Below are 243,793 nucleotides of genomic sequence, written 5' to 3'. Positions count from 1 at the left end.
CCAGGCCATCCCCTGCCAGTGTGGTCCCAGCACAAAGGTTCAAAATGATTCCTGCTATGATTTCCTCTCCACAGAGTCTGTGGTCACATGCCACAACTTTGCACCAACTTCAGGAGCTTCCCTGTCTGACTGTGTGTGGAAGTGTGTGGGGATGCTGGATGTCCTCTTGTGGGCTAGATTGCACTGCGCTGGCTGGGTGGTGGGCATGGCCCTCCCATGTTCTATTCTCTACTGTGTATCTCACACTCTCCCATCTTTGCAAATATATTTCCCTTTCACCTTTTTTCCCCCTGCACTGCATGTCCCACACCGTTCCTCTGCAGATTCACAATGCTCTCTTGTGGGGGAGTGATCTACTTATGTGTAGCCATCTGAGTTCTTCACCTCCTTCTCACTGGGAACAGTGAGCCAAGAGGCCACCACTAAACCACCATTTTGTCCTCTCCCCTCACATCATTCTTTTAAAACAACAAAAATAGATTAGATTATTTAATCTTAAAAACATGAGTTTTATGCAAATTCTTGTTTTTAATTTAAAAAATAATATTGGTGCATGAAAATAATTGTAACATTGTAACTCTATGGAAAATAATAGTTTGATTATTTGTTCTCTTCCCAACTCTGAACATGATTCTCTCCTTTAAGCATTTATTAAAAGTTATTGGATGTAGTTTCAGAGATTGTGATTTATATAAAAATAAATAGCATTATTCTGCACCAAAATGACTTTTATAAGGCCACCTTCCTAAACTCAATGGATATTTTCTGTATCATTTCACTTGATTTTTTGCAATCACATTGGCCTTTGTTGAGCTCTATTTATTTGAAATATTCTCATCTTGCATTACCAAGAATTAGTATTTGGTTTTTTTGTTTATTTGTTCTTGAGACAGGGTTGCTTGCTCTGTTGCCCTGGGTAGAGTGCAGTGGTGTCATCATAACTCACTACAACCCCAAACTCCTGGGCTCAAGCAATATTCCTGCCTTAGCCTTGCAAGTAGCTGGGACTACAGTCATGCGCCACCACCAACCACTATGCTCAGCTTTTTGGGGGGGCGAGGGTGGGGGAAAAACAGGGCTTTTTTTCACTATGTTGCTCAGGCTGGTCTAAAACTCCTGGCCCCAAGTGATCCTCCCACCTTTGCCTTCCAAGGTGCTAGGATTATAGGTGTGAGTCACTGTGCCCAGCATACAATTAGATATTTTATCCTTCCCTATAATATTACTCCATTATTTTCCCAACTTCATCTACTCAAGTACTACTCATCCTTCCATTCTCAGATCATTTTCAAATGATCATTCTCAGATCATTTTCAAAACCTTTCCTTAAAAGCACCCATCAGAGTGATCATTTTATGTTTATTAATGAAGTTTCTTGATTAAGGATCCTTCACCACAGCAGCACACAGGAGGATGGAAAATTTTGAGCTCAGTTGTGTCTTCAAAAAGTTGTGGAGTGTCTGGAGTATGGAAAGAGATTAATAAATATTTAAATGAATGAATGAGTAAAAGTCCTTTTAACAAAAATCAGAGGACATAAATAATACTGTTCTGAACTTCATAGCATTCCCTGCACATTTAAAAATTATCTTTAAACTTTATTGCAGCTTATTTGAGATTTATCTTTTCCTAAGAGCTTCATGTTGAGGCTACATAGTGCTGGTTTGTGTTTAATATGTTGCTTGCTAATGAGCATGGGGTCATTCACTTTGGGCTGGGATAGGTGCCAACTTAAAGGGACTCCATCTGGTAACATCTGTGACAATTCAGACTTCAACAAAGAATGTTCATAAATGATTCAAACACAATCTATAAAAATACTTCGGTTCATGATGATACTCAATAAAAAAAAAATCAAATTGTCTATTGATGCCTATTCAGACCAACTGCTTAATCAACTGTTTCCTTTGAAATTTGGTAATTAAAGAAAAGGAATAATGAATTCTTATTTTAAATAGTAACTGTATTTTAGGATACTAATTAGCTTTAGGATACTTTAGGATACTAGCTTTAGGATAATTAGCTTTAGGATACTAATTTAGCTTTTTTAGTAAGGGAAACCTAGAGAATTCTGTAAAAGAATTGGTAGGAATGATCACCTTTTACAAATATTGATTATATATATTCTGGTAACAACTACCAATTAGTTTGGAAACCACAAGATGAACAGTTGATGAGACACTGGACATTGTATGATAACAAAGTCATAACAAAGAAAGTACTTCTTGTTTGCATGGGGAAAAATGGGCTGTACTATGGTCCTGAAGACACAGAAGAAGCAAATTAAATCAATGGTGTTGTTTCCCTTATTTTGGCTATTTTGGAACAAATATAAAAATTTGAATAAGAAATGATAATGTAGCATATTAAGAAATTATTTCAGGTGAGATGATAATATTTTGGCCATGCAGGAAAATACTTCTTTTTAAAAATGCATATCAAAGATAAAAAAGAAAAACAAAGGCATTATCTCATACACTTCAATTGAGAAGTTTGTTACTATCAGATCAGCATATCAAGCAGTAAAAAAAATTGACCCCAAAATACAGGTTTGAGGTACAAAGAGTGAAGAATAGAGATAATGAAAAACTATAAATAAACCTTGACTTATAAAATAATAAGACTAATGTCTAGAGTGATTTAAAAAGAGAAAAATCAGATTTATAATACAATAACAAATTGAGAACAGAAGTTACGAGGGATGAATGGAGTTATGGGGGTCTAAGGCCTTGCTCCTTCAAGCATGCTCCATGGAACAAGAGCTTATCAGAATGCATAATAAGGCCTGCCCTAGACTTGCGGAATCAGAATCTACAGTCTCACGGGGTCCTTGAGTCTTACATATGGACAATAAATTAGAGAATCATTGGTCTCAGGGTTGGAAGAGGGTAGAGATATTGTCAACTATAGATTTCAAAGTAAAGGTTGCTTGTAGAAATTATAAATGTAATAAATGGATTAAAATTTCATGAATAAAATTTATAATTTCAAAACTAGGAAAAGGAGAAAAATAATAAGAGAATAATTTAGAAGGCAAGAAATGTGAGAAAAAATATGGATTAAGCAAAACAAGTAGCAGAAAACACAATAGAAAATATAAGCTCAAACATAAAAGTATAAGCCATCGGCCTTTGACAATTCTCTTCAAAGCTGTGTGCTGTTTCTCATCCTTCCTACTCTGAGGTGGCACATGTGGTTCCCACCCAAATGGTGGATGTTAGAGAGTTTCTCAGATCCTTCAATTCACTCTTTCCCTCTACTCCTGCCTGCTGCTATGAGGAGAATAGAAAACCCGGAGGAAAGGTTGTGGTTGCCTTCTAACTCCTTTCATTGCTCTCTTGAAGTCCGCTATGGACTAATGTCGAACCGCTTCCTTCATTTTACAACTGCTTTGTTTGGTTTAGTTTTATGATATTTATACACATTTTAGATAGTATTTTTAGTTTTTCAAGGTGCTAGAGATTGGGGAAATTTTAAGCTTTCTTTATTTTACCTGAGCATTGCAAGAAGGCTTTTGGATAAATGACCCCCAAATTTAAAAGCTTAAGATAAAAAAAAAATTTACCTCATACCCTCCGGGGGTCAAGGACCAGGGCACAGCTGAGCTGAGTGCAGGCTCTCCCAACAGCGTGCTGTCAAGCTGGCGGCCAGAGCTATGCACACCTAGAGATTTGTCTGGGGCTAAAGAATCCATGCCCAAGCTTGCTCCCCTTGCTGTGGGCCTGAGGACCTCAGTTTCTCGTCACCTCTGTCCCTGCCTAGGGTGCTGACATGGCAGATTGTTTCCCCTGCGGGAAGTGATGAGTGAGAGGCCAAGACAGAAGGACCACCATCTTTTTAACCTGAATTCAGAAGTGACATATAATTTCTGGCATATTCAATTTGTTAGAATTTAGTCACTAAATTTAATGGAATTAAGCAAGACCTCTTGAAGAGAAGAGTATTAAAGAATTTGTGGACATAATTTTAAAAGCACCACAATGAATATGAAGGACTACGATATGGATGGTGACTAGATATTCTATACTTTTTTCCTGAGGATAAAAATGAGAATGCAGTTATTACAGTGTGAGAATTATAAATCCCAAAGTGTCAGATAATATCATTTTTATTTAGCATATTCCTTCAAAAATTTTATTTTCTTATTACAAAAACAATTCATGTTCAATATATTGAAAAGTACAAGGAAATAGAAGATATAAGACAATATCTATATCTTGACCAAAATGCTCCTTTATCTGCCCAATGTTTTCATATACACACCCATGTGTGTGCGTGTGTGTGCATGTGTGTGCGTGTATGTTGGCAAGACTCCCGCCCCCACGCCACACCTCTGCTCTCAGTCTCTCTTCCCAGAGCTTTGCAGCTTCACATGCTTTCACAGCTAAGGGTTCTTAGTTCCTGGAAAAGAAGGTGGCTTTTATTAAGCATAGATCTAAAAGGAATAAGAGTTTTGGTTTTTTTAAATCAATTAATCTCTGATCTCTGATGGCTTGTTTTTCTTTGTTAAAGATTAACAAATTTGAGCTGATTTGTGATTTTGGCTGACTTTTTAATCAAGTGGGTTTAAAATGGCAGCTTTTCTTATTTTTCATTCCAATTTGGGTTTAATTAAGATAGATCTGTCAGAAAAATAAAGCCAGAGAAAACAGCCAAAGATAATGCGTAATCACCATCTATCATAACTACGCTTTGCCAGTGCTAATCTTCTGGAACATGCAGGCCTGGCAGTGGCTGGAGGCCTCTCAGTTATGCTTTACCATTGTTCTGAGACTCTCCAGCATCAATCTTCACAGAAAGATTTTGTTTAAGAGTTTGTTTTCTTTACAATTAAAATGAATCAATTTCAAGTTTGAAAGAAAATTATTTTATAGAAACATTCACATGATCTGTGAATGCCTGAATAATAGTCATAGTGAAAATACCTAAATCGCCCAACTTCTTTTTCTTTTTTCTTTCCCCTGAGACAGAGCCTCACTCTGTTGCCCAGGCTGGAATGCAATGGCATCATCATAGCTCACTGCAACCTCAAACTCCTAGGCTCAAGCGATTCTCTGACCCCTCAGCCTGCCAAGTAGATGGGACTACAGGCCCACATCATTATGCCTGGCTAATTTTTATAGAGATGGGGTCTCTCACTCCTGGCCACAAGTGATCCTCCTGCCTGTCCTCCCAAAGTGCTGGGATTGTAAGCATGAGCCACTCCACCCTGCCCAACTTCTTAATATTTCTATCAGGGATACATTCGTTTGCATGTGACAAACAGATACATACGTATACTGGCATGACTTTTTTTTTATCGCTGTTTTGTGTTGTTTTCTGATTATGGAAAAGAATGAAAAATATGCTTATTTTATGAAGAGTAATGAATGCTAGGAATTGTATTGCACTGCATGTTGCAAACACTTGAAATATAATAAATGGCTTAAGCTTGATTTCAGAATGTCTCAATTACGTAGCATGAACCACAATGGAGGCTTCATAAAGTCATCAGAACCCGGGTTCCTAATATCTTTCTGCTCTTCCGCTATTCTTAATGTGTGGCTTCCATCCTCAAATTTACCTCATGCACAAGGTAGTTATTGGACTCCCACTAACATTACTATAGTCCAGATAGGAAGACAAAGCAGAAGATTCCCTACCAGTTTCAGAGTTCTTAGAGTTTTCTCTGAAGCTCACTTAATAGCTTCCCCTCACATGTCATTGTGATATGTGAGAACTTCATAAACAAGGGCAGCTAGAAAAGTGTGTTTTTTGGGATGGGCACATTGCTGTTTCTAATGATATAGAGACTCTGAAAAGAATCAAGAAGCAGAGAATAGATACTAAGCAGGCATCTAGGTGATGGGACTGGAAGGATGGGCTGTGGTTTAGGCAGGGGTAGAGCCAATTTTACACTAAGTCATCAGGGGTTTAAAAGAGTGAGCACTAGTAGTCTCCATATGCTACCATGTGTAATATAGTAATATAATTGATGGTCATGTCTTCACATAAAACTCCATCCACTTAAACATTGAGGTTAATTGTAAATTATAAAAACATAATAGCAAACATTTAAAAATTTAACCTAGGTAAAGGTGCATCTAGATAAAGATGCAGCCCTAGGATTCTTTTATTTAATATAATAATATTTTGTAAGTTCTAGATATTTGCAGAGGTCTAAGCTGCTTAAATTAGCCTGGCTATCTGGTTGCTAATGATGGTCATCTCCTTTTCAGTTTACCATTCTTTAGGATCTCAATACAAATTTCTGCAACTGATTTCTGCAAAAGAATAACCAGTAAACGGCGCTTACTGAAGAGGGAAATTACAACACCATCTTACATTTACATAAGATTTTAAACTAAAAATATAGAAAAAACTTATGTATATTATTTGGTAAAAAACCACCCAACACTTTGGTGTGATGAAGTATTCTTATCCTCATTCCACTGACAAGGAAAATGGTTCACTGTAGAATGATTAAATAACCTGCATATCATCATCATGTACATTCATGGTCTAACTAGTTTCTTAGTGAAGATCTTCCAACTCCATGATTCATATAAGAGATAACAAGAAATTCAAATCATCTCTCAGAAGATGAAATTTCAGAAAAAGGTATCTAAGTTCATGGCCATTAAAGAGCAACAGCATAATCATGAACAACTTATCAGTTAGGGGAATATTGAGCCCACTATGCTGACAAGCCTGGGGCCATGGAAATGTCAGTAAGAATGGTTAAACAAGATAAATATTTTTAGAATCTCTTATATCTTAAGTGTCATTAGTCAGTGATTTCTAAAAATACATAAAGTTAATATATGTAGAAACATTCAGTGGATTCTACTAAATTTTAAAAAACTAAAACATTTATTAATTGTTAAATACAGTTGTTCCTCCATATTCAGAGATTCTGCCTTTGTGAGTTCAACTCATTGCTGATTGAAAATATTCAGGAAAAAAATTGCATCTGTAGTGAACATGTACAGATGTTTTTCTTGCCCTTTTCCCCTAAACACGTAGTATAACTATTTACATAGCACTTACAGTGAATTAATAAGTAACATTAATAAGTAACCTGGAGGTGATTCAGACTATAAGGGAGCATGTGCATAGGTTATATGCAAATTTTAGAGACTTGAGAATCCTGACAGGTCCTAGAGCCAATGCCCATGGATAGTGAGAGATGACTATATTTTCTGTCCTTTAACTTATTGATGGATCACATTAAAGACAGAAATGAAAAATTAGTCTGGCCATCCCATTAAAGATTTCATGTTCAGAATATGATCCCACAATGAGAAGCAAATCAACCCAAATGACAAAACTGATTGCCTTCACTAGAAGTTGCCAAGTGGTTAGAGCAAGAAAGTTAATTTATAAACAGACTGTAGATATGTCTCTGGGTGTCCTTGACAATGAGATATTTTAGGGACAGTCTTCTCGGTCTCAGAAGGAACCCTAAAACATTCAAGAAGTCAAGAAACTTCTAGACATCATACTATGCTGCAAAAGAAGTACCTATTACAAAGGCACTTGAAAGAGTCTAGAGTTGAAGACAAATACCCTAGCTCCTTGGTACACCAAGCCAGATCATCCATACACAGGTCTTGTGACACCCCACCAAACCAAATCTTCAGTGGAGTTCAAGGAGATCATTACAGAAAGCCACAATTTAGCCTCGACATCAGAGAAAATATATTGGAAATGATCTAGATATAAAATACTTTGAAATAATCCCTCACATTCTTAGGATGGCAGTCTGATGGTGGCATAAGATGTCACAGGGAACCTTGCTAAGATTGTACATGAGATCTTTCTACCACAGCAAGGACAAATTGGCCACTGATCTAAAGCAACACTGATAGGTAAGTTTTAAAATAAAATAATGGGGTATGTCTTTTGTACATGCCTCACCTGCCAACAGCACAACTCTAGTAAATGTGTAAAGGCTGGGCATGGACAGAAGTTAAAACTACAGGAACTTCATATGCCTCCATATGAACTCCTTACTACTACCCACTGCAGTGAAATATGCATGTGTACTGGTTGTTGTTTGCTTATTTTAAGGTCAAGTCTTTTCCTTACAAAAGAGCTATGTCCTGAGAATGGAAAAATGCTACTCAATTTCATGTTTTCTGCTTTGGAAATCCTCATCTAACATCAAGAATTACTATCACTGACCGACCCTCCTGGTGTCTGTCAGGAAAAAGTAGAAGAAAAGCCACCTCCTGCACCCTCCATAGCCACCAAACCTGTTAGAACTGGACCAATCAAACCTCAGGCGATCAGAACGGAAGAAACAAAATCTTAAAGGCTGTGGTTTATTGCAAGGGATTGGGGGGGAGCAGGGAAAACGAAGTCAGATATTGCCAGCAGCCAAAGGGGTAAAATGGTCTGTGATGTTATCGTGTCCAGAGCTTGGAAATGCACAAGGACATAGGAGCAATTTACACTGACACAAAGCTGCTGCACCAGTAAAAATGAGGCTTTGCAAGCTTGTACCTGCTGTATGACTTGCGCTCAGTTGATGGCCATGCATCTTCAGCCACAACTTACATATAGACATATGCTCTCATTTTTGAGTGCATATAATTCAGGCCTAAAAATCCTTATGGTTAGATGAAACACCAGAAATACAAGGAAAATAACACCGCATAGGAATAGCTCAGCCTGAACAATGTGGTGGTCCCAGTTAATACATCAGTTGTGGTTTCTTTGCTCCCTTATGGTCTTTGGATATGGTTGTGGTGTTGCAGGCTTGGAAGTGAAGAACTGAAGAAACATGGTGCTGGATAGAGGAGCCTTATATTTTATTATGGCAGCTTGCTATTTTTGTAACATGGTGATTGAGTTGAACACAATCAAAGTACAGTAGTAACTGATCTCCCCTTCTTCCTGGATGAGTGCGCAGATGATTAAATATTGATGTCAGCATCCTTGAACCATATCCAAGTGAGCAATGTTTGGCTACTGCTTCTGTTTGAAATGATGCTGTGTTTTGGTTGCGGTCTGCAGCTTTGAAGCGCTACTTGGCGTCTCCTTTTTCCCATGGAGCTCTCACCATTCGAACATGACAGATCTGGTGAAATACTAGTTAGGCTGGGTCTTGCTTGCCTCCACTCAGTCATCTTTGTATGAATCCAATGGTTCCTTCCCTTTCCCCCCCCCCCGGTTTTCTTTTTCTTTTAACGGTTTTCTGCTTATGTTCATGAAGAGCAGTGAATACCTAGAACTGTGCCGTGAATGAAAGGAAATCCTGTTTAAGGAGGTGCATTTCTTTAGAGCTGTGTCATACCATCCTTTGGGCCCTCTGCTGGAAAAGTAGGATCAAGTCTCAAATAATGCCTTTTTAATTGTATCCTCTAGTATTATAGACGTAGGACAGTGCTGTAGCATACCTCTGTGAATGCAAAATATCCTGTACCTGCTTTATGGTATGTAGTAGTGACTGTGGTTTATCAGAGCTGTTTTTAATGATGTTACTCTAGAATGTTTTCTTTCCAGATGATGATTCAGAAGCTAATAAAAAATGGTGCCAGGTTAAAAAAAAAAAAAGAATTACTGTCATTAAGAAACTCTGTAAAGCACTACGCTCACTCATTTACTCCACCATCTGTGCCTGGGAGTGGAAAACAATGGCCCCTAGGACAGACATGGTCTGCCAAACATTGTTAAAAAAAAGGTTTATTGGAGTATTTGTTCATTTTATATTGTATGGCCACTAACAGCAGCAGAGTTGCTTAGTTCCAAGAGAGACCACAGTTCCACAAGTCTGCATTATTTATTATCTGACCCTTTACAAAAAATGTTTGCTGTTCGCAGATCTACATTATACTTGATCTTCAGGAAAATGGGATTCTTATATTAAACTGAGGCAAATTTTGCAAAACACTATAACTTTCCAGGCCCAATGTAATGTTCAGAGCTATAGTTACAAAAAGATCAATTCACTTGACAGTTAATTAAGTTATTAAAGTAAAGGCCAATTTACAAATACAATAACACCACCTATGATCTTTGACTCTACCTTATTGCAAGCAGACATGATCAGATACTACAAGGAACTCATAGAGTACACACAGTCTTATGAACAGACATAGGCAACTTTTTTCAGGGTACCTCTCTAATCAACCCTTGCATGAACTAAAACCTAGTTTTCTGGAAGAGACATCAAGAGAAGAACAGCACTTGAATCCTTTTGGAAAGAACATTGTTAAGTTCCCTAAACAACTATCACTGGGATAAATCTCAAGACATTAATGCCTAGATTCATGAATGCCAATTAGAGAGACAAATATCATCCTTGGCTTAGAATGACACAATGTGTTCTACATGTTGAAAAGATCACTCAGAATGTTGGCTGAAAAAAAATTGAAGAGAGGAAAAAGTAGGAACAGGGAAACTATTTAATGGCTATTGCAACTGTATACATAAGAGACAGTTATATTTTGGATTGGTCACTTTCCATTGTCTTCAAAATGGGATAGATTTGTAACATTTTGGAGTGTAGATTCAGATAGAGTTGGACATTTTTCAAGCAAAATGTAGTAAAAAGGAAAAGTGGAAAATAAAGTAACTAAATCTCAACTCAAAATTTTTTCAAGTCCTTTTACCCATCTCCCATAGTCACAAAGCCTAGATGTTTGAAAAGACACATTCTATCACATTGTTAAGCAACAAATAACTTCTATTGCATATAAACTATTAACATAATACAAAAGAGGAAAATCTAACAACTTCATTTTACAAAAGTTATTTAACATTGATATGAAAGCTGCAAGACTGTCCAAGTTAAGAAATAGGTCAATATTATTTATTAATCTGTGTATAAATTTAACACAAAATATTACCAAATAGATTCGTGACAATCATGAGAAAAATATGTCATGTTCAAGTAGTGTCTTTCTTAAGGTAGATGTACTAGTCATGCACACATATAATGTGATGGTCCGGATTGAGTCTGAAGATCCACAACCAGGAGCAGCAATGTCCTAGGGCAGGAGAAGCTGGCTGTCCCAGCTCCCAGAGCAGGTTTGGATTCACCCTTCCTCCGCCTTTCTGTTCTATTTGGGCTCTCCACAGATCGGATTGATGACTGTCCCCATTGGTGAAGGTGATCTTGTTTACTCTGTCTATTCAAATGCTAATCTCGTCTGGAAACACCCTCACAAATATATCTACAAATAATATTTACCAGCTGCCTAGGTTCCCTTAGCTTAGTTAACTGAAGATATCGAATGTAATTTACTACTTCAAAAGATTAAGGAAATTAATTTTATATGATCTTCTCAAAAGTCATTCATATATTTATTTTTTAAAGATTTATATAGTAATTAGAAGACATCATGAAAGTATCTAAATGCTTTTTAAAATAGTGTTCATCAAATGTGTTAATATATGAATGCATTAATGCTGATAACAGTTGAAAAGAGAGGAGATGGCATAAATATTAGAAAGCAGAAATAGAACTACATTTATATCATTTTCCCCACCGATAGACTGGAATTTGGATCTGGTGCTGGTAAGTCATCTTTTATGATACAGTTAAGGAAAACATCATAAGAAGTGGTAGAAAAATAATATGAAAGTAATAATTTTCTCTGAGTATCTTTTTGGTTCCAAGACATCTACTTGCTATAGACCACTTACCAACATTTGGATTATTATATGAAAGAAATATAAACTTCTAGTTTGTTAGAGTCATTGTATTTTTAGTGGTTTTTAGAAATTATCAGTTTAGTGCTTTTTAGAAATTAGTCCCTAAAAATGGAATGCTGCCACCCTAAAATAGTTTTTATATTTCCATTTTTATGTATGTATCTCCTTTGTGTCTCCTTTAATATATTATACTATCTAGTGGATTGTATATCTTAACATTTTAAATAAATGAGTTCTATTTCTTTTCTATTTTCACATTAATTCATTTTAGTTATAAGTTTTAACTTGTAAAATTATTTCTTATTTTTATTGGGATGGGGTCTCACTTTGTTGCCTGGGCTAAAGTGCAGTGGCATCATCATAATTCACTACAACCTGAAACTCTTAGGCTCCAGTGACCTTCCTGCCTTAGCCTCCCAAGTAGCTGGGACTATAGGTGCATGCTATCACACCTGGCTAATTTTTCTATTTTTTGTAGATATGGGGTCTTATTCTGCTTAGACTGATCTCAAACTCCTGGTCTCAAGCAAAGCTCCCACCTCAGCCTCCTAAAGTGCTAGGATTAGAGGTGGGAGCCACAGTGCCTAGGCTAAATTAGTATTTTTGACTGGCAGATTATAATAATTATATATACTTATGGATTACAATGTGTTTTCTTGATATATACATACAATGTAAACTTGATTGAATCAATGTAACATCACTTTGCTTATCTGTCATTTTTTATGTGAGACATTTGAAATTTAGTTATTTGGAAATATAAAATATGGTAGTATTGCTTATATTCACCCTGCTGTACAATATATGTCAAAATTTATTCCTCTTACCTGAAACTTTGTAACCTTTAAGCAACAACTTCCTATTCTCTCCCTCTCTACCCCAGCCTCTTATAACCAACTATCTACTCTCTACTTCTGTAAGTCCAACATTTTTAGATTCCACATATGCATGAGATCATACAGTATGTCGTTCTGTGCCCAGCTTATTTCACTTAGCATAATGTCCTCCAGGCTCATTCATGTTGTCACAAATGATAGGATTTTTTCTCTTTGAGGCTGAACAGTATTCTATTATCCATTCATCCACTGATGGATATTTATGTTAACTCCATATCATGGCTATTGTGAATAATGGTGCAATGAACATGAGAATGCAGATATATCTTTGACATATAGATTTCAGTTCCTTTGGATACATATCCAGAAGCGAGATTACTGGATCATATGGCAGTTCTGTTTTTAGTTATTTTTGAGGAACCTCCATGCCATTTTTCATAATGGTTGAACTAATTACATTCCAATCAAGGATGAAACAGTTCCCTTTTCTCAGCGTCCTAACTTTTATCTTTCATCTTTTTGATAAAATCCATTATAACAGTTGTGAGGTGATATCTCATTATAGTTTTAATTTGCATTTCCCTAAGGATTAGTGACACTCAATATTTTCTTAAGTACCTATTAGTCATTTGTATGTCTCTTTTGAGAAATAACTGTTTGGGTCGTTTGCCTATTTTTAAATTGGACTATTTTCTTGCTATAGAGTTGAATTCCTTATATATTTTGGATATTAATCTCTTATCCATGTATAATGTACAAATATTTTTCCCTATCCATGGGTTGTATCTTCATTTTATTAATTGTTTACTTTGACGTACAGATGCTCTTTAGTTTTATGTCATCCCATTTGTCTGTTTTTGCAGCTGCTGCTTTTGGGATCCTGTCTAAGAAAATCACTGCCCAGACCAATGTCCTGGAGTTTCCCCTGTGCTTTCTTCTGGTAGTTTTACAGTTTTGAGTCTTACATGTAAGTCTTTAATCCATTTTGAGTTAATTTTTGTATATGATATAAGAGTTCAAATTTATTCTTTTGCATGCAGATTTCAAGTTTTCAAAGAGACTACCCTTTTTCCATTATTTGTTATTGCCACCTTTAGCAAAAATCAATTGACTGTAATTGTGTGGGGTTATTTCTGGTCTTTCTATTCTGTTTCATTGACCATTTACCTCCATGGTTAAGTTTACACTTATGCATTTAATGTATTTGTGCTATGGGATGGAATGTTCTGTATATGTCTATTATACCCATTTGGTTTAAAGTGCTGTTCAAGTACATTTCCTTATTGATTTTCTGCCTAGCTGATCTGTCCAATGTTGACAGGGAGGTACTAGGGCCCCTGTGCTCCCTACTATTACAGTACTGCAGTCTCTCTCTACCTTCAGATAATCTAATAGTTTTATGTGTTAGGTGCTACAATGTTGAGTGCTTCTGTGTTTACAATTGCTATGTTCTCTTGGTGAATTAACCCCTTTATCGTTATATAAGAATCTCTTTTTTATAGTTTTTGATTTAAAGTCTGTTTTGTTTGATATAAACCTAGCTACCACTGATCTCTTTCAGTTTTCATTTGTGTGGAGTGAATTTTTCTATCCCTTCTCTTTCAATATATTTGTTTCCTTATTGGTAAAGGGAACCCTTTATAGGCATCATATGGTTGGATTTTGCATTTTTTATCCATTTGGCCAAACTGTGTCTTTTTATTGGAGAATTTAAGTCATTTACATTTAAAGTAATTATTGATAGCTAAAGAATTGGAACTGCCATTTTGTAATTTGTTTTCTGTTTTGTAGGTCTTGTTTTCTGTTTTTGTAGGTCTGTTTTCTGTTTTGTAGGTCTTGTTTTCTAATTGCTTTTGTTTCTTTCTCTCTTTCTGTCTGTCTTTGTGGTTTGATGGTTTTCTGTGGTGGTATGCTTTGAATATTTTTATATTTGTGCAACTAGTATAGGTTTTTGCTTTGTGGTTATCATGAAGTTCATATAAAATATTATCTTTATAACAGACTACTTTGAGCTGATTACAACTTAACTTTATTGCATACGGAAACTTTATACTTTTATCCTTCCCCCACCATTTATGATTTTGATGTCAAAATTTACATTTTTTTGTAATTTGTATCTCTTAACAACTTATTGTAGCTATAGTTGTTTTTAATATTTTTGTCTTTTAATTTTCATAGTAGGGATAAAATTGCTTTACACACCACCAATACAATATTAGAGAATTCTGATAATTACTATGTATCACTAATACTATTGAGTTTTTTCTTTTATGTGGTTTTTGTTATTATTTAGCAGCCTTTTATTTCAGCTTAAAGAATTCCCTTTAGCAATTGTGTAATGAAACAATAGTGGTGATGAACTCCCACAACTTTTATTTGTATGGAAAGTTTTTATTTCTCCCTCATTTCTGAAAAACAACTTTACCTGGTAAAGTATTCTTGGTTGGCAGGATTTTTTTTTTTCCTTCAGCACTTTGAATATAACATTTCACTCTCGTCTAGACTGCAGGATTTTTGCTGAGAAATTTACTGAGAGCTATATTTGTACTCCCATTAATGTGATATATTTCTTATCTTTTGCTGCTTTCAGTATTTTTCCTTTGTGATTTCTGACAATTTGATTATGACATATATTGGTGAACCTCTCTTTGGGTTGCATTTGATTGGTGACCTCTGTTCTTCCTACACCTGGATGTTGTCTTTTCTCAGATTTTGGAAATTTTCAACCATTAGTTCCTTAAAATATGTGTTCTAGTCCTCATCCTCTATCTTCTCCTTCTGTAATTGCAATTATGTAAAAGTTAATTTGCATCATGTCATGCCCAAATTTTTGTAGGCCTATTTTATTCTTTTTTCTTCCTTTTGATCCTCTGATTTAATAGTTTCAAGTATCATGTCTTCAACCTTGCTGATTTTTTTTTTTTTTACTGCTCAAGTTTGCTGTTGAAACTTTCTATTTAGTTTTTTGGTTTAATTATTATATTATTTTTCTCTAGGATTTATATATTTTTTAATTGTTTCTGTTTTGTTATCTAACTTATTCTGTTCATGGATTGTTTTCTAAATTTGATTTAATTTTCTATGTGTATTTTCTTGAAGTTCTGCAAAATTCTTAAAGAGGATCATTCAGGACTTTTTGTCATTTTACAGATCCCCATTTCTTTTGGGTCCATTATTAGAGTTCTATTAATTTCTTTGTGATTTCATATTTCATTTATTTTTTGTAATTCTTGTGTCTTTAAGTTTATGCATGCATGTTTGAGAATAAGGCCACCTGTTCTAGCCTTTGTAGGTGCTCATTGGGGGTGATAAGCCTTTACTACTTAGTCTAGTCTGGGTTTCTAGATGGGCTGGCTGGTAGCAATGCTGGACAGGCAGACCTTGGTGCCAGGTTCTCTGGTTGGGCTGGGTAACTTTCTGTGCTCTGATTTTAAATGGTACTGCTGGCTCACTCCATAGTCCAGCAAGCCCAGTGGCTGAAATTTGACAGTAGGCAGAGCTGCTGGCTGGGCTCCGTGATCGCTTTATTTGGGCAGGTTTGCAGGTTATCTTCCCTGTCTATTTGATACTGTTTTTTTGGAATCTGTAGTTTAGGCAGGACTGTGCTTCAAGGCTGAATGTGAGGTCTCTGGGCTTGCTGTTCAGGCACACAGAGTGGTAGTGGCCAGAGGCTATGCCCCACAGGTATATGTGGACTTGCACTTGCCTTTCACCATAGGGTAGACCTAAGCAGAGCACCAAGGCTTGGTGGAATCATTGATCAGCAGCTGGGTTCAGGCAGGGACAGATGCTTGCGCCTTAGTAATTGCTGACTTGCAGTCACCTCCTACTCTGGGGAAGACTCAATGGGAGCACAGGAGCTGTGTGTAGAAGCTATCTAGGGACTTGAGCCTCTTAGACCTGTGGATTGTGCTTCCTGTAGCATAAAGCTGTTTGTTAGTCTCTCTGCAGTGGTGTTTTCATTGGCTGAAATGCAGAGCAATTATTAAAATTCATTTAAATAGTTCCTATCTTTAAAATGGATTTGAAACACAAGTCATGTGTTGAGATCTGAGGACAGCCTATATGAAAGACTCTATACGCCACTCTGCCCCAGCCATCAAATCTATACCTGAAATCCCAAAAATGCCTTTGTGTTTGCATTGGCTGGAGTTTACGGGAAACTTCTCTTGAAATGTATAGACTCATATCAGGATGAAACATTAAGTCCTACCACTAAGTAATCTCTCACATACACCTTGATCTAAACTACTTTTATCAAATTCTTTCCTCAGACAATTCACTAACAATTTTTTCTTTTCACTATATCCACTTTCTTCAGGCATCTCTATAAGCATAGCCTAATGAGTAAAATGGGCTTTTATCATTATTCATTTTTATCTTGTGGATGACAAATATGAGAAAAATCAGCCTTTTCATAATTAAAATAACTATGTCCTGCTCTATATTGTAATGTGGAAAACTCAAATAAGAAAAGAATAATCTTAATGTTTTGTTCATTTAAAATCATATCCCCTTTTGTTATTCTGCTCTTCCTTATTTTCCAAATGCATATCTGAATCTCTGTTCAGATATTACTCTAGATTGTTTATTGATAAATCCTTTATTTTCAAAATATGTAGATGAATCACTTTTCAAATATTAAAAAGGGACACTGATTTATAATTCATGAAGGAAATTAGTATTAAGAAAGTTTATTTGATGATGGAAGGAATGTAAATGGCTCAATAACTTCATTTGTTTAATAAATTAGACATTAAACACAGAAAAGAAGTTTTCCTGTTCATCCATACAACATCCATGGGTTTAAGGAGTCTAAAATTGGTTTTCCTTCCTTACCTTTGTACAGACACCAGGCTAATTTCTTTGTGTTATTACTCAACTTTGAAAGGGAAGCCTTTTTTTCTTAGCCAGATTTTTGTTAAAAGATAATGTGAGAAACAGGTCAGGCAGAGGAATGAGATGGGTCAACAGACAGCTCCAGTTTCCACTGATAGTTTCCTATCACTTTTCTACCAGGCCTTTACCTAATATCTGTGTACAGGCTTGGTCCATTTGGGTTGGCAGGAAAACACTGTGCTCCAGGAAAGAAATGCAGTGTTTGATGTGGTGATTTGGCAGGAATTTGTCTTCTTATGATCAAAATCAACAGCTGTAGAGCTCCTTGCCCTGTATTTTTCTCATATTCTTTGACATATTGTCAACCTGCCCATTGCCTCAGTCTTCTTTATCTTCCACTCCCATGTTGCAAATTGGAGTCAGGAAGACTTCCTTCAACTACTATTTGAAGCAAGGGATCATTGGACTGGGCCCTCCGATTATGGAGTATATTTTGAAGGGCTTTGAAGATATTAATTATCTTCATCTGCTTTTGAATTTATACCACCACCAACACCATTTTTCACTAGACTTGTATTCCTTCCTTAAAAAACATGGCTCTTGTTTGTATTTACTTTCCACTTTCCTCAGAAATGATAATAATTAACATATATTGAATGCTTACATAGTTTCAGGCACTGTTCTGAACTTTTAACATATGATGTAATGGCATAATCAACATAATCAATATAAATTCTATAAATGAGGAAAATGAGACAGAAAGAGATTAAGGAGCTTGCCCCAGATCACACAGCTAGTAAAGAATACATTCAGAATTTGAACTTAGGTAGTCTAACTCTTTATCTCTTTTTTTTACCATTGTTAATTTAAAGTCCATTTTTATTTGATATGAGAATCTGCATCTTCTGGCTTTTGGATTCCATTTGTGTGAAATAATTTTTCCCATGCCTTTACCTTGAGTCAGTGTGTGTCCTTGTGGTTTAGATGTGTTTCTTTGAGACAGCAAATGTTTTGGTTATGTTTTTTCATCCATTCAGCCAGTCTGTGTATTTAAAGTGGGGCATTCTGACAATTCATGTTGAGTATTAGTATTGCTATGTGGGATGCTGTTCTATTCAACATGTATGATTTTATCTGACTGTTTTCTTTTCTTCTTGTGGTATTTTTTAATAAGAGCTATTGCTTTTGGGTGTTTTTACACTGGTTGATATGTATTGTGCTATTGCATGTATAATTTACTTTGACCATTTCTTGTAGGTTGGGTCTAGTAGTGACAGATTCCCTTAGTGTTTGCTTGTGTGAGAAATACTTTATTTCTCCTTCATTTATGAAACTTAGTTTAGCAAGGTACAAAATTCTTGGCTGGCAGGTACTCTCTTTAAGGACACAAAGGATAGGACCTCATATCTTTCTGGCTTGCAAGGTTTCTCTTGAAAAGTCTGCTGTTAGGCTGATGGGTTTTCCTTTATACGTTACTAGATGTTTTCACCTCACAGTTCCAAGGAATTTCTCCTTTGTGTTGACTTTGGCCAGTCTGATGACCATATGCCTTTGTTATTCCCTATTTACAATGCATTTTCCTGGTGTTCATTGAGCTTCTTGTATCCAGATGTCCAAATCTCTAGCATGAACAGGAAAGTTTTCCTTGGTTATTACCTCAAATAGGTTTTCCAGGCCTTCTGTTTTCCTTATTTACCATCATGGATGCCTATGATTCTTGTATTTGGTTGTTTTCCATAATCCTATATTTTTGTTGATTTTGTTTTTTCCTCTTGTTACTTTTTTCTTTATTTTTGATGGGTTATGTCAAAAGAGCTGTCTTCAAACTCTGAAATTCTTTCTTCTGCTTGAGCTAGTCTCTTCTTAGAACTTTCCACTGTGTTTTACATTTTTCTAAATTTATTTATCATTACCAGAAGTTTGGTTTTGTTTTTCTTACTATATCTCTTTAGGAAATTTTTCATTAATTTTTTGCAATATATTTCTGGGGTTGTTTTAGTTGATTTTCCATTGGCTTTTGAATTTCACTGAGCTTCTCTACAATTCATATTTGAAATTTTTTTTTTTTGGTTCAAATTCATTAATGATTTTTTACCAATGTCATTTGAGAGCCTCACCTTTCTTTTTAATTAATTTAAAGAAAATATGAGAATACAAACATTTTGGTTGCATTTTATATCTTTGCCTCTCCCTAGCAAGGGTTAGAGGTTTCCCCTTCTCCTCCACTGTGCTTACTACATCCCTCAGATGTGGATCTAACTCCCAACTCCCAAATTCCTGGTGAGTGAACACCACCATCATTTGATCACCATAGTGTTAATCAGTCCGTAACAATTTGATGGCGAGTACATGTGAAGCCCATTTTTCTGATCTTGCATCAACTCATTTTGGATAATGGGCTTAAGCTTAATCCAGGATATTATAAGTGGTGCTAGCTCACTGTCATTTCTTAGAATTGAGTAATATCCCATTGTAAACTTATACCAAATTTTAATAATCCATTCATGAATTGACTTGGATGTTTCTTGGTTGTTTCCACATCCTGGCAATAATGAATTGTGCCACCATAAACATTCGGGTGCAGATGTATTTCTAATAGAATGTCTTATGTGCTTTTGAGTAGATGCCTAATAATGCTATTGGTGGATTGTAAGGTATTTCTATTTTTAGCTCTTTGAGGTATCTCCAAATTCCTTTACACAAAGGTTGCACTACTTTGCAGTCCCACCAGCAGTATAATAGTGTTCTTTTCTCTCTACATCTTCACCAGCATTTGTTGTTTGGGGATTTTTTGACACAGGCCAATACACTGAGGTTAGATGATACGTCATTGTGGTTCTGATTTGCATTTCTCTAATGATTAGAGAGGTTGAGCGTTTTTCTATATGTTTTATGGCTATTATTCTATCTTCTTTGGAGAAGTTTCTGTTCATTTCCTTTGCCATTTCTTGATGGGGTTGTTTGATTTTATCTTGTTAATTCTTTTGAGTTCTAGACAGGTCTTGTTATCAGACCTTTATCAGAAGTGTAGAGAGCAAATTTTTTCTCCCATTCTGTAGTCAAGGGTCATCAAATTTTTAAAACATGGGGCCAGTTCACTGTCCCTCAGACCATTAGAGGGCTTTTGGAGAGTGCGGCACACATTCCACACATGTGCACTTTGGGCCCGGGATGAGTCAGCTGCTAAGCAGGACAGGCAGCAGCAGCAAGAACACCCAGTGGGGCAGATAAATATCCTTAGTGGGCTGCATGTGGCCCGTGGGCCATAGTTTGAGGACACCTGCAGTAGGTTGTCTATTTGCTCTAATGATAGTTCCCTTGGCTGTACGGAAGCTTTTTAATTTAAACAGATCCCATTTGTTTATTTTTGTTGCTGTCAAGATTGCTTTGGATGTATTCTTCAAGAATTCTTAGCCCTGACCAATGTCTGAAAGGGTTTTCCCAATATCTTCTTCTAGAATGTTTAAGGTTTCATGGCTTAGGTTTAAGTCTGTTATCCATCTTGAGTGGATTTTTATGAGAGGTGAGAGGTAGGGATCCTGATTCAATCCTCTGCATGTAGCTATCCAGTTTTCCCAGCACCATTTATTGAAGAGAGATTATTTTCCCCATTGTATATTTTTGTCTGCTTTATCAAAGATTAGGTTACCGTATGCAGATGGTTTCATCTCTGGAAACTCAGTCCTATTCCAAATATTGATGCTTCTGTTCTTGTGGCAATACCAGGCTAATTTAATTATTATTGCTTTATACTACAGGTTGAAGTCAGGAATACTAATGCCTCCCAGTTTGTTCTTTTTGCTTAAGATTGCTTTGGCTATATGCAGTTTTTTTCTGGTTCCATACAAAGTGAAGAGTTATTTTTTCTAGATCTGTAAGGAATGATGATAGTACTTTGATGGGGATCACATTTATTTTGTAGATCACTTTAGGTAATACTGACATTTTAACAATATTGATTCTACCAATCCATGAACAAGGTAGATTTTTTCATCAGTTTATATCTTCTACAATTACTTTTTTTTTTTTTTAGCATTTTGTAATTCTCCTTGTAAAAGTCTTTTGTATCTTTCATTTAAAAATATCCCTAGATATCTAATTTTCTTGGGGTAAAAGTTACTGAATTTTTGATTTGAGTTTTGGCTTGATGGTTATTGTCGTTGCCTCTAATGTGTGTATATTGATTTTGTAACCTGAGACTTTACTGAATTCATTTATCAAATCTAGGAATCTCTTGGACAAATCCATTGGGTTTTCTAGATATAATATCATACCACCTGCAAAGACTGAGAATTTGATCTCATCTGCCCCCACTTGGATACTCACTTGGAGGCCCTCTCTTGCCTATTGCCATAGGTAGGACTTGGAGCACTATGTTGAATAGAATCCTTGTCTAGTTCCAATTCAACGTGGAAATGGTTTTAATTTTCCCCATTCATTATGATATTGGCTATGGGTTTGTCATAAATAGACTTGATAATTTTAAGATATGAGCTGATGATGCCTATTTTGTTAAGAGTTTTTATCATAAAGGTGTTCTGGACTTTGTCAAATGCTTTTCGGCATCTATTAAGAGAATTATATGGTCTTTGTTCTTGTTTTTATTTATGAGGTGAATTGCATTTATAGACTTTTGTATGTTGAACCAGCCTTGCATCCTTGGAATAAAGCCCACCTGGTCATGATGATTTTTTTTTTTTTTATGTGCTGCTGAATTCCATTTGCTAAAATTTTGTTGAGGAGTTTTTCATCTATATTCACCAGGGATATTAGTCTGTAATTTTCTTTTTTGCTGCATCCTTTCCTGGCTTTGGCATCAAGGTGATATTGGCTACATAGCATGAGTTTGGAAGGATACCATCCTTCTCAATGTTGTGGAATAATTTCTGTAGTATAGGTATGAGTTCATCTTTGTAAGTTTCATTAAACTCTGAAGTATAGCCATTTGGTCTGGGACTTTTCCGTTTGGAGAGGTTATTAATTACTGCTCCAATTTCTAAGCTTGAGATTGGTCTATTCTGAAATTCTGTTATGTCCTGGATGAACCTAGAGGGGTTGTATGTTTCTAGGAATTTGTCCATTTCCTCCTCATTATGTAGTTTGGGGGCATATTGTTTTTTATAGTAGTCAAAAATAATGATTCATATTTCTGTGGTGTCTGTTGTGACCTCTCCTTTTTCATTTCTTATTAAGTATATTATAGTCCTTTCCCGTTGAGTTCTTGTCAATATAGTAAGAGGGCAGGCTATCAATTTTGTTTATCTTTTCAAAAAACCACCTTCTGATCTTGTTGATCTTCCATATAATTCTCTTGTTCTCAATTTCATTTATTTCTGCTTTCATCTTAGTTATTTCTTTTCTTCTATGAGGATTGGAATTGATTCGCTCTTCTTTTTCCAATTCTTTGAGTCTATTCATTAGGATGTCAGTAATTAAACTTTCTGTTTTATGGATGTGAGACTTTATTGCTATTAGTTTAGCAATAGTTATTAGTTTAGCAATTAGTTGGATGTATTCTTCAAGAATTCTTAGCCCTGACCAATGTCTGAAAGGGTTTTCCCAATATCTTCTTCTAGAATGTTTAAGGTTTCATGGCTTAGGTTTAAGTCTGTTATCCATCTTGAGTGGATTTTTATGAGAGGTGAGAGGTAGGGATCCTGATTCAATCCTCTGCATGTAGCTATCCAGTTTTCCCAGCACCATTTATTGAAGAGAGATTATTTTCCCCATTGTATATTTTTGTCTGCTTTATCAAAGATTAGGTTACCGTATGCAGATGGTTTTGCTAACATGTGTGTCTGTTATCATTTTGTTTGAAGAAACTCTTGATTTCCTTATGAATATCCTTCTTGACCCAATAATTCTTCAATAATAGATTTTTAGCTCCCATGACTTTGAGTGTTTCTATAGGAATTGAACTCTAATTTTAAACCACTGTGGTCAGAGAAGATACATTGTAAAATTTCTATTCTTTTGAATTTGTTTATATCTGATTTGTGGCCTAGTATGTGATCTTTTTTGGAGAAAGTTCCATGGGCTACTGAGAAGAAAGTAAATTCAGCTTTCTTTGGATGGAATGTTCTGTAGAGATCTATGAGAAGCTTTTGTTCAAGAGCTCTGTTTAAGTTCATTATTTCTTTGCTTAATTTCTGTTTGGAGGATCTGTCCAGTTCATTCAGTGGAGTGTTGAAGTCCCCTACTATTATGGGATTAATGCTCAGCATGCTATTTAGATCAGACAAGCCTTGTTTTATTTAGTTGGGTGCTCCTGCATTGGGTACATAAATATTAAGAATTGTTAAATCTTCTTATTGGATCTTCCCTTTTACCATTATATAGTGGCCATCTTTATCCTTTTTTACTTTTGTTATTTTAAAGCTTATGTTATCTGAAAATAGTATGGGTACTACTGCTTTCTTTTGGCTACCACTTGCCTGGATGATAGTTTTCCATCCCTTGACCTTCAGCAGAAAGGCATCTTTGTGGGTTAGATGCATTTCCTGTAGACATCAGATACTAGGTTTGTGGTTTTTTATCCATTCTGCCAGTCTATGTCCCTTCCAGGGACAGTTTAAGCCATTCACATTTATTGGGAGGATTGAAATTTTAGGAAGATTTCCAGTCATATTTTGGGGTGAAATACTGTTGTTTTGTTTTACTCCTTGAGCTATCATGTAGACCAAGTTCTAATCTTTAACTCTTGAATAATTTTACTTTGAGAAGTGTCTATTGTGCTTTTTAGTTTATAAGTCAGATCTGAGGTCTTCCTGTAGGGCTGGCCTGGTCTTTGAAAATTCCTTCAATGATTGCTTGTCTGAGAAGGACTTTATTTCTCCCTCGTAGATGAAACATAATTATACCAGATAAAGAATTCTGGGTTGGGCATTATTCTGTTTAAGTATATTAAGGATAGGCACCCAATCCCTTGTGGCTTGTAAAGTTTCCATTGAGAAATCTGCTGTTAGTCTGATAGGCTTTCCTTTGTAGGTTATTTGCTGCTTTTGTCTCACTGCTCAGAGAATTGCTTCTTCTGTGTTTACTTTGGTTACTGTAATAACCACATGAGGAGGTGATTGCCTTTTCACATTGAGTCTCACAGGAGTTCTGTGTACTTCTTGTATCTGGATATTAAGATCCCTAGCCAGGCCCGGCATGTTTTCCTCTAGCATTCTGTGAAATAAATTTTCCAGTCGTGAATTTTCTTCTCCCTCTGGTATTCTTATGAGTATGACATTTGTTTTCTTTACATAATCCCACATTTTTGCATGTTTTGGTCTTGCTTATTATTTCTGTATTCTCTTTCTTCCACTAATTTGTTTAGCACATATGTATTATCTTCAAGCTCAGAGATTCTTTCCTTTGCCTGATCTATTGTGTTCTTGAGACTTTCCACAGTATTTTGGATTTCCTTGAATGTCTCCTTCATTGCCAAAATTTCTGTTTGGTTTTTACATAGTATTTCAATTTCTTTGGAGAATTTTTCATTCATTTCCTGAATTGTTCTTGTGGTTTCTCTATGTTGATATTCTACTTTCTCTTCAATTCCATTGAGTTTTCTAACAAACCATATTTGGAATTCTTCCTCTGTCAGTGTAGTCATATCATGTAGGTTGGTGTCAGTTGATGGATAACAAGTATTTTCTTTTGGAGGTGACTTTTCTCTCTGATCTTTCATGTTTCCTCTGTTTTTTCATTTATTCTTTCTCATCAGGCTACTTTGTCAAGGATTGGGGGTGATGAAAATGGTTGGTGGACTGCATTCTGGGATTCCAAGGGATATTTCTTGGCAGAGCTAGGGAAATGTGCTTTGGTCCTGTCTTGTCTTAGAGGAGTTTGAGCCTGTTGGGTTATCTTTGACCTATTGTCTTTACCATTTGTTAATGGTCATTAGTGAGTTTGGATCCCTTGTTTAGACTCCCAGGAGTTGGGTCATTCCACTAACAACTACTAGTATGAGGTGAGAGGCACTGTGATGAGCTATGAGGTTACTCTCTCTTTTTGTAGCTTGTGGTTTGCATGGAGGAGTCAGTTATCAAGGTATCCCAATACCTTGTAATGAGCTCTAAACCCCTAAATGTGATAAACAGTAATCTCAGTCTTTGGGGAGTGTCATGCCACTCCCAGGGGTTACTTGAGCTCTGTTATCTATTTAGATGGGGTAAGATGAGCAACAGGTATTAGCAAGAATAAGAGACTATACTTCAGATGTTGCTTGATCTGTAGGTAGGGGGGAGCTTCTAAGAAGTTATTCATAGTTCTTTTGCCACTCTTGTGGGAGAGCTCCTGGTGGGAAGTGTCTTTTGGTGCAATTGGAAGGTATTCTGGTTGAGATTTTCCTTCCCAGAACACAAGCCCCTAATTTGGTGACTGCCTGGGTACCAAGCACAAGCCCTTGTATTCTGCTTTTACCAGATGATCAAAACCAACACACTGTAGCAGGTCATCAATGCTCATTACTCCAACCCTCCAAGGTTGGGGTTTATCTATTTGGTATGAAGTAAAAGCCTCAGGGTTGTTGAAGGGGCCATGCCCAAGGCTGCTGAGGGACACAGAACAGAGACCAACTTTCCTGGCTATTCTGCTCATGCAGAGGTAGAGTCAAGCCCTTCCCTATGAAATATCAGTGGCCTGGTCACAGACAAGAACTTTATGCAACCCAGGGAAGTTTCAGCTCTGAAAGCAGTCTCCCTCACCACTCTGTGCTTCCAAGACTGAGGACTGATCCTTTGGCTAGAGGCCCCAGCTACCAAGTGACATCAAGGAGATGACTATGGGTCTTAGCCTGGATAGCAGTCTAGAGAAGCTGTTACTAAACACTTTCAGAGGAGAGATCTGGCTCTTTGATGCAAAATGGGCCAGCAGTGGATAATAAGCAAGAGAGGTAGCAGTCCAGCTTCTGGTTTTAGCTTGAAAAATGGCTTCTTTCACAACTCCGCCCAGGGGCAGAGTCTGTAGCTTTGGCAAGAAGCACCTGGCCCGAAACACAGGAAAGTGTGGGTGGTCCAGGGTCACAGCTGGAACACTGGTCTCCTTCCCTATTCCACCTTGCTAGGGTGGGGTCTGTTCTTTTGGCACAAAACACAGGCAGCTGGGTGGAATGGGGGACCACCTAACTCCACTGGGGGGCTCCACCTAGAGAGTGATCACTCTCCCTCTCTGCCCCCTCACAGGCGGATTTTGAGCCACCTAAGTCCATTGGGAGGCTCCACCGAGAGGGGATATCTCTCCCTCTTCCATCCCCTCGCAGGCGGAGCCTGAGCAGCCCGAGTCCACCGGGAGGCTTTCTCCTTTCTCCCTTTTCTGTCCCTTCACAGGTGAGCTTGAGACACCCGAGTCCACCAGACAACTAAGCCAAAAGAGTGATCTCTCTCACTTTTCTTCCCCTTCAAAAGCGAGGTATGAGCCGCTGGCACGTACAGACTCCCCATCCAAAGGGTCTCTGTACAGTGCACTGGAGAGTTCAAAATGCTTTCTGCTCCTCTCCAAACTTCCTGACCACCCATGTTACCTCTTCATGCTGACTTTAGGCACTTCTCTGCCTGTGTGTGGGGCAGTCGGTGAAGGAGGAGACATGCCCCTGTGGGACAAATCACACTGTCCTTGCTGGCTGGCTGATGAACACAGCTAACCTGTGCTCCACTCCCAACTGTATAACTTGCTGTCTCGGAACTTTGCAGCAAATTTACTGAGTCACTTTCCTCCTTTTCCCAGCACTGCTTGACCCTTGTTGTTTCCCTGAAAATCCTCAAGGCAGATCCTGTGGGAGTACTATCCACTTGCATGGTTAGACCACTTTCTTCACCTCCCACTCTGAGAGCAGAGAGCCAGGAGGTCATACTTAACTTTCCATTTTTGACAATCCCCACATTTGAAATTCTTTATGTGTCATTTTAGTATTTTCCTTTTTGGTTGAGATCCATTGTAAGAGAGCTGGTGTTCTGAGGGTATACTTTCACTCTGATTTTTCATATTTCTAGAGTTCTTGCACTAATTTCTTCTCATTTGGAGCAGCCACTGCTCCTTATTTTTGGATTTTTTTTATATGGGGCTCCCCCCAGAATGCTTAAGGGTATGTCTGTAGTATATGTTGAGTAAGGATCTTTGGCTTTGCTTCTAGGTACTTTCTAACTATTTTGTAGCTGTAGCGGGGGTGTACTCTGTGTGTGGGCAGATTCCATCTCTTGTTGACAGGTGAAGGTGGAAGTCTTTGGTATCCTTTCTTTCTCCCCATCCCTGTGGTCTTCTTAACATTGTGAATTATATTGAGACACCTAGTTAAATCTCTGAGGTAGTATGTGGTGCTTGTGAGTAAGAGTCAGCCATGCCCTGCATGATTGAATCAGGAAATGGGATAATGGGCTATACATGTCCTCCATGCCAGTGAGTGATGCTTGCAGGAAAGAGTCAGCTGCTGTGGTGATTTTTGTTACTTGTGACCAGCTCTAGTAGATCAGGGGAAGGACTCATTTGCTCCAGGCGGCTGGTGGGACCCAGAGCTTCCAAGGGACTCATTGTTCTCCACCACAGCAGATGTGTTGGAAGAATGGGGCTGGGTTGAAGGAGGCTACATTAAGGCTCTACAAAGGCAGGCTCTGCCACAGGAGGTATCAAGGGTCAGCTCCCAAGTCCCTGAGTAAAGCCAGGGGAGGGGTCTGAAGTGACCTCACAAAGTCAAATATCTACTCTTGGGGGAGGGACTGTCTGAGATTTACAGAGTGGCTGTTGGGAGTAGGTTTCATTCTTCTCCCTCCTCCCCTATCCTATGAGTCTTCTTCTGACAGCTGGCTAAAAGCAACAGCCCAAACTAGCTGACCTCACCAGCAATGGCAATGTGTGCTGAGAGCTTCCCTGCCCAAGATTGCCCTCCAGACCAAAAGCATGGTTTTCCTATAAGGGGAGGGGTGCTCCATGAGTACCCTGTGGCTCAGATCCATACAGCATTCTTCTTTCAGTTCTTCACATGAGGGATCCCTTGCCTCCCAGGATTGGTTCACAATTCTCCAATTTGTCAGCATCTGTGCCCACAGGCAACACAATTGAGTCCTGTGGGTATGGGATCCAGCCCACAGGCCTGTCCCCTGGTCCCCCAAGTTCAATGCCTAACTATGCCAGGTTTATGTATGCTGGTCTCAAGTTGCTCATGGAGTGCTCAAGTAGGATTAATATCCATCTACTAGGTATGCCCAACTCTCCTAGAGCAACCAGATGAGCCATACTGGGGAGGTCTGGCAGTCAGGGAGCTCAGAGTTGGAGCACCCCTTGGTCCACTACAGGTCTTTAAGAGGAAAGGTATGAGCTCCACTCTCTGTAGGAACCTTGATGTAGTTGATGCACCAATAGAGGCAAAGAAAGTTGCTCCTGAAAGCCCTGGCTCAATTGTCCTTGGGGCACCTGTGCCACTTGGCAGCAGTGGATGGGGAAGGGATGGGGGAGGAAAAGAGTCTGAATGGAGAAGAGCTGGCTCTCTGGTCATCCCTGTCCCTCTCACCAGAAGGCAGCCTGTGGAGAATGTCTAAACTCTGGGATCACACAGTTTCCCTGGGACCCACTGACGCCCATGCCACCACAATCTGAACAGGAGTTGGGAAATATTTGTGTGGGGAGCAGCAACACAAAAACTGAAGGGCTGAAGCTTCTTAGGGAGGACAAAGGCACACAGTGGGTGGAGGAGCAGTGTGGTCCCCACCACCTCTGCTGAGATCTGTGGTGATAGGGAGTAGGCTGGCAACCTGATGCTTTGTTTTCAAGAACCTCCCTGTTTGCTGGTGGCAGCAGCTTTTGGTAGAGGGTAGAAAAGTTCTCTAGCAGGTCAGAAGCCTACTAACTACCAGGGGTGTGAGGGAATGAAAACCCAAACCCCCATCTACTCTTTCCATAAGACTAAGTTTCTCAGGGGTTGATTTCTGAGGAAATTTTGCTCATCCTTGTTCTGCTCTGCAACTTCTTCCTGTGGAAGTTCCAGTAGGTTCTGACACTTCTCCCCCTGAATTACACCAGAACTATGATTTTTTTCATCTAAAACTTTTCCTACTTTCTGAGATGATCTGGCAACTGATACCTCTTGTCAGCCATCTTGCCCTACCCTCCCCAACCACTATATATTCTATAATCTGTTTCACCTGTTAATTTTTCTTTGTTTTAGGAGGAACATCAGGACATAGATGCCTTTATTTCAGAAAGTTTTTACTAAAAATTTTCTTACATTTTAAGGAATGAAAGCACTTTAAAATTTTCAAGTCTTGGTTCTGAAAGAATTGATAAGAGGTATTCAGATTATCATCCCATGATTATATTTTACCTATTCCCACAATCCTAGGTTGTGAGGTTAAAATCCAAGCTAAGAAGTGTTTAATGGTTCCACTTTATAGCTCTGAAATTTTATTTATATCTTTATTTGCAATATTTTCTTTTAAAAAGAGCTAAGTAGTTATATAACAATTCAACTATAATAATGTTAAGTTAGGAGACCAAGAAAATGAGTTAAAAGTAGATAGATGCAACTTAAAAAAGTATCTTTAGTATAAATGTGTAACACCAATAGACAATTAGTAAAATAAATTATTGCCCATTTATGTACTGGAATATAATACATTTTAAAAAAGAGATTTCTGTTTATATTAATTAACCACAATTAATTAATTAATCTCCAAGACTGTGAGATCAAAGAAATAGTTCCCAGGAAATATGAGTAATATGATCTGATCTATATAAAATTCTTTGGATAGAATACAGTCAAAAGACAATATATTGATTGAGAAAGGTTGAGAACTGTGTATATACAATATTGATTATAATTACCCTTGGGGAATATTTCAGAATTTTTCATTTTTTGCATTTTAAATATTTTAATTTATTTGTGAATTATCTATATAAGAAAATATAGATGTGATCAAAATACTACACTGAAAGTATTGCATTTAACTCAAGCTACAGGCCATGAAAAATCAGTATATCAAGTAGGAAAGCCCCATCTACATAGAAAATTGATAAAGATATTTCTTAGGACAATGGGGGAGAGCTAGTTAGAGTAATATGGGAAAAAATGGTAAGATGGACTTTTATTACCCCAGACTGAAAACCTGGTGTGGGTGTGGTTAGGGTTGGAAATAGCCCAATGAATTTAAGAGAATCAAAGCAGTTAGTCTTATTTTTGGCTTCCCTAAAAACAGAAAGGAAGCTTTAAATCTGTTTAAATGAGTATGCATACAACATATGTTATCAGATAGTGGGCTACAAGTGTCTGAGTGAGGGACTTCTCATCAGTTTCTCAAAAGTTCTCATGTCCTCTCAGTTGGGATGAGGAAGGAAAGCATCTGTAGACTGGGCCAATGGTTTGCCTTGGAGCTAAGGAGTGAGCGGTGAGATAATTCAACTTGAGTAGTCTATACAGAAAGTATTGATATGACTCGGGGTGTCTGTAGCAAAAGAAAGACCAAAGATGAGGCCAGGTATATGCAAAGAACTACTGGAAGCCAAGCAAGACAAGTGAACAAGTCTTGAAGTGACCAGTACCACAAAGAATCCGCAGTTGTCATTATGGTGTCCAGTGACAAGGCAGAGAGGAAACTCTCAGGGAAACCAAAAATGATTAAGATGACAGAACTAACCACAATATCCAAATACTTAAGTATTGCCTTAGGGAGAAGATATTATAAAAAATATTGAAAATTTACTCCAAATAGAATAATTTAACCTGGGATTCTATACAGAGGAAGATTCTTCAATTGGCAATATAAACTCTGACTCTTTATTTCCAAGGAAGTTACAGCTAAAGAGCAAAACTAGAAATATCACAGAAATTAAAGCAGCCATATTTTATTCACATACTCTTACTATAAAATAAATTAATGACAGTTGTGTAATCTTAGCAAATTTTCTCCTTCTCATAGACTAAATGATGAATAAGTGAGCAAGCCTGATAAAGTGAGTTCAAATCCTTCCAAAATATCTCAATATTGAAATACCCCAGAAGTAAAATAATTGACATTTTAACAAGCTGCTATAGGCTTTCAAATAGGAAGGAGAATCAGGTTCTGGTACCCTGGTAGGCCTAATTCAGAATAGTCGACTTCAGGAAATGATGACATTCGTCAAGGATAACCAACTAATACTATTGTTATGAAGGGGAGTTGAAGGGTATCATTTACTATGGGAGAACCAGGCCTTGAAACTGAATATTTGGCAATCTCAGAAACTGTAATATGACTGAGTGCCATAGGTCAAGGGTGAGGGTAGGATTTCCAAAAAATAAAGACCTGGGGATCTCAAGGAAACAAAAAAGAAATTCAGGTTAACAAAAGTACAGGTTAAAGTAATGTATTGTATATTTGTTTGGTACCCAGAGATAAGAACAGGTTTCATAGGATGTAAATTTCAACAGAGTGCAGGGTGTTACCAGAAGTCCCATAGACATAAAGACAAAAATATGGTAGATTTCCATAAGATTTAACTACATTAATAGTTTCTCAGATGCAATGATGTTTCTATTACACTTGAACACTGTGTCTCTGAACTAGGATTGTATATCTTTATCTAACATTTAGGCCAATTAAGCAAACATTATTCAGTCAAACATTTCTTTGCTTGTAACTTGATCCACATTATTTTCAACTTCACTTTTTAGCTGAGCACATAGCTGCTGATTAAAGACTATAATTTCCATCTTCATTGCAGATAGAAGTGACCAGTGAAAAGCAAACAGAATGGAAGTCTGTGATGATAATTTAAACCTATTCCTCCAACTGTCCGAAATTCTCATCAGTTTCCCTCTTTTGTGAGCAATTCAGAATAAAATGTTTGAGATACAATGTTTCAAATAGTTCTGCATTACAAGTATTTATTAACGCATATTGAAACCTATTCCACTAATTCTCTGGGAAAAACAGTTAATGATGATGATATTTTTGTGCTATCATCTTTTCATTTTTAGATTCAGTATGTGTAACTTGTTAAGTAGAATGGGCACACCCATTTATTGAGCATGTAAATGTAAGGCTTTATTTTGTCATATATTTAAATAGATATTTGAATTTCATGGCAGACCATACATAAGTGCTATTCTCACTTTACAGAAAAGAACTGAGTTTCAGAAAAATGAAGAAGTTGAACAAAGAGTAAGTGAAGCATTAAAAAGTACATATTTAGAAATACTGAAGGTTTTACTTGAAAAAATGTTTACTTAAAATTTAAAGGGAGGTCCTTGCCTGCGAGAGTGGCCACTGCGTTGGTGCTCTGGGGCTTGGACCCTGGCTTGCCAGAAAATAAACCTCCTCTTGTGTGATTGCATCCTCAATGTCTCTGCTTTTCTGTCCAGTGGGGCTGTGGAAGTCGGTCCCTAACATTTGGGGGCTCGTCTGGGATTTGCCTTCCCCACAGATTACCGGATAGAACTCAGGGCTGAGGGAGGAGTGTGAAAATCCACCCCGGACTAGCTGGGTGTGGTGTTGGGCAAGGGACGTGGAATCCCCTTGCAGAAGCCCGGATCAGGACGCCGGCACAGGACCTAGGCGGACGTGCTGGTGGGTCGCCGGTAGGAGCCAGGCGGAGACGTCCTCTGGCCCCGTTTGGACTCCGGAGCTGACCTTGTAGCCTAGGGCTCGGTCAGGAGGAGACCGGGGAGTAGGTCCGGACTAGGTTAGGTTGTCTGTTTGCCTCACTGTCCACTCGTCTGTTGTCTGCTTTGTTTGTCGCCAGCTTTCTGTGTGTGTGTGTGTGTGTGTGTGTGTGTGTGTGTGTGTCTGTGTCTGTGTCTGTGTGTGTGTGAGTGTGACATCTCTCATTGGCTTGTTGGAGTCTCTGCGTTCTATGGTTTCAGCCCGAGAACCCATCAGGGTTGCATGGGTTTTCGGGCTGGGGCCATGGAATCAGGGGACCCACGAAAAGATCCGCAGGGGTGACTAGAACCTCCAGGTGAGTATTCCCCTGCATGGGCTGGCAGCACACAGTGGATCTCCTGCTGCCCGTGCCGGGAGTGACTATGCAGGAGGGGCACGGCTGTTACCTCCATAGGGAGTGAAAGGCTAGGGATTCAGATCCTTGTCCCCAGTGCCCCAACTGCAGAATTTTATCGGTTTGCACATCTGCCTATTATCGACTAGCCATGGGACAGGCGCTAACAACGCCGTTGTCCATCCTGGTGAGCCATTTTAAGGATGTCAGGGCAAGGGCACACAACCTGTCCTTGGAGGTCAAGAAGGGAAAGTTTGTTACCCTGTGTGAGGCCGAGTGGCCCACGTTTGGAGTGGGGTGGCCCAGGGAGGGCTCGTTTGATGCCTCCTTGATCGAAAAGGTAAAAGGGGTGGTATTTCCCACCACGGCCACCCTGATCAAATCCCCTATATGGTGGTCTGGCAAGACTTGGTTCTAGACCCGCCACCCTGGCTGAAGGCCCCCCTACCTGCCCCGAGGGGAAAGGCGGAAGTTGTGGCAGTTAAAGAGGTCAGAAAGGAGAGGGCACGCAGTCCGCGGTCTGTGGGGACGCCAGTGTTGCCGGACTCCAATCTCCGAGAATCTGAGAGACCTAATTAATCTTTTAGACTCTGTTCTTTTTACTCATCAGCCCACCTGAGATGACTGCCAGCAGTTGCTTAAGGTGCTCTTCACAACGGAGGAAAGAGAAAGGATTCGGGGGAGGCACGGAAGCTGGTTCCAGGGGAGGACGGCAGACCTACTACAAACCCGAGAACCATCGACCAAACTTTTCCCCTTGGACGGCCGCTTTGGGACTACAATGAGGCTGAAGGTAGGGAGCGTCTCCGGGTCTACCGCCAGACTCTGATGGCAGGTGTCCGTATGGCGGGGCAAAAGCCGACCAATTTGGCCAAGGTAGGAGATGTTCGTCGGGGCCGGAGAGCCCGGCAGCATACTTAGAGAGGATCATGGAGGGCTTCCGGCAGTACATCCCATAGATCCCACAATGGAAGAGAGTAAGGCAGCTGTTATGATGGCGTTTGTCAATCAGGTGGCCCCCGACATTAGGCGCAAGGTGCAGAGAATAGATAGATTGGGCGAGAAGACTCTGCAGGACCTGTTAGAAGTGGTGGAGAAGGTCTATAATAATAGAGAGACACCAGAAGAGAGGTTAGAGAGGATCAGGATAGAAGATAGGAAATTCCAAGCTGGGAAAGCACAGAAAGCAAACAGAGAGATGGCTAAAATCCTGCTAGCCGCCACAAGAGGGGGGAAGATAGGGTCAGAGGATAGGGAAAGGCCCTGGCGGGAGAGGCTAGGAAGGATCAATGTGCCAATTGCAAACAGCATGGATATTGGGCCTGAGAGTGCCCCAAAAGAAAGGGGGGCGAAGACTTGGAGGTCCTGAAAAAGTCATGGTTGCAGGACAGTTGACAGACAAATAGGGAAGATGGGGTTCGGTCCCCCTCCCCGAACCTAGGGTAACTTTGCAAGTGGAGGGGAACCCAGTCAGCTTCCTCATAGATACAGGAGCAGAACATTTGGTACTAACGGAAGACACAGGAAAATTGTCCAGTAAGACCAGTTGGGTGCAGGGGGCAACGGGAGCCAAACTGTATCAGTGGACCACATGGCAGAGATTGGATTTGGGTTCAGGAAAAACTCGCCTACCCTGTTCAACAAGGCCCTCCATGATGACCTTGGGTTTGCGGAAAAGGCTCCACCTCTGTATGAAGGGCATAAGGTGGGGCGAGCATGGGAGTGGACTGTGCAAATGGAAGACACTTTTCAGGCCCTGAGGGCAGCCATGCTGGAAGCCCTGGCCCTAGCACTCCCTGATCCTACAAAAGAGTTTCACCTGTTCATAGATGAGAAGAGGGGAATAGTCAAGGGGGTACTCACGCAGGCCCTGGGACCCTGGAAGAGACCGGTGGTGTACTTGTCAAAAAAAAAACTAGATCCGGTGGTGGTGGGGTGGCCAGTGTGTTTGCGAATTATCCCGGCCAGGGCCCTGTTGGTCAAAGACGCTGATAAGCTCACCCTAGGGCAGCGGCTGCAGATCACCACCCCTCACGCCATAGAGGGGGTTCTGAAGCAGCCACCGGGACGGTGGATCACAAATGCGAGGCTGACTCATTACCAAGGGCTTTTGCTGGACGCACCCCGCATAGAGTTCCGGGCCCCTGCCACCTTAAATCCGGCTACGCTTCTGCCAACCCCCGCTGCAGCCGCACCTGAACGTGATTGCCTTGAGATCCTAGCTGAGACCCAGACGACCCGTAGAGACTTGAAGGATCGCCCCCTTCCAGGTAGCGACCTGACCTGGTTCACAGAGGAAGCAGTTTCATCCCGGACGGATGCAGGTACGCAGGGGCGGCCATAGTAGACGACCAAGGTAAACTTGTCTGGGCGGCACGCCTTCCGCAAGGGACATCTGCTCAGAAGGCAGAACTAATAGCACTGACAGAGGCTCTTAGCCAGGCCCGAGGAAAAAGGCTGACGGTGTACACTGACAGCCGCTATGCCTTGGGACTGTGCACATACATGGGGCCCTCTACAGGGAAAGGGGCTTCATCATGGCAGAGGGAAAGGAAATTAAGCACAAGCCTGAAATACTCCACCTACTAGAGGCTGTTTTGCTGCCAAAGGCAGTGGCGGTAGTCCATACCCCGGGACACCAGAGCGGGGATTCCGTGGAAGCACGGGGCAATCGGAGAGCAGATGCTGAAGCTAAGAAGGCTGCAGAAGACACTCCGCAGCCAAACATCCTGCACCTTAGCCCGCCACCCCCGGGCATGGGACAGTTGCCTCCTCTGCCAGACTATTCCAGTGTAGATGAGGTCTGGGCCTCAGAGCAGCTACATGAAGATGGCTGGCTGCGGGACGAAGGGCATCGCCTAATAGTGCCAGAACTCTTAAGACGCCACCTGTTAGAACACCTGCATCAGACCACACATCTAGGGAAGAGAAAGATGCTGCAACTGCTGGACACTGCTCAACTAAGGTTCAAGTCACAAGGACGGGTTCCAGATGACATCGTCAAAAGTTGCCGAGCCTGTCAGGTCATGCAGCCGGGGAGGACCAGAGGGACCCACACAGGTACGAGGGAAAGGGGGAGGCAGCCAGGACTATTTTGGGAAGTGGATTTCACAGAGGTCAAGCCTGGGAAGTATGGGTATCGTTATTTACTAGTCATGGTAGATACGTTTTCCAGATGGGTAGAAGCCTTCCCTATGAAAGGAGAAACAGCTTTGACAGTAGCTAAGAAAATATTAGAAGAAATAGTCCCCAGGTATGGACTGCCGGAAGGGATAGGATCAGATAATGGACCTGCGTTTGTCTGTCAAGTTAGTCAAGGGCTGGCCCAGGCTATGGGGATGGATTGGAAATTACATTGTGCATATAATCCCCAGAGCTCTGGGCAGGTAGAGCGAATGAATAGAACAATAAAAGAGACCCTGACTAAATTGGCCCTGGAGACTGGCAGAGACTGGGTGACCCTCCTTCCCTTCGCCCTGTTCCGAGCCCGGAACACCCCTTATCACTTGGGTTTAACCCCTTTTAAAATCATGTACGGCACACCCCCTCCTGTAGTTCCTAGGATGAGCCCTGAGGCTCTTCCGGGACATCCCAAAGAAGTGTTACAAACAGTGCAGGCTCTGCAACGTGTCCACAGTCAAGTATGGCCGGCCCTCCGTGCTATCTACCGGCCTGAGGAGGAGGGTGCCGGACACCCGTTTCACCCACACCAGTCAGGGGACTGGGTGTGAGTGAAACGGCATAACAGCAGAACCCTCGAGCCAAAGTGGAAGGGCCCCTATCAAATTATTCTTGTTACCCCCACTGCTCTTAAGGTCGATAGAATAGTAGCGACCTGGATACACCACTCCCACGTGAGACCTGCTAATAAAAAAAGACCAGGAGCGGTGCCAGGACCAGTGGAAAGCAACTGCAGACCCTAGGACTCCTCTGAAGACCAGACCTGACCCGTGTGGTGGCGACAGCCCAGGACTGCTGACCCAGACTTGGACTGGGGTTGTGGCATCTAAAGATTGAACTGGGTGACAACATGGACGGGTCACGGGGGGGGGGTTGGTTGTTGTGTTTTGGGGATGTTGTGTTTTTGGTCTAATGTTTTTGGGATGGAGACCTACAGCTATACTTACCACCCCGAACCCCCACCAACCCCATAACCTTACATGGGTCTAAAGATTACTGTATAATGGTGTTAGTGTTCCCAAAAATAATATACCACACTGAGGAGACAATGTATGAGGGCATAGTAGGGTGAAGAGTCACCAACCTAATTTTTAAAAGAAAAAGAGAGCCCTTCACAGCCATAACCCTGGCTACTCTTTTTGGCTTAGGGGCAATAGGAGCAGGAACTAGTATCTCTTCTCTGGTAATGCAGCAAAGAGGGTTTAATACTCTGTGGGCAGCTGTTGATTGCAAGGATAGAAGATTCAATCTCACACCTAGAAAAGTCACTAACCTCCCTATCCGAGGTAGTGCTCCAGAACCGGAGGGGGTTAGATCTAGTATTCCTCCAGCAAGGAGGACTATGTGCTGCCCTCAAAGAAGAATGTTGTTTCTATGCAGACCATACGGGAGTTGTTAGAGAATCTATAGCTAAGGTCAGGGAAGGGCTTGCCCGCCGCAAACGGGAATATGAACAGCAAGCAGGTTGGTTTGAGTCTTGGTTTAACAGTTCCCCCTGGTTAACAACGCTACTATCCACCCTACTAGGCCCACTCATTATGCTAATCTTAGTCCTTACTTTTGTGCCATGTGTAATTAATAGACTAGTAGCTTTATGAAAGAACGGATAAACACTGTCCAGCTACTAGTATTGCAACAATATCAGCAGCTATGGTCAAGTGCTATAGAACTAGAGCACCTAAGAGACCTTGAGGACGAGCAAGAGTGCTCGTCTGCTACCTAGAGAAAGGGGGGAATGTAGGGCAGAGGAAGGGCAGAGGAATTTGTAGGACAGAGGAAGGGCAGAGGAATTCTTCCAATTGCTTGCTTGCTACACCGCTGTAGGGGGAATTATGGGATGAGGTCATTGAAGCACGGGCGACTGGCCCATCAGGCAATAGAGGGCAACCAACCCGCCAATTATTTCAAAAGGCAGTAGTGGGCAACCAATCATTTTAAAGGTCAACGCATGATCCATGCGTAGTCGGCTTGTGCGCAGCTTATGCACCATGGGGATAAAAGGCATGCCGTTGTTCCGGTCGGGGTCCTTGCCTAGGAGAGTGGCCACTGCGTTGATGCTCTGGGGCTTGGACCCTGGCTAGCCAGAAAATAAACCTCCTCTTGTGTGATTGCAAAAAAAAAAAAAAATTTAAAGGGAATATTTTCTTTCATATTTTTCCAAGAGATAGTAAACCACCATTATAACCATCCAACTCAGAAAACTTTATCAAAACTAGTAAAAATTTCCAGTATCAACAATCCACTGAAAATTAATGTGTTTGAAACTACTTTTCAAACTTTCACATAAACTTTAGTACAACATAACAAATACTTGCATCTCAGAAATAATAAAGTACACAACCCTTCTCAGAATATGTACATATACTTATAAACATACTTGATACCTCATTTTATCAACTATCAAAAAGTCTTAAAATAGGCAAAACTTTAGTCTCTGAATTGTACATCATATGTGAGATCAGTTAAATTCATTTTGTCAAGAAACCTGTGAGGTTGAAACTGTTATTCCTATTTTATAGAAGTTCAACATAGAAAGGTTAAATATTTAGCCCAAAGATGCCCAGCTAAACAAAGTTGAGATGTCAATTCTAAACCAATTTTTTTTTAATTTCGGCGTAATATGGGGGTACAAATTTTAAGGTTTTAAAAAGTGCCCCTCCCCCCTCCTCCCACAAGTCTGAGCTTCCAGCGTGACCATCTTCCTAATGGTGCACATCTCACTCATTATGCATGTATATACCCGCCCCCCTCCCCCCTCCCACCATTGCTTGATACCTAATTACTGTAGTTCCTATGTGTCCATTTAGGTGCTGCTCAGTTAATACCAGTTTGCTGGTGAGTATATGTGGTGTTTCTTTTTCCATTCTTGGGATACTTCACTTAGTAGTATGAGTTCCAGCTCTAACCAGGAAAATATAAGATGTGTTATATCACTGTTGTTTCTCAGAGCTGAATAGTATTCCATGGTATACATACACCACGTTTTATTAATCCATTCTTGGATTGATGGGCATTTGGGCTGTTTCCACAGCCTTGCAATTATGAATTGTGCTGTTATAAACATTCAGGTCCAGGTGTCTTTTTTGTAGAGTGTCATTGGGTCTTTTGGGTAGATGCTCAGTAATAGGATTGCTGGATCAAATGGTAGATCCACTTATATCGCTTTAAGGTATCTCCATATTGCTTTCCACAGAGGTTGAACTAGTTTGCAGTCCCACCAGCAGTGTAGGAGTGTTCCTCTCTCTCTGCATACACGCTAACATTTATTGTTTGGAGATTTTTTGATAAAGGCCATTCTCACTGGAGTTAAGTGATATTTCATTGTGGTTTTGATTTGCATTTCCCTGATGATTAGAGATGTTGAGCATTTTTTCATATGTTTGTTGGCCATTCTTCTGTCTTCTTTAGAAAAGTTTCTGTTCAATCCCTTTTCAATAAATGGTGCTGGGAAAACTGGATAGCCACTTGTAGAAGGCTGAAGCAGGACCCACACCTTTCACCTCTCACAAAAATCAAGTCATGCTGGATAACAGACTTAAACCTAAGGTATGAAACTATTAGAACTCTAGAGGAAAATGTTGGAAATACTCTCCTAGACATTGGCTTAGGCAAAGAGTTTATGAAGAAGTCCCCAAAGGCAATCACAGCAGCAACAAAAATAAATAAATGGGACATGATCAAATTGAAAAGCTTCTGCACAGCCAAAGATATAGTCATGAAAGTAAACAGACAACCTACAGAATGGGAGAAAATTTTTGCATCCTATGCATCCGATAAGGGGCTGATAACTAGAATATACTTAGAATTCACGAAAATCAGCAAGAAAAAATCAAATAACCCTATTGAAAAGTGGGCAAAAGACTTGAGCAAACCAATTTTTTAAAGTCAGCATTAAGTTTTCACAATTTCAAAATAAACAATTGTGGTCTTTGATGACAACATGCAAGATTTAATTGTATTGGCTTTCAAATCTCATCTTGGCTTGGTTTTGTATTCTTGGGATAAAAAATTAGCCTTTCTAAGTTTAACATCTATAAAATAGAAGAACGATTCCAACTTCACTAGGTTGTGGGTAATATTAAAAATGATTATGTGAAGTACAGGCACTTGTGCATACCAATAAATGGTAAAAGGGATGCTAATGTATATTATTTAGACCTCACTTTTAAAATAATAATTCATTTTTTCATTTGAAAATATAGACCAATATTCCACAGGGGAAATTTCAAAGGAAAGATTGTATTTTGAAATTGAAAAATTTCCACATTCATGCATAAGGACCAATAGCTACAAGCTCCAGGCAGCAGGTAGTTTGTGTTTTGCTGAATATTATATCTCTATTCATTGTTTATCACAGTAGCTGGCACTTGGTAATTGCCTGACAAAGATTTTTTTTATTGAATTTGACTGATTTATCTCATGAAAAGGAAAAGAGAAAGCCAGAAATCATATTTCTTAATAGAAATTGTCATAGATTTTTTTATATTTAGAAATGTTATCTATTTCTATATACCATTTAGAAATATATATTTCTAAATATATGTATATTTAGAAACATATATAAATCTTATATATTTATAACATTTCTAAATATATAAAATATATAATATAAATATATATTAGAAACCTACTGGTTTCTCCTGTAGGAAATTATCGAGCAATGTTGAAGGCAAATAAAACAATAGCAATCTCACTAGAAACCTCAGTTAAAAGAATTTCAATCTATGACACTCCCTTCCTAAGAATATTAGTGGGCTAACTAAAGAAAGCTGAATGTTTATGCTCAAAGCTCAGCTAACTCAGTGAAATTATCAATGTTAATTTTTCAGTATTCTAAACTATTATCTTTCTTAATGTTCATATACAAAGGCTATTAGCAATATTAGATTTTTTAAAAGAGTAATCTTGAAGTATAGTACATCTTTCCACAAGTATAACAGAAACCTAGTAGCTGTACACGTAGGTGCATTTTGATCACATAAGAATTAAAATTTTATTACTGACATATTTAGAAAAACCCACTAGAAATAAGTTTAAAAAGATAACCAACTTGGAAAAATATTTTGCTACATAGACTATAAGGAAGCAGCTGTTTGTTGTTGCTGCTGTCACTGTTTTAGCACCAAAGGCCCCAACAGGAACAGCGGCGTAGGACGTTATGCACTGGGAGATCTTCGAGAATGAGAAAAACAAGTTCACCCACTTATGAAATGATGGTCAAACATATTCTTAAGAAATTCAAAGCTAAAATACATTGAGATATCTTTTGTTTCCTGTCTGGCAAAAAACAAAGTATTTAATGATACCACCTTGTACAGGGAGTGAGAAAATAAGCTCTTTCATATACCATTGATGAAATGGGGCAACTTTTTGAGGGACAAAATGGGATATATATCAAAATGTCAAATGTACACAAATTCTGACCCAGGAGTTTTATTTCTAGGAATATTTCAAACAAATAGCCTAAGACAAACATTCATACAGGTAATTTATAGCACTTCTGTAAAAGAAGAATCTAGTCCTGGAAACAGAACTAGTTGAATAAATTGTAATATCTCTATGCCATTTTATACTTTATAACCACTAAAATAAATTTTGCAACTATAAAAATGTTATAGTATTTGTCAGGTGAAGATAGAAAGTTTATAAATATTTCACATAGTATGATTCTATTGACAAGTCTGAAAAGATATGGAATAAAATAAAACCCTGGGAAAGTAGCCTGAGATTAAGATAGGAGATTTTTAACATTTACTTAATACCTACTTGTAGTGTTAACTGTTTTCCACAAAGATTGTTGTTATTTACATGTGTTTTTTTTAAAGAATGAAACCATCTGTCACATTAAACTGGAAAATGGGATCCTACTTTTTAAGTATATAGTTTTCTTTTATAATTTTCAAGTGATTTTTTTTCTTTTCAGCAGCAAGTAAATTTAGCAAGAGTTTAATCTCAAACAAGTGTTTTTATGAAAGTAAATTTACTAATCTGAATTCACACAGTAGCCTGAAAATAATGCAGGTATTTATAATAATTCTTATTTACAGAGTTCAATACAAGAATTTCTTCAAGGGGGGAAATTCCTCTTAAGCGGTAAACCAATTTGAAATATATATTCTCTATCACCTGTCAGAAGTCTAAAATTTGTGTGTCGTCTTACTTCAAAGAAAGATCTGAGATATTTTGAAGGTGTAGTGAAAAACTTACAGAACATTTTACCTTTGTCTCAAATTGTTAATTTGTTTAGAACTTTATAGACTTTTCCTTCTATAATAGAAAGAAGATCACAGTTGTTTTAAAAATTGTTGATATTTTGATTCAAAAGTAACTATATATTCTGTGGAAAGGCTATCCTCATAAATGAATTCAACATAACACATGAAATCAGCCATTTCAAAAACTATTTATCATTTTTCTTAGTTACTATGTAGCCTCCCTGTTATAAAATCATTAATATTTGAATTTTGCAAGTGAAAACATATTTTAAACAGGATATTTTAACATAAAAGCAATAAATCTTATAATAGTATTAAGCACCTATTTTAAAATTTCAAACATAAAATGATTAGGAAGCACCACCTTCAAAGTTGGTATAGTTCTTTTGACACAGTCCAATGCATAGCATCACAATACAGTATTATCCTGTAGCGTCAAATATATTCAGGGAATTCCAGAACAGAACAAAAAGAATATTTTTCAATGATGGGTAAAGAATTAAATATGCCTGCTGTTTTTAAGGTTTTTTCCCCAAGGAAACATTATAATTTAAACTTTTTGGATAAGCTGAAAGTGTAATATGCAATGTTACTGCTTCATGTTTGTAACGCAGCCACTCTACCTTGCCCGAGGCAGTCACATGTCCTTTCTGTGCCTTCAGAAGGGTGAGGAATGGAGCCAGATTCCATTTCCCTTCTTTTCACTCCATTTGTTTTATTTGCTCAGAGCTCCTTTTGAAGCTAAGAAGGAATAAGCATTTGGTCCTTTGTTTCTGTATGGATAATTAATCTCCCTTAAATAAATTTCTCTGATCAACTCTCTTCTAATTAGGATTGGATCTTATTTCATGCTTCAGAACTTTTCCATGGGACTTAGAAAGTCTGGCAAATATTATACACTAAGAATAAACACAGTGTTGATGTAATTGCCATTAAAAACAGCCTTCCATTTAACATAACATTTCCTTCAAATTTTAAAAATAGCCTTTCAATGAGAAAATATTGTTTAAATAAATTGCAGGAAACGTCAACATCATTTTATGTTATGGCTGTGCTTTTTCTTCCTCTGTGTGAATAAAGCCCCATCTCTGAAAAAGCACAGCCTCCTTAATTATTCCAGTGGGAATTAAGAACAATAGTGTGACATTTGATTGGTAGGCTTACTGGATGTAACCATATCCAGTAAAATGAGCTACAATTAGATCTGATCCAAAAGATTATACCATAAATGTTTATACATAAAATACAATGACCATACTTTTTAAGAGGAGACAGGTATATGGTTAGGCAACAAGATTTTATGAGATTTAAAAAAAATCATATAAAGTGGTATCTGATGCAAGATATACTGGCCTTGGGTTTAAAGTCATGAGTCCCAAACCTGGATCTATTAGTTATCTCAGCTTGCCAGATGTCATCTCTGTGTTAAAATTAGTTTTTCACTCAACAAATTTATTCAACACACATTTATTAAGCTGGCATAGAGTAAATGGTCAGTAAATGGTAGTTTATTTCTTTTCCACTTATGAGTGTGGGGTCCCCTCTCTTTGTTCTCATACTTCATTGCCACTTTTTAAATAGATTTGATCACAAGAAACTCTAATCACTTGCTTGTGTAAATGCATCAAAAGACTGTGAGCTCCTCCACCACAGGGACTATGGCTTGTCACATTTTAATATCCTAGCCACTAAAACACAGGGGATTTAATGTATTCTTGCTGGTCTGAATGAAATTACATGTATTAATTGTCAAACACTCTTTTTGTCTACACAGCAGATACTCTCTCTTCTATCTTCCCAATAGAACCCTTCTCTTGTTTGGACACCAATTGTCTAGCTCCAGAGTTCAAGCCAATTATCCTAACATTATTGGCAGTAGTTCTTTTAGGGTAGAACTTGGACCTATTTCTCACCAGTAAAATGTTAAATATAAGGTAAAGTCTCCTAGAAAAGGGATTCTGGGAAAGATAAAAGGCTAGAGTGAAACAAAGAGAACACCCAAGAGAAAGAAGAAAAAGAAATTTTACTTCTTTCCTTTTAAATTGAAAAGCTATCATGCAAAGATATTATTCTTTTTAATTGTTTTTATTATTTCAGAATATGGGAGTATAAATGTTTTTGGTTGCATATATCAATTTAGTTATGCTTGAATCAGAGTTGTAAGTGTGCCCATCTCCTGGATAGTGTTCACTGTACCTGTTAGGAAAGTTTTGCCCATTCCTCCTCCATCCTCCTCCCTGCTTGATTTCCACTGAGTTTTACTTCCCTCTGTGCACATGTGTGCTCACAGTGAGTACACATGGTGTTTGTTTTTCCATTATTAAGGTTCTTCTCTTAGGAGAATGGTCTACAGTTCCATACAAATTGCTGCAAAAGGAATTAACTCATCCTTCTTCCTGGCTGTGTGGTATTCTATAGTATACAAATACCACATTTTGTTAATTAACTATGAATTAATGGGCAATTGGGTTGACTTCACATCTCTGCAATTGTAAATTCTGGTGTAACAAATATTTGAGTACAAGTGTCTTTTTGAAAAAAAAATGACTTCTTTTCCTTTGAGTAAATACCCAGTAGTGGGATTGCCATATCAGATGGCAGGTTGACTTTTAGTTCTTTGAAGAATCTCCATACTGTTTCTCATAGAGGTGGTACTAACCTGCAGTCCCATCAACAGTGTATAAGTGGTCCTTTCTGCATCCACACCAGCATCTATTATTTTTAGACTTCTAAATAAAAGCCATTGTAACAAAGGTGAGTTGATATCTTACTGTGATTTTAACTTGGATTTCACTGATAATTAGTGACATTCAGCATTTTCTCATGTTTATTGGCCATTTGTATATCTCCTTTTGAAAAGCTTCTATTCATGCCTTTTGTCCACTTTTTAATGGGGTTTGATTTTTTCTTGATGATTTGCTTGAGTTATTTGTAGATTCTGGTTATTAGCCCTTTATTAGATGTATAGCTTGGAAATATTTTCTACCATCTGTAGGTTGTCTATTTGTTCTGTTGATTACACCCTTAGCTTTCTAGTAGCTTTTTAATTTAATCACATCCCATTTACTCTTATTGTTGTGGTAATTGATATTTGGGTCTTCTTCATAAATTCCTTGCTTAGGCAGATATGTAGAAGAGTTTTTCCAACATTTTCTTCTACAATTATTATGGTTTCATGCCTTACATTTAAGTCCTTTATCCATCTTGAACTAATTTTTGTGTCTGGTGGGAGATATGGATCCTGCTTCATTCTTCTGCATGTGGCTATGCAATTTTCCCAGCACAATTTATTGAATAGTAGGGCTTCTCTTCCCCAGTGTATATTATAGTCTGCTTTGTCAAAGATAAGTAGGCTGTGCCGGGCACAATGTCTCACACCTGTAATCCTAGCACTTTGGGAGGCCAAGGCGGGAGGATTGCTTGAGCTCAGGAGTTCAAGACCAGCCTGAGCAAGAGTGAGACCTGGTCTCTACTATAAATAGAAAGAAATGAGCCAAACAACTAAAAATAGAGAAAATTAGCTGGGCATGGTGGTGTGTGCCTGAGGTCCCAGCTGCTCAAGAGGCTGAGGCAGGAGGATTGCCTGAGCCCAGGAGTTTGGGGTTGCTGTGAGCAAGGCTGATGCCATGGCACTCTAGCCCAGGCAACAGAGTGAGACTGTGTCTCAAAAAAAAAAATCAGTAGGATGTATGTGGATGGTTTTATATCTGGAGTCTCTACTCTGTTCCATTGGTCTCTTGTCTATTTTTTTGCCAATTCAATGCTGTTTTGGTTACTAAAGTCTTGTAGTACAGTTTGAAGTCTGGTAATGTGATACTTCCAGACTTGTTTTCTTTGCTGAAGATTTGTCTATTTGGGTTCTTTTCTTTTCAAAACAAAGCACAGAATTATTTTTTCTAGATCTGCGAAATATGACATTGGTATTTTGATTGGGATTCCATTGAATCTGTAAATCACTTTGGGTAACATGGACATTTTAGCAATGTTGATTCTCCTGATCTGTGAGCATGATATGTTTTTCCATTTCTTTGTGTCATCTGTAATTTCTTTGCTCAATGTCTTATTGTTTTTTTTGTAGAGATCTTTCACCTCCTTGGTTAAATATATATCTAGGGGTTTTTTTAGGTATCATGAATGGTATTGAGTCTTTTATTTGACTCTCAGCTTGACTGTTGTTGGTATATAGAAATGCTACTGATTTGTGTACATTGATTTTGTAACCTGAGACATTGCTGAATTTACTTCTCAATTCCAGGAGTCTCTTGGTGGAGTCTTTGGAATTTTCTAGATATTTTAATAAGACCATATCATCAGCAAAGAGTGATAGTTTAACCTCCTCTTTCTTGACTTGGATAGCCTTTATTTCTTTCACTTCCCTGATTGCTCTGAGTAGGGCTTCCAGCACTATGTTGAATAGAAGTGGTGACAGTGGGCACTCTTGCTTGTTCCAGGTCTTAGAGGGAATGATTTCAACTTTTCCCCATTTGGTATGATTCTGACTATGGGTTTGTCATATATGGCTTTTATAATGTGGAGATACGTTCCTTCTATGTCTCTTTTCTTGAGGGTTGTTATTATGACAGGGTGTTGAATTTTATTGAATGCTTTTTCAGCATCTATTGAGATGACTATATGATATTTGTTTTTGCTTCTGTTTATGTGGTGAATCACATTTATTGATATACATATGTTGAACCATCCTCACATCACTGGGATAAAGCCTAGTTAGACATGGTAGATTACTTTTAGGATGTGCTGTTCAATTTGGTTTGCTAGTATTTTATTGAGGATTTTTGCATCTATATTCATAAGGGATATTGGGCTGTAGTTTTCTTTTTTTGTTGTCTACTTCCCTGGCTTTGATATCAACATAATACTGGCTTCATAGAATGAATTGGAGAGGATTCCCCACTTCTTGATATTATGGAATAATTTCTACAGTATGAGTACCAGCTCTTCATTATAGTTCTGGTAAGATTTGTCTGTGAATTCATCTGGTCTGGGACCTTTTTGTTGGAAGATTTTTTTATTATTGCTTCAGTCTTGTTACTCATTATTATTCTTTTCAGGAGTTTTATGTCTTTCTGATTGGAGTCTTGGGAGTTTGTGTGTTTTCAGGAATCTATTTCCTCTACATGTTTATGTTCACAGAGATTTCCATATTTTTTACATATTACATTTTTATTTCTGTGGTATCAGTTGTAATGTCTCCTTTTTAATTTCTGATTGAGCATATTTGAGTCCTTTCTATTCTATTCCTGGTTAATCTACCAAAAGGTCTATCAGTTTTATCATTTCAAAGAACCAACTTTTTGTTTCATTGTTCCTTTGTATTGTTTTTTTTCCATTTCATTTATTTCTGCTCTGACTTTAATTATTTTTCTTCTGCTGGTTTTGGATTTGGTTTGCTCTTCCATTTCTAGTTCCTTGAGAAGTGTCATTAGATTGTTAATTTGTGCTATTTCTGTCTTTTTGATGTAGGTATTTAAGGCTATGAATTTTTCCCATAGGGCTGCTTTTGCTGAATCCCATAGGTTTTGATAGCATGTATGCCTTTTGTCATTCAATTTGAGAAATCTTTTGATTTCCATCTTAATTTCATTATTGACACCATAATCGTTCAGTAGCAGGTTGTTTAATTTCCATCACTTTGTGTAGAAGTGAGTCTTTGTCTTGGAGTTGATTTCTAGTTTTTTTCTCCTGTGGTCTGAGAGGATATATGCTATGATTTCTATATTTTTTTAAATTTGTTGAGACATGTTTTGTGGCCTAAGATGTGATCCATCTTGCAGAATGTTCCATGTACCGATGAGAAGACTATATATTCAGTAGTTCTGGGGTAAAGTGTTCTGTGAATGTCTGTTAGGCCCATTTGTTCCAGCATCCTGTTTAAGTCTAGTGTTTTATTTATTTTCTGCTTGGATGATCAGTCCAGTTCTATCAGTGGGGTGTTGAAGTCCCTAGCAATTACAACGCTGCTGTATATATCTTTACTTAGATCTAGCAGGCTTTACTTTATGAATCTAGACACTCCTATGTTAGGTTCATAAATATTTAGGATTATTATGTGTTCTTGTTGAATTGCTCTCTTTACCATTATATAATTAACATCATTGTCTTTCTTTAACATTTTTATTTAAAGTCAATATGATATGAGAATGACTACACCTGCTCTCTTTTGGTTTCCATTTATGTGGAATATTTTTCCATCTTTTCACATTAAGCCTTTGTACAGCTTTGTGGTTTAGATGTATCTCCTGGAAACAGAAGATAGGTCTGTATGTGGCTTGAGCAATGTTTTCAAGCCTGTCCTATATGCTGCTTTGATTGCTCTTATGTGGATCTAGTCCAACATATGTACATAGGCTTTTGACCTCCACATTGATGGTGATCTCAGGAGGGCTCTCTTTGGCTCTCTGTCTCTGATTCTCTCTGTCAAACATCTGGTTGCTCCACCCCCTTCACTTGTTGCTACTAGTATCATGGAGATATGGGTTCCCACTGCACCAGAGCTAAGGGTGAGGACAGTAGCCCACTTCTCCCCAAGAAGCACCTCTGCATTGTAAGTCACTGCTGAGAGGGAGTATAGCTCCTGGTTTTCTCAGCTTACACCTCCATGTATGGAATATCTACCCTATGAGTTAGCTGGTGTGGTGCCATCAAGATACCAGTATTCTTAGCCTGCCGTGCCTGAAATATATCTTCTGTCCTAAGAGTAGGGGTCATGTGGGAGAAGTGGGAATCAGCCATAAATAGATCTTCTACAATATTCAGCTAGGAGATGTGAGAAAGGCAAATGGCCCAACTCTCACTGTATCTATGAACTGGGAACTGAGGAGAGAAAGAGCCCTGTCATCTTGTTTACTTTGTCCAGAGTAGAGTTGTCATAAGTCAGATTTGATGAAGGAGAAGAGAGTGGAGTCATGAGTCAAATGCTACAGAATCATTCTGTGCTTACCAAGATTTATTAGTTTTTGTTGAATTAATATTTCCCCATTTACTGTATACTATTTGGATAAGTTCAAGATTTTTAAGTGGTTATGTAGGAGGGGATAGTGTCCACCCTGCTGCTCATTTCACCATTCTTGAAGTCTCAGTTCCAGCATTGTCCATGACTTTTAGTCTCTTGATGCTATATTCTAAGTAACTTGTTCAGATTTGTATTTCAGTTTAATTTTTTGTTGAGCTGAGCCCAATCTGGTATTTAAAATGTAAGAAAGTTTTTATTTTAATTTTTAGTTTTCATATTTTAATATATAGATAATTTAGATTTAAAAATTCTTTTTAAATCTGCTTATGTTTAATAGTTTCTTGATTCTTGCTTTATATTTTATACACATTTGTGTTATAATATGTATCTTAGAATTCTAATTTCCAAATTACTGAGATTCTTAGTCCTTTTATTCTTTTCTGTCTCATTCTTGAGGAAAACATCTTGTTTCCTTATGTGTATTTCTTCATTTTTTATTATTAGGAATTTGTTTAGCTAAATTTACTGTGTCAGAATCCCAATGAACCTTATTTGGGGATGCTTTCCTATGAGGAAGATTTACTTGTTTTTGCCAAGTGGTGCTTTTGGAATAATGCTATTTATTTAATATTTTTTACCTTTTTAAAAAATATGAAGATACTAAATTGTTTAAGCAAAGTAGAAGAAAATAAAAAGGAATATGTAAACCTATTTTCTTATTAAAATTCTATAGGTAAAATCAAAGTGTGTAATTATGACTCAATATTTTTACTCTAAATATATGGACTCCTACTCTATCAAATTATCAAGTATAATTATGCAGTTATTAGGTTGGTGCAAAAGTAATTGCAGTTTTAGCATTCTTAAAATTTGTGTTTGATATTGGAATACATTCTTAAATAAATGTGGTTATGTTATATATAATTTTAATGTGTATTTCTCACATTATGGGTTTTTTGCTAATGACTTGTGACTTGCTGTTTATTTTAGACTGTGGAAATGACGTTAGACAAAAAGCAAATTCGAACAATTTTCTTATTCAAGTTCAAAATAGGTCGTAAATCAGCAGAGATGATTCACAACATCAACAATGCATTGGGCCCTGGAACTGTTAATGAACATACAGTGCAGGGGTGATTCAATGAGCTTTGCACTCTCCCTGTGAGATCCACCATCCTGGAGAGCCTACCTTCTTTCCTGGAGACATGAAATGAAGATTCAGTCCACTTGGGGTATTAGGCAACCTGCAACCTGCAGGGTGTGAGAAAGTATAATAATGAGAGATGAGTATTAACTGCAGGACCTGGGAGCTCCCAGAACCCTGGAGCTCCTGCCTCCCTTCTCAAGTGAAGCATGTTCTGGATCCTGTCTCCACCTGCCTTCCTTCAAAATGAAAAACAGTGCTTGTTTGAGAAATGAAGATACAATTCTCAACCGGAAGGGTTGCTGTGGGGATTAGGGACAATAAAAAAAAAAAAAAAAAGTTTTGCAAAGGAGAAGAGAACCTTGAAGATGAGGAGCTCAGTGGCGGCCATCAGAAGTTAACAACGACCAATTGAGAGTAATCATCGAAGCTGATCCTCTTACAACTGCACAAGAAATTGCTGAAGAATTCAATGTCAACCATTCTATGGTTGTTGAAGCAAATTGGAAAGGTGAAAAACCTCAATAAGTGGGTGCCTCATAAGCTGACCAAAAATAAAAAAAAAAATCACCATTTTCAAGTATAGTCTTCTATTATCATAAAAAACAACAACGAACCATTTCTCCATTGGATAGGGATGTGTAACAAAAAGTGGATTTTATGTGACAACCAGTGATGACCAGCTCAGTGGTTGGACCAAGAAGCTCCAAAGCACTTCCCAAAGCCAAACTTGCACCAAAAAGAAAGGTCATGGTTACTGTTTGGTAATCTGCTGCTGGTCTGATACTACAGCTTTCTGAATTCTGGTGAAATCATGACAATTGAGAAACATGCTTAGCAAATGGATGAGATTCACTGAAAACTGACCAACCAGCGTTGGTCAATAGAAAGAGCCAAATTCTTCACATTCCTTATAAAACTTGGTTTTCAGGTCTAGACCACACTATCTAATTCTGATTATTCTAAATATTATATATCCCAACATAATATGTATTCAATTTCTATTTTGGATCTCTTTTATTATTTTATAATGGTTCTTATATTTCATATACTTATAATTTGTATCTCTATACTTATTTATATAAATTTACAGATTATAAAATCCTGAAAGAAAAAAAAAATAAAAGGCCCAATTCTTCTCCACAACAACCAAACATGTTACAAAACCAATGCTTCAAAAGCTGAACAAATTGGGCTATGAAGGTTTGCCTCATCTGCCATATTTACCTGACCTCTTGCCAACCAACTGCCATTTCTTTAAGCATCTTGAAAACTTTTTGCTGGGAAAATGCTTCCATTACCAGCAGGATGCAGAAAATGCTTTCTAAGAGTTTGTTGAATTTGGAAACATGGGCTTTATGCTACCGGAATAAACAAATTTATTTCTCATTGGCAAAAACGTATTGATTGTAACAGCTCACATTCTGATTAACAAAGATGTGTTTTAGCCTAGCATAATGATTTCAAATTCATGGTCCAAAATCATTTGAAATCATAATGATTTCAAATTCATGGCCCAAAACCACAATTACATTTGCAACAAAAATCTCCAGAAATTGAGTAGCTTATCCCATATGTTAACCTCACTTGTTACTTTCAGACATGGAGAAAACATCTATGTCCCTATATATCTATTTCAGTGTTCTCCCTCTCCACTATGCTGAATAATTGTTATCTTTATGCAAGGGAAAGTTTTTTTAACATTTCATTACTAAAAAGAGCCAATGTATGACCTAGGGAAACTTATTTTAGACATAGATGGGAAGTCTAATGTTATTCCCAGTGGCACAAAATAATTTATTTGACCATGTTTTGTGTCCTTGTTAAAAAAAATTATTTTTTAATATAAAAAATAAAATATAATATACATTATAAATCATATAATATATTATATATGTAATATATATTATATAATGCATATGTAACATATGTAACAATACATATGTAGCATATTTATTATATGATACATAATATTATATATAATATATATTATATTATATTATTATTATATTATATTATATAATATATTACCACATAATATATTATAATATAATATTATATTACTATATTATATTATATTGTATTATATTAATATATAATATATTATAATACATAATATTATATATAATGTAATATATAATAATATATTAATATATAATATATTATATAATATATAATAAAATAAAATATAAGAAATAAAAATTATTTCTTATGTTGTCTAGAATAAATCCAGAAACATTCACTTGACAGTCAAGTCTCCTCATTTTCAAACTATATCCTACTTTCCAATATTCTATCCTTATTCCCTACTCATAAATAACCTGATTTTAAAAAATATTTTCCGTTTTAAAAATTGAAACACTAATAAATATTTATGGGACACATTTAATATTTTGATACATTCATACAATTGTAATGATCAAATAAGTGTGATTGGGATATTCGTCACTTCAAACATTTATCATTTTGTTGAGAACATTCTAAATCTTCTTTACTATTTTCAAGTATACAATAAATTATTGATGACTACAGTCTTCTCTAGAACATTGGGACTTATCCTTCTATTTAATTGCATGTTTGTACCTATTAATGCCTCTTAACACCCCCATCAGCACGTATCCTACCCATCCTCTATTAACTATCATCCCACTCTCTACTTTTATATTAACTTTTATATTTTCCACATATGACTGAGAATATGTGATATTTGTCTTTCTCTACCTGGTTTATTTCACTTAACATAATAATCTCCAGTTCCATCTGTTTTGCTGAAAATGACAAAATTTCATTTTTTATGGCTGAATAATATTCCATTGTGTGTATACCACAGTGTCTTTATCCATTTATCTGTTCATGCATACTTAGGTTGATTTCATATCTTGGCTATTGTGAATAGTGCTGAGATAGAGAGAGAAGTTCAGATATCCCTTAGATAAACTCATTTTCTTCCTTTTGTATATATACCCAGCCTTGGGATTGCTGGATCATATGGCAGTTCTATTTTTAGTTATTTGAGGAACCTCCATAATGTTTCCCCTAAGGGCTATATTTACATTTCCACCAACAGTGTGAGAGTTCACTTTTCTCTGCATCCTTGCCAGCATTTGTTATTTTTTTATTTTTCACATTTTTTATTATATCAGAATATTACAGGGGTATAAATGCTTTGATCATGTAAATTGCCTTTGCACCTCCCAAGTCAAAGCTACAAGCATGCGCATACCCCAGACAGCATCCACCACACCTATTAGGCACCCCTTCTCACTTGCCCTATCCCCAATGAAAGTTTCTTCCATACGTGCATATAGATGTTGATCAAGTAGTACCAGTTTAATGATGAGTAAATGTGGTGTTTGTTCTTCCATTCTTGTGATACTTCACTTAGAAGAATGGGTTCCAGTTCCATCTAGGTTAATACAAGAGATATTAGTTCACCATTTTTTTATGGCTGAGTAGTAGTCTGTGAAATATATATATCTAGGTATACACACCACTATTTTACTAATCCACTCATGTATTGATGGCACTTGGGTTGTTTCCACATCTTGGCAATTGTGAATTGTGCTACTACAAATATTTGAATGCAGATATCATTTTTATAGAATGATTAATAGCCATTCTAACTGGAGTTAGATGATATCTCTTTGTGGTTTTGATTTGTGTTTTCCTGATGATTAGTGATGTTGAGCATTTTATCATATACCTTTTGGACATATGTGTCTTCTTTTGAGAAATATATATTCAGATCATTTGCTTTTTTTTTTTTTTTGCTGTTGAATTGTTTGAGTTCCTTGTGTATCCTGGTTATTAGTCCCTTGTTGGATGAATAGTTTATATTTTCTCCCATTCTGTGGGTTGTCTCTTCACTTTGTTGATTTTTTGTTTTGTTTTTTGTTTGTTTTTGGCTATGTGGAAGCATCTTAGCTTTATGTGATACCATTTGTCTATTTTTGCTTTGGCTGCCTGTGCTTCTGAGATATTACTAAAAAATTCTTTGCCCAGACCAATGCCCTGAAACATTTCTCTAATGTTTTATTTTAGTGATTCCATAGTTCCAGGCCTTAGATTTAAGTCTTTCATCTATTTTGAGTTGATTTGTGTATATGGTGAGAGATCAAGGTCTACGTTCATTCTTCTGCATATGGATATCCAGTTTTCTCAGCACCATTTATTGAAGAGACTGTTCTTTCCCTAATGCATGTTCTTGGCGCCCTTGTCGAAAATGAGTTCACTGTAAATGTGTGGGTTTATTCCTGGGTTCTCTGTTCTGTTTGTCTATGTGACTATTTCTGTTCTAATACCATGTTGTTTTGGTTATTATAGTTTTGTAGTATATTTTGAAGTCAGCTAGTATTATGCCCCCATGTTTGTTCTTTTTTCTCAGGATGGCTTTCACCATTCAGGGCTTTTGTGGTTCCATACACACTTTGGAATTTTTTATGCTGTTTTTGTAAATAATGTCCTTGGTACATTGAATCTAAAGATCACTTTGGGTCATATGGATATTTTAACAAAATTTTTCTAATTCATAAACATGGGATATCTTTCCATTTGTCTGTATGTGCTCTTCAGTTTCTTTCATCAGCATTTTACAGTTTTAATTGTAAGTGATCTTTCACTTCTTTGGTTAAATTTATTCCTAGGTATTTGTTGTAGCTATTATAAATGGATTGTGGTCTTGATTTCTTTTTCAGAATGTTTGTTGTTGGTATATAGAAATGTTACTGAATTTTGTATGTTGATTTTATATCCTGTAACTTTAGGTATTTCTAAATATAAGATCATGTTGTCTGCAAACAAGGGCAATTTGACTTTTCCTTCCCAATTTGGATGTTCTTTATTTTTTTCTCTTGCCTTGTCGCGCCCGCCTCGCCAGCAAGGAAGACGCGGCAACCGGAGTTCTTCTGACAGTGCTTTAATGGGGTTCCCTTTAGACTTACATGATGCGGAAGACCCTGAGCACAAGCTCTCACACACTTATATACTCTAAGGAGGGGGGGAAGTGATGGGGATAGGTTAAGAGCGCGCGAGGGTTATTACTGATAGGCCAAGCTAAGATCCTTCATATGCATACTTGATGAGACAGGAAAAGCCCCTACACCTGCGCGGTTCACCCTGTTTATCAGTCCTGTAGTATCGGCGTGACCAGAAAGCCGGCGCCATCTTGCAATGGCGTTAACACCGCGCCCCACATCTCCCCCTGTTTTACTAATTAATGAGAACTGAGCAACCAAGATCAAAGTCGCACCTGTGTTGACAGTCCCAGTTCCATGCAAAGGCTGGCGCTAGGGTCAGAGCATGGTCCCAAGGCCAGCCCACTCTTTCAGGTGCTGAGTGGCTTGATGAATCCACGTTGCAAGGGCCGTAGCTACGCCGGCTGGCAGGTTATTAAGCGCATATGCGGTCTGCAGGGTTGTGCTCAAAGCTACAGCCGACGCTGCGGCAGCCGTAGCGATAGCTGCAACAATTGCAGCCGTGATTCCAAAGTTCCTGCGAGTCCTGAACAATGTTAAGGAATTAGGAGCGTCTACAGGAACAGGAATATGTCCGGGTAAACGAGCAACAGCAACAGGATGCGAAGTGGCATTCCAACACAAGTGGATGATGTACAATTAAGCAGTGAAGTAGCAGGTGTCTCAGATAAATTCTGACCGAAAAAAGGCCATCTCCTCTGTCCTCTGCGTCTTCCGTCCCTTTTCTCTTTTCTTTCTCTCCCTTTTCTTCTTTCTTTCTCTCCCTTTTCTTCTTTCTTTCTCTCCCTTTTCTTCTTTCTTTCTCTCCCTTTTCTTCTGGCGCTCTGGCTCTGGCTCTCGCTCTGGCTCTGGCTTTTTTCGCTCTGGCTCTGGCTCTGGCTTTCGCTCTGGCTCTGGCTCTGGCTTTCGCTCTGGCTCTGGCTCTGGCTTTCGCTCTGGCTCTGGCTCTGGCTTTTTTCGCTCTGGCTCTGGCTTTTTTCGCTCTGGCTCTGGCTTTTTTCGCTCTGGCTCTGGCTTTTTTCGCTCTGGCTCTGGCTCTGGCTTTCGCTCTGGCTCTGGTTCTGGCTTTTTTCGCTCTGGCTCTGGCTTTTTTCGCTCTGGCTCTGGCTTTTTTCGCTCTGGCTCTGGCTCTGGCTTTCGCTCTGGCTCTGGCTCTGGCTTTTTTCGCTCTGGCTCTGGCTTTTTTCGCTCTGGCTCTGGCTTTTTTCGCTCTGGCTCTGGCTTTTTTCGCTCTGGCTCTGGCTTTTTTCGCTCTGGCTCTGGCTCTGGCTTTCGCTCTGGCTCTGGCTCTGGCTTTTGCTCCGGCTCTGGCTCTGGCTTTTTTCGCTCTGGCTCTGGCTTTGGCTTTCGCTCTGGCTCTGGCTTTTTTCGCTCTTTTTTTTTGAGCTCTATATTCCTTTTTTCCACCTTTTACCGCGGTCCTTCCCTTACTGCTTCTCTCTGAGCTTGCGTATTACCCATTATGGAAGCAGGGGAGTTTTGGCCGTCCCACACGTCAGTTCTGAACTCTACCTCTTCCGAGGTCGTCTTCCGCTGGTGCCTCAAAGTTCCCGGGTTTCGGCACCACTTGTCGCGCCCGCCTCGCCAGCAAGGAAGACGCGGCAACCGGAGTTCTTCTGACAGTGCTTTAATGGGGTTCCCTTTAGACTTACATGATGCGGAAGACCCTGAGCACAAGCTCTCACACACTTATATACTCTAAGGAGGGGGGGAAGTGATGGGGATAGGTTAAGAGCGCGCGAGGGTTATTACTGATAGGCCAAGCTAAGATCCTTCATATGCATACTTGATGAGACAGGAAAAGCCCCTACACCTGCGCGGTTCACCCTGTTTATCAGTCCTGTACTATCGGCATGACCAGAAAGCCGGCGCCATCTTGCAATGGCGTTAACACCGCGCCCCACATTGCCTAAATGATCTGGCTAAGACTTCTAGCACTATGTTGAATAAATAGTGGTAAGTAGGTATCAACCTTGTTTTGTTTCAAATTTTAGAGAAAATACTTTCAATTTTTATCCTTTCAGAATTATGTAAGGTATGGGTTTGTCATTTAGGGCTTTTACTGAGGTATATTTCTTCTAAACTCAGTTTGTTGAGAGGTTTTATCATTAAGGGACGTTGAATTTTATCAGATACTTTTGTTGCATCTGTTGAGATAAGCATATGATTTTTGTACTTTATTCAATTGATGTGGTGTATCACATTTATTGATTTGCATATGTTGAATCATCTTTGCATCACTGGGATAAATCACACTTTATCATGATATATTATTTGTTTGATGTGCTGTAGGATACAGTTTGCTAGTATTTTGTTGAAGACTTTTGCATTTATGTTCATCAGGGAAATTGGACTATAGTGGTTTTTTTTTTCTGTATCCTGGTGTGGTTTTGGTATAAGTGTAATAGTACCATTAAAATGTGGGCAAAGGATATGAACGGACATTTCCCTAAAATAGAGATATAAATGGCCAAAAGATATATGAAAAAATGCTCAACATCAGCAATCATCAGGAAAATGCAAGTTAAAGCCACAATGAGATATTATCTTTCCCAAGTTAGAATGGCTGTTATCAAAAAGACAAAAAAAATAAGATGAATAAGATGCACAGAAAAGGCAGTGCTCATATGTTGTTGGTGGGAATGTAAATTATTACAGCAATTACAGAAAACAGTATAGATATTTCTCCAAAAACTAAAAATAGACCTAACATATGATCCAGTAATCCCACTACTGGGAATATATCTAAAGAAAATGAAGTCAATATGTCAAAGGGGTATCTGCACTGTTCATTGTAGCACTATTCACAGTTGCAAAGATATGGAATCAACCTAAGTGTCCACTATCAGATAAATGCTTAAAGAAAATGTATATATACAAGATGGAACACTACTCAGTCATACAAAGAATGAAATGCTGTGGAGATCCAGAGAAGATGGCGGATGAGAAACACCGCCAGACAGAGTGTCTCTGCAGAAAATACAGATTCTAGCAGAAATTAGGAGAAAGAAGCAAGAAGACGAGCCTACATCAGATGATGTCAGAAGGAGGAGTACCTGAGACCACGGGAGACTCCACAGGAGGAGGTCACGGAGGAGAACTGGAAGCTGGGACCCCCGGAGCAGCCCGGAGACCAGCGGGAAGTGTAGGTGGATTGGCCGTTTCCCCTCCCCTGCATCTGGGACTGCTGGTGGGCTCCCCAGCGAGTGGAGAGACCTGCGAACACCAGCCCAGAGACGGCTGCCACCAGTGAGCAGTAAGCCAGTAGTGGACATGGCACCAGGCTCCCAACTGCCTTGGGGCACCTCCGTGTGCACAGACCTGAGCCACGCGGCAGGCGCCATATTGCCTACTCCTACCCTCCCCCGACCCTAACCGCGGCTGCCCAGAGAGACAGAGAGACAATATAGCCACCAGCTGGAGGCTCCTCCTGGGAAAGGGACCTTCCTTTTGGGAACCCACAGCTGACTAAGGGAAACTCAGACTGTGAGCTCCCTACCCGCCACCCCTCCCAGGTGCTGATGGCACAGTGATCCCAGGAGAATGGGGCAGACCCTGAGGCTAAGAGACATAGACCCAGTGTGGGGTGCCTGTGGGTGAATTGGGACTGGCACTGCTCCCCCTGGTGAGGATATCATTTGAACTCTGGGACCCAGAGGTCAGACCTGCAGACCAGATCCCATGCACTGAGGCCTCGCATTGCCTGGGGCACAGAAGGGATATTAGTGAACAGCCTACTGAGGTGTGTGTGCCTTCAGGGGCAGATCAGTGTTTTAGAGGGCAACCCTTCCCCCCAAAGGGAGGCCCTGCACCCAGCCCAGGTGGCATTCCTGCGCAGGGAATCTCCGCACCGGCAGCACAGAAAAGGGAGTCCTGGTGGCGTGTGGTCTGGCCTGCTGGCAGAGGCCCAGGAGTAGTTGCGGAATTGGGGATAGTGGAAAGAAGTGAGGCTTGCTCCAGACTGCCCATCTAAGACAGCCCTACCCCCACGCTCAGACTCTCTGACTGAGCCGGGCCATTCCAGCCCCTCCTTGTCAGCTTTGCCTGGAAGTGGAAAACAGAACTTTGACCCCTGCTAACAACATTGGTGGTGCCTGAGGGCAGGCTTAACCAACCCAGCTCCCCCCAGACTCTCTCCTAGAGTAGCCCTCACTGAAGGGGAGAAAACAACACACCTGGAAGTCCCAGGGACCCACCCACCACCTGAGGCACTAGAGTTCTCTCTACAGGAACAAGAGTTGATAACAGTACATAAAAACAACAGCATAGCCTGTTCCTCCAAGCAAGCACCACCTACTGACAGGGAGAGCATCCTGCACACCCTTTTCACGACACCTACTGACTCATTATACAGGGAGTGGTCAAATCTCACCCACAGACACCACCTACCAGCAAAGAAACTAAAGAAGGTGTGTGAATACCCAAACATCAAACCTAAAGAAAAGAAACAACAACTGATCGACATGGGAAGAAATCAGCGAAGGAACTCAGGAAATATGAAGAACTAAGTAGAAAACACACCCCCAAAGAGGAGCCTCAGCCCCCAGGAAACGAACACCAACCCAAATCAGGCAAACAAAATGACAGAGGAGGAATTTCGTATGTGGATCATAAGAACACTTAACGACCTGCAAGAAAAACTCAATAACTAACACAAAGAAACCACAAAAAGCCTCCAGGATCTGGGAAAAAAGTTCAGTAAAGAAATAGACACAATGAAAAATGAAGAGAGAAAAATTAAAAAAAAAAGAAATAGACACAATGAAGAAAAGTTAACCGAACTCCTGGATATGAAGAATCAATTCAGGGAACTACAAAATACAGTGGAAATTCTCAAGAACAGGGTAGATCAAACAGAAGAAAGAATCTCAGAGCTGGAAGATAACACCCTCCAATTAAATAAATCAGTCACAGAAATAGAGCAGAGAAACAAGAGAAAAGAGCAAAACTTACAAGAGATGTGGGATTATGTGAAGAAACCTAATGTGACGGTCATAGTGTTACCAGAAGGGGAAGAAGACAACACTCAAGGGTTGGACAAGCTATTTGAAGATATATTAGAGGAAAATTTCCCAGGCCTTGCTCAAAATCTTGAAATACAAGTTCAAGAGGAACACGGGGAGATTCAGTGCAAACAGGAAGACGTCACGACATGCAGTCATCGGACTGACCAAAATATCAACTAAAGAGGCCCTTCTAAGAGCTGTAAGACGAAAGAAGTAAGTAACATACAAAGGAAAGCCAATTCAAATAACACCAGACTTCTCTAACGAGACTTTACAAGCAAGGAGAGACTGGGGCCCCCATTCTCACTCTTTTGAAACAAAACAATGCCCAGCCTAGAATCTTATTCCCTGCAAAACTAAGCTTCATATATGAAGGAGAAATAAAAACATTCTCAGACAAGCAAAGGCTCAGAGAATTCACCAAGACCAGCCCTACAAGAAGTACTCAAACAGCGTTACGCATGGAACATCATAATAATAAACCACGAATATAAAAAAAACTGCAACCCAAAGATTAAAGGCCAGATATTACAATGGCTCAAGACAGAAATCATAGCAACAACATCCAACCCAACAGAATGAACAGTAATCACCCTACCTATCAGTTCTCTCAATAAATGTGAATGGCTTAAACTCTCCACTCAAGAGACATATGCTGGCTAAATGGATAAGAAAATACAGGCCAAGTATATGCTGTCTTCAGGAAACACATCTAACCTGCAAGGATGCATATAGACTAAAAATAAAAGTGTGGAGATCAGTATTTCAAGGAAATGGAAGCCAAAAGAAGGCTGGCATGGCAGTTCTAATTTCAGATGATTTAGTTTTTAAGCAACAAAAGTAGTGAAAGACAAAGAGGGTGATTATATAATGGTGAAGGGCACACTTCAACAAGAAGAGATAACAATTTTAAATATATATGTACCCAACTTAGGTTCACACAGATTTATTAACAAACCTTACTGGAGCTAAGCAAATGGATTAATAGCAACTCCATAATCACCAGAGATTTCAACACCCCATTAACGGCACAAGACAGATCCTCCAAACAGAAAATTAATAAAGACATAATGGACTTAAACAAAACTCTAGAACAATTGGATCTGACTGACTTTTACAAAACATTCTAACCAAAATCCATTGAATATACATTCTTCTCATCAAAATACGGGACATTCTCTAAGATTGACCATATCCTAGGACACAAAGTAAACCTCAAGAAATTTAAAAAAATAGAAATGATACCATGTATCTTCTCAGATCACAGTGGAATAAAAGTAGAAATCAACCCTAACAGAAACTCACATTTCTACACAAAAACATGGAAATTAAACAACCTCCTACTAAATGATTACTTCATAAATGAAGAAATCAAGATGGAAATAAAAAAATTCTATGAAAAAAATGACAATGGAGAGACAAGTTATCAAATCCTCTGGGACATATTTAAAGCAGTTCTGAGAGGAAAGTTTATCTCCATAAATGCCTATAACCAAAAGTCAAAAAGATCACAAATACACAATCTAATAAAATGACTCAAAGAGCTGGAAAAAGAAGAACAGACCACCCCAAAACCCAGCAGAAGAAGTGAAATCAACAAAACCAAACCAGAACTAAACGAAATTGAAAACAGGGAAGGTATTCAGGAGATTAACAAAACAAAAAGTTGGTTCTTTGAAAAAATAAACAAAATTGACACGCCACTGGCTAAGCTAATGAAAAGCAGAATACAGAAATCTCTAAAAAGCTCCATCAGGAACAAAAAAGGAGATATCACAACTGATCTCAAAGAGATACAAGATCTAATTTATGAGTACTACAAAGATATTTATTCACACAAATTGGAAAATTTGGAGTAAATGGACAAATTTCTAGAAACACACAGTCTCCCTAGGCTCAACCAGGAAGAAATAGATTCCCTGAACAGACCAATCTCAACAGCTGAAATAGAAACAGCAATTAAAAATCTCCCTAAAAAGAAAAGTCCCGGTCCAGATGGCTTAACACTCGAATTTTACCACACTTACAAAGAAGAACTAGTACCTATCTTGCAGAAACTATTCCACAACATCGAGAAGAACGGAAACCTTCCTGACACCTTTTATGAAGCACATATTACTCTGATACCAAAAACAGGAAAGGAAGCAACAAAAAAAGAAAACTACAGACCAATATCCCTAATGAATATACATGCAAAAATTTTCAACAAAATCTTAGCTAACCGAATCCAGACGCTTATCAAAAAAATAATCCATCACGACCAAGTGGGCTTCATCCCAGGGATGCAGGGATGGTTCAACATACGTAAATCTATAAATACAATTCACCACATAAACAGAAGCAAAAACAAAGACCACATGATTCTTTCAATAGATGCAGAAAAAGCTTTTGACAAAATTCAACACCCTTTCATGATACGAACACTGAAGAAAATAGGCATAGAAGGGACATACCTAAAAATGATACAAGCCATATATGACAGACCCATAGCCAACATCATACTGAATGGGGAAAAATTGAAATCATTCCCACTTAGAACTCGAACCAGACAAGGCTGTCCACTATCTCCACTTCTATTCAACATAGTGCTGGAAGTCCGGGCTACAGCAATCAGACAGGGAAGTGGAATTAGAGGTATCCAAATAGGAGCAGAAGAGATCAAACTTTCACTGTTTGCTGATGATATGATATTATATTTAGAAAACCCCAAGTATTCAACCAAGAAACTCCTGGAACTGATAAATGAATTTAGTAAAGTCTCAGGATACAAAATCAATACACAGAAATCAGAGGCATTCATATACGCCAACAACAATCTAATTGAGAACCAAATCAAACACTCAATTCCCTTCACAATAGCAACAAATAAATTAAAGTACCTAGGAGTATACTTAACCAAGGAGGTAAAAGACCTCTACAGGGAGAACTATGAAACACTGAGGAAAGAAATAGCAGAGGATGTAAACAGATGAAATCCATTCTATGCTCATGGATCGGCAGACTCAACATCATTAAAATGTCTATGCTACCCAAACTGATCTACAGATTCAATGCAATACCTATTAAAATCCCATCAGCATTCTTCACAGATATATAAAAAATACTTTTACACTTTGTATGGAACCAAAGTAGACCCCGAATATCAAGAGCAATTCTAGGCAGCAAAAACAAAATGGGAGGTATTAATATGCCAGACATCAAACTATACTACAGAGCTGTAGTAATTAAAACAATCTGGGATTGGCACAAAAATAGGAGTATTGACCAGTGGAACAGATGTGAGAATCCTGATATAAAACCATCCTCATATAGTTATCTAATCTTTGACAAAGCAGACAAAAACATACGCTGGGGAAAAAGAATCCCTCTTCAATAAATGGTGTTGGGAAAACTGGATAGCCATTTGTAGAAGGCTAAAGCAGGACCCACACCTTTCACCTCTTACAAAAATCAACTCACGCTGGATAACAGACTTAAACCTAAGGTATGAAACTATTAGAATTATAGAGGAAAATGTTGAAAACACTCTCCTAGACATTGGCCTACGTAAAGAGTTTATGAAGAAGTCCCCAAAGGCAATCAAGGCAGCAACAAAAATAAATAAATGGGACATGATTAAACTAAAAGTCTTTTGCACAGCCAAAGAAACAGTCATGAAAGTAAACAGACAACCTACAGAATGGGAGAAAATTTTTGTTTCCTTCATTTCCGATAAAGGGCTGATAACTCGAATATACTTAGAACTTATGAAAATCAGCAAGAAAAAATCAAATAACCCTATTAAAAAGTGGGCAAAGGACTTGAACAGAAACTTTTCTAAAGAATACAGAAGAATGGCCAACAAACAAATGAAATAATGCTCAACATCTCTTATCATCAGGGAAATGCAAGTCAAAACTACAATGAGATATCACTTAACTCCAGTGAGAATGGCCTTTATCAAAAAGTCTCCAAATAACAAATGGTGGTGTGGATGCGGAGAGAGAGGAACACTCCTACACTGCTGGTGGGACTGCTAACTAGTTCAACCTCTGTGGAAAGCAATATGGAGATACCTTAAAGCGATACAGTGAATCTACCATTTGATCCAGCAATCCCATTGCTGGGCCTCTCCCCAAAAGATCCAATGACACTCTACAAAAAAGACACCTGCACTCGAATGTTTATAGCAGCACAATTCATAATTGCAAGGCTGTGGAAACAGCCCAAGCGCCCATCAATCCAAGAATGGATTAATAAAATGTGGTATATGTATACCATGGAGTACTATTCAGCTCTAAGAAACAACAGTGATATACCACATCTTATATTTTCCTGGTTAGAGCTGGAACCCATACTACTAAGTGAAGTATCCCAAGAATGGAAAAACAAGCACCAGATATATTCTCCAGCAAACTGGTATTAACTGAGCAGCACCTAAGTGGACACATAGGTACTACAGTAATAAGGTATTGGGCAGGGGGGAGGGGGGCGGGTATATGCATACATAATGAGTGAGATGTGCACCCTCTGCGGGATGGTCATGCTGAAAACTCAGACTTGTGGGGGCAGGGGAGAATAGGGCATTTATTGAAACCTTAAAATCTGTACCCCCATAATATGCCGTAATAAAAAAAAAAGAATGAAATGCTGTGATTTTCAGCAACATGGATTGAACTGGAGGTTATTATGTTAAGTGAAATAAGCCAGCCACAGAAAGACAAACCTTACATGTTCTCACTCCTATGTGGAAGCTAAAAATTTGATCTTATGGAGGTAGAGAGTAGAATGGTAGTTACTAGAGGTTAGGAAATGAGTGTGTTCATTGAGACAGGGATAAACAGAGGTTGGTTAAATACAACCATACAGTTAAATAGACGGAATAAATTCCAATGTTCAACAACAGAGTAGGGTGTCTATAGTTGACAATATATTTGTTTTTTTGGATTTTTGTTTTGTTTTGAGACAGAGTCTCACTTTGTTGCCCAGGCTAGAGTGAGTGTCATGGTGTCAGCCTAGCTCACAGCAACCTCAAACTCCTGGGCTCAAGCGATCCTGCTGCCTCAGCCTCCTAAGCAGCTGGGACTATAGGCATACACCACCATGCCTGGCTAATTTTTTTCTATATATATTAGTTGGCCAATTAATTTGTTTCTATTTATAGTAGAGACGTGGTCTCGCTCTTGCTCAGGCTGGTTTCGAACTCCTGACCTCGAGCAATCCGCCTGCCTCGGCCTCCCAGAGTGCTAGGATTACAGGTGTGAGCCACCGCGCCTGGCCGACAATGTAGTGTTTATTCCAACATAACTCGAAGAGAGGACTTGAAATGTTGCCAACATATAGAAATGGTAAATACTCAAGGTGATGGAAACCCTAAACACACTGACTTGATTCATTACACATTCTATGCATATAACAAAATATCACATGTACCCCATAAGAAGGCACAAATATTATATATCAATACAAAATTATAAAAAAGGAGTTAAATTCTTATCTAATAACATATCAACTCTTATCAAATGTGAACCATATTCTTCCAATTCTTCTAACCCAGGTGTGGAAAGATATGCCATTTTTGTTTGATTTACTATGTTTTAAAAGTAATATTACAACTCACCAAGTGGTTGACATTGACCTGAGACTTCTGTAACTAGAAGAAAAACCATTCTACAGATTCAACCCCTACAGGTAGACACAAACATATCGTGGTTTCAGCAGGTGTCTCTGAAACAGGATATTAATCCTCCATTAGGAGCACAGAAGATGCATAAACACTTTCAAAAGGTTAAACTTCGAACACTCAAATATAGGTTTCTGTACGCAAATGCACTTTTAAGATGGACTGCTTATATAGTACCCATTGAAATTATTTCTGTAAAATAAGAGTGATAGAGATTTCTTTGAACAGAAGAATGGATAAAGACTTGAAACAACAGAAACTACATAAACACTTTGGACTTTATAAAAATTGTTCAGTAGAGTCACAATATAGATATTCATAATATGAATTAAATCATAAGCTTCCTTTTGTGTAATTAAATATGCTATAAAATTATATTTTTAAATAACTGTTTACCATAAGTGATATGTTACAAATAAGCATTATGCATTTATACTCAAGGTTGTGTACATACAACAAAAGTATCATTTACAAGGCATCTTTTGACTATGTGATATCTGTTTCCTTATGCACTGATTTTACAACCTAAAACAGTATAACAACTTTACAAAAAGAAAATGTTTTATTTTCTATAATTACAATAGAAAATATTTAGTTAATTCTAGTGGGTGTTGAAGAAATCTGCAGTGTATGTGAAGATACTTCTAGGGTGGTGGTTTTGTGTATGTGTGTACAATGCTACAGTTAAAGATCATACATATATAAGAGAGATAATACCCTGCTTCTCCTTTACCTAATTCTATCCCTATTTCTACCAGAACTGATCATAACACTGAATGAATTATTTTTCATAATTTTAGTGGTTCAGAGAACATGTTGATGTTTTAAATTTTAAATTACATGCATATCTATAATCCCCCACTCCCGCACATCTATATTCTAAATCTTGCAGGTAACTCAGCAGAAAATTGGATGAGGAAAAAAAATTCCAAGGCAGGTGAGTGGAAAATACAGTAAGCATGCTATGGTAAGTAGGAGGGTGCGTGGGGTATGTGGTACACGATGAGAGCCTTTATTTACAGGGTGTTTCCCCTTCAATGTTTCTTATAGAATGTAGTCAATAGCCCCACCACCGTCGGGGGGGACAGTGCCTATGTACTTTTCCATCCTTGGCCCAAACAAATCATAGAGTAGACATTTCATGCTCAAGAAATGTTTCAGAATTATTTTTAAAATCTTCCTGTGTATAGGTTACTGGCAGACCTGAAATTCTATCTGACATTAAGAAAATTAAATGCATCTAAAATTTATCTCCATAATCAGGTTTTTACAAAAGTAATAGAAAACAGCCCTTGCTCATATTCAGACCTTACATTGGCCATGTAAAAATAATAATAAATGATTTGAAACCATTTTCTTTATTCATTAATAGTACAGTATAAGAAATAATAAAAATTTTAATAAGTTTGGTGTACATTATGTTTTTTATCTACTCAATGTGATTTTAATTAAATTAAGAGGGATATTAATCACATAGTAAAGTATGGGAGCTCTTTAGTAGAAAAAGAAAACCCTTCCGTTAGAACTAAAACAGCAGTTGCAGGTGTTTTGAAATAAGTTGACCAGTTAAGTACCTAGAAATCATCTCTTCAGGGGATTTTTGTTAACAGGTGATATATATTCTCTACAAGGTGGGCTAAGGTTGAATCTTAGGAAAAAAAGTAAAAAGATTGTTTTAAAAAAATCATGGTCTGTCTTAAGAGAATTTTATTCTTAAATATGAAGCTGTTTCTCAGAGTTTAGAAATATCTAGTCCTAAGTCTTAATTCTTCTCTATGAGAAGGACTCACAAGCTGGTAATTGCACAGAATATATTTTAGATAAATTAATTTGAATGTATACTTTGTACTGATGTCCTACTGTGTTTTCTAGAATTTCATTATCAAACTACTTTCCTAGGAGCATACTAAGTAGGAAGATGATTTTAATCAACTAAATGTTTTTCTTTGAAAGAACCAATCAGCTCCTGCATAGACTATTCCTACCAAACAAAATCACAAACTAAACTGAAATATTAAAATATTGTTAGTATAAAAATTCTTGAGATTTCATATTTTGGAACTTAAAATTTAAATCATTCCATTGACTTAGTAATGGTTCAGTGTAAGCTACCTAAAATATATCCCTAAGAGCTCTCTTCTATATAGTGCCTAGACACTGCAGGGATCCAGCTGATTTGAATACTGCCTCCAGCTCTTCACTTACTCTCTGTGCACTTAAATCAAAATAGAAACAGGATAGTGACAGTATTAGTCAGTGTTTATTTTTCCCACATGATAAAGATTGGATGACCTGAAGAGGTAGGGAGGTAAATTCCATTTGTTTTATTTATTAAGCACATTTTTAGTTATTATTCCTCATTCCTTCTTGCTCTAAAAGAGGAGAAAGTAGTACAGGTTGCCCCTCAAGCTATTAGGCAAGTGGCCTAGTTTCAGTTATCCCTCTTCTGGGTTGGGCCAATGCTGATTTTTCCCAGATGATCATATTTCCTTTTATTCCCATGCAGGCATTCCTAGAGCTTTAAAAAGAAAGTGTGGAGTTCCTCCAAGATCTGTGGTCAGAACACAAATATTTTGAAATAATCTCCTTCCCAGCCTGCTGCAGCTATCAGCAAAATCACCAGTAGTCCTTTTTAAAAGAGAATCTTTGAAAGATTGTTAAGAAGAATTTAAAAAAACAAAGTCTTATAACACATTGATCTCTTTCATAGGCAATCAATTAGACACAATTCTCATACTTTCTAATTCTTTCCCCCATGGCTTTAGAAGTCTAGGCCTGTTGCTAGTGTCACTCAAAATAATCATTAGTATGATTTAATAATAAAGTCCTTATAATACCCAAATGATGTAGAAATAGAAACATTATTTTAGAAAGGATAAAACTATATAGGAAATAAAGGCCTTATTTCCACTAGTGGGAGAGGCAGAAACATGTAGGTCATTTTAAACTTCTGGTGGATTTGACATTAGTAGGAAGATGGCCAGGACTTGTGAAATTTTTTTTGCCTCAGAAGGAAAAGTGGACAGGAAAAAGAAGCTATGAGATTTTTTTAATTAATGATCTCTGGGTTAAAATGCCACACATACATACTAAATATTATACATACACATCTATAAAATATAATAACTAATTTTATCCCTTATTATTTTATATAATAAAGTGGTAAACATCACAGTTTGGTGTTACATTAGAAAGCATTCAGATGAGAATATGACTGAATTAGAGGTGGAACTGACGCCCCTCAGAGGTGGGTAGAGGACCACTGACATGTCTGTGTCTTGTCTTTGAATGAATGATGACAGTGTCTTTTTTTCTACAAAGGATGGTTGTTCTATGGAAGGTTGAATGTGTAAAGAAAGGTGTGTATCAATGACTAATATTTTAAGGTGCATTTAAGTGTTTTCTTGCACATGTATTCCTAAAGTCAATATTTTCATACTCTATCATAAATTTCCTAAATACTTTTCCAATTATTTCAAAGATAATTTAAAAATATAGTTTCTCTACTACATAAATTCAGTATGTTCATACTTTACTGATGCTAACAATTTTAACTTTTATTACAATAGTTTGCCAGTATCTTCTTTGTAAGCTCATGGAGACTGGGGTCCCTGGAAAAACCCTAACACTGTCCCCCAGCAGTGACACCATAATAGAAGACTTACAAAATGCCTTACACTGAAGCTAGACATATCCCTTTGAGAATGGATATTTGATGGCTTATTTCTGGGCTGTAGGGGAGAGATCTCCCATCACTGAGAAAAGTAAATAATTCTTAGAATGAAAATACCTATTATGTTATGAATAATGCCAGAAAGCTATTGCCATAAGGCTCGAGCCACTCAGCAGAGTTTATCTATAAAATGGAAATGGTATATACAAGAGTATGCTCCCGGCTGGGGTCTGTTGTGTGTGTATGTAGGGGTGGGGGCAGGGGGTTGTTAAGAAGATCAGATCCATGAGCAGCTTCCACTCCTCTTTGGCGGACTATGATACAATCCCTAGAATTCTTAGCTCCCACATCCTAAAATCAGGCTAATATTTTCTTTGTGTTTGATAAAAACTTTAGGCAAGGGTAAGGCTATAGAATGGCATTGCTGAGTGCAGCATTGTTTTAATTTTATGGACTTATGGGCAGAGACCAATAGCTTTGCCGTGGTTAGGCAGTTGGTCCCTAGATAATTGTACAATTAAGAATATACCTGTGTGGGGAATGTAGTTATAGAAATCCTATAGGAATTAAAAGAAAGAATTAAAGTGGGGCCATATAGGTACTCAACAGAAAAACTCAGCTGCTGGCTCAGAAGAGGACTGGGCCGCAAAAGCTGGTAGTCTTGTCTGGATCTTAGAAACAGCTTGAGATAAAACAGTTTATCTCCAGCAAGTTGGCTGGGAAGTGCTCAAGCTATGAAACCTTGTGTGGAATAACTACATGTTTCTTTGTCAAACTGTGAAGCTAATGTGGTGAGAGATGTATAGGATACCATCCGGAAATAAAGATGTGTGAGATTTCTCAGAACAATAGCTGACCATAGCTGGCAGGCAGCACTCGGGGTCCTGCCAGGAGTTACAAATGGCTTCAGATGGGTTCTGACTGGATGGCAAGTATGTGCCTTCGGGCTTCTGTATCCTGTGAAGGAAACAACAGCTGAGAATACCATGGGAATTTTGAAATGGAATGTGTATAAATTTGGTCTCAGGCTGCACTTTTTTTCAATAAAGGTAAGCATAGCTTAATATGGACTTATGTCCCTCTTCATACTCAAAATAATGGTTTGAGAACTAGAATGGGCAATTAGAAGTGAGCTTAATAAAACGTGGGCGGTGGTAAAGGTGTGAAAGGAAGGCTGTTTTGAGCAGATGAATGCACTTGGCCTGGATAACCAGTGGAGAAGGGCGAAGCTTCGTTGAGGTTTCTAGGGCGTAGATGTGGAATGGGGTCCGGGGGAGGGGAGATGATACAACCACAGACCCTGTCACGCTTTCCGAATTCTTTTGTCTTGGCAGATACAGATTTATTGTGCCTAGGACTGCCCATACATGTCACAGCAAGAGAGGCCTTGCTGTGCCTCTGAATCTATGCATGTTCCTAAGGAAATGATGGACTGAACATAGTCTTTACCATATATGTTTAAACTAGGATTAACTGTACGTATGGCCTCACTGTCTAATTATTAAAACTGTCCCATTCTGTCCCAGTCTGTGTCTGGATGAAAAGGAGCTTTGAGAATGCCGTAGCTGTTCTGTGGGCGGCTGTGTGCCGAGTCAGACACCCACATAGGGAGGCCGAGTGTGGACTAAGACAGGCAATGGATCAATGAAAATGGAATTATAGCAGAAGAGAAGTGATCATTTAAATTCGTAATGATGTCTGAAAGACAGAGCATCTCAGATCAGAAGAGTAATTTTCTCAGTTGTTTCTTTCAGATGTAGTGCCAAGTTGAGGCCATTGCTGGAAGACATCCCTGGCTTAGTTTTCTGATGAGAAGGGTATATGAATGAGCTGAACTGTAAAATTTACCCAGGAAGTCTCTTTGGCTGGTTTGGAAAAGATATCAAGGAGCACCCCTTGATGATGACAGTGCTACTAGCTGAAAAATTGCCTGAGTAATAGTGGTTTGTAATTATCACTTGAATTGTGTTTTGATCTTGGTTTTCTTACCATTGCACTGAACTGGACATATTGTTCCTGGTGGTTGGCAACTGGTGTATTATGTTGCTGTAAACCAGGATGTGGACTGTTAAGGTAACTACTTGGAATATGAAAGGTAGCATATCATTATCACCTGCTCTGTATACTTAAAAAATACTTTACTAGGTTTGAATATATATATATATGTATATGTATGTATAAAATATATATATGTATATATATTCAGTGAATTAGATATGTAAAATGGTGGATATTGCCATGATATGGCAGTCACATATCACTGGTGATTTGCCCCAAGAACATGCAGAAAGGCAATTATGGAAGCTGCATGGCACATACAAACTGAGTGACAACTGGAAATAGTATATGATTTACTGACCACCTCTTATGGCACTTAACACTTTTGGAGATACAGAATATACTTGATTCTTTGTTAGGATTTCTATTTTTGTGCTTACATGGTGTCCATTTTTACCATTATAGTCCTTAGCCTATTAATCAGAGTTGTTTTAAATTAATGGTCTGATGTTGCCAACACCTCTACCATATATGAACCTGGATCTGATGCTTTCTGTATCTCTTCAAACTTTAATTTTTGCCTTTTAGTATGTCTTGTAATTTTTTGTTGAAAACTAGACATGTACTGGGTAAAAAGAACTCTAGTAAATTAGACCTTCAGTGATATGGTGGTGAGATGTAGGGGGAAGGGAAGTGTTCACTGATTAGGTCACAGTCTTCTAAAGGACTTGTGTCCATAAATATCACAAGTACTTCTCATTGCCTCCGCCAAGCCCCACCTTAGGTGAGACAGTATCTGGAGGGGCCTGGAGTTGATAATTTCCCTTTTCCCATATGGAAGGCTCCAGAGAACTTAAGTTGGGTATTCCCTTCCCCCAGGACAGTTAGGCTCTGATAAAACCCCAACAGGTTAGGCCTTGCTTAAATAGTTTTCCCTGAGGGCAGGACTAGGTAAGAATAGAATTCTCTGGGACATTCCTAAAGGGTTACTCTTTTTGTCCTTCTGCAAGAAGCATGAGGGGATTTTTCTCTGGTGTTCACTGTGGAACCTAGTAGAGCTTCAGGAGCTAAAACTCACAAAAGTGCCGGGGGTTCCTCGGGTTTGTAATTCACAGAGTCCTCCACATCGCACCTGCAGCAATTCCACAATTGTAGTTCAGGTTTTCCTACTCTGGGACAGGCTTCCACTAAGGTTTCTGTTCATTCATGTCCGCTCCAGTACACTGTGAATCTCTTATTCACCTGTCCAAACAGGAAGTCCTCCACAATATACTTGAATTACACCCACCCATGCCGTAAGCGTTCAGAAGCAAACACTTATGGTGTTTTACTCAACACTGGCCCCAACATACTGACAGGCAATTGGGATTTGAAAGACCAGTGCCCAGAATTACAGGGACCGAATCAAGGAAGATATAAACTTAGGTTTGGAAAAGTTGCACTTGCCAGAGAATGGCCTGTGTTCAAAGCTTTAAAAAGCTACAAATAATTATGGCTAAATGGAGTAAAAGTATGGAGCAAAAGTACAATTAATAGAGAAATATGAAAAATTTGTGAAGGGGTACAATCACAGTTAAACCACTTGGGTCAGCGCTCCCGGCCGCTATGCCCGCCCACCCGGCACGCAGGGCGGGACGCCCCGCCCACCCGGCACGCAAGGCGCGACGCCCCGCCCACCCGGCACGCAAGGCGCGACGCCCCGCCCACCCGGCACGCACGGCGCGACGCACGCACGCGCACGGAGTCTGCGCTGCGCACGGCCCGCGGCGTTTGCTCTGTGTGACGAGGACAGCTGGAAGCACAGAGAGCTCGCTTCACTTCACGGGCAGCTTTCCTTGTAACGTAAATCAGAATAGGTAACACATACATGTATGTTTTCATTATGTTATTTTTAAATGTTTGCAATTTTATTTTGATAAATGAAAAATTAGAAAAGTCAATTCAAAATTATAGTTTTATTTCATTCATATCATAAAGAAATAAGGCAAGTTTTTGAATATTATGATAAATTTTATTCTTTGGTATGATAAATTTTGAAGCATGGGGCTACACATAGGCCAACATTACATTGTTTACAATGGTATCTAGTACTACGCCTTTTATTATTTTTTGAGTATACAAAACATCTTCTTAATGGATTTTTCCTTTTTGTTTTATCACTATTGTAGGGTGCTAGAAAATGTCTTTCTCTAAAACGCATGAGATTTTCTGATGCAGTACAAGGGTTGCATTGCCTCAATTTGGAGTGCTGTTGTAGACGTTTTGTTATTAACGCTAAAGTCGACTCTCGGCTGTGCGAATTCATGTGGCTGTCGACTATAGTCGATGCTCATGCCGAAGTGGTTAATGTATTTTTTTTCCCCAGCTGTTCATTGGATGATAGAAATATCCTGGTAGTTGTTGATGTTTTAGTATGTTGACTTTTATGCAGTATTGTAGAAGTTTCTGGTACTTTTCCTCCATATTTTTCCTATAATTCTTAATATTAAAAGATATTGACAAGAGTTGTGAAGAAACTGGGAGTAAATAATCAATAGGTGATTTTATAGTCTTTCTTCTGGCTTAAAGGACACTCAGGTATTTGACCATTAGCTGAATTGTCCTAGTAACACTAACTCACAGAATTAGGAGTATAGCTATACTTAATACAAGATAAATCAGAATGTGTTTAACGATAATGTATCAAGTTAAGCACCTATATCTGATTCTTGAGATTGTTTTTCAAATAATGAAGAATCAATATTGATAAGGTTCAGCTGCAATTGGAGACTGGACAATCATCATTTTCACCAAAGGATGGCATAACTAGCAAGGTATAAAAGCTAACAAAACCTCAGAATTGATGGCTTTCTTAAGAAGAGATTGTCCATATCTACTTAGATTCATATTTTCTGATTACACATGCCGCAAGTGTGGCAGAGCATCAAATACTGCCTGGGCATCAGGACCTCCCAGCTATGTTGTCACTGCATTGTTGTCTTAGAAGATGCTTTGTGAAAACTACTGTGTTTCATGAGTATAATTGTCAATCCCAAACTAAGACCATGTTTTAAATTTCAAAATACAAAGGGGGTTCAAATACTTTTATTACATGGATAACTTTTATGATGCTTAAGTCAGGACTGTTAGAGTGCCCATCACTCAAATAGTGTTCATTGTACCTGTTAGGTAGGTTTTTACCTCCCTCCCTTTTCTTGATTTCCCATGAGTTTTAATTCTCTCTGTGCCCATGTGCACCCATCAATTATTTCCCAATCATTAGAGAGTACACATGGTGTTTGCTTTTTCATTCCCGACATACTTCACTTAGGATAATGGTCTTTAGTTCCATCAAAATGCTGCAAAGCACATTAATTCATTCATTTTTATGGCTGACTAGTACTCCATAGTGTGTGTATATATGTGTATATACACAACATTTTGTTAATCCACTCACAAATTGACACATACTTCACATTAGTCCCACGTCTTTGTGACTGTGAATTGTGCTGCAATAAACATTCAAGTGTCTTTTTTATAAAATAATTTCTTTTCCTTTGGGTAGATACCCAGTAGTGGGATTTCTGGGTTGAATGGTAAGTCTATATTTATTTCTTTGAGGAACCTCCTTACTGTTTTCCATAGAGTGTGTACTAATTTGTAGTCCCACCAACAGTGTATAAGCGTTTATTTCTCTGTGATTTGGTGCCAACATTTATTGCTTTTTTGAGTTTTTAATAGCCATTGTGACATGACAAGAGTAAGGTTTGCATTTGCATTTGCATTTTATTTTAACCACTTCGGTGTGGCGGTCACCAGCCATGAAACCTTGCCCACAGCCGGCACTCACAGTCGGCACAATAGTCTGTGCTGTGCATTGACGACGACTCCGTTTTGCTTCTGTGTGATGAGGAAAGCTGTAAAGCACTGAAAGCTTGTTTTACTTTACAGGCAGCTTTACTTGTAATGTAAATCAGAATAGGTAACATACACATATATGTTTTCATTATGTTATTTTTAAATGTTCACAATTTTATTTTTATAAATGAAAAATTAGAAAAGTCATATCACGGCTGTCCACTACAGTCGCTGTGTGCCTTCATCTGTGGCTGTCGAGTACAGTTGACGCTCGGCTGTGTGTGTTCATCTGTGGCTGTCGACTACAGTCGATGCTGGACCGAAGTGGTTAAAAAATGGGAAAAAGATTTTTATAGACATTTGTCAAAAGAAGACATACAAATGACCAACAGGTATCTGAAAAACTGCTACATATCATCACTTATCAAGGAAATTCTAATTAAAACCACAGTGATGTGTCACCCCATACCTGCTAGAATGGCCATCACAAAAAGTATGAAAGATAAGTGTTGGCAAGGATGTGGGGAAAAGGAAACACTTGCAAGCTGTTGATAGGAATGTAAATTAGTGTAGCTATTACAGTAAACAGTCTAGAGGTTCTTCAGAAACTTAAAAATAGAACTATTATACATTATGATCCAGTAGTCCCACCGCTGGGACTACTGGATGAAAGGAAATAAAATAAGTATCTCAAAGACACATCGTCACTCCACGTTCACTATAAAATTATTCACAATTTCCAAGATATAGAATTAACTTAAATTATTCACAATTTCCAAGATACAGAATTATTCACAATGTCCAAGATACAGAATTAACTATAGGATGAATGGATGAAGAAATTGTGTTATATGTATAATAGAATACTATTCAGCCATAAAAAGAATGAAATCCTGCCATTTTCAACAACATGGATGGATCTGGAGGATGTTACATTGAGTAAAATTAGCCAAGCTTGGAAAGACAAATACTGCATGATCCATCTCATATATGAAATCTACCAAAGTTGGTCTCATAGAAGTAGACAGTACATAAGCAAAAATCTCCACATAATTTTAAAAGGTTCCCTAAAATTCATCAAGCTTTCACATAAAAGTATAATGATAATAGGTCTCAAAGAAAAGTGTAAAAATAAATCAAGTTCAACCAATTTTTGATGACTCATGTCAAATATAAGAGAACAATGCCAAAGAAAAATTATCAAAAGCAGCAACACATTTTAAAAATCTATTGGGAGGAGAATTGTCTCATTATCGCTTTCTGATTTTGATTCTATTAGACATTCTGCCCAACTTCAGGGTCATACAGAGATTATCCTGTATATTCTTCTAATCATTTCAATGTCTAAATATATCTTCTCTGCTTTTCTGCTTATTCTCCACTTCTAGAACTACTATTACATCAATGTTTGGAGAATTTCAATCTACCATTCTGTTTGTTAACTTGTTCTTTTATAATTTTCATCTTTTTTTTTATAACTTTAAGATCTTTCTGCTGTGTTTCCTGTGAATCCTTCAGTGCTATCTTCAAATTCACAAATTCTCTTTGTGAGTGGTGTCGGGTTTCTTCCATGTGTTGACTTTTAATTCCAAAAGCTACATATATGTATGTATTTTGAGGACTTGTAATGTTTCTTTGTTTTGTTTTCCTCCATTGTATAATTTCATATTTTTTATGATTATTCCTTTCTTTAAAGTCTTTTAGGTTTTGCCCACTTTTCAATAGGGTTGTTTGATTTTTTTCTTGATGATTTTCCTGAGTTCTAAATAGATTCTCGTTATCAGCCCTTTATCAGCATGCAAATATTTTCTCCCATTCTACAGGTAGACTGTTTGCTCTCATGATAGTTTCCTTGGCTGTGCAGAAGCTTTTTCATTTGATCAGTTCCCATTTATTTATTTTTGTTGTTGCTATGATTGCCTTTGGGGTCTTCTTCATAAATTCTTTCCCTAGGCTGATGTCTATAAGATTTTTTCCAATATTTTCTTCTAGAATTCTTATAGTTTCATGCCATGGGTTTAAGTCTGTTATCCACAGTGAGCTGATTTTTGTGAGAGGTGCAGATCCTGTTTCAATCTTTTACATGTGGCTATCCAATTTCACCAGCACCATTTATTGAATAAGAATTCTTTTCTCTAGTGTATGTTTTGTCTGCTTTGTCAAATATTAGCTAGTTATATATATGAGGATGGTTATATATCTGGGTTCTCAGTTCTGTTCCATTGGTCTATATCTCTGTTCTTGTGCCAGTTCCTTGCTGTTTCAGTTATTATAGTCTTATAGTATTGATTGAAGTCTGGTAAATTGATGCCTCCAGATTTGTTCTTGTTGCTTAAGATTGCTTTTGCTATATGGGGTCTTCTCTGGTTCCATACGAAGCATAGAATTATTTTTTCTAGATCTGTGAAAAATTATGTTGGTATTTTAATAGGGATTGCATTGAATCTGCAGGTCACTGTGAGTAGCATAGACGCTTTAACCATGTTGATTCTGCTGACCCATGAGCATAGTATGGTTTTTCACCTGTTTATGTCCTCTGCTGTTTCCTTCCTTAGCATTTCATAGTTCTCTGTAGAGGCCTTTCACTTCCTTAGTTAAATATATTCCTAGGTATTTTATTTTCTTTGTTGCTATTGTGAAGGGTATTGAGTCATTGATTTGGTTCTCAGTTTGACTATTATTGGTGTATAGGAAGCTCTGACTTGGGCCTGGAAAAGGCCATATATGTAACTTAAACATTTCTAACCCTGTAATATGATGAAATTAAAAACATTCAATAAAAGAAAAAAATCCTTTAGGTTTTAAAAAATAATTTAAAGAGATCTTCAGATTTTATGCTACTCTTCATATTTTATTGGGCAGGAGTTCATTCCAAACTGTTTATTTTATGTCTTAGTGTTTGTAGGGCAGAGGAATTCTTCCAATTGTCGGGAATTTACTTGGGTGGGGCAATGAGCTAACCGCAAACTTTTGCTTCTGGTCATTGCTTGCTTGCTGCACCGCTGTATGGGGAATTATGGGATGAGGTCATTGAAGCACAGGTGATTGGCCCATCAGGCAATAGAGGGCAACCAACCCGCCAATTATTTCAAAAGTCAATAGTGGGCAACCAATCATTTTAAAGGTCAACGCATGATCCATGCCTAGTCAGCTTGTGCACCATGGGGATAAAAGGCATGCCGTTGTTCCGGTCGGGGTCCTTGCCTGCGAGAGTAGCCACTGTGTTGGTGCTCTGGGGCTTGGACCCTGGCTAGCCAGAAAATAAACCTCCTCTTGTGTGATTGCATCCTCGATGTCTCTGCTTTTCTGTCTGGTGGGGCTGTGGAAGGTCGGTCCCTAACATGTTATATCTCAATTAAATGGGCTAATTTCACAAAAAATTACAAAATAACACGTATACAATTAGTGAAGCCTGCCTGAGCATTCTGGCCAGCACTTACCTAATTGGTAGAAAAGAAAGACAAGAATGCTGTGTCGTGGTCTGTTTGCAGGATGGAGGATGAACACAGAACACAAAACACAAACACAGAACACAAAACACAAACACAGAACACAAAACACAAATGCAGAACACAAAACACAAACGCAGAACACAAAGAAAAACGCGGACACATACAAACGGTTGGCTCAGTGATAATACACCGGGTCTGTTTTATTTTTATACTCTAAAAGATGAAAGTTAGTTCCTTGTAGTAACCACACAGGCGTGGCAGCGATAGCCATATATTCTGGAATGCGTAGCCTTAGGGAAGCAGATATACCCTGACTCAGAATCTCAAGGTGGTTGCTCTGGGCACGGGGCATAGATAAAGGACTGAGATTAGCAAGGATGGGCAAGGTGAGCCACAGGGGGCATTTCTCATCCCCAGCTTCTCTTAGGGTGACCCTCTAAGATCTTCAGCTGAACCCCAGCAGCTGTGCCTGGCTTAGGTCGCCCCTTCCTTTGAGGGGTCTTACCCATCATTGACTAACCAGCTATCTTATAGGGTGTTTATTGTGTGGCCTCCAGACCCCCAATGCTGTGGGGCGGGGCTGCTCTTGCTACTCGCAGCTCAGGTCCTTTGTTATGCCCCTAGGCAACACCTTTGTTTATCACAGGGAGCCTGTCCGGAACAGATTACTTTCAAACACTCTGGGCAGAACATATACTTTACTCACTAACTTTAATTCTTAAACTAGGAAAATATATGTCAGTCCCCTACAATGCTGAAAAACCCCAGTGCTGCTGGAAGACTGTATCTCAAAAATAAATAATAAGTCAGCCAGCAGTAGAGCCATGTACATTCCGTCCCCTGTGCAATTCGTAGCACTTCTCCTCCGTCACTGGGATAGCTGCATTTATTTATTTTCTCCTTTCCCCCTTTCCACAAAGTAGAAAGAAGGTGTCTTGCACTGCCTTGATTGTGAAATCCTCCCCTCTCTTGGCAGGAACTGCTGGTAGGAGAATAAGAGCTTTGGAGTCCTGGCCAGTAGTCTGGGGAAACAGCTTGGTAGTGTCTATGACAAGGCCAGACGGAACAATTTTGAGAGTATAGTGGAGTCTCCAAAGATAAGCAACTGTGGTACTTGAACAACATTCATGTGAACTCAAATAAGTTTGCTATTTTAGTGTTCTACCTTCATGAACTATACATTTTAAATAGTTGGTGGTTTATCACATTTTATATTATTTTAGGTGGTAGAATTTAAAAGCTTGTATCACCAGGGGATTTCTTTAAATGGAGTTAATATAACTATAAAATTATATCTTCCTGGTTTTAAAACCAATATTTTTTGTTTCTGTCTGTATAGAAGCTAACTTTTGAATTTTTGACCATGCTGCAATATCAGTTACAGCTGGGTTATAGAATTAGTTGAACTTAATTTGCGGTTACCTAGCACTCTGCCTCTACTATGGATTTTAATAAAAAACTATTCCCTGCCTGCTACACAATAACAATCTTATTTTTATGCCAAATCAAACTATCAATATATATGTTTTAAATATTTGTAGAATATGATTTTCATGTTTACTACTCACATTTTACTGCATATCATTGTAATATGTAGTCTAAAAAGATGAAATGAACACCACTGCTGCAAATATTCAACAGTACAAGAGGAAAAAATTAAATCCTACCATATGTGACCACCTAGCTCATTGTTCTGATTGGTTTTCCTTTTATATGCTATTATGACCCATTTAGTGCATGATTTTTCTACATATTAAAAATATGCCTCCTCTTGCCACTTGGAAAGAGGAAAAAATGTTAATGAAATGCCAATCAAAATCCTTTGCTCAGTCTAATTCAGGGAGTGCACTACTTTCTTTACTCACTAGGTGGTGAAATTTCAATGAAATCTTTTGTAATTAGAATTCATGTATATTCAAAATATGACTCCAGCATGGCAGCATTGGAAAGAATTTTCTATCCTCCATGACTCAATCTATCTGAGACATCATGTTGTGAATTTAGAGGATCATTTTTCTAAATTTTTCTGTATTTGATGTGACTGTGTAGCAGTACTATATTCATGGTTCATCTATGATGAAGATTACCAAAGCTGGCTGTAGAAATTTCTTCCCACCTACTTCTACAGTTTTAATTTAGAGTAATACCCTTCTAACCTATATCCACACATTCTGAGCCATTATACTAAGCACAATGACAACTTCATTTCCTTTAATCTTCACAACGACCAAATGAGGTAGTTAGTATTAAATTATTCATTTTTAGAAATCAACAAAATATATAGTTTTGAAAGACCAAATAACTTGCCTAAGGTCATGAATCTAGTGGTAACTGCTTAAATTGTGATGAATTCCTAATCTGTTTTATTCCACCAGAGTTCTGTGCTCAGACATATGCTAGAAATACAATTCTCTGAATTCTCCTACTGACCATCTGAGAAACCCTCAAGACAGTTTTGTGTAGTAGTTTAGAGTACATTTTCCTATAATAGTCACATTAATTATAATGGAATCTTGAACAAACCAGATATAATATCCATTGAGGAGAAAAATGTGGAGATTTGACTAGATATTAGATAATATTAGGGAATTATTAATTTTCTGAGATAGGTAATGATATTATGGAAATGTAATAGACTGCATATTTAGAAAATTCATGCTGAAGCACATAGAAATCTCATGTCATCCGTAATTTCAAATGCTTAGCAGATATACACATGCATAGATATATAGACATAAAGCAAATATGGTAAAAATGTTACCAGGTGGTGAATAAACAGGCATTCACTATACAATGCTTTCAATTTTTTGTGTGTTTAAAAAGTTGCACAATATAAAGTTAGACAAAAGAAGAAAAAGTAAAAGAGGAAGAGGGGATGGGGGGCAGGAGGAAAGGGAAGGAGGAGTGAGGAAAAAGGGAAGACAGGGGGAAAAGAAGGGAGAGAGGGAGAGTGGAAGAAAGGATATTATCCCTAAAGACATAATTTCTCAGCTTGAATTCTTCTCTACCACTATCTTGAAAAATATTATATTACATTTATGGATTTCAGTACCTTCTGTGCAAAATGTTGATAACAGTAATTACTCTTATGAGGAGTCAGCATTTAGTGGCTACAAAACACATTGTAATTATTATTCAGCATTCCCAAAAGATTATTAGAATGTGACTGTCAATAGAGCCTATTGTTTGTTTGTTTGTTTGTATTATGTGGAATCTCTTTCAGAACTAATCTAGATGCACCATTACAAGAGAAAGTTAAAGTAATAAGACTCTAACTATGACTGGCTACAGGAAGGTTTTGTTTTCATGTGAATAAATTATATGAGAATCAGGGTTGGTGCTTCTTGCATTCTGCTTAATGTAAAATTCAAAAATTTCCCTTAAAATTCTTATAACAATTCTTGTATAAAATTTATAATAGATAGGAAATCTCTGACTATGAAGGATAAAAAATTCCTGAATCTGACAGGTAATTGAGGCATAGTTTTGATGATAACGGTGACAATAACTTAAGCCAAGTGTGACATCACTCCAAATGAGAGTATGAATATCAGCTAGTGTTTTCTGAGTATTTGAAAGTATAATTGATAAAGCTTAAAACATCAAATGAACTCAGAAAAGCATTAAGGAAGTTTAAATCATTCTATACAAATAAGTGTTTGATTTCTGTTATAACTTTATCACAATTAAATCCAGATTTTCTCATAGTAAATTTTACCTGTGGTTTCTTTATCAACAGCCTTCAAGTTTTTTTGCATTTGTATATTTAGTGACAGTTCATAAATATGCACAACTAAGAATAATCACTAAAAATGTCGCCTTCAAAATATTCTTACTATTCTCATTTGTATTCACTTTGTTATAAAAAACAATTTATATAACTTCGTAGGAAGGCTTATCAAGATTTCCTCTGTCTTCTAACTGATGAGGCAGTCTTCCCTGTTTCAAAACTTAAGCTGTTGTTTAAAATTAAAATCCCTAAATATTAATAATTGTTGCCACAGTTAAGATGCTTGTAGAAAGTCCTTTTTTTTTGTTACTCTCCCAGCATTCTTTTACTCTCCCCCCCTTCTTCCCTCTCAACAATCCTTACTTTCTCTTTGGAAACTCATAGGTTCTGGGGAGGATGATTCCACGCCGGCTTGTAACCTACTCTAAGCCAGTCAGTAAACTTCATATCACTGGCTATAGGGACTGAATGACCTCAGCCAATCCAAGGGTTTGCTGTTAGTGCTAGGAAAGCTTTTGCTCACCTTCTTGTTAATTTGTCCAACTAAATAGCACCAGAGCTGCTGAAGGTCACCTTGGATCCCCAGAAGTAGTTACAAAGTAAAGCTGAATTATGGAAGTTGGAACATGAAAGTGGAAAGAAACCAGGTCTTAGATAGCAAAGTAGTACCAAATGATTACCCATGTCTGAAGCCAGCCATACCTCTAAATATTTTGTTTACAATAGGCAAAATAAAAAAGTTCTTCATTATTTCTGATAGGGGAATCTGATTTTTGTTATTTATTAATAGAAGGGCATGTCATTAGATACCTTCTGTGGGAGCTAGCATAAGCCCCATGGCTTTGGCCTCTCATGCAATCAGAATGTTATTCAACCTGACCTTACTTGAAAACTCTTAAAACTCAAGTGTTCAGTCAGGAGTAAACCAATTCCTCCAAAGCAAATAGTTTACTTTCAATTTGTAATTCAAAAATTTATGCACATCAAAGGCTATGACTAGAAAATAAATATTATTTTGATGGTACGCCACCATTAGCAAGCTGCGTGGACCCACCATTCCCTTTTTGATTTTAATTTTGCATTTTTCAAACCAATATTAACATAAGAAATGAGCTTTTGCATAAGCCCCTAATCAGAATTATGGAAATAGGTGTTCTGTTTTGGCAAGTGCCTAACCACTATATTAGTTGGCATTATAATTTAGGGTTGAATCAGAGGACATCAAGGGCTTGCCTTTGTAACTTTGTATCTAAGTATGTACATGCATTTAACATATGTACCTAACTAGGTATCTAAATATGTATCTTTAAGTGGAATGGGTCCCTCAATATTGTTTCTGCTCAGCTTTGATGTAATTATTTCCTTTAAATCTTCTCATAGCAAATACAGAGAAACAGTTTTCTGAGAATCGGCTCAGAATTTCATTAGCATTGGATAATACTTAAATAGCATCTAGTTCAAATAATTTTTTAAATTTACTTGAGCATGATTATTTTCTGATACCTTTATATGAGATAAAAGGCTTTTTTTGTTGTTTCCTAAGCAGAAAATAGCCTCATTGAAATATCTGTCTTTTTCTTTCTCAATTTCTCCCTCCACCGTACCCCTCTCCATCCCCATAAGACTTAAGTCAGTCTATAATCTGTCCTGCAGTTCTATGTGCTCTATGATAAATGTGGTAATAACCTTGAATTCTCTCCAGCCCCACTTGGCTTCAGATCACAGGAACCTTTCTTAAACAGAAAAGAAAATGAACTTTCAAAGATTAGAATTACCACTTAACAGATACACAGGAGCCAAAACCCACAGGCCATTGAGATTAAAAAAAATACTGACTTCTGTGGTATCTTCTACCTTCCACTTTAATCAAGAGTCACTTCCCCATCTCTGACTCAGTTATGAAGCTGCAACCTTGTTTATAAAGCATGCTTTGAAGTTTTCTATTTTAGGGTCTCTTTTATTTTAATCTGAGATCAACTTCATAATTGTTCATTAAAACACAATCAGTGAACTCATGTTTGAATTCTAAGTTAAATGGACCCCTTGGGGGTACTGAGCAATAAATCCAACAGAAAAGGAAACATAACAAAGGGAAATATAATCACCATTAACAGCCTAAATTTACAGAGGGACCTAGATATCCTGGGTGGGCCCAGGATCTTTGTGACTAACTGTCAGCTGCTATCCTAAGAAGAGACAGAGACGTAGGAAGAGAAGAAGAACATTGCAGTGACTTTACTTAAAAGTCTCTAATGATAATGAAACCTTTAAAAAAAAACCTACATCAATTATTTGTGGTTTTATTTTTCTCTAATTGTTTATTTGAACTACATAGATGTGCATGAATATGCTCATATGATACAACACTATATATATGCACACACATATACACACATATATACAATCATACACACTATATACACACCTAATATATACTATACAAACATTTATGTATACGATGCCTATATACTATGTATACATATATGTGTATATGTAGTCTATGTATATATATGTACACATATAAAACTCAGTTTGATATCTTAAGCTTCAAGTGTAATGGCTAACCTTCAAAACAAAACAAAGCATGAAATTAGCAGTGACTGGAATTGAGTTAATTATATTTTTATGAGAGTATCATTAACATGTTAGTTTTTATTTTAGTGTCTGCATTCTTTCCGTAAATATTTGTTAGAGGCCAATTCTGTACCAGATTTTATACTGGGTACTGAATATAAATTAAATATACTCTCCTACTATTGACTCATATAATTCTACCAAATACTACCTTTTTAAAACTAGTAAGCTATTATACTTTTACAAGGAACTTTAAAAACTATTTCTTCAAGTTAGGCAAGTATTCCTAATGTTCTGAATTAGGAAACTAAGACTCAAAAATGTAGAGTGACTTGTTGAATGTTAAAAAAAAGAAAACCCAAGTTCCCTTCTTATTTCTTATCTTTTTTATTTCAGAGTATTACAGGGGTACAAATGCTTTGATTACTTAAATTACCTTTGCATCACCCAACTCAGAGCTACCAGCATGCCCGTCCCCAGACAGTGTGCACTGCATCTGTTAGGTGTGAATTTACCCATCCCCTCCTCCCAACACTCTGTGAGTGTTACTTTCCGTGTGTGCACGTTATTGTTGATTAGCACCAATTTAATGGTGAGTACCTGTGGTGTTTGTTTTTCCATTCTTGTGATACTTCACTTAGAAGAATGGGCTCCATTTCCATTATAATACAATAGGTAGTTCACCAGTTGTTTTTTCATGGCTGAATAGTACTCCATGGTACCACATTTTATTAATCCACTCATGTATTGATGGGCACTGGGGTTGTTTCCACATCTTTGCAATTGTGAATTGTGCTGCTATAAACATTTGAGTGCAGGTGTCCCTTTTGTAGAATGTCTTTTTTTCCTTTGGGTAGATACCCAGTGGTGGGATTGCTGGATCAAATGGTAGTTCTATTTTTAGTTCTTTGAGGCATCTCCATACTACATATTTATAGAAGTTTTCCTAGTTTGCAGTCCCACCAGCAGTTTATGAGGATTGTTACCTCTCCACATCCATACAAACATTAATTATTTCGAGATTTTTTGATAAAAGCCATTCTTACTAGAGTTAAATGATATTTCCTTGTGGTTTTGATTTGGATTTCCGTGATGATTAGAAATGAACATTTTTCATATATTTGTTGGCCATTAGTCTGTCTTCTTTTGAAAAGTTTCTGTTTATGTCCTTTGCTCACTTTTTAATAGGATTGTTTGATTTTTTCCTTGCTGATTTTCCTGAGTTCTATATAGATTTTAGTTATCAGCACTTAATTGGATGTATGGCATGCAAATATTTTCTCCAATTCTGTATGGTGTCTGTTCACTCTAATGATTGTTTCCTTGGCTGTGCAGAAGCTATTTAATTTGATCAGGTCTCATTTAGTTACTTTTGATGTTGCCGTGATTGCTTTTACGGTCTTCTTCATAAATTCTTTGCCTAGGCTGATGTCTATAGGAGTTTTTCCAACATAATACTTGGATGGGGGAACTCAGATTTTCTGATTTTCATAATAGCCTTACCTTTGGGTGGGACAGCCATCATAACTGTAAGTAAAGTTAATGTTTGAAATATGTAAATTTTTGTAAAAATAATGAAAAAATAATTGGTTCAAAAGTTTCCCCCTTGCATGAGCTTTCACTATCTTTTCTTTGTACACACACACACAAAGATTTAGTGTATTTTTTCCATTTCTAGAAGCTCCTTTATGGTAGAGCATTCTGGTAAGAAGTCAACCACATGAGGAAGAGAATCAAAGCAGAAATCAGCCAGTTGGGAGAAATGGAGAAAGGTTTTGAGCAGCTGCTGTGCGGGAGGAGAAGTACCTTACAGAAGCCTAGGGTCTGTGTTTCTGAGGCTTGTGGAGTTAGATATTTTTCTCTGAATGTGACACCACTCTAGATTGAACCTCATGGGGCTAAGAATTATAATCAGGTAATAGTATAACAGTAGATGAGAATGCTGTAAAGTGTAGTATTATTAACAAAAGGTCATGATGCATTGGTGCCCAAAAACTCAACTCTGGTTTGACCTCCAGGAGGTCAGCTATTGTTTCTGGAAGCTGGCAGGAACCACCTTACACAAAACCAAGATAGGCAAGGTAGATTTTTACAGGCCAGCACTATTCATATGTTATCTCTGGATTGCTTGCCTGACCTAGTTGTTTAAACTCTACATTAATATTTGTTCCCTATTCTGTAAGTTTCTGACCTGAGACTATTTTTCTGTTTTATGGAGCAGGTGTCAATGCTCATAGGTTGTGCTCAGCACTGTTGCCCCAGATCTAAGCATGTACCATCCTAGACTGTAATGCCTCCTGCCCACACTGACCACCCCAGGATTTCCCTAAATCAACCTAGCACTGGAGGAAAGGAGCCCAGGGGATATTTTTGCACATTACCATAGGATAATTTCTGGAGGATAATATTCGATTACAGAAAAATTAAAAACCACCATCATTTGCTGCTATGCCATGCACTGTGAAGCAACACAGTTTCTCTTGGATAAACTATGTGTTAAATCAAAGCTTGTGAAGAGTATATGATAATTATTGTTGCTACAAAGCAGAGACACAATGTGAAGCACTGAGTTTTGAGAAAATAATCCAACACCGTAAGCTTTTTACCTACCAAATAAGAAACGTAGACATAAATGTAAAATTTTCTCCTTACTTTTGGTTTCCTGCTTAAATCTTTCGATTCTTTTTGTGGAATTCACTGTATCAGAGAATGAATTGCAGTTTCTGACACCCCGATGTTATACAGTGAAATGCTCCCTCACTTCTAGAATTATAGTCTCAACCCAGCACATCGTACGTAATTGCCTCATTTCTCACCTCATATTTTCTCTTCTGTGTTTCAGAGACATTTCAGGTTTAATTTTTCCAAATCTGACCTCTAGAACTTCATTCCCGAAATTTTTCTCTTTTCTATCTTTTGTATCTAAGAAAATGACATTCATATTGTTCCACACACACTCAGAAAATTGTGTTCTGTCTTTACAATTGCCCTCATAAAAATCTATTTAACTTCCAAACTGTATTTCAAAATCATTCCCTTTCCCCAATCTCCATTCTAATTCCCGCCAGCCAGGTACATCCCGGACTGTGCAGGAGCCTCCCTTGACACCTCTCCCTCTGTGGACTCTCACCCCCTTCAATCCATTACCCACTTAGCAGCAAGGGAGGTCTTACAATCTGATCGCCTTCCTGCCTGAAACTCTTTCATAACTCCGTGTCGCATGCTGAATATGACACACATCTTAAATGTGCTCCTTAAAGCCTTGTATAATGTGTCCCTTAACATTCTCTCCATCCTCATTTTGTGCTATGCTCCCAGTAGCTTTCCACAATCCAGCATGCTGATTTTCTTTCGGTTATTTTAAAGCACTCAACACTTTCCCTCTATTGTCCTTAGCCCATGCTCTTCCTTCTGCCTGGTACTCTCTCCTCCTCTACACTCTTCAAGTCTTCACCAGGCTAACTGAAAATACCACTCCCTGACACCTGTACTTCATGACTTTTTAATAGTTTGACTGGTAATTCTTGCTGGAAGATATTCTCTAGCCAACAAAGCCACTTATTTGGTCCATGCAATGGGCAGGTCACAAGTCCTAGGCAATTAATGCCCCCCATTCCAAGAACAGCCCTTAACCAATGACTGATGGTGGCAACTACCTGAGCTCTCTAAACTCTCAGCTGGGATGAGGGTGTTATACTTTATCTCTCAGTGTTCCTAGAGCAACTGAGCCCCAATTGCCCAAGTAACCTGTTTAATGACATACCTTGAAAAGGATTTCTCCTCTCCCCTGTTTTACAGCTCAAGTCTTCTATCAGTACACCCCCAATAGGCTTTATGTGCCTTCATCCCTGCCTTGTTTCAGCTTCCGGAGGATTTAAGCATAGGCAGAGGACATTTCGTAATGAAAACAGAATCATTAATTAAGTCATGTAGTCACAAAACATAGCTAGGAACTATATTTTACTCATTATGCATGTTTTTATCTAAAATGAAAAATACTGACAATTCTAGAATTATTCAGCAGTAATGACTGTAATCTGCAGTTATTAATGTCTCTGTGTTTATGTGAGTAGATGTGTGACTGTCTTAATTGTTGATGTGTGTGAAAATATGAATTAACTGAGACTGTTTTATCTAATTATTAATGGGCATGCATGTCTGTACCAGTATGTTTGTGTGAGTTACCTGTGTGACTAGTTTAACAGTGTGACTACTTACATTTTCCTTTTTTTTCTTCAAGAGTATTATTTTGATTATACTGGAAAAACAAAGTTTGGAAATCAAGCTAAATGCACTTTAATTAATATCATACTGCATTGATAAAACAAAGTAGATATAATATTGAACTATTGAGTATCAGGTAGCCAAGTGACTGTTTTAATTTCTTGTATTTCTAAATTTGTCCCATAAGTAATAGAAAGCAGTTGATATAAGGCAGAAGCTGCATAGGGATGACTTGAGTAGAAGGTGTCAAGGTGCTCTCCAAATGAGTGACTGTGGCTATGCTTTGCACCCTCCATTGGTAGGCCAGGCTGGTCTTCAAAAGCACTCCTTGGTTAGCCTTCAACACAACAAGGAAACTCCATGTTTCTAATGTGCATCTTTGGACGTTTGTTGACTTTGGAGAACTTGGGTGTGGTCATTTATAAATGAGTTAGTGATTTAGACAGAAATAATAGACCATCCTTGAGTATAAAGTTAACAGGGATAATCTATGGCACCTTTCCACAAAAGCAGTATTTTACTACGTATTTCCACTTAAATATCTACCATTACAGATTTACTATTTTGCCCTATAAGTCTAACTGTATAGATTTTAAGTGAAATTGTTTCTTTAAGTTTAAAGTTCTTATTTGGGTTGATTCTCCCTATCTCAAAGGCCTTACTTTTCCCCTCCTTCCACGTAAATTGAGCATTGAGAAGCCTGTGTGTGTCAGGAAAGTCAGGGAAGGAACTCCGGAGCATGTACTGTGCTTTCTCAGTGATGTCCAGTGCTCTGTGCCAGGCCCTTGGTGAGCTCCAGTGCTGCGTGGGACATTAATTCCTGGGCATCATAAGCTGATGTCTACTAATGTGTGGCTTATCCAGCTGGTCTTTCAGACTGTCGTGCCAGTGCTCATCATGAAGTTTGGAGTTCCTAAAACATTTGCCCAGTGATAAACTCCTTATTATGGATCCAAATTCCAATTACTGCATTGGCCTCTTAGCACTGCAACGTCTCCACACTGGACACATGGAAATTCTGGGCACACTATCTGTAGGCTGGGAAGATTAGAGCTCGACCTCACGTCCCTGAGTGCAAACGTTGCCACCTGTGCTTGCTCTGTCACTCTATGCCATACTGGGCGTGGTGGTGGAGTGCAGCATCAGTTGAATGTTGTTAGTGTCTTCCTCAACTCTCTAGACTTTCTCTCATGATATTTGTCATCTGCCCCTCTAGTTTTACCTAGCTTTTTTCTTTTATTATCCTTCTCTAAAGCGAACTTCCCATATGAAATATCCTATGTTTATACTACACTCTGATTTATTGTTAAACTCTATACTTATATTCCTCAAGGGTTTTTTAAATATATATATTTGAGTTTAGAAACTCTCTTTTTTCCTGAACAAAGATTGGTTTTCAAGAATATTTTCTAACTATAATTCAAAGATCATTTGGGAAATCAAGATTTGAGCATGGACTCTATTTCATTGCAACAAAAACACAAATGTTCTTAAAGCGATGGATACCTCTGACTGAATAGGAAAAAGATCACATTCAAGAAAGAAAGAGCACATTACTATATTTAAAAAATATTATCTGTATTATTTTAACAACAAATCACACAAAAATTCACAATACTTCCATACCCCTAGATTTGAAGGTTATTCACTTTGGGATGAAGTAGTGTTTCTGAAAATGTTTCTGTTGTTCCAATTTTCTCCTTTTGCTCATCCATTGACAATAACTAATGAAATTCTTTCAAAAATTATAAATGAGACCATAGGCTTTTCCTTAGGTCATTCAGTACGTTAGTAAAAGAGCTAAAAATTGTCTTTTCCATTGTTTAATTACTAAAAGCAACCCACATGAAAATCTACTAGAAAACAATTATGAGAAAAAATAGCAACTATGATTTTTTAAACATTTTTCAGAAAGTAGCGGTTCACTACAAGGTTGACTGTTAGTTTTGGTAGATAATGTGATTTGGAAAGGTGAAATAGTCATTTCAAAATTGAGAGGCTTGATTTGTTGTTAATAATACACTCAACTGTTTAGAACAAAATGGCAATTGGCTATCCAGCTATCCACTAGAAAAAAAGGCATGATATTAGAGATTTAGGAGCAAAAATGAAGATCTAAAAATAATTTATAGCTTTACTCAACAAATGCATTTTTATGAAATTGTGGAGTGTGATCACATGAAAAAAATTTATAGTTTCTCTAGGGAATATTAATTCATTTCCCTTGCCAAACTAGGTTTTTATTTTTCCTGTTCCTAGTTAACCTTGCTCCTCAAACAGTCAAGAAATAGGCAGACCAAAGAAAGATGATCTCCTAGACTCATCATAATTATGAAAATATACTTTTTGATATTGATTTCCATTTTATACCCATTGAGGGCCTCATAGATTTTGAATTTCACCTCAGAGCAAAGTAACTCAAGAAGAATGGCTCTTTTCATTAGACAATGGAAGTGTATTATGTTTCTCATAATGTCAAAAACAAAAAGCCAGCAGTCATGTATTTGATGAATACCAGATCACAAAGTTCTTTTAATCATGTCATTTAAAGAAAAGTCTTTACTTTCTTGTTACATAAAAACTATAAAATTACTTCATAAAACCCAAATTCATATACTCCAGAATAAAAGCTACTATATTATGTTGCCCCTCAGTAATTTAAGACAAATGTTTCTCATAGTATACATATAAATTTTAATTTACCTTTCTAAATTGAATCTTGTGCCATGAATGTGCACCAAACATAAAATATTTGTTTCAGTAAAACCTGGGATATTTAAAGAAATTTAATTGGATATCATTGATGTTATGAGCCTGAAAAAGCACCTAATATTTCTATTCATTATTATATTCTCCTGATAATTTATTTGAAGGAATATCTATAAAAGATTACACTTACATGTGTTACATGGAAACAAGATAAGGGAGCTAGTATGCTAGGGGTATAGAGGACCTCAGTCTTAAGTAATTTTTCCTGAATAGGGTTTAGGACCATCAAATAAAATCAGCCTACATTTGGCATCTTTAAGATAATTTATAATATAGGCAACCTTAGATTGCCATGGAGGCATTTAGGTAAATTGATTTCCATGGACTAACGCAGAACTTTTAAGGAAAAAACAGAAATTAACATCAATTAACATTGTCCATTTGTTCTAATTGTGTCTTTAAAGTCATCTGTCAGTGAAATAACTTTGTACAGCATCAAAGCAATCTTGTTCAAAGACTGTGAGATGATACATCCTCTTATATCCTTTTTTCCCATCTCACATGAAACTGGAGCATACCAAGGGGTCCTAAATGAGAAGACAAATGGGAGGAAAAAGTATAAATGCCTAAATGTTTAGGAACACGTGTTCTTAAATAACCTCCACTTGGCTATTGAAGTGCCTAAGCAGTAAATGCATAAAACTGATGATGCTCATGGTGGCCATGGCACAAAAGCACAAAAACACAACAGCAGGACCTGGGTGGTCCTAGGGGCAGAGGGACATTATGGCAAGTTATGCAAGGAAAACCTTAGATCACACTGCTTCAGGGAGCTGCAGAGCCACATCATAAAACCAGTCTGAGCCCATAACAAAGTTGGAAGGAAAGTCTATCTTAAAATACTTAACATCTAAAACATCTTTGAATGAGCTCTGTTATTGAATCAAAGCCAAAACCTATAGGCTAGAAGTAAGGTCCAAGCAATAGGACACAAATTGCCTACAGACAGAGGGAGGGGTAGATCAGGTAAACATTCTTGAATAGATGCCACACTGTTTAATGTATGACAGTAAGAGCCAAGATAATATTTCTCTGTAGTTCATTCAATCATTCATACAACACATATTTATTTACTGAGTGCCTACTGTATACCTGATACCATTCTAGGCCCTGAGAATATATTAATGATCAAAAATAACAAAAATCATTGCCTCATGGAGATTACATTTTAGTGGAGAGGGATAAAAAATACATTTTCCAATGGGGGTAAAATAAATGTGAGAGGTGGTTATAACTGCTATGGAAGAAAAAAAGCAAATTAAGGAGGATAAGAAGTTTGAAAGAAACAAGATGCAATTTTATCAAGAATGTTTTCATTGACCTGAAAGAGGTAAGTAAGCTATGCAGATCCATCTTTAGGAAGAATTGTCCAGACAAAGAACATTAGCGGTAAAATTTTGATGCAAAAGTATGTCTAGCTTCTTTGGGGAACCATAAGAAGGCAAACTGATTGGAAGGGAGCAAAATAGGTAGGGGACAAAATGGGTCCAAATGATGTAGAACCTTGCAGGTTCTTCTAAGAATTTTGGATATCGCATGGAATTAGATGAGAGACTACTGGAAGATTTTCAGTATATAAGTAGGTGATGTTTTAGGGGACCACTCTGGTTGCTATACAAAGAATAGATTATAAGGAGGCAAAAATAGAAATAAGAAATCTATATAGATTGATATAGCAGCAATCAAGATGGGAGAAGACAGAGCAGGAGATAGTAAAGGAAATGGTGAGAGGTGATCAGATACCAAAGCAGAGTTTCCCAACCTTGGCATTAATGGTATTTGGGGATAAATTTTTGTTGTGGAACCTTCTCTGTCATTGCAGGATATTTAGCAGCATTCTTTGTTCTTACTAATTAGATATCATTAGCAACCATCTTCCCCCTCAGTTGTGGCAACCAAAAATGTCTCCAAACATTTCCAAGCATACCCTCAGAGGAAAAATCAACCCTGGTTTAGAATGATTATTTTAGATACATTTCACAGGCAAAGCCAAAAATGACTGGAAAGAGATGAATCAAGTATGATGGATTAGTTGGAAGATAGTTAAACTTTTGTCACCGTGAGATAAAACATAGAGCAACACAAATAAAACAATCCAGAGTGTGTTGGTGGGCACTGTGCAATGAGGTCACCAGGGAGCACTGAGGGACCACTATACTATATATATCTGATTTATTAGGTAGCTCACAAGAACTGAAGCCAATTTTCAACTTGTGGAAAGGGAAAAAGAAAATATGGAGATCACACAACATCAACTTTAAGAACATGAAGTTGAAATTGCATGCTTTACTTCCATGCATATCTCATTGGAGAAAGCCTAGCGTATAGCTACATGTCATTGCAAGTGATATAAAATGCATTCTAGAGCTGGGAATACACATGGCCACTAAAACATGAGTAGCATCAGGTGTCAGGCAGGTGGGGGGAGGGATGGCACACACCTAACGGGTGTGGTGCGCACCATCTGGGTGATGGACACGCTTGAAACTCTTACTCCAGCAGGGCAAAGGCAATCTATGTAACCTAAACATTTGTAGCCCCACAATATGCTGAAATAAAAACAAATAAATAAATAGATACATAGCTAGCAAAGAGTCTATAACCAAATGAAAGGATTACGAATGGGGTATAGTTAGCTGTCTCTGCCAATAATGTCTCAAAACCTTCTTATTCTGATCAGCCGGAAGTATCCTGTTATCTTTGTAGGAAAAATTTTGGTGGCGCATGTTTGTTCAAGATGCCACGTGGTGGTGCCAGGGGAGCCCAAAAGCTGAGTTTTGAACATGTTATATTTAAGATGCTTATTTGACACCTAAGTGGAGAGATTCACTAGTTCAGGACAGAGTTCTAGAATAGCAATTTAAATTTGGGAACACAAGCTTGTGCAATGAATATGCTCACCAAGGGAGGATATGTGTGACTAAAGAATTCTAAAAAGTAAGTCTTAGGATCCTCTGATGATTACAATTAAGGAAGAATCAATACATGGGACTGGGAAGTAGCAGCAAGTAAAAAGAAAATAGGTGGAATGTTCCAGAAGCTTAGTGAAAAAGTGCTTTAAGGAAAAGAAAATGATTGATCATGTTAAACCTTAACCATGGTGATATTGGAAAGAGTAATTTAGATGTAACGGTAATTGTGAAAAAGAGTCAAGAGAAAATGTGAGAAGAGAACTGAACACCACTGTCATGGCAATTTATTCAAGGAGTTACTTGGTAAACCAGAGCAGAGAAATGAACAAGATGTGGGGGTTGGGGAAGTAATGTAAAGAGGTTTTGCCAACAAATCCTATAGTGTGCTTGAACATAATGTAAAATATACAGAAAAGAGGAGGAAATTTATAGTAACTTTTGCTATAAAGCTTAACTAACATATGTTCTACTATAAACACCATTTTATTCATTCTTTTTTAATTTAAAAAGTTAGGTACCATGGAAAATTCTGTATTTTCATTCAGAAAATGACATACATGAAGAAATAATACTTGTATATATTGAATTCTATTCAAGAAATATTTGAAATAATAAGGTTGATAGTCAATATGTGCTAGCATGACCATCTATTAATACAACTAGACAATCTCCCCTAATCTGATCATCTTTATATCTAGCTATATGCTGCTTACAATAGACAAAACAAAATCATAAAACCACAGAAATTATGGATGTCCATGATAACAGGCAAGTATTACAAAATGAAGACTGATATACCTATTTTAATATAAAAAATAAGGCCAGAGAGGGTTATACATAATGGAGACAGTTCAAATTGTTTAGAAGGTATTTAAACTTGTATGTACTTAATACCATAGCCATAAATATAAAAAGCAAATTTAAAATACAGGGAAACATTGACAAATGTATCATAATAAGAATTTTAACACAATATTCAGTAATTAATAAAGTATGTGCCCATGAAAAAATCAATAAACTTCATCTAATGGTCACGAATGGAACATTGCACCTAATAAATGGAGAGAGCATAGTGCTTTCAAGAACACATGGAAGATATGCAAATATTGACCATATATTTTACCTATAAGCAAGTCTTAATAAATGTTAAAATCTGACCATAGCACAATTAAGTTAGATACCAATATAAAGACAATTAAAAAAAATTCTACTGTTGAGAAATTAAAAATATAGTTCTAAATAATATGTAGGTAAAAGAAGATCAACCAGTGACCTTTTGTGGTTAACTGTTATCTATGCTATGCTGATTATTAAATATTTTTAAATCATCATCCTAGAAATATTAATATAAGAGACAAATCTCTGGCATAATTAAGAAATGAACAAGAAGAGGAAGACAAAAAATCCAAACCCACATTAGGAATAAAAAATGTACTAAAGATACAATAAATATTTTTAAAATCAATAAAATAGTAAACATAGAAATATTAAAAGTAAATACTTTGAAAACCTGTTGTATCTTAAAAGTATGTAATTTATTACAACTGGCTCAAAAAGATATATAAAAAAGAATATCCCATAACTATTTTGGAAATTAATTGAAAGTTCACACAATTTTGTCACCCCCCCTAAAAGAAAACCTGGGCCCAAATAATTATAGAGGTGAGTTTCTACATCTATTCAAGAAATAAATAATCCACAAATAATATAAGGTCTGCTATAGAAAAATTAGGGAATAAAAAATGAATGAGGCTGCTATATCTCTGATATCCAAACTCAGTGAGGTAATAAGGGAATATAAAATTATCCATCTCATTGAAGATTCCTCTGTAAAATACTAATACACTGAATTCTACAATGTATTAAAAAATCATCATGGCCAAATTGATATTTTTTCCAGGAAAAGCAGGGGTACTTCAACATTAAAAGTAAAAAATCAATGAATGCAACTATTGATCAAGTGACATAGCAACCAGATGTTTTAATAAGCCTTCCAGATTTCAAATTCATAGACATGACAGACATTATATAGAAAGAAAATACTAACTACTGTTAGTATGGTGACATACATTGATACAATTTATGATTTTGTAATATCCTTACATAACTGGGATAAAACTTTGGTCATAGTATATTAGTTATTGAAAATACAGCTATATTTTGTATAGAACTTTTATGACTATGGGCATATATAAAATGAATTATGATTTCATCTCTTATAATTCATTGAGTTTAAGTTTCAAGTATACACTAGTATAACAACAATATTTAGATACCCTGAATCCAGGAATGCTTTTAAAAGTGTTACCTATACATGTAACATCATAGATTTGAAATATATAAAGCCAAAATTGATAGAGAATACTAGACAAAAAAGATTGATATTTTAGGAAAAAATAAATCTGTGAGAAATCAACAAATCAGACCACAATTAATTAAAGATAAAGAAGATATAAATAATGTACTTAAGATTTATCTGATAGGCCTGTACCTAATGAAGAATATACTCATTTAAAATGTGTATTGAACATTAATAAAAATTGACCCAGTAATAGGCTATGAAATAAATATAAAATTCCAGAAAGCTGATACATAGAGGTTACATTTATGTAACAAAATCAAATAACATTAGTAATCCACAGAAATATAGGCTTTCTCACATATATGGAGATCAGGTTCTTGTTAGCTAATCTAGGTTCGCCTCTTCTGGGGCAAACAGATGATTTGGTTTGTTGCACTCATTTTTCTATGGGTTGCTAACCCAGACATGTTAGAGTAAAGAGTGCAAGAGTCAGAGAAGAAATGCAATCCCTCTTGAGGGTAGGCTTGGGACTGAAACACTGTCATTTCTACTTCATTTTATTGGCCACAGTGAGCCAAAGGGCAAACTCAGATTGGGAATTAGCACCTCTTTATTGAGAGAATGTAGAAAGTCACGTGGCAAAGGGTGGACACAGAGAAGGGTGACCTGTCTCCTATGGGCAAATGATGCTGACATTTTTGTAAAGCTGAAAGAAGAAAAACAACTCCAGGATTTGATCCAAATTACTGAATACTATCTTGATAGAGCATCAACACATTTGTATTAATATACCTTCTAGTTGCTCTGCTAATGTTTCTTTTTCTTTCTGATTTTCACTTTTCTCCCAAAGATAAGTGAAGGAACTTTAAGCATACTATATTTTAGTTTTTACAGGAGGAAAACTAAACTGCTTCAGAGTATTTCATGAAGAGTAACAATTTTTCATCTTTGACATATCTATGACTTTATTAATAATGATATTTTCTCTTTTGGGGGAAATTATATCCATCTTAGCTTGGTTTTCTAATCATTTAATTAAAATCTCTAGAGCAAAAGCTTTGTGCATGGTATGGTATGAATAGGAGAAGTACTGAATGTCATCACTAAGCACTGTGAATTGATGAAGAATTTTAATAATAGATGATGAATATAATACTATCATATAATAGTGGTTTCATGATAATGCCACCTATGTATCCTTAATTATTTTTCATTTATGCCATGACTCAATTCAAAAAGGATTTGAAGTCTTGAATGGCCTTGATTTATTAAAGTATTTTTCAATATTGAGTTCATTATTTTATTATTAACTACTGATATGCAACACTAGAAAGAAGAAAAGAATTTTCATTTATTCCTATGCCACTTGTAGAAGAAAAGAATGCACCAAAAGTGAAGCTGTGAAAAAGAGTTCTAACAGTAATATGAAATTATTGTTAATTAAAATTAGGACTCTATACAGGAGACTTGTTAAATTTTGTGTCTCCGGAAATATCAAAATAAATGAATTATACTCTGGTTACATGTAAAGAATGCTTTATTTTCAGAAAATTTTTAAACACCCTGCATAAAAGATTAATAGATATAGCCGAATGCATCAGGCAGATGTGGGTGGTACCTGCTCCAAATGCCAGCTGGATTTGTAATTATATCTTTGGAGAAGCTGAAGTCCTGAAAGACTGCACTGGATATAGTACATTTTATTTTCTGACAGCTAGTGCTACTTATCATATGTTAACTCTCCTTTAATTAGACTATTTCAAACATACTATATTTAACATATTATATATTAAAGAAGATATATCCTTATGTTAAATTAATTTTTATCATATACAGTAATATATTTAAGGTGGCTTCAGGATGGCTGACTAGTGGCATCTGCTACTCACCTCATCTACAAAGGAGAATCAAAATAGTGAGTAGATAATCACACTTAAAATATAACATCCAAGAGAGAAGACTGGAATTCAGCAAAGAAGTGACAGAAGATACCTAAGGCCCAGAACAAAAGGGAAATAAGGCAGCCAGCCCAATCAGCATTGGCTGGTAACCCAGAGAGGGCCCCCAGTGAAGGGGGAGAGTGAAGGAATTGAGAGATTCCCAGTGGTCCATATTCTTACGTGGTCTCCTGCAGTCCTAGGTGTGGGAGTGCCCCTTGACTCATGTGCCATGAGACTAGAATTGGGAGCTGCGTGGAGTCTGTGTAATGGCATTGCTCCAGAGAGGGTCTCACACTGAGTCCCGCACAACTCCCATGACCCAAATAGATATAGCATAGTGCCATATTAAGAGACCTGACTGCACCCTGCCCTGGGGCCCAAAGCTCCTGCATCTCCATATCCCTGGAGGGAGCCCCACTGACATTTTCCTATGTCCACCTGGAGTGCTGCAGTGGTGTGATAACAGTTGGACCCAGCAGTGAGGCAGGACACCCCAGCACTCTAGCCCATAGAGAGTCTTATACCCCTGGACATAGGCAGTGCAGTACACTGAGGAGGCTTCCCTGAGGACAAAGGGAAACAAAGCATGCACTTCCCAGAGACTGAAAGCTTCCTGCGTGGGCCCATAGCCACTGACAGCAACCCTACACCCACCAGTAAAAGGACTGCCATGCATTTGCATGTGCCCTGAAGACAATCTCTCTCTGCCTACCACTGCTGCCATAGTGGACCAAAGTGTACACTCCCCAGAGCCTGAATGCCAGCTGCCTGAGGATGCTGCAGCTGACAGCAAGCATATCCCGACCCCAAGCATCAGGGCAAAGCACACTTGCACATGCCCTGAAGACATTCTTTCTACCCACCACCACTGCTGCTGCTGCCACCTAAGCATGCTGCCTGGAGGCCTGGGGATTGTCCTGCCCACCAGAGCCTGCACTTCTGTGCACCACTGGGTGAGGGGCTAAGGACAGGCTCCCCTGGCTTGGTACTACCCACTTCCCAGTGCCTGAGCATGCTGTTTGAGGGCCTGGGGATTCCTCTGCTCTGTTGGTTTCCCCAGGCCACCAGAGGTCCTAAAAACAGTCCCAAACAGCTGCCACTGGTTCCACAGCACACCATCTGGAGGCCTGAGGATTGTCCAGGCCTATCTACCACTGCTGGCATCTGTATACTTCTTCCAGGAGCCAGAGATAGGCCCACCCAGCCTAACACCACCATCGGCACGCACCAACTGGGAATTGTTCTGCCCAGCTCATTCAGCCACCACCAACATGAGAGCCTGAGGGATGTCCTACAACCACTATTGCCATTGCTTATGCCATGCATGCTTCCCGGTTGCCTGGAGACCCACCCACCGTTGTCACCTCCAGCACCCAAATAAGGCACTTGGAGGCCCATGAATTGGCCCACTTGGATTTGCTAACACTGGTGCCCACATATACCACCTGGTGGCCAAAAACAGGCATTCTTGGAATGCTCAGCCAGCTGCTGGTACCACCCAAGGACTGGCTCACCTGGCATCTCCATTACCAGCAAAGCTGCACCACAGCCTCCAGTAACAATTCAGAAAGGTGCCATTGATTCTGTTTACAGGTAAAAACTCATATGGAGACTATACTACTGCAAGCACCTAGAATCAAAGCTAAAATTCCTTACCTAACCAAACCTATAAATACATCTACAGAAAAAGACTTCCTCTATGAAAGCCAATCCAAAAAATTGGAAGAAGCAACTGTTATACTGAATGGACAGATATTACTGTAAAGACACAAGTAACATGAAAAAGCAAGGATATATGATACCTCCAAGGTAACACAATAATTCTCCAGAAACAGATTAGAATGAAAATAAAATCTATGAAATGCTTAAAAAATAATTCCAAATTCAAAATTCAAAATAATGATATTAAAGCTACTCAGTGAGATACAAGAGAATACAAAGAAACAATACAGAGAAATCAGAAAAATAATTCAGGATATGAATGCGAAATTCACCAAGGACATGCTTGTAGCTCTGACTTGGGTGGGAAAAGGAAATATATATAACCTAAACATTTGTACCCCCAAAATATTCTGAAATAAAAATCAAAATTAAAAATAAAATTTAAAAAGAAATAGATATCACACAGGAAAAGCAGAAATTCAGAATAATTCAATGAATAAAATTTTAAAAAATGCAATTGAGTGCTTCAATAGTAGAATGGTTCAAACAGGAAAACATTTCAGAACTTGAAGACAGGTCTTCTAAAATAACCCAGTCGGATAAAAATAGAAGAATGAAAAAGAATGAAGGAAGACTATGTGACATATGGGACCCATAAAACAATCAAATTTTTGAATTTTGGGTGTGTTTCAGAAAATAAAGGAAGGGCAAGGGCATAGAAAACTTATTTAATTAAATAATACCTAAAATTTTCCATGGCTAACAAGATATTTAAACATCCACATACAGAAAGCTCAGAGAATCCCAAGGTCTTTCCCATGACAAAGTACAGTCACTTTCGAATATCAAATACAAAGAGAGAATTCTAAAAAGAGAAAAGCATCTAGTCACATATAAGAAAACCTTCAACAGACAAACAGTGGAATTTCTCAGCAGAATCCTGAACAGCCAGGAGAAAATGGGATGATATATTCAAAGAGCTGAGGGTAGGGGGGCAGAAACCCTGTCAGACAAGAATATTATATCCAGTGAAGTAATCCATTATAAATGAAAAAATAAAATCTTTTTCCAGAGAAGGAAAAACTGAGAATTCTTTACCACTAGATTGGCTCTACAAAGAATCTTAAGGGAGTCCTACAGCTGGAAATGAAGGAAAAATATTAAAACACATGCAAGTATAAAACTCACTGGTAGAGCAAATACACAAATAAGAAAGAGAAAGGACTCAAATGTTATCATAACAGAAAACCCCTAAACCTAAAGATAAACAAAAAAAGAGGAACAAATGATATTAAAAACAACCAGAACACAAGGAATAAAAAGGTAGAAATAAGTCCTCATATATCAATAATGACCTTGAATGTAAACTTATTAAATTTTCTACTTACAAGATATAGTCTGGCTTAATGAATAAACAATCATGATCCAACTATACACTGTCTATGAGAAACTCACTTCACCTGTAAAAACACATATAGACTGAAAATAAAGAAATGGAAAACATTTTTCCATGAAACTAAAAATTAGCATAAGTAACTATCATTAGATAATACAGACTTTAAGACAAAACCAATAAAAAGAGACAAACAAGGTAATTATATAACAATAAAAGGATTGATTCAGCAAGAAGATAAAACAATTCTAAATACATGAGCAAACAACAGCAGAGCACCCAGATATATGAAGCAAATATTATTCATCTAAAAGGAGAGAAACACCAACACAATAATAGCTGGAAACTTCAACACTCCACTCTCAGCATTAGATCATCTAGACAGAAATCCACAGATTCATTGAATTTAAACTGCACTTTAGACAAAATGGACCTAACAGACATTTGTAGAACATTTTATCAAACAACTTCAGAAAACACATGCTTCTCATCAGCACATGGAACATTCTCCAGGGTAGACCATATGTTAGGACATAAAATAAGTTTCAACACATTTTTAAAATTCAAAATCATATCAAGTATCTTCTCAGACCACAATGCTATAAAATAAATATCAGCAACAAGAGGAACTGTGGAAACTATTAAAATAAATGGAAATTAAACAACATGATCCTGACTGAGTCAACAAAAAAATTAACAAGAAAATCAAATCATTTCTTGAAACAAGTGAAAATGGAAACGTAACATACCAAAACTTATGGGATATAGACAAAGCAATGCCAACAGGGAATTTTATAGCAATAAACACCTACATCAAAAAAAGAGAAAGATTTCAAATAAACAACCTAACAATATACCTCAAAAAACTAGAAAAGCAAGAATAAACTAAACTGAAAATTAATAGAAAGAAATAATAAAGATCAGAGCAGAAGTAAATGAAATAAAGACCCCCCAAAACCACAAAAGATCAACAAATAGTAGGTTTTTGAAAAAATAAATAAAACTGATAAACTTCTAGCTAGACTAACCAAGAAAAAAAGCAAGAAGACCCAAATAAAACAAATTCAGAAACAAAAGGGACATTACAACTGATACCACAGAAATACAATATATTAACAAAAAATCATCAGAGACTATAATAAAAATATATTTACAAACTAGAAAACCTAGTGAAAATGGATGAATTCCTGGACATATACAACCTACCAAGATTGAACTGGGAAGAAATAGAAGACCTGGACAGACCAATAACAAGTAATGAGATTGAATAAATAACAAAAAGTCTTACAACAGGGAAAATTCCATAACCTGATAGCTTCACTGCCACATTCTGTCAAACTTGCAAAGAAGAACTATTCTTTTCAAACTATTCCAAAAAAATTGTAGAAGAAAGAATTCTCCCTACCTCATTCTATGAGGCCAGCACTGCCCTGATACCAAAAGCAGATGAGGACACAACAAAAAAGAAAAGTTAAGGCCATTATCCCTAATGAACATAAACACAAAAATCCTTAACAGAATTTTAGCACAGTGAATCCAATAGCACATCAAAAAATAATATATCATAATCAAATGGGATTTATCCCAGGAAAGGAAGGATGGGTCAATATATGCAAATCAATAAATGTTGATATATCACATTAACAGTATGAAGGCAAAAGCCCATATGATCTTTTCAACAGATACAGTAAAAGAATTTGACAAAACTCAATGTACTTTCATGATAAAAACTGTCAACAAACTAGGCATCAAAAGAACATACCTCAACATAATAAAGGCCACAAATAAAAACACACAGCTAACATCATACTGAATTGGGAAAAGCTGAAAAGCCTTTCCTCTTACAACTAGAACAATAGAAGGATGCCTATTTTCACCACTGCTATTCAACATAGTACTAGAAGTACTAACCATCTCAATAAGTTAAGAAAAAGAAATAAAAAGCATCCAAATTTGTAAAAAGGAAGTCAAATTGTCCTTCTTTGCAGATGAGATGATCTTATATATAGGAAAACCTAACGACTCCACCAAAAAAAATCTTAGAACTCATAAAAAAAATTCAGTAAAGTTGGAGGATACAAAATCAACATACAAAAATCAGTAGCATTGGCCAGGTGCGGTGGCTCACTCCTATAATCCTAGTACCCTGGGAGGCCAAGGTGGGAGGATCACTCAAGATCAGGAGTTCGAAACTAGCCTGAGCAAGAGCAACACTCCATCTCTACTAAAAATAGAAAGAAATTAATTAGCCAACGAAAAATATATAGAAAAAATTAGCCGGGCATTGTGGCGCATGCCTATAATCCAAGCTACTAGGCAGGCTGAGGTAGGAGGATCGATTGAGCCTAGGAGTTGGAGGTTGCTGTGAAATAGGCTGACAACACAGCGCTTCAGCCAGGGCAACTGAGTGAGACTCTGTCTTTAAAAAAAATTTAAAAAAAAGATCAGTAGCATTATTATACATCAATAATGAACTACCTGAAAAAAAAAATCAAGAAAGCAATCTCGTTTATACTTGCTAGCCAGGAATAAATTCAGCCAAAGTCATAAAAGACATCTACAAACAAAACAAAACAAAGGACAAAAAATCCTAGAAAACATTGCTGAAAGAAATTGAAGGGGACACAAACGGAAAGACATCCTAATATCCTGATTTGGAAAAATATTGTTAAAATGAACATTTCACTAACAAACAATCTAAAAATTAATACACACCCTTTTAAAATACCTATGTCTCTTTTAACACAAAAATTTTCTTTTTTTTATTTCCACAAATTATGGGGGTACAGATATTAAGGTTTCAATAAATGCTCATTCCCCCCCTTCCCTGCACAACTCTGAGTCTCCAGCATGACCATTCCCCAGATGGTGCATATCTCACTCATTATATATGTATATACCCGCCTCCCTCCCCCCTACCACCGGCCCAATACCCTATTACTGTAGTACCTATGTGACCACTTAGGTACTGTTCAGTTAATACCAATTTGCTGGTGAGTATATGTGTTGCTTGTTTCTCCATTCTTGGGAAACTTCACTTAATAGTATGGGTTCCAGCTCTAACCAGGAAAATATAAGATGTGCTATATCACCATTGTTTCTTAGAGCTAAATAGTACTCCATGGTATACATATACCACATTTTATTAATCCATTCTTGGATTGATGGGCACTTGGGCTGTTTCCACAGCCTTGCAATTATGAATTGTGCTGCTATAAATATTAGAGTGCAGGTGTCTTTTTTGTAGAGTGTTATTGGATCCTTTGGGTACATGCCCAGCAAAGGGATTGCTGGAGCAAATGGTAGATTCACTTGTATCGCTTTAAGGTATCTCCATATTGCTTTCCACAGAGGTTGAACTAGTTTGCAGTCCCACCAGCAGTGTAGGAGTGTTCCTCCTTCTCTGCATCCACGCCAGCATTTATCGTTCAGACTTTGATAAAGGCCATTCTCACAGGGGATAAGTGATATCTCATTGTGGTTTTGATTTGCATTTCCCTGATAGAGATGTTGAGCATTATTTCATATGTTTGTTGGCCATTCTTCTGTCTTCTTTAGAAAAGTTTCTGTTCAAGTCCTTTGCCCACTTTTTAATAGGGTTACTTGATTTTTTCTTGCTGATTTTGATGAGTTCTAAGGATATTCTAGTTATCAGCCCCTTATCGGATGCACAGGATGCAAAAATTTTCTCCCAATCTGTAGGTTGTCTGTTTACTCTCACGACTATTTTTTTGGCTGTGCAGAAGCTTTGTAGTTTGATCATGTCCCATTGATTTATTTTTGTTGCTGCTGTGATTACCTTTGGGGACTTCTTCATAAACTCTTTGCCTAGGCCGATGTCTAGCAGAGTGTTTCCAACATTTTCCTCTAGAATTCTAATAGTTTCAAACCTTAGATTTAAGTCTATTGTCCAGAGTGAGTTGATTTTTGTGAGAGGTGAAAGGTGCGGGTCCTGTTTTAGCTTTCTACAGGTGGCTATCCAGTTTTCCCAGCACCATTTATTGAAAAGGGATTCTTTTCCCCAGCATATGTTTTTGTTTGCTTTGTCAAAGATTAGATGGCTGTATGAGGATGGTTTTATACCAGGATTCTCACATCTGTTTCACTGGTCAATATTCCTACTTTTGTGCCAATACCATATTGCTTTAATTACTACAACTTTCTAGTATAGTTTGATGTCTGGCATATTAATAATACCTCCCATTTTGTTTTTGTTGCCTAGAATTGCTTTTGATATTCGGGCTCTTCTTTGGTTCCATACGAAGCGTAAAATTATTTTTTCTAAATCTGTGAAGAATGCTGATGAGATTTTAATAGGTATTACATTCAATCTGTAGATCAATTTGGGTAGTATAGACATTTTGATGATGTTGAGTCTGCCGATCCACAAGCGTGGTATGGATTTCCCTCTGTTTACATCCTCTGCTATTTCCTTCCTCAGTGTTTCATAGTTCTCCCTGTAGAGGTCTTTTACCTCCTTGGTTAAGTATATTCCTAGGTACTTTAATTTCTTTGTTGTTATTGTGAAGGGAATTGAGTGCTTGATTTGGTTCTCGATGAGATTGTTGTTGGCGTATATGAATGCCTCTGATTTCTGTGTATTGATTTTGTATCCTGAGACTTTACTAAATTCATTGATCATTTCCAGGAGTTTCTTGGTTGAATCTTTGGGTTTTTCTAGATATAATATCATATCATCAGCAAACAATGAAAGTTTGATCTCTTCTGCCCCCATTTGGATACCTTTAATTCCATTTTCCTATCTGATTGCTGTAGCCAGGACTTCCAGTACTATGTTGAACAGAAGTGGAGATAGTGGGCAGCCTTGTCTGGTTCGAGTTCTAAGTGGGAATGATTTCAATTTTTCCTCATTCAGTATGATGTTGGCTATGGGTCTGTCATATATGGCTTGTATCATTTTTAGGTATGTCCCTTCTATGCCTATTTTCTTAAGTGTTCGTATCATGAAAGGGTGTTGAATTTTGTCAAAAGCTTTTTCTGCATCTATTGAAAGAATCATGTGGTCTTTGTTTTTGCTTCTGTTTATGTGGTCAATGACATCTATAGATTTATGTATGGTGAACCATCCCTGCATCACTGGGATGAAGCCCACTTGGTCGTGATGGATTATTTTTTGGATAAGTGTCTGGATTCGGTTAGCTAAGATTTTGTTGAAAATTTTTGCATGTATATTCATTAGGGATATTGGTCTGTAGTTTTCTTTTTTTGTTGTGTCTTTTCCTGGTTTTGGTATCAGAGTAATATTCGCTTCATAAAAGGTGTCGGGGAGGTTTCCGTTCTTCTCGATGTTGTGCAATAGTTTCTGCAAGATAGGTACTAGTTCTTCTTTGTAATTGTGGTAAAATTCGGGTGTGAAATCATCTGGACCTGGACTTTTCTTAGTAGGGAGATTTTTAATTGCTGTTTCTATTTCAGCTCTTGAGATTGGTCTGTTCAGGGAATCTATTTCTTCCTGGTTGAGCCTAGGGAGGCTGTGTGTTTCTAGAAATTTGTCCATTTCCTCCACATTTTCCAGTTTGTATGCATAAAGATTTTTGTAGTATTCATAAATTATATCTTGTATCAATTTGGGATCAGTTGTGATATCTCCTTTTTTGTTCCTGATGGAGCTTATTAGAGATTTCTCTTTTCTGCTTTTCGTTAGCTTAACCAATGGCATGTGAATTTTGTTTATTTTTTCAAAGAACCAACTTTTTGTTTTGTTAATCTCCTGAATAGCTTCCCTGTTTTCAATTTCATTTAGTTCTGATTTGATCTTGTTGATTTCACTTCTTCTGCTGGGTTTGGGGTTGGTCTGTTCCTCTTATTCCAGCTCTTTGAGTCGTTTCATTAGATTGTCTGTGATCTTTTTGCTTTGGTTATAGGCATTTATGGAGATAAACTTTCCTCTCAGAACTGCTTTAGCTGTGTCTCAGAGGATTTGATATCTTGTCTGTCAATTGTCATTTTGTTCATAGAATTTTTTAATTTCCTCTTGATTTCTTCATTTATGAAGTAATCATTTAGTAGGAGGTTATTTAATTTCCACGTTTTTGTGTAGAAATGTGAGTTTCTGTTAGAGTTGATTTCTACTTTTATTCCACTGTGATCCGAGAAGGTACATGGCATGATTTCTATTTTTTTAAATTTCTTGAGATTTACTTTGTGTCCTAGGATATGGTCAATCTTAGAGTCTGTCCCATGAGCTGATGAGAAGAACATTTATTCAGTAAATTTGGGGTAGAATGTCCTTTGAATGACAGTCAGACCCAATTGTTCCAGAGTTTTGTTTAAGTCCATTATTTCCTTATTAATTTCCTGTTTGGAGGATCTGTCTTGTACTGTCAGTGGGGTGTTGAAATCTCCAGTGATTATGGAGTTGTTACAAATCCAGTTGCTTAGATACAGTAGGGTTTGCTTTATGAAACTGGGTGCACCTAAGTTGGGTGCATATATATATTTAAAATTGTTATCTCTTCTTGTTGAAGTGTTCCCTTCATCATTATATAATGACCCTCTTTGTCTTTCACTACTTTTGTTGGTTTGAAAACGAAATTGTCTGAAATTAGAACTGCCACGCCAGCCTTCTTTTGGCTTCAACTTGCTTGGAATACTCATCTGTACCCTTTTACTTTTAGTCTATATGCATCTTTGCAGGTTAGATGTGTTTCCTGAAGACAGCATATACTTGGCCTGTATTTTCTTATCCATTCAGCCAGCATATGTCTGTTGAGTGGAAAGTTTAAGCCATTCACCGTTATTGAGAGAACTGATAGGTAAGGTAGATTACTGTACATTGTGTTCGGTTGGGTGTTTTTGCTTTGATTTCTCTCTTGAGCCATTGTATTATCTGGCCTTTAGTCTTTGGGTTTTGGATGTTTTTATATTCATGAGTTTTTATTATGGTGTTCTGTGCGTAACACTGTTTTGAGTAATTCTTGTAGGGCTGGTCTTGTCTTGGTGAATTCTCTGAGCCTTTGCTTGTCTGAGAATGTCTTTGTTTCTCCTTCATATATGAAGCTTAGTTTTGCAGGGAATAAGATTCTAGGCTAGGCATTGTTTTGTTTCAGAAGAGTGAGAATGGGGCCCCAGTCTCTCCTTGGTTGTAAAGTCTCATTAGAGAAGTCTGGTGTTATTCGAATTGGCTTTCCCTTGTATGTCACTTGCTTCTTTCATCTTACAGCTCTTAGAAGGGCCTCTTTAGTTGATATTTTGGTCAGTCTGATGACTGCATGTTGTGACGTCTTCCTGTTTGCACTGAATCTCCCAGGGATCCTCTGAGCTTCTTGAACTTGTATATCGAGATTTTGAGCAAGGCCTGGGAAATTTTCCTCTATTATATCTTCAAATAGCTTGTCCAACCCTTGAGTGTTGTCTTCTTCCCCTTCTGGTAACCCTATGACCCTCACATTAGGTTTCTTCACATAATCCCACAGCTCTTGTAGGCTTTGCTCTTTTCTCTTGTTTCTCTGCTCTATCTCTGTGACGGTTTTATTTAGTTGGAGGGTGTTATCTTTAATCTCTGAGAATCTTTCTTCTGTTTGATCTACCCTGTTCTTGAGACTTTCCGCTGTATTTTGTAGTTCCCAGAATTGATTCTTCATTTCCAGGAGTTCGGTTAAACTTTTCTTCATTGTGTCTATTTATTTAGTGAACTTTTGTTGTAGGTCCTGGAGGCTTTTTGTGGTTTCTTTGCATTGGTTATTGAGTTGTTGCAGGTCGGTGAGTGTTCTTATGATCCACATACAAAATTCCTCTTCTGTCATTTTGGTGGCCTGATTTTGGTTGGTGTCCGTTTCTAGGGCGCTGGTGCTCCTCTTTGGGGGTGTATTTTCGGTTTGGTTCTTCATATTTCCTGAGTTCCTTCGCTGATTTCTTCCCATGTCTATCAGTTGTTGTTTCTTTCCTTTAGGTTTTTGTTTGGGTATTCACACGCCTTGTTTAGTTTCTCAGCCGTTAGGTGGTGTCTGTGGTTGAGATTCGACTACTCCCTGTAAAATGAGTCAGTGGGTGCCGTGAAAAGGCTGTGCAGGATGCCGTCCCTGTCAGTAGGTGGCACTTGCTTGGAGGAACAGGCTATGCTGTTGTTTTTGTGTCCTGTTATCAGCTCTTGTTCTGGGCGGAGCTGGGTTGGGTAAGCCTGCCCTCGGGTACCACCAATGCTGTTAGCAGGGGTCAAAGTTCTGTTCTCTGCTTCCAGGAAAAGCTGTCAGGGAGGGGCTGGAATGGCCCCGCTCAGCCAGAAAGTCTGCGTGTGGGGGTGGGACTTTCTTAGACGGGCAGTCTAGAGCAAGCCTCGCTTCTTTCCACTAGCCCAACTCCGCAGCTACTCATGGGCCTCTGCCAGCAGGCCAGACCACACGCCACCAGGCCTCCCAAGACTGTCATGCTGGCAGGGAGGTTCCCTGGGCAGGAACGCCTCCTGGGCTGGGCGTTTGGGATGAAGGTTGCCCTCTAGGATGCTGATCTTTCCCTGAAGGCACACATACCTCAGTAGGCTGTTCACGTATATCCCCTCTGTGCCCCAGGCAATGCGAGACCTTGGTGCACAAGATCTGGTCTGCAGGTCTGACCTCTGGGTCCCAGAGTTCAAACTGTATCCCCACCAGGGAGAGGAGTGCTGGTCCCAATTCACCCACAGGGAACCCTAGCTGGGTCTATGTCTCTCAGCATCACGGTCTTCCCTGTTCTCCTGGGATCACCGTGCCAGCACTACCTGGGTGGGCTGGTGGGTAGGGAGCTCCCAGTCTCAGTTCTCCTTATTCAGCTGTAGGGTCCCAAAAGGGAAGATCCCGTTCACTGTAGGTGCCTCCGGGTGGTGGCTATATTGTCTCTCTGTCTCTCTGGGCAGTCACGTGTATGGTCGGGGGAAGGGAGAAGGAGGCAATATGGTGCCTGCCGCGTGGCTCCATTCTGTGTACACGGAGGTGCTCCGAGGGATTTGGGAGCCTGGTGTAGCATTCGCTATAGGCTCACCGTTACCTGGGGGGCGGCCGTCTCTGGGCTGGTGTCCACAGGTCTCTCCACCGCTGGGGAGCCCACCAGCTGTCCCAGATGCAGGGGAGGGGAAAAGGCAGATCCACCCACCCTTCTTGCTTGTCTCTGAGCTGCTCCAGGGTCTCTGCTTCCAGTTCTCCTCCGCAACCTCCTCCCATGGAGTCTCCCGGGGTCTCAGGTACCCCTCCTTCCATCCCTCATCTGCTGTATGCTTGTCTTCTTGCTTCTTTGTTCTAATTTCTGCTAGAATCAGTCTTTTCTGCAGAGACACTTTGTCTGGCAGTGTTTCTCGTCCGCCATCTTGATTCCGTTCCCTCACACAAAAAGTTTTTAAAATCTTAAAATTTGTATAGAACCAAAAAAGAGCCCAAATAGTGGAAGCCGTCCTGAGCAAAAAGAACAAAGCTAGAGCCATCATATTATTAACACCTGACTTGAAAATATATTATTAGCCTATAATAACCAAAATGTATCAGATCAGTATGATTGGTATAAAAATAGACACCTAGACCAATGAAACCAATTAAAGAACCCAGAAATAAATGCACATATTAACAGCCAATTGATTTTGGACAAAGGTGCTAGGAACATAACTTGCAAAATGGACACCCTCTTCAGTAAATGGTGATGATAAATTGGATATCCATATGCAGAAGAATTAAATTACACTGCTATCTCATACCATATACAAAAGTCAACTCAAAATAGATTAAGACCTAAACATAAGATCTGAAACTATAAAATGACTAGAATAGAACATAACTAAAACACTCCAGGACATTGGTCTAGGGAAAAGATTTTATGGCTAAGATCTCAAAAGCAAGGCAACAAAAACAAAAATTTAAAAATGTGACTATATTAAACTAAAAAGCTTCTGCACAGCAAAAGAAATAATCAACAGGACAAAACCTGTTGAGTAGGAGAAAATATTTGCAAACTATTCATCTAATAAAGGACTAACATACAGAATAAACAAATTAAAACACAACCAAAAAATAAATAATCCCATTGAAAGTGGGCAAAGGACATGAATAGGTATTTCTCAAAAGATAAAATACAAAAGGCCAAGAGGTATATGAAAAAATTTCTCTATATCACTGATCAAAAAATGCAATTCAAAACAATGAGATACCATTTTACTAATACTTTAGCTAGAATGGCTCTGATCAAACAGACCATAAAAAAAAGGACGCTGACAGGAATTTAGAGAAAAGGCAACTCTTACATACTGTTGGGGGGAATGTAAATAAAGTCATTATGGAAAAATAATATAAAGATTTCTCAAAAACTAAAAATAGAACTACCATATAATCCAGCAATCCTACTACTAGATATTTATTCAAATGAAAGGAAATCAGTATATCAAAGAGATACTGCACTATTCACAATAGCAAAGATATGGAATCCACCTATGTATGAATCGATGGATGTATGGATAAAGAAAATATAGTACATATACACAGGGAATACTCTTCAGCCATAAAAAAATGAAATTCTGTTATTTGTAGCAACAAGAAAAGAACTGTAGGTATTATGTTAACAGAAATAAGCCAGGCACAGAAAGACAAATATACTACTATGGCTATTCAGGGACACACAGAGTGGTACAATGGATATTGGAGACTCAAACAAAGTGAAAAGATAGGGAAGAAAAACTACCTGTTGGGGGCAATGTATACTTTTCAGATGATAGATATTCTAAAATCCCAGAATGAGATCCTTCACTTAGGATATGAGTCTCCAGATCCATCCAAATTGCTGCAAAAGACATTAATTCATTTATTTTTATGGCTAAGTAGTACTCCATGGTGTATATGAATATTTTCTTTATCCATTCCTCAGCTGATAGGCATTTGATTCTGTATCTTTGCAATTGTAAAATGTGATGCAATAAACATATAATTTCAGTTACCTTTTTAATACAATAATTACTTTTCCTTTGGGTAGATACCCACTAGTGGGACTGCTGGATTGAATGGTAGAAATGGTGTTAGTTCTTTGGCAAATCTCCATACTCTTTTGGAGTATGATGATTAATGAAGTTGAGGATACTTGTCAGCCATTTGTCTATCTTCTTTTAAAAAGCTTCTGTTCATATAATTTGTCCACTTTTTAATGGGATTCTTTTTTTCTCGCTGATTTAAGTCTCTTGTAGATTTTGGATATTAGTCCTTTGTTGGATATGTAGATTGCAAACATTTTTACCATTCTGTAGTTTGTCTATTTACTCTGCTGATTATTTCCTTTGCTGTGCAGAAGCTTTTTGATTTAATTAAGTCCTATTTATTTATTTTTGATTTTGTTGCATTTGCTTTTGGTACCTTAGTCATGAATTTTTTGCCTAGGCAAATGTCCATAGGAGTGTTTCCTAGTTTTTCTTCTAGGGATATGATCACCTTTTCTCATTCATTCCCCCAAACTGAATTCCTGAGTGAAGAATAATAAAACCTCAAGGTGCTTCAGCAAGAGAGAATAGTAAGCACTTGGCATCCCATACTCAGGAGATCAGTCTAGTGTGGATTTTAATAGCCAAAGTCTGGCCTGCTCCAAGTCTGTGAGGTAAAGGTGTGCTTTCTTGGTTTTCCCCAAACATCCAAGTTGATATATATATATATATATATATATATATATATATATATATATATATATATATAATTAAATTAAATATATAAATATATAATTAAAAAAATATATATAATTTTTTAACTATAATTACATATACACAAAACCCACACAATTCTCATAATATGAATGTAAAAAATATTTTTCCATAAATTAAACATTTTCCCAGTGAATATAATATATATTGTTTAATTGAGTGAAGTCAATTTCCCTTTACTTTTGTTTCCAGATGATGCATAGAACACTGTTTGTTGAAGTGTGGCTTAAGGACCGCTAGAGGTCCACTAGGTTAAAACAATTTAATTTTTTTTATTCCTCCTAGTGAATCATTGAAAAGTCAAAACTATTTTAAAGTAATAACAGAGATGTATTTGCCTTTTCAAATCTCATCCTTCTGTAAGTGTACTGTGGAATTTTCCAGAAGCTAAGAGCAGCATCCATTGCCATCAGCACTCTGATCGCTAATGGAATATGTGATTGTATATCCTTGTGTCTCTAAGATTTTCTAAAGCAAGGTCTTGGGGATCTTAATTTTTAAGAGTGTAAAGAAGTCTTGAAACCCAAACTTGACAACTAATGGCATAGAGGATTATAGAAACAAAATAATTTCTACCCCTTTAAGCCACAGAATGATCCTTCTCTGATGGACTCTTAAAGTATATCACAAATGTTGAGAATCTTCAAATCATAACTTTTCTTTGTATCAAGCATTTCAAATACCTGGCCAGGGTGTTTTCCCACACAAATCTTTCTAAGCAGAAAGTCAGCAGTATCATTTCTTTTTAGCCCAGAATTTGTATTACCTCCTAATTCAAAACCAGATTTTTTTCCTTCTATGAGATACATATGTGTATACATATTTAAATATGTATAATTTATATATGTAAACTATGTGTGCAATTTATATTATATATATAGTTTTGAACTAGATAAAGTCTTATTGTCATTAAACTAACCATTCTTGTAACAGTCTATAAGAAATTGAGGAATTTCTGCAGATATTGACATCTCTATAATAGACAAGCATTTATATTTTATGAAATGATAGTTGGTCTAAGTAAAAACCAACATAGCTCTTAAATTTATTATAGAATAAAATAGAAACTCAAATTAAAGAAACCTGATTTTAAATGCAATGTTTTAATCCAAAATGAGCTATAATAGGTAGCTACTGAAAAACTATCAAAACTATCATTTGTCATGTACTTTGAAAGTAAACAACCAGTCAACATTGACCATTTTATTATAGTTTAATAGTGAAAAACTTAGGTCCACATTTTAGTTTTGGATTTATATTGGGCTCCCTATATTTTAGCAACTCTTATAAAAAGCAAGAAGGAAAAAATGTAGAACTATATCAATAAGCTAAAATTCATCTGTAAAGTTGATTTCTGGTATTTCTATTCCACATGGCTTCTATGTGTACTGAAAGGTTTCTTGCTATTTACTTAGAAAGCACTTCTCTCCTTGACTACAGGACCTATCCATTATTTTATCCCAGATCTTCAGAGGCAAAGCACAACTCAAGAACTTATAAAACCCAGCTTCTTATTCATAGACTCTTCACCACTATAAAAGTTGCCTTCTGGTGCCAGATATACTTAGGAACTGTTAAAAGTGGATCACAACCAAAAAAATAGTAGGTCAATACAAAAATATTTAGGAATTATGAAATAATAATTGATGCCTTTTTTAAAGCCAACTTTGTTTTATGATCATTCAAGCATTATAAAACTTAGTTGAACATTCCTTCAAAGCCCCATGAAAAGGGCTTTTCATTTTGTTAGTGTTAATACACAGAATAGAAATAGCAGACATGATTTAGAACTTAAAACAGAGCCTACAGTTCCCAAGTGCCTATATATTGGAGAAATAATAGAAATATAAACATCTCCTACATTGTATATTTTACCTGAGTGTGATAGTGAAAATAGAGGAAATTTCTATGTCTACCTGCATTGTGAAATGGTCTCAGTCTCTATTGCTGTCACTAATGTATTCCAGAGGGTCAGCCACGCCAAACCTATCCTTTAGAGTTGCAGTTTCATACATGTTCTCTGTTGAACTGTTGAGCCTATGAGTTCAAGTTCATGCCTTCCTGGTCACACTTGAATGGATAAGGACCATGGATAAGCACCGCCCTGTGACTTGAATACAAAACACATCATCACCTGATGGGGGTCCTAGAGATGCTCGAACTGCCTTGGCATTCTTGGCAAAAAGGATGAAAGGCTTACAGATGTAGCAGGCTAGAATGGATCTATTATACAAGACGCCAGAACATATCAGATGACCACACTCACCAGAGCACTGCCTTCACTAACACACAAACAAATGTGCTAGTGAAAAGGCCATGACACCATGACCTTTTCAGCAATGCCTCAGTAATGGCCATCCTCTGCTGGACTGATGGTAGGGATGGTATTATGGAACTGGTATCCCTATTGACAATTGCAATGACAGAATTATGGAACAGAAGAGAAAAAGAAGCAGTACTTAACCCTACATGTCAAGTTTGATGGAAGTACTGTAGCTGGCAGCAAGGCCAGAACACTAACCAGGGGACACTGACTCAAGATCCATGACGATGGTTAATAACAGAAGCAAGAAAAATGGGAAGGCAAGAATATTGCTGCTTGATATAAATTATCATTCTCCTGTCAGAGCAGGAAACCGCAGTACCACAGAACAAAGAGACAGAGTCACTGAGGCTGAAATCATCATAAGGAGTTTTAATGACTAGCTCGAGCTAGGGTCCGAGTCTCAGAGACAGCACAGTGGCCTCTATTCTGACAAGGACCCCCCTTGCCTTATGGGTATCCCTTAAGTAGTTTTCTCCCTCCCCCTCCAGCAGTCTTCTTCAGCAGTTTATTCCATCTCTTTTCTGGTTGGCTCTGGTTGGTTCCTCTTGCCAGCTGATTGGTTCTGGCATTAGGGTTTTTCCTCTGCATTTTATTTTAGCATTTTACTGCAGAGTCATCTGGTGTTTACCCCCTGCCCCAATCCTGGGGCTTCTCAACCTCTTATCAGGAAATGACCTGCAGTTACTGCCTTTTGAGGCCCAGCACCTGCTGAAGCCTGTCATAGCTTCACTTAAGAGATATATATAGGGGGGAGAATCAAGAAGGCAGATGAGAAACACCGCCAGACAGAGTGTCTCTGCAGAAAAGACTGATTCTAGCAGATAAAAAGAAGCAAGAAGACGAGCATACAGTGGCCGAGGCTCGGAAGGAGGGGTACCTGAGACCCCGGGAGACTCCATGGGAGGAGGTTGCGGAGGAGAACTGGAAGCAGAGACCCTGGAGCAGCTCAGAGACAAGCAAGAAGGGTGGGTGGATCTGCCTTTTCCCCTCCCCTGCATCTGGGACAGCTGGTGGGCTCCCCAGCGGTGGAGAGACCTGTGGACACCAGCCCAGAGACGGCCGCCCCCCAGGTAACGGTGAGCCTATAGCGAATGCTACACCAGGCTCCCAAATCCCTCGGAGCACCTCCGTGTACACAGAATGGAGCCACGCGGCAGGCACCATATTGCCTCCTTCTCCCTTCCCCCGACCATACACGTGACTGCCCAGAGAGACAGAGAGACAATATAGCCACCACCCGGAGGCACCTACAGTGAACGGGATCTTCCCTTTTGGGACCCTACAGCTGAATAAGGAGAACTGAGACTGGGAGCTCCCTACCCACCAGCCCACCCAGGTAGTGCTGGCACGGTGATCCCAGGAGAACAGGGAAGACCGTGATGCTGAGAGACATAGACCCAGCTAGGGTTCCCTGTGGGTGAATTGGGACCAGCACTCCTCTCCCTGGTGGGGATACAGTTTGAACTCTGGGACCCAGAGGTCAGACCTGCAGACCAGATCTTGTGCACCAAGGTCTCGCATTGCCTGGGGCACAGAGGGGATATACGTGAACAGCCTACTGAGGTATGTGTGCCTTCAGGGAAAGATCAGCATCCTAGAGGGCAACCTTCATCCCAAACGCCCAGCCCAGGAGGCGTTCCTGCCCAGGGAACCTCCCTGCCAGCATGACAGTCTTGGGAGGCCTGGTGGCGTGTGGTCTGGCCTGCTGGCAGAGGCCCATGAGTAGCTGCGGAGTTGGGCTAGTGGAAAGAAGCGAGGCTTGCTCTAGACTGCCCGTCTAAGAAAGTCCCACCCCCACACGCAGACTTTCTGGCTGAGCGGGGCCATTCCAGCCCCTCCCTGACAGCTTTTCCTGGAAGCAGAGAACAGAACTTTGACCCCTGCTAACAGCATTGGTGGTACCCGAGGGCAGGCTTACCCAACCCAGCTCCGCCCAGAACAAGAGCTGATAACAGGACACAAAAACAACAGCATAGCCTGTTCCTCCAAGCAAGTGCCACCTACTGACAGGGACGGCATCCTGCACAGCCTTTTCACGGCACCCACTGACTCATTTTACAGGGAGTAGTCGAATCTCAACCACAGACACCACCTAACGGCTGAGAAACTAAACAAGGCGTGTGAATACCCAAACAAAAACCTAAAGGAAAGAAACAACAACTGATAGACATGGGAAGAAATCAGCGAAGGAACTCAGGAAATATGAAGAACCAAACCGAAAATACACCCCCAAAGAGGAGCACCAGCGCCCTAGAAACGGACACCAACCAAAATCAGGCCACCAAAATGACAGAAGAGGAATTTTGTATGTGGATCATAAGAACACTCACCGACCTGCAACAACTCAATAACCAATGCAAAGAAACCACAAAAAGCCTCCAGGACCTACAACAAAAGTTCACTAAATAAATAGACACAATGAAGAAAAGTTTAACCGAACTCCTGGAAATGAAGAATCAATTCTGGGAACTACAAAATACAGCGGAAAGTCTCAAGAACAGGGTAGATCAAACAGAAGAAAGATTCTCAGAGATTAAAGATAACACCCTCCAACTAAATAAAACCGTCACAGAGATAGAGCAGAGAAACAAGAGAAAAGAGCAAAGCCTACAAGAGCTGTGGGATTATGTGAAGAAACCTAATGTGAGGGTCATAGGGTTACCAGAAGGGGAAGAAGACAACACTCAAGGGTTGGACAAGCTATTTGAAGATATAATAGAGGAAAATTTCCCAGGCCTTGCTCAAAATCTCGATATACAAGTTCAAGAAGCTCAGAGGATCCCTGGGAGATTCAGTGCAAACAGCAAGACGTCACAACATGCAGTCATCAGACTGACCAAAATATCAACTAAAGAGGCCCTTCTAAGAGCTGTAAGATGAAAGAAGCAAGTGACATACAAGGGAAAGCCAATTCGAATAACACCAGACTTCTCTAATGAGACTTTACAACCAAGGAGAGACTGGGGCCCCATTCTCACTCTTCTGAAACAAAACAATGCCTAGCCTAGAATCTTATTCCCTGCAAAACTAAGCTTCATATATGAAGGAGAAACAAAGACATTCTCAGACAAGCAAAGGCTCAGAGAATTCACCAAGACAAGACCAGCCCTACAAGAATTACTCAAAACAGTGTTACGCACGGAACACCATAATAAAAACTCATGAATATAAAAACATCCAAAACCCAAAGACTAAAGGCCAGATAATACAATGGCTCAAGAGAGAAATCAAAGCAAAAACACCCAACCGAACACAATGTACAGTAATCTACCTTACCTATCAGTTCTCTCAATAACGGTGAATGGCTTAAACTTTCCACTCAACAGACATATGCTGGCTGAATGGATAAGAAAATACAGGCCAAGTATATGCTGTCTTCAGGAAACACATCTAACCTGCAAAGATGCATATAGACTAAAAGTAAAAGGGTACAGATGAGTATTCCAAGCAAGTTGAAGCCAAAAGAAGGCTGGCGTGGCAGTTCTAATTTCAGACAATTTCGTTTTCAAACCAACAAAAGTAGTGAAAGACAAAGAGGGTCATTATATAATGATGAAGGGAACACTTCAACAAGAAGAGATAACAATTTTAAATATATATATGCACCCAACTTAGGTGCACCCAGTTTCATAAAGCAAACCCTACTGTATCTAAGCAACTGGATTTGTAACAACTCCATAATCACTGGAGATTTCAACACCCCACTGACAGTACAAGACAGATCCTCCAAACAGGAAATTAATAAGGAAATAATGGACTTAAACAAAACTCTGGAACAATTGGGTCTGACTGTCATTCAAAGGACATTCTACCCCAAATTTACTGAATAAATGTTCTTCTCATCAGCTCATGGGACAGACTCTAAGATTGACCATATCCTAGGACACAAAGTAAATCTCAAGAAATTTAAAAAAATAGAAATCATGCCATGTACCTTCTCGGATCACAGTGGAATAAAAGTAGAAATCAACTCTAACAGAAACTCACATTTCTACACAAAAACGTGGAAATTAAATAACCTCCTACTAAATGATTACTTCATAAATGAAGAAATCAAGAGGAAATTAAAAAATTCTATGAACAAAATGACAATTGACAGACAAGATATCAAATCCTCTGAGACACAGCTAAAGCAGTTCTGAGAGGAAAGTTTATCTCCATAAATGCCTATAACCAAAGCAAAAAGATCACAGACAATCTAATGAAACGACTCAAAGAGCTGGAATAAGAGGAACAGACCAACCCCAAACCCAGCAGAAGAAGTGAAATCAACAAGATCAAATCAGAACTAAATGAAATTGAAAACAGGGAAGCTATTCAGGAGATTAACAAAACAAAAAGTTGGTTCTTTGAAAAAATAAACAAAATTCACATGCCATTGGTTAAGCTAACGAAAAGCAGAAAAGAGAAATCTCTAATAAGCTCCATCAGGAACAAAAAAGGAGATATCACAACTGATCCCAAATTGATACAAGATATAATTTATGAATACTACAAAAATCTTTATGCATACAAACTGGAAAATGTGGAGGAAATGGACAAATTTCTAGAAACACACAGCCTCCCTAGGCTCAACCAGGAAGAAATAGATTCCCTGAACAGACCAATCTCAAGAGCTGAAATAGAAACAGCAATTAAAAATCTCCCTACTAAGAAAAGTCCAGGTCCAGATGATTTCACACCCGAATTTTACCACAATTACAAAGAAGAACTAGTACCTATCTTGCAGAAACTATTGCACAACATCGAGAAGAACGGAAACCTCCCCGACACCTTTTATGAAGCGAATATTACTCTGATACCAAAACCAGGAAAAGACACAACAAAAAAAGAAAACTACAGACCAATATCCCTAATGAATATACATGCAAAAATTTTCAACAAAATCTTAGCTAACCGAATCCAGACACTTATCCAAAAAATAATCCATCACGACCAAGTGGGCTTCATCCCAGTGATGCAGGGATGGTTCACCATACATAAATCTATAGATGTCATTGACCACATAAACAGAAGCAAAAACAAAGACCACATGATTCTTTCAATAGATGCAGAAAAAGCTTTTGACAAAATTCAACACCCTTTCATGATACGAACACTTAAGAAAATAGGCATAGAAGGGACATACCTAAAAATGATACAAGCCATATATGACAGACCCATAGCCAACATCATACTGAATGAGGAAAAATTGAAATCATTCCCACTTAGAACTCGAACCAGACAAGGCTGCCCACTATCTCCACTTCTGTTCAACATAGTACTGGAAGTCCTGGCTACAGCAATCAGATAGGAAAATGGAATTAAAGGTATCCAAATGGGGGCAGAAGAGATCAAACTTTCATTGTTTGCTGATGATATGATATTATATCTAGAAAAACCCAAAGATTCAACCAAGAAACTCCTGGAAATGATCAATGAATTTAGTAAAGTCTCAGGATACAAAATCAATACACAGAAATCAGAGGCATTCATATACGCCAACAACAATCTCATCGAGAACCAAATCAAGCACTCAATTCCCTTCACAATAGCAACAAAGAAATTAAAGTACCTAGGAATATACTTAACCAAGGAGGTAAAAGACCTCTACAGGGAGAACTATGAAACACTGAGGAAGGAAATAGCAGAGGATGTAAACAGAGGGAAATCCATACCACGCTTGTGGATCGGCAGACTCAACATCATCAAAATGTCTATACTACCCAAATTGATCTACAGATTGAATGTAATACCTATTAAAATCTCATCAGCATTCTTCACAGATTTAGAAAAAATAATTTTACGCTTCGTATGGAACCAAAGAAGATCCCGAATATCAAAAGCAATTCTAGGCAACAAAAACAAAATGGGAGGTATTATTAATATGCCAGACATCAAACTATACTAGAAAGCTGTAGTAATTAAAGCAATATGGTATTGGCACAAAAATAGGAATATTGACCAGTGAAACAGATGTGAGAATCCTGGTATAAAACCATCCTCATACAGCCATCTAATCTTTGACAAAGCAAACAAAAACATATGCTGGGGAAAAGAATCCCTTTTCAATAAATGGTGCTGGGAAAACTGGATAGCCACCTGTAGAAGGCTAAAACAGGACCCACACCTTTCACCTCTCACAAAAATCAACTCACTCTGGACAATAGACTTAAATCTAAGGTTTGAAACTATTAGAATTCTAGAGGTAAATGTTGCAAACACTCTCCTAGACATCGGCCTAGGCAAAGAGTTTATGAAGAAGTCCCCAAAGGTAATCACAGCAGCAACAAAAATAAATCAATGGGACATGATCAAACTACAAAGCTTCTGCACAGCCAAAAAAATAGTCGTGAGAGTAAACAGACAACCTACAGATTGGGAGAAAATTTTTTGCATCCTGTGCATCCGATAAGGGGCTGATAACTAGAATATCCTTAGAACTCATCAAAATCAGCAAGAAAAAAATCAAGTAACCCTATTAAAAAGTGGGCAAAGGACTTGAACAGAAACTTTTCTAAAGAAGACAGAAGAATGGCCAACAAACATATGAAATAATGCTCAACATCTCTAATCATCAGGGAAATGCAAATCAAAACCACAATGAGATATCACTTATCCCCTGTGAGAATGGCCCTTATCAAAAAGTCTCCGAACAATAAATGCTGGCGTGGATGCGGAGAGAGAGGAACACTCCTACACTGCTGGTGGGACTGCAAACTAGTTCAACCTCTGTGGAAAGCAATATGGAGATACCTTAAAGCAATACAAGTGAATCTACCATTTGCTCCAGCAATCCCATTGCTGGGTATGCACCCAAAGGATCCAATGACACTCTACAAAAAAGACACCTGCACTCGAATGTTTATAGCAGCACAATTCATAATTGCAAGGCTGTGGAAACAGCCCAAGTGCCCATCAATCCAAGAATGGATTAATAAAATGTGGTATATGTATACCATGGAGTACTATTCAGCTCTAAGAAACAATGGTGATATAGCACATCTTATATTTTCCTGGTTAGAGCTGGAGCCCATACTATTAGTGAAGTTTCCCAAGAATGGAGAAAGAAGCACCACATATACTCACCAGCAAATTGGTATTAACTGAGCAGCACCTAAGTGGACACATAGGTACTACAGTAATAGGGCATTGGGCAGGTGGGAGGGGGGAGGGGGCGGGTATATACATACATAATGAGTGAGATGTGCACCATCTGGGGGATCGTCATGCTGGAGACTCAGACTCGTGGGGGGAGGGGGGAAATGGGCATTTATTGAAACCTTAAAATCTCTACCCCCATAATATGCCGAAAAAAAAAAGATATATATATATAGTAAGCAAGCAAGCTGAGGGGACAGAAGCTAGAATAAGCTGTTAGCTTTTCTTAATTTATATTTCTCACACTCCCAATGAAAAAATTTCACAATCCATTGCTTTCTCAGATTCTGATCCTGAGCAAATCCTCAGAGCTCATGTCCCCTGATAGAAGGGTGGGGTTGAAGCCTAAGGATTGATGGCACAACACTAAAGAATGTGTGCACAATTGATCTATGGCCATCTATGAAGTGACTGAGCACTGGAGAAAGTGTCTAAATCTTTCCAGGGCTTTTGTATACAGGATTTGATCTACCATTGATATAAAGACCCACAAATGATTTTATAGCCCAGTAATTATTTTAGGGACATATGGGGGCCAGATAATAAATTCCTGACTCAGGTCCTTCTCACAGTGAGCTCAGTGGGTTGAAAAATCCACCTGGTAGTCAATTTCTAAATGTCTAATCAGGATGGACACACTTAGGAGCTGAAAGAACCCTCATATTCATTCCTTGTCTTGTGGGTTAAGACATATGGGTTAAGAGTAGGATATTCCAAATGGAGACCTCCAAAGCAGCAATCTCTGATAAAGATAATCAAGATAATACATAATTTGGGGTAAAAAAAAGCAAAGACAAATGCATTCTCAATAACTTTAAGGTGTTAGCTATGTCATGACATCCCCTTCAAAGTAAAGAGCACCTCATATCAGCCATCACTGAGAGGCACAGAGCTTGGCAGTCTGCTTCAGGTGTTGGAGGCAGTCTGTACCTCTTGAGAATACTGCTCCAATCTGTTCTCACTGCCCGTTTTGAGAGAGGCCCAGAAAAATAGGAGGCTGCTTGGGTCACATAACTTAGAACTTTCCATGGTGATAGACATCCAGGGTCAATGAAAATGCCATATGGATTCTCTGGCATGCCACAATAGGACATTCACCCTTTCCCCGCTGCACTGCAATGTAAACTATGTCCAGAATGAAGTGACTATCTAAGTGTCGGGCTTGTTTCTGGACTCTCCAACAGATTCCATTGGTCTCTTTGTCTTTTCTTGAGAGAACAGCAAAGTGTTTTAATTTATACTTACAATACTTGATATTAAGGTCTCCCGCTTCACTGTGGTTTTTCTTCTCCTTTTCCTCTTCCCCCTCCTCCATTTTCTTCCTTCTTCAGGTGCCAAATCTATTTTTCGTTGTTCAGATTTGACATCAATTCTAGAATCAGCTTGTGAATTGCAATAAACTACTGTTTTTATTAGATTTCACTGAATCTATAGATCAATTTGAAGAGACTTGATATCTTTGCAAAACCGAGTCTTCTAATACATAAACAGAATATATCTTTTATATATTTAAATCTTTTAAACTTTCTCTCAGTAATGTTTTGGTAGTTTCTGTATAGAGCCTTGCACATCTTTTGTTAGATTTGTTGTAAGCATATTAAATAATAAATATCTTTTAAAATTTTATTTTGTATTTGTTGCTGACGCATAGAAATAAAATTGATTTACACATTTGGATCTGGGTCATCTCAAGTTCTGTCTCCATTGATTTCTTCTCTTGAAAATAGGTTGCATTCTCATGTTTTTTGTATTCTGAGTAATTTTGTATTCTATCTTGCATATTATGTAGATTATATTCTGAAGATTTTATTGCTATTACAATCTTCCAAGGAGTAATGTTTTCTTTTAGCAGGCAATTAATGTGACTATATGTAGCAGCAAATCTGTTTCGTGGGCAGCAACTCAAATTCGAATTCAGTTCTTTCAAGCTTAGCTAGCCTGTTTCCAATCATTTCTGTGCACCTTTGTTGCAGGTATCAGCCAACTCAGGCATCAGAGTTTTGGGCAAATTTATGCACAAAATTTCGACCTTCCCTTCCTTAAATTTCTATCCAGTGATTTTGGTAGCCCTGAACTCTGCTCTCTGGTTCTCATGACCAGAAATGCTGTGGCTTTTCTACTAAACTTGTAGTCATGCCGTGTAGGACAGACTGGGGCCTGCCCTCAGGCTAGAACCTGGCTATGGAAAATGCATTCATTGCAGTTTCTTCTCTCCATGACTTTTAGTCTTTCTTGAGTTTTTTCAGGCAGGTGTGGAATGATCTTGTCCACAGTTAATAGCTGTCATTTGAGGAGGATTGGTCTAATAGGAGCTTCCTCATCCTATTTCAGTTGTTGTAAAGTTAAATTGCCTCATGTTTGAGTTTTATTTTTTCTCCCAGTCTACTTTTTGTATATTTCAGACAACTTTTGATTAAATTTAAGACCCTGTGTATGAAAACATTTAAATGCTCTGAATGTTATTTCCTTCAGAAAAGAATTACTCTATCCTTTGATAATTAATAGAAAGAGGGAAGATCACCTTGAACAGGGATCAGGCTGATAAGGCTGGATTTTACTAGCATAAAACTTCTGACTACTTGTATCGCAAGTGCCCATCAATCCATGAGTGGATTAATAAAATGTGGTCTATGTATACCATGGAGTACTAATCAGCTTTAAGAAACAATGGTGATATAGCACCTCTTGTATTTTCCTGGATAGAGCTGGAACCCATTCTACTAAGTGAAGTATCTCAAGAATGGAAAAACCAGCACCACATGTACTCACAAGCAAATTGGTATTGACAGATCAACACCTCAGTGGACATATAGGAGTAACATCTATCGGGTGTTGGGAGGGTGGGAGGGGGAGGAGGGGATGGGTATATACAACCACAATGAGTGAGATGTGCAACGTTTGGGGGATGGTCACGCTTGAGGCTCTGACTTGAGGGAGGAGGGGGGCATGGGCAATAAACATAACCTTATCACTTGTACCCCCATAATATGCTAAAATAAAAAATGAACAAACAAAAAAACTTCTGACTATTCCTAGGATGTTGCTCTTCAGGGTTCCCAGCTAAGAGCATGCAGTACTTCCTAAGGGCCTCTCTTCCTTGGCTGATCCTAAACTCTAATTTTCCCCTCCTTAGCACTGGGTGAAATAATGAAAACCCCACTATGCTTTTCAGAGGCTTTCTGTTTAATATCTAAGCCTCTTACCCAGTGTCGTTCAAGAATCTGACCAGTTTGCTAAGTGGAAAGCCAGCATTAAAGGGCACACTTGTCTGCCCCACATTTATTTCCAGGATTTTGGCCCCTCAAATCTTTGGAGTTTGGCAGGTGTAAATTTCATGTGTCCCCTCTCCAATATCATAGAATTGCCTGAAGCTCTGCTACCTTCTCTGCCTCTTAGCTAGAGTGTTGTTTGCAGCTTCCTGCTTTGTATAGTCAGCAAAAGTACCTAGAAATAAAGTGGTGTTCTTTGTTCAGCATTATTTTTGCCCGGGGCAGGGATGATAGAGGCCTCTCAAGTTCTTATCAGGCAGTTCTCTGACCCTAGGAAATGCTAACAGGACCTGTGTGTGTGCGCGCATGCGCACGTGTGTGCATGTGTGTGCACGTGTGTGTGTGTGCACGCTGGTCTTCAGGAAACAACTCCATATCTAAAGTGAAAGTTTTCAATACATTCTTTTGAACGAATGGATGAAAAATCCTTTAAAAAATTTTTAACTCTATGTTGTCCTATATAATGCACTGTGCTATTCACTACTCAAAGGAAAAAAATTGTACTGAAAATGCATTTCACAGTTGAACAGAAAAAAAAGTAAAATGCGTGTAAAACATTGTGTATGTAAAACACACAAATAGATCAACTTCCAAATTTCACTTGTAGGTTACAGATGCATCACTATAGGTGTGTCTTACATATGTAAATTTCAAAACAGGAGAAAAAACATCGTCACAAGGGCAAGTATGGAGAGACACAGTTCAAAAGACACATTGTGAGAATCTCAAGAGTTTTTGTTGCTGCCTTTGTTTTCTTTTACTGTTTATCAATTGCAAGAAGCTACTTGGTATAAGTATATGGAAAGTTTAAGGCTTCTAAAGAAATTAGGACTTTGTTCATATAGTGTGATAAGAACCAGTCCAATCTTTTGGAAAGCAGATAAAAAAATGTTTAAAAAAAATGATATAGCTGTTAGACAAAAAATAAGATAAACAAGATGTTCCTTTTCTCTACACACTTGTAGAGCATATTTATAAAAGTCCCTTTAACAAGAGAAAAAGGTTAAAAGGGCAAAATAAAAAAAGGCTCTATTGGCTGACTTTTTGAATGCTCAATGTTCACAAAACTCAGTTCAGTATTCTTTATTACTTACAGAATTTTATAGACTTGTAGAATTATATATAATTTACATGTACAATGTAATAAGCAAGTTTTAAAGTAAATACCAATAAAAGTCCTACTCCATTCTTTTTACATTCCCCTCTCAACATAAAAACAATGTTAAAAGTGAAATATCCTTGTATACCTTTTTCCCTTGTGTACATCTGTGTGTTTAAGCCTCTGTATGTGTGCACATTTACATATACAAATATAGATTTTCTTAAGTAACAATTCTATATTTCTTGCCCTTTTCATTTAATATTCAATATCATTTTCCATGTCAGTTCATAAAGATCTCATTCTCTATCATGTTTAGTATGGTGGTACCACATTTTTCATTTAGTAATTCCCCAATCAATTGACTTGTTTTATTTTATTTCCATATTTTTGCCTTTATATCAAGTTGCAATAAATATCTTTGAATTTTAAACATTTTTTTATTTTTCTAATTTTTTCTTACAAACCTTGTGTCCAAATCTATCAAACAAAACAAAACAAAACAAAACAAAACAAAACGAAAAAGGAAGAGATTGCAGGGAGGGACCTGCCTTGCTGTGTACGAAACCCTGACCCAGAATCAGGCTGCCTACAGATGGTTTGGTGCCGTTTTCCACACAAACATCCATTACCTGACAGGTGAGGGGTGGCCACATTCCTGGCCGCACCCCATTTCCCAGAACAAGGGGCGTTCCAGATCAGACCCTGGTCCTGGCACACAGTGGGGTAGGTGGATGCGTGCAGGTAGTAGTAAACTTTTGACAAAGGTTTGACCATATCTGAAGGACAGATTTAAAAACATATGAATCTTTCAAAATATGTGCTAAGATAGCTTACAAATTTATGCTCCTATCACACTGTCTAAAAGAGTCTGATCATAACCTAACATTAGATATTATAAGAAATTTTAATCAGGTAATATCAATAGTTATATCTCAGAGTTGTTTAATTTTATTTTATACTTCCCTGATCTGTTCTTGATTTCTAGATCTTTAAATAGTATGTCTATTAACCCTTTGTTATTAAGGCTGCAAATGTTTTCTTCAAGCCTATTTTCTAAATGTGGCAGATGATGTCTTTTTGCCAACCTGGTCATTTTTTAATTTTAGTTTTTGTCTCTGTATTAAACGTCTTAACTGTATTTTTCAAAGCCTCTGGATCCTCAGTTATTTTATTAACTACTTGGCATTTTCTCTTCCAAGGGTAATGCAGTTAGGTTAGGTCATTGAGAATCCAACTTTAGCATATTGGAGACATGAAGTGTTAGAATGGGTTTGTAGGAGAGCCAGCGACAGAGTTAGGGCCAGATGTAAGCAAGCTGTTCCCATTCTCCCTCTCCTCCTATTTACTGAGATACAACAAGCACCCAGTGTTCTTACACTTTTTCCTTCCTTTTTCTCATAAAAAATGTGCTGCCATAAAAGTTCCTGAACTCATCTGCATTAAATAGAAAATGAGTGAAAACAATTGAAATTGTTCCACAATGTTATTCGTATTTTAAAGGAATCCAGATAAAAAATTAAGGTCTAACTAATATGTGGAATTTCAGAAATAGAATTTTTCAGCAGAAAGACTTTTCATTTGCTACAGAAATCACAATGTCAACTACTCTACTGACATAAATAAAAATAAAACATTTGATCTAGAAAATCAGTATGACAATATATAATACAAAGGTAAATATATATATATATATATATTTACATTTGGTAATGCAAACTGTAGGTAAATATAACTATATTTTAGGTAAGTATAATAATGATAATCATTGCCTCTGGCATTAGACTGGTTAGTTAGTTTTTTTTTTTGTTTGTTTGTTTTTTTTTTTGAGACAGAGTCTCGCTTTCTTGCCTAGGCTAGAGTGAGTGCCGTGGCGTCAGCCTAGCTCACAGCAACCTCAAACTCCTGGGCTCAAGCAATCCTGCTGCCTCAGCCTCCCGAGTTGCTGGGACTACAGGCACGAGCCACCATGCCCAGCTAATTTTTTATATATAGATATTAGTTGGCCAATTGATTTCTTTCTATTTTTATAGTAGAGACGGGGTCTCGCTCAGGCTGGTCTTGAACTCCTGACCTTGAGCAATCCGCCCGCCTCGGCCTCCCAGAGTGCTAGGATTACAAGCGTGAGCCACCGCGCCCGGCCTGGTTAGTTAGTTTTTAATACTGATTTTCTCACTTAATATTTTTGTAACCTGGTTTATAACTCCTCTATGCCTCATTTTTCTCATCTGTAAAATAAATAATGGCATGTAACACCTATATTGGGTTATAATAATTAAATGAGGTCTCTCCTCCCACTTAGATCTCTCCAGCTATCTACTAAGCAGCCACATATACACGCATATCCCCATACATATGTAGCAGCTAGCACAGTGCCTGCAGAGCACATCATAAGTTCTTAATAAACATTAGTTATTTTTATCAAAGAGAATATGGTATTTGGTCATGATAGCTTCCTATAAAACTGAAAGCAAATTGTAACCAAGAATATATTTCTCAAAAAGAAGTAAAATTCTGAAAGAGAACACTGAGTGTCAATGTAAACAAAACCATTTTTAAAAGACATATACTAATTTCCAATTCTTAAAAAAGTATGACAAACAAGAAAAGTACAAAACTTGCTTCACCTTGTATTTAAGCATTTTCTTATTTCTAAATTGAAAAAAACAATTCTTATAAGACCTCTAAATAAAAAAAATTGTAAGAAGCATATGACTACACCAAAATAGTACTTTTGCTTGCTTTTATTGTCTCTTCTCTACCAAATATATGACTGTGCCTTCCATGTGCTAATTCAGGCACTCTTGACTCAAATCGGATTGGTACAATTCTAGTTCTGACTCCACACCTCCTAGACTATATAGTTTTGGGGCTTTTTTCCAGTCTTTGGAGCAAAGTATTTTAGAGTGTTAATGCTACAGTTTTCTCACCTTATGAAGCCCCTGATTTGCTACTACATGGGGGTTATGTCGCCTGGACTCACAGATACAGTGGAGACCCTCCGCAGTCTGGAAAAGCTGCTGACAGCAGCAGGGACTAGCATGTCAGGGCTCAGCTGGCCCAGTCCCTACATCAGCCCTCAACGAAAGCAGCAGCAGCAGCCTATGGTTCACATCTCTGCATCTCCCATAAGAAGAGACATTTTTCTGAGCTTAAAAAAGGGAAAATTGAGTTTTGACCCCTGGTCACAGAGATAGGAACATTCAAAGAATAGATAATAGCTGAAAAGCCATCTCTAAGAATGAGAAAAATCCAGGGTATGATGGCACTAGTATTGGTTGGAATGGCATATATGGTCTTTATGTCCTGCATACAAATGGAGTCACAGTAGGAAATGGGAGTTATATATACAGAGTTCCTTAGCAGGAAACAGAGGGGGGAAAGGGTGATAAAATTTATTCACATTTTCCATCGCCTCCTCTGTCTCTGACATCCTGTTCTTTACCTCTATCTTCATCTCTTTCTCTTTCTCTGCATCTTTCCATCTCTCTCTTATATTTTCCTTCATATGTCTTTTAACCTTCACCCTTCACCCATCCATTGTTTTTCCTACATACCAACTTGGAAGGCCATCAGTATGAAGATGTTTCCAACAAACATAAACAAATTATCCTATAGCCAGTGCATCTGTGATTAGAGATTATCCCAATTCCTTCTCTAAATTGTATATCAGCTTTGACTTTTCTACCCAAATTCAAGGTCATCATAATGTTCTAGCCTTTTCATCTAATGTTCTATTCCTTTTCATCATATAGTTTGCTGGAAACCTAATTGATTTGCCTAACATAACCTTTCTAGTCCAATAAATTTATCTCCATCTTCCTAAAATTCTCCTTTCATAATCATATTTTCCTCAGGAACAATAGTGTGATACTATTTCATTTTGGGTCAGTTTTTAAAGAGTTAGTTTAGTATTCCAATCCTGTTTCTAAATAGACCCAACAGACTTCGTCTCCATGTGCCTCCCCAGCCACCCCCACATGCACACTGTTCAGGTTCTCTGAACATTTTCATCCCTCGAATGGCCATTGTACTCTAAAGAATCAACTAGTTCAGCCTCTCAGGGACCTTCCAATTATAGCATTCTTTTACTCCAAGATTCAAATTAATTTTAGAAATAAGAGGTAGACTTTTTCACATTTATTCTCCAGTACTAAAGAACAGAATATTTTTTTCTGTAGAAAACCTTAAATATTGGTTGAATTATAAGTTCTCTCTGTAAATCTTCTGCAAAAAGGTGAGTCTTAACAATTCTAATCATGATAATCATTCTTATTCAATATTTTATCTTTGATATTATTATTCCATTTATACCCTATTACGTGTGTTATTTTTATATTATTTCCCAAATTTGAATTTAAGCTTTTGGGAGTAAGAGTACCTGCTCTGCTGTCTTCTTTACTCCTATGTGGGTGAGTGGTGGTTTTATGTCTGTTTTATGGAGTTTTAAACATCTGAGGACCCTTAGTGAACACAGGAGTGCCCTGATGGCCAAATAAATGTGCATTTAGATAATTGAAAATTGTCAGTGGAGGCATCTTGGAATGTCTCCCAAATACCTGAAATTGCTTTTTTTCTTGTGTTTGTTTTGTGCTTGCATATCTGCATTTTACCCTTTAGTTTCTCAAAAAATTTTGTACCTGGATCCTTTCCTGCAAAACTAAAGTACAGAAATGAGTCAATGCCACTTGAGTATTTCTTTTAAAAATTTTCATCTTGTTTATTTTGTTTTTCAACTACTGCATAAGAAATAAGGGTCCATAAGGTTGGGAGAAATAGGTGAAATTTAAGCACTTTTATTTAATATATGGAAACTTACTCTTTAAAGAAAAAAATCTACAAATAAACATGGATATTGTTGCTGCCTATTTTTTTAACTTCAGACATTTCCAAATTATTGTCTTAGGTCTCATATTGTTTCTCATAGTACAGTTATGCTTACTAGATCCCAGGCTAATAAGCCATAAAATCATAAGCATCTCTAACACAACTTAGATTTTGAGTACATAATAATCATAATTTTCATAAATTAACATTTTCCAGATTTATATGGTGGACTAGAAAAATAAATGTCTTCAAAAGTTATAAAACATATCTATATCCTTAAAACAACTTTTCACATTCTACTTTAAAATTGTATTTTTTAAGAGAGTAATTTAGTACACAACACTTATTATACGTTTGTGTGCATCTCCAGATTAAAAGGAAAAGCCTGAAGTTTAATTATTCTAAAATATAACTTTATTTGCATATACCCATTATAAAAAATCTAAACATCAGTAAAGAAAAAGTGTCCTTTGCCTATATCTCTACCTCCACTCAGTTACCCTCCTATTGCTCTCATTTGTTTTGCATATCCATAGAGAAAATTTTCATAGATTTACATAAATATATTTGTACAAATATATAGTTTATGCTTTAGCTTTTTCATTAAAAAGCAACACTTGCACATGATAAAATTAATACTACAAAAGCATAAACAAACACCAACCTCTTTCCAAAACCAGACTCTGAGTCCCACTTCAAAAATAAATTGTAGGCCAAGGGTGGTGGCTCATGCCTGTAATCCTAGCACTCTGGGAGGCTGAGGTGGGAAGATTGTTCAAGGTCAGGAGTTTGAGACCAGCCTGAGCAAGAGTGAGACCCTGTCTCTACTAAAAATAGAAAGAAATTAATTGGCCAACTAAAAAGATATATATAAAAAATTAGCCAGGCATGGTGGCACATGCCTGTAGTCCCAGCTACTTGGGAGGCTGAGGCAGGAGGATCGCTTGAGCCCAGGAGTTTGAGGTTGCTGTGAGCTAGGCTGATGCCACAGCACTCTAGCCCGGGCAAGAAAGTGAGACTATGTCTCAAAAAAAATTTGTAAATATATGCATATATACATATATATGTATAACAGTATGTGTGTGTGTATGTCATTGTGTATAACAGATGCGGGAGGTAGACAGTGACAGAGTAGGAATTAGAGTATCCTGGATTAATTTAAGCAAATGGGAACAAATTATATGAATTAGTTTTAGACACTGCATTTTCTCCTTAATGTTAATCTTTCCAAATCAGTGCATATTTCTAGAATGATGACATCTTTTATTATTGCATTTTTCAAAATGGTATCATAATTTATTTAATCAGTTAATTGTTAGATTAAATAATTTAACAGGACTATGAACACTTAGGTTCTTTCAAATCTTTTGTTACCACATATAATGTATCAGTAAGCATAGTTCTGAGTACAACTTTGTATATGTAAGCAAATTAATATGCATTTGTCAAGTCATCTATAAAGAAGTTGCAACAACTATTTGGACAATGTCTTTCCACTCACCTCTCTCTCAATGTTGTATATTACCAAACATTTTTCTTTGTGAACTAGTTAAGTAGAGTGGTTTAGAGTTCAAACTCTGGTGATTGACCAGTTGGGTGCAAAAACTAACTCAGCCACTTATTAGCTCTATGTGTTTGGGGAAGGTGCTTAGCCCCTCTTTTCCTTGGTGTCCTCATTTGTAAAATGTCTATTCAATCACTATACATTAGTACATAATGTGAAATAAGCACTGAAGATCCAACAGTGAACAAAACAGATAAATGTTCCTGTACAATCAATCTTAAAATCCAGAGGCAAATAATAAATAACTACCCGGTAGGGTTCTTGTGACAATTAAATCAATAGATTCATATAAAGTACTTATGACAGAGTATGGTACATAGTAAATGTTCAGTAAATGTTTACTATTATTACCACTATATTATCAGTAACAATATTTCTCTAGCACAAGAAAAATGGTATCTCAATGTTTTAATTTCCATTTTAATAACTGTCAGCAACGCTGAATATGTGTGCACAGGTTAAGAAACATTGAATGGGAGGAGGAGAAAATGGCGGAGTAGGGGTGCCCGCCTGGCTCTCTGCTCCCAGAGCAAATAGTGAAGAAAGCGGATAGCCACACTCCAGCGATCTACACTTCCACGAGACCAGCTTTGCAAGCCTGCAGATATTCAACAGGAAGTGGAGGGATAAGACCATTTACAGCCTAAAGCAAAGGTGAACCGATCATTCTTCCGCAAAACTCGGGGATTCGGAGGCACACAGCAGGGAGGGAGCGAGGCGCGGCTTAAGCCACTGCCGGTGGGCAGTGGCGCCAGCCCTAACCGGCGCTGAGAAACACCCCTTCCCACACCGAGCTCCACTCCCACGTAGGCCGGGAGGTGCCTGAAGCTGGTGAGAAGTGGCAGCGCGGGACTAAGCTGTGTGGAGAAGAGACTAGAGTAGGGAACGCGCTGAGTTAGCCAGAGCACACAACGGCCGGCCGCGGTTTAAGGCGGGGGAGGGTCCGCGCAGCAGGAACCAGAGCCTGCTCGGGCATCTACCTGCCGAACACTCCCAGGTCAAGGGTAAGGGGAGTTTACACAGGAGGAGGCTTTGACTTTGGATTTGGAGGAGGTTTGGGATAGTACTGAGAGGTCAGAGTGCGCAAAGTTAGACTCCTTGATCCATTAGGACCCCCCTCCCTCTGCCCCTCCGGCACCACCGCTCCGCCCCTGCATTCCGGCGCTGACTCGGCATTCCAGCGCTGACTTGCGCTCGGGGTTTGGAGAGGCGGTGCAGAGAAACCGCTGGTACGCGCCACTGCTCCACCAATTTGATATTGGACCGTCACTTGCTGCACAAGCGGCACTGACTCTGTGCTCAGAGAGTGGACCCTGCCTGGATGGGGCAGAGCTACAGGGGAGATTGCCCTTGGCGGATTTAAGGCAGAGAAAGGGTGCCTTCCACACTCTCCTGCGACCCGGAGCCCCGCCCTGGGCTCCAAAGTCTCTGCCCCAGCCTTGGGGGCGGAGCTGAGATAGAAACTGTTCTCATTCCTGCCGCTTATCTCCACCTGGGTAATTCAAGAGACAAAAGGCAGGGATAGGTGGGTCTCATTGACTGCCTGCCAGCTTTTGGTCAGTCTCACCCTGCACAGGTCTCCCGCGCGCTGTGCCCAGAGTGTGGAGCGCTGGGCCTTGCAGGAGGCAGCCCTCAGTGGTTATAAGACAGAGATATTTTACGACCCCCACATCCGGGGATTTGGGGCTAGGCCTTTGGCTCCAAAGTTTGTATCCCCGCCTTGGGGGCGGAGCCGAGATAGAAACTGCTCCTGTTCCTGCCGCTTATCTCCACCTGTGGAATTAAAGAGACAGAACAAGGGGCCTGGAGGGTCTGGCTTCAGGACAATCTCTCACTGCACAGGTCTCCTGCGCTCTGTGTCCAGAGTGCAGAACCTGCCTGGCAGGAGACACCCACGAAGGAAGTTACCCTTAGCTGCTATAAGGCAGAGCGTCTTTACGTCTACCACCGTCCTGTTTCTTGTGGCTGAGCCTTGGCTCCAAAGTTTCTGTCCCCGCCTTGGGGGCAAAGCTGAGATAGGAACTGTTCCCATTCCTACCGCTTATCTCCACCTGTGCAATTAAAGAGACAGAAGACGGGGTTCCCTGGGTTTGGCTACGGGCCTGCCGGCTTCAGGCCAATCTCTGTCTGCACAGGTCTTCTGTGCTCGGTGTCCAGGCCCTGGAGTTTGCCTGGGCAGAGCCGAGCCTTGTAGGAAGCAGCCTTCGGCGAATACAAGACAGAGAGACATTACTACCCACACACTCTGGTGACTTGGAGCTGGGCCTTCAGTTCCAAAGTCTCTAGCCCCGCCTTGGGGGTGGAGCTGAGAGAGGAACTGCTCCGGTTCCTGCCATCTATTCCCACCTGTGTAATTAAGGAGACCAGCAGGAAGGGTAGGGTAACTAGCTGTTTCCCCTACTCTACATCTCGGACTGCTGGATCCCCAGCGGGTTGAGAGACCTGGAGACACCACCCCAGCGAAGGCTGCTGACAGAGAGCAACTCCACCTAAGGCTCAGAAACTAAACAAGACGTGTGAATACCCAAACGAAAACCTAAAGGAAAGAAACAACAACTGAGCAAAATGGGAAGAAATCAGCGAAGGAACTCCGGAAATATGAAGAAACAAACGGAAAACACACCCCCAAAGAGGAGCACCAGCCCCTTAGAAACAGACAACAACCAAAACCTGACAACTAAAATGACAGAAGAGGAATTTCGAATGTGGATCATAAGAACACTCACTGACCTGCAACAACAACTCAATAACCAACACCAAGAAACCACAAAAATCCTCCAGGAAATGGAACAAAGGTTCAACAAAGAGATTGACACAGTGAAGAAAACTTTAACCGAAGCCCTGGAGATGAAGAATCAACTCAGGGAACTACAAAATACTGTGGAAAGTCTCAAGAACAGGGTAGATCAAGCAGAAGAAAAAATCTCAGAGCTTGAAGATAACACCCTCCAATTAAATAAATCAGTCACAGAAATACAGCAGAGAAACAAGAGAAAAGACCAAAGCCTACAAGAGCTGTGGGATTATGTGAAAAAACCTAACGTGAGGGTCATAGGGTTAGCCGAAGGGGAGGAAGACAACACTCAAGGGCTGGACAAGATTTTTGAAGATATAATAGAGGAAAATTTCCCAGGCCTTGCTCAAAATCATGATATACAAGTTCAAGAAGCCCAGAGGACCCCTGGGAGATTCAATGCAAATAGGAAGACGTCACGTCATGCAGTCATCAGACTGACCAAAGTATCAACTAAAGAGGCCCTTCTTTTTTTTTTTTTTTTTTTAATTATTTTTTTTATTTTGGTATATTATGGGGGTACAGATTTTAAGGTTTCAATAAATGCCCATTTCCCCCCCTCCCCCCAAAAGTCTGAGTCTCCATCATGACCATCCCCCAGATGGTGCACATCTCACTCACTATGTATGTATATACCCGCCCCCCTCCCCCCTCCCACCTGCCCAATATCCTATTACTGTAGCACCTATGTGTCCACTTAGGTGCTACCCAGTTAATACCAGTTTGCTGGAGAATATATCTGGTGCTTGTTTTTCCATTCTTGGGATACTTCACTTAGTAGTATGGGTTCCAGCTCTAACCAGGAAAATATAAGGTGTGCTATATCACCATTGTTTCTTAGAGCTGAATAGTACTCCATGGTGTACATATACCACATTTTATTAATCCATTCTTTGATTGATGGGCACTTGGGCTGTTTCCACAGCCTTGCAATTATGAATTGTGCTGCTATAAACATTCGAGTGCAGGTGTCTTTTTTGTAGAGTGTCACTGGATCATTTGGGTAGATGCCCAGCAATGGGATTGCTGGGTCAAATGGTAGATTCACTTGTATCGCTTTAAGGTATCTCCATATTGCTTTCCACAGAGGTTGAACTAGTTTGCAGTCCCACCAGCAGTGTAGGAGTGTTCCTCTCTCTCCGCAACCACGCCAGCATTTATTGTTTGGAGATTTTTTGATAAAGGCCATTCTCACTGGGGTTAAGTGATATCTCATTGTGGTTTTGATTTGCATTTCCCTGATGATTAGAGATGTTGAGCATTTCTTCATATGTTTGTTGGCCATTCTTCTCTCTTCTTTAGAAAAATTTCTGTTCAAGTCCTTTGCCCACTTTTTAATGGGGTTATTTGATTTTTTCTTCCTAATTTTCGTGAGTTCTAAGTATATTCTAGTTATCAGTCCCTTATCGGATGCATAGGATGCAAAAATTTTCTCCCATTCTGTAGGTTGTCTGTTTACTTTCATGACTATTTCTTTGGCTGTGCAGAAGCTTTGTAGCTTGATCATGTCCCATTTATTTATTTTTGTTGCTGCTGTGATTGCCTTTGGGGACTTCTTCATAAACTCTTTGCCCAGGCCGATGTCTAGGAGAGTGTTTCCAACTTTTTCCTCTAGAGTTCTAATAGTTTCATATCTTAGGTTTAAGTCTGTTATCCAGCGTGAGTTGGTTTTTGTGAGAGGTGAAAGGTGTGGGTCCTGTTTTAGCCTTCTACAGGTGGCTATCCAGTTTTCCCAGCACCATTTATTGAAGAGAGATTCTTTTCCCCAGCGTATGTTTTTGTCTGCTTTGTCAAAGATGAGATGGCTATATGAGGATGGTTTTATATCAGGATTCTCACATCTGTTCCACTGGTCAATATTCCTGTTTTTGTGCCAATACCATATTGTTTTAATTACTACAGCTTTGTAGTATAGTTTGATATCTGGCATATTAATGCCTCCCATTTTGTTTTTGTTGCCTAGAATTGCTCTTGATATTCGGGGTCTTCTTTGGTTCCATACGAAGCGTAAAATTATTTTTTCTATATCTGTGAAGAATGCTGATGGGATTTTAATAGGTATTGCATTGAATCTGTAGATCAGTTTGGGTAGTATAGACATTTTGATGATATTGAGTCTGCCGATCCACGAGCATGGTATGGATTTCCATCTGTTTACATCCTCTGCTATTTCCTTCCTCAGTGTTTCATAGTTCTCCCTGTAGAGGTCTTTTACCTCTTTGGTTAAATATATTCCTAGGTACTTTAATTTCTTTGTTGCTATTGTGAAGGGAATTGAGTGTTTGATTTGGTTCTCAATTAGATTGTTGTTGGCGTATATGAATGCCTCTGATTTCTGTGTATTGATTTTGTATCCTGAGACTTTACTAAATTCATTGATCAGTTCCAGGAGTTTCTTGTTTGAATCCTTAGGGTTTTCTAGATACAATATCATATCATCAGCAAACAGTGAAAGTTTGATCTCTTCTGCCCCTATTTGGATACCTTTGATTCCATTTTCCTGTCTGATTGCTGTAGCCAAGACTTCCAGCACTATGTTGAACAGAAGTGGAGATAGTGGGCAGCCTTGTCTGGTTCGAGTTCTAAGTGGGAATGATTTCAATCTTTCCCCATTCAGTAGGATGTTGGCTATGGGTCTGTCATATATGGCTTGTATCATTTTTAGGAATGTCCCTTCTATGCCTATTTTCTTAAGTGTTTGTATCATGAAGGGGTGTTGAATTTTGTCAAAAGCTTTTTCTGCATCTATTGAAAGAATCATGTGGTCTTTGTTTTTGCTTCTGTTTATGTGGTGAATTGCATTTATAGATTTGCGTATGTTGAACCATCCCTGCATCCCTGGGATGAAGCCCACTTGGTGGTGGTGGATTATTTTTTTGATAAGTGTCTGGATTCGGTTACCTAAGATTTTGTTGAAAATTTTTGCATCTATATTCATTAGGGATATTGGTCTGTAGTTTTCTTTTTTTGTTGCATCCTTTCCTGGTTTTGGTATCAGAGTAATATTCGCTTCATAAAAGGTGTCGGGGAGGTTTCCGTTCTTCTCGATGTTGTGGAATAGTTTCTGCAAGATAGGTACTAGTTCTTCTTTGTAAGTATGGTAAAATTCAGGTGTGAAGCCATCTGGACCGGGACTTTTCTTTTTAGGGAGATTTTTAATTGCTGTTTCTATTTCAGCTGTTGAGATTGGTCTGTTCAGGGAATCTATTTCTTCCTGGTTGAGCCTAGGGAGGCTGTGTGTTTCTAGAAATTTGTCCATTTCCTCCACATTTTCCAGTTTGTGTGCATAAAGATTTTTGTAGTATTCATAAATTGTATCTTGTATCTCTTTGGGATCAGTTGTGATATCTCCTTTTTTATTCCTGATGGAGCTTATTAGAGATTTCTCTTTTCTGCTTTTCGTTAGCTTAGCCAATGGTGTGTCAATTTTGTTTATTTTTTCAAAGAACCAACTTTTTGTTTTATTAATCTCCTGAATCGCTTTCCTGTTTTCAATTTCATTTAGTTCTGATTTGATCTTGTTGATTTCTCTTCTTCTGCTGGGTTTGGGGTTGGTCTGTTCTTCTTTTTCCAGCTCTTTGAGTCATTTCATTAAATTGTCTATTTGTGATCTTCTTGTCTTTTGGTTATAGGCATTTATGGAGATAAACTTTCCTCTCAGAACTGCTTTAGCTGTGTCCCAGAGGAGTTGATAACTTGTCTCTCCATTGTCGTTTTCTTCATAGAAGTTTTTTATTTCTGTCTTGATTTCTTCATTTACGAAGTAATCCTTTAGTAGGAGGTTGTTTAATTTCCACGTTTTTGTGTAGAAATGTGAGTTTCTGTTAGGGTTGATTTCTAGTTTTATTCCACTGTGATCTGAGAAGGTACAGGGTATGATTTCTATTTTTTTACATTTCTTGAGATTTTCTTTGTGTCCTAGGATATGGTCAATCATAGAGAATGTCCCGTGAGCTGATGAGAAGAACGTATATTCAGTGGATTTTGGGTAGAATGTTCTGTAGATGTCTGTCAGACCCAATTGTTCTAGAGTTTTGTTTAAGTCCATTATTTCTTTATTAATTTTCTGTTTGGAGGATCTGTCTCGTGCCGTCAGTGGGGTGTTGAAATCCCCGGCGATTATGGAGTTGCTATTAATCCATTTGCTTAGCTCCAGTAAGGTTTGTTTTATGAATCTGGGTGCACCTAAGTTGGGTGCATATATATTTAAAATTGTTATCTCTTCTTGTTGGACTGTGCCCTTCACCATTATATAATGACCCTCTTTGTCTTTTACTACTTTTGTTGGTTTAAAAACTAAATCGTCTGAAATTAGAACTGCCACACCAGCCTTCTTTTGGCTTCTATTTGCTTGGAATATTGATCTCCACCCTTTTATTTTTAGTCTATATGCATCCTTGCAGGTTACATGTGTTTCCTGAAGACAGCATATACTTGGCCTGTATTTTCTTATCCATTCAGCCAGCCTATGTCTCTTGAGTGGAGAGTTTAAGCCATTCACATTTATTGAGAGAACTGATAGGTAAGGTAGATTACTGATCATTCTGTTGGGTTGGATGTTGTTGCTATGATTTCTGTCTTGAGCCATTGTAATATCTGGCCTTTAATATCTTTGGGTTTTGGTTGTTTTTATATTCGTGGGTTATTTTTATGATGTTCCGTGCATAACGCTGTTTTAAGTACTTCTTGTAGGGCTGGTCTTGTCTTGGTGAATTCTCTGAGCCTTTGCTTGTCTGAGAATGTTTTTATTTCTCCTTCATATACGAAGCTTAGTTTTGCAGGGAATAATATTCTAGGCTGGGCGTTGTTTTGTTTCAAAAGAGTGAGAATGGGGCCCCAGTCTCTTCTTGCTTGTAAAGTCTCATTAGAGAAGTCTGATGTTATTCGAATTGGCTTTCCCTTGTATGTTACTTGCTTCTTTTGTCTTACAGCTCTTAGAAGGGCCTCTTTAGTTGATACTTTGGTTAGTCTGATGACTGCATGTCGTGACGTCTTCCTGTTTGCGTTGAATCTCCCAGGGGTCCTCTGAGCTTCTTGAACTTGTATATCAAGATTTTGAGCAAGGCCTGGGAAATTTTCCTCTATTATATCTTCAAACAGCTTGTCCAACCCTTGAGTGTTGTCTTCTTCCCCTTCCTGTAACCCTATGACCCTCACATTAGGTTTCTTCACATAATCCCACAGCTCTTGTAGGCTTTGCTCTTTTCTCTTGTTTCTCTGCTCTATTTCTGAGACTGATTTATTTAATTGGAGGGTGTTATCTTCAAGCTCTGAGATTCTTTCTTCTGCTTCATCTACCCTGTTCTTGAGACTTTCCACTGTATTTTGTAGTTCCTTGAATTGATTCTTCATTTCCAGGAGTTCGGTTACACTTTTCTTCAATGTGTCTATTTCTTTTCTCATATCCTGGAGATTTTTTGTGGTTTCTTGGTGCTGGTTGTTGAGTTGTTGTTGCAGCTGGGTGAGTGTTCTTATGTTCCACATACGAAATTCCTCTTCTGTCATATTGGTTGCCTGATTTTGGTCGGTGTCCGTTTCTAGGGGGCTGGTGCTCCTCTTTGGGGGTGTGTTTTCCGTTTGGTTCTTCATATTTCCTGAGTTCTTTCGCTGATTTCTTCCCATGTCGATCAGTTGTTGTTTCTTTCCTTTAGGTTATTGTTTGGGTATTCACACACCTTGTTTAGTTTCTGAGGCGTTAGGTGGTGCCTGTGGGTGAAATTGGACCACTCCCTGTATATTGAGTCAGTGGGTGCCGTGGAAAGGCTGTGCAAGATGCCGTCCCTGTCAGTAGGTGGCATTTGCTTGGAGGAACAGGCTATGGTGTTGATTTTGAGTCCGGTTATCAGCTCTCGTTCTGGGCGGAGCTGAGTTGGGTAAGCCTGCCCTCAGGCCGTTAGCAGGGGTCAAAGTTCTGTTCTCTGCTGTCTGGGCGGGGCTGGAATGGTCCCGCTCAGCCAGAAAGTCTGGGTGTGGGGGTGGGGCTGTCTGAGACCGGCAGTCTGCAGCAGGCCTCGCTTCTTTCCACCCTCCCCAACTCCGCAGCTACTCCTGGGCCTCTGCCAGCAGGCCAGACCACAAGCTACCAGGCCTCCCTGGACTGTGATGCCGGCGGGGAGGTTACCTGCACAGGAACACCACCTGGGTTGGGCGCACAGCCTCCTCCTGGGAGGAGGGTTGCCCTCTAGGACGCCGATTCGCCCCTGGAGGCACACAGACCTCAGTAGGCTGTTCACGTATAACCCTTCTGTGCCCCGGGCAATGCTAGCCCTCGGTGCAGGGGATCTGGTCTGCAGGTCCTACCTCTGGGTCCCAGAGTTCAAACTGTATTCCCACCAGGGAGAGGATTTCCGGTCCTAATTCACCCACAGGGAGCCCAAGCTGGGTCTATGTCTCTCAGCCTCTGAGTCGGCACCGTTTTCCTGGGAACAGGGTGCCAGCAGCACCTGGGAGGGCGGGCGGGGTCCCAAACGGGAAGGTCCTGTTCCCTGGAGGTGCCTCCGGCTGGTGGCTGTATTGTCTCTCTGGGCAGCCGCGGGTAGGGTCGGCGGAGGGGGGGAGGAGGCACTATGGCGCCTGCCGCGCGGCTCGGGTCTGTGCACACGGAGGTGCCCGGAGGAAGTTGGGAACCTGGTGCCACGTCTGCTACAGGCTCACCGTTGGCAGGCGGCGGCAGTCTCTGGGCTGGTGTCCGCAGGTCTCTCCACCCACTGGGGAGCCCACCAGCAGTCCCGAATGCAGGGGAGGGGAAACAACAGATCCACCTACCCTTGCCGCTGGTCTCCGGGCTGCTCCGGTGGTCTCAGCCTCCAGTTCTCCTCCGCAGCCTCCTCCCGTGGAGTCTCCCGGGGTCTCAGGTACCCCTCCTTCCGGCCCTTGTCCGCTGTATGCTCGTCTTCTTGCTTCTTTCCTCTCTAAAGAGGCCCTTCTAAAAGCTGTAAGACAAAAGAAGCAAGTAACATATAAGGGAAAGCCAATTCAAATAACATCAGACTTCTCTAGTGAGACTTTACAGGCAAGGAGAGACTGGGGCCCCATTCTCACTCTTCTGAAACAAAACAATGCCCAGCCTAGAATCCTATTCCCTGCAAAACTAAGCTTCATATATGAAGGAGAAATAAAGACATTCCCAGATAAGCAAAGCCTCAGAGAATTCACCAAGACAAGACCAGCCCTACAAGAAGTTCTCAAACCAGTGTTACACATCGAACACCATAATAGAAACTCACGAATATGAAAAAAAAAAAAAAAAAACCAACAACCAATGATTAAAGACCAGATATCTCTATGGCTCAAGAGAGAAATTAAAGCAACAACATCCAACCCAAGAGAATGAACAGTAATCTACCTTACCTATCAGTTCTCTCAATAACGGTGAATGGCTTAAACTCTCCACTCAAGAGACATAGGCTGGCTGAATGGATAAGAAAATACAGCCCAAGTCTATGCTGGCTTCAGGAAACACATGTAACCTGCAAGGATGCATATAGACTAAAAGTAAAAGGGTGGAGATCAGTATTCCAGGCAAGTGGAAGCCAAAAGAAGGCTGGTGTGGCTGTTCTAATTTCAGACGATTTAGTTTTTAAAGCAACAAAAGTAGTGAAAGACAAAGAGGGTCATTACATAATGGTGAAGGGCACAGTTCAATACGAAGAGATAACAATTTTAAATATATATGCACCCAACTTAGGTGCACCCAGTTTCATAAAGCAAACCTTACTGGATCTAAGCAAATGGATTAATACCAACTCCATAATCACTGGAGATTTAAACACCCCACTGATGGCTCAAGACAGATCCTCCAAACAGAAAATCAATAAAGAAATAATGGACTTAAACAAAACTCTAGAACAATTGGGTCTGACTGACATCTACAGGACATTCTACCCCAAATCCACTGAATATACGTTCTTCTCATCAGCTCACGGGACATTCTCTAAGATTGACCATATCCTAGGACACAAAGTAAACCTCAGAAATTTAAAAAAATAGAAATCATACCATGTATCTTCTCAGATCACAATGGAATAAGCGTAGAAATCAACCCTAACAGAAACTCACATTTCTACACAAAAACATGGAAATTAAACAACCTTCTACTAAATGATTACTTCATAAATGAAGAAATCAAGACGGAAATAAAAAAATTCTATGAAGAAAACGACAATGGAGAGACAAGTTATCAACTCCTCTGGGACACAGCTAAAGCAGTTCTGAGAGGAAAGTTTATCTCCATAAATGCCTATAACCAAAAGTCAAAAAGATCACAAATAGACAATCTAATGAAACGACTCAAAGAGCTGGAAAAAGAAGAACAGACCAGCCCCAAACCCAGCAGAAGGAGTGAAATCAACAAGATCAAATCAGAACTAAATGAAATTGAAAACAGGGAAGCTATTCAGGAGATTAACAAAACAAAACGTTGGTTCTTTGAAAAAATAAACAAAATTGACATGCCACTGGCTAAGCTAACGAAAAGCAGAAAAGAGAAATCTCTAATAAGCTCCAACAGGAATAAAAAAGGAGATATCACAACTGATCCCAAAGAGATACAAGATATAATTTATGAGTACTACAAAGATATTTATTCACACAAACTGGAAAATGTGGAGGAAATGGACAAATTTCTAGAAACACACAGCCTCCCTAGGCTCAACCAGGAAGAAATAGATTCCCTGAACAGACCAATCTCAACAGCTGAAATAGAAACAGCAATTAAAAATCTCCCTAAAAAGAAAAGTCCCGGTCCAGATGGCTTCACACCCGAATTTTACCACACTTACAAAGAAGAACTAAGACCTATCTTGCAGAAACTATACCACAACATCGAGAAGAATGGAAACCTCCCTGACACCTTTTATGAAGCGAATATTACTCTGATACCAAAACCAGGAAAGAATCCAACAAAAAAAAGAAAACTACAGACCAATATCCCTAATGAATATAGATGCAAAAATTTTCAACAAAATCTTAGCTAACCGAATCCAGACGCTTATCAAAAAAATAATCCATCACGACCAAGTGGGCTTCATCCCAGGGATGCAGGGATGGTTCAACATACGCAAATCTATAAATGCAATTCACCACATAAACAGAAGCAAAAACAAAGACCACATGATTCTCTCAATAGATGCAGAAAAAGCTTTTGACAAAATTCAACACTCTTTCATGATACGAACACTCAAGAAAATAGGCATAGAAGGGACATATCTAAAAATGATACAAGCCATATATGACAGACCCATAGCCAACATCATACTGAATGGGGAAAAACTGAAAGCATTCCCACTTAGAACCGGAACCAGACAAGGCTGCCCACTATCTCCACTTTCTATTCAATATAGTGCTGGAAGTCCTGGCTACAGCAATCAGACAGGAAAGTGGAATTAAAGGTATCCAAATGGGGGCAGAAGAGATCAAACTTTCACTGTTTGCTGATGATATGATATTATATCTAGAAAACCCCAAAGATTCAACCAGGAAATTTCTGGAACTGATCAATGAATTTAGCAAAGTCTCAGGATACAAAATCAATACACAGAAATCAGAGGCATTCGTATATGCCAACAACAATCAAATCGAGAACCAAATTAAAGACTCAATACCCTTCACAATAGCAACAAAGAAATTAAAGTACCTAGGAGTATACTTAACCAAGGAGGTAAAAGACCTCTACAGGGAGAACTATGAAACACTGAGGAAGGAAATAGCAGAGGATGTAAACAGAGGGAAATCCATTCCATGCTCGTGGATCGGCAGACTCAACATCATTAAAATGTCTATACTACCCAAACTGATCTACAGATTCAATGCAATACCTATTAAAATCCCATCAGCATTCTTCACAGATATAGAAAAAATAATTTTACGCTTCATATGGAACCAAAGAAGATCCCGAATATCAAGAGCAATTCTAGGCAACAAAAACAAATTGGGAGGCATTAATATGCCAGATATCAAACTATACTACAAAGCTGTAGTAATTAAAACAATATGGTATTGGCACAAAAAATAGGAATATTGACCAGTGGAACAGATGTGAGAATCCTGATATAAAACCATCCTCATATAGCCATCTAATCTTTGACAAAGCAGACAAAAATATACACTGGGGAATGGAATCCCTTTTCAATAAATGGTGCTGGGAAAACTGGATAGCCACTTGTAGAAGGTTAAAACAGGACCCGCACCTTTCACCTCTCACAAAAATCAACTCACACTGGATAACAGACTTAAATCTCAGGTATGAAACCATTAGAATTCTAGAGGAAAATGTTGGAAAGACTCTCCTAGACATCGGCCTAGGCAAAGAGTTTATGAAGAAATCCCCAAAGGCAATCAAGGCAGCAACAAAAATAAATAAATGGGACATGATGAAACTACAAAGTTTCTGCACAGCCAAAGAAACAGTCATGAAAGTAAACAGACCACCTACAGAATGGGAGAAAATTTTTGCATCCTACGTATCCGATAAAGGGCTGATAACTAGAATATACTTAGAACTCACGAAAATCAGCAAGAAAAAATCAAATAACCCTATTAAAAAGTGGGCAAAGAACTTGAACAGAAACTTTTCTAAAGAAGACAGAAGAATGGCCAACAAACATATGAAAAAATGCTCAACATCCCTAATCATCAGGGAAATGCAAGTCAAAACTACAATGAGATGTCACTTAACTCTAGTGAGAATGGCCCTTATCAAAAAGTCTCCAAATAACAAATGCTGGCATGGATGTGGAGAGAGAGGAACACTCCTACACTGCTGGTGGGACTGCAAACTAGTTCAACCTCTGTGGAAAGCAATATGGAGATACCTTAAAGGGATAAAAGTGAATCTACCATTTGATCCAGCAATCCTATTGCTGGGCATCTACCCAAATGATCCAATGACACTCTACAAAAAAGACACCTGCACTCGAATGTTTATAGCAGCACAATTCATAATAGCAAGGCTGTGGAAACAGCCCAAGTGCCCATCAATCCAAGAATGGATTAATAAAATGTGGTATATGTATACCATGGAGTACTATTCAGCTCTAAGAAACAACGGTGATGTAGCACATCTTATATTTTCCTGGTTAGAGCTAGAACCCATACTATTAAGTGAAGTTTCCCAAGAATGGAAAAACAAGCACCAGATATATTCTCCAGCAAACTGGTATTAACTGAGTAGCACCTAAGTGGACACATAGGTACTACAGTAATAGGGTATTGGGCAGGGGGGGAGGGGGGCGGGTATATACATACATAACGAGTGATAGGCGCACCATCTGAGGGATGGTCATGCTGGAGACTCAGACTTGTGGGGGGAGGGGGGGAAGGGCATTTATTGAAACTTTAAAATCTGTACCCCCATAATATGCTGAAATAAAAAAAAAAAAAGAATCCTAAAGAACAAAAAAAAAAAAAAAAAGAAACATTGAATGTCTTCTGTTAAAGCTGCTGCTTAAAGCCTTAGCTCGTCTTTCTTTTGGAGAGTGGTTTTTCCCTGAATGCTTCATAAAAGCACTCTGTACATATTCAAATTATTATTTATATGGCAAATCATTTTCCATATAAAAATTTAAATATTTGATATCTTCAAATGTAACAATATTTTAATCACTACATTTCTGGGTTTTGATTTTTCTAAGACTCCTGTTAGAACAGTTTCATGTTCGCGCAAAATTGAGAGGACAGCAGATTCCTGTACTCCTGCTCCCTTGCAGTGCGTGGGTGCCCGTCACCCACTTTCCCTGTCAGAGGTACGTTTGTCACAGTGATCAGCCTACACTGACACATCATAACCATCCAAAATTGATATGAATAGTTTACTTTAGGGTTTGCTCTTAGTGTTACACGTTCTATGAGTTTACTGCAAATGCATATTCACGTGTATCCACCGTTATACCAGACAGAGTAGTTCTGCCCTAACAATCGAATTGCTCCATTTATATTTTCCTCACACTTAACCTCTAGAAACCCCTCATCTTTTTACTGTCTCAATAATTTGGCCTTTTTCAGAACATCAGATAATTGGAATTACGTAGTATATAGTCTATATAGCCTTTTTGTATAGGCTTCTTTAAGTTAGGAACATGCATTTAGGATTGCCCTATGGCTTTTCGGAGCTTGATACCTTTTCTTTTAGTGTTAGTGTTGAATAAAGTTCCGTTTTGTGGATGTACCACAGCTTATTCATCCATTCACGTACTTAGGGCATGTTGGATGCTTCTAAGTTTTGTCAATTATGAATAAAGCTGCTATTAACATTCATGTGCAGGGTTTGTGTAGACTCAAGTTTTCAACTCCTTTGGGAAGATACCAAGGAGCATGACAGCTGAAACACATGGTAAGTGCATGTTTAGTTTTGTAAGATCTGCCAAACTGTCTTCTAAAGTGGTTGTATCATCTTGCATTCACACCAGCAAAGACTGAGAGTTTCTGTTGCTCCACATCTTCACCAGCATTTGATGTTGTCAGCGTTCTGAATTTCGACCATTCTAATGGCTACATAGAGGTATCTCAGTGTTGTTTAACTTCCATTTCTCTGTCCTTATTCGGCCTCTGTACATCTTCTTTGGTGAGGTGTCTATTAAGTTCTTTTGGCCATTTTTTAATCAGGTTGTTTTGTGTTGTTGTTTTTATACCTTTTTAAGAATGTCTTTCTCAATCCAAGATTATTAAAAATTCCATATTTAATCCTGGAATTTTAATACTTGCATTTTAAAAATTTCATAGTGTATATGAATTTCAGAGTGTAGAAATTATAATTTTACTTTCTCTTGACTCGATTTATGAATCCCTATTCCCATTTGGTTGGTGGCTAACCCAATCTCAGTCTTTGTTTCTTTTTGTGTCCCTGGAATTCCGAAAAGTTCTAGAGGCTGTTATAATGCCGAGGTTTGGGAAACAGTCCACGCCATCATTGATTCATTTGTTCATACAAGGTTCTCCTCCCATCACCACAGCTCCGCAGAGACACAGCTCACCAAGTGCCATGCTGAGGACACAGGAATATTTTGTTTTAAAGCTACTCATGACCTCATCTACCTAGATGAGTTCTCCAGACATTTCCTCTCCTCTCTTGCCACCTTATTAAGGGCATGTTAGGAAAGCCTGCATAGGCATCTCTTTCATGTCTTTTCTTGACACTACTACTCTCAGTGCTGAAGAATTTTTCAGCTTGAAAAGACCTACACCCCGATTTTGGCCCAGATATTTTATCAATCCCATTTTTAAAAAACAGAGCCAGAATTTCTGCTTTACCCAGATATTTCCTTTCCCTCAGGCAGTGAGCAGGAAGGCTCACTAAATACTTAAATGGAGCAAGAGAAAAGGGTGAACTGTAAGTGGGAAAAAATACATGGATAGCCAGATATTTAGTTATAAAGCAATGGAACTGAACTCCAGCTAAATTAAGCAGAAAAAGAATTTATTAAAAGATGTTATGCAACTCCCAATCTCCAGAAAAACTTAAAAGGCCTAGAAAGAGAAGTCTAAAATGTCCCAAATAAGGCCACGGTACTAGACCACTATCAATATCGCTGCTGCCTGCACTAAGCCCAGACTGCACAGCTTATGCTGCCACAGTGCTGGCCACTGGGGGCACCGTCAGAGCTGCTATATCATCGCTTTGCTGAAAAACGGAAATCACTGCCACAGCCATGTAGTTGATGGCAATGAAAACCTGCTGGCTGAATTGCCTCTTTACTTCACAAGCTATTGACGGAAAGTCTACTTTTGAGTGATTGATTAGTGGAGCTTCAGTCATGGGCCATCAACAGAAAGGAGACTACCAAGGGTGGTCTTGGGCATTTTCAGCTTCTATATTAATAGGGCGCACAGTCTCTGATATACAAAGTGAGAAACTGCCCAAATATAAGATGCAGAATTATATGACTGATACTCCCTAAAATGATGAATGTCCACTACAGTTCCTCACGTTTGACTCCCCAATATAAGTATGCTTATTCAAGTTTCCAAGCAAAACAAAACAAAAAAAGTACCTTATCATGAGTAACTTAAATAGTCTTTTTATAACAACAGCAACAAAAATGCATACAACCACTCTCTAAAATGTGTCTCTTTGAAATATCATCAATTATGGCCTCCACATCAAAGCCCGAGATCTCTGGGAGACACACATTTCTCCTATGGTTACATCATACTTGCATGTGATTATTCCATAATATATAACAAACATAATAAATCTCACCGCCATCATATTTTATATGAATAAATAAATATAAATTAATATAGCAAAGAAGAAAATACAAATATCTTCAACTGGTATGGGGATCTTTTGGAGTACTTATGATTTCCTTCCTGCACCACCTCTTCTATAATCTTTGGCTTCAGCCAGCACCTCAGCCGGCTGGGGTTCTATATCTGGCCTGGATTTCCAGCCATCATTCGTGAGCAAATTTCTGAGCACTTGCTGGGCCTGGCTGTGGTTGCTGTGGTCTCTGTTAACTTTTACTAACTGACCTAGAAGAGAGGTAGGAGGCACTTCAGGCTGTGCACTGGTTTGATTTACACTTTCCTCCGCAACTAGAATTCAAATACACTGTGATTGCCAGGCTTAAACAGCCTCAGTCAACAACATACATCCCCTTTCATCTACCCTTATGCCATAAGATCCTGAAGTAGGCAAATGGCTGTATTTACTTCTAATTCAGTGGAAACATTTTAGGGTCTCCTGGTGGAAGCATTCTTTTTGGGGGTGGGGGCATCTAATAAGACATCTAAACCAACATAGCCCAAGTCACCAGACAAATTTTGCAAATGGGTCAATAGGTAGAATTGTGAGAAGCACCATTCCCACTTTCTCGCCTCAATCCCTGTCCATTGACCAATGTATTAACATTGTGTTTGGTCAGCATCTCAGAACATTTTTATTCCTTGAGTGCTCCCAATCTGGAAAGATGCAATTTGCTTTCAAGTGTACAAAACTGACTTCAATTGACCATTCCAATTGTCCAAATGACTATAATGGTAGCTATATTTTGGTGTTGGAACACATAGAAAGCTCAGTAATTTCTGTGACCATCAAGACATTGCTATATAACATATGCAAATTGAATTAACCACTGTTCTATGTAAGCCAGTCCATGGGTGATTGTGCTGGATAAGCATGGAGGGCAAGGCATGAAATGCAAATTTAGAATGTATCCATTTTAGCATGACAGCTTTCCCTCCATGATGGGAAATGGCGGTAAGCCAAAAAGGAATAAGTATTTTCTAGAGTTAATTTCTCAAAATATTATAATTTTCTAGTTAATCTGGATCTATTTTACACATTTTAAGTAGTGTATATTTTAAAAGTAATGGATTTTGTAATTTGACTTAAGAAGTGGGGATCCAGCTTTACTCTTTTCCATACAGCCAGCTATCACTCAGTCTTCATTATATAACTGCATTTTCACTAATACATAGGAATTCTATTTTATATTGCTTTTATGTGTATTTATATTTACTTCTTTTTTCTCTATTGAGTTCTATTTAGTATCTGCTTGTATATTAATTACACAGAGATATTTTAATCATTGTAGCTTTATAATCAATTTATACATAAAGGAAAGTACTAGCTCACTGAATTATTATTTTATAGATTTTTTTATGCTTATTCTGTTTATTTGACTTTATAATTATCTTGAATACTTCCAAAGAATCCTGCTGGTATTTTTGTTAGAATCAGATTAAGTATATAGATTAATTATGGGGGAGTTAACATCTATAAAGTACTGAGTATTTCTATCTAAGAACAGTTGATATCTTTCCATTAATTCAAGACTATTTTGATAACTCTTACCAGAATTTTAAAATTTTCTTTATGTAGATCCTACATCTTTCATGTTAGCTGTATATGCATTTTGTGTTTGTATTCACTTGTAAATAGTATCTTCTCATCTTCTTTAAAACTATTTGTACAAAAAAAGATGCATTAAGGTTTGAATATTAGTTTTGTAATAAGACATATTACTGAATTTTCTTACTGTTTCAGTATTTCTAAAAGTGCTCAGGTTATATTCTTAAGTTTTTCAACTATGCAATCACCTGGCAATAATGAAAACTTCTGTTCCTTTCCAATTTTATATCCTTTTTGCTTTTTTAATAATCATGAAACATATATCAAAGTAAGTTTAATAATGGCAGTGTCAGTGGGCATTTTGACTTATTCCTGTTTATAATAGAAATTATTGTTCTTCAATATTTATTATACAGTCACATGCCACTTGATGATAGGAATACGTTCTGTGTAATGTATTGCTAGGCAATTTTGTTGTATGAACATCACAGAGTGTACTTACACAAACCTTGAGAGTATAGCCTGCTACATTCCTAGACTACACAGGACAGCCTATTGCTCCTAGGCTATAAACCAGCACAGCATCACTGCAATGAATGCTGTAGGCAACTGTAACACAATGCTCACTATTTGTGAACCTAAGCATATCTAATCATAGAAAAAGTACATTAAAAATATAGTGTTATGATCTTTTAGGACCACCATTGCATATGCAGTCCATTGTTGCCCAAAACATTGTTATGACCATATTAATTGCATGACCATATATAATTTTGGCTTTTAGTTTTGCTATACAGCTATAAAAATCAAGGATATAAGTATGTATTTCTATTTTCGTAGTTTTGTATTAAATTGGGAAAAGATTAATTTAATCAAATTTCTCTTTAGCTGTCCTTGAGGTGACTATATAACTTTTTTGATGCTCACTTTATAATGGATGGAATATATTAATTTCTTTATATGATAACACCCTGGCATTTCTAAAATGAGTTCCATTTTGTCATTGCATATTAATTTTCAAACTGATTTCAAAATTATACTTATCAGCATGCTATTTAATATTTTGTTTCTTCAAGTTTATAAGTACAATCGGTTCATAATTTTCTTTTGGTGATCTTCTGTTCAAATTTTGCTATTTATGTTGGAATAAACTTTAAAATAACCATGGGGCTTTACGTCTTTGTTTTAAATTTTTTTTTATTTCAGCATATTACAGGGGTACAAATGTTTAGGTTACATATATTGCCCTTGCCCCTCCCGAGTCAGAGCTTCAAGCACGTCCATCCCCTAGATGGTGCACCGCACCCATTAGGTGCGAATATACCCATCCCCTCCCCCTTACATCTGTCCAGCACCTGATGAACATTACTACCATATGTGCACTTAAGTACTGACCAGTTAATACCAATTTGGTGTATAAACTGAGATACCTTAAATAACTGAAAAGTTTGTTTCGGAAATAAATTACTTTTGAAATTATTGGGTGTGCCGAATCTGGTGCTATTTATTTATTTATTCAATTGTTTATTTATTTGGAAAGGAGTTGTAGAACAGAAGAGCTGATGTTTTCATGGTTTTTCTGTTCTTTAAAGTTTTATCTCCTTAATTCAATACTCCACACTAAGATAACTGAATACCAAAAAACAAACAATTCTATGTAGATTTGTCAACAGGATTTAAGTAAATCTTTAAAATTTTTCCATCTGTATTAATTGGTATAGATTTAACATCTACCCCAAAGACAAATTTGAAAATCCAAATTTATTTGTGTTGTGTTTGATGTGTCATTCTCTTATATTTCTTTTTCTTTTATATCTGTGTTTTACTTTCCATTTTCATTACTAGTGTTGTAAAATTATGACTCCTTTATAAAATTAAGCTATATAATGCATTATATAATTTATAGGTTTTTGTTTTGCAAAGTATCCTACCTTTACCAATTTCATGTTCAGGTATCTTTCATTAATTTTTGTCTTTAAATATTTATTTCCTTCTATTTTTCAGTGTATTTTGTGATTCTTTATGCAGTTTTATGTTGAGTGCTAATTACATATAAATTATTTCATTAATTTTTAGAGATATAAGGAATTAAAGCAATTTTACTATGAACACAGATTTAGCCACATTTGTAAGTTTTATATGTAGTCTATCTGTGATTCATCATTGCCTCAATGTTCTATTTCAACACCGATTTCTTTTTTAAACCAAAAGATTTTTTAAAAAAGAGAAATCTTATATATTTGCTTTGGCATTTATATAATTATACATAAGTGCTTTGGCATTTGATTTACATGGTGTGATTGAGTACATATTTTTACATTGTGTACAGAAAAATATATCCTATATTTTTGCATTTTTATGTTTTAATTTTTATTAGGGCATAACATACAGAGTATGTTATTTCTGTTGGCCAAATTTATGGACACTTAATTCTTTCCTCTCCATTCTACTATTGAGCTTATCCAGTGGATGTTTTTATTTCATTTATTGCATTTTCCAGTAATGAAATTTTCATTGGGTTCTTTATTATAGCATCTATATTTCTGCTGCGGCCACTCATATTTTGTACAGCATGGTTATGATAAATTCTTTGTATAATAATTCCCAAATCTATGGTATCTCTAGTTTTGAGTATGTTGATTTTCCTTTTCCTTGGGAATTGTTGATGTTTTTCTAGTCTAGTCCTTCACATATTCAAGTAGTTTTGATTCTATCCTAGGCATTTTGAATATTATGCTAAAGACTCTTGATCTTGTATGAAGAATGCGGACTGCTGTTTTAACAGGCAATCAGCCTGGCCAGGTTCAGACTGTAAATCCCCGCTCGTCCTCCGTGCTGCGCTTCTATCTCAGCTCCTTTGTCGCTGCGCAGCACAGACCTCTCCTGCAGGCGCGACGCGCAGCGGCCGGGCTCGGACTTGCGCAGCGACCTACCCAAGCCATTCACGTTCTCAGAGCCCCGGCTATGCTGTCTTAGGTCAGATCCAAGCATGCGTGGGTGGGGGGAGCTCAGAAGATCACACACAGCTCTACGGAGTCGCTCTTCCTCCTTTTTGCTTGACGCTCCAGCTCCGGGGACTCCCCGCCTGGCTCTGCGGCCAGAGGGCGGTTTCGGTCTCCTCTCTGCCACACATTCCCCCGCTGCGCCTGCCCCTGCCTCTGGGCCCAAGCAGCAAGAGGAAGGAAAGAAAAGAGCATGGAAGACTCTTTCCCGTGCTCTTGACAACGTATTTTTCCGGTGGGAGAGAAGTATTCCCCTTTCTCTGGGTTTTAGTTGCCCCGTGGCCACTTCTATCAGCCACTGCCATAGGAATGGCCTGAAGTGAGAGAGAATAAAGCAAAATATAACAAAACCCGAAGGATTTAACAATTCTCTCTGACCTACAGGGGTCCACTTTCTACTTGTCAGACTAGAAATAGAAGATTTCTCCTGAGCTTTTTATGTTTACATTCAGTGTGCAGTTTTTTACTTCAGGCTGCCTTTGAGTCCAGGCCAGTAAATATTAGAGGCAAATATATACATATATAGAAAAGAAATAAAAAATTAGAAAGATCACCAATTCAGTGCTACGTTGTAGGTTTTTTTAAATCTTAATCCATAAGATATCACTTACATTTTTTTTTAACTAACAAGCCTTCTTGTGTGGAGCAGACGCGCATTCACAGCGAAATCGAGCCGGGCCCTCGCCCTCCCCACAACCGCCCCGCTGCAGCGGCGCATTTGCTGTTGTTGACGAGAGCTACACCGACATAATTATTACTAAAAATCTGTAGTTTACATTAGAGTTCACCCTTGGTATATATTCTATGGGGTTTGACAGATTTATAATGACATATATCTACTATTATATCATATAGCATAGTTTCACTGCCCTAAAACCCTACGGGCTCTGCCTACTCATTCTTCCCTCACTGCTAACCCCTGGCAAGCACTGATATTTTTACTGTTTCCATAGTTTTACCTTTTCTATAATGTCATGTAGTTGGAATCATCCAGTATGTAGTCATGTCATATCAGTTTCTTTCACTTAGTAATATGTATGTAAGTATCCTCCAAGTCTTTTTATGGCTTTACAGCTCATATATTTTTAGTGCTGCATAACATTACATTGTCTGGATGTACTACAGCTTATTTATCCATTCACCTTCTTAAGGATAACTTGGATGCTTCTAAGATTTGGCAATTATGAATGAAGCCTCTGTAAACATCTGTGTGCATGTTTTTGTGTGGACATAAGTTTTTAACTCCTTTGGGTAAATTCTAAGGAAGATGATGGCTGGATTGTATGGTAAAGGTATGTTTAGTTTTGTAATAAGGATCCCAATTGTCTTGTAAAGTGTCTGTATCCTTTTGCATTTCCACCAGCAGTGAAGGAGAACCCCTGTTACTTCACATCCTCACCAGCAGGTGGTGCTATTAATGCTTTGGATTTGGGCGATTCTTATAGGTGTATAGTGGTAACTTTTTTAAATTTGCAATTGCCTAATTATGATTTTGAACATTTTTTCATGTTTATTTGCATATCTATATTTCTGTATATCTTTTTTGGTTAGGTTTCTATAGAGCACATCAGTCCATTTTTTAAAAAATCAGAGTGTTCTGGAGACAAGATGATTGACTAGAGACATCAGCTGCCAGATCATCTCAGAAAGAAGGAAAAGTTTTAGAGAAAAAAGAAAAAAAATACACATAAATTGGGTGTAATTCCAAGGGGAAAGTGCCAGAACCTACCAGAGATTTCATGGAAAGAAATTGTGGAGAACAAGAAGGAGCAAGATATCAGCAGAAATCAATCCACAGGAGGCTTGGAACCCAGTAAGGGGAGGTCTCCCTCCCTCTCATCTCTGGCAGTCAGCTGGTTCCAAGCTTTGGAGAGCCTTTCTACCTTCAAGATTCCAAAAGTGGCTGCTGCCAGTGAACTGGGAGCCTCTTGAGGACAAAGCACCAGCATATTAGCACCCGTGGGGCTGCTCCCTGTCACCGCAGACCGAATGAAGGCGACAGGCACCATATTGCTTCTCCAGCAACTGTGCAACTTTGTCCTCCCCAGGGGCTCCACTCCTCAGTTTTTGTCTCATTCTCACACAGTAATTTCCTAACTCTGTCCCAGACTGTGGGAGCCATGAGGGCTGGTGGCTCCTGGGGGATCTGTGTAACACCAGAGCCTGGACATTCTGGGTGGGCTGATTTCCAGAGAGAGGGACAGAGATGACCAGACTACTAGCTTTCCATCCACTCAGACTCTTTTCCTCCCCGGCCTGCAGCTGCCGAGAAACTCTGTTAAGCCGGGCTTCTTAGGAGTGGCTGCTTCCCCTTTGTTGGTGCATACACCACACCAAGACTTCCACAGACAGTAGGGCTAAAACCTTTCCTCTGAAAGACCTGCAGTGAACTCATGGGTTCTTGGACTGGGAGCTCTCTCTCACTATTCCTCCCTGGTGCTGCTGACCTGACTACTCTCTAAGAGCAGGGCACACCCAAAGCAGAGGGACATCACACCTGCTTGAGCACTCCATAGGCCATTCGGGACCAGCACACTTCTCCCTGGCACGGTCAGAGATTGATCTTCAGGGACTCAGGGACAGGGCCCCAAGTCAGATTCATACCCGCAGGACTAGATCGAGTTGCTCAGGGGCACGTAGGGGAGATCTGTGAACTAATCTCTGGAGATGAGGGAGCCCACTTGGGCAGAACTGAGAGGAGAGTGCAGTGTGGGTCCCAGCCATAGCATACTGGTGGAACGTCCCTCCCCTCACAGGAAGGCCACGCTCTGGGCCCAGGGCAGGATCCTACACAAGGAAGCTCCCAGTCTTCAGTGCCATTGTTGGGGAGCTCACCTGGTTTGAGCTCTTGCCTGCCAGCAGAAGCAAGACAGAGATCATGGAGCAAGGGATGGGGGAGAAGGGTGAAACCCACTACTAATAGCCAGACTGTGAATCTCAGACAGCCCCACACCTACAAGCAGACTGCCTGCTTTAGTGAGGCCACTTTGGCCCCTCCCTGGTAGCTATTCCAAGCAGCCTTTGATCCCTGATAAGACAGCTACATTTCTAGCTTCTGGTGGAGCCTGAGGGCAAGCTCACTTCACCCAGCCCCACTCCCCCAACCTGCTTCTGTTGTGGTGGAGAATAGGATTCACCTGGAAGTTCCAGGGCCCTCATCACTGCCTGGGAAATTCAAGTGCTTCTCATGAGAAGCTAGAACCAGACACAGGTCCAAAAAACAGCACTGCAGCCGGTTCTTTCCGGCAAGTGCCACCTACTGCAGGGAAGTCAATGTGTGCAGCAGTTACTGACTCAGTCATAGAGGGGACAGTTGACTCTTACCCATAAGCATTAACTACTGTCTCAGAGGTAAAATTGGGTGTGCCAATTTAATTAACACTGTTAAGAAGACAATAGGAGAGAGAAAGGATTTCAAAGATTTTCATCTTCCCTCATCAACAAGAGACAGGAAATCTGCTCACGCCCAGATCTGCTCATACCACTATAGCTTATGAACAACTAGCAACTGAGAAAACCACCACACTAACAACACCTATAACCAAGGCATCTATTTAGAACCCAGATTGCCCTCAAAGCACCCAAATTAAAGCCAAAGGTTCTAACCCAACATATGTGATAGACACATTCTAACTAGTGAGGGGGGAAAAAACCTTATCTAAACAAAAGAAAATCTAAAACCAAGAAGGGATGGCTGCTCCAGATGAGAAGGAATCCATGCAAGAACACCAGAAGTATGAAAAAATCAGAGGACACCCACAAAGGAGCACACTAGCTCCCTAGCAATGGATCCCAACCAGAAGTAAAATATTGAAATGACAGATAAAGAATTCCAAATATGGATTGTAAGGAACCTCAGTGAAATACAAGAGAAAATTAAAAAAAAACTAACTCAAAGAAACCAGAAAAACAATTCAGGAAATGAACAAAAAATTTACTGAAGAGACAGACATATTAAAAAAACCACAAATAGACCTTTTGGAAATGAAAAATTTATTTAAGAAAATACAAAACACAGTGAAAAGCTTTAATAATAGACTAGACAAGGCAGAAAACAGAATTTCAGAAATGAAAGACAATTCTTTTGAATTAACTCAGCCAGTCATAAACAGAGAGTTATGAGGAATGAGCAAAGCCTACAAAAAGTATGGGATTATGTAAAATGGGCAAATATAATAATCATTGGCATCTCTGAGGTAAAGAAGAAAATGCAAAATGCACAAAGGCTGGAAAACTGATTTGAGGAAATAATTGAGGAAAATATTGAGGAAAATTTCCCTGGTCTTGTAGAGATTTAGACATCTGGGTAAAAGAAGCTCAACACACACCTGGGAGATTCATTGCAAAGAGGCAATCACCAACATATACAGTCATCACACTGGCCAAAATCAACACAAAGGAGGAACTTCTGCAAGCCATGAAGATAAAACATCAAGTAACTTAAAAAGGAAAACCCATTAAGCTAACTGAAGACTTCTCAACGGAAACCTTACAAGCCAGAAGAGAATGGGCCCCCATCTTAAACAGAACAACTGCCAGCCCAGAATTTTGTATCCTGCAAAAGTAAGTTTCATATATGAAGGAGAAATAAAGACTTTTCCAGAAAAGCAAACACTGAGGGAGTTTGTCAAGACCAGACCTGCCCTGCAGGAAATACTCAGAACTGCATAATATGCAGATTGGCACAATGGACACCTATGAGTGTAAAACCAAACAAAAGCTAAAGCTCAGAGCTCATATATAATAGTAAAGAGGGCAAACAACGCAATAAGGTACCACCCAACAGGATGAACACAACAGCATCCTGTTTATTAATCCTATCAATCAACATGAACAGCCTGAATGCCCCACTCAAGAGACATAGGCTGGATGAATGAAGATATAAAATAAAATAAAATTCAAGTATCTAATGCCTCCAGTAAACACATCTAACCCACAAGGACTCATACAGATTCAAAATGAAGGGATGTAAAAAAATATTCCACACAAATAGAAACCAAAAGAAAGCAAATATAGCTATTCTCACATCAAATAAAATTGACTTTAAATCAACAATGGTCAAGACAGACAAAGATGATTCAGAGCAAGATGGTGGACGAGAAACACTGCCAGACAGAGTGTCTCTGCAGAAAAGACAGATACTAGCAGAAATTAGAGGAAAGAAGCAAGAAGACGAGCACACAGCGGACGAGGGCCAGAAGGAGGGGTACCTGAGACCGGGAGACTCAACGGGAGGAGGCTGCGGAGGAGAACTGGAGGTTGAGACCACCGGAGCAGCCCGGAGACCAGCAGCAAGGGTAGGTGGATTTGCTGTTTCCCCTCCCCTGCATTTGGGACTGCTGGTGGGCTCCCCAGTGGGTGGAGAGACCTGCGGACACCAGCCCAGAGACGGCCGCCGCCTGCCAGCGGTGAGCCTGTAGCAGACGTGGCACCAGGTTCCCAACTTCCTCCAGGCACCTCCGTGTGCACAGACCCGAGCTGCATGGCAGGTGCCATATTGCCTCCTCCTCCCCTCCGCTGACCCTACCCACGGCTGCCCAGAGAGACAATACAGCCACCAGCCAGAGGCACCTCCAGGGAACAGGACCTTCCCTTTTGGGACCCTACAGCTGACTCAGGGGAACTCAGACTGTGAGCTCCCTACCCGCCAGCCCTCCCAGGTGCGGCTGGCATGGTGTTCCCAGGAGAATGGTGCTGACTCAGAGGCTGAGAGACATAGACCCAGCTTGGGCTCCCTGTCGGTGAATTGGGACTGGAACTCCTCTCCCTGGTGGGGATACAGTTTGAACTCTGGGACCCAGAGGTCGGACCTGCAGACCAGATCCTCTGCACCGAGGGCTAGCATTGCCCGGGACACAGAAGGGTTGTACGTGAACAGCCTACTGAGGTGTGTGTGCCTACAGGGGCGGATCGGCGTCCTAGAGGGCAATCCTCCTCCCAGGAAGAGGCCGTGCGCCCAACCCAGGTGGCATTCTTGTGCAGGGAACCTCCCTGCCGGCATCATAGTCCAGGGAGGCCTGGTGGCTTGTGGTCTGGCCTACTGGCAGAGGCTCAGGAGTAGATGCGGAGTTGGGGAGGGTGGAAAAAAGCGAGGCCCGCTCCAGACTGCGGGTCTCAGACAGCCCCACCCCCAAACCCAGATATTCTGGCTGAGCAGCACCATTCCAGCCCCGCCCTGACAGCTTTTCCTAGAAGCAGAGAACAGAACTTTGACCCCTGCTAACTGCCTGAGGGCACGCTTATCCAACCCAGCTCCACCCAGAACAAGAGCTGATAACAGGACACAAAATCAACACCATAGCCTGTTCCTCCAAGCAAACGCCACCTACTGACAGGGATGGCATCTTGCACAGCCTTTCCTTGGCACCCACTGACTCAATATACAGGGAGTGGTCCAATTTCACCCACAGGCACCACCTAACGCCTCAGAAACTAAACAAGGTGTGTGAATACACAAACAATAACCTAAAGGAAAGAAACAACAACTGATCGACATGGGAAGAAATCAGCAAAAGAACTCAGGAAATATGAAGAACCAAACGGAAAACACACCCCCAAGAGGAGCAGCAGCCCCCTAGAAACGGACACCAACCAAAATCAGGCAACCAATATGACAGAAGAGGAATTTCGTATGTGGATCATAAGAACACTCACTGAGCTGCAACAACAACTCAATAACCAACACAAAGAAACCACAAAAAGCCTCCAGGATATGGAAAAAGAAATAGACACAATGAAGAAAAGTTTAACTGAACTCCTGGAAATGAAGGATCAATTCAAGGAACTACAAAATACAGTGGAAAGTCTCAAGAACAGGGTAGATCAAACAGAAGAAAGAATCTCAGAGCTTGAAGATAACACCCTCCAATTAAATAAATCAGTCACATAAATAGAGCAGAGAAACAAGAGAAAAGAGCAAAGCCTACAAGAGCTGTGGGATTATGTGAAGAAACCTAATGTGAGGGTCATAGGGTTACCAGAAGGGGAAGAAGACAACACTCAAGGGTTGGACAAGCTGTTTGAAGATATAATAGACGAAAATTTCCCAGGCCTTGCTCAAAATCTTGATATACAAGTTCAAAAAGCTCAGAGGACCCCTGGAAGATTCAGTGCAAACAGAAAGACGTCACGACATGCAGTCATCAGACTGACCAAAGTATCAACTAAAGAGGCCCTTCTAAGAGCTGTAAGACAAAAGAAGCAAGTAACATAGAAGGGAAAGCCAATTCGAATAACATCAGACTTCTCTAATGAGACTTTACAAGCAAGGAGAGACTAGGGCCCCATTCTCAATCTTCTGAAACAAAACAATGCCCAGCCTAGAATATTATTCTCTGAAAAACTAAGCTTTGTATATGAAGGAGAAATAAAAACATTCTCAGACAAGCAAAGGCTCAGAGAATTCACCAAGACAAGACCAGCCCTACAAGAAGTACTTAAAACAGCGTTACGCACGGAACATCATAATAATAACCCACGAATATAAAAACAACCAAAACCCAAAGATTTTAAAGGCCAGATATAACAATGGCTCAAGACAGAAATCATAGCAACAACATCCAACCCAACAGAATGATCAGTAATCTACCTTACCTATCAGTTCTCTCAATAAATGTGAATGGCTTAAACTCTAAACTCAACAGACATAGGCTGTCTGAATGGATGAGAAAATACAGGCCAAGTATATGCTGTCTTCAGGAAACACATCTAACCTGCAAGGATGCATATAGACTAAAAATAAAAGGGTGGAGATCAATATTCCAAGCAAATAGAAGCCAAAAGAAGGCTTGTGTGGCAGTTCTAATTTCAGACAATTTAGTTTTTAAACCAACAAAAGTAGTGAAAGACAAAGAGGATCATTATATAATGGTGAAGGGCACAGTTCAATACGAAGAGATAACAATTTTAAATATATATATGCACCCAACTTAGGTGCAGCCAGATTCATAAATCAAACCTTACTGGAGCTAAGCAAATGGATTAATAGCAACTCCATAATCGCTGGAGATTTCAACACCCCACTATGGCACAAGACAGATCCTCCAAACAGAAAATTAATAAAGAAATAATGGACTTAAACAAAACTCTAGAACAATTGGGTCTGACTGACATCTACAGGACATTCTACCCAAACTCCACTGAATACGTTCTTCTCATCAGCTCACGGGACATTCTCTAAGATTGACCGTATCCTAGGACACAAAGAAAATCTCAAGAAATTTAAAAAAATAGAAATCATACCATGTACCTTCGCAGATCACAGTGGAATAAAACTAGAAATCAACCCTAACAGAAACTCACATTTCTACACAAAAACGTGGAAATTAAACAACCTCCTACTAAATGATTACTTCATAAATCAAGAAATCAAGACAGAAATAAAAAAATTCTATAAAGAAAATGACAATGGAGAGACAAGTTATCAACTCCTCTGGGACACAGCTAAAGCAGTTCTGAGAGGAAAGTTTATCTCCATAAATGCCTATAACCAAAAGACAAGAAGATCACAAATAGACAATCTAATGAAACGACTCAAAAAGCTGGAAAAAGAAGAACAGACCAGCCCCAAACCCAGCAGAAGGAGTGAAATCAACAAGATCAAATCAGAACTAAATGAAATTGAAAACAGGGAAGCTATTCAGGAGATTAACAAAACAAAAAGTTGGTTCTTTGAAAAAATAAACAAAATTGACATGCCACTGGCTAAGCTAACGAAAAGCAGAAAAGAGAAATCTCTAATAAGCTCCATCAGGAATAAAAAAGGAGATATCACAACTGATCCCAAAGAGATACAAGATATAATTTATGAGTACTACAAAGATATTTATTCACACAAACTGGAAAATGTGGAGGAAATGGACAAATTTCTAGAAACACACAGCCTCCCTAGGCTCAACCAGGAAGAAATAGATTCCCTGAACAGACCAATCTCAAGAGCTGAAATAGAAACAGCAATTAAAAATCTCCCTAAAAAGAAAAGTCCCGGTCCAGACGGCTTCACACCCGAATTTTACCACACTTACAAAGAAGAACTAGTACCTATCTTGCAGAAACTATTCCACAACATCAAGAAGAACGGAAACCTCCCCGACACCTTTTATGAAGCGAATATTACTCTGATACCAAAACCAGGAAAGGATGCAACAAAAAAAGAAAACTACAGACCAATATCCCTAATGAATATAGATGCAAAAATTTTCAACAAAATCTTAGCTAACCGAATCCAGACACTTATCAAAAAAATAATCCACCACAACCAAGTGGGCTTCATCCCAGGGATGCAGGGATGGTTCAACATACGTAAATCTATAAATGCAATTCACCACATAAACAGAAGCAAAAACAAAGACCACATGATTCTTTCAATAGATGCAGAGAAAGCTTTTGACAAAATCCAACACCCTTTCATGATACGAACACTTAAGAAAATAGGCATAGAAGGGACATACCTAAAAATGATACAAGCCATATATGACAGACCCATAGCCAACATCATACTGAATGGGGAAAAATTGAAATCATTCCCACGTAGAACTGGAACCAGACGAAGTTGCCCACTATCTCCACTTCTATTCAACATAGTGCTGGAAGTCTTCGCTACAGCAATCAGACAGGAAAATGGAATCAAAGGTATCCAAATAGGGGCAGAAGAGATCAAACTTTCACTGTTTGCTGATGATATGATATTGTATCTAGAAAATCCCAAGGATTCAACCAAGAAACTCCTGGAACTGATCAATGAATTTAGTAAAGTCTCAGGATACAAAATCAATACACAGAAATCAGAGGCATTCATATACGCCAACAACAATCTAATTGAGAACCAAATCAAACACTCAATTCCCTTCACAATAGCAACAAAGAAATTAAAGTACCTAGGAATATACATAACCAAGGACGTAAAAGACCTCTACAGGGAGAACTATGAAACACTGAGGAAGGAAATAGCAGAGGATGTAAACAGGTGGAAATCCATACCATGCTCGTGGATCGGTAGACTCAATATCATCAAAATGTCTATACTACCCAAACTGATCTACAGATTCAATGCAATACCTATTAGAATCCCATCAGCATTCTTCACAGATTTAGAAAAAATAATTTTACGCTTCGTATGGAGCCAAAGAAGACCCCGAATATCAAGAGCAATTCTAGGCAACAAAAACAAAATGGGAGGCATTAATATGCCAGATATCAAACTATACTACAAAGCTGTAGTAATTAAAACAATATGGTATTGGCACAAAAATAGGAATATTGACCAGTGGTACAGATGTGAGAATCCTGATATAAAACCATCCTCATATAGCCATCTAATCTTTGACAAAGCAGACAAAAATATACGCTGGGGAAAAGAATCCCTTTTCAATAAATGGTGCTGGGAACACTGGATAGCCAACTGTAGAAGGCTAAAACAGGACCTACACCTTTCACCTCTCACAAAAACCAACTCACACTGGATAACAGACTTAAACCTAAGATATGAAACTATTAGAACTATAGAGGAAAAAGTTGGAAACACTCTCCTAGACATCGGCCTGGGCAAAGAGTTTATGAAGAAGTCCCCAAAGGCAATCACAGCAGCAACAAAAATAAATAAATGGGACATGATCAAACACCAAAGCTTCTGCACAGCCAAAGAAATAGTCATGGAAAGTAAACAGACAACCTACAGAATGGGAGAAAATTTTTGCATCCTATGCATCCGATAAGGGACTGATAACTAGCATATACTTAGAACTCACGAAAATCAGGAAGAAACAATCAAATAACCCCATTAAAAAGTGGGCAAAGGACTTGAACAGAAACTTTTCTAAAGAAGACAGAAGAATGGCCAAAAAACATATGAAAAAATGCTCAACATCTCTAATTATCAGGGAAATGCAAATCAAAACTACAATGAGATATCACTTAACCCCAGTGAGAATAGCCTTTATCAACAAATCTCCAAATAATAAATGCTGGCATGGTTGCGGAGAGAGAGGAACACTCCTACACTGCTGGTGGCACTGCAAACTAGTTCAACCTCTGTGGAAAGCAATATGGAGATATCTTAAAGTGATACAAGTGATTCTACTATTTGATCCAGCAATCCCATTGCTGGGCATGTACCCAAAAGATCCAATGACACTCTACAAAAAAGACACCTGCACTCGAATGTTTATATAAGCACAATTTATAATTGCAAGGCTGATCAATAATGAAATTAACATGGATAACAAAAGATTCATCAAACTGGACAACAAAGGGGTCACAAGCTACGAAAATCTATGAGATTCAGCAAAAGCCATCCTATATATGTATACCATGAGTTACTACTCAACTGACAGTGTTCATTTTCTTACTGTTGCATTTTAAGTATTCTTTGGATAACAGTCCTTTATCAGATGTGTCTTTTGAAAATATTTTCTCTCAGTCTTTGAGCTATCTTCCATATTCTTGACATTGTTTTTGCAAGCATAAAAGTTTTTTTAATTTTGATGAAGTCTAGTTTATTTAATTTTAATGAAGGTCAGCTGTTTCTTTCATGTTTCTTTGGTGTTTTATCTAAAAAGTCATGACAATACCCAAGGTCACCTTGGTTTTCTTCTATATTATTGTTAAGGAATTTTATAGTTTGGCATTTTACATTTAGGCCTGTGATCTATCTTGGGGCAATTTTCGTGGTGTGTATAAGGTGTCTAGATTCATTTTTTTTTTTTGCATGTTAATGTGTAGTTGTCCAGAAGCACCATTTATTGGAAACACTATCTATACTCCACTGTCAGAGATCAGTTTACAGTATTTATGTGGGTCTCTATCTGAGCTGTCTCTTCTGTTCCACTGATTTGTCTATTTTTCACCAATACCACCCTGTCTTGATTACTGTAGCTTTATTTATTTATTTATTTGAGACTTAAATAGTATTAAATTCAACTAGCAACAGTCCTCCAACTTCATTCTTCTTCAATATTGAATTGTCTATTCTAGGTCTTTTTCCTCTTTAAAAATGTGTTTGTTGCTATCCACAAAATAATCCTCAGAGATTTTGATTTGAATTGTGTTAAATCTATAATCAAGTTGGGAAGAACTGACATCTTGACAATATTGAGTTCTCTTATCCAGAGACTGGATTATTGCTCCATTTATTCAGCTTTTCTGATACCTTTCTTTGGAGTTTTGCAGTTTTTCAGATAGATCTTAGGTATAATTTTTTCGATTTTCACCTCAGTATTTCATTTCTGGAGGGTATTAATGTAAATAGTAATGCGTTTTAAATTTCAAATTTCTCTTGTGCATTGCTGATATATAGGAAAGGGATCCACTTTTGTATATCAACCTTATTACCTGCAACTCTGCTATAATCACTTATTAGTTGGCAGCAATTTTTTGTTTTTGTTGTTTACTTAAGATTTGCCTACATAAATAAATGATCATGCCATCCACAGTTTTCTTTCTTTCTTTCCAATCTGTATATCTTTTATTTCCTTTTCTTGTCTTATTTACAATGTTGATTACATTTCAATGAGATTTCCAGTACAATGTTGAAAAGGAGTGTGAGAGGGAACATCCTTGTCTTCTTTCTGATCTTAGCAGGAAAGCTTAGAGTTTCTTATCATTAAGTATGATGTTAAGTATTTTTGTAGATGTTTTTCATCAAATTGAAGCAGTTTCCCTCTACTCATACTTTGCTGAGATTATTTTATCATGAGCAGGTGCTAGATTTTAACAAATGCTTTTTCTGTATTGATTGACATGATCATGTGTTCTATTTTTTCCTTCCAGCTTGTTGATGTGCTGGATTACATTAATTGGTTTTTGAATGTTAAACCAGGCTTGCAAATCCCTGATAAATACCACTTGGTTCTGTTGTATAATTATTTTTTGTGTTGTTAGATTTGATTTGCTAACATTTGATTAATTTTTTTCATTTAGGTTCACTAGAGATACTGGTCTGCAGTTTACTTATAATATCTTTTCTGGTTTTGGCAATAAGGCAAGCTACCTTCATAGAATGAGTTAGAAGGTATTCCCTCTGATTCTGTCTTCTGAAAGAGACTGTAGAGAATTGGTATAATTTCTTAATTAAATGTTTGGTAAAACTGACCAGTAAAATCATCTGGGCCTAGTGTTTTGTGTTTTGAAAGGTTACTTTATTGATCCAATTTATTTGATAGATACAGACCTAATCAGAATGTGTATTTCTTCTTGTGTGAGCTTGGAAAGATTGTATCTTTCCAAGGAATTGTTCTGTTTCATTCAGGTAACCAGATTTGTGGGGATACAATTGTTCATAATATTGCTTTATTATCTTTTTAATGTTTATGAGGATCCAAAGTGGTGACCCCGCCTTCATTTCTGATATTAATAATTTGCGTCTTTTTTTTTCTTAGCCTGGCCAGAGGCTTATCAATTTTATTGATTGTTTAAAAAAAAGGTTTTGGTCCTGTTGATTTTTCTCTATTGACTTCTGTTTTCAATTTCATCTATTATTATTTCTTTTCTTCTGCTTACTTTGGGTTTAATTTGTTCTTTTCCTGGTTTCCTAACATAGAAGCTTAGGTTTTCAATTTTAGAGGATGGGTATATACATACACAATGGGTGCGATGCGCACCACCTGGGGGATGGACACACTTGAAGTTCTGACTCGAGGGGAGAGAGGAGGCAGGGGCAATATATGTAACCTTAACAACATTTGTACCCCCACAATATGATGAAATAAAAAAATTTATATCTTTCCTATAATAATATATGTATTCAATATTATATATTTCCCTCTAAGCACTGCTTTCACTGCATTCCATAGATTTTGATAAGTTATATTTTCATTTTTATTTAGTTCAGAATATTTTTAAATTTCTCTTGAGACTTCTTTTTTAACTCCTGTATTTAGAAGTGTGTTATTCAATCTCTAAGTATTTTTTTATTTTCCAGTTTGCTTACTTTTCAGAGTCCCTAGGTAGATGGCTACTGCATGCATACTATTTAGGGTATTCAGTTCCATTCAGTGAAAGACACAGGATGGGGTCTGTTTACTGCATTTTGACTGGAACCAAAACTTCTAAATTTTTTTTATTATTCATTTATTTAGCATCTAACATGTGTCATTTATTTTTTACATGTGAAAAATGATACTGAATTATTAGAGATGTATCAAAGATGATACAGACATGGTACCTGCTCTTTTGGAACTTAGAATGAGACATTATCATATAGTATGCAAAGGTATGTCTTCCCCTTTGCCCTGCCCCATTTAAACTGGATCTTGTAGGTGAGTTTTTGAAGAATGCGAGGGTGGTTTTTAAAGATGTGTAACCAATGGACATAGTAAGTAGTGAGTAAAGAAGGCCTGTTTGGAGAGCAGTAAGGCTCCAACACAGGACATATGGAGAAGAATCAGGAAGTGAATCTTCTCAAAGACAAAAAATTCCAAGCTGTGGAGTATATCATACTAATCAAAAGCAAGATTCTTTTTGTTGTAGAATTAACAGGCTTTATAAACAACTGGATGTGGAGAAGGAAGAGGAGGAGCTGAGAATGACAACAGAGATTCTAGATCAGAGAATAAGGGCTAATCTATTGGTCATTTTTAAAAGTTCTTTTGGCATTTATCCAACTTTGGGAATTAGGACCTCAAAAAAGGTAGAAGAGTTAGAAATTTTTAATTTTTTTCCTTTTAAAAATGAAAGCAAAGGCCATAATAAAATTTAGATAACAGAAATATTTTGCCCTAAAATCTTATATGAATAAATAGTATTTACCTGGTCAGCGTGACCAAGACAGTGGTATATGCTGATTTATTCATATTGTCTCTGAGTAAGATATAGCAGTTGATAATTAGTAGTTCACTTCACTGGGTTCTTTGGAGCAAATGATTTATTGAGACATAAAACCTGACCCCTCCCAAAATCTGATGAAATAGTTTAAGAGAAAGCAATAAACGAGAAGCCAATGCGTGTCTGATGGCAAGGATGTGGTGAGAGAACATTTCGTGAAGTCTAAGCAAGGGGTGGGGAGCCTGTGTGGCCTGGGGCCACATGTGGCCTTCTGGATTTGTTCTGTGAAATTTGGATTTGGTCAAAGGGACACACGTGGGGATCTGGAGGGCCAATGTGGCCTCAAGGCTGCAGGTTCCCCAGCCCTGGTCTAAGCCCAAGCACAGACTGGGGCTGCTGTTGTACTAGTTAGCCTTACCTCCATGACATTTTCCAAAAATGGGAAAGGGGAATCTAGAGGGATTAGGAGAGAAAAAGGTAATTTGTGTTTATTGTTCTTTGGGTGCAGAGATTCTAAAACAATTATTTGCAAAAATTTCCAATAAATAAGTATTGATTTTTAAACTTTTTCTTTCACACTCACTCCTATTGTCATTGGAATATTTAGTTCTCCCAAATCATTAAAATGAGAATGAAAATAGGATGTCTACAAATAACTAGGTCAGCCCATTAAAAGCATTCTACAAAGTGAATGACAGTATGAATCAAAACAATGAAACAAGAGTAGACCCTTTCCTGGAGAAGATAATGATTTCAGCTTTAGAAGTGTTGTGGCTGAGAGATCTGAAGCATATTAAGATGAAGATTTCCAATAGGAAATGGGGAATATGGGTCAGGATTTTAAGAGAAAAGTTCAGAGTTCTAATTCTCCATTTGTAATCATTGCTATTGCAGAGGTCTCAGGCATGTTACATATCATCCTGTTAAAGTATACAGTGCAGGATTGGAATAGGACCCAAGAGAGAACTCTGAAAATCACCAAAGTTTAAGCATCAATCAGAAATAGAAGAGAATGCAGAAAGGAAGACAAAATATGAAGAGCTAAAAGCTTAAAAGTCAGAGTCCTTTCCTCTCACTGTCTTCTGAGACAGACATATTTGATGTATTATATTAGTTGTGAATTTCTTATGCAGTAGGAGGGCAGGAAAATGGGGCTGGGAGTCCTACTTGTGGATTAAGTCCAGGAAATTGACTACAGATGCATGCCAATCACAACATTCAGAGAACACTGAGATTTTGATTGTTTTCATTGAGATAAATGGAAAGAAACCAAAGAAGAGAACACTTCTATATGGCAAGGTGTCCCTGTGTGAACTTTAAAAGAGAAGTTTAGGAGAATGAAAAGTGGAAATAGGCTGCAGGATTTGGAACATAAATTACTGGGGATCTTAGTAAGCCCCCATGTTCTCATGCAACATATCGTTACCTTCCATCTCTCTACACTCAGGAAATTGTTTTTCCTTTATGCATAACAGAGTTACTAAGGATAAATCTCACTCATACCCAACAGTCTCTCTGGTTTGCTGGGCATTGTGTCTCCTTAATACCTGTCATTCCCTTCTGAGTCATGGAGGTTGTTGGCTATCACCTCTGTCACTCCAACCACATATAATGGTTACAACTGCTTTTTCCCTTTGCTCCAATAGTAAATAATGAGAATTATGTTCATTGCACGTATACATTGATATTACAATCATCAATTAGTCTAAAAGCACCAGTTCATCCTTTTGCAATTTTGTATTAGCACCCCTTTTCTTGGGACTCCTTTCTCAGAGGGGAAACAGGGAAATACACTACCTGAATGAATTAAAGGATGGTGTTTTTCCCTACTTGCTTCAGGGGTTTTTGAACTAGGATCTTCACCTTTATTGATTTCTTACCCTCAATCCAACAGAAGCAGAAATAATCTGCAGGAGGAATATCCTAATATGTCACTGGGCACATGGGCTTTCCATATCCCAGAGCAGCGTTTGTTCAGGGGACTTTCCTGCTATGGTTAAGTACCCTGTCTGAGAAGGAAAGCTATTTTGAAAACTAATTGCTCATTCAGATTGGTGAAATTGTCAGTTAAATATTTTTCTGATAGTCTTGAATATGGGGGGGATTGGCTTGACCAATTTCATCCCACAAATATTTTTCACTTGCTAGTGAAGAAGCAAAAGTAGATCAATGAACTTTTAATGTCTGAAATGGAAACTCACAAAAAAAACCTGGCAAGTTGTACATTGGCCATTATCATGAGGAACTGTGTGATTCCAGAGCTTGGATATTCTGGTCAGGCTGCCTAACCGGGAGAGGGACAAAGGGGACCAGAGTGCCAGCTCTCCCCCATTCAGACTTCTCTTCCCTCTCCCTGCCACTACCCACTGCTGCCAAGGGGCAGGAGTGCCCCAAGAGACAATTGAGTGGGGTGCTCAGGAATGCCTGCTTCCCTCAGTTGGCATGTTCACTACACTGAGGCTTCCACAGAGAGTGGGGTTCACACCTTTCCTCTTAAAGACCTGCAGCAGACAAAGGAGTGCTTGCACTGTGCGCTTCTTGCCTGTCAGCCCTCCCTGTGCTGTGCCCTGGCTGCTCTAGCAAGCAGGGCACATTCACAGCGGAGGGACAGTAAGCCTGCTTGAGCACTCCACAGGCAACTTGGGACCAGCACGCTTCTCTCTGGCACGGTCAGGGATTAAACTAGGGGCAGAGATTGCATTGAATTTGTAGATTGCAAAGGAAATCATCAACAGAGTCAATAGACAACCTGAAGAATGGGAGAAAATATTCACAAACTATACATTCAAAAAAGGAGTGATATCCAGAATCTACCAAGAGCTCAAATCTCCAAGGAAAAAACCAACAACCCCATCTAAGTGGGCAAAAGACTTTAACAGAAGTTTTTTAAAAGAAGATAGACAAATGGTCAAACATATAAAAAATGCTTAATGTCACTAATCAGGGAAATCCAAATTAAAACTATAATGAGATACCACCTTACTCCTATCATAATGGCCATTATTAAAAATACAAAAAACAATCGTCAGGTGGGATAATCCTTACCTGTTACTCCTTTTGGAGTGCAGATGAGAAAATGATGAGTGGAGTTCGCATGATACGTGATTATACGTCTCTGCGTAATCAGAGCCTGCAAAAAGACAAAAAACAATAGATGCTGGCATGATTCAGAGAGAAGGGTATGCTTATACACTGCTGATAGGACTGCAAATTAAAACAACCTCTATGGTAAATAGTATGGAGATTCCTCAAAGAAATAAATGTAGACCTATAATTTGATCCAGCAATCCCACTGCTGGGTGTTTACCCAAAGGAAATGAAGTCATTTTATAAAAAAGACACCTGTACTTGAATGTTTATTGCAGCACGATTCACAATTGCAAAGCTGTGGAGTCAACCTAACTGTTCTTAAATTGATGAGTGGACTAACAAAATGTAATACACACACACACACACACACACACACACACACACACACACACACACCATGGAACAATACTCAGCCATAAACAGGAATGAAATAATGTTATTTGCAGTAATGAGGTTGGGATTGGAGACCATCATCCTAACCTAAGTGAAGTATCTCAGGAATGGGAAACCAAACACCGTACGTTCTCAATAATAAGTGGGAGCTGACCGATGAGTACACACGGGCACAGGGCGATATAAAGGACATGAGGAACCAAGAAGGGGAGACAGGGGGAGGGGTGTGGGATAAAAACTTACCTATTGGATACAGTGAACACTATTCTGGTGATGGCCACTCCAAAAGCCCTGACTTGAGCTTATATAAGTTATCCATGAAACACTTGTACCCCCTTAAATATTTTGACATAAAAAACATTCAATGAAAAGAAAATAGGAAAGATGATCCTTTAAAAATGATATTTCTATTTTAAGTGAATGTGACAGTATATGCCAATTAATCCATTCATTATTGGCTTTTTCAAGAGTTCCCTTGCTTAATCAGAATACTATGGTAGAAACAGCAAGGGTTTGCAAGTACTCAGAACCAATAAGCAACTCAGTACTGTTTCTTACTGAGGAGCATTATTTATTTATGTCTAGTTGCCCAACTATAAAATATAATAATACCTATGAAGCATAACTATTTTGAAGATTATATGAGATAATTCATATAAATTCTGGCATATAATAGATATTAATAAGTAATAGTTAAATATGCTAACAAAAGCAAACCTTTTCTGATTGGAAAATACAGTCTCTTGATTCAGTTAATCTTGTCTTGCAATGAATACAGTTCTATGGATTCTGTGTGAATCCTTCTTCTCTTTTTTAATGAGCACTAAGGTAGATGGTTTGAACCTTCAATGTGACTTTAGGCGTTCACAGATTTTCCTACACTCTTTTTCCTGAGATTAAACAATTTTGTGACTTTAAATTCTTTACTATTTTAACCAAGATATATAGTGATACTAACATAATTATAGTGAAAATATATTTGCTTGGTGTTTTTACTAACCTACTTCCTTGTACAACAGAAAATGCAAGTCATAAAGTTATTGCTAGCAATGTTTTAGTAAAGTGTAGACCCTGGAAAAATATAAATTCCTTATGTGCTTCTGTTTTCTCACTCTCCATTGTCTTTCATTTACAAGAGGTCACATTTTCTGATCTTCTCCTATATACATTCAGCTAAGAAAACCAGCTAGCAAAAATCTCTACCCCTACAACACCTTGTTAAAATGGTCCTATGAATCTATCTGATTATTATTTCCTAGCCTCAAAGGTTATAGATTCCTTCAACTGTTAATAAGTATATGGTTTCCTTATCTAATAGTTTAATACATGAAAAATCACTGCAGGAATCTGAAAGCTCTTGTTAGACGTAAAAGATGGTTTTCAGGATAAAGTTTTAAGCTTGTCTCTTTGTGGTATGAACATTTAACATATTGAACACGGGCCTTTATTGTGAACATGTGCCACTTTTCTTAGCTTCCTGATAGTTCAGGTCTATGTAGAGTTCAGTAAATGTATATGGAGCATCTATGGCAGGTTTTGTACAGATTATAGAAACGAGTGTGAAACAGATGGAATTCACAGTTTTGGGGCATCTTCCACGTGCCACATACTGTGCAAGGTGCTTGTGACCTACATTACTTAAGTCACTTCAGTAATCAACACAAGCATCTAAAAATTTTATTATTAGCATGTTATAAGAGATGAATAAACAGATTCAAAAGATTGAGTAGTTTTTCCCAGTGCTGACAGTTTGAATCCTAGAATGTAAACAGAATTTGTATTGCTACAAAGCCCAGGCCATTTCCACAAAGACAGGCGGATACTTAGCTAAGAAAATGAATACCCAAACATATCATTTCGATATAGTTAAAACAATTAAATATACACAATGCATATATATACATAAGTATATGCATATTTGCATAAAGAGCTATGGGAGAATTATGAATCAGGGCCCACCACCATTACAGGTAAAAAAAAATTAAAAAATAAATTATCCATCTGTAAGTCAATATTGATAGATCAAAAACCAAATGCAAAAAGAAGCATTTGATAATAATCTAACAAGTGTTATGATTTAAGAAAAAAAAAAAAACCTGAAACTAGAAATAGAAGGAAACTTCTTCTATCTCATAAAACACAATGCATTTATTAAAAATCTATAACTGACATCATATTAATTGTGAAATATTAAAGGCATTTCCCCTAAGGTTGAAAACAACACAATGATGTTCATTCCCACCAATTCTATTCAACATTATACTTTTCAGTGCAAGAAAAAAAATAAAATGCATCCAGATTAGAAAGAAAAAGAACTGTCTTTATTTTCAGACACCATCTTGGATATAGAATATCCTAAGAAACCCAGACACACATTCAAAAAAAAAGACTACCAAAGATAATAAATAAATTCAGTAATGTCAAGGGATACAAGATGAATATACAAAAATCAATTGTATTTCTACATACTAGTAACTGAATTTCTATATTCTAACAATCTAAAAGTGATATAGAAGGCAATTCCATTTGCCATAGCATCAAGAAGAATAAAACACTTAGCAATAAATTTAATAAAGGAAGAACAAAACTTGTCTACTGAAAACTATAAAACATTTTTGGAAGAAATGGAAGAACCACCAAATAAGTATAGATACATCATAAGTTCATAGACCAAAAATCTTTATGAACAGTAAATATAATAGTGACAGAACAAGATTAGAATGCTCTCTGTAGTCACTATTATTCAACACTGTATTGGTGATTATTGCCAATACGATAAAATGTGTATATATAAATTAAAGAGAAACAAAGAGCATTGACTATACTTACAAATAATATGATCACACAGAATATTCCAGAAACTACATAAAAAAGTTATTAGAGTCAATATTGCTAGACACAGACACAACACTAATATACAAAAGTGAAGATTCATCCAACTTACCAGAAATAATGAAGAAAAAATATAACAGAAAAGTTAGAAAATTTGAGGAGACAGACACCTAGAATTCAATATAATGAAAGTTAGAAAAATTCTTAATGGAGAATATTATAAACATTTATTAAAAGACACATAAAAGAAGACTTAAAGTAATAGAGATATTACACCTTTTTCAAGGATAGGAATACTAACTATCATAAAGATATTAATTTCCTCAAATAAATGTATAAAAACAATTACAGTTCTGATAAAAATATCAAAAATATTTTATAATGAACTTAATAAATTTTTCCTAAAATTCAAAGACTAAAAAAATTTCAAGAAAAGCCAGAATTACCTAATATCAAGATTTATTATAAAACTAGTAATTTTAATAGTGCTATATTGATGCAGGAATAAGCCAGTCATCCTACAGAATAGAATATACCCAAACATAAATAAGAATTCAGTTTAAAGAAGAGATGCTATTTTATACCAGTTGGGAAAGGAATAAATGGTACCAACTTTTTTAATGGATTAAATTTAGATGTCTAGCTCACAAACAAAATTAAGATAAATACCCATATATAAGAAGCAAAATATACAATTTTTAGAAGGAAATATAGAATAATATTACTGATCTAGGTATAAGGTAAGGCCTTTTAACAAAAAAATTATAAAAAATTAATAAATTTTACTACCCCAATTTTAAAAAACATCTAGTTATCTAAAGATACCATAACCAATGTTAAAAGACAGGCAACAATCTAGGAATGTATAAAATAAAACTCAAGTAATCAATTAGAAAAATACAACCAATACTAACATGGTCAAATGATTTAGCACACTAATCATGAACTAGGTTCTCTGAAAAATAAAATTTAAAAAAAATATTTAACATGACTATTATTAAGAAGAATCAAACTATACCAGTAATTAAATACCATTTAACACCAGCGGCAAAAACCCAAGCCTGATAACATAAAATACTGGTTAAAATACCCACTTAGCTGGTGATTAAAAAAAGAAAAAAACTGGCCTAGCCTCTTTGAAATGCAACTGGGCATTGAGGAAATATAAAATGTAAATGATGTATGACAGAGTAATCATACCTGTTTAAGTATGACAAGGAATGTATTGGATCACAGAACTTAAAATCCAGGAAATTTATCTGGAACATAGTTAAGTTTAAATCCAGAGGTACAACAAATATCAAAAAGCCAAAACAGGGAGAGCAGAACTCTACCTGTTAATTCTTCCTCTTAGTAGTGTTTTCCACTGTTTTGGATCATTCTCAAAACATGTTTTTCCCCCAAGTGGCAAGAAATTTACTGACCCTTCTAAGGAACAAAGAGCAGCTCTTTCTCAATAACTTTAGCAAAAATCCTAGCGTGTACTCCAAACTAAGAAACATGATAGGGTAACCAACTTGTCCCAGTTTGCTTAGGACTTTTTCTAGTTTAGCACTGAAGTCCTATATGCCAAGGACCACTCAAAGGAGGATGGTTTGCCCAGTACTCTTCTCGTTTCAAATCTAAAAGTCTTCTTTCCTGGGAACCCTGTAAGTGCTGAGCAAACTGGGACAGTTGGTTACCCTACAGTATGGCAACATGCGATCAACAGCCCCAGAAAAAGGAAAATTTATTACAGGAAAATGTACTGAGAAAATAAAATTATAAAATGTCTATAGGGAATCTGTGTTGCCTGTATTTTGATATTCATTCAATCCAAACTGCTTTCATGTGAGAAACACTGCAGCTACAAAAAATGCACAGAAATCTTTGAACAAAAGTGAAGCCTTTCAGCAGCTTTACCCTTCTGTGCGGTTCTAGAGCACCATCATCCATAGCTTATAGACACACATTTGGCTGTATGGTTTCTTGTCTCTTCTGGTTTACTTACTTTTTAAGGAAACTGCCTAAAGGTGTCATGGATCAAGTCAGTTTTTTGTCTTCACTGCTGATTTCAGATTCTTACTCGTACAGTGGTGCATATGAATGTCGAGGCCTCTTCTCCATCCCTGCCCCACGTCAGATTTTTCTCTCAGTGACTACTTTTCATTACACTTTAAAAAGGTCAATGAAAACTAAGTTTTACTGTTTATATTAACAGAGCCTGTTGTCCTTGCTGAAATCTTACTAACCTTGCTTTTGAGCCAGTGGGTTTGCCTCCCTGGTTTCTCTGATCTGCATCTTTTTCCTTCCTCCTGGAGTGAAGCCCAGCACAAAATGCGCAGCGATGTGGAGCGATGAGCTTGTCATTCTCCCCTAGCAGTAGCCTGATCACAAAGACTGATTCATAGTCTGCAGGAATTAATTTCTCCAGATTTTAAGAAAATTCAGAAGTTGGAGGTATAAATGAGGAAATCAAAGAACTGTTCATAGAGCGGGAAACTAGTGTATTTGTTAACACTGGAAGCAATATGATTTTATTTAAAATTCATTGTAAGCCATGAGAAAAGCCTAGAAAACTTTCTTAAATGAAACTATATTATCTTTTGTTAAAACATTTCTAAGACCCAGAGGTAAATTTTTTTGTTTCAAGATAGGGAATTTGATTCTCTTTTGTGTGTGAGAATAACCCTGAAGGCTCATTGAATATCAGCTACACTGAATAATAATTTGAACTTTAATTATTGAAAATGGAGTTGATTTCTAGTTTTATTCCACTGTTATCTGAGAAGATACATGGTAAGATTTCAATTTTTTTGAATTTGTTGAGCCATGTTTTATGGCCTAAAATAGAATCATTCTTGGAGAATGTTCTATGTGCTGATGAATAGAATGTTTATTCAGTAGTTTTTGGGTAAAATGTTCTACAAATGTCAGGCCCAATTGTTCTATAGTCCCTTTTAAGCCTAGTGTTTCTTATTTATTTTCTGCTTGGATGATCTGTCCAGTTCTGTCAGTGGGGTGTTGAAGTCTCCAGCAACTACAGTGATGCTGTTCATCTCTCTACTTAGACGTAGTAGGGTCTGCTTTATAATCTGGGTGCTCCTATGTTAGGTGTATAAACATTTAAGATTGTTATGTCTTCTTGTTGAATTGTTCTCTTTACCATAATATAATGACCATCTTTGTCTTTCTTTTTTATTGTTGATTTTAAGTCAATTTTATCTAATACAAGAATGGCCATACCTGCTTTCTTTTGGTTTCCAATTTCATGGAATATTTTCTATCCCTTAACTTTTAGTCTGTAAGAGTCCTTGTGAGTTAGATGTGTTTCCTGGAGACAAAAGATACTTGGCTTATATTTTTGTATGCATTCAGCCAGCCTATGTCTCTTGAGTAGGGAATTCAAACCATTCCATTGATTGATAGGATTGATATGTGGGATGCTGTTCCATTCACCCAGTTTGGTATACCTTCTTGCTGTGTTTTATCTCTTGTACCACTACTTTATTTGAACTCTGAGTTTTCACTCTTGGATGCTGGAGGGTGACCACTATGCTGTTCCATTTATAATGCAGCTCTGAGTACTTCCTACAGAGCAGGTCTGGTCTTGACAAATTCCCTCAGTGTTGGCTTGTCTGGAAAAGTCTTTATTTCTCCTTCATATATGAAACTTACTTTTGCAGGATACAAAATTCTAGGCTGGCAGTTGTTCTGTGTAAGAAGACTGAAGATGGGGCCCCATTCTCTTCTGGCTTGCAAGGTCTCAGTTGGAAGTCTGCAGTCAGCCTGATGTGTTTTCCTTTTTAAGTTACTTGACAGGAAATTAAACTACCTGCTGCTGAACAATTATTGGAACAATGATGACATGAAGAAGGGAACCAAAAGATTCCTCAAACTGAATGACAGCAGGGATACAAGTTATCAAATTATTGGGGATCACGCAAAAGCATTCCTAAGGGGAAAATTCATAGCCTTAAATGTCTACAGAAAAGACAGAAAGATCACAAATTAACACTCTAGTGACACATCTCAAGGAACCAGAAAAGGAAGGGCAAACCAAACCCAATGCCAGCAGGATAAAAGAAATAACTAAGGTCTCAGCAGAACTAAACAAAATCAAAAATGAGAAAATTTTACAGAAGATTAATGAAATAAAAAGTTGGTTTTTTGAAAAGATAAACAAAATTCATAGACCTCTTGATAGATTAACCAGGAATAAATAAAAGGGAAAGGATTTAAATAAACTCAATTACCAATGAAAAAGGAGATATTACTACTGATACCCCAGAAATACTAAATATCTTCAGTGAATATTATGAAAATTCCTATGCACATAAACTTGAAAATGTAGGAGAAACAGACAAATTTCTGGAAACACACAGCTTCTCAAGATTCAATTAGGAAGAAATAGAACTCCCAAACAGACTGATAATAAACAATGAGATTAAAGTAGCAATGACAAAAAATCTTCCAACAAGAAAAAAGCCTGAGACCAGATAGATTTATAGCTGAATTTTATAAGACCTACAAAGAAGAGCTGGTACTCATTCTGCAGAAATTATTCCATAACATTGAGAAGGAAGGGAATACTCCACAACTCATTGTACAAAGCCAGTATCATATTGATGCCATAGCCAAGAAGGGGCACACACACAAAAAGAAAACTACAGACCAATATCCCTTATGAATGTAGATGCAAAAATCCTCAATAAAATACTAGCAAACCAAATGCCACAGCACATCAAAAAAACAATCCACCATGACCAGGTAGGCTTTATCCCAGGGATGTAAGGATGGTTCAACATATGTAATCAATAAATGTGATTCAGTACATAAAGAGAAGCAAAAACAAAGATCATATGATTATCTCAACAGATGCAAAAAAAAAGCATTTGACGAAATTCAGCATCCTTTCGTGGTAAAAATCCTCAACAAATTAGGCATAGAACAAACACATCTTACAATTATAAAAGCCACATATGACAAATCCACAGCCAATATCATACTGAATAGGGAAAAGTTGAAAGCATTCTCACTAAGACCTGGAATAAGACAAGGGTGCCCACTGTCACCACTTCTATTCAACATAGAATAGGACTGCTGAAAGTCCTAGCCAGAGCAATCAAGCAAGAGGAAGAAATAAAGGGTATCCAAATCAGGAAAGAGGAGGTCAAACTATTGCTTTTCCCACTTGATATGCTCTTACACCCAGAAAGTCCCAAAGAGTCCACCAAGAGACTCCTAGAATTGATAAATAAACTCAGAAAGGTCTCAGGTTACAAAATCAATGTACAGAAACCAGTAGTATTCCTATACATCAATAACAGTCGAACTGAGAATCAAAGCAAAGACTCAATACCTTTCACAATGGCTATAAAGAAAATTAAATACCTAGGAATATATTTCACCACGGAGGCAAAAGATCTTCACAAAGAGAACTACAAAACACTGAGGAAAGAAATTGCAGATGATACAAGCAAGTGGAAAAACATATCATGCCCATGGATTGGTAGATTCAACATTGTTAAAATATGCATACTCCCCAAAGTGATTTACAGATTCAATCCAATCCCCATCAAAATACCAATGTAATATTTCACTGATCTAGAACAAACAACTCTACATTTTATGTGGAACCATAAAATAGCTCAAATAGCCAAGGTAATCTTAAGCAAAAGGACCAAATCAGGAGGCATAACATAAGCTAACTTCAAAATACACTACAGGGCTATAGTAATTAATTTAGCATGGCACTGCCACAAAAATAGAAACATAGACCTATGGGACAGAACAGAAAACCCAGATAAAAAACCATCCATATACAGCCAACTAATCTTTGACAAAGCAGACAATAATATACACTGGGGAAAAGAATCCCTATTCAACAAATGCTGCTGGGAAATTTGGGTAGCGACATGCAGAAGAATGACATAGGATCCATATCTCTCTCCACTTAAAAATATTAATTCAAGTTGATAAAGGACTTACATATAAGGCATGAAACCATAAGAATTCCAGAAGAAAATGTTGGAAAACCTATTCAGCCTAAACAAAGAATTTATGAAGAGCCCAATGGCAACCACAGCAATCATATAAAGAAATAAATGGGACTTGACTAAATTAAAAAGCTTCTCGGCCAGGCGCGGTGGCTCACGCCTGTAATCCTAGCACTCTGGAAGGTCGAGGCAGACGGATTGTTTGAGCTCAGGAGTTTGAGACCAGCCTGAGCAAGAGCAAGACCCAGTCACTACTAAAACTAGAAAGAAATTATCTGTATAACTGAAAATATATAGAAAAAAATTAGCCGGGCACAGTGGCACATGCTTGTAGTCCCAGTTACTTGGGAGGCTGAGGCAGCAGGATAGCTTAAGCCCAGGAGTTTGAGGTTGCTGTGAGCTCAGCTGATGCCATGGCACTCTAGCCTTGGTAACAGAGCAAAACTCTGTCTAAAAAAAAAAAAAAAAAAAAAAAAAAAAAGCTTCTACACAGCCACAGAAATAATTAACAGAGCAAATAGACAACCTACAGAATGGAGAAAATATCGTAAGTTATACATCTGATATAGGACTAATAACCAGAATCTACAAAGAACTCAAACAAATCAGCAAGAAAAAAATAAATAAAATCACCCCATTAAAAAGTGGGCAAAAGATATGAACAGAAGCTTCTCAAAAGAAGATAGACAAATGGCCAACAAACATATGAAAAAAAGCTCATTGTCACTAATCGTCAGGGAAATGCAAATCAAAACCACAGTGAGAATGGCCTTTATCAAAAAGTCAAAAAATGATAAATGCTGGCATGGATGCAGAGAGAAAGGAACACTTATACACTGTTGGTGGGATGGCAAATTAGTACAACCTTTATAGAAAATAGTATGGAGATTCCTCAAAGAACTAAAAGCTGACCTACAATTTTATCCAGCAATCCCAGTACTGGATATTTACCCAAAAGGAAAGAAGTCATTTTATCCAAAAGAAACCTGTACTTGAATGTTTACTGCAGCACAATTCACAATTGCAAAGATGTGGAATTAATTAAAACGTCCATCAATTCATGAATGGAGTAACAAATGTGGTGTATGTATACCATGGAATACTACTCAGCCATGAAGAAGGATGACTTAATGCTTTTTGCAACAATTTGGATGAAATTGGAGACCATTATCTATCCTAAGTGAAGATCCAGATAATGGAAAATAAAATAACACACATACTATTAAATTGGAACTAATCAATGAGCACACATGTGCATAGAGAGAAGTAAAATTCAGCAGAAATCAACCAGGGGGGAGGGGACAGGTGAAAACCTACCTAATAGGTACAATGAACACTATCTGGCTGATGGGCACACTTATAACTATAATTCAAACATTATAAAAGTACCCCATGTAACCAAAACTATTTGTACCCCCATAATACTTTGAAATTAAAAAAGGAAAATGGAGTCTCTTTCAAAAATAAAATTATTAAAACACATATTGTCTATTCAGGAGTTAGCCCTAAACAATAGAAGAAAACAATCTTGCAATTTTAGTTGACCATAAACTTTATGTGAGCCACTATGGCGATATAATTGTTAGAAATTTATCACAAATATAAACTATATTCGGAGAAATAGAGACACTTTTGTATAGAGACTTAGCTCTTACTTTACCTAGAAAAATATCTCCTCTGTGGTAAGCAGAATAATGCTTCCTCCACCAAAGATCTCCACATGGGAATTGTCACCACCATAAATGTTCTTGCTAACATCGCAGAAAGGAATTTCAGGCCGTGCATACGGGCAGGTGATGGTGGCAAGTCCATCAGATGGAAGCAGGCAGGCTTGGGAAAGGCTCATGCAGAAGAGAGAGTGCCCTCTCAGGACAGGGGGGCAGGCTGGGAAAGAGCAACGGCTGACCCTGGAATGGCTGCGGTTCTCATTTGTTCAAGGGAAGAAGGGAGAAATAGAGTCATACAAATTGGCAGAATTATAGCTCTCATGATATTGATTTATTAAAATTAATGTGAATGATATTAGTTTCCTATTGCTACTAAGACCAATTACCACAAAGTCACTTCTTTTTGACTGGGCGGTCACAAGGCTGGGTGGTCAATGTTCCTTGGTGATACCTTGGTGTTAGTTCAGTCAGACCCATGTTGACGTCTGACCTAAAGAAGTGACTTTGTGGTAATTGGTCTTAGTAGCAATAGGAAACTAATATCATTCACATTAATAAATCAATATCATGAGAGCTATAATTCTGCCAATTTTTATGACTCTATTCTTCCCTTCTCTTCAAATATCTAATCTTATTACAATAGTTTTATCACAATACGAAAAACACATTTGTGGCTTACCCAGGTTTCCAATTTACTTAAATTTAAAGTTAAGATTATTTTATCTACAAGGCTTTCACATTTCAAAACTTTACTGTTGTTGATAATCTAATCATTCAATTATCTATCTCTATATAATTCACATAATTCTATATATTTACATAATGTCACATTCAATAATTTTTATTTAAAATTCCACAAGATATAAATTACCCTTGTATAAAGCAAATATATGTCTAGTCAAATATCATCTGAAGATCTCATCAGTCTAAGCCAAATTCTTTTTAAAAGACAGATATATATGGATTATAGAAATAGATCTTCACCCCAAAAACTGTGATACAGGAAGACATTTATCTAATCTTTAGATTACAAAATGCTATTGGAATTAGATTTTGATAGACTTTTAGAAACAGCTATTTTAATTACTCAACTGAACAGTCACCAGATAGCCACATTGGTGGAAGAGAATAAACCTCTTTTGAGAGTTTTGAGAGCTTTGAAACTCATTTCATCCTGTACGGCACAAAGCCTTTCTCACCCAGGTTACGCAGTGAGAATGTGTCCATCACCATGAAAATACGAGAAATGAGGCCCCTTTTCACTTTTGAAAGGTTAGTGATAGAGCCTGGTTAGGAGTGAGAGACAGAAGACTTAACAGAACCTTGAGTATTTAAATGAAATTACCCTTTAGCCGATTCTACCATCCTAAGCAAAACATTAAATTTCCACCCCCACACACACATACATATATATATATTTTTTATATGAATGGCATAGCTTCTTTGTTATTTTCAGATTTATTTTATACTTTTAGTATTGGCAAGGCAGTTTAATTGGGCAATAATTTTATAATAAGCAGTGATTTTATAATAAAGCACAGAAGAGCCTTCTAAAATTATTATTGCCCTGATATAAGAAGATCACATAGACCTCAGCAAGAAATTTGGTCCCCACCAATTCTAAGACTAAAAACGACTAGCTGTTTTGGGCAATGCAGAGGCTTGTGAGGAAGACTTCTTAAGATCAGCAGGTTTACACTGTGACACAAGCTTTCACTGAGTCTCAGAATGAAGAACTAAAGAAGCTGCCACAAAATCGAAGAAGAAAAGCTCTTCACAACTGCAGCAATATTACTAAGAAAATCATTTTAAGACTAAGAGAATATTCTTTTGATGAAAATAAAGTGAACAATAGAGAACATAAATGTGAAAGAGACAAATATGACAGAACACCAGGAAAAAAACAAAGGAAATTCTGCACAGAATAGAATAGTCTTGAAGTTTTCTTTTTTTCTAAATTACATACAAACTTTTTTCAAATACTTTTTAGTAATACTACTTGGAAGCTATAAGTCATTGCTATTATTGTCCTTGTTTTTTAAAGAACATATTTAAGAAATTATTCTTAAGTCATTCCAATAATTTCCCACTTGAGTTTTTCAGATATTCCTATCATATGGTTAATCCTTTGAATCTAAGAACTCAAAATATCCCTCAACTTAGGAAAACTCATTTTATTATATCTCCTCTAGTCTTTCCTTTCTCTGTTTCTTTCTCTTCATTTTTTCCCTACCCATCTCATTCCCTCCCCACTTTCCAAGCTTATCATTTATATTGTATCTCCTGGCTCTATTATTTTTACTTCTCAATTCTTTACTTTCTTATTGTGTTTTAGGTTTGGTTCCCTGGAGCAGAGTTGAAACAGGTATTATGGTATAGGCTGTAGCCGAGGGAGTGTTCTCAAGTGAAATTTGTTAAAGAAGTGAGCAAAGCTTGGACAAGACAGGGAGGAAGCTAGGCAGAGATGAGGTTCCACTGAAGTTTTGCTTGGCCCTAACACCACAGGAAGCTCTGCTTGGGAGACAAGAAGTATTCAATGGCCTGACTTGGGCAAACCAAGCCCTATGTGATCACACCATTTACAGAACACATCTTATTGGAAAACAGGTTAATTTCAAGAACCCTAAATGAGTAGTTAGGAGGCCAATTATCTGCTTCAAAAACTGGGAATGTGTCCTTAAAACCTACCTAAGTTTTCTTAAACATCCTACCCGTCTCACAGGACCAATTAGATAGCGTTATTCTCTAAAGTGTTAATAAATTATACATATAATTTACCAATTTGCTATCTCCATGGGACTGCAGACAGATTTTGCCCATGTGTTCCTCTTCCCAAATTAATGTTAATCATATACAATAATATGTATACCATGGAGTTCTTCTCAGCCACAAAAAAACAATGTTGATCTAGCACCTCTTGTATTTTCCTGGATGGAGCTGGAACCCATTCTACTAAGTCAAGCATCACAAGAATGGAAAAACAAGCACCACCATGTACTCACCATCAAATTGGTACTAACTGATCTACACTTATGCTCACATCAGGCAGGTAAGAAAGGAGAGGGAGGATGGTATATTCACACCTGATGGGTGTATTGCGCACTGTCTGGGAAATGGGCATGCTTGAAGCTCTGTCTTGGGAGGGGCAAGGGCAATATATGTAACCTAAACATTTGTACCCCCATAATATCCTGAAATTTAAAAATATATAAATAATTTTATTAGATTAAAAAGAATAACAAGAATGATTTTCAACTGTTTATAGCTTACACATTCTTTGTTCAAACAAAATATTACTTCCCCTGTTCAAATATTTAATGTGGGTTCTTTATTGCTTCATGAATAAAGTTCAAATTCCTTAACCTGAGTATTGTAAAAAGAGGATTATAACAATATCTAAGGATGTTCAAAAAGCAATAAAATTCCCACAGTTCTACCAAAAAAATTAAATAAATAACACAAATCAATTATAATCCTCAAATAAAATGTAGGTAATTGCATAACACTTTTTAAAGTATTCTTTTTTCCTGATATTTATACTTTCCTTTAGAAAATAAATTACACATTTGGATTTTTAAAAAAATATCTAACTATTTATGAGATACCTGAGTAAACAAGTTATCTAAACAATTATTGTGTTTGGCAAATGTGGGGGACTCTCTGTAAGGCTGTTTAACACATATACATTTGTATCTAAATTAGAGTTGAATTAAAAGTAACTGATCGATTTTACTCCAGTGCATTTTGGGGAAATTCAGGTAGGGGCTCTAACGGCTCTTAATGAGCTAGCAATATTAACATGACAAGTTGAACTGAGTGCTTTTAAAACTCTTTTTACAGTGTTTATTATATTATTTTATTGATGATATCAAAGTCCAGAATGCATGAGATGTATCTAATCAAAACAAGGACCCATAATGGAAGAAATTTAAAGTGTAATGTGGCCACAGAGGTTAAATATTTCTGTTATAACCTCAATGACTGTCACACTTAGATTTTAAACACTGATATTTTTCTACCTGTGACATTCACTGGTTACAATAGAGACTATTGTATGAAAGTAACAAAATAATTGGATCACATCACAAGAATATTGCAATTAATATACGAAGGAAGCAAATATCATTTTATAAGTATAAACCTCAATGATACATTAAAGCTGAGGAAACACCCCAGTTATAATTTCTTTTTCACAAATGCTTCCCACATTTGCTTTTAAAACAGTCACAAGGCACATAATTAGATATTCTTAATGTTAACTTCAGTGGCTCAAATATAATAAAAATTTTAATATTCTATATATTTGTTACTATACTGAACAATAATCTTTGGATAACTATATATGTATAGGGATCCAGCAGTTTAGTCTGAATAGTAACTCAGCCCACAATGTAACTAAAGAATGCCTGTATTAGTTTCCTATTACTGCTATAACAAGTTACTACCAACTCAATAGCTTAAAACAACACAAGTTTTTTGCCCTGCAACTATGGAGGTCAGAAGCTCAAAGTGGCTCTAAGACCAGCAGGGCTGGGTTCCTTATGGAGGATCTAGGGAAGAGTACATTTCCTCGGCTTTTCCAGCTTCTAGAAGTTGCCCAGTTTTTTGGTTTCTGGCTCCACATCACTCTGACCTCTGCTTCTATAATCACATAAAGGCTTTTGCAGTTACGTTTCATTCACCTGGATAATCCCGGATAGTCTTCCCATCGCAAGATCCCTAACTTGGTCACATCTGCAAAATCTCTCTTACCATGAAAGGCGACACATTGACAAATTCCAGAGACTATTATGTGGATATATTTGGGAGCCATTATTCAGCCCAATACATTGTCATATCAAAACTCAGCTGATATTTTAGCTTAGTACCTGGTCATTTGATGTTTTCTCCTAAAGTAAAAAATGGCTAAAAATGGGGAAAGCAATAAACAAAACCCCTTCAATTAAAAACTCAATTCTACTTAATTGAGTTCCACAATATGTCTCTTATCTACCTCTGCCAAAGAGAAAGCTACATATATAAGTAGATATGATTGCAAAAGACCACAGGAGAGAAATATAACCATACTTCAGATTTGAATGAGACAAAAATTTTCAATGATACTCAGTGAAATTCTCAGAGACTTGATTTTCCTATATAAAACTAAAATAGCCTAGGATATTTATCACTGATATCTCTAGGATGTAACAATATCTATAAAGAGAAAAATGACTATGAATATTAAAAACAAAACATCAACCAAAACCACAAAAGTGCTCTCCTGAGAAATATAAAAACTTCTCACACATCAACCTCAGCCTGATATGATTAAAATGCATTTTCTCTGCATAGCAATAGATCAGGGTATAAACTGTCCTTCCATTATTGTTCAGATAGTGAATGGTGGAGCCCGAAACATATCTAAGTCTGTTGAACCAAGTCTGTGTACTCTGAGTGAGAAGGGCAGGAATAAAGGGGTGAGCTGGGATAAGGAAAGGGGTAGACAGAGAAGAGTGTCTTAGGGCTGGGAAGGCAGGGAAGCAATTGGCCAGTCATGCTTCTTATAGTCCCTGAACCTCCAAGACAATCAACCAGACAGACTGGACAGAGCCAATCCAAGCAAATCTCTGGCTGCTGAATGAGAGAAGAAACGATCTCAATGGTAAAGCTAAGGAAACAGCCACTGAATTTTGACAAGTATTATTTATTCCTCTTGTAACAACATTAGATGATGAAAGTATATGTGGATAAATAAACCATTCTTAAGATCTGGAAGGAAGAACAACACACATTTCACCCAAATCTAACTTTGAACAATGCAGTTTTTTCATATCCTTAGGGAACACGAAACTAAAGATATGTCTATTGCTGGGCTTTGTGGTCTTTTCCATTGCGGTAGTCTTTCTCAAAAGCACAATCAGGAAAATCTAAAATATCCTAAAACTATGTTCTCTGGAGATTAACATATTCATACAATCGCAAAAAATACAAGTTATTTGGCCTATTCTGTCACTTTTCTATTAATATGTGCTCTAGTAAATCCAAATACTTCCTCTCCCTACTCGCTTCACATTCCCTGCCCTCTCCCTTTGCACACGCCATTGCCGGTGCCTGAAACCCCTTTCTCAGTCAGCTCCTTCTCCCACTCTCATCTTCACCTGCCTGATTAATAAGACCCAGTTCAGAGACATCAACACATCAACAGTCTTAGAGAGATTAAGTAACTTTCTTAATGATACATGGGTAATAAAAGATCTTTTGATTCTAAACTCCAAATTCTTCACTACTTATTACCTATCTCCTAGTTGCTATACAATAAATGTGTTGAATGACACAATGAATGGTCATAATCTTTACTTTAAAATTCTTTATAGCCCCTGCTATATAGTGAGCACATTATAAATAACCACTACCTGTCTTGGAGTGTCACATTTGATAATTTTTATTGTGAAAACTAAAGTTAACAATAAAGTTTCAAGAGTTGAATAATTGAGTCATAAGGCAGACTGAAGTACATTTAATCCATGTAATTGTTGTATAGAGCCTGCTATTCAGAGTGTGCCATAGATGAGGAGTGACAGCATTATCTGATGGCTTGCTAGAAATGCAGAATAATCTTGGCCCCCACCCTAGATATATTAAATCACAATATGTATATTTATAAGATTACCAGTTTGAGTCTTTTTTTGAGACAGAGTCTTGCTCTGTCACCACTGGTAGAGTGCAATGACATCATCAAAGCTCACAGCAACCTCAAACTCCTGGGCTCAAGCTATTCTCCTGCTTCAGCCTCTCAAATAGTTGGGACTACAGGCATGCACCAGGACACTCAGCTAATTTTATTTTATTGTTCTATTTTAGTAGAGCCAGGATCTCAGCTTTGCTCAGGCTGATCTTGAACTCTTGAGCTCAAGCAATCCTCCCACCTCTGCCTCCCAGAGTGCTAGGATTACAGGCCTGAGCCACCACGCCCCCCCCCCCCCCGCCTGAGTCATTTTTATAGAGATTGTGAACTAGCAGATCTCCAGTTCTTAAGAATAGAATAAATGAAATTGGTTGGATTTAGGGAGATTTCCTTTTAAAAAATAAATATTGAGATAACAGTAAAATATGAAAGGAATGTATGAGTGTCTTTTTGAGAAGTTATTATTAAAAGATGAATTATTGCTTACCTAAGAAACCTTGACTAGGAAAAGAGTTCTAGTCCCTGAGTATATGGAAGACTATAATTTTCTAGAATGAAAGCTTTCAGAAAGCAGAGTGTTTGTATTGTATACTGCTATATGCTAAATGCACAGGAGAGTGCCTAGCACATAGTAAGGATACAATAGACATATGTTGAATGAATAAATGATTGTTCTTAAGAATCTTACAGCAATTGGAATATGTCACTTTTTAAATCAATTGGAATATATCTGCCAAAGAGTAGAAATAGAAACAGGAATCATTTCTAAGATTCTATTGGCTCAAACTTGAAAGATATGATTTGTCTTAAGTATTCAAATATGGAAGAGATTTTCTGCCATTAAGAGCACACAAGGAGGTGAAGAGAACACAATATTAATCCCTTAGTATGTCTCACATAAGGGACAGCCATTATATAAGAGAAAGAAATATTTTCTTGATGGCCTAGTATCAGTTCTATTTCCTTATTCTAGAAAGTTCTTGGGCATAATAAACTCTGAACTTCGTTCTTTGAATGATATCCCAAGAGTTTTGCTTAGGACAAGCTGACTAACTAGACACCCGTGTCTGGGCACCAGGGCGCACGCCTCACAAGAAGTCCAATAACAAAGCCAGATCTCGATTGAGTTCAGTCAGTATAAAGAGAACAGATGTTTTTGCTCCGCCATCTACTCATAATGATGAACTCTTGCAGTATGTCATATCTTCTTTCTGAGCTAAGCCTCAAGTCTGCAGATATAATCCTGACAATACTATGCAGAAAAATAAGTATGTGTTCAAATGCCAAATCACAGACAGCTAAAAGAACAACTTCAGACACTAAAGCCTTTGTCTCATCAATTGCATGCAAGATAACCAAAATTCCTTATTTTTCATATTGATAATACCTGATTCATTTACCAATGTTATTCTTTGAATTTGAAAATATTGCTAAGGTTTAACTACTTTGCATTCACCATTAATGCTGTGAAGGAAGGAGTGATCTAGAGTGTTAAATCAAATATTTTTTTCTATTTTAAATAGAAGTTTTAAAATGCTTTCAGCTAAATAACTGAAATAAAAGGAGGATGATTTCTATTATTGTCCCACAAAGCCACCTATGTTAATGACATTCATGATAATAGCAAAATATTTTTATTTGGGTTTTTAACACAACTTTATTTCTTTCTAAGAAGATAATTTTAGGAATGTTTCATAAAACTACCATTAGGACAAAAAGTAAAATGTACAAAAGAAATGTTATTCTGTAAAAATTTAATGCTAGTGAAAGCATTTAAACGAGAACATTGTTCTTCAGACTTTCTTGGCATTTTCCTGATTGCACCTGCCTCTGAAAACCGTCTGGTTGCCTCTCAAATAACTCTCATGGGCAAACTTTTGGAAGTAATCCCGTGACAAGGGAAAATTGAAAATACCTGCGAAAGAATGAAGTAGTATTTCAATCTACTAAGGAAAATAATTCCAAAGGGTTGATGGATGATAGGTCAAAAACGTCAAGCATTTTTTCATATGTTTGTTGGCCATTCTTCTGTCTTCTTTAGAAAAGTTTCTGTTCAAGTCCTTTGCCCACTTTTTAATGGGGTTATTTGATTTTTTTTCTTCCTGATTTTCGTGAGTTGTAAGTATATTCTAGTTATCAGTCCCTTATCGGATGCATAGGATGCAAAAAATTTCTCCCATTCTGTAGGATATCTGTTTACTTTCATGACTATTTCTTTGGCTGTGCAGAAGCTTTGTAGTTTGATCATGTCCCATTTATTTATTTTTGTTGCTGCTGTGATTGCCTTTGGGGACTTCTTCATAAACTCTTTGCCCCAGCCGATGTCTAGGAGAGTGTTTCCAACTTTTTCCTCTAGAGTTCTAATAGTTTCATACCTTAGGTTTAAGTCTGTTATCCAGCGTGAGTTGGTTTTTGTGAGAGGTGAAAGGTGTGGGTCCTCTTTTAGCCTTCTACAGGTGGCTATCCAGTTTTCCCAGCACCATTTATTGAAGAGGGATTCTTTTCCCCAGCATATGTTTTTGTCTGCTTTGTCAAAGATTAGATGGCTATATGAGGATGGTTTTATATCAGGATTCTCACATCTGTTCCACTGGTCAATATTCCTATTTTTGTGCCAATACCATATTGTTTTAATTACTACAGCTTTGTAGTATAGTTTGATATCTGGCATATTAATGCCTCCCATTTTGTTTTTGTTGCCCAGAATTGCTCTTGATATTCGGGGTCTTCTTTGGTTCCATATGAAGCGTAAAATTATTTTTTCTATATCTGTGAAGAATGCTGATGGGATTTTAATAGGTATTGCATTGAATCTGTAGATCAGTTTGGGTAGTATAGACATTTTGATGATGTTGAATCTGCCGATCCACGAGCATGGTATGGATTTCCATCTGTTTACATCCTCTGCTATTTCCTTCCTAAATGTTTCATAGTTCTCCCTGTAGAGGTCTTTTACGTCCTTGGTTAAGTATATTCCTAGGTACTTTAATTTCTTTGTTGCTATTGTGAAGGGAATTGAGTGTTTGATTTGGTTCTCAATTAGATTGTTGTTGGCGTATATGAATGCCTCTGATTTCTGTGTATTGATTTTGTATCCTGAGACTTTACTAAATTCATTGATCAGTTCCAGGAGTTTCTTGGTTGAATCCTTGGGGTTTTCTAGATACAATATCATATCATCAGCAAACAGTGAAAGTTTGATCTCTTCTGCCCCTATTTGGATACCTTTGATTCCATTTTCCTGTCTGATTGCTGTAACCAAGACTTCCAGCACTATGTTGAACAGAAGTGGAGATAGTGGGAAGCCTTCTCTGGTTCCAGTTCTAAGTGGGGATGATTTCAATTTTTCCCCATTCAGTATGATGTTGGCTATGGGTCTGTTATATATGGCTTGTATCATTTTTAGGTATGTCCCTTCTATGCCTATTTTCTTAAGTGTTCGTATCATGAAAGGGTGTTGGATTTTGTCAAAAGCTTTCTCTGCATCTATTGAAAGAATCATGTGGTCTTTGTTTTTGCTTCTGTTTATGTGGTGAATTGCATTTATAGATTTACGTATGTTGAACCATCCCTGCATCCCTGGGATGAAGCCCACTTGGTCGTGGTGGATTATTTTTTTGATAAGTGTCTGGATTCGGTTAGCTAAGATTTTGTTGAAAATTTTTGCATCTATATTCATTAGGGATATTGGTCTGTAGTTTTCTTTTTTTGTTGCATCCTTTCCTGGTTTTGGTATCAGAGTAATATTCGCTTCATAAAAGGTGTCGGGGAGGTTTCCGTTCTTCTCGATGTTGTGGAATAGTTTCTGCAAGATAGGTACTAGTTCTTCTTTGTAAGTGTAGTAAAATTCGGGTGTGAAGCCGTCTGGACCGGAACTTTTCTTTTTAGGGAGATTTTTTTTTTGAGACAGAGTCTTGCTTTCTTGCCTAGGCTAGAGTGAGTGCCATGGTGTCAGCCTCGCTCACAACAACCTCAAACTCCTGGGCTCAAGCGATCCTCTTGCCTCAGCCTCCCGAGTAGCTGGGACTACAGGCATGCGCCACCATGCCTGGCTGATTTTTATATTATATACATTAGTTGGCCAATTAATTTCTTTCTATTTTTATTGTAGAGACGGGGTCTCCCTCAGGCTGGTTTTGAACTCCTGACCTTGAGCAATCCGCCTGCCTCGGCCTCCCAGAGTGCTAGGATTACAGGCGTGAGCCACTGCGCCTGGCCTAGGGAGATTTTTAATTGCTGTTTCTATTTCAGCTGTTGAGATTGGTCTGTTCAGGGAATCTATTTCTCCCTGTTGAGCCTAGGGAGGCTGTGTGTTTCTAGAAATTTGTCCATTTCCTCCACATTTTCCAGTTTGTGTGCATAAAGATTTTTGTAGTATTCATAAATTGTATCTTGTATCTCTTTGGGATCAGTTGTGATATCTCCTTTTTTATTCCTGATGGAGCTTATTAGAGATTTCTCTTTTCTGCTTTCCGTTAGCTTAGCCAATGATGTGTCAATTTTGTTTATTTTTTCAAAGAACCAACATTTTGTTTTATTAATCTCCTGAATAGCTTCCCTGTTTTCAATTTCATTTAGTTCTGATTTGATCCTGTTGATTTCACTTCTTCTGCTGGGTTTGGGGTTAGTCTGTTCTTCTTTTTCCAGCTCTTTGAGTCGTTTCATTAGATTGTCTATTTGTGATCTTCTTGTCTTTTGGTTATAGGCATTTATGGAGATAAACTTTCCTCTCAGAACTGCTTTGGCTGTGTCCCAGAGGAGTTGATAACTTGTCTCTCCATTGTCATTTTCTTCATAGAATTTTTTTATTTCTGTCTTGATTTCTTGATTTATGAAGTAATCATTTAGTAGGAGGTTGTTTAATTTCCACATTTTTGTGTAGAAATGTGAGTTTCTGTTAGGGTTGATTTCTAGTTTTATTCCACTGTGATCTGCGAAGGTACATGGTATGATTTCTATTTTTTTAAATTTCTTGAGATTTTCTTTGTGTCCTAGGATATGGTCAATCTTAGAGAATGTCCTGTGAGCTGATGAGAAGAACGTATTCAGTGGAGTTTGGGTAGAATGTTCTGTAAATGTCAGTCAGACCCAATTGTTCTAGAGTTTTTTTTTAAGTCCATTATTTCTTTATTAATTTTCTGTTTGGAGGATCTGTCTCGTGCCATCAGTGGGGTGTTGAAACCTCCAGCGATTATGGAGTTGCTATTAATCCATTTGCTTAGCTCCAGTAAGGTTTGCTTTATGAAACTGGGTGCAACTAAGTTGGGTGCATATATATATTTAAAATTGGTATCTCTTCTTGTTGAACTGTGCCCTTCACCATTATATAATGACCCTCTTTGTCTTTCACTACTTTTGTTGGTTTAAAAACTAAATCGTCTGAAATTAGAACTGCCACACCAGCCTTCTTTTGGCTTCTATTTGCTTGGAATATTGATCTCCACCCTTTTACTTTTAGTCTATATGCATCCTTGCAGGTTAGATGTGTTTCCTGAAGACAGCATATACTTGGCCTGTATTTTCTTATCCATTCAGCCAGCCTATGTCTCTTGAGTGGAGACCTTAGCCATTCACATTTATTGAGAGAACTGATAGGTAAGGTAGATTACTGATCATTCTGTTGGGTTGGATGTTGTTGCTATGATTTCTGACTTGAGCCATTGTAATATCTGGCCTTTAATATCTTTGGGTTTTGGTTGTTTTTATATTCGTGGGTTATTATTATGATGTTCCGTGCATAACGCTGTTTTAAGTACTTCTTGTAGGGCTGGTCTTGTCTTGGGGAATTCTCTGAGCCTTTGCTTGTCTGAGAATGTTTTTATTTCTCCTTTCATATACGAAGCTTAGTTTTGCAGGGAATAATATTCTGGGCTGGGCATTGTTTTGTTTCAAAAGAGTGAGAATGGGGCCCTAGTCTCTCCTTGCTTGTAAAGTCTCATTAGAGAAGTCTGATGTTATTCGAATTGGCTTTCCCTTCTATGTTACTTGCTTCTTTTGTCTTACAGCTCTTAGAAGGGCCTCTTTAGTTGATACTTTGGTCAGTCTGATGACTGCATGTCGTGACGTCTTCCTGTTTGCACTGAATCTCCCAGGGGTCCTCTGAGCTTCTTGAACTTGTATATCAAGATTTTGAGCAAGGCCTGGGAAATTTTCCTCTATTTTATCTTCAAACAGCTTGTCCAACCCTTGAGTGTTGTCTTCTTCCCCTTCTGGTCACCCTATGACCCTCACATTAGATTTCTTCACATAATCCCACAGCTCTTGTAGGCTTTGCTCTTTTCTCTTGTTTCTGTGCTCTATTTCTGTGACTGATTTATTTAATTGGAGGGTGTTATCTTCAAGCTCTGAGATTCTTTCTTCTGTTTGATCTGCCCTGTTCTTGAGACTTTCCACTGTATTTTGTAGTTCCTTGAATTGATCCTTCATTTCCAGGAGTTCGGTTAAACTTTTCTTAATTGTGTCTATTTCTTTTTCCATATCCTGGAGGCTTTTTGTGGTTTCTTTGTGTTGGTTATTGAGTTGTTGTTGCGGCTCAGTGAGTGTTCTTATGATCCACATATGAAATTCCTCTTCTGTCATATTGGTTGCCTGATTTTTGTTGGTGTCCGTTTCTAGGGGGCTGGTGCTCCTCTTTGGGGGTGTGTTTTCCGTTTGGTTCTTCATATTTCCTGAGTTCTTTCGCTGATTTCTTCCCATGTCGATCAGTTGTTGTTTCTTTCCTTAAGTTATTTTTTGGTTATTCACACACATTGTTTAGTTTCTGAGGCGTTAGTTGGTGTCTGTGAGTGAAATTGGACCACTCCCTGTATATTGAGTCAGTGGGTGCCAGGGAAAGGCTGTGCAAGATGCCATCCCTGTCAGTAGGTGGCGTTTACTTGGAGGTACAGGCTATGCTGTTGATTTTGTGTCCTGTTATCAGCTCTTGTTCTGGGCGGAGCTGGGTTGGGTTAGCCTGCCCTTAGGCAGTTAGCAGGGGTCAAAGTTCTGTTCTCTGCTTCTAGGAAAAGCTGTCAGGGCGGGGCTGGAATGGTGCCGCTCAGCCAGAAAATCTGGGTGTGGGGGTAGGGCTGTCTGAGACCTGCAGTCTGGAGCGGGCCTCGCTTTTTTCCACCCTCCCCAACTCCGCAGCTACTCCTGATCTTCTGCCAGTAGGCCAGACCACAAGCCACCAGTCCTCCCCGGACTGTGATGCCAGCGGGGAGGTTCCCTGCACAGGAACGCCACCTGGGTTGGGCGCATGGCCTCCTCCTGGAGGGTTGGTTGCCCTCTAGGACGCCGATCTGCCCCTCGAGGCACACACACCTCAGTAGGCTGTTCACGTATAACCCTTCTGTGCCCCGGGCAATGCTAGCCCTTGGTGCAGAGGATCTGGTCTGCAGGTCCGACCTCTGGGTCCCAGAGTTCAAACTGTATCTCCACCAGGGAGAGGAGTTCCAGTCCCAATTCACCGACAGGGAGCCCAAGCTGGGTCTATGTCTCTCAGCCTCTGAGTTGGCACCGTTCTCCTGGGAACACCGTGCCAGCCGCACCTGGGAGGGCTGGCGGGTAGGGAGCTCACAGTCTGAGTTCCCCTGAGTCAGTTGTAGGGTCCCAAAAGGGAAGGTCCCATTCCCTGGAGGTGCCTCTGGCTGGTGGCTGTATTGTCTTTCTGGGCAGCCGTGGGTAGGGTCGGCGGAGGGGAGGAGGAGGCAATATGGCGCCTGCTGCGCAGCTCGGGTCTGTGCACACGGAGGTGCCCGGAGGAAGTTGGGAACCTGGTGCCACGTCTGCTACAGGCTCACCGCTGGCTGTCGGTGGCCGTCTCTGGGCTTGTGTCCGCAGGTCTCTCCACCCGCTGGGGAGCCCACCAGTAGTCCAAAATGCAGGGGAGGGGAAACAGCAAATCCACCTACCCTTGCCGCTGGTCTCCGGGCTGTTCCGGTGATCTCAGCCTCCAGTTCTCCTCCGCAGCCCCCTCCCGTGGAGTCTCCCGGGGTCTCAGGTACCCCTCCTTCCGGCCCTCGTCCGCTGTATGCTCGTCTTCTTGCTTCTTTTCTCTAATTTCTGCTAGAATCTGTCTTTTCTCCAGCGACACTCTGTCTGGCGGTGTTATTCGTCCGCCATCTTGCTCCTCCCTCTCCATTTGAATTTCTTTAAATGTGAGTTTGGATTGTTTATCTTTCATGAATTTGTAGAAGTCCATTATATTATATATTATATATACATTAATTATATATTATATATACAATAATATATACATTATATTATCTATTTCAACAAATCTAAAACACCATTAATTGTACTATATACCAAGAAGGGAAGAGAATTCTTTGCCAATAAATTGAGAAATAGTGCTTTCTTATCAACTATAGATTTTAATTTGAACATATTAAAATAATTTTTACACTTATGTCAACACATTTTTTTGTCATGTTTCACTGTTGAACATATAGAAAAACAAAACAAATTTCTTCAATTCAATGTCTGACTTTTCAGAATCACTTTGCAACAGTGAGTCCTCCATGCCACGGTTTTACCTACAGCTACAGCTGCTGTGCAATCCAGAGCACAGATCGTGAAGCATTTCTTAAGAAACAGTCTCTCCGAGAACTGAGAGTTGAGGGCCTAGCCTGCCTCTGACTCCAGCTTCAGGGAAGTTACTGAACCAGCCGGGCCCACATGCCCTGGCCTCCTACAGCCTGGTGTTCTCTGCAGTAATGCCTTTTAAGGGAACCTCCTGACATTGAGATTCCAGAGACATTAATATGTGGGGGGAAATATGAGTTACAATGAACAAAATACTCAATAAGGAACTAGCCTTTGCATTAGGCGTTGTAAATATTTTTTTCAGTGTGGTATTTTTATTTTGACTTTAATATTTTTATCTTTATTTAAGTTTTCATGTAGTAAAATGTATCTGTTTTTCTTTATGGAATATAAATTTTGTATCTAAAGTTTCTCTCCACCATATTATAAGAAAAAAATTGCCTGTATTTTTCAACTAACAACTTTGTTTTTTACTTTTAAATTTGTGATCTAACAGGGGACAGGAAATGTGTGTGTATGTTGCGTGTTCAATAGAATATCTGAGGTAGTGTTGTGTGCTTTTGGAAATAACTGTACAGTTAAATATCATCATTATTATAGACTAAATTTCCACATACAGATTTTATAATGTCCCTTCCTCTTTCATACACTGATCTATATTTTCATGAAATAAAACGATTGACTTAGTGAAAAATTTTTGAAATATTTTAACATTTTGCAAGCCTACTGAATTTACTACTCCATTTTCTTAAGTTTTCTGCATTGTACTTGTGTTTATTTTTCTGATGAGCAAATCAGTTTGTTCCAAAAAATCATCTTCCTATTTTTGCCTCAATATTAAATTTATATAGAGTTTTAATCTCTGTAATACTAATTTGCTGCCTAAATACAATGAATTCATTCAGTTTATTCAAATCTCATTTTTTTCTAAGTTTTCATTACATAAACCATATTAACTTATATTATTAAATTTATACCTAGTATTTTACTATTTCATTGCTTTTGTGAAGAGGAGATTTTATCTATTATCTAACCAATTATAATCAATATATAAGGAAGCTATTGATTTTGTAACCAGAAATATTACTCCCAATTTCCTCATATTTTTCCCATTGGACTATTTGGGGTTTTCTGGAAATACAATCACATTTTTTAACAAACAATGATAATTTTGCTTCAACTTTCCATGTTTTATAATTCTTTATAAAATTGTTTGAATATTATGTACTAATATGTTCACAATAATATTACAATATATTAAAGACAAAAGTTACTTTTATGGAAGCATTTCACAAGTAGTTCACCACAGCATGAAAATAAAATTTGCATTTTTTTCATTTTTCTCAGACATGCAATTTTTTTCAAAATATTATGGGGGTACAAATATTTTGATTACATGAATTACTTCTGTAAAGTTTGAGTCAAAGTTATAAGTGTGCCCATCACCCAGATACTGTGCACTGTACACGTTAGGTGTGAATTAGCCCATCCCCCTCCCCCATCCCATGTGCTTGATTTCTATTCACACATTGACCAAAGCACCCTGTGTCCACTTGGCCCCAACAACTAGTCACCCTCCTCTCACAAACTCTCCACAGACTGAAAGCAGGCATGTCTCGCTCCATTTGTCATTCCTACTCACTCTGTTAGCACAGCACATTCCTGAACTAAATCCCTGTTTAACTGATGTTGCAGAAAAAAAGCTGTGACAAAATAATCACAGTTGTTCCACTGAGGTCTCAAAATGAGAAATGAAAATGGAAATATTTATTTTGGATTCAATAATGGACATATTGAAGATTTAAAATGTTGATGAAAACAATTTTTCTTTTTTCTCTCTCCACATCCCTGTTTTTGTAGCAGGTTAATCATCTGCTATAAAACATATAGCAGATGACTATGCAAAGGTGTTTGCTAACCATAAACCAAAGAAAGTTGCTTGTGTTATGTGGTAGATACTCTTTAAAAGATATCTTTACTAGTGATGGCATGAATCTGGAAATATTTAAAATTTTTGCATGTTTGTTCTAAATTTTCTGTTTATAATTTTTAAATGAGTTATTAAAAATACATTACGTATGATTATGAAAATTCAACTCTGGCAATTGCAGTCTGTGGAGGTTTTGCTCTTTACTTAATAAACATTGAGAAGTTTAGAAAATTTAGTAAATTAATCTTCTAAAAGATTCTTAGTGTTAACATTTTTTCTAGCATATCCTTTGTAAAACCAAATAGTACTTTGAATATAAACTACCATCTCATAATGTATATAATTTGTTGTTCAAATTTTTGAACTATATACGTACTAAAGAACATATTGGTTACTTTAAACTATCAAAGTTTCATAGAATTATAAGCTCAGAATTTAACATGAATGTTAAATGTATGCATAATGATTTAAATGTTTTCTTGTTTTGTTTTGATGTGGTGAAAGACAACTTAATACATTTATCATGACAATGTTTTCTTTCAGGTGTATACATGAACCTTATATCATTAAGATCTTTACTTTCTTTCCTGGGAAACATTTAGAAAAATTCTGATTAAATCTAGCTTTCAGTCTTTGGGCAGGAATATGGCTAAATCATTTCTAAATTATCTTTATTTTTTCTTATCTTTAAAGATATTGTGCATGCTGATTTCACAGTTCTCTCCATACATTCTTCTAACATGTAAAATAATCAGAGTCATAAATTTAAAATAAAGTAACATTCTTTTAAGCAACTATTTGTTCTCTTCTTACAGATGTAGGGGGTCACTAATTGGATGAGAAAGAGCTTCCCAGGCCAGTCATCAATATAGCCATGGCATAGCTGGGGTATTAGGGTTCTCCAGAGAAACAGAGCCAATGGGAGAATATATTTAAAAATATATTTAAGGGGGAGAGGGGGTGGGTATATACATACATACTGAGTGAGATGTGCACCATCTGGGGGATGGTCATGCTGGAGACTCAGACTTGTGGGGGGAGGGGGGAAATGGGCATTTATTCAAACCTTAAAAACTGTACCCCTGTAATATGCTGAAATAAAAAAAATAAAATAAAATAAGATATATTTAAATATATATTTAATTATATTTGAAATCTAAAATATATATATATATATATATTTTTTTTTTTTTCAACTCTGGCAATGGCAGCCTAGGGAGCAAGCCATATATACTAAAGGTGGGGGTGTAGCTGAGGGATAGGTGTGTGTGGTGGGGAGATGTGTGTGCACATGGAGATTTATTATGAGACTGGGTTGACACAGTTAGGAGGCTGAGAAATCTCACAACCTGCTGTCTACAGGCTGGAGACTCCAAAAAGCTGGTGCTATAATTCCATTTCAAGATCAAAGGCCTGAGACACAGGGAGTTGATGGTATAATTCCTGGTACAAGGGCCAGAGAAGACCAGCTCAAGCAGGCAAGTAGGAAGGAAAAATGAGGTGAATTTCTCCTTCTTCTGCCCTTTGTTTGATTCAAGCTCTCAAGGGAGATAACACTCACCCACACTGGGGAAGGCAATCTACTGAGTCCACTGATTCAAATGCTGTTCTCATCAAGGAATATGTAGAAATAATGTTTGATCAGATATCTGGGCATTCTCTGACTCAGTCAAATTGGCACGTAAAGTTGACTATCACTGCTGTAAATGCAAGAGTCAAGGGAATTTTAACCAAATCACCATATGCCTGGAAAACAAATAGCCAAAATTAGTGACTGCCTCTCCAGATTTTAATAAAATACATTCTTAACATTAAGGACTCAATTTGGGATTATGACAGAAACCCAATCAAAATGTGGAGTCTGCACAAAATCAAACAAAATCACCTCCAGGAATCAAAAGGATAACTGGAACCACAGAGGTACAGTCGGGACTCACCTCCCACCTCTAATCCCTTCTTCCTGCACATGGCTGTTATGCTCTCCTACCAGAGATTATTTTCTTCTATGCCATCAGGTACATGGCCCCCTGAATCTCCAGGTTTATGCCTGAATTAGAGAAGTAATGCATAAAGACAGCAAAACAACAACAAAGATTGCAACAGCAAAACAAAAAATAGAAGGTAAAAGACTTCCTCTCAAATTGTAAGAAAATATATAGGAAATTTTATCAGCACTAAAGGACAAGAATTTCAAAATTATAACAGATCACCAAGTGCCTAGCATAATGAATGGAAGAAAAAAATGATTGTGTGATTTTCCCACATAAGTGATAAAGATCTCTAAATGTCCCAGGTTTGGTGCAGTGGGGAGCAGGGAGACATCTATGAAGACAAATGGGAGTCACAAAGCCTTGGACTTCTTGATAAAGCACTGAGTACTGGAAAGTAACACATAGTCCAACAGCTAGAATTCTGTATACATACAAATTATCACTCATGAGAAAAAAATAAATGCTTTTCCATCGTGCAAGGATTCAAAAATATTACTTCCCATGCTCTCTTTCTTAAGTATGTACCAGAAAATATTTTTATATCAAGTGAGGGAATAAACCAAGAAAAAGGAAAGGGTAGGTATGCAAAACATCTAAGCCAGTCTCACTTTCTTGTTTTCCAAAGTCATAGATTTAAGGTACTGGAGATTGGTTTGGTGTGTGTACCACGTCCTAGAGAACAGCATAGAAAAGAGGAAAGGAAAATCCCAAGGCAAAAGCTAGAACAACAGGTCCAGTTTGGAGTTGGACTGCACAAGAGTCCTACCTACAGTAGGGAAAAATAAAAATTGATAGGGATTTTTAAAATGTGTTTGAGCATTTGGATAAATGACTCTAATGTGAATAATTGAGTTGTAAGTGTACTTGATAAGAAGACACTTAACATACAGAAAGCAATTATTAACAACATAAAGCAAAAAGTTATAAAAGCAAACAGGTACAGTATATTCTTGGAATCAGCAGAGAGCAAGATTTTTCTATAAACATGCAAACACTGACTACTAGCTTAACAGTAAACAATGATATAGTTGTACTGAGAGGACTAACTGAGTGGCAAAGAGCTAAACTTTTACTCCAAAGTCTCAGGTAGTACCTAAAAATATAAATATACACATATGATTTAGAAAAATTGAGTTATTTATACAAATACAAATGAAAATAATTAAGAGTTGAAAGTTATTGCCTTTATAAAATTTATAGAATGATTTATTAACTATGTGCCCTTATTATTCTGATAAAAATAAAAATTAACTTAAACCATTCTTCCCTCCCTATTTACACTACCCAGAAGCAACACTAATAGCAGCATCCACTCTATTCATTCCACTGCCTACTATTAAGTTGTAAGTAATTTGCCTTCATTGTATGGCTTGATCTATCAAAATTTGAGAGATTCTAACATGTGAAAGATGAATTTTGTATACTTGTGTTACCTTCCAACTTTTCTGCTCCTTCTCTCAAGTTTTGCTGTTTATATTATTAATTGTTCATATACTTAAAAATATTTATTATGGTCTAGCCACTTGAGATACATAAATGAATAAAATTAATATCCCTACTATTGTGAAGTTTACATTCTTTAGGAACAAAAAATAAACAAACATTGAATGTAAGTAAACATAATAATATGCCAATATTAGAAGGTGATAGGGTGTGTTCTTGCCAGGTCATGGGTGCTGCAATTCACTATTTATCACCACTGTTGCTAGACACAGAAGCACCAGGAAAGGCCCCAGTGAGTCTCTCCTGGCTGCCAGACAAACACTTCCCTGCAAACATTGTGTAGCTTAAACTATGGTTCATCATGGCAACTAGAATCCACCAATCTGGGCAGTGTGATAACTCCTTTCTCAGCCTGATGGTCAATTGGCATGAGGAGTTGAAAGTATCCAGGTGGTAGTCATATCTGCAAGTTCAGTAGAACTCTCAGTGTCTTCTGTTAGAAGTATTCTTTTGGGAATCTAGAAATGCCTATGGTTTCAGGCCCAGGAATGACATCTCTGCAAGGGGGTCATTGTTGGGGGGGGAGGTGGAGCTCTACACCTTTCATTTCCAAAGTATTATATTTCAGTTATTGAACATTATTGTTCAATGCATGTGCCACAGCCTGTGGGACAGTAGTCCTAACCTTCAGGATTTTACCCTCAAGCTGGTTTCTTACCTAAGTATAACATATCATTCTTCCATTCTACCATTCTACTCATTGTTCATGAAATATATAGAAAGACAAATCCCATGTTCATGGCCTATTATCACATCACTTTTGATATAAAGTGTTTATTTGATACTATGTGGTACAGAATACAGGATTGAGTTTGCAGAGGCACTATGGGCAAGCAAACAAAATACATATTTTTATAAGGATAAATTGCTGCCTCACAGATAGAAGAGATAATTAATCTGCTACTAAGAAGCCAGATCATGTCCTCAAAGGATAATGATAGATTAAGGGATCAGCATCAGTTTCTGTTGCTGACATGTTGGACATTTGAATGTCAGTTGCTAGTTCAACTTTGGTCACAGAGAGTCTTTGCTGTTAGCCGTCATGAACACTCAAGCCACGGGCAACACCCTGCACGAGCACTGGAGAGCAAGTACAAGGCGGGCTAATCTCGCAGGACAGGTCAGCCTATCTGTCCACTTATTGCTGACTTCTCAGCAGTGTAAGCTTTCTGTTGGACATTGACATGAGAAACAAAATTTAAGTCTTATATCCACTCTCCTAGGGCTGTCCACAATCCGATTTCCTAGATAACCATGTCTCAAATCTCCTAACTTTACTCCTTCAAGGCCTCTGACCAACTAGCTAAGCCTTTAGTCGCTTTCCAGGTGTACACATATATCTATACTTCATAAATGACCTCCCAAGTATACAGATCACAGGTCTGCCTCCTAGGCAAATTTCTCTTCACCAGTGTCCTGGGTGGTGTCAGGATTTACTTGTGGCTAGCACCAACATGGCATTCATCCAAGAATTACACTAAAATGTGTTTTCTTCTCTTTTAGTTGATCATATAATACCATCCCAAAGTAGGGTGAACTTATACCCAGACTGTCCAGAATAACTCCAGTATATGCCAGGTATTTCAGAGTTATTAATAGTGTTCATTCTTACTCTTAAATGTGTCTCAATTTAGATAATCAACTATAAGGTCACTCTACCTATGCAACCAGAAAGAAAATTGAGACAGAGGCATCAGTATAGCAAAAGTACATGTCATGAACTATATGTTTATGCAGGTTATTTATTTGAACCTGTGCAGGCCTGATCCCAAATATTCCATTTACACTCTGTAACAGATTGCTGTTGTGCTCATCTGTCTTATGACTCAATTGATGGAAAAAACAAAAGTTAGACCATGATAAGAAGTTGCACTTTTGTGTGGTTATTTTATGTTTCATGGTCAGGTACTCAGTCTTAACCAAGCCCAACATATGCCAAGAAACTATCTTTGAAATGGTTAATAGTTCTCTGCTGCAGAAGAAAAGCTCTTAATCCAGAATTCTACAAGTCTGTGCTATGTCTCTCTATTGGGGATTGCTATAGATACCACAAAGCATACTTGATCTCATGGAAACTTTTAGTGCCATAAGATATTCTAGGGTATAACACCTGCTGTAGACACTTCTCCATATTCTGGGCCCCACTCTAAATTGGCAGTTCTATAATTCACTCAATAAATGAGAAGCAATAAATGAGAAGCATTATTACCAAGTGCAATATCTGCTGCCACTTTATTAGTGCTAAGTATCAGGAATGAGCTCTGCCATGCTGCAGAATTCATTGACATAGCTGGTCCGTGAATTTTTGTGGAATTTATTACCCAACCTATGTAATGCATGTGTTTTCTTTTCTTTTTTTTTTTTTTTTTTTTTTTTTTTTTACCTTAAACACTTATAGACAAGGCACCATTTGCATGTGTTTTCATGGTGCTTCTAGAGTGCTTCTTCAGTACTTGCCAATTCCTGCCCATCAGGTCCAATTAGCATGATCCCATCAATTTAGTTTACCAGCATGATATTCTACAGAATATTATTGATAAGGATTCTTGCAAATTTTGTTATAATAGGAGTCAGGGAGCATTCGCTAGCCCAAACAAGAAAAGAAATGTATCCTACTTCTCTTCCCAAGTAAATGTAAATTATTATTGATCTTCTTTATGGAAATTAAGAACACATTTAACAGACAAATAGCACATTGCAAATGTCAGAGGTTTTGTTGATTTGTTTTAGTAACTATATCAGGTCAAGTATAGCAGCTGTGATTGGGACTTACCACTTGGATTTGTTTACAGATGGACACCATCGCCTACCTAATTCATTTGTTTTTTATTCCAACGGGCAAATAGGTGAATTAAAAGTGGCGTTTTGGTGACTACTGTTCCTACATCCTTTATGTCTTTGAAGATTGAGATACTCTCTTGAAAGTTCCATATGAAACATGATGTTGCTTCAGACTTAATTTTTCTGAAAGAATGGGAAGTTTTCCATTTGGTGCTTCTTACTTATTACTTGTCCTTTATTGGTTCTTACTTCACAGGTCAGGGAAAAAATATGAGGCTTATATAAGTTACTAAGGGAGTGAGCATGCGTGCCTATGTCTGTGTGTCTCTGTTTTCTTTTTGAACACACTGGTATCCACCAGAACCACTGTGAAGATCAACTTATGCCAAGACTCCATGTAACACCGCCATTTCTTCCTCTCTAACTGGAGAAGCATGGTGGTATTTCAGGTTTCCTGGTCAGTGTCAGTTCAGAAATCATAGATAAGAATTAACAGAAAATCTGGATATTCTGTTATATTACTCCAGTGCACAGTTAACCTGATAAATGGCTGTGCATGCCTTTGGGAATGGATAAGAGAAATGTTTATCATGTATACTTGTTGAGGCTTAGCAAGGTCCTCACAAACAGATCTTCAATCAATGGATTTTGGGTTAGTGAACTGGATTTTACTTGAAAAATTGGTGAAGAACTTCTTTTTCTACTTCAGTGGCTAATATTAGATTTCTGTATGCAACTTTTGATGTGCATTTGTCACACAGGTCAAATAACACTCAAATTAGTCATTTATCTAACTCATTACTTGAACACCGGGATTTACCAGCCATCTGCAGATATTTGTGGGTCAAGGAATCTTAATTATGCCCACCTTGTATCAGATAGTTAAGTACCACCACCCAGTCTGCAATTTCTGAAGAATTTCATTCCTCTTGATACAGATGCAAGAGACTGTGCATCTCTGGGAGTCAATCCTAGACTTCAGAGAAAATGCCACCAAGACTTTCAAAGATGATGATATTCCCCCTCTACACAACATTCCACTGCCTTAGGCAATATTAAAACTGAAAAAGAGGAGGAGGCAAAGCAAGATGGCAGAATAGGACTCATCAATGATCATATCCCACAGAAACACGTATTTGCCCACATATGAAAATACTTCCATAAGAGATAAGAAAACCAGGAAAGAGATAACAGTACAGTATGAAAATACTTCCATAAGAGATAAGAAAACCAGGAAAAAGATAACAGTACTTGTTTGGAGCACAATAAGAAAAGATACACTGAACAGGGCAAGACAGTTTTACATTGTTCATGTCACCCCTCAAAACCCAAGCAGCACAGCACATAGACATATCGTCTGCTGGGGGAAAAAGAGGGAAGTAAGGATAGGACTTGCCTTGGACACCAACACCAGAGCTGTCAAAGTAAAACCCAGCATCAGCATTGATCAGGTCACCACATCCCAGACTCCAGGCTGGTACCTACAGACTGAGCCTACAGACTCATCTCAGCATCAGGCAGGACCCTGAAGCCCTAAGCACTAGGCCAACAAGGAAGTCTACTCAATCTCTGCTTCAGACCAGTGACAGACCAATATCAGCAGGCCTAGGACTTAGACAGAACTTAGTATCAGGCAAGCCTCAGTGGCTTTGGGCTTCCAGCTTGCCCCAGTGTCTCCAGGCTTTTTTCTGACCCCAGTGATGTGCTGGCCCCAGCAACCCTGGGCTTTGGAAGTATAACAGATGGCCTGCCAAGAATCTCTAGATGGGATGACTGGTGAAGAGCTTTCCCAGACAAATCCAGAATGAGAAGACCAGAATCATATTGATTCACAGGCACAAGAATCAAGAATAGTCAAAGAAACGTTATGTCACCAAAGGGAAAAAATAGAGTGGCAGTGACCATCCCAAAGGAAATGGAGATATATATACTGTCTTATAAAGGATTCAAAATAACTGATTTATGGAAGATCAAAGAACTTCAAGAAAATACAGAGAAATTCAATGAGATGAGGAAAGAAAATAGTCACATGTAGAAGACTGAAACAGGACCCACACCTTTCACCTCTCACAAAAGTCAACAAATGCTGGGTAACAGACTTGAACCTTAGGGGTGAAACTATTAGAATTCTAAAGGAAAATGTTGGAAATACTCTTCTAGACTTTAGCCTAGGCAAAGAATTTATGAAGAAGACCCCAAAGGCAATCACAGCATCAACAAAAATAAATAAATGGGGCCTGATCAAATTAAAAAGCTTCTTCACAGCCAAAGAAACCATCAGGAAAGCAAAGAGACAACCTACAGAATGGGAGAAAATTTTCACAGGCTACACATCCGATAAAGGGCTGATAACTAGAATCTATTTAGAATTCAGGAAAATCAGCAAGGAAAAAATCAAACAACCCTATCAAAAAGTGGGCAAAGGTCATTAATAGACACTTTCTAAAAGAAGACAGAATAATGGCCAACAAACATATTTAAAAATGCTAAACATCTCTAATCGTCAGGGAAATGCAAAGCAAAACCACAATGAGATAAAATCACTTAACTCCAGTGAGAATGGCCTTTATCAAAAAGTCTCCAAACAATAAATGCTGGTGTGTATGGGGAGAGAGAGGAACACTCCTACACTGCTGGTGGGACTTCAAACTAGTTCAACCTCTGTGGAAAGCAATATGGAGATACCTTAAAGCGATACAAGTGGATCTACCATTTGATCCAGCAATCCCATTACTGGGCATCTACCCAAAAGAACAAAAGTCACTCTATGAAAAAGACACCTGCACTTGAATGTTTATAGCGGCACAATTCATAATTGCAAAGATGTGGAAACAACCCAACTGCCCATCAATACATGAGTGAATTAATAAAATGTGGTATATATGTATACCATGGAGTATTCAGTTTTAAGAAACAATGGTGATATAGCACCTCTTATATTTTCCTGGCTAGAGCTGGAACCCATTCTATTAAGTGAAGTATCCCAAGAATGGAAAAATAGGTACCACATGTACTCACCAGCAAATTGGTATTAACTGATCAACACCTAAGTGGACATATAGGAATAACATCTATCGGGTGTCAGGCAGGTGGAGGGGAAGGGAATGTGTAGATATATACATAATGAATGTGATGCACACCAACTGGGGGATGGATAGGCTTGAAGCTCTGACTCAAGGGAGAGGGGGGCAAGGGCAATATACATAACCTTAACATTTGTACCCCCATAATATGTTGAAAAAAAATAAATTAAAAGAAGACATAAATAAATAAATAAAAATATTGGTACCAACTGGATGTCTTAAAAATTAAAAAAAGGGGGAACACATAGCTTTGGAGGAATGCTGTTGACAAATGATATAGGATTAATGTCTACAATTACCAAGAAAAAAAACAGTCAGATTGAGAAATTTAACAGAGATTAAAATAAAATATCAAACAGAAATCCTGGAGCTGAAAAATATAATGAGAAAGCTAAAAATGCAATAGATAGCATTAACAGAAGAATTGATTGAGAAGAAGAAAGAATCTCCAAATGCAAAGACTGTATATGTAAAAATATTCAGTTAGAGGAAAAAAAGAATAAAGAGAGCTTACAGGATTGATGGGTCAGTATCAAAAGAGCAAATTGTCAAATCATAGGAGTTTGGGAAGGAGAAGAGAATAACAAAGGGGTAGAAAACTTATGTATTCTTTTTATTTCAGAATATTACAGGGGGCCGGGCGCTGTGGCTCACGCCTGTAATCCTAGCTCTTGGGAGGCCGAGGCGGGCGGATTGCTCAAGGTCAGGAGTTCAAAACCAGCCTGAGCAAGAGCGAGACCCCGTCTCTACTATAAATAGAAAGAAATTAATTGGCCAACTGATATATATATAAAAATTAGCCGGGCATGGTGGCGCATGCCTGTAGTCCCAGCTACTCAGGAGGCTGAGGCAGTAGGATTGCTGAGCCCCGGAGTTTGAGGTTGCTGTGAGCTAGGCTGACGCCACGGCACTCACTCTAGCCTGGGCAACAAAGCAAGACTCTGTCTCAAAAAAAAAAAAAAAAAAAAAAAAAAAAAAAAAAAAAGAATATTACAGGGGTACAAATGCTTTGGTCACATAAATTGCCTTGGTACTGCCCAAGTCAAAGTTACAAGAGTCACCGTCCCCCAGACAGCACACACCACACCCATTAGGTGTGACTTTACCCCTTCCCTACTCACTCTCCCCTCCCACCTACCTGATCCCCATTGAATGTTACTTCCATATGTGCACATAAGTTTTGGTCAGTTAGTACCAATTTAATGGTGAGTACATGTGGTGTCTATTTTTCCATTTCTTTGATACTTCATGTAGAAGAATGGGCTCCAGCTCTATCCAGGATAATATGAGGTGGTTAACCATTATTTTCATGGCTGAGTATAACTCCATGGTATGCATATACCACACTTTATTAATCCACTCATGTATTGATGGGCACTTTGTTTGTTTCCACATCTTTCCAATTGTGAATTGCGCTGTTATGAACATTTGAGTGCAGATATCTTTTTTATAGAATGCCTTTTATTTTTCCTTTGGGTAGATACCCAGTAGTGGACTGATGGATCAAATAGTAGTTTTATTTTTAGTTCTTTGAGGTATCTCCATACTACTTTCCATAGAGGTTGTACTAGTTTGTAGTCTCACCAGCAGTGTATGAGTGTTCCTATCTCTCCACATCCACACCAAGATTTGTTGTTTTGGGATGTTTTGATAAAAGCCATTCTTATTGGAGTTAAGTGATATCTCATTGTGGTTTTGATTTGTATTTCCCTGATGATTGAGCATAGAGATGTTGAGCATTTTTTAATGTTTTTTGGCTATTAGTATATCTTCTTTTGAAAAGGTTCTGTTCATGTCCTTTTACCACTTTTTAATGGGATTGTTTGATTTTTTTCTTGCTGATTTTCCTGACTCTTATATAGATTCTAGTTATCAGCTCTTTATCAGATGTATAGCATGCAAATATTTTCTCCCACTTTTTAGGTTGTCTATTAGCTCTAATGATTGTTTCTTTGGCTGTGCAGAAGTTTTTTAAATTTGATTAGGTCCCATTTATTTAATTTTGTTGTTGCTGTGATTACTTTTGGGGTCTTCATAAATTCTTTGCCTAGGTCAATGTTTATAATAGTTTTCTGAACATTTACTTCCAGAATTCTTATGGTTTCATGCCTTAAGTTTAAGTCTGTTATTATCCATCTACCATGAGTTGATTTTTTGTGAGTGGTGAGAGGTGCACCTCCTGTTTCAATCTTTTTCATGTGGCTATCCAATTTTCCTAGCATTTTTTATTGAATAGGGATTTTTTTCCCTAGTGTATGTTTTCATCTTTTGTCAAATATCAGATGGCTAAATGAGGATGGTTTTATATCTGGGTTCAGACTCAATACTTTTCACAATAGCAACAAAAATACCTAGGAATACATTTAACTAAGGAGGTGAAAGACTTCTACAGGGAGGACTATGAAACACTGAGGAAGGAAATAGCAGAGTACATAAACAGATGGAAAAACCATACCATGTTCATAGACTGGCAGAATCAATATTGTTAAAATGTCTATACTACATAAAGTGATCTACAGATTCAATGCAATCCCTATTAAAATATCAACATCATTTTTCTCGGATCTAGAGGAAATAATTCTATGCTTTGTATGGAAACATAAAAGACCCCATATAGCTAAAGCAACCTTAAGCAAAAAGAACAAATTTGCCAGACTTCAAGCTATACTACAAGGCTACAGTAACCAAAACAGCATAGTATTGGCACAATGAAGCTTATTTTTAAAAATAGCAGAAAATTTTTCAACCCTAGAGAAAAATAACTCTCCAGAAATAGGAAGGTCAATGGTCTCCAATCAGATCCAGCCCAAACAAGATTACCCCAAGACATATTATAATCCAACTGTCAAAAATCAAAGACAGAGAGAGGATCCTTAAAGCAGCAAGGAAAAAGAAGCAAATAATATATAAAGGAGTGCCAGTACAGCTAGCAGAAGATTTTTCAGCAAAAAGCTTATAGGCCAGGAGAAAGTGGGAAGTTATATTTCAAGTACTAAAACAAAACAAAACAAAAATAATGAGTTCATCACTACCAGACCTGTCTTATAAGAAATGCCAAAGGAAATTCTTTAAGCTGAAAGACAAGGATATTAATGAGTAACATAAAAACAGCTGAAAATATTAACTGGTAAAATTAAATACACAAATTGAGAATATTTGAATACTGTAATGGTAGTATATAAATCACTTATATCTTTTAATATACAAAACTATTAAAAATTATATAATAACTTGGCAAGAGATATGCAATATAAATATCTAAAGTTTTACATCAAAAATTCAAAATATTGGGGTGTTGAGTGGAGTAAAATAGGGAGTTTTCTCTTTTGTGTTAAAAGTTGTTATTTACTTAAAATAATATGTTATAACTATAAGATGATTTTTTAAGCCTCATGGTAATGGAAAGTAAAAACCTATAGTAGGTACACAAAAAATAAAGCCAGAAATCAAAACATATCACTAAAGAAAATCACTTGGTAACAAGAGAAAAAGAAAAGAAAGGAATATATTAAACAAAAAAAGGACAAAAATACTTACCTAAGAATAATGAACCTGAATGTGAATGAATTAAATTCCCAAATCAAGACTTAGTAACTAAATGTACTTTAAAAGCACAACCTATCGATATACTGCCTACAAGAGACTTTCCTCACCTGTCAGGACACACATAGACTAAAATTGAAGGGATAGAAAAATATATTCCATGCAAATGAAAACCAAATAGAGAAGCTATACTTAGATAAAATCGACTTTAATTCAAAACCTGTAAAAAGAGACAAAGAAAGTCATTGTGATAAAGAGGTCAATACACCAATTATAAACATATATGCACTCAATCTTAGAGCACCTAAATATGTAAAGCAAATAATAATAAATTTGAAAGAATAGACAGATTGCAATACTTTAATAGAAGAGGACTTTAATACCCCAATTTGGGCAATGGATGGATCCCATAGATAGAACACAAATAAGAAAACATCAAATTTAAAGTACACTTTAGAGCACAAGGACCGAACAGATATATACAGAACATTTCCTCTAACACCTACATAATGCACATTTTTCTCAAATGCACAAGGAACATTCTCCATAACAGAGCAAATGTTAATCCACAAAACAAGCCTTAAGTTTAAGACAATTGAAATCATACCAATTTTTCTGGCCACAATGGTATGAAACTATGTATCAATAATGGGAGAAAGTTCAGAAATTCACAATAAAATGTAATATATACCATGGAGTACTATTCAGCTCTAAGAAACAATAGTGATATAGCACATCTTGCATTTTTCTGGATAGAGCTGGAACCCATACTACTAAGTGAAGTATCCCAAAAATGAAAAAACAAGCACCACATATACTCATCAGCAAATTGGTATTAACTGATCAGCACCTAAGTGGAAATATAGGAATTACATTTATAGAGTATTGGGCAGGTGGGAGGGGGGAGGAGGGGATGAGTATATACATACATGATGAGTGAGATGTGCACTATCTGGGGGGGGATGGTCATGCTTAAAGCTCAGACTTGAGGGGGGAGGGAGAGCAAGGGCATTATATGTAACCTTAAAATTTGTACCCTCATAATATGCTGGAATGAAAAAAAGTTGAAAAGGAAGAAATACTCCCAAACTCATTTTACAAAGCCAGTATTACCCTTATGCCCAAGCTAAGTAAGGACACTACAAAAATAGAACGCTATAGGCAAATATCCCTAATGAACACAGATCCTAAAATTCTCAATAAAATACTATCAAACCAAATTCAACAGCATTTTAAAAAGATCATTCACTATGATCAAGTTGGAATCATCTCAGGAAAGCAAGGATGATTCAAAATCTTAATTTAAAAAAGTATACATTACATTAACAAAATTAATGAAGAGTAAAAGTTATATGATCATTTTAATAGATGCATAAAAATATTTGACAAAATTTACTATTCTTTTATAATAAAAACTAGATATAGAAACAATGTACCTGAAGATAGCAAAGGCCAGACATGGAAAACCCACAGCTAACATCATATCCAATTGGGAAAAGGAAAAGGTGAAACCTTTTTTTCTAAGATCAGGAACAAGATTCTTACCACCTCTATTCAACATAGTGCTTGAAGTACTGGCAGAGCAGTTAGGCAAGAGAAAGAAACAAAGGCATCCTAACTAGAAAGGAAAAAGTTAAATTGTCCTTATTTTTAGAAAACATAATTTTATATATAGAAACCCTAGACTCCACCAAAAACCTTTTATAACTAATAAACAAATTCAGTAAAGTTGCAGGATACAATATCAACATAAAAACATCAGTAGCATGTATATTCACTATCAGTGAACTATTTGAAAAACAAATCAAGGAAAGAATCCCACTTAAAATAGCTTTTAAAGACACATGTAGAAATAAATGTACCCAAGGAGGTGAAAGATCTCTACACTGAAAACTACAAAACATTGATTTTTTTTAAAAAAAGAAAGACAAAGATAAATAGGAAGATATCCTGCGTTCATGGATAAGAAATATTGTAAATCATTCATACTACCCCAACTACTACCCCATACTACTCAACAATGTTAACAAAAGAGCGATGAGATCTACAGAGGCAAAAGGAGAACTTTATTTTCTATTTTTTTAATAAAAAGAATCAGCATATTAGGGAGATATAGCCATGTGCTCCAAAGAACAAATGGAAATAAATAAGAAAGTTTCTTGCTCAGGTTCTCAATCAGGTCCATTTATGCAAATGAATTATTCAATCTTGTTCATTTCTTTTTTTTAATTTCAAAATATTAAGGGGGTATAAATGTATTTGTTGCATGGATACCATGCTTAAGTCAGGACTTTTAGTGTGCTCTTCACTGGAAGAATGTTCATTTCACCTGATAGATAGGTTTTTACCCTTCCCTTTCTCCTGCTCTCCCCGCTTCTAGATTTTCAATGAACTTTACATTTCTTTGTGACCTTTGAATAGCTCTCAGTTATTAGAGAGTATATGTGGTTTAAATTGGTTCATTTCTAATTGGTAAAAATAGTCAAGCCTGATTGTGAGGTTTCCAAGCCCCAAACCAGAAGACTCCGATATTTCTTTTAAATGGCTGGTGTGAGTGAATTTCCAGTCACAGTCTATCCTGGCTCTGGTCACACAAACTGCTCTAGATCAGGGCTGCAAAGCAGTATGTCAGTCAAGAGCTCATCCACTAGAGAACCCAGGGCAGATGACCACTCCTTCCCACATGGCTATGTCCACCTGGTTCTACTTTCAAATTTAGAGCATATCTACCAGTCAGAGAGAGTCTATCTCATTTGGAGGGCTTGAAGTCTTATTTTACAGTTTCATTTCACAATACACCTAATTCTTTTCAAAATTCCAATGACATTCTTCACAGAAATAGAGAAAACAATTCTGAAATTTTTCTAGAACCTCAAAAGATCCTGGATAGCAGACCAAAGCAATCATAAGCAAATAAAATAAAATAAAATAAAAACAAATCTAGAGGCATCATCATACTACCTGACTTCAAAATATACTACAAAGCTGTAGTAACCAAAACAGCATGGGACTGGCATAAAAACAGACACACAGCCCAATAGAAGCTTAGAGAGTCCAGAAAGAAATTCACACATTTACAGCCAACTGATTTTTGACAAAAATTTCAAGAACATATAATGGGGAAAGGACAGTTTCTTCAATAAATGGTGCTAGGAAAACTGGATATCCACATGGGGAAGAATAAATTTTGAGCCTTCTCTCATGTTATAATAATACAAAAGTCAACTTAAAATAGAGTAAATATTTAATGTAAGACTCAAAATTGTAAAACTATTATACAAAAATATAGGGAGAGAGCTTTAAAACATTGTTCCAGGCATTGATTTTTTCGAAAAGACCCCCAGAACACAAGCAACAAAAGGAAAACAGGCAATTGGGATTACATCAAACTAAAAGACACAGGACAGCAAGGGAAGCAATCAACAGAGTAAAAGGACACCCTACAGGAGAAATAATTGCAAACCATCCATCTGATAAAGGGTTAATACCCAAAATATGTAAGAAATTAAAACTCAATAGCAAGAAGACAACCAACTTCAAAAAGGAGCAAAGAACCTGGTTAGACATTTCTCAAAAGAAGACATAAATGGCCAAAAGGTATGTGAGAAAATGTTCAACATTGCTAATCATAAGGGAAATGCAAATTAAAACCACAATGAGATATCTATTATCTCATACCTTTTAGAATGATATTATCAGAAAAATGAAAGATAACATTTGCAAAGATGTGCAGAAAAGACAATCCTTGCACATTGTTGGGGGGATGTAAGTTAGCATAGCCATTATGGAAAACAGTATGGAGGTTCCTCACAAAACTTAAAATATAACTACCATATAATCCTATAATCCTACTGGTGGGCATATATCTAAAGAAAATGAAATTAATATGTCGAAGCAATATTTGAACTCCCATGTTTATTACAGCATTTTTCACAATAGCTAAGAAATTGAATCAACCTATGTGTCTGTCAATGGATGAATGGATAATGAAAATGTAATATGCATACACAATGGAATCCTATTCATCCATAGAAAAAAGAAATTCTACGATTCATGACCACATGAAATAATCCAGGCATAGAAAGACAAATACCACATCATTGCACTCATGTGAAATCTAAAGCAGTTAATTTCATAGCACTAGACAGAAGAATAGTATTTACCAGGATACCAGGAGCTAGGCTGGTTGTACATGGAGTGCTTTTGGTCAAAGTAAACAAAATTTCAATTAGATAGAAATAAGTTCAACAGATCTACTGTACAACATGGTGACTATAGTTAATAACAATATATTGTATTCAAAATTGCTTAAAAGAATGGATGGTAAGTGTTCTCACCACAAAAATAATAAATACATGTAGTAATGCACATGTTAATTAGCTAGATTTAGTCACTCCCAAATGTGTAAATACTTCAAAATATTATGTTGTACATGGTAAATACATACAATTTTATCTGTCAATTTAAACAAAATAAAATAAAATTGAAAAGGAGTTTTATCCTCTTGTGGGTATTAATGCTGATAGAAGTTTTTTCCTTAATAATATAATTAATTCATGCATATTTTTAAAAATTACACTAATTTAGCACCAAAAATATAAAGTTGTAAGGGAGATTGTGGCCTAAAACTCTGAATTACCCAATTACTCAATGCTTTGTTTCTTTCAATTAAGAAGCTCTATTTAAAATTCTTTTAGGCCGGGCGCAGTGGCTCATGCCTGTAATCCCAGCACTCTGGGAGGCCAAGGCGGGCAGATCGCTCAAGGTCAGGAGTTCAAAACCAGCCTGAGCAAGAGCAAGACCCCATCTCTACTAAAAATAGAAAGAAAAATTGGCCAATTAAAAATATAGAAAAAATTAGCCGGGCATGGTGGTGCATGCCTGTAGTCCCAGCTACTTGGGAGGCTGAAGCAGGAGGATTGCTTGAGCCCAGGAGTTGCTGTGAGCTAGGCTGATGCCATGGCACTCCAGCCTGGGCAACAGAGTGAGACTCTGTCTCAAAAAAAAAAAAAAAAAAATTCTTTTAAAACATAGATCAAAGTTTGACAAACTACAGCCCATGCCTATCACCTATTTTTGTAAAGTATTATTGGAACAGTCACATCCATTAATTTACATTATTGTCTATAGATGCTCTTGGACTGTAACAGCACAGTTGGGTAGCTGCGATAGAGATCACCTAGCCCCCAGGAAAGCCTACAAATTTTTACCATCCAGCTCTTTACAAAAAATGGTTGTCAATCTCTAACACAGCTCATGAGAAATGTCATAGATGACCTTGTTCAAGTTCACATCATAAATAGTTAAACCAACAGAAGGAGAATGTAGGCCTTGCTTAATAAATCCTAATCCATTGAATGAAAACCTAGATGAAAAATGGCCCAAGTTCTTGTTTTCTTTCTTTTATTTGTAACATTTTGAATCTGTGAATAAACTGTCATCTTCTTAAAGGTGAACCAAATACTAAATGAGTTCTTCATTAAGTCTAACACCTATAATTATAAATATTACTGTTGTCTTCCACCAGACTGAAGTTATCTTAAACACTGCTTTGCTACCCAAAATGCTATACAGCTGCTCCTCGAGCTGTGATTGCATCATATTCTGATAAACCCATCATTAAGTCAAAAACACATTCAATGCTAGTAACATAGTAAGTAGATGGTCCCTATTGGTGATGTTTCCACTTAAGATTTTTCAACTTTATGATAGTGAGAAAATGAGATGTATCTGGTTATTAAGTATGAAATGTCTGATTTCCTTAACTACTAGGTTTAACAGTCAATATCTCTGACATTTCACTTTGATGTTTCTTGCTTTATTTTTATTCTGAAGGTACATCCTCATTATTTCAAACACAGTTTGGCTTGTGATTATCTTTCAAATTTTCGTACAGCAATTTTTGCAAAACCATGGATAAGTCAAAAATTTGTGTTATTGTTTAATGTGTGTTCTGTTGTGAAACCAATGCAGTACAGGCAACTCAAAATATCAATGAAGTGTTTGGGAAGGATGTGGCTAATGAACACACAGTACGTTGATGATTTGAAAAGTTCTGCTCTGGTGAGCTTAATTTTGAAAATGAACCACGTGGGCGACCTGAGACCAAGGTGCATAATGATGAGCTGAAAGCCGTAGTGGAGACGAATCCATCTCAACCTATCCATGCCTTAGCAGCAAGGTCTGATGTTACTATTCCAACAATAACAGACCATTTGAAACAAACCAGCAAGGTAAACAAGCTGGATAGATGGGTACCCGCAGGAATTAAATGAGTGTCAGAAGAGATATCATCTCAAAACTTGCCTTTTTTGGCCTTCACAACATAAAGGTGAATCATTTCTTTATTGTATTGTTACCTGTGAAGAAAATGGATTCTTTTTGATGATCACAAGTGTTGAGCACAATGATTAGATAAAGATGAAGTGCCAAAACACAGTCCAAAACCAAATATTCATCATAAAAAGCCAATGGTGTCTATTTGGTGGTCCAGCGCTGATATTATCCACTACAGCGTCACGAAACCTGGTCAATCAAAAACAGTGAATATCTACTGCAACCAGTTGGATGAAATGATGAGAATGCTTTCAATGAAGGGCAGAGGTCGCTCAGCAAAGACAGGCCAAGCCTCTTTGCAAGACAATGCTTTAAATACATGTCGCACTCAAACACGTCACACAAACAATGCTGCTCAAACTACAGAAGCTGAACTTGGAAACTGTCATCCACCGTATTCACCAGACCTTGCGCCAACTGACTATCATTTCTACCAGGATTTGGACCACTTCTTGCAAAGAAAAATATTAAATTCTCAACAATTTGTGGAAAATACCTTTCACAATTTCATCACCACTCACTCTCCAGGCTTCTTTGCTGCTGGTATAAACAAGCTACTGTTAAGATTGCAAAACTGTGTTGATAGTTTGGCACATACTTTAATTGTACTTCTTGTTTGAGATGTAATAAACTAACCTTTTGATTTGAAATTGAACATTTCATATATCACGACCTAATAATATATTCAGTGCAAACCATAGTCCCACTGTGAGTCATAAGGAGCTCCTTAACTTACAATGGAATTATGCCCTGATAACCCCATCATAAAGTGTAAAAATCATGAATTAAACCATCAGAAATTGAGGACAATTTTATATGAAGACTATGAATAAATGAGCAATTTTACATAAAATCTCTAAAGTATACTTAATGAAAGTTCAGAAGCACAGAACTATTTTATTTTATTTTATTTATTTATTTATTTATTTATTTATTTATTTATTTATTTATTTATTTGAGACAGAGTCTCGCTTTGTTGCCCAGGCTAGAGTGAGTGCCGTGGCGTCAGCCTAGCTCACAGCAACCTCAAACTCCTGGGCTCAAGCAATCCTCCTGCCTCAGCCTCCTGAGTAGCTGGGACTACAGGCATGCACCACCATGCCCAGCTAATTTTTTCTATAATATATTAGTTGGCCAATTAATTTCTTTCTATTTATAGTAGAGACAGGGTCTCACTCTTGCTCAGGCTGGTTTTGAACTCCTGACCTCAAGCAATCCGCCCATCTCGGCCTCCCAGAGTGCTAGGATTACAGGCGTGAGCCACTACGCCCAGCCCAGAACTTTTTTAGATTTCCATAAAAGCAAACTGTGAAACCTCAAATTAAAGACTCCACCATCTAGACTTCAGCCATCACCATTCCCAAAGTTCTGTCACCTAAGATATAAGGCTAGCAGTGTAAAAGTTTCAGAACTGCAACACTGCAACTAGAAAGCACAGAAGCTGACCACATATTCTGTTTTGTTACAGCAGAACTGGACTAATTTGTGGCAAATTCTTATCTTCATTCTCATCAATCAGGCCTTGAAACGTGCTGGTAAGATTCCCATTTTGTTAAAAATGAATAAAAATGCTGAAGCAGCACCCTTCACTTTGATTTCCAGACTGAATTTGGCTTCTATTGATTTTCCTTCTTTCTTTTTTTGTAGAAACAGGCTCTCATTCTTTACATTGTCATTATATTGTCAATCTCTTGAGAATTCTAAGTCCAAGTTTGATTTCTAACTGTATAATCTCACTGGTTTTAGTCTCATTTCCTAAAAGTACTTATCTTGGAACACATGCCCCTGCCGATTCCAAAGCACATTTACTATTATCATCGTAGATGTTTTTTCTACCACTCTTAGTTCTTCATCCACTCCTTCCCCGCTGCTCACCTTCCCTCATTTAATGAAATATTGACTAGATAGCATCTATGAAGAGAATTATTAATGAGTCAAAACCCACATCTAATACCAAGTACAGAAAATATCTCTGGTTTTTATTTGTAAACTGACCAATGAATAAACTGACACACTTGCAAGCTGAGAATATAAAGAAAGTGCCCGCTTACATGTATGGCAGAAAGTTCTTTGTTTAAAGGAGGAATTTTGCCCCATGTGGCTTCAGTAAAGACGTTGCCAACTGTTACTGAGTTTTCATGCTAGGATTCCTTAAACGCCATCTCTCTTCCACTCACTCCCCAGACACCTTATAGGGTACCTAATGACCTTATTTTTCATTTCCTGTATGTTGTCTCATCTCCCCCAACAGGATTAAAAGTTTCTGAGGACAAAGATGTGTCTTTTACTTATTTCCATTCTCCTACTGTAGCCTTCATAATTTGCTGCACACATCCTATCTCCAAAAACTCATGGGTGATTAGTTCCTGGACACAAGTGTACTCTGGTGATAAGTGTACCTACTAATTTTATCTGTTTTACCTGAAAATGCAGGAAAGATATTTAAGTAAATTTTTCTGCAAGTTTTGACATTGGGGTTGAACTACAAGTTTTGTAGATGATGTCTTCCAACAGACTTTGAAGTCATTTTAAACACTGCTTTGGTATCCTAAATACTATATATGAAAATTATGAATGAATGGCCAATTCTATTTAAAAATTTTAACTTAAAGTGCTAAAATAGTTGTTATTGAAAGAAAATTGTACATTGTGAAAAACTTAGATAGAAATATGCTGACATAAAAATGCAGCATTCAAGCTTTAAAAAAAAATGCTAAAGGAAGTGGGTTCCAAAAACCATAGTTTTAAATGTTAAAAATTACTTAGAAAAACTGCTTCCAGTAACATGCTTTTTTCAATAAAAGAATATAGCTCCTGTCACAGTTTCAGAAACAAGTAAGAGCACCTGGAAGTCAAGGAAATACATTGGGGGGGAAATTATATAAAATAGTATTTTACCTTAGTCAGATCTTTTAGAAAAAAGTATCAAAGATGTATGATGACAGAAAAGTTGAAAAAGAAAATGACAATAATGTTTTAGAAAAAGGAGGATTGGGGATATATATGGATTTTTTTGTTGGCAAAAATAGAGCAATACGTTACCAAGAACCTTAAATGTGTCAATAATGTTTGGTAAGTAATTGCCAATCTACTAAAGAAACAATTATGAAGATAATATTTTAAACACACAAATTTTTAAAAAATATTATTTATGTCAACAGAATCTTCAAGGCAATCTAAATATTTTAAAAATAAGAGAATTCTGTAGTTGGTATAATGGAAACTTTAAAATGTATATTTTTTAAAGACTAGCATGACAAAAATGCTTATGGAAACAATAACTGCTCATTTTCTGTGCCCGCAACATATTGGGCACATTATAGGCATGATCTCATTTAATCTTCAGATATTCATACTGGAAGGTGGAAATTATTACCCACTTTTACAGATAAAGAAACTCTACCAGAAGGGGTATTTAATTTGTCCAAGATAAGGAAGCTAGTAAACACCCAAAGCAGCAAATTCTGTACTGCACTTAACTCTTATTTTACATTGTTAAGTTTAAAAAACAAACAAGTTATAAAGTTATATGTTTATTACATTCTTAACTATAAAAATGCATTAAAATATATTGGAAAGAAATATAGCAACCCCTAAACAAAAATGCCTAATTAGTAGGATGGTAGGAAAATGTTATTTCCTTCTTTATATCTTTGTGTAATTTCTAATATAAGAATGTATATCTTTCATGAGACAGGAGCTTCAGATGAAGAGGGATAAATCAGATACTTCAGTGCATCGGACATGATGTCCACTGCTCTATTCAATAAACTTTCCTTTATGTAATTACTGATTCTCTTTTATCTTTATTCCCTACTTACATTCTCCTGCCCTCCTTCACAGAAAACTATTTTAATGTGTTTATGGTGTGTTTTTTAGTTCCTGTATACTCTTTTAAAAACTATATTCTTCTGTGTATATGTACTTTAATAAATGGTATTGGCTTTCCTATTTCACTCTATTCCTCCTTTTTTTCCCTTGAGCATTATGTTTTAAGCTGCATCCATACTGCCCTATTTCTTCTAATTGCTGCATAATTCTCCATCATTTACACACACCTATTTTGGACACCCGTGCCCAAAGCTGACTTTCAGCAACCTGCCACCAGAGGCAGCACTGCAGCAAACATCCTCACATACTGCTATGATTTGAATGCTTGTCCTCTCAAAAATGCATGTCGAAATTTAATCACCATTGCAACAGTATTAAAAGGTGAGACCTTTAAGAGGTTATTAGGCCATGAGGACCCTGCTATTATGAGAAGGCAATTTTGGCTCTCTTTTGTCTCCCTTGAGACAATTTGGTTCTCTTTTGTCTCCTTCTGCCTTATGCCATGTGATGACTCAGCAAGAAAGCCCTTGCCAAATGCTGGCACATTGATATTGGACTTCCTAGCCCACAGAACAGTGAGACAATAAATTTCTAATCATTGTAAATTATCCAATCTCTGTTATTCTGTTGTAGAAGCACAAAGAAATAAATTGGTACCAGAAGTGGGGTGTTGCTATAACAAATACCTAAAAGTGTGAGAGTGGCTTTGGAACTGAATAATGGGTAGAATGGATAGAGGCTGCAAGAGTTTGGAGGAGCAGACTTGAGAGAGCTTGTATTGCCATAAATGGAACATTAAGGGGGATTCTTATACGTGCTCAAGAGAAGAATTGTAGAAAAAGTCTGAAACTTCCCAGAGATTACTTAAGTGGTTGTGATCAGAATGTTGGTAGATGCATGGACAGTAAAAGCAATTCTGATGAGGTTCCAGATGGAAATGAGGAACAAGATATTGAAAACTGGAGAAAAGGCCATGCTTTTTTATAAAGTGGCAAAGAACTTGGCTGAATTATATCCATGTCCTAGTACTTTATGAAAGGCAGAGTGATTAACTAGGATATTTGGCAGAAGAAACATCTAAGCAGCAAAGCAGTTACGGTGCTGTGTGGCTTCTTTTAATTTCATGTAGTAAAATGCAAAAAGAAATGATTTAAACATGGAATTTACAATTAAAACAGAAGCAGAATGTAAGGATTTGGAAAATCCCTAGCCTGGCATGTAAAGAATAATAGGTGTGTTTAGGAGATAAAACCAAGGGTGAAGCCAAATGACCATTTGATAAAAAGATCAGTGTGGATAAAAGGAAGCCAGCTGTCATTACTATGGACAGAAGGAAGGCAGGTGCTATTCACTAAGGCAGTGTTGGGCCCAACCCCTCCCCCAATATGCCTAGAGGTGGGCCATGGAGTCAAAGGAGATTATTCCCTCAAGCCTTAAGACAAAATGTTTGCCCTGTTGGATTTTTTAACTTACTTGAGACTTGTCTTTACTTTCTTCTCTCCTGTTTCTCCCTTCCTATACCTGTGCCACCATTGTATTTTGGAACTTGTTTTGATTTCACAGACTCACAGCTGGAAGGGAATTACCTCAGAATGAATCATGACTTGAGTCTCACTGTCTCTGATTTAAATGAGATTGGATTTTGGAATTGATGCTGGAACAAGTTAAGACTTTTGAGGCTATTGGGATGGAATGAATGTATTTTGTATGTTACAAGAACATGAGTTTGGGGGTTCCAAGGTTATAATGCTATGGTTTAAATATTTTTACCCTCCAAAATTCATGTTGGAATTTAATTGCCATTGTAACAGTACTAAGAGTAAGACCTTTAAGAGGTAAATAGGCTGTGAGGGCTTTCTCTTCCTACGTGGGATTAATGTCATTATGAAAGGACAAGTTGAGCCCCTCGTGTGTGTCTCTCTTTTGCCCTTCTGCCATGTGCAAGAAGGACCTTGTGAAATGCTGGCACCTTAAAATTGGACTTCCCAGCCTCCAATAAATTTCCATTCACTATTAATTATCCAGTCTGTGGTATTCTATTATAGCAACACAAATGAACTAAGACATTTACATTCCATTAGGAGCCCAGGAGAGTCTGTGGGATAAATGCCCAGAACAGATTTGCTGTCAGGGCAGTCCCAGAGTTCTCTCAAAATGGCTGCCTGCCCTGTCCACACCTCTAAAAGAGTATTAAGCTCCTATATTTTACATTCACAAATTATTTTCCATTTTCTAACATGATCAGGTATTAGTTGTTAAAAAGAAAAGCCAGATTTAAAACAAATGGTTCATAATACTGAGGGCTTTAATAGCTCAGGTCCATTTTGAGTTTAATCATTTCAAAAAAATATCATACAGAGTTAAACCTGGCCTTTCATGAGTCTACTGGGGGAAAATGAAGCAATTCTAGAATCCATATTAATAAGCGGTAACAGTGATACAAGACAATTTTATATGGTTTTCCATTTACACTCTGATATACACTATAAAAGTTCATTTGCTTATAATGATAAACAGCTAGATGTTTAAAACTCTTACTATAAGTAAATAATTTAAGATAGTGAATTAACAATCTATTGTGCCAAATAGCATACCACCACATTCTATTTACCCTTTTGACATCTCGGGACCTCTATAATGTTTTCAGGATGAGTTTAAATGATAGGAAAAGAGAAACACTCCAAAAACACCATACCCCTAAATTTCAGCTTTAAAATACACAAAATGCTTTATTTTCCTTTGTTGTACTTTCTGGGATATCAGCTAACAAGCCTCCTTTTAAAAAATACTTATTACCCTAACAGGTGGTGATGGTGAATTAGTCATTCACATGGTAGCTTCTATTAATTTGGTGCAGATGATAATCCTTCTCGGTTATTGTGGCTAGGGGGACTCTAGAAGAACATGGAGGGTTTTGATCAGGGTAAGGAAAGAACAGGCTGACAGGAAGAGTGATTCTAAAGGATGTTGGTGCTTTAGAGGCAAATGTTTTCTTTCTTGGTTAAAGACAGGTGTACGAAGCTAGAAGCCTAAAAATCATCCTGGAAACTTCTTTTTCCTATCTTTTTACCACATCCAGTCCACCATCAAGTATAGCTGATTTTATCTCATAAGTCTTTTCATGTCTGTCCACTCCCCCCACCTCATCCATCACCCTCCTGCACGGGCCAAGGCATGTTATCTTTTCCCTGAACCTACGCAAGAGTGTCCTGGATATTCTCTCTAGTTCTGGAGGTAAAGTCAGTTGTTTTTTGTTGTTATTTCCCATACCACGGGAAGAATCATCTTTTAATATTCAAATCTGAACACAGCATCCTAGAAATTTCAGTAATTTCCCTCTGCCTCAAGATAAACCAAGACTCTCCTTAATGAAGAGCAAGTGGCTTTTCACAGTCTCTCCCTTGGCTCACCTGTCACTCTGGTCTCCCCATTCTCCACTCCTGCCATAGCCTCGTGTCCCTAACACTTGACCTGTGTGCAGTAGTTCCTGCCTCCCCTGGGTCTTTGAATGTGCTCTTTCCTCTACCTCAAACACTCCTGCTTTCTTCCTCTCAATTCCAACCACCTTTTCTTCAGTTCTCTGCCTAAGTATTTACAACCTCGTGGACACCTTCCTTGTCCATTTCCCTAAATTTCAGACACTTACATAGCTCACTGTGCTTCTTCACAGCACTTGTTAAATAGGAATTTCATATGTGCTTGTGACAGTTTTCCCCCAATAGACTATCACTGCATTAGGTCAAGGTTCATGTCAACTTTATCAGCTACTACATTTTTAGAGTGTAGAATATAGTATGTCATCAATAAATATGAGTTTAATAAATGGAGGCATGAAAATGAATGAAGCAACTGGAATAAAAGATAATATCTGAAGGTAAAACAACAACATAAAAAAGAGAATTGAGATTTACAAATTTGCTTAAGCAACATTTTCTTTAACATCCACTTTCTGATAATAAAGATTTTCTTTAACATCCATTTTCTAATAACAAATATCCCCTCAGTGCTTGGGAAGTGAGATAAAATTATACAATGTTTAAAAGCATAAGTATTCAAGTTCTATAGCCAACATTCACAAAGCAAGAAAATCGGATGAAGTTATTTTGACACAAATTTATCAGAATACCTTGGGAAAAATGTAAAATCATTTTATTTTATTTTTAAATTGTTATATTGACAGATATTTCTGACCATTTCATTTCATAAATTCCACTCTGAATATTGGGGAAACTCACTTTCTACTTAATAAATTCCACTATTTTGTGCAAGTTAAATATATGCATTATTGCTTCAATCATTACAAAAAATAAAGATATACTTTGGACTATTACAAATAAATTAGCCTTTGAATATGAGCATCACTTACACCCTAGAATTATTAAAGATCTTTACATTAAATATAGTTTCTATTCACCATTAAGGGCACATTAGCCAGCAAAATTGTCATTGAGGATTTCTTGTATGGTCTGGAGCACACAAGAGATCCACTAACACTTATCATCACTTCAGTAGCCAAAATATAATTAATCAAATCAGAGTAGAATTATCAGGGAGCCAAATCAAATATTAATATATCTATTATATATCTGTTATAAAGTAATGTATCTAGTTTAATGGAGAAACCAAAAGCACAGGTGTTTATTATCTAGATTTCCAAATGTAAAATAACTGTATTTGTCACAGTTATTTCAGTTGCATGTGATATAAACTTGACTAACACCAGCTTAAATAAAAAGAATACTATTCAATATCCTCTACAATATTCATAGTTATCCCTAAAAAACACTCTGATCTTTTCTGAGCACAAGAAAGCTTCCTAGGCTAGTTACTGGTATTGGTCACACTAGTTCATGCTCTCATCCCTGTAGCAGGTAAAGTTGGCCCACATGATTCACAATCCAACCAAAATCAAACAGAATTACAAAAGCTAAGTTCACAAAAGGAAACAGGAAGTAGGTCAGGCAAAATTTCAGATGTCAACTACACTAATTAAGTTCCAGTATTGAGCAGATTAATATTTGTCTTTGAAATTAAATAACTATGACCACTAGATTTAAGAAAGAACCCATAACTGTGATGCTGATTCTCTAAAACAATTTCTTAAGCAACCAGAAGACTGATTCAAATGATTGACAGCCTTTTACAAGATGAACAAATATGAAAATAACATGATTACTAGTTGTGAGTAGTTTGCCTGTCAAGTATTAATAGTATGTAAAGGCAGGCAACCTCTGAGCCTCCCACTACCCAGGCTGTCTTCCATCTCTAATCACCACCCTGGAAGGTAGGCAGCGGGGTGAGGTCAAAGGATAGAACTTTGACCAAGTTCTATTGTAGAAGATATTGAATAGTATTCTCTTTATTTAAGCTGGTGTTAGTCAAGTTTATATCACATGCAACTGAAATAACTGTGACAAATACAGTTATTTTACATTTGGAAATCTAGATAATAAACACCTGTGCTTTTGGTTTCTCCATTAAACTAGATACATTACTTTATAACAGATATATAATAGATATATTAATATTTGATTTGGCTCCCTGATAATTCTACTCTGATTTGATTAATTATATTTTGGCTACTGAAGTGATGATAAGTGTTAGTGGATCTCTTGTGTGCTCCAGACCATACGAGAAATTCTCAATGACAAAGAGACTTTGAAACCCATTTCATTCATTTCTTTGAAATAAAAACTTTACTAAAACTCTCTTCCTTGCTGGCTTCGATGAATCAGGAATCTCTTTTGTGAACTGTCCTATAAGAAGACCCATAAGTCACAAACTTAGGCTCTCAGCCCAACAGTCTGCAAGGAACTAAGTCCTAGGAAGATGAATATTACAATCATATGTAATGTGATTATGGAGATAATATCCTATCACCTTTGCTGTACATTGACTAGCACCAAGTCCAAGGTCACACCCATACTCAAAGGGTGGGGATTACGCAAGGGCAAGAGCACCACAAGGTAGAGAGGAGTGTCTGTCACAGGCAAGAATCTTAGAATCTGTCTGCTACAGGCAAAGAGAGAAAGTGGGAGAAGCATAGGAATACTTTTTTTCCATCTTCTATAATAATATGTTAACACTGTCAAAACTTAAAATACAGAACAGAAAAAATAACTCCAACCTTAATGTTCTAATAATTTTTCAGAAGCTTAAAATATTTTCTAAAAAAATTAACAGCTTTTGTTGTAAAGAAACATTTACCAAATATCAGTATTTACTTCAATTTCAATTGTTTAGTTATCATCTATTACATTTAAGTAAAATAAAATTTAATATTTTACTTAAAATATATAATTCCATTACGATTTTTTTCATTGACCTTTCTACCTGTGTACATGCAATAGATTAATATTTAGAATGACTTGTTTTGCTCTCTTCTATGTACTCTTTCACTTTATACAAATTTTATAATGATCATATATAATTTTTACACAAATAAAGTATCTCTAAAAGTGCCTCTGGATCACAAACCATTTAGTCTTTTGTTCATTATCATCATAGTCAGTATAGTAGCTAAAAGATAATGCTCTTATAAATGTAGTTATTTTACCAATATTAATACATTTCACAGAACATTTGATAGTTATCAAGACTTAAAAAGCTATTATTACCCAAAATTACTCAAAATAAGCATTTAATAACATTACATTAATAATAGCTTGGAAAAAAAATAAGAAAAACAGAAAAAAAAAGATGGAAAGCATAAATGAGTGTCAGGTTCATTAAGAACAGTTGTTTTAAGACAAATTACATAAATCATAATAAAATATGAATTCAATAATCAGAATTAATTAATTGACATAAAAAAACTTTACAGAACTAAGTTTTACCATTGCAGAGCCTCTGAATTGTTATGTTATTAATTTATCTATGGGGAGTACAAATAGAAGTGATTTTCAGACTTTGAAAACACATGAATTATTATTTTTGAAATTCATCCAAACTCTTATGTTTTTGTATGGTGGCTGGTAAATTATAACAGCTGGCTAACTGCAGGACTGAACAAGATAACTGGTATAGACCTTTAGACACAGGTGACAGAACTCATATATAATGTATAAATATACTTTGTTTTCTTTATTTTGAAGGCCAGAAAGGATTCTGAAATCAAGATAGGTAATTATCATTTCAACATACCTTAAAGCAGTATTTTTTTCTAAAATTATCATTTCTGACACATATATATCTATCATACACATATATATGCATGACATTATGTATAATATATGTATATACATACACAATATTATGTGGCAGACAGCTTCTATGCTATGAAGAGTTAATTAAAATATACACACTATAATCATACTCTTTGTTAACAAGATTCTAAAATTCCCTTCTTCCTCTGTATGTTAGTTTTTTATTGCTGTTGTAATCAGTTACCATGAACTTAGCGGCGTAAAACAAAACAAATTTATTACTTTACATTTCTGTATGTCAAAAATTTGATACCGGTCCCAATGGGCTAAAATGAAGATGCCAGTATGCATTCCTTTCTGGATGCTTTAGGGGAGAATCTGTTTATCCTGTCCAATTTCTAAAAGCCACCTTCATTCCTTGCCTTGTGGCTCCTTCCTTCATCCTCAAGGTCAGCAGCATCTTCAGAGATCTGAAGGTTTTTTTAGTTCTATGAATGAGCTTTCTAACTTGCAGATTCAAGGGGAGCAGTTTGGAATGCAGTTGCGATGAAACATCTCTGAAGTAAGTGGTCTTGGGAGGAGGGAGACATTTTAAGTGAAGAGGTGAACGGGGCAGATGGGTCAAGGTCAGGAGAAGGAAACGTGCGCGCGACTGACGGATTTAGCTGAGGAGCTGCTGAGAAGAATGAATCTTTCCTAAGACTGAAATTTTACAAAATTTCCCAATGAGGGGTTGGAAAACATGGCCTCATAGGAGAGGCAGCTTTGGACTGGATATAGGGGAAAAGGAACTGAATTATCTTCAACAGCTATCTTTCTTATCTCTTATGTAAACACAGAGATTAAGCACAACTTGGAAGTCTGAAACTGGACTTTATTTACTTACTGAAAGAGGAATAATGTACAGGGAAATATGATTAAACTGGTTTGTCATAATAGGACCTACCTCTATTTAATGCTAGGACTATGGAAGAGCAGAGTCTGGAAATCTGTAATAAACTAAAGCAGTGTTTCAAGGTAAAACAAAAACTAAAAAGACACCCCAAGCCTGGAGATAAGGGTGTACCTCTACCTGCTTAAATGACTAGTCCATTAGGATGTTGTCAGAGCCTACAGACTGCAGTACAGCAAGAATAATATATTTTGATTCAATATTTTTATAATAGAAAATGGTGTGCTATAAACTTTTTTTTTCTTTTTGTCTAAAAGACAGTTGCTAATTTAGAACTTTCATGTTGGGAAGAAATACTTTTAAAAGCTTTTTAAATAATGCTAAAAATTTAAGCTATGGTTTAGACTCACTGATAAATGAGAAACACCCATAAAGTAAATGGGAATTTATCTTCACATCCACACACATATTAAATAGAGCTCTGTACAAGTTAGAATTAGAGAAATGTGTCCTCCAAGATTGACACATTTCTAGGGACTACAGACACATACTGAAATTGAAAACTTTCCTCGGCTTCCAGAAACTGGCAGTTAGGAAGGAAAATCATGCGTCAGAAATAAAGGCAGGGCTGGATGAATCACCTGTGAAACTTCATCAGCTGCCCAAGGGTCCCAGTTAGGTCTGTGTAGGGTCATTCTTGCTGAGTCTGATCAAGTTTCTCCAAAAAAACCCAGGGAAGTTTCTTATAGTTCCTTTTCTCCTGACCTCCAGATAAATGTCAAAGTCTTTTCAAGTTAATTACACCTTACGGAAGGTGCCCAGGTAAGATTCTATATGCCATCCTACAGCGCGTGTTTTCTTTTTCTTTCCTTTATAAGTAACTTGGCTCAATAACTACACTAAGCTCCAAGAACGGTGAAAATGTTTCTTGTAGCCAAATCTTGTTCTCTGGGAGAGAAGACTATAGGCAGGCAGGCTCCAGTTTATGAAAGGACTATATTTTAAATGTTCCCTTGAATATAAATAGTTTAGTGCTTGGAATTTATTCTCATAGCATCCATGCTATAAATGAGATTCATTCCCCTGGCTGTTTTCCAGGTGCTATTTTAATTAAAGCTCTCTATCACTTGTAACATTATTTCTGAGTATTTCTATATCTTTTTTTCTTTTCACCCAGTGGCAGAGGTGTATTGTGATGTAAAGTTTGCAATATCTGAAAGTATCTTTCCCATTCTGTTAATAGATTGCCATTTCCAAGGACAACGATCATAGTCAATGTATCTATCCATAATATCTATACCTATACTTCTAGCTATATCTATATATAGATACCTAGATATTCAGAATCCAACTCAAGACACCATGAAAACAAATTTACACTCTATCTTACTTTTCTTTCTTCTTCCTTAGCAATTATACTCTATTAGCAGAATGGGAAAGATACTTCCAGACACTATAATACAAACTTCATGCCACACTAAACTCTACAATCATGTGTAAGAAAATAACTTAAGTCAATCATCTTGTTCAGAGGTCCCAATCTTCTAGATTCTATCTTGGTAAGTCCAACATGGTATTTTATTTGACCTACATAGCACTTTAAAACATTTTTAATTACTGATTGACATTTAAAATTAGCCAGATCTTACATACAAATCTAGATGTTTACCTTCTCTTAATAAATTGGAAGATTGGCAAGACCAGACCCCTGTTTTAAATGGCCTTTAACAACCGAGTGATCTTTAATTCCTGAATTGCTCTTGCTCTTTGCAATGGGGCTGCCCCTTAGATTCCACCCTCCCCACTGTCCCTCCTCACCCTACAGTGGGAAGTGTTCCTGCATTTATAGTAACAGATTGGTCTCTGCATGCATTTGATTTGCCACCCCGATTCTATTTCCTCTGAATAGCAAAACAAGTGGTGATTCCTTTCAAACAGGAAGTGGGTGTCTCTGGCCTCAGAACTCTGCCCTCCCATTCACAAGTATAGGCCCTTTCATAAACCAGGCACATATATGTCTGCAAGGTCTTGTACTACCTAACATAGACCTGTAGTAAAAACTCAGAATAACATAATTTATTTACTAAGCTTGTAAAGAAACGAGGAAATTGCTTTAGAAACTGATATAGTGTACTCTTGGTTGTTTTACAAATAAGGACACAGATAATTCAGAAACATTTTTCCTGGATATCTAAGATTCTGACTTGCATACTTTGATCTATTTTATATTTTCATCAACACTTTTAAAAACTTGGGTTTCTATCTTTGAAAAAATAAAACAAAACATGAAAATAGTTATATTTAATTCTAAAAGGAGGTCTGAAGTAGCTTTAGGCCTCCCCTCATAGAAGCCATCCCTTTAAGCAATAAGTGTGTTTACCACGCATACACATATTCAAAATAGCCTTCTGCCTCCCCATCTTCAAATCAGCTTAGCATCCTAAAACTCTTACCGCATAGAAATTCTGGAGCTGCCTCATTAAACACTATTCAAATGACTCAAATGAAAAACAAGCCCTTCTCTCAGCCAAACGCTCAGTCTTCCTTCCCTAAAGCAACCACCACTAACACACTCTTTCTACTGTCCCTGAAGTTTCATTTATCTTATTTTTTTCTTAAGTGTTTTTATTCAAAGCAGGACCAAGAAATTACTGGTACAACAAATTGGAGGGAATAAAAGTGAACTATTGATCTATAATATTGATATAATACTCCCTGTTAACCCTCACTAGCTAGGTGTTAGGGAAGAACAAAATTTAATCCAAACTGCATTTTTAGGCTAAATCCTTCGATGTGAATAATCGCTTTAGGTATGGCAGTCTATTAAATAAAAGCTCTATCTTTAGCTCTGAGACCCTTGCCTTTGCTTCCCCAGGATATTTCCTTAGTGTTCTCATGACTGTGAGATATAAGTATCTGCCGTGTGTATTTGTGAACTGGAGACACTGAAATATGACCAGCTATTTACCCAAGTGATGACGGTCATTTACCGCTCTGCAATTTGTCCCACAGGTTCTCATTCACTCATTGTGCAGGTATTCATTAGGTGCACTCGATAGCCCAGGCACTTTTGCAGGCACTAAGGCTAAAGTGGTAAACAAATTAAAAAATTCTAACAAGAAGTATGCTTTCTATAAGGGGGGCAAACAATAAATGAACAAAATATATAGCACATTAAATAAGTGCTGTAGGGGAACAAAAAGAGAAGCGATGGAAGAAGATTCCAGTCTTAATAGGTAATCAGAGGAGACCCCCTACTGAGAAAGTGGCATTTCAGTTAAAAAGGTGAGAGAGTAAGTTATGCAATTATCTGGAGAAAGCCTAGCATATACTCTGTTTCTCTTCAGATCATATAAATCTTCCACCTTTTCAAGATAACAGGTAGCAAACAAGGCACATGGGCCAAATTCATCTATCACTCATTTTTGAACAGCCCATGAACTTAAAATGATTTTTACATTTTTAATTGTTAAAAAAGAGATTATTTTGTACAAAATGAAAATTATATAAAAATTCCAATTACAGTATCCATAAATAAAGTTTTCTTGAAAGTCAGTCATGCCCATTTGTTTGTGCATTGTCTATGGCTGTTTTCATACCACAATGGCACAAATGAATAGTTTTGACACAGATCGATGTGTTTAACTATCTATTCCTTTATAGAAAAATGTTGTTGATCCCCTAATCTAAAGCAAAAGTATTTGATGCTTTTGTAATTTTTATGCTATTTTTAGGTACCTACAGATTTGCAACAGTTAGATCTTTATCATAGATTTCATCCTTTGTTAGTCACCTATATTAATCTTATTTAAGATTTTACCTTGAATTAAAACTTTCTGGTATAATTGAGGTATTATATAAGATATTGATTTTATGATATTGATATTTAACTGATATTTCTTTGTTGATCCTTTCATTCTTTCTGATGCAGGTGTCAATACCCTTCAGCCAATGACACCAGGAACTCACCTACAGTTGAACAAACTTGGATCTAACTTGTTGCAGTAGGAACCCCACATGCCACGCAGAACCTGGAGTGTCTCAGTAAGAGGGTGTGATGGGATTTCACGCAGAACCTGGAGTGTCTCAGTAAGAGGGTGTGATGGGATTTGGGTTTATGTCAAGTGATTGGGGAAAAGGTTCAAGGAAGCAGGATTTGGCTAAGGATTTGATGATGTCATGAAGTGGGGGAAATTTTATAATTGTACCTTAATTCTTACCTATGAAATAAAAGGAATTAAATAAGCTGATTTATAATTGGCAGTCACTCATATTAACCATGAAAGGAGTGTGTCTGGCCATTTTGTGGTTTGGGATTATGTTCTTTTCTTTACCTATGATCAGACATGACTATAGAATGGTCTTATTTTTGTCTACAGACATTATGGTAACAGGGCGATTTTCTGATGCCTGATGCCTGATGCCGGTGTCCTGTGAAATTGTTAGCTTCAACAGAACATTATGGACTATGTGCGAGACACAGCCCAGGCCCTCTTGGCAACAGTAAGGCCTAGACAGTACCAGGCCAGCATTCAGCTCTCAGAAGCTGTTTTTCTTTTCTCTCCACTTGTTAGCTATGTTTCTTTTACATATAATACTATTGCATTTTGAAAATATAATCTGAGAGTCTTATTCATATTGATAAATTTATCCCATTTTTATTTGGAATTAGTTCTGATATCTTATGTTACTTTTTGAAAGTTATTTTCTTATGAAAACTTGGACTGATGCTCATTTTTTATTTCACTTGTAGATTTGCTGGTCCCACAGAATTATCAATAATATTCCTTAAGATCCTACATATTCAATAGGACAAGTTATTAACACTTTAGCCTAAGATAAATTACATTATTGCGCCATTTCCTTCAGAATGTCTTTCTCCATCAGGACTTTTTAAGTAAACTGTACCTCAAGACTAGACTGAGATCCGCATATGTCTAGTTCACCAAATTCTTTATGATTATGATGCTTAACTTTGTCTTAAGTTTATAAATTATTAATATTTTAAATCAAAATTATGTCTCTGGTGTAGGAATTCCAGAATTTTGAAACAAAAAACTCAGCAAATCCTCTCCACAAAAAGTAACTATAAAACTGGACAAAATTATCATAAAAAGCTATTTTAGAACTCTGGAAGTTGACCAAAGGCAAACAACAAATTGAGAAGTGTCTATTCAAGATAAGCAACTGAACATTGGTAAACACAGTGGGAATATATTGAGGTGTATTCTGGAGTTGTTCCTTGACAAAGTAATTTTGTCAAGGTGGAGGAAACCATGAACAACAGCCTCTCTGGCAGCGGGGGCTCAAAGTCTCAAGTTGAGACACTGATTAGGGCAAGCAACTGATCAGTAAATAGCCAGAAATTTAACAGAGTGATACAGGAGAAAAGACATCAAACAGACTGCAAGTGGGACAAACACAAAGATCTGAACCTAGACACATCATGATCAAGATAAAGGAAAATCTTGAAAGCAGCAAGAAAGAAATAACTCATTACATACAAGAGAATCACAGTAAGATTAATAGCATCATAAACAATGGGGTCCAGGATGACATGATATATTCAAAGTGCTGGGATTGAGTGGGAGAAGAAGGCAATCAAGAATTCTTTATGTAGAAAAAAGTACTCTTTGAAATGAAAGAAAAACAAAAACATTTCCAAGTAATCAACATTCCTAGCAAACCTGCCTTACAACAAATGCTAAAGGAAGTTCTTCAGTATAAAAGGAAATGACATCAGATAGCTAAGTCAAATCCACATGAAGAAATAAAGACACCAGTAAAGGTAATTACTTAGATAAATATAAAAGAAAGAATATATTTCTCTCTTTTCTTGACTGATACAAAAGTATACAAAGCAATAATTGTAAAACTGTATGATATAACATTCAAAGATATGAGATATATGACAATAACAAAATAAGGGAGAATAAGAAGCTATATCGGAGCAAAGTTTATTTTATTGGAATTAAGTTAGCATTAATCTGAAGCAGAGTGTTCTAAATTAAGATGCATATAGTAATTCCTGAGGAACCACTGAGAAAATAAACTAAAATAAAAAAGAAAAAGGAATTAAAATAACTGATAAAATGATTTAAAAAAATCTATTTAAAGCAAAAGAAAAGAGTAAGGAGAAACAAAAAATAACAAAATGGTGTAAATTCAACCATATCAATAATTACATCAAATATGAATAAACACCCCAATCCAAATTGGCAAAATGATATTTAAAAAACAAAAAAACACAAACATATCCTATTCACAAGAGACAAACTTTAGTTTTAATGACACAAAGAAGCCAAAAGTAAAAGAACAGGGAAAACTATATAATGTAAATGGCACCCATAAGTGAGGGAGAGTAGCTATACCAATATCAGAAAAAAATTAACTTTTGGAAGAAAAATTTTACTAGGAGCAATAAGGGATATTTGGTAATGATAAAATGATCAATTCAACAGGAAAATATAAAATATGTAACCGTATGGACTTAAATAGTTTCAAAATACATGAAGTAAAAAAATATGACAGAATTGAAGAATAGAGAATTCAACAACAGTAATTGGAAATTTTATTACTGTACTCTCAATAATGAAAAGAACAAACCAGTCATAAAACCAGCAAGGTTACAGAAGACTTGAACAACACTATTATCCAACCTGTCCTAACTGCCATCTCTAGAATACTCCATCTGCCATACAAAACACACATTCTTATCATTGCAGTGGAACATTCTCCAGTTCCAGGAGAATCATCGATAAGGCCAGAAGATACATCTTCATCAATTTAGAGGATTAAAATCCTCATACAAAGTACATGATTATAAATCAACAGAGGAAGTTTTGGGAATCTACAAATAGTAGAAATTTAGAAACCTACCTCTAAATAAAACATGTTTTTAGGTGATTTGAAAAACCCAGAAAAGGCAGCTGCATGGAGACAGAATGTAAATTAGTAATTTCCTGGAACTGGGAACCATGATTTACTATAAATAGACATCAGAGATCTTTTTGAGGTGATGGTAATATTGTTAAACTAGATTGTGGCGATGATTTCATACCTACATAAACTTGCTAAAAATCATTGAATTGTACTTAAAATGGAAGAATTTTATGGTAGATAAGCCATCTGATATGTAAATCATGTAGTATGTCATACTACATGAGAAAGCCAATTAAACCCAAATTAGGAAGATTAAGGAGTAAAGATCAGAGGTAAAAGAAGAAAATCAATAAAATATAAAACAAAAGAAACAGTAGCGAAAAATTAAGTAAACCAAAGGCTAGTTTTAAAATTTTAATAAAATTGATATACATTTGGCCAGACTGAGCAGGAGAAAGAAAGACATTTACCAATTTGAGAAATGAGAGATATGGCATCAATACAGATTCTCCAGACATTAAAAGTATAAGGAAATATTATGAAAAGTTTCATGGAAGTAAATAAATACTTAGATAAAATGGGAAAATTCCTTGAAATATATTCACAAATGAAGCTCAGTAAAGATGAAAAGAAAAAACACGAATAGCCTAATATGTATTAAAGAAATTTAAGTTATAATTAAAAACCTTACTACACTGAACATTTTATACTCAGGTTACTTCAAGGGTAAATTTATATTAAACAATTCAGGAAAAACCAATACCAATTTTACACACAAATATTTCAAAAAATTGAAGATAAGGGAATACTTTCGAACTTATTCTATGAGACCCTGATGCCAACATCAGATAGACATTACAAGAAAATGACAGACCAATATCCCTCCCTCATAAACATAGATGCAAAAATCCTAAACAAAATTTTTTAAAGGTCAAACAATATAAAAAAGATAAGAATCATTAGTAATACCAGGCTGCTTAAACATTTAATAATCAATGTAATTCAAAATATTTGCAAACTAAGAGAAAAACCATATAACCATCTCAATTGATGCACAAAAAGCATTTGACAAAGCTTAGCATCTATTCCAAATTTTTTTAAAACTCAGTGAATCAGAGGAGAACTTCCACAATATGATAAAGCATATCTACAAAACATCTATAACTGATATGATGATTAACAGTGAAAGACTGGATTCGCATCCAGTAAAAGAGCTCCCAATTGCCAAAGCTGGAACATTTTGAGCAATTAAATATATAGCATAGTATGGGATGATAACCCAATGTACAAAATAAATACACGAGTCCATTCTGATATAAAGAAATGATTAAATAAATAAATGGGAGACAAGACACAAATTTCCTAGATAGAAGAACTCAAGTAATTTGTGCTTCTTTTTTAAGCGGTGTAGCATAACACCCCATTCTCAAATGTAGGCTGCACTTAATGATTTGTTACTAAAGTACAGTGTGAAAAAGGAGAAAAAAGTGAAGTGACTTTTCAGTGGCGAAAACTTACATGCATCACCTTAGCCAGGTGATCAAGGTAAACATCATCAATGATAAGTAATGTTGATAACAATGTCCACTTTATATGCTAGACTGAGAATGGCATTTTACCTCTGTGGGTTATACCCTTAAAAAGCTATATCCCTAGTCTAACATGATAAACCCATCAGACAAGCCAAACACGAGAGACATTCTCTAAAATACCTGCCTGGTGTGCCTCATAACTTGTCAATATCATCAAAACAAGAAAAGTTTAAGAAACAGCCATAGCCTAAAGGAGTCATAAAAGACTTAGCAAATAAATGTAATGTTATATCTGTTGTGGCCCGTTTATAGGACGGAGGATGAACACAGAACATAAAACACAAATGCAGAACACAAAGAAAAACGCGGAAACACAGATGGTTGACTCGAGTAATAATACACCGGGTCAGTTTTATTTTTATACTCTAAAAAATTAAAGTTAGTTCCTTGTACATAACCACCCAGGTGTGGCAGCGATAGCCATATATTGCGGAATGCGTAGCCTTAGGGAAGCACATATCCCCTGACTCAGAATTTCAAGGTGGTTGCTCTAGGCACTAGGCATAGATGAAGGACCGAGATTAGCAAGGATGGGCAAGGCGAGCCACAGGGGGCATTTCTCATCCCCAGCTTCTCTTAGGGTGACCCCCTAAGATCTTCAGCTGAATCTCAGCGGCTGTGCCTGGCTTAGGTCGCCCCTCCCTTGAGGGGGTCTTACCGGTCATTGACTAACCAGCCATCTTATGGGGTGTTTATCATGTGGCCTCCAGACCCCCAGTGCTGTGGGGCGGGCCGCTCTTGCTACTCGCAGCTCAGGTCCTTTGTTATGCCCCTAGGCAACACCTTTGTTTATCACAGGGAGTCTGTCTGGAACATATTACTTTCAAACACTCTGGGCAGAACATGTACATTACTCACTAATTTTAATTCTTAAACTAGGGAAATATATGTCAGTCCCCTACAGATATCCTGGATTGGATCCTGAAAAAAGATATTAGGGGAAAATTAATGGATACCAAATAAAGTATGGAGTTTAGCCAATAAAGGGGAAAAGAGTAACAAATTACTAATACATGCAACAATCTAGATGAATGGTAAAAGCATGATGTTAACCAAAAGAAATCAGACACAGAATATACACTGCATGATTCCATTTACATGAAATTTTAGAAGAGTTATAACTACAGTGACAGAAAGTATAGCAGTTGCCAGGGACCAGAGGTGGAGAGAGGGGACTGATGTCAAAGGGGCACACCAGGCAACTTTTTAGAGTCACAGACATGTTCTGCATCATGATATGACAGTGGTTATCAGCATGCATATATTTGGCAAAATTGATGATTATTTATATGTAAATTAGACCTCAATATTGCTATTTTTAAATGACATGTTCATTGTCTTTAAGCCCCTAAGCATTTAGTCAGGTTCACAGCCCCATCTTAAAAGATAACATCAACATAGTATTGAATGCATGCTGATAGAAATAAACGTGGCATTATTCCAATAACGAAGGTAGTTGCCTGACACAGTTGCGGGAATAGGCTCCCAGGGAAGTCTTCCCAGAGTCTCTGAAAGGGATTTTACTGTTCCATTTTTCTACATGTTTTATGGGCAGTGAACGTGTTCCAGAGAGACATTCTGTTCTCTGTACATGGCAAAACTAATTTAATAGAATATGAGGTACCTGCCATTTGACATTACTATACTTGCCCTCAGCCAGATACAAAATTTGTTATGTGTTAGCATCAGAAATTTTCATTCATTACAACTCATGAAATTGTTAAGTGGACTTTAAGCATGCGAAAAAATACCCTGCACAGGAAGAGGAAGTTGCTCTTCCAAGTTCATGTAAACAGAGTGTGACTTGCTATGAAGCTTGTAAGTGTCTCTCTCCTCTCTCCTCTCTCTCTCTCTCTCTCTGGTGTTCTATCAGCCAAAGATATTCTTTCTTGGTATATATCTATGTGACTTTTTCCCCTTTTTAAATTTACTACTTTTGACCTCTGTATAGCAGCTGGATTTAATGATCACTTTGAAAGTCAGCAGATTTTTCCTATGTGAAAAATTTAGACTTGATCTCAGACGGTTCTG

General features: G+C 37.5%; 1 long non-coding RNA gene and 1 pseudogene across 1 annotated transcript; one reads left to right on the top strand and one right to left on the bottom strand.

Moving 5' to 3' along the window:
- Positions 1-1,119: 1,119 nt before the first annotated feature.
- Positions 1,120-177,590, bottom strand: LOC142873700 (uncharacterized). Its single transcript, XR_012921657.1, has 3 exons — positions 177,531-177,590; positions 174,149-174,233; positions 1,120-1,460 (listed from the first exon to the last, which is right to left on the bottom strand). It is a non-coding gene; the product is annotated as an uncharacterized LOC142873700 (long non-coding RNA).
- Positions 174,126-174,276, top strand: LOC142874200 (uncharacterized; annotated as a pseudogene).
- Positions 177,591-243,793: the final 66,203 nt, after the last annotated feature.

The sequence above is a fragment of the Microcebus murinus genome, chromosome 11, assembly GCF_040939455.1.
Source record: "Microcebus murinus isolate Inina chromosome 11, M.murinus_Inina_mat1.0, whole genome shotgun sequence".
NCBI lineage: Eukaryota > Metazoa > Chordata > Mammalia > Primates > Cheirogaleidae > Microcebus > Microcebus murinus.
The sequence above is the reverse complement of the archived record's forward strand: the minus strand, read 5'-3'. Positions and strand labels throughout refer to the sequence as shown.